General features: G+C 46.0%; 5 protein-coding genes and 2 long non-coding RNA genes across 37 annotated transcripts; 3 read left to right on the top strand and 4 right to left on the bottom strand.

Moving 5' to 3' along the window:
* Positions 1-39975: 39975 nt before the first annotated feature.
* On the top strand, positions 39976-106279 carry Pla2g2c (phospholipase A2 group IIC). 20 transcript variants are annotated; one of them, XM_063235640.1, is made up of 8 exons: positions 57347-57477; positions 91800-92052; positions 93898-93992; positions 94874-94973; positions 95139-95198; positions 96780-96924; positions 98852-98955; positions 105372-106279. In XM_063235640.1, the coding sequence occupies exons 3-8, from the start codon at positions 93939-93941 to the stop codon at positions 105539-105541; spliced, it is 633 nt and encodes a 210-aa protein (XP_063091710.1). In that variant the 5' UTR covers positions 57347-57477; positions 91800-92052; positions 93898-93938; the 3' UTR covers positions 105542-106279. The 20 variants fall into 20 exon arrangements, with proteins under 20 accessions (XP_063091720.1, XP_063091724.1, XP_063091712.1 ...); XM_063235642.1 differs by lacking the exons at positions 57347-57477; positions 91800-92052 and adding an exon at positions 39983-40083; XM_063235641.1 differs by lacking the exon at positions 91800-92052 and having other exon boundaries at positions 57318-57477.
* Ubxn10 (UBX domain protein 10) lies at positions 79367-87488 on the bottom strand. Its single transcript, XM_013154121.3, has 2 exons — positions 87337-87488; positions 79367-82275 (listed from the first exon to the last, which is right to left on the bottom strand). Exon 2 carries the CDS (start codon positions 82258-82260, stop codon positions 81409-81411), a length of 852 nt encoding a protein of 283 aa, XP_013009575.1. The 5' UTR covers positions 82261-82275; positions 87337-87488; the 3' UTR covers positions 79367-81408.
* On the bottom strand, positions 102832-110144 carry LOC134472941 (uncharacterized). The gene is made up of 3 exons (XR_010042976.1): positions 108326-110144; positions 103243-108020; positions 102832-103016 (listed from the first exon to the last, which is right to left on the bottom strand). It is a non-coding gene; the product is annotated as an uncharacterized LOC134472941 (long non-coding RNA).
* Positions 110145-111792: 1648 nt separating this feature from the next.
* Pla2g2f (phospholipase A2 group IIF) lies at positions 111793-135806 on the bottom strand. 3 transcript variants are annotated; one of them, XM_063235638.1, is made up of 5 exons: positions 135620-135806; positions 118782-118975; positions 115192-115336; positions 114365-114474; positions 111793-113688 (listed from the first exon to the last, which is right to left on the bottom strand). In XM_063235638.1, the coding sequence occupies exons 2-5, from the start codon at positions 118903-118905 to the stop codon at positions 113468-113470; spliced, it is 600 nt and encodes a 199-aa protein (XP_063091708.1). In that variant the 5' UTR covers positions 118906-118975; positions 135620-135806; the 3' UTR covers positions 111793-113467. The 3 variants fall into 3 exon arrangements, with proteins under 3 accessions (XP_063091708.1, XP_003471195.1, XP_063091709.1); XM_003471147.3 differs by lacking the exon at positions 135620-135806 and adding an exon at positions 119416-119679 and having other exon boundaries at positions 118782-118834; XM_063235639.1 differs by lacking the exon at positions 135620-135806 and adding an exon at positions 119416-119555.
* LOC134472940 (uncharacterized) lies at positions 119749-124281 on the top strand. The gene is made up of 2 exons (XR_010042974.1): positions 119749-119974; positions 123881-124281. It is a non-coding gene; the product is annotated as an uncharacterized LOC134472940 (long non-coding RNA).
* Positions 135807-142209: 6403 nt separating the features above from the next.
* Pla2g5 (phospholipase A2 group V) lies at positions 142210-186629 on the bottom strand. 5 transcript variants are annotated; one of them, XM_063235636.1, is made up of 5 exons: positions 173607-174986; positions 170464-170513; positions 169166-169310; positions 166166-166272; positions 142210-143136 (listed from the first exon to the last, which is right to left on the bottom strand). In XM_063235636.1, exons 2-5 carry the CDS (start codon positions 170501-170503, stop codon positions 143030-143032), a joined length of 399 nt encoding a protein of 132 aa, XP_063091706.1. In that variant the 5' UTR covers positions 170504-170513; positions 173607-174986; the 3' UTR covers positions 142210-143029. The 5 variants fall into 5 exon arrangements, with proteins under 5 accessions (XP_063091706.1, XP_063091705.1, XP_063091704.1 ...); XM_063235635.1 differs by lacking the exons at positions 142210-143136; positions 173607-174986 and adding exons at positions 164285-165527; positions 186366-186629; XM_063235634.1 differs by lacking the exons at positions 142210-143136; positions 173607-174986 and adding exons at positions 164285-165527; positions 179258-179471.
* Pla2g2d (phospholipase A2 group IID) lies at positions 143180-149972 on the top strand. 6 transcript variants are annotated; one of them, XM_013154228.2, is made up of 5 exons: positions 143180-143317; positions 146233-146374; positions 146987-147093; positions 148198-148415; positions 149685-149972. In XM_013154228.2, exons 1-4 carry the CDS (start codon positions 143278-143280, stop codon positions 148386-148388), a joined length of 480 nt encoding a protein of 159 aa, XP_013009682.1. In that variant the 5' UTR covers positions 143180-143277; the 3' UTR covers positions 148389-148415; positions 149685-149972. The 6 variants fall into 6 exon arrangements, with proteins under 6 accessions (XP_013009682.1, XP_003471196.1, XP_013009681.1 ...); XM_003471148.3 differs by having other exon boundaries at positions 149668-149972; XM_013154227.2 differs by having other exon boundaries at positions 148198-148424.
* Positions 186630-211301: the final 24672 nt, after the last annotated feature.

Below are 211301 nucleotides of genomic sequence, written 5' to 3'. Positions count from 1 at the left end.
ATTGTCATAACCATGAAGTGAGTTAATATTTGCACAGCGCTTAAGAAATCAGGGCACTTAGTAAGCACCATATGAGTGTTTGTTAAAATAAACTTAAATAGTCCCTAAACCAAAGCCACTGTTTTATAGGTGTGAAAACTGAGATCCAGAAAGAGGAGGTGAGTTCTCCCTCATCCCCTAAGCTGTGTCTGCCTCCTCCCTCGCTCTGGAGAGATTAAATTCCCTTCCTGTTTCTTCTGTAGCTCGCGTGGAGATTGTGTGGAGGGGCAGCAAGAGAGAAGGAGGTGGGTGTGGAGGGGATATGGGGATCCTGAAAGACAGAAGTAGTGGGTTCCTGCCACCTCCAAACACATACCTCTTTCTCCACCCACCCTTCTGTTTGCAGGTTTAGAGGAAGTTGTGTGACTGTCTGCCCACACAAGGAAAACAAATCTCTGAATGTGTAATCAGCGCAGGCTGATTGAGGATCAAGGGCTGGTTCCAGAGATGCAAGCTGCTGGCCAGGTCAGGGCAGGGCTGGTAGAGAGATTCAGGGGGGTCTGGGTGGAGTTTGGGGACCCGGAACACGTTCTTTCTCTGAATAGACCTTGCACCAGAGAGGACTCCTGCCCCAGGCTTGGTTCCAGCAGGGAATAGAGCCAGCTGAGCAGGCTGTGGGGCATAGAGGGGCACAGGTGCAACGTTTGGAGGGAGTTGGGCTGAGAAACATCACATTCCTGGAAAAAAAATAAAAACAGAAACATATTTTTCCTCCTGAACTCCTTTTTTTCTGTACCCTCCTGTTCCAATTCCTCACCTGGGCTGGAAATTGCATCAAAAGCCTCAATCTTTACCCCTCCCTGTATCTGTGGCCTTTGTCATTCACTAATGCAAGTGTGACACAACTAAAGATCTACAAAGCGCTTGCTTGGTTGGGCTTGCTCTCTGAGTCTCTGGCCCTGTTGTTATGACAATATGTCTTGATTGGCCCCCTAGTCCCAGGAGAAATGCAGACTAGGACTAAACTGCCCCAATCAACCCCTCTTGTGTCAGTCTGTCAACTTTAGTGCAGAGCGAGGCCAGCCCAGCCCAGCCCGGCAACTCAGCGGGGCCCAGGCAAGATGGATCAATGCCGAGCTGCTCAGAGTTCTCTAAGAAGAAACAATTTAGGTTTGAGGTCACTGAGTTTGGAGAGATTCGGTACACTGTGTTTTTTGGCCACAGCTAAGGGATACACTGCCGCTTCCAGGCTTTCTAATGCCCTTCAGGTTCATCTTCCTCTCCATCCCCAGCCCAGTCCTAGCCTCCTTATTCAGCCTCATCTTTCTCTGGTGATGATTGTCCCTGTCACCCCTTTCAACCCAGCCCAAATCCTTCAATGACTTCCTCATGGCTTTCTGTGAAAAAATTCCATTTTTTCCCTTCCTTCTTTTTTTAAATGGTACTAGGGATTGAAATTAGGGAGCATGGAACTACATCCTTGGCCCTATTTTCTTCTTTTAAAATTTTGAAACAAGGTCTTGATAAATTGCCCAGACCAGCCTCCACTTTGCAATCCTCCTTCCTCAGCTTCCTGAGTACTATAGTTCTACTTCTTAGCATAGCATTCGAGGCCCTTGATGATCTACCCTGTCTCTCTCTGGCCCTTTTCTTGCCCAGTTTCCCCACCTGAACCTTTCACTCCAGTCACATCGAACTACTTGAAATTCCCTGGTCTTCAAGTTAACTCCTATTCCTGGGATTTGACATGCGTTGAACCCTATCTTGAAGACACACTTCCCCCTCCTCTATCTAGTTACTGTCCATTTGGAACAAAGAACCACAGAAGTCTATGTCCCTGAAGAAATATGACACCTTCCCTCCCCATTAGACCACTTTACAAGGGCCACAGTATCCCATTACATATAGTTGTTGCTCAACTAATAAAACATCGGATGAATAAGTGAATGAAGAATGAATAATCGCGCTTTCTCAAGGGAAGCATCATGTCTAACACATCTGTGTTGGCAATCATGCTGAGCCACACACCGAGTGGACTTCATGAACACTGGTTGAGTAACTGAGGAACATATTCACTGAGCACATTTCCTTTTTACTTCAATGTCCTCAAAGAGTCATGGCAAACCTGTTCCTTTCCTACCGAGAAAAGGTGGCTGTGGAAGAGGTCACCTTGGCACCTGACCTAGCTGGGGCAAGGTGGGAGAGAGATTGTGGTGTACAAAGGGCTGGGAAGGCATGTGGCCCTGGCTCTGGGTCCAGGCAGTACGAGTTGCATTGTCTGCCGAGAATGTAGGAAACGTGAAACCAAGTTAGTGTGTGTTTTATGATCACTGTGTAGTGTTAGGTTGAGACAATGTCACCGTGAAAATGATTCCAGTTACTGCCTTTGCCTTGATGTCCATCATGGGGACAGTACATTCCCTTCTCTTCCTGATGCTCACCGCCTCCATGGGAGTCTCACAGGCTTGGGGAGACGGGCCAGCTAGGACTCTGGTTAGAGAGACACCAGCAGCCTCCCTGATTCCAGCCTGGGTCATGGAGGCTTGCACTGTGGGTACTGCTATCCAGTTAACGTCAGATGCTAGGAGTGTGGGGCCCATGGATAGAAGGCCGTGAATGTAGGCTTTGGACTCAGCTGTGTACTGCTGAAGCTCATGCACTTCAACTGTACCTGTCTGGCTTCCAGGTGGGCCTCGGGCTGGGACCAGGGCTTGTTCCCCTCCTGTCCACTGTGGCACCTCTGGGCACCGGCAGAGGACATGGCCAAGTACTGAAGACCAAGTGCTGAAGGTCAGGCTAGGAGTTTGATGGGCTGGTGACCAGCTTCGGCAGTTAGAATCTTAGGAAAGAAGCCAGCCCTGGTCCCAGCACTTACCGTTACACAAAGTCATACAGAGTTTACCTACATAGTGACATCTGTGACCGGTCCCCTGGGGACCAAACCTGTGAGTCACAGCACTGACTGAGTCTCCGTTCCATTGTTAGCTCTTTGTGGGGGCTGTTGACCCTTTCTGAGGCTCTGTTCTTTTAATCTAGAGAGTGGGGAGGGCTGTGACTGTCCTCTCCACGCTGTCTCCGTGCCTCTCCAGCTCCACTGCCACCATATTTATCAGGGCCCTTGTCTCTCTCTCTGGGGAAGCTGCCTGTGACCCTGCTTATCCTCCAGGTCCCTTCAATCCTCTCTCCACACCGCAGCCAGAGTGAACCTTGAAAAGCATCAAATCTGATCTTATGATACCTGATGACACTTGTCAATGGCTCTCTGTTGCTCTCAAGAGGACACGATCCCTCTTAACCTCAGCCAACAGGGATCCATGGTCCAATCCCTGCTGACTTCTCCGGTCTGCTTTCCCTGCCCAGCTGTCCACTCTGTACTTTCCGGAAACACTGGATTGTCCTCAGGTCCTCGTGGTCTCTCTTCTGAGTCATGCACGGTTTTGTCCAAGCTGTTGTCTGTCTCCAGAACATTCTTCCTTCATTCCTGAAATCACCATCTGTGCTTCTTCAGAGTGAGTTCAAGCATCAGTTCCCCAGCAGGCCTCAAGTTCAAATCCCCCATTGCAGTTCCTCATGCCCCAGTATCTGTCTTTTGCAGACTTGGCAGCAATTATCATGACTACAGTGTAGCATTTTGCTTTGGAATCACCTGATTGATGCTTCCTCTGCCACAGTGCAAGCTTGTGGGAGGCAGGTGCCTTCCCTCCTGCCTCATTGGATGCTGAGTCTGCCACACCCAGCTTGGCATCTGGCGCAGGGTAGGCACTCAGCAGATATTTGCTGAACAACTGAATATATAAAATGAAATGAAACCATTGATGGGAAAGAACTTTGTCAAAAATAAAAGGTACCCATTAGAATTATTATCGTTCCTATTTTACAGGTGAAGATAGCAAAGGTCAGGAAAGTGAGGGGCTGACCTGACTCCTGGCTTAGTGGCAGGGATAGGGCTGGAACTTGGGCATAGCTCCTGGCACACCCAGGGGCTTTCTGGTTGCTTACTGAGGGGAAGCAGTTTCCACCGACAGCTCTGGTGACCCATCACCTGCACCCTGCCCCTCTCTTGGTGGAAGGCTGCCTGGGGTTTGCTGATGGTGGCTGGCCGGGATCAGTGCTGGCAGGCGATGACCGCTCTGCCATCAGTTACCTGATTCTTGTTCATGATCTGTGGCCACACATAGTACCTTGGTACAAACAAACAAGCAGTGACAACTCTGGCCTTCAAAGCTGTCTTGGGGATAGAAACACAGCCTGGCCTGGCAGGGTCCTGTGCAGCTCACTGACAGAGAGGATCCGAGCAGATGCCGAGCTAGGAACAGGTGCTCAGGAGCAATTGGAGGGAGAGGGGGAGGGCTGCTCAGGGGACCAAGATGGGCTGATGTCGGAAGCTATCAATCTTGTACCGTGCTCCTCCAGCTCCATAAAAATAGACGCTGCAAAAAAGGGCAAGAAGAAAAACAAAGGGGAATAGATTCCTTCAAGTATGGTTAGAGCACTTCCTTACGTTTGTTGCCTGCTCAACGGATGTGTTTTCCTCCCAGGGGGAAAGGATAATGCATTTCTAGTCCTTGAAGCTGGGGCTTCATGCGAGTGTGCTGAGCACCAGCAATGTACCCACACGCTGATGCCTGCCACTCTCTAAACAGCTCTGGGAAGCGTTCTTTATTGTTTATTTTCACCCAGCGAATATTAGAATGTTGTCCTCTGTGTTAGACACTGAGCTACAATGTCAGAGAGGTAGACGCTGTTCCTATCCTTGTGAATCCTGTACCCTTACATCAGGGAGATCATTAATGTTTTGACAAGTGCTCTAACGGGAGTCATTTGAGTAATGAGCTAGAGTCAATGGGGGTGGAGTTAGAGCGTTGGGCGGCTTCTCAGAGGAAGTGACATCCACGATGAAACAAAGGATAGAGGGATCCCAGCTCCCAGCTGATCAAAGATTGGGGCCCCTGAAACAGAGGGAGCAGCGGTGCTAAGGATGGGAGGGGGCCTCTGCAGAACCAGAAGGGAAAAGAGAAGAGGCCGCAGGAGTGCAGTGACAGGGCCTTCAGAGGAGAGGGGCGGGCAGGAGTTCAGAAGAGGATGTGGACTGCAGGGAGGGCTGGATTTTACTCTGGAAGCGATGGATAGTAGCTAACAGGATACAAGAGGGAGAGATTATCATGCTTTTGTTTGCATTTTGTGAGGAGATCCTGGCCACTGTGGGAGAAAGGGCTAGAGTCCAGGGAAGCTAGGAGAAGATTGATGTGGAAGCAGAGATCAAAGGTGGTGGTGGGGGTGGAGATGGTGGGTTCGGAGCTGGGATCCCCACATCCGGTGTTCCTTTTTCCATATTCAGGGGAAAGAAAACCCTATATGTGGGTGGGGGGAGAAAGGGAAGAATCCAGAGTTCTTCCTGGGTTGTTGGTCTGAGCAATTAGATGGTGAAGATGCTCTTTGTAGAGATAGGGAAGTTTCGGGGAGCGCCAAGTGGGGTGGTGGCTTTGAGGAGAATCTAGAAATCTTTCGGGACATAATGAGTTTATGGCAAAGCATGCATCTGAGTGGAGTTCCTAGTAGGATATGTGAGTTTGGCACACAGATGACCCCAAGATGGAGATAAAATTATTTAGGAGTCATGAAGCTACACTTAAGTGATCGGTACTCAACGCCAAGATCACCTGTGGGTTGAGGATTGGCTGAGCACCAGCTGAAACCTTTTGAAAGCAGGGAGCAGTCTGTAGTGCATTGCCCAGCACTTGCAGTCTGGACTGTAATAGGCATTTGCTAAATCATTGTTGCAGACCAAGGGAGGAGAGGCAAACAAACAAACAAACAAAACTCACAGGCCTGACCCCTTTCTTCTATGTTATATGAGGTCACCCAAAAACAAATGCATAGATCAGAGTCACATGATCAGTTTGGAACCAGGGACCACACAGATGAGCCAAGGTTGGCATTGACCTCAACCTCACAGAACCTGACTTGGTCAGTGGTCCCAATTAATCAGCTAAGTGTGCTGGTGAGGAAAGCATCTAAGGAGGGCAATGACTTTCAAACCCTTAAGAGGTATCTATTATGCCCTACAGCAGATCACATTGGATGGTGCACTGATGTATTTGTATCGCTGTACTTGGTTCACTGTGTTGTAGTCCTTTGATTTGGAAATAACCTTACCCGCCACGTCACTAAAGCCCTACCTACCTGCCCATCCAACCCAGAGTTTGTGAGGGAAAGGACTTCGTCTGATTTTATCTTGACTCCCAAGCCTGGCTGAGTGCTTTGCATGCTGCAGACACCAGGCAGTGCATTCCATAAATAGATGATGGAACCTTGAAGGGCTTATTGAATAAATGAATTCTTAGCTATTTATTGAAATTGATTCTCTAAGGTAATCTCTTGGGTAATGCTTCTTGGAATGACTATATATAATCCAACCGCAATAAAACTACATTTGTGCTTTTAAACTCATCATGTATGGTTGTGAGATCTGGGAATGAGTCTGTTAACCTCTTTGGGCCTTGGTTCCTTTTAAACACAGCTAAGAAATGGTCTTCCATGCCGGTGTTGTGCTGTCTGTGTCATGTACCAGTGCACGAGTTTAGGTTCAGATGTCGAGATGCTCCCTGCTGAACTGAAGCTCGGACAGCTCCCAGAGGCAGGTACGAGCCTCTGCCTGGGGAAGGAGACTGCACGGAGGAAGACGTGGGTGCCAGTGCCCAGGGCTGGCATGGGAGACACACGCACTGTGCCTTTCCTGAGGATAGACACATGGGCCATTGGTCTGGTTTCTGTTGAGAAAGACATAGAAATGAGGAGCATATATGATTAAAAAAAATTTTTTTTGTACTGGGGATCAAACTCATGACCTCACGCTTGCAAGGCAGGTAGGTGCCACTGAGCTAAATCCCCGGCGTGATTTTAAAATAATAAAAAAATCAAGCGATCCATAAATAAGCATGGCTGATTCTCTCTCCAACATTCCTCAACAGCTCTACCTGCAGGGACCAAACACCCTGCCCCTCTTCCCCTCTTCCCCTCTTCCTGTGCCTCCTCACCACCCTCTCCTTCCCTGCTAGCTTCCTCGTGATGCGCTCGTCCCTCAGCAACTGGAGTGACATTGTAACAACATTAATTAAATCACATCGCTGCTCTGTTTAAAACACTTTAGGGATTACCTGACGCTCCCAATAAAATCCCAGCTCCTCTCTGAGACTTGGAAGGGCTTGGCCAAGCCTCCTCATCAACCTCATCTCACCTCTCTCTCCCACCTGGGCTCCAGCCACTCTCTGTTCTTCCAGGTCACCTGCTGGGCCTCCCGGTTCTGCAGCCTGTACCTGCAATGCTCCGCCCTTCATTTTGTGCATGGGTTGCTCTCAGTGTAAATATCAAAGACATCCTTCCCGACCTCCACACCCCAGATTATGGCAGGCAATAGATGCTCAATTAATAATTACTACATAGACCTCGTGTAGCTTTACACAATGAAGTGGTAATGGCAAAAGAAATGATTTGACATCTTGAGGCTTTGTCTAGTTAAGCCAGCTGGGCAGCAGTTTGAACACCTGCAAAAACTGTACCCAGTCTTGGGCAGGCAACCCAAGGGTATGGCGCTGCCCAGATAGCTTGAAAATGTGTGTCACAAAGCTCCATTCATCCTGGATTTTCAGAAATACTTAAAAGAAAGGACTTGGGGGAATCTAAGGTCTGATCTAGACCTCAAGGCTGTGGGTCTTGGGCATTCATGTTAATGACATTGCTAATAGTTCTTTACCTTTACAACAGCCTTTTGCTGCCAATGACTCAAATTGTATTTCTGTCTAGTAAGGATATCTGCATCTCTCGATGTCTCTGTCTGTGTCTGTCTGTCTCACTCTCTGTCTCTCAATAGCACCCAGGACCTTTGCACTAAGCTACAAACCTAGGTCTCTTTTGTTTTTTGAGACAGGTTCTTGTTAATTTGCCCATAGTGGACTTGAACCTGAGATCCTCCTGCCTCAGTCTCTCAGAGTGCTGGGCTCACAGGCCTGTGACACCACAGCTGGCTTTCAAGACTGTATCCTTAAATAGCGAGTCAGACTCAGCACGCACTTGTAATGTGGGTGCCAACAGAGGCAGAAGGCCCTCAGGAAATGGTGTGGCTTTGTTCTGAGAACAAAGCATGAACAGAACAGGCTGTCATGGTGGCTTGTATGTGTGCCATGGGCTGAAAGCGTAATCTCAAGCTGGCTGCTGGGGTGGAGAGGGGCAGTTTCTGGCCCAGGCTGTTTTCTGTTTCATAGTGACAAAAGGGAGGGAATGGTGTTCGGAGCCAAGGTCTGTCTGTCCTTTCCTCCACTAACTCTCTTACCTGGACATTCTGCAGGAAAGCACTTGTCCGCTTCTTTCCTAGCTCCTGCTGTGGGTTGGAAGGCAGCCATGCATGCCAGGATCACTGACCAGGCAGAAGCAATCATGCAAGAAAGAAGCATTTGTTTGGGAGAGGAAATCCTGGGACCGTGGGTCTCGAGCCAAAGCTGGCTCACAGTGGTCCTCACGAAGCAGCCTCAGATGTACTTGGGAAAATGTCTGAATCCTGACCATGGCAGGCTTCAGGTGTGTTCCCTGAGTCTGTTAGACCTTGCCAACCTCCTCCGTAAAGTGCGTGAGTAGAGCAACTCTTGGTCTCAGCCCTTTCAAAGACACCAGGACCCTCGAAGGCTGCCAGGTCTGTGCAGAACATTCAGGGGATGGGACAGAGCCCTGCTCACATGGCCCACATCATGCTGATGAAGACAGCGGTGGTCTGGTCTACTCCCTGGGCTCCAGGGCATGTTCAGCCCCATGAACAAGTCTTGATTTTGACCTACGCTTTGTAAATGAGGACCTTGGACACAGAGAAGTGAACGGAAATAGATAACAAGGTTCAGGTCTGAATCCAGAGGCCCGTTGATCTCTACAGCACCAAGTTGCCTCTCTCTTGCCTACAGGGCAGCTTTCCATGACCTTTGTAATGTGTGACTCCCTAGTTCCCTTGTGGAGCCTCAACGCCCATGGAGATGGTCTCTGCAGACATGTGGATGGGGCTATGCATCACGCTAGCTGATCTGTGGCTCCCCTGGGCTTTCAGAAGCAATTGATTCCAGTAATGTATTCCCAATCACTTGAAGGTTTTGTTTTCCCCTCAAAGACTTTGTTACTCTGGGACCCTGGATCCAGTCCCCAGAGAATTGGAGGAGCCTGATTTGGCTTCCCTGGGAGCAACAAAGGTCTCTAAGGAGCTGGGCTGTTGCCATGGTGTCCACCTCAGCTCTTCCCAGCCTAGGCCCTGCTGATGCAGGCCAGATAAGCATCAGGCTGATGGTAATATTGTGGAGGGGATCCCATCCTCCCAGAAGCCTTAGCAGCATGACGGGAGCCTGTGGGGGACAGGTGCAAGCGTCTAGACAGACACGTGTCTCTCACTGGAGCTGTTCCCCTCCCCCAAACGAGTGTGTCTCCCACAGCACCTGGCTTTGCTCACACTTGTGGCTTCACTCATTTATTCTGCCAGTGCTGACTGAACACATCCTGTTGCTAAGCCTGGGGAGAGGACAGGAGAGGAGAGACTTGCACTGACCCTCACTGAGTTTGTGCATCTGTGGAAGAGAGAGCCATTAATTATTATTAAACCACAGCTGTGACAAGTGCCAAGAGAGTTATGTATAAGGTGATTGCCTGCCACGGGGGAATTTGACCTAATCAGAGAGACAGGTACATTGACCCGAACGGAGATATGAATCAGTGAGTGTTGAGCGAAGGAGGAGGAGGAGCCTACTAGCAAAGAGCACGGCATCTGTAGTGGGGACACATGGCCTATTACTGTGACTGCAGCAGTGACAGCAAGGAAGAGCATGAACTAGGCCATGGAGAGACTCTGTAGAGCCTTCCTACCATGCTGAGGAGCTTGGCTTTCACCGCAGTGGCCATGGGAAGCCACCGGAAAGCCTTTAAGCAGGAGAGATGTGCTCAGATCCATTTTGAAGTGATCACATATCCACCAAGGGATGATTTGTAGGCAGTGGATGTGGAGAGGTCAGAGGTGGTGGAAAAAGTTCTCAGTCGGTATTTTAAAGCCAGCTTTTAAACCCATTCTTATCTCCCTTCCCCACCACCACTGCCTTGCTTAGACCTCCTTTCCTCCCGGGTAGGTCTCACTAGCCCTTACGTGGACACTGTCTGTCCACCCTGCACATAGCTGGTAGAGCTGCCATTCAACTCCAGCCCTCATCCCTCCTCCGAGAATTATAATCTATTCTGTGAATTCCTTCCCAGGGCCTGAGGTTGGGTGCTCCCATAGTGGTTACGTTTTACCCCTCCAGCTTACTCCCGGGGAAACACACGGCAGCTTATTCCCAGGGCTGCTGCCTTCCCGCGTGCTCAGCCTTCTCTTCCTGGTTGCTCCTCTGGCTGACCAGGTCTCTCCTACAAAGCGATCCAGACTCATTTCCATGCTGCCTCTTTAAATGAGGGGAAAAGACTGACTAGAGCCCCTGCTCAGGCCAGGTTCTTGAAACCACACAGTCATCTATCTAATTCAAGCAACAATCATCATGCAGAGAAAATACTGGCATTTACATTTCACAGGTGAGGAAACTCAGGCTCAGAGAGGGCCCTAACTTGCTGGAGGTCACGCGGCAGGTGTGCAGCAGAGTTGAGGTCTGTGCCTTTCCCTGAGATAGGCTAGGATGAGCATGTCACTTAACCTCCTGGGCTTCTTATATCTGGGCAAGGAAGGGACCAGTAAACAATGCAATAAAATAAGGGCAAAGTTTCTGTCCCCTCTATTTGTTCTAGAGGCTCCTCTGTCCCAGACAAAGATATTAATACTGACTGTATGTATGTTATAAGCATTGGTCTCCTGAAAAGTATATGAATATTTATTTGAGCATGGATGCTTGTCAGACTCTGCAAGCTACCTAACTGACAGTGTTTCAGAAATGCTACCAGACCCCATGGGGCAGGTGGCATCATAAGGCCTTGGTATGGAGAGGAAACTGAGCCCCCAGCCCTCAACTACAGTGAGTTAGGCTGGAATGGGCTGGCCCGAGTCCTCAGTCCCTTCCTCTATGAAACATGCCTCATACACAAATAAGCATGACTTGTTCTGGGTCTTCAGATATTTAGGGATCCAACAACTTCTATGTCCTCATGGATTTTCCCAGAGCCTGAGTCCCACTGCCCCCCTGCCCAGGGTCTTTATATGCTTCTAGAATTCCCTAGCAGAAAGGAGACAGTTTTTATTTCCGTTCACTGTACTCAGCTTATCCACCATCTACCCATCTTTCCATGCATCCACCCATAGATCCATCTATCTGTCTATCCATCCACCCACCCATAGACCCATCTATCTATCTATCTATCTATCTATCTATCTATCTATCTATCTATCTATCTATCCATCCATCCATCCATCTATATACCCATCCATCCACCCACCTATTCATCCATCTATTCATCCATATGTCTGTTCACCCACCCACCCATCCATCCATTTATGCATCTATCCACTTATGCATCCATCCACCATTCATTAGTATCAACTGTTTACTATGTCCTACTATGAACAAAAAAGCAAGGCCTTCAAGAAACCCACAGGCCAATGCTGTTCTCTGCCTCCCATATCTGTTGGTGTCTACGCAAAGACCAGTTATAAAACCTGATTTCTGGAAGAGCCCAGCAACTTGTCAAAGGTTGGCAGTCTGAAGGTGTGCCCATAAAGTCCTTATTTTTTGCACTGCCAGTAAGACCTGGAGCAGATGTTATGAGCTGATGGGAAAAAGAATTAGCTCAGCTGTTGCTTTTCCATCAGGAGCATCAGCAGTTACGAAACATCTTGCAGAATCTGGGCACACTGTCATGGTTGCAATTTCCCTGGGACAGGCAGCTTACTGAGAATTTTCCAGAGGCAGATTGTCACAGCTCTTCCGTCAACATCAGCTCAGGAGGTATCTCTCAACATCTCACTCTTCTTGTTGACATTTCTGCCAGCAAGAGGGCTGAAAGGTGAGTGCTGCTTTCTTACAGAAGCTACTGGAACAGCAGGCATCTAAGCTGTGTATTCTGTGGACCAGCCTCCTTATATGTGATGGTCCTGGTATATAGGTGGTATTATTCCCATTTTACAGATGAAAAAACAAAGGAGGATCACAAAGCAAGGAGTGGCTGTGTAAGAGAGCCAAGTCAGTGTGACACAGTCTGTATTTTTTTTTTTTTTTTTTTTTTTTACTTTTCACGTACTGCACTGTTTCATGACAGGGCAGACCTGCCTGAGGATTAGCACTATACAAAATTGTGACATCTAAATTATTTCTGGTCCTTTTGCTTCCTAGGATTAAGGCAGGAACAGAGAGAGACAATGAAAAACTTCAAGATACAGCTCCCAGCTGATATGAAGATAGTATCTAAAGCTTTAGAACCTGGGATCCATTTACCGATAGAAGATGATGTTGGATTTTCAGAATGGACCTCAATACACCTGACTCCTAAATACTTGGAGGAACACTAATACATTTCAGCTCCTCTCAGCTGCCCCTCACAACTCTGTCACTGCAAGAAATGCATTCCAAGCTACCAGCAATGGCTCTCTTTGGAATGCTCCTGCCTCAAAGCTGTACTGGAGAGCTCCTTCCAGAAGGTGGGAGGGGACTGAGCTCCTTTTCCCCAAGGACTCAGACCTTCTGGGCCCCAGTTAATACTTCACATCCCAGACAGTGCCCTACGTACCACATGTTCTTAATAGATATTGACAAAGAGAGAGAAGATGGGGAGAGAGGTGAGAAAGAGGGTGACTCAGCAGGCAGGAGGGGAGTTAGGAGGCAGGAAGAGGGACAAGGAGAGACAGACAGTCAGGAAACAATGACTTGTTTATGGCGCAGGCATTTGCAGGAACCAAAGGCAGATTCTGCAGGTGAGCCAGCCAGACCGGCCTGTGCTACACCTGGTCCCCACCTACAGAATTTTGCTCTTTGGCTGGCTGGGTGTCTCAAAGATAAAGAGCTCTTCTATGGCTGGGAAGGCTGTCCCGGCTGCCCACCAGGACAGCACAGCCCCCCTTTCTTGCCAACAGCAGTTCCTGAGGCCCTAGATGCAGGGCAATGAAGGCTGCCAGTTATGCCGCACAAATGGCTCCTTTCCATGCTAGGCATCCATGTGCCCTTTCCGGATGGAAGAGACTGTCTGGCAGACAGGCATCGCTGGGTGTTGCCATGGTGACGCTATGATGTCACTAGGGAGTAAATCAAATTGCAAATCTCACGGTTGAACAGCTCTACTTGAGAGGGGTTGTTAGGAACCAAGCAAGAGTTGATTGCAGAAGGGGGAGGTGAAGACCTGCATAGTACTGGACTCCCACCTCTCCCCTTGCTTGCCACCAGGATGGGGCTCACCTGTTCATTCATTCATTCCAGTGAGTTTTTGAGCATCTACCATATGCCAGGCGCCACACTAAGTGACACAGATGTGGTCCCTGTGTACTGTATGCAGTCTGCAGTCTCTAGGAGAGAGAGGCACACACAGTAGACATGTGATTTCCATCATGATTCAGGCTGTGCAGGAAAGGACAGGAAGTGTATTAGTTTGCTAGAGCTGCCGTTACAAAGTGCCACAGATTGGGTAGTATAAGCAGTAGACATTGATGTTTTCCTAATTCTGGAGGCTGGAAGTTCAAAATCAAGGGGTTACAAGACTGTGTCTTCTGAGCTGGGCGTGATGGCTCATGCCTGTAATCCCAGCACTCGGGAGGCTGAAGCAGGAGGATAGATGTGAGTTTGAGACCAGCCTGGGCTACAAAGTCAGCTCAAGGCCAGCCTGAACTGCATAGTGAGACCCTGTCTCAAAAAGACTGGTGTCTTCTGAGGCCTGTTTCCTTGGCTTGTTGTTGGGCTGTCTTCCCTTTGTTTGTGCCCATGATCTTTCTGTGTGTGTGTGTGTGTGTGTGTGTGTGTGTACCTGTGTGCACGCGCGCATGTGTGTGTGTGCATGACCTCCTAATTTTCTTATAATGGTATCAATCATGACCTCATTTTAACTTTATGACTTCTTTAAAATCCTGTCTCTAAATACAGTCACATTCTGAGGTCCTGGGGATTAAGACTTTAACCTGAGAATTTGTAGGGGACACAATTTAAACCCTAACAGGAAGAGAGGAGGAGGTATAAGAGGAGGATCCAAGGTTGCAGGTGTGAGGGGGATGAGGAAGACCTCACTGGGGAAATGACATCTCATAGAGGCATGAAGGGCCAGGAGTTTTCCAAGAAGGACAAAGGCTGATGGAGAAGGACTTCTAGGGAGAAGAAACAGAATTGCAAAAACAGAGGGTGGGGATGCTTCCTGGGGGAGTTCAAGGAACTGAAAGGGGCTCAGAATGGCTGGAGTAGATGAAAGGGTAGAGTGTAAAAGCACAGGTCCTTGATAATGCAGATAAAACTCCTTGCTCAAGGGGTTTTAAACAATTTATTTTAAAAGATGGCTCTTGATGTGTATTCAGTGGTAGAGCACTTGCCTAGCACATACTGGCTCAAGACTTCAATCCTCAGCACTACAAAGCAAATGGATTAATAAAAAAAAGATGGCTTTTTCATTGGCTTAAGGATGGATACACATCGTAGAGGCTGTCATTGTAGCTCAGGTGTGGGGGTTTATACCGTTTGCCCTCAGTTTTTAACCCAGTCTTGTGCTTGGGCATGGCTTCCCTCTCATGGGAGGAGTATACTATGGTCCATGGTTTGGCGGCAGGATTTGCTGTAGCTAATAGGATGCCAGTGGATGTGACACAAGCAGAGGATTTAGAAACCCTTGCCTAACTTGGCTGACACGCTTCTACGCCTGCCTCTTGCCATGACAAGAACAGGCTGCGCTGCTCCAGAGGAACGAGAAGACCTACAGAGAAGACCAGAACCTGCCCTGTCCCCTGAAGAACTGTCCCAGATGACCCACAAACCTAAATGCAGGAAAAATGAATGTTGCTTGTGACAAGAAACTGGAATATTTTTTGAGTGGGGGAGTTGTTTTGCAGTGTTATTTTAGCAATAGCTGACTCATATTTAAGCGGGAGAGGAGGTTGGCTTGAACTAAGATGATGGCAACAGACTGGAAAGAAATAGGAAGATTAAGATATATTTTATAATTGTTTACATATAGGCGGCATTTAAACACTGGTGTGGATCCAGTAGGAAGAATGTAGCTTGAGGAAAGTGGATTGAATCCATCAATTAAAAGCATTAATTCATCAGTTGAGGGATTCTGTCAACTAAAGATAAGGTTGTGTGTTAGTTTGCTTGGGTTATTATAACAAAATACCATAGCTTGGGTGACTTAAACAGCAAAAAGGTATTGTCTCACAGTTCTAGGGGCTGGACACCCAGGATCCAGATGTCGGTAGATTTGGTTTCTGGTGACCCTTTATCTCTGGCCCACAGATGGCCACTTTTTCTCTGTGTGCTCACGTGGCTTCTCTGTGCTCTCTCTCCTGGTGGCTCTTATTCTTCCTAGAAGGGCGGCAGTCCTATTGGACTAGGGCCCCATCCTTATGACCTTATTATACACTAATTTCTTCCGTATGGGTCCTATCTCTAAATACTGTCACACTGCGGATTAAGACTTCAATGTGTGTTTTGGAAGGACACATTTCAAACCACGATAGGTAACATCTCCAAGTGCCAGGTACCAAATGCCAAAATGAAGGCCGCAAGGCCTCTTAAATCATAGAGGAGGAAGTCATACAGCATCATCTCTGTGGCAATGTAGTCAAAACTAGTCTTAAGGCCAACCCAGGTTCTAGGAGGTGGGGAGAAATTGATTCTAGTTCTTGGTTGGAGGAACAGCAAAGTCACATGGAACCCAGCATAATCACAATTTGTCCACAGGGCCCTGGAAGTGAGTTCCGGCTACCTGGATTCTTGGTTTCTTATTCTTCTGAGACCTGGTTTCTTTGTTTCTGTTTTTCCTTTGAATCACTGTGAATTTTGGCTCTCTGCAATCAGTGACCCATGACACTGGCTCTGGCTGCATTAATCTGATGGGACACTCTTTGCCGCAGTGGTGTGGAAGCTTTAACTCAGGAAAAGGCTCTCTTCAAACTGTGGTGGTGGTGGTGAGGAGGGGGGAGTTCAAATGTGCTCCTTGAGGACAATCTGGTGGCACTGCATGGCTTTCTCCCTTGCAGTGTCTTGATTATGTGGACATAAGACAGATGGTCCACTCCCAGTTATCCAGAGGCCACTGCAGCAGGGAAAAGTTCTGGGCCTATGTTTGAGTGTCAGATGCTGCAAGGACACAGCAGCTTCCAGCAGGGGCTGGGTCTCTTGCTGAGTCTTCTCATGGTGACAGGGGAGTGGGCCCGGAAGCCACTTGCTGGCCTTGTGACCTTGGTTGAATCGCTCTGTTGTTCTATTTCCTTGTTTGTCAAATTGAAACAACCCTCCATGGCAACCCTCCATGCAAAGGCTGTTGTGTTGATCACTTAATTAAATACATGTAAGACAGAGGATTGTGGAATTTGTTATATATATTGTTGGTGAAATGTTAGACACTTTTAATTGGTACACAAATAAGCACATTTTCATAGTTTATGTCTATGAATATTGACATGAATTATAAGCCCAGCTTAGCAGTAAGTGTTGTGGATATTTTTCTTTAGGACAAGGTCAAATTTTAATAGTTACAGAAGAGAAAAATATCAAGGAGATGATAGGCCAGGTAGTAAATAGATGATCATCAAAGGGACACAGCCTAAGAGGCTTACAGAGGTCGAGACTCAGGAGATGGATGCAGCTGGTAAGGTAGGTGGGGACCAATGAAAACAAATCTGGGCCCACTGGGGTCTGAGTTGGAGATCTCTGTGGTTGATGAGCAGATGTCAAAGGCTTCTACACGCTAGAGCCTTCCAGACTGAACTTCTCATCACTTCCTAGTACATAAGGGTCACGCCTTGGGAAGAGGGACTTTTGTTTCTTCCCTCCCCCACGTAATGGATTGACAACCTGGTAGTCAACATTTTACAACTTGCTGAACTGAATCAGCGTGGTGCTGAGTGTGGATGGCCCACCTGAGGAAGCAGAGGTGGTGCTGGTTCTCCTGTTGCTGTTGGTTCTCTGGGAGAGCTCGTCAGGCTTCTTTCCTGACATGAACTTGGCTGCCCTCATCAGCAGAGGAGCTTGGGACCTTGTTGCTGAGAATAACTGTGGTTCATTTTGGGGGAACTCTGGTCTTTACTTTGAGCATCATTTCCTGGTGCTGGAGGGGAAGATGTGTGCTGATCAGTCTCCTAGAGGAGCCTGTCACACTGCCTTCCTGATACGAACTCGGCTGTTCTCATTGTCAGAGGAGCTTGGGACCTTGTTGCCACTGAAGATGGCGGTGATACTTTTCAGCGCAGCCCTGGTTCTTACTTTGAGTGTTGCTTCTTGGTTCCAGTGCAGAGCCCTCAAACTGCTGGCACAGATCCTTCATCCTGTTGGCACAGACTTTCTGGCTTCCACTGCTGACCTTTGGGCCTTCCTGTGCAGATCCGTGAAACAGGTTTGCATGAGACATGGTCATGGGCTTTAGGTCTTCAACCGGACCCTTGCAGGATGTTCTATGAGATCTAGATCCTCAGCTGGATTTTGGGGGATCTTTAGTATGTGGACAGATTTCCTGCACTTTTTGTGTGTGATTCTTTGGGTGACTATTATAAAATAATTCTGTAAATTATGTGTCCTTGTTTTCCTTGCAAACCTTGACTATAACACCCAGGGACAAGTGGCTGTGGCTACAGGGAGCAGAGAAGATGGCCTTGTCTGAATTTCCTCTGTCTCTGTGCTAGTGGCAGGAACTCTGGGTTTGGGACCAGGCAGGGCTAGAGTATAATCCAGGTTTGAATATAATCCAGGCTTTCCCATTCAATGCTTCACCTGAAAAATGGGGGCCATGTAAATTTGACAATTGTGTTCCCCACTTAATTCCCCAAAAGATTTGGAATGGTAGCTGGTAGGCATTGGAATGGCCTTTTGGGCTCATGCAGCCATGAGAGGGCGAGCAGGGTCACCCACCACAGTACCCAGCATCACATCTATCAACATGAATTTTCCTTACATGGCTAATTCAAGTTCTCATGAAACTTCCAACCTTCATTTGTCTATCTGCAGGAGGGAGAAGAGGGATTAGCATTTGGAAGGCTGGATGGGATCTTTCCAAGTTTCCCCTCTGTTTAAACTAAGCATCTTTCTAGATTGTTCTGGAAAGTTCCCCAGGATCTTTGCCTGTGTGATTTCCTCCTTCTCAGTGTGAGCCTTTGCTATGAACAGCACTGGTCAGTGGAACCTTCCATTCTCCTTCCTCTCACCTGTCTGTGGGGAGGAGACTTTGGATCAGAGAGACCTGTATTGGAATCCCAACCCTGTTACTGAAGACCTCGTATAAGCTCTTTCATCTCTACATGTTTCCATTCATCTATAAATGGGAATAAAAATAATGGCTTCTCATGGGTAGTCAAGTGTGGTAAATGAGATGAGGTGGGTGAAAGGGTCCAAGAGATTCCCAGCACACAGTAAGTAGTCCTGACATATTTATCCCTTCCCTGCCCTCAGGAGCTCAGTGGCTTGTGTTCCAAAATCACGTTCTATAACCTCACCTCACATTTCCAGCACCAGAATGTTACCTCTGGATAACATTACTATATTTAACCCTGATTTTTGTGCCTTAAAAGTTTGTAGTAATTTCGAGAATGATTATAACCACCATGGCATATCCTTTCTCTAGGCCCTGGATGAAGCCCTGTACACACTTTGATTACGCATTTCCCTAACACCCAGAGGAGGCAGGAATTATTACCTTGCCATGTCACAGGTTAGGGAACTGAGGTTCAAGCAAGTTACTTGTGCTGGATCAGGGCTTCTTACCTTGAGGGCACATATAAAACCCCTGGTGATCCGAAGACATTCTAGATTATTCTGCTTCCGCGGGGCTGGGCAGGAGCCCAGGTTTGCATTTCTAACTGCAGTGTGGCTGCTGCTGGTCTGTGAGCTGCACTGAACAGGAAGGACCTAGATCTGCAGCTGCAGAGTGGCTGGGCTGGGACCTGCACTGGACATGGCTGCACAAGTGAATCAGGCGTGAGGCCAGCTGTAACCACAGGGCAGAGGGAAGGGCCGAGAGGACAGAGACAGGAGCCTGGCTGACTGGAGGGACCAAGGAAGACTGCACAGTGAGGTGCTTTGAGTAGGGGCATGAGCATGGGCAGCATTTTGTAGAGACCGAAGGGAAAGGGCATTTTAGGTTGAGAGAACCTGTGAGCAGGACCACTGAGGTAGAAAAGAACTGGATGTGTCTGGGGAAGGCTGTGGCTGAGCACTGTCATGCACTGGCTTGTGTCCTTGAACTGATACATTGAAGTCCTAACACCCAATATCTCAGGATTTCATCTTACTTGGAAATAGCAACTCTGCAGATGCAGTGGGTTCTGATGAGGTCCAGTTTGAAAGGAATAGGCCTCTAATCCATGCATAGTCCTTATAGAAGGGAGATTTGAGGACTGGCATGGTGGCACATAGCTGTAATCCTAGCACTCTGGGAGGCTGAGGCAGTAGGATCACAAGTCTGAACCCAGGCCTAGCAGCTTATTGACTTAATGAAATCATGAGGGCCCTGGGGTCAATCCTAAGGAAAAGAAAGGAAAGTCAAGTACAAAGACCAGTACCCAGGAGCAAGGCCATGGGAAAGGCTGCAGTTTACTATCACAGCCAAGGAACAATGACGAGGCTTGCGACGGTTTCCTAGGACCTCAGAGGGAGTGTGCCTTGATCTGGGGCTTCTGCCTCCCAGAACTGTGAGATGATAATTCCTGATGTTGAAGCCACCCCATCTGTGGCGCTTTGTGAGGGCAGCCCCTGCAAACTGACGCGGGGCATCTGTGAGGGACTGTGAAGTCTGTGTCGGCAGATGGCACCGAGGGACAAGTGCTATTTTGTGCCTAGGAACAAAATACTTCAACCGTTTTATCTCCAAGACGATCCATTGTCACAAAGCAAAATAGGTAAGAGAATGGGTGACTAGTTCAAGAGAAACCATCTTGCCTTTGGGGTCTGGGGCCAGGTGAACGATCATGTAAATGAGGGTGACTTCCTCTAGGAGGTGTTGTGGACAAACATGGTGAACTCCTAAATTAAAAATTATTACAGTAGACAGTGCCATGAATCCCTTCCAATTCTTCTCCATCTCTTCAAACACATTTTCTTTTTGTGATACTGGGGATCGAACTCATCACCTTGAGCTTGGCAGGCAGGCATATATGCCACTGAGCTAAATCCCCGGCCCTCTTTGAACACATTTTACCATTGTTTTTGCCACTTTCAGAAGCAGCTCTGAAAGCTCCTCTTTTGGGTCTTTAGCTGCACTGGCATGGCTGCCTCCATGTCCTGAATCAACCCAAAGCATTTACCTGTCCTGGTTACTTTAGCTTTGGGAACATCTGGAAGCCGCCCTGTGCCAGAGCTGGCGAACCAGGTGGATGAGGACCCATCATGGCGCTTTTACCAGCCTGCCTTTCTGTCCTGGTACTCGGCTGCAGCACTCACTGTATTTTTTGACAGCCCTTAGACATGAAAGTATCTTAGTAAGTATTAAAAGTATTCAAACAGTCAATATAAGTTTGTTTAACTGAGGTAGAAGGAAGAAAAATGGGGCCCAGGTCCTGCTGTGGGTGAAGGACGGTGTTAGGCACCCTCTGATTTACTTTCATCCACACTGCTTCTCTTAGGTGGAAGATCTTATTATCCTCATTTTTTAGAGGAAGAGAGTTTAGGTCACATAGCCAAAGACCTATCAAGGGGAAACAGAACAGAAGACACTGGAATCCCGTGGAAAGGTGACCAGAGCAAGGCCATAATTGGAGGAAGGGAATGAGCCCAAGACTACGAGGGTGGTGAGCAAATCTGCTTACAGAATCCTTACTGTGTGAGATAACACCCCCTTATTGTTCAAGCTACTTTGAGTTGGACCGTCTGTTATTTGTAACCGAGAACATCCTAACAGAATCAGTGGTTTAAAATGAGCCAGGTCCTTAGGTACAGGAGGCAGTAGGCTGCAACGAAAGAGAAGCCAATAAGCAGTAACCTTGTTTCCTCACCCACGTATGGAGCCAATCGAGGAAGGCAGATGGAGCCCCAAAGTATCACCTTTCCTAAAGATAAAGCTGCCACGGGACAGAGCGGCCCTGTCTGCAGGAAGTGGGTTGCCTTATGTCGCACTCAGAATAGGCACACGCACCCACCCGGTGTAGGCAGCGTGGGGGTGCTGCGGGGAGTGGAAGAGCCAAGCAGAGACTCCATCCAGTGGGCTGCTCACTCCCAAGGGAGGGTGGGGAGGAAGGTCCCTGCTGCGCAGCTCCTTATCCTGGCTGCCCAGGGAAAGCGGGTGTTCTATGGGAGCATAAGTCGGCTCATAGGGAGCCATCATGGCGTCAAGACAGTGTTTCTGCTGGGGTCAGGGGTCACTGGGAATAGAGAATAAATTTTCTCCAGATGGGTAAAACAAGAGGAAAGAAGGAAGGAAAAAGAAAGCAGCAAGAAAGGAGAGATTATATAGTATGAACTAATTTTTGCTTTAAAATATTAAAAAGCCACATGTGTATGTTTGTGCCAGCACAGACAGGCATGGGGGAGTCTACCTGAAGGTTGTCCAAGGGGTGAGGCTGGAAAAGGGAGAAGACAGTGGGTATCGAGAGGGGCAGGGGCAGGGGAGTGTGAGGTTCTTGCCTACCAGGAGTCATTGTCCTATGCAGAAGCTCAGACCACCTTCAGGGCCCCCTGAGGAAAATGTTGTAGGTGATGGGCTTGGGGCAGCTGGTGCTGGATCATGTGGGCTTTGGGTGGGACACTGAAGAAGTTGGAGGATGTCACAGAGGAGATAGATGCTCATTTGGAGGTAGGGAAGGCAGACCAGCGGTTCTCGGTGTGGTCCCCAGGGCACCCCTGTCTACATCACCTGTCCACCTCATATCTATCAGGAACCTGGTGGATGTTGTCACAGTCCTCCAAGGGGGCCCCATGCTCACTGAAATCTGGGAATTGCTGAGACAGAGATGTGGCTTGGGGTCAGGTCCATCTGGGGTAAACACTGGTTCTTGTCCCACAACTCTGTAGTCTGGGAGTCTCAAGTTCTTCGTGGGGAGACAGAAATCATTGTCACATCTTGCATAATGATTATTACTAGCTATGTACCAAACATCATTCTTGTGTGTGTATGTGTGTATGGTAGCAGGAATTGAACCCCAGGGTCTTTGCACTAAGCTATCTCTTTAGTCATTTTTTAAAACTAAAATTTTTATTTTCCATTTCTTTTTTTTTTTTAATTGGTACTGGGGATCGAACTCATGACTGTGCGCTTGCAAGGCAGGTGCTTGTGCCGCTGAGCTAAATCCCCAGCTCCTAAAATTTTTATTTTGAGACAGGGTCTCACTGAGTTGCTAAATTGTCCATGCCGGACCCGAGCTAACTTTCTTCCTGCTTCAGCCTCCCAGGGTGCTGAGATTATAGGCCTGTGTCCTCACATTGGGCTCCCAAGCACTGTTCTTTCTGCTGGGGCCCAAGCTGAAAAGCCACACCTTCTCCCTGAGGAGGTAACACTCTGTGGACCGTCATAAGAGCCTAAGTGTATTGAGCGCTTGCTCTGAAGCACATATGCTGAGAGCTTTACAGTGTTACCTCATTCAGTGGGAATAATCATCATCATCATTTTCCAAAGAGGCTCGGTGACTATCCCCAAGCACCCATGGTCCCGAGGGTAACAGCAGGGAACCAGATGGGCCGTGGCACTCCAGAGCCTTCGGGAGAAACCCTCTGCATGGGTGAGCAAATGGGAAGTAAGCAGAGAGAGGAGGTGCCCGCCCTGAGAAGGACACGGGAGCTGGGAGAGGAGCGCCAGGTAGCGGGGTGGGGTGGGGCAGCGGGTATCAGGACGCCATCCTTGGCTGCTTCTGAAAGAGGCCAATTTCCCCACCACTTCCTATTTCTGAGGGTCAATGTTTTCAAACCTTGAAAGCTTTTGGCACAAGGTCATTGCCAGATGTCTAGACTAAGAGGGAAATAAAAACATTCGGGAAAGAGCTGAGGTTTGGAGAACATCTATAAACACAAATGCCACGTTGCAGGGCTCAGGACACAAAACAGTGTCCTCAGGCCAAAGTATGGCCACCACATGGAACTGGTGCCTGTGTTTGACTTTGGTTGATTTGTTTTTCCTCTCCCTACCTCCTCTGCCCTTTCCTGGGTTCATTAATGGCTGCCCCATGTCCCCAGAGGCAGCCAACTGCAGCAGACCTCAGTCAGCTGCTCCTGGCCTCCAACTTCCCGCTGGAGATTGAGAGGCAGGATGACAGAAGGCCTCTGTGTCCCCCACTTCTTCCTGCCTGGCTTCAGTGGGCAAGTTACTTGGTGGCAATTTCCTCTGTGGCTGCAGCTCTGTGAATTGCCATCTTCCATGGCTTCAGCTGTCACCTGCCTGTCCTTGTGTCCCTTTAGTAACAGCTTTCTCATTCCCTGTCCCTCGGGGCTCCTGTTTACCCCGCAGCATTTCATAGTCTGTACTACACTTTCTGGTAAACACCCAGTCTGCTCAGGAGCGGTGGCCCTACTTCACATAACACCAGGGTACAGAGATGCCAACAGCAGCAGCATCCAGCCTGTCTCCCCACACATGTGGCCCGGTCTCAGAGCTCCCCTGCCCTGGGCAGCAGGTGCTACCTGGCAATATCATCACCCTTGGATGAATGTTGGTTACCCTGGGCCGTGGACTTCAGGCCCGTCTCCAGATGAGGAAACAGAATGAGAAGGCTGACGGAAGCACCCCCATAATGAAATCTGACTTCCATCACCACGCCGTGGACCCTGACATTGCACAGGCCTGGAGCCTTTTTTTAGTGACAGCTTCTCGTTGGAGTTTATTTTTGCTTTCCCAAGCTCGCTGAGTGCTGGAACCATTTCCTCTGCTGTGAATCCCTCCCAGGACCCAGCACAGGACGGAGGAGCTGGCAGCCGGAGCTCCATGAGCTCCTGTGGACTGATTCATTGGCTGATATTTGTGGCTGAATGAGTAGATGCTTTCAGAGCAGCTGCTGCCAGGGGAAAATTCCAAGTGCAAAATATTATTATTAATTATCATGATTGCTCCTTCAGCTGCAGGCACTATGTCTGCTTAGAAGGAAGAGATAAGCATCCCTGCCAAAGCAGAAAAGACTGATTTATGCTGACGGATTTTTGTCCTTTGAGAGGAAACTGCCGAGTGTTAATATTTTCTTTTTAATGACTTCTGGACTGAAATTCTTAAAAAAAAAATCTTAGATTTGGACCTGGCGTGGCAAGGCTGTGTGACCTTGGGTGAATTACTTAATCTCTCTGTGCCTCAGAACCTTCATTGCTTAAAAGAGAAGTTAGAACTCAGTAGCATCTAAGATTTGTCTTAGCACTTCCTAGAAGATGCTGGGTCCTGCAATATTGAAACCTTTGTTGATTGGCTGTTCACCCTCTCTCCCACCAGTGAAGCATTCTCAAATTTCATTGCTTTCCTGCCTCCTGGGCTGTCCAGGATGTGTGAGCTGAATCTGTCCTATTTCCATTGCTGTGCGTGAGGGGACAGTCATGCCCATGGGGGGGGGGACAGGGACCAGGATTACAGAGTCCTTTTCTTCTCTTCCTTCTTTGTCTTTAAGACCATGAAAAGACAAGAAGAACAGTAGACCAGTGACTGCCACTGCTCACTAACAGGACCTTTACCTGGAGCCTGGTCACTGTTCAGAGTCCTCCTACCACCTTGGGGAGGTGTTGTTTTCTCTTCCTCTGCTGGGGAGGAAAAGGAGGCACATAGTTTGTGTGTCATTCTCTGAGGCCACACAGTAGCATGCAGCCTCACCGTGGAGGGAAGGTCAGAGCTCCGTTAGTGCCTAAGGTCCTCCATCCGGAATACCAAGGAGCACTCTGGGGATGCTGAACATGCTGGTGCCCAGGACCAACTCTAAGAGTTCTGATTTAGTTAGTTTGGGGTGCAGCAGTCGAGAGGATTCTACAGTGGAGCAAAGTTTTCAAAGTGTCAATTTAGTCTCATTTTCTATTTTGCAGAAGAGGTAATTGAGGATCAAAGATGGGGTGTAGATTGGCAAGTTTCTCTGCATAAGCCTCGGTCCACCCAACAGCCTCCCTGTGGGAGTCTTGGGGAGGGAGACCCTGAGTGTGAGGAACTGGTCCTTCCAGCCCCCTCTCCCCAGGATGTCACATGGGGTGTTCCCCTCTGTCCCTTTGCCTCAGCAAAGCCGTGTGTGGTAACTGCCAGACTCTAAGGGGAAGGGGCCAAACAGGAGATGGAGGCCTTGCTGGGATCAGCCCTGGGGACTTAATTATCCTCTACCTTTGCCTAAGACTTCACTCATTGTCCCCAGCATGTGACTTCCTGAGCAAATCCACACAGGTTTGAACCAGAGGGGATCAGCAGGTCCATCCATCCTGAATGTAAGTAGGAGCCACCTGGGGCTCCTTCCTGGGGCTTAGTCTACAACAAAAACTAGAAGAGCCACAGCTTTTTTTTCCCATTCCAGCTTCACAAATACAAGAGGGAAATATTAGGAATTCTGTGTTTCAGTTGTGGAAATGGAGGTGTAGGGAGGTTTAATGATTTGCCCAGAGGACTCGAGCTGGTGAGTGACACACTAGTGATCTGAATCCAGGTCACCTGTCAACGTCAGTCTAAGTGCCACCTCCTTCAGGAAGCCTTCCCTGCACACCAGGGCTGGCCAGACAGCCTGGGGTTATGCACCAGCATCTCTCTGTGCAACTTACCTCTCTGGATAAGTAAGCACTCAGCAGGATTCTTACTGGATGCAGTTTCTCATGCTAGTTTGCATCCTCCTTGAGGGGGGCTTACTTTGGTCATATGTGGTATCCGGTATTTTAAATTCTTATCATAGCACTTTCCACGTGGAAACTACTCCATATTGTTGAAAGGAAGAAGAGACAAATGGTCCAACTGATCCCAAGGGCGATGCCTACAGCCACAGCCCAATGGATTTTTCCCAGATTTCTAAGAACTAGTTAGGAATGCTTTCCAATGTTAGCCTCTTCTAAGAAAAGAGGATACTCCCAGAAGGAAGAAATCCAAGAGTTCTTGTGATTTTAATAATAGTGAGATTATCCGAATATTTTTAACTCAAGAAGAAAAATCTGAAGAGCTTTATCCAATTTGTGCATCCTTTATGCACTGGAGGTCATGTGGACTGAACTGAACAGGCAGAGATTATTGGGCTTTTCCCTAATCACTGATATGTGCTAGGTTTCAGTACTTAAGACACCATAGAGCTGTATATGCCATAAGCTCAAGCAGTAGATTAACCAGGCAGGAGATGCTTTTCTACAATGAAAATTCCATCTAGAGAAGTGAAGTCCAAGGCTGCGGCAGCTGTGCAAAGATGTCCTGGAGGACCCTAGATATGGTGAGAGTGGATGGGAATGGAGGGTCGAAGGTAAAGAACCCCTAAATCTTGGTCAGAATGGCTTCACTAGATTCCCACCCTGTAGAATTCAGCTTGCATCTCATTGGTGCAAATTTGGTCACATGGCATTTGAGCTCCAAAGGAGTCTGGGGAAATGAACATTTTTAATTAAACAGGTTGCTCAGTAGGGATTCTGTTAAAATGGAGGATGGGAAGGATGGATATTGGGTAAGCAGCTGGCAATATCTGCCCTGTAGGTTCTCTGCTAGGTGTACAGACAATAAAGATGCACAGCATATGGTCTTCTCTCTCCATGGGGTATATCGCCTGGTAGAGGAGCCAGACATGAAAACAACTTTTGGCAGTATGACATATGTGTTATTAGAAGACTGACAGGAATACTAAAAAGTAAGCAAAAAAAGAGTAAGTAGGTTACCTGAGAGTGATGGTTAACCTTGATTCTCAACTTGATTGGTTTGAGAGATGCCTAGATTAGTAAAGCACACCTCTGAGTGTGTCGTGGAGGCATGGCCTTGGAGACTGTCAACATATCTGGTCCTTCCATTCCTTCTTGTCTGGAACTCTTACTCGGCTTCCCAGATGCCATTAGTTGAGCTGATTTCCTCTGCCACATCTTTGTGCCATGCTGTTTCTGCTTCTGAGGTAGCTTACCATGGACTGACACCTCTGAAACCGTGAGCCAAAATAGACTTTTCCTTTAAGTTGCAAGTGTCAGATATTTTGTTCCAGCAACTAAAAGGTTGCTAATACACCAGGGGAAGTGCAATAGGTATCACAAAGAAGATGGCATTTGAGGTCAATAGAATAAGAGTTTTTACATAAACAGAACAAGGCCCTGGTCACTTACAAACTGCTTCCAAACACTCTATTAGCTCCAACTCGTGGGATTACTTTACACTGAATGCTTTCCACCTATAACTAGCTGTTTTCCTAGCTTTGGGATGGATGTTGAAGAAGAGTTAGAGTTCTCCAGATAAACAGTGAGAAACAGACTTTTCAAAATCAGGTTCCAATTTATGTAGCAGCCTCAGGTCTTGGGATTTTTATACTCTACATACTTTAGACAACGTGCTGTTCCCACATATTTCACACTGTATTATATCGCTGTGCCCTTCATCAAGCTGTTTTCCTGCCTGTAATGCTCTTCTCTTTCCGTCTCTGTGATGTAGTTCTCCTGTGGTATTGACTCATCCTTGGCCAGCTGTTTAGAGGGCATGAAAGGACTTCATCAGAGTGTGATTTAGGCAGGAAGACGGATAGCAGTCACACACACAGGTGCAGAATGTGGTCTTGCTGGTCTTAGCAATGAGGGAAAAGGGAGAAACTAACCCTTCATGAGTCATGGTCATATGAGGGGATCCTAGATAGATACACCACTGTGTCCCCACAGGGCTTGTAAGAAAGTAGATATTGTATTGCCCCTTCTACATCCCCGGAAACTGGGACTTTGTGAGGCAAACAAATTGGCTGAGCCCAATTGCACAGCAATAACTAACACCCCAGATCTGAGTTGTCTCATCCAGTGCTAAAGCTCATGTCTCCTCCACCAAGCCTTGAGGTCTGCCTTTGTTCTGAGGTCAGCTCTGCACGCATAAGTGGTACTTCTGGCTGTTCAAGTTGAAGGGCTCTGTCTCATTCTGGTGCTTCATTCTCATTCTGAGGGGCAACAAAGGCCATGGATCAAAGAAGAGCAAATAGATAGATGGGTTGGACAACGGTTTTACATGTCCCCTCCCAGTGGCATCAGGAGAGTTTGGAGACTTTTTTGGTTGTCACCAGCAGATGGGCTGCTACTGACATCTAACAAGAAGCAGCCAGGGGGATGCCACATAGCATTCTGCCAACCCCAGGGCAGTCCCCAAGGCAAGGAATTATCGGACCCGAAATGCAGTGGTGTTGGTGTTGAGAAAGCTAAATTAGAGTTAGTCCCCAAAGTCTTCCTGCACACAGAGAAAGCAGATTCTTTCTGGAAGCTTCTATGAACAGTGTTTGCCACGTCTCAGCACGCAGTACACTGTCACTCAGTACACGTGAGAGTGCATCTGTGCTCTTGCTTTTTGCATGTACGTGAAGTCCCCCTTCTCTGTCAATCTACACTTTTGTTCATTTTAACTCTATTCTCTGTGGTTCTGGACAAGTGACTTCACAGTGCCTGTTGGCTCATCTGCTGGAAGGGATAATAATGTTACTTCATGTACTTAATAAAGCTTCAGGTAATTGTAGAACACTTAGTAGGTGTTCAGTAAATGTTAGCCACCTACACTTTTTGCTATTTCTGAAACATCCTGGGCACTGACAAATGAGCTTTTGCGAAGATCCTCACACGGAACTTGCATGAGGCTGATTAGGGAGGCTGATCGCTCAGCTCCAGGTGATGCAGAGTCTGGGACTGTGCTCCTCTTCTGCAATGTGCGTGGGAAATCTCAATAAAAAGACTCCTCTGGGGGTCTGAGTGGGATTCAGTATTGAGAGCACTATGATATTGCTAGCCTGCAGGAGGAGAAGATAAAAGCAGATTTGCCTCATTTCTCTGTAAGAGTTTGCAATTAAGAGGAGGTGCTTTGAGGACAACATGGGGAGGAGGATAGTGCGCTGGAATCTTCCATGACCAGCCTGCTTCAGCCTGCTCCAGCCACAGAAGGCTGGACCATGTGGACTGCACCCCTGGGTTCTGCCATTTGTGAGCCTTGGCTGGTGAGGGAGGGGAGAGTGGGGTGAATCTTATTTCCTCCTGGCTTCACTGTAACGTGACTGAGCTCCGAAAATCACAGCTTTTATTGAGGCAAGTCTCTTCAGTGTCCTCATAACTTCTCCCTTCCCTCTTTCCTGGAAGCCCTGGGGAATAACAATTCTCCCCTGAGCCAGCCTCAGGCCACTGCAATTCTCTTGGCTATCTACACCCTACCTTATCTTAACAAGTCATCCTTTGACTAAATGAGCCTCAGGTTACCCAAGGTGAGGTGCCAGCTGTTTCTTGTTTTGGGGCATAAAAAACAACACTCCAAAGTAAAGCCTTCGAAGCTAAGTTTCTCTCTAACCTTGTCTTGCTCTCCCGTCTCCCAATCCTCCTCCAAAGCAGACCAGAGAAATTAGAATTCTCTTTCCATGGTAGGTCATTGAGACAAGAATCTCTTTTCCTCAAAACCAGCCATAAATCTCAAGATCTTACTTTTAACTTTCCTGCCTTTCTGTGTAAGAGCTGGTCATAAAGTTCTCTGACCTGCTTTGTTTGGTTTAGGCCATTCCAGAAGAATGCATTAAACTCAGAAGAAAGGAATCCACACAGAAAGGCCAAGATAAACCTGGGGGCTCCCTCAGTGTCACTGTTAGCACACCCCATCTTGTGCAATCACATTTCAGCACAGCTGTCCCTGCTTCACCAAACCTAAATGAGGTGCAGAAAAATGGATGGTTCAATCTGGTCTTTGGTCTTTATCTGCAAGCTCCTGTATCTTACAAGATCATGGTCAATAAACCAATGATATTCTTCTTTGATATTTTGTTATAGGGGTGCTGAGCATGGTCCTTGATAGTGGGCTGGAAAGGCATGCCCCTTTTTTCCTGCCACAGCACTTGATAGCCCTTACCTGATATGGTTAAGGTCATGGACATTACATCCAGTATTTTCTTGCAAGTTCCCAGTTCTCTTTGTCGTGGTATGCGTTAGTTTGCTAGTGCTGCAGTTACAAAGTACCATCGACTATGGTTTAAACAACAGAGATTAATTTTTTCACAACTGGGGAGGCCATAATTGCAAGATCAAGGCATTCGTAGTGTTGCTTCCCTCTGTAGCATATGAGGAATGAATATCTTTTTTTGAAGAGAATAAAACCAAATGTGACACAACAAAATAGATCAGTCGAATCAAAAGGATGGACATAATACATAATGTAAAAACAAAATACAAGGTGATCAACAATGGTTACCATAACGCCTCTTGCTATCTTAAAAAGAATTGCCTATATCATCAGTTATAATAAAATTGAACAAAACAGTAAAGAACCAAACCAATAAAACCAAAATATTGGAGACATTACAGGACTTCAAAAGAAGATAATAGTCAAACCAGAATGGGCGTCATAACGAATCTTATTGTCTTCACAGTTGTTGCCTATACTTTCGAACTTGGTAGTATCAAGTAAGACAGAATAGAGGGAAATCAGTCAAAACAAGATGGTGAGAGCAACACAGGGTTTCAAATCAAGTTAATAGGAAATCAAAGTGGGTTACTATAATGTATCCTGCTATTTTTTGTTTTTCCCTTAGTTAAAAAGATAAAAATAAAAAAGTAAATAATAAAAAAAGGAGCTTGAGATAAAAGAGGACATACCAACAAAACAGCACAGGTCAAAACATAACCAATTAAGCAAAATAGTGTTTTTAACCACCAGATATCCCGACATAAAAGTAGTTACCATAGTGTCTCTTCCCTTGAAATCTTTGAGTATAACTTTGCATATTGTAGCATCAAACATATCAAGACAGTGTAAAACCATTCAAGAGGATGACAGTATTACAGGGTATTTAGAACCAACTAACAGAAAATGAACAATGATTTCTGTATAATCTCCTTATCTACAAAAGTTTTTGTTTATATTATCACATATAATAAAATCCAAAAAGATACAACATGTTAAGACCGATGGAGACAGAAGAACAAAAGCTTGATGGGACTTCAAAACAAGATGATACTAAATCAGCACTAGCTATTATGATGTCTTGTTTTCTCCAAAATAGCTGTTCCTACCATCCAATCTTCTCTGCCTCATTTCTGTTGAGCTCTTTTTCTGTCATTAGCTGTCAGTTTGTCTTCTTCATTTTGCTTTCTGCTCCATTCATTGTGGCCTCTCTGCCACTATTTCTGGAATCTTGGTATTTTTCTTTTTTTAGAATGTCCTGCAGTATTCTCTGTAAAGTTGAATTGGTGGTTGCAAATTCCCCTAGTTCCTCTTTATCCTGGAAGCACCTTGTTTTTCATCAATTTCTAGGAACAGTTGTGCAGGATATATCAATCTTGGCTGGAGGTTATTATCTTTCAAAGCTTGAATTATTTTCCCCCATGCTCTTCGTGATTTGATTTGTGCCGAGAAGTGTGCTGTAATTCTGATGGGTGTTCCCTTGTAAGTGATCTGTTTCTTGTCTCTGACAGCTTTTAATATTCTGTTCTTATATTGGATTTCTGGAATTTTGATTATTATATGCCTGGGTGTTGTTCTGTTTGGGTTGTAGGTGGCTGGGGGAAATTCTCCTGGATTATTTCTGTGAATAGCTCTTGTAGTTCATTTGTTTGAGTCCCTACTTCTTCTTTTACATTCTTAAGTCTTAAGTTATAGACCCTCTTATCATCTTCAAGCCTTTGTATTATTGCTGTTTGTTTTCTTGTTATTTTAAAGAAGTTTTTCATTTCATGCTCCCACATTACAAATCTGTCCTCCAGTTCAGATAATCTATCCTTAGTTTCTTTCAAGCTGTTATGCCAGCTTTCAATAGAGTTTTTAGTTTCCTGGCAATCTCTTTGAACCTGCTTCACGTATTCTATGTTTTCTCTATTTTCTCCATCAAACAATTCTCCCCTTTTTTCCTGATCTTCCATTCCACCATCTGTTTTTTCTTGGGTGGTGCTTAGCATTTCTCTAACTATTCTACTTATATCTTGCTTTAGGTCATTAAATACTTCACTTTTGAACTCATCTATGAGGCTCTGGAGATATCGCTTTATGTCTATTGGTGTTGTGTCTGATATTGCATGTTTTCTGTCTTCATTCTCCTTTGCATTTACCTTTCCTGGATCTCAGGAAAGGGTTCTCAGGACTGGGGACCAAGGACCCTTTCTTGTTGCTCTCTCTTCCCACATTTTGTTCCTTACATACAAACGTATATAGGAGGCCCACTTTTTTCTTTGTCGGTTTCAGTTTATTTGAATTGTGCCAGCTAGGTGTTCCCGCCCACTGCAGTGTACTAAGGAGACACAGACCTGGGCAGCCTCTGCTGGGCCCACCCCTCCAGGTCAACCTATTGAAGGCTCCACTGCTAGGGTGCACCACCAGGCGCAGGGACCTGGTTTGGGCTAGCCTATTGGGTCTTAGTCTGCGGCGTCACCCAGGTCAGGGTCCCCTACCAATTCCACTTGATAGCGGAATATGTGACTAAAGTCACTGCAGTGTCCTGTTCCGGCTAGTCTGCCCAGTCCCTGGAGCCTCCTAGTCTATGGAAGGGTCCCCATTCCTCTCACTCATCACAGGTCAATTCAGGGCTCCCCACCAGTCCTGCTCTCACCTTTGTTCGCTGATTCCCGCTCTCAGAGCTTTCACGCCTCTCTGTCCCTGCTGTGCCGATTCAGACGCAGCAATGTTGGCAGGAAATTCAAATCGCGGCTTCCAGAGGCACGGGCCCCAGCTTCAGCGCTGAGATTTTATCTGTTCCTGTTATAGCACTGGGATTGCATTTCCAGTTGGTTTCTTTCAGCTTAGTTTGTTCCTGGGTCAGCAGGGTATATCTCCTCTTGCTTAGGACTCCCCACACTGCACCATTCCTGGTTTCTAAGTTGGTTTCTCAGAGAGCCTCCATAGCTGCTGTTATCTATCCGCCATGTTCTCGAGGTATCCATGTTTTCTTCTATCTCTTCTTGTCTCTTCTTCTAAAGCTTCTGGTTAAGTAAGTAAGGGCCCACCCCAAAGACCTCATTTGAATGTAATTACCTCTTCAAAGACCCTGGGACTAAGTGTGATTACATCTTGAGGTGCCGGAGGTTAGGACTTCAACAGATGAGATGGGTGGGGGATGGGCACAATTCAGCCCCCAAGTTGGTGGGTGAGAAATGTGCAAGTGACTGCTTGGCAGGAATAAGACCTATAAAAGGCTCTGGGGACATGGCAGCATTCACAAGGGGAGAGGTCTCTGCCTTTGAGAGCCTCAAATTCTAGTGGGTGGGGAACTAGAGTAAAGACAAGCAGACCACAAATAATAAAAACAACCATTCCAAAAGTGACAGAAGCTAGAGAGATACGGTGGCTGGGCTGAGCAGCTGGGACAGCCTTTGCAGATGAAGCTGGGAAGCTGAGGCCCAGAGGACACAGAGAAATCACCATCTGAATACCTCATTTTGGGCATGGGGTCAGGCATAGGCATTCTTGGCAGAGGAAGAATGTGCCAACAATAAGTAATGAGGTACTTTGTTCAGGGACCTAACTTTCCTGGGCAAGAGGGGACTTAGGGGAACTGGGGGTGTTTTGAAATCCAGATTAAAGCAGCCTCATGTGTGAACTCTGCCTTCTTTGTGGGCCTGCCCATCAGGTGGGCTCCCAGCGGCACATGGCTTAGAGGTTGAGGAGGAAAGCTGGTAATGATGTGGGGGTGCAGGGAGCGACGTGTGCCTTGGTGTCAGGGATGACTGCCGGTCCCTGTAAACCAACAGTGATTTCCCCCAGGTCCACTGTGCAGCGAGGAGGATTACTGTGCTTGAACCCGGCTCATATTAAAGTATTAATCTACATTTAAAATCTTGCCACTGTGTCCACGGGGATCTTTGCTCCATATGTTTGCAGGAGCTCTGAGGCCTGCAGTGTTTGATTTTGAGTATTTGGAAATGAAAGCTAAAGGTGACGCAGAACAAAGCGAGTAAGTAGCCGTGCAAAATGAAGCTGCCCTCAGTAAATATTGACTTCCGGGAGGCACTCTTCCCACAAACAGCATCACAGACTGTCAGGTCCAGCAGCCCCCAGAGACCAGCTCCCCCAGCTGCCTCTGCTCTCTTGGTTTAAACTCTTCCCTTCCCTCCTTCCTTCCTCTCTCCCTTCTTCCATTTATCCCAGTAAGGTACTGCACTGACCTCCTGCATGAGTTTCCTCTTACTGCTATAAGAAATTACCACAAATTCAATGGCTTCAATCAATACTAATGTGTAATCTGATGGTTCTGGAGGTCAGAATCTAAAATGAGTCTTTCTAAGGCTAAAGTGGGGATGGGGTCAGGGCTGCACACCTCCCCGCCAGGCTCCAGGTGAGAATCCAGTGCTTAGGCTTTTCCTGTTGCTGCAGGCTGTCCACATTCCATGTCCCTGGCTCCTTCTTCCCAGCCACTGTGGCCAGTCAAATCTTTCTCATGGCCTACCACTAGGATGCATGTACTTCTGCTTCTTTCTTTCACTCAGGTGGTCCAGAATAATTATCCCACTTCCCAGTCCTTAATTTAATCACATCCAGCAAAGTCACTTTTGCCCAAATGTTAAAGACATGGGTAAACTTGATAGTCAACTTGATTGGCTTGAGAGACTCTTTGACTATCAGAGCACACTTCTGGGTATGTCTGAGTGGGTCAGGGGGTGACCCTGAGGACTATATTTGGTGCCTGGGCCCTTCCTATCTGAAGCTTTTTACTTGTATTTTGGATTGGGTGACTTTTTTTTCACCATGCACTTTTGCCATGACATTCCTGCCTTGACACCAAGTGACTATGGACCAAACTTTAAACTATGCATGTCAAGTGTTTTTCCCAGCAGCAGGAAGTCTGGCCAATAAATACAGATAACAGACTCATAGGTTCTGGGATTAGTATGTGGATATCTCTTGGGGGCATTATTGTGCCTACCCTGCTCATCCCTTGGATTTTTTTTTCTCTTTTTCATTTTTATCGGTACAGGGATCGAACTCACGACCGCCTACTTGCAAGACAGGTGCTTATGCTGCTGAGCTAAATCACCAGCCCCTATCCCTTGGATTTTAATTTCTCTAAGCTATATTCTTTAGTAATACTTTAATACTTTAGTAATACTTATTCACAGAGCTCAAAACTCAAGTTAGTGTTTAGTTGGAAAGTTAGATTTGACGTCTGTCTCCTTTGTGGATGGAAAGCTCTCTGTCGGAGGACAGGCTAGATATTTTGATCATCTTACATTTTCTCAGAACTTCCTAGCAGCCAGAGCAACAGAGGAAGGATGTGGGAAAAAGAGAAGAAGAGAAAATAAAATAATGACTAACATTTAATGATCACACAATAGTCCAGCAATGTTCTGAATGCCTTTCACATATATAATCCACACACAGTGAAGGAGGGGCTGCCATGTAAAAAGGATAGCTGGCGTTCGGAATCCATGATCTTAGCGAGGATGTCATGGAAACACGCTTAAGCAGTCTCTGTGTGCTGTGACCGAAGTCTGAGAAGCAGAAATGAAGAAAAGAGACAGACAGACAGACAGACAGACAGACAAATATAAAGAAAGACTTTCTAGAAGATGAAATGACTGAGTGGGGACATGTATGATTCTGATTATGGAAGATAGGGGTGGCTGGGTGCCAGGGTGGCACCCAGAGTGGGTGGAGGGATGAATTCAGGTGTTTCAAGCAGAGGATGCTGTGATAGCCAAGACCCAGCCAGGAAAAGGCTTGTTGTTTTCTGTAAATTGAAGGCAAAACAGCACTGGTGGAGCTTAGGTGGTAAAGGCAAGGCTGATGGGAGTAAACAGAGGCATGGAGGTGCCATTTCTGAGGATGCCGAGGATGGTATAAGCTATACTCAGGCTTCGGACATGGTCCTAAGGAAAATGTGAAGCTGTTGGGGGGAGGGCTTTCGATGCTCAAAATAATTTTGTTCTCCATGTAGAGATAAGATTGCAGGGTTGGGGTGCTGAAGGCAAAGTGCCAGTGGTGAGTGTGAGTGGGAATCCCATGCTGGACCTCGGGGAGTTTGCAGTTCCAGTCCAGGGCACTCTAAACTACGCATCTGCACCCTTCTGGAGCCTCCTGCCCACCCTCAAAGGTACAGTTGCTGAAGTAGCACCTGCTGTTTGGAGTGAAGAAATGTGAACACCAGTCTGCCTCAAATCAGAGGAAGGAGTGAGCCAGAAGAAATGCATTTAATTCTCACACTTTATTCTCTGCATTTTATTCCCCCTACTGTGAACACCACTCACTAATGTTTCTGTCACTCACATTCATTCGATCAGCAAATACCTTGGTACTTGACTTTAACTGATCTCAGGAAGGTCTATGGGTATAAAGGCACGTACCACACACATTGTTTTGACTTGGAAGTACAGTGAATCATGAGGCAATAGACAAGTTCTAGCTTGCATGTTAAGCATCAAACAAGTATAAGGACAGAAGTTTCAAATCAAAATGTGTCATATGGCCGAGTGTGGTGGTGCACACTTGTAATCCCAGCATGTGGGAGATAGAGGCAGGAAGATCACTGCAAGTTTGAGGTCATCCTGAACTAGAGATTGAGATTTTGTCTCAAAAAACAAAAAAGTACCAAATTCAATGAGTTTCAAAGCAGTCAAGTACCAAGCAAGCTATGACTATACTTGAGTATGTATATATATCAAGCAATTTTTTGGCACCTCATTAGAACTGAATAACCCTGGCTTGTTCTTTACCCTGTGAAGTTTACTATCTTCTGGGAAAATAACATAGGAAATATATGGATTTAGGTGTGGCAAGCCTCATAATGAAGTTTAAGGGGCTCTGAGATGGTGCGGTGAGAAACCTGATTGTACTACATTGTGGCATTGGCACTGGATCTAGTTCTTGTCCTTTTCTTGTACACACTGGTTATGTGACTTTGAATTTTTCCCCATGACATCAAAGTATGTTGTCACAGCCCCTTAACTTTGGTCTTTGCCATGTGACTGGCTTGGACCAGTAGGAAGAAGTGTAGGTGACAGTGACCCAGTTCCAAGCATAGACCTTGAAGGGTCTTGGTGTGTTCTCCACTGTCTCCTCTGTCCTGTTGTGGCTCTGACTGCACCTTGAGAACCTGTCTTGCCAGCCTGCTGGCCCCATGAGGAGGATGAGAGATATAAAGGGCAGAGCTATCACTGCTGAGATCCCTAAATAAGAGGGGCTGTGGCCATGTCTGGTCGACGTCTCAGATCTGAAGATGAGGGAGAGAGCCCTGCTGAGGTCAGCAATGCTGCCCAGCCATTTCCAATCCAGGTCAGCTGACCTGTAGCTACTTGTACATTAGGAGTTCAATAAATGCTTATGGTGTCAGCTGCTGAAATTCTGTAGCCATTTGTAAGCAGCATTATTGTCCATAGTCAAGGAAACAGAGACCTCTATACATCACTGCTCTTGCAAGTTGGAAAGCAAAGTGATATGCTGTAGCTTTGTGCATTTTTTGATGTTCCCAGTCTCATAGTAATCCATTTGGGGCAATGACTTATTATCTTATCTCCTCTCATCCTATCTCAGCAACACGCTACAACATGGTAAATGCCCAGTGTCTCCCATGAATAAAGGGGTTCATACCACTAATGAAAGAGGTGCTGAAGAACAGCTCCTCAGCTTCTCCTAAACTGTTCAGTGACTACAATTTCTCTTTCTTGGCAATTAACAACATTGTTGTTTGAGATAAGAGGCTCTTTCTTTCATCCCATCACTTGTTCCACGCTGAGATTTTTTTTCTCATGGTATTTACTCACTACTTGAGGTTACAATTACACAATTATTTTTAGTATCCTCCCTTTCACTAGACAAGGACTTTATCTTGCTTGTGTTGGTGTCTTTAGTGCCTCTGACTGTGTCTGACATAGGTGTAGATGCACAGAAAATATTTGTTGAGTGAATACATAACAAGATGATGAAAAAATTCAAGATTATGAGCTAAAAATGTACAAACCAAACATTTATTATCCTTATTATGACCTCCTTTTTGTTTGTTTGCTGTGGATTGAACTCATGACCTTGGACTTGCCTGGCAGGTACTTATGCCGCTGAACTAAATCCCCAACACTATTATCCTTATTATGATAGATGAGACCATATTATGTGATGAAACATAGGGCCTGGGCATATTAGTACCTCAATGTTATAGCCTTACATTTATAAAATGATTGTTATCTTATAAAACTCCTTCCCATTCTAACCTACACGTTACTCTTTCCATCTTTAAGAGAGATATACGTGCATGAATTATTATTTCCCTTTATAGATAAGAGGGTTTGGTGAAAGTTGATTTAGGCATTTTGTATTCTGCTTACCCATCTTTCTGTACAAGATGGCTGCATTATAAGAGTCCTTTAAGAGAAGGCAGGTAAGGGTAGACATAATTAGGATTTGCATGTCAAGGGTTTGTCTTAACTTCTGTGTATGCACAAGGAATCCTGTAGGACTGAGTTTCTGTCTGTATCTGTAGTCTCCCTTCCTGCTCTTATCTCTTGCTCCTGAACTAGTTACTTTGTCTTTCCTTCCTGATACTGGGATTACAGGCATGCACCAATAGTCTCCTTAGGTTTTTCAAAAGCATGATATCCTGTAGTTAAGAAGCTCTAGCACTATGTCAGTTACCTATCACTATATAACAAAAACACTGTTAGTTTTTGAACAAAAATGAGCTATTTTATTTGCTCACAGTTCTATAAAGACAGCAAACAGGATATGTTTAACTGGACAGTTCTTCTGGGCTCACCTGACTTAACTCACAAAGCTGCTGTCACCTGATGACTGGACTGAATCTGGGTGAGCCAAGAGCTGCTTGGATTGTGTCACTTGGGTCCTTTCTCCTTGCTTCTCTCATTTGTAAGGTTGATGGCAGTCTCTGGGCAACAAGGAGAGTGATCATCCATACTGATCTGCTGGGGACCATCCCACTTTTAGCAGTGAGAGCTCTATATCCTGGGAAGTTCCTCAGACTTAGGCAAATCAGAACAGTGGTCATTTTAGCTACAAGAAAGAGAGGGGAAATTACAAGGCATCTGAGCTCTCAGCTTAGAAATTTCCCAGTGAGAGTTCTGTCACTTTTTCTCTGTGGCACACTCACAAGGCCATCCCCAATTCAAGGGGTTAGAGAAATAAACCTGAACTTTCAACTGAAAATGCACCAAGTGCTTTTATCGCAAGGAAAGTAAGACTGTGGTCTCAGAAATGAAAGTAAACAATTTTTTGTTAATTGAAAAAAATTATAAAAAGTAAGGAAATATTAGAGAGCCCTCACTAGGCAAATGAGTGACGTTTGCACCCACATGTCTTAATATGAATGTCAAATACTTTGTTTTATATACATGTACAACCAAAGACGCCTCTCTCTGAAAACCACCTTGTGGTGAGCAGATTAGGAGAGATGGTGAAATATTCAGGTAGAAGAGAGCAGGCTTCTTGGTAGTTAGGACAAGAGAGAAGGTCAAAGGCTATGTTAACAGTCCAAATAATTCTATTTCAAGAGTAAAACTGATAACGTTTGTCCGGTAAAATATCTGGGATAATACAACTTTATACTAGCATCATGTTAACACTACATCCCAGGCATTGTTCTAATATAAGTGATTCACACCTAAGAGTACATTTAAACCTCATATTAACAGACAAGAAGCTAAGGCTCCTAAAGTGTCTTTCATTTTGCTGTGTGTTTCATTGCTTTTCATAACTAGCAGTTTGCAATGGTAGCCTAATCATCTATTTGTTATGGAGCAAGAAAGACCATCTCTGGGTGGCTTTGAGGACAGAGACTCAGAAACCCCGGAACCAAAGCCCATGGCTTGGGTTCCCATCCAGGCCAGACTAATGGGAACTCTTGCGCAGGCGCAGTCGGGGATTTGGCGCCAGCTCTCTGGGTCCGTTCCAGCCTAGAGTAGATCCGGGGTGCAGCAGTTCCAGGGTCAGGCCGGCCTCTCCTCACCCTTGACCGTGGCTGGCGAGGTGGGCGAGGGGAATGGGCGGCTGAGAGGGTCCGTGGCGCGTGCAGGGAGGGATGGGGCAGGGAGGGTGGGACCCAGATCAGAGCTGGATGTGAACCTGGAAAGGACCTGGGTGCGGAAGGCTGTGTAGCATTCAAACGCTGAGGAGTGCACCAGAGCTAGGGGAAAAAATCACTCAGCGCGCGCACACACTTCACAGTTGAGCACCCTGAGCTCCGTACCCTCCGGGAGCCCTGGGGCAAGCTCTGAGCCGGAGTTTCCCATCGGTGCAAGGATATGTTCACAAGTGCTGCCAGGCCTTTGTTCAATGAATATTAGCTGCACTCAGGCGCTGTGCTAAGTGCTTTTTATTCACAATGTTATTGTGGAGAAATCAAGTGAGATGATGCCTTTGGCATGCTTTTAAGTATATTATACACGAGAGATCTTATGAAAGTTTGAGCCTTATGTAATTGTTTGCAGTTGATTTTTCTCAAGAAAGAGGTCAAGCTTTACGGTTTCCTGGCCTCAGGACATCCCACTCTCCCTGGCCACGTTTCTTGCAAATGGATCTCGGTAGTCATTGGTTTGGTGCAAAAGGGAACTATGATATTGCCCTTGCTATGTCATGCAGCGTTAAGATGCCTTAAAAAAGAGTTGATGTTTGTTGGTAATTTGTAGCTGCTATAAGTGTAGTTCTTTGGCAGGTTCGGAATGTATACCAATTAATTTGGAACTGTTGAAATTGTTGATGTTTACAATGGAACATTTGCTTCTCTGCAAATGCTTCTCTGCTTTCTCCCTTTATTTGATAAAAATCAAGTAATGGAGGGCGAAGCTTGGCATCCTCTTCTTTTCCACCCACAAGGCTTAGTGCTTTGTGGACAAATGTCATAGTATAATACTGTATTTATTTTCTAATAATTTAAAAGATTTACAGTAACATGGGCAGAGTGCTGTGCTAAGCCTTTGGACCATGAGAAAGTCTCTTTTTTTAAGGTTTCTTTTTTTTTTTTTTCCAAGACTCACAGTGTTGAATGTTGAAGGGAAAGAATGTAGTGTAGGATAAGATACCAGAGTTAAACTAGGACTAAAAGAGGGTTTCAGAGACACTAGGTGTTTTATTATACTCATAATTGGCATTATGTCTTTCAATAACCACCACAATTAGAGCTAAAGGTACATGCTTTCCTAGATCTTTAGTTGTCATGAAAAAGACCTTAACTGCTTTACTGGCATCTGGTCCAATACCTGTCATCACAGACAAGCCAGCTGACGCTCGGGACATATTCCCAAAGCACCTGTGTGAAGCACATAGGAGGAAAATATCTAACACTCTGCTTATGTTGGTGTTGAGGCTTTGGGATTCACTGTCCTGCCCCATGAACATGCATTCCTGATTCAGCAAGGTCCAGCTGGTCCTCTAGAACTTGCTGAGCATCTCTGTCTTTCAACTGTGGCATTTACAGTCAGCAGCTCTTACCTTGCCATTTAGTCATGGACCACACTGTCCTTCTTAGTTGAACAGGAGTTGGAGGACTTTGGGCAGTAAATGAGGAAGCTCATATCTGAGAGATAAATACACTTGTTTGGATTCCCAGTTTGGATTCTGGATCCACTGCTTATTGGTTATGCAGCTAACAATCATAGACCTCAGTTTCTTCCTCTATTACATATAAATCTGATCTCTTGCAAGACTGTTAGAGGTCTTGGCAAGCACTAAACAAAATAAAATGGGAAGCACCATTCTCTTTGTCTCTCCACCTTTTTATTTTCTCTTCCCAGGTTTATGAAGTGTGCCTATATGTTTTATTTATTTATATACTTGTTGAATGAAGGAATATCTGTCACATCCATTTAAATTATGAAAATGGACTTGAGAATGTTCTTTTCACCTAGAATAGACTAGACCCGTTTCCTCTTATCAAGAAGTTTTAGTCTATCTGGGCAGCTAGAGGATTTTTTTTTTTTAAAATCTCTTATCTGTGTTTCCTTTATCCCAAAAGCAAGCCTCTTAAAATTGGAGTCCTTATGGGCATAGCCCTGTTCCCCTTTTGCTTCTTACTCTCCTTGGGTAGGCTCATCTACTCCTATAGCTTTAAGAACTCTACACACCAGACTCCTAAATTTATATCTAGAGGCTAAACTTTTCTCCTAAGCCTCAAACATACATCTAACCATCTTTGAATAAATATACTTATTCTAATCTTCAAATTTAGCTTCCCTGAAACAAGCCCTCTCCAAACCTGCTTTCATGGGGTGGCTGACACCAAGGTCCTTACTTTCCTGCCTACATCCAATAAGTCAGTAAGTCACATGGCTTCTACCTACAAAATTTAACTGATTATCAAGCTGGGCATGAGAGTGAATGCCTGTAACCCCAGCATTTCAGAGACTGATGCAAGAGTTTGAGGCTAGCCTCAGCTACATAGCAAGTTCAAGGCCAGGCTAGACTGCACAGTCAGACCTTGACCCCCAAACAGCAACAAAAACTGAAATATAACTGATATCACCGAAGTTCAAGTGACCATGATCTATTCCCTGAACCACTGTGATGATTCACTCCTCTAATCTATTTCTTATGTGTCATAACATAAAAGATTTTTTAAAGAACAAAACTAATCAAGCCATTTCTCTGATGAAAATATCCCAGTGCATTTGCTGGTAGGATTGGTTTTAGAGGGTTTTCAAGCCTTCTGACAGTTCGTATCAATTACTGCTACTGACCTCTGAACCCAGCTCTCATCACTCCCCACCTGGTCACCTCCTTTCAGTCACATTGGTTTTCTGATTGTGCACGAATGGTCACTTTTTCAGGGAGATATTCCCTGCCCATTGTACATTTTAGGTTCCTGTACACTTTCTTAGGAAACTCTGACCTTTTTTCCCCAAGAGAAAGGCTGACCTTTAAAAAATTTTTTATACTGCTTAATTACAACTATGAAGCTCTTTGCATAAATATTTGGTCATTGATTCATCCCTTAGTTGGCCAGCTCCTTGAGGACAGTTATCCCAATTTAGCACCTGTAATGCCCATTAAAAAATGATTAGAGGATGAGAGAAGCCAAGTTATTTTATGACAGATGTCAAAACAAAAGTGGAATACAATGGGTGTGATGTAAATTCAGAGCAGGAAGAGATCAGTAGGTCAGGAAAGTGAGTGAGACTTATTTCTTAGAAACAAACAAACAAACATCAGGAAGTAAGCTGGAGCCATCCTATGGATGAGCTTGAGTGCCAAGCTAAGGAATTTTGACTTTATTCTATAGGTAAGAGAAAGTTGTTGATAACTTCTGAGCAAAAGTGGTGACATTTGGAATCGGTGACATAAGTCTGTCTGTGCAGAATCATTACCAGCAGAACCATCTCAAATCGACTTCACTGGAAAGTCCAGGGATGGATCCAGGACCCAGCTTTAGGTTTGGCTTGACCCAATAGCCCAAATGATATAACTGGCTTCTTCCTAGATCTTTCTGCTCTGCATCCTTTGAGTAGGCTTCTTTCTCAGGCAGGCTTTCCCATCACAGTGGTAAAGTGGTTGTGCCAGCTCCTGGATCACATCTTGCAAGATTGCCGTCTAGGGAAAAAGGGGTCATCCATTTTTCTAGTGGCTCCAGTAACAGCAGGAATCGAGTTCTGGTGACCGAGACAGGCACGCCTGGTTTATGTGCCCATCTCAGTATTCATTCCCAGAAGAAGACAGTGTGCGAAGTGGTGAAGAGTGAGTTTAAATCCACAAGCTCCTCTTCCCTAGCTCAAGGCAGGGCCAGCCCTGATGCAACCACACTGAATGAGAGCCAGGGGGAGGAGGAGTGTTAGTAAATTTTCAAGGGAAAATGAAATTGTTACTAGAACCAGAGTACTTGGGGCTGGGTCCCAAACCAAGCAAGAATTTCAGCCTGGCAAAGTGGTGCCCAGGGAGACCGCTGTTGAGGGTTGTCTGGATCCTGCAGTGGCCTGGGATTAGACTCTGACACTGAGGTTTTTTTGTTTTTTTGTTTTTTTTGTTTTTTTTTTTTTTTGCGCCCATTAAAGCCTCAATTAGTGTCCTGCTGGCCACAGGTCCCCATCGATCTGCTGAATCATCTGAATGGAGATAAATCAGAAGAGGAGATGGAATTAGGATGGATCAAAGTGTCTCGAAGGCCAGACTCCCATCTTGTTGTTTATAAATCAGTCACATTTTACCACCGAAGACCTTTATAGTTTCATTTTAGTATCTGTTGTTACAATGCAGTGGGGAGAGAAAAGCTGCCAACATGGCAGGATTGTTAAATTGTCTAGGCTTATGGTGATTTAATTCTTTTCAGATTTATGTTATAAAAATGGATTTTAAAGAGACTTGAATCTTTTTTTAACCTTTTGATTTTTGTGCATTGCGTGAATGTTAGCACAACAACAATAAAGGAAGAGAAAAAGAGAATACTGTAACTGTCTTATTAAATAGATGGACGACCCCAGGCAGATGTACATGTATTGTCTTTAATTTGTCTTGTATTCTCTAAATGTGGTCTTGTCAAAACAAAGCAAAATCAAACAAAAGCCTCATTCTGTAATTTATTGCACCAAGAGGTATGTTAATGCAAAGTGCAATAATAGCTTCGTTAAATTTTTTAAGTAAGTCTTGATTAGACAAGAAAAACTATAATCCTTACTTTCTGCAGTTTAAAGTAAAGGAGGTTGTGGCAGGTGGGGGTAAAAGAAAGGAATCCACATGATGTTTGTTTCGTTTGCCTGTAGACGTTTCATCTACTGTGTCTCATAGGTGAAGGAAGTGCAGCTTCCTGACTATTTTTTTCTGGTGTAATTTCCTGAGAGCTGGCTGGATCACTGAGCTTTTAAAAACCCCATATTACTCTGAAGGCATTAAATACATGGGTTTTTGCTTATTTGTTTGTGGTTCTGGGGATCAAATTCAGGCCCTTGGTCATGTTAGGCAAGTGCTTTCCCAGTGAGCCACATCCCCAGCCCCTAAATGCATGTTTTGATTGTGGGTGATGCATTGTTTTCTTGTGGCCTTGGCTGACAGGAAATTGGCTGCTATGGTATCATCTTGTGGTAAGATTGTCTTGTCATCTGATGAACTGACCCACTTTCATACCGTTTCTTTCTTTTTTTTTTTTTTTAACCTCCAGCATTTTTCAGTCTTTTAAACAATTTATGGCCTGTCTATTAATTTAATGTGATTAAACAAACTATCTTGAATGCTGTCATCTTCAGACCGTAATTGAAAAGGCATAGCTTTTCCAGGTCTGGGGCAGATGAGTTTTTACAGAGCCTCTGAACATCAGTAAGAGCTGACAGATAGTGAACGTGATAGGTTGAATGAATATGGTCTCTCATGTGTTGCAGAGTGGTTTGTATAAATGGGGAATTAATAAGTGAGTCAGATCTGAAATAATGGTGTTGAACATTGTTGACTCCCACTTGGGTATTTTAAGGGCTAAGCCAGCCATGCTTAACCCCTTTCAAAATGCAAGGTGCTGGAATGTGACAGGTGGTGACCCTGAACCATTATCTATCCCCTTTGGGTTCATTTGCATAATACACACACAAATCAGTACAATCGACATTTATCAGCTCATGCCCTTGAAAATTAATAGAGCCGTATCCTGTCTCTGCAGCCCAGAGCCTCCAGCCAGCTGATTCCCTCTGGTTTCCTGATGCTATGAAGATGCTCCTGTCTCATCTACCTAGCAAAGTAGAGGGAAACACCGTCCCTGTTTGCAGACCTCTTCCTTCGGTGTCTGTCCATGGCCTCCTGTGCTCCCCAGGCTGAGCTACGTATGCTCTTTCTCCGTTTCAGCTCATTTTCTGAAAAACTGAAAAACCATTACTGGCATATGAAAGTCTAAGCCCTTCCTTTTATGCTTAAAAAAATACCTGAGTATTTAACTCCATAATGATGAGGTATTGATGACACAGGATAAGCACCTAAAGTGTGGGAGAATCAGCCTAAACCTTATTTTTCATTTAAATCAGTGCAGTTCTCTATTTCTGTGGGTGCTTTTGTCAGGTTTAAGACAACAGAGTGGATTGCGCCACCCTCAGCTCTCCTTAATTGCCCTGTGCCTGTGTTCCTCGCCGTTGCTCTTTTGGGATGCAGGGCTCTCGCTGCAGCCTTTGCTCCGAGCTCAGCTTTCAGCACCTTCCACTTCTCAGCACTGTGCAACCTGCGCTTTGCAAGTCAGTCCCTGATCTGGCAGTTCTTCCCCACAGTACTCTCTTTTGTCAGCTGCTAGCGTTTAAAGTGCAAACGTGGTTGGCAGCCGCAGATGTGCTGCGTACACCCACCGTTGCTTATCCTTATTAGATGTCTTAACTTCCAGGCACATTGCCAGGGCAGAGCAAGTTCTAGTCCTGCTGCAAGCGTTGAGAGCTGGGTGTGCACTGTCCTCATGGCCCCTGGGCAGCGTGGGTTCCTCCTGTGCAGCCCTTGAACCCAGTTTAAGGAAAGAACACTCCTTTGGTGCCTCTGCCAGGAAGGTTCTCTGCTTACTGGGGAACAGCATTTATCAGCTGCCTGTCTTGTGCACCGTCTCCACTGTGTCTTTAATCGTCACATTACCTCTGGGAAGTAGGCATGGTGTCAGAAAGGCCTGGGTTTGAATGTGGATGTGTGACCTGTGTGACCTGAAGCATCTCAGTGACCTCTCTGATCTTTTTTTTTCAACTCTACAATGAAGATAACAATGCCCTCTCTATAGGCTTGTGAAATTTAAGTAGGGCAGTTGATGTAAGGCCCTTAACACAGTGCCCTGGCAGGTAATGCATGCTTAATAAATATCATGGAGAGTTTGATCTTGTCCAGGCTACTTGACTTATCTAGATTACTTGATGAAACAGGGCTGTGAATTCAAATTCTTTTGAAATCTAGTTTTCTTCTTCTCCTCTATTAAGAAAGATGCTGTTAGTGTCAGACCATGAAAAAGAAACTGGAGCCCTTGGTTACTTTGGCAGCGAGCTGTGCAATTAAATTCCAAGGCTAATAATAAAAAATTATGATATGATAGCTAGTGCCTTTTGGGTACCAGCTACATGGTCAGTATATGCTAGGCAATTGGCATCTGCTCTATAATCTTTTTTAATGGTGTTCACTGAGATTCAGACATTTGTCTTCTCTTCATATTTTTGCTATTTCTTTGTATCACAAGTACTATTACTCTGCTTAACAATTTTCTTTAAAATAGACTCACACTATTTAAATAAATGTATTTTAAAGTGAAAGTTGTTACTTCCCTGGTAAATGGGAAGCCAGTATCATTGACCATGCACAGAAGATGCCTAGAGAAATATAGGTAGTTAAAGCATGTTGTCAGGTTTCAGTGAGGGAATTAGCAAGGGTCAGAGACGCCTCTATAGTACACTGGAACCAAGCAGGCATTGTTTCCTTACTGAAACAACTGAAAGAGACTGGGGAAGGAACACCATTCCCGTGTCACCCAGTGCCCTGTCCATACAGCATCTAAATCATTTCACAAACTTCCATTTCCCGCTGAGGCAAACCCTGCCGTATGTCACCTGGTAAGGAATTCTTAGCCCTTTTTGCTGATGGCACTGAAACTCAGAATGGTCACCTAGTTTACCTTACAGTAAATATCTAATAAGTAGTATACACAGAGTTAGACTTCAGGAAGGAAACACAAGCACAATGTCAACTCTCAGTAGATTCCATGGCAGTGCTACTCCCTGAGTAGGAATATGCATGTTGCGTTCATCTGAGTTTTTTGTTACAAGTTCATGGTCATTGAAATCATAGAGTTGCCAGGGTTTTCAGCAGCTGACAAACTGACAGCTTCGGGGAAGAAGTGGCAGTCCAGGTACCTAGAACTGGGTGGGAGGGAATCTTGGCAGCTGGCACCAGGTGCTCACTACAGCTTTGAACCTGACCTGTGACCATGCATTTAGCTACCTCCCTGATTAAAGGTTGGCTCAGTGTGTATGTGTGTGTGTGTGTGTGTGTGTGTGTGTGCGCGCGGGTGTGTGTGTTGCAGGGACCTGAGAAGGTACCAGGACCCGAGGTTTCCCAGGCATGCTGAAATCATCAACTATAGGAGAATATTTCCTGCTGTAGAGGCAGAAAATATTGGACACTAGAGTGGCGGAGTGAAAGCCCAAACTCAGATCACAATTACTCCATTAAATCATTTAGCATAATGAGCTCAGAGAAATGCTCACCTTGTTGCATCTCAATTTTCTAATCTAACGAATGAGATGATATCAATATCGACTTTTACAGTTGATTTGAGATAAAATGTGCTGATGCATGAATACCTAGCAGTGTGCTGGCTGCTCATTAAATGATAGTTTTTTTCCCCTCCCACCTCAATTAGGCACATTTATGTCCCTTAAATCTTCCCTGTCCTTCCAAGTCCCATCCTCCAAATTGGTATCTCTTTGAAGATAGGGGTTGAAGATACCGGTTGATATCTTACGTATATTAGGGCTGAAGTCCTCATTCCTCTTGCTGAGGCTGTTGCTAGCTGACCCTCTCACCCATGTTCTTTCTACTGAGCTCTTTCCTTTGTGCATCACAACTGCAGGACCATCCCTGCAGGATCCCAGTAAACTTGGCTGAGGCTTTTTCGCATCACAGCTAGTGTTTTTTCTTCTGCCACTTTGTGGACTCAGTCTCCCACAGGTGTGACCATCTGTAGCACATTCTCCAAAAAACTTCTTATGTACAAATCTGTCTCTGGATTTGTTTCTCAGAGTCCTGGTCTTGGTGGGATCTTCATATATTGTTATGGTTTAGATCTAAAATACCCCCCAAAGTCTCATGTGTTTGGAAGGTGATTGGATCAATGGATTCAACCATTGGTGAGTTCGGTAGCTGAATGTACTGTTAGGAGGTGGGCCCTGATTAGAGGCAGGTTACCAGAGGCTGTGACCTGGAAGAGTGTACTATTGTCCATCGCTCTACCCTTCTCTCTCTGCTTCCTGCCTGCCATGGATTGGCCAGCTTTCCTTGGCTCTGCTTTGGAGCCAGCCAACTGTGGACTGAAACTGTGAGCCAAAATAAGCATCTCTTCCTTTAGGTTGCAGGTGTCAGGAATCTTATCCCAGGGACGGGAAAGTGGTTCATACATATATATGTTGGCATCCCAGCATTATGTGGCATTAGGCTGCATCCTGTATACCAGAAATGCAAAGAATAGTCTGAAAGGCAGATGGCCTAGATTAGAATGGCACTCTGCTGCGTACAGCAGTGTGACCTTGCAGATTAATCTCAAGAACCCCAGCTTCCTTATTTATAATAGGAGCCATGGCAATTGAGATAACCTAGGTCATACATATCTTTAGACTAGAGCCTTGCACATAGTGATAGACAGCAACTTTGGGTATCAAAGTAGCATAGACATCCCTTCTTCATTTTCCCAGTTTCTTGGATTCCTTGAAATCACTCTGTCCCAATTCACCTACTTTTCTCAGCATTTGTCCTCTGTTTGCTTTGCTGGCTCCTCTTCCTACCTCATCTTCTATATTTAGATATGCTTCAGGTTCTGTCCCTTTCTTGCGGCCTCTACTTTCGTTTTCCCTTCCCTTCCCCATCTCCTTACTGCTAGGCAGTGGCCAGCAGACCCGTGAGCCCGCTGTGTGAGTAGCTCTGCAGTGGGCGCCTGTGTCTGTGAAGTGAAGCAGTTCCTGGGGAGGATGGGCCGTCTTGTCATTTGCATGAATCCCCACAGCAGTTCCCTGTTGGGCTTCTCCAAGAGTCAATCTGTCAAAGCTTTTGAATTGTGTTAGTAATCTTGTCGCAAGTTGTGCCCTTGATGAAGGGCACATGCCTGGTAATTGGTGCTATTGTCAAGACTGATAGTGCAGAGAAAGCAAGAGGAGGTGGAGAAATGGGAAACTACAGTTTGAGGTTCTACGGAAAGAGGCAAGGAAAAGGGATTCTGCAGAATGATGATGGAAAAGTGCCATGGGTCTCAGGGCTTCATTTTTAGGCTTTTTGGAAGAGACCTTGAAACTCAATTGCTTACATAGAAAACTTCTAGGAAAACATAAAAACTGTAGAAGTTATATACCACTGTGGTAGTCTCCTTGTGTTACTCTAATGGCATACTTGTAATAATCAATAATAGAAGAGATTTATTTTGGCTTGGTTTCAAAGGGTTCAGTCTGATCGCCTGGCTCTGTTTCTTTGAGTCTGTGGGAACATTTGGCGGAAGAAGCCTGTTCATCTCGTGGTGGCTGGGAAGCAAAGAGACTCAGTGAGAGGAGATGGTCTGGGGTCTCAATATCCCTTTTAAGAGCATGGCCCCCAGGCTTCACCTCTAAGGATTTCACCGCATCCCAGTGGCACCATAGGCTGGGTACCAAGCTTTCAACACTTGGACCTGTGTAGGGTGCTCAAGGTCCACACTACTGGTCAGAAATCCTAATGGGTACAAAGTGTGTTAAATGGCAAGAATAATTTCTAGTGCTTTATAGCGCAGCAGAGTGACTATAGCTAACAATCATTTGCTGTGTATTCAAAATAGCTAGAAGAAAAGACTTTGATTGTTCCTAATACAAACCAGTGATAAATGTTTGAGGTGGTGGGTATGCTAATCACCCTGACATAATTATCAAATATTGTATACATTTATAGAAATATCACACTGTACCCATGAGTTGAGTAACATTATTATGTATCAGATTTTTTAAAAAGGAACTCTACCCTGGCCCTGTTTTGCATTCAGCTGATCCACAACAAAATCAGTGAAAAAAATAGAATTCACAGGTTACAGTTAAAAGAAATGTGATTCTAGAAAAAGGAGATGATACTATAGAAAATGGTGAGAAGAGGAGGAAGAGAGAATAAACATGCATTAGTCACTGTGGAATGCTCAGCCCTTGGCAAATGTTTTAAGAGTCACATAAGCTCTGTAAGGGGAAAGTTCTCCCATTTTACTGATAAGGAAACAAACAAAACCTTCATACTTAGGGTGGCTGACACCAAGACCTGTTATTTTAACCTCATCCCACTGGAAAAGCTAGCTCTGGATGAGGAGGAGGGCACTCTAATACCATAACTTTAAGGTGATCTAGAATCAATTTCAATGTCTTCACATTGTCACCCTTGTGCTATGTAGAGACAGTGCCACAAGGCCATAATGAGACAAGATGTGCCGCACTAATAATCTTGATCTGTTTATAACACAATACAATGAAAGTTTTATGTGGAATGCGTATCCCCATTCTCTAGTCCTCCTGCCATTCCCCATGATTTCTTATTTGATAACCTTTTTCAACTGCTGCAAACACAGGAAAATAGAGAAATTATTTTGAAGGAGAGAGTTTAGGAAAGAAAAGATGTTTTCTTTTTCTCTGTGCTTTAAAAAAAAAAAAATCCTAACAGCTGAAATTTGGTACTTGTGGTTTTGAAGAAGGTTTTGAAGACTAAAATTTCCAGGGCTTCACATTGGACTTTTGTGTGTCTCTGACCGGGCTGCCATCCTACTGTCGGTTCAACTGAGCGTGATCACCACATTTTATGTTGGTGGTTGAAAATAATACGTAACTGAAAAACCACCACCACAAGCACCTCAAAATAAACATCTCAGAAATGAAGCATTTTTAAAGGGGAGTATGGGGTAAGGTCTTTCTTCACCCTCACAGTAACTTGCAAGGAGTGATAATTGGTTTTCCCATGGATTTTAAATTTGGGAGAACTTTCCAGGATTCTTCTTAGTTGCTTGGAGTCCAAGGGTCTCATAAGGTCAAAGAAAATCATTCTAGAAGACATAGGAGGATGCATGGAACCCAAAGCATCCATTGTACCATCTCGCTTCTTTCCTGCCTGCGAGACATTTTCCAGTTACATTTCTGGGTTGTTCTTAAGCACATAGTTCTTTGCGTATTACTGCCCAGACTTCCTAAGTAAGCAGGAAAACCATTTGCTTCAGAAAGAGAATGTTCACAGGATTCTCGCTCTGTGAAAATTCACTTTCAAGTATAAAGTTTGAATCCTGTCTCCTGTTAATAAACCTGCTTCGATGTCTTGCAAGTGGATCTGTCTACCTTCCCTTCCCTTCCCTTCCCTTTGGTTCTTAGTTCACACCCTTCTTAGCTTCTAATTTCAATCACTTAATTAGGGTGCTAATTAGAACCTAATCAGGTTGCTAATGAAGTAGTTGACAGCCTAGATCAATTGAAAGAAGGAAAAAGCATCGGTGGCCTTTTGTTTGAGCTTGGGCAGAAGATGACATTTTCTTTTTAATTACTTTGAAATAGGCTTTGCTGAAGGAATCAGGCTGTGTCATTCACGCTTGGCTCTTGGTCACGTTGCCTGCACCAGCAAGAAACTGCACTGCAGTACAGGGATACCTTAGGACCTTGGCAGCAAGGTTTCTCTTTCTTCTGTGCCTGATTTTTTTACATCTTCCCCTTGTGAAGGGACTGTGCTGCCCCCTGATTCCCACTCCTGAGCACTAAGCTTCAGAGGCAATAGCTATAAATCCCCAAGTTTTATTATTTAACCAGCACATGTCCCCTAAGGCATGTTTATCTAGCTATCTGTAAAAGTAACAATGATTGTCGAAACCAGAGTGATGTTTTTCCCTTTCTGTGCTAATCTGCATTTTGAACTCTAGACACAGGTCTCTGGATTTTAATTTTTTTAAAAACAGAAATTACAACAGTGGGCCTATTCTTCCACGGTAGACATTGCACAATGCCACACGAGGTCAATTTCTAGATTTCAGTCATTTCATACAGTATGCAAGGGTTATGGTGAAATTAATCCTGCCTGCAAATTAGAACAGAAGGAAGCGACCTGATGACAGGAACCGAACCATGAGATAGAGGGGGATGGGAGTGGAGGGAACCTGGGGTCTGAGGGCTGCAAACGTGTGTATATGAGTAGTTTAACAAAACTCTTTAAAAATACACACCAAGTACCTATTGTGTGTTGGGCCCTGTGCCGAGCGTGGGTTATACAGGGCAGTGAAGAAAACATGATTCTTTGGAAGACAGGCCATAAACAAATGTTGTAAATAAACGAAAGAGTGCACAATGCTGCAGAAGATAAATCTTGGACACTGCAGGCACGTCCTGCACTGACACTGCAGACTTCTCAGGGAATGAAGTAGCAGCTGAGAAGGAAGGTCAAATAAGAGGTGACTGGGGAAGGGGCCGGTGCTGGCCTTCCACACGGGACAGGGGACAGGACGTGGGTGGGAGGAAGGAGCTGGATTGTTCCAGGAACTGAGAAAAGTCCCCAGTGCTGGAGCAGGGAGGAGGGAAGAACTGAGTCGGGAGAGGTGCCCAGCCATCCATAGCCTTTTAGTCATTCAAGGGTTTTAGACTGGAAGTTAAATGACTTTAAGGAGGGTATTCTTATGATTAGATCTGTGAATTTCAAAGTATCCCAGCAGCCACGTAGGGAACAGATTGTAAGAGGCTTGGGAGGGAGGCAGAGGGTCTTAAAGAGGCTTTCATTGTCATCCAAGTGAGAGTCAGAAAGTGGCCCCAAGTACAGTGCTGATGTTGGGGATGGGGTGAGGTGCATGGATTTGAGAGAGCTTTAGAAGATAACAGACCATAATTTCTAGCCAGTGGAATGTTGGGAGTGTGGAAAGAGGAGTCAGCAGTAGTTCCTATGTGGCTTTAGGAAACTGATTTCTGGTGAACGTGTTTGCTGACAGTAGCAGTGGGGGGGGGGGCAGAACTGGGGGTTAGGAGGAGCAGGGTGCAAGTGCTGGTTGTATTTAGTTTAAGGTGGCAAGTGGTGATGTCACCGAGGGCAGTGGGATGGATGGACCTAGAGCCCCTAGAAGCTAGAGATGAAAACCCTGGCCAAACAGCTGAGTTATAAACCCTTCTTCCTCCAGGAAGAAGGTAGCCTAATGAGAAGGCTTGAACCACAGCAGAGCATTCAGTGGTGTCTTAGAAGCAGATGGGTCAGGAATCACCCAAGCAAATCAAGAAACTGCTGCCAGAGACCAGAGGAGAAACCTGGGAAAGACTCCCTGCTCCTTCTGTGTGTGTGTGTGTATGTGTGTGTGATGTTTTTCATATGTAAGGGTTTTAAATTTTGGGCGTTTTCCATACTGGGGATCTCACCCAAGGCCCTCACGTATACCACATGAGCACTTTACCACTGGGCTACACTCCCTGCCCAAGGCTTTCTTTAGGAGATTGCCATGAATTGATAACCACTTCAGAACAGAGTGCAGTTCTTTCAAAAAACATTTAGAAACAACAACAACATTTAGCTGACAGCAGCCTTGAAAGTAGTCCTCTGCGGAGGATGCTTGGCAAGGTGAACCTTGGGTGTGAGGCCTGGCCACACCTCCCCAAGTCTGGAAGGACACTGGGACAGCCCTGCCCTAGACAAAGCCATCTAACCTAAGTCAGGGCTCTTCTGCAGTTGAATGACCTCAGATTCTGTTCTAAAGCTGCCAACCACAGTGCTCCCATGAACCAACCAGAGGCTTGGTTTTTTGTGCCTAGAAATTGCTTCTGGAGCACCCTAGGTCAGAAAGTGTCTGGAAGCCATTTGTGACAGCACTGCTGACTCCTGCCCTGCTCTGTCAGTGCTGCATGATTTTCCCATCCTCCGTTTAGACATTGATTTCATAAGCTTTGCATGAAATTGATCCAAATCGATCCTGCCTCCCAGGACTGCTTCTTCCCTTCAATGCACATATTGTTCTCTCTTTTTTTTTTTTTTTTTGGTCTTTTTTGTTTTTATCGGTACCAGGGATCGAACTCACGACTGCCTGCTTGCAAGGCAGGCACTTATGCCGCTGAGTTAAACCCCCAGCCCCCACATATTGTTCTCTTTACACTCCTCAGTGATCTGTTTACAAACCCCCCTCCCCTGCTAGACTTCCAGTTTCTGAAGGGCAGAAGCCAGGTCTTGAAATCCTACAGCCAGGTTGATGCCTGACACAGTGTTTTTTGTCCCATAAACGTTCGCTGAATTGAATTAAATTACATTGACTCAAACTTGGAAGGGAACTCAGTCCATGAAGCCTCCTCTTGGACACAAAGGTGAGGGTACCCTAGCTCGGTGTTGGCAGAACTGTTTCTGGTATCCTGACTCCTGCTTTTCCAGTGCAGTTTTCCTAGGAGGCTGTTTTCAGTGCTCAAAAGCCCCAAAGCAGAGCTCACTGCACTGAATAAATATGTGAATGTTCCTCTGCAAGCTGTAGGTGGCTCTCAGCTGGTTTAAATGGTGCTATCTCGGTATCACCCACCAGGCCCACAGCATAGAGAGACTTTCTTTGGAGTCATTTTTTGTAAGTACAAATGTGACTCTCCTACTGGGCCTCACCACCTGTCATGGTTCTGGCTCCTTTATAGATTCTCTGTCACTTTTAATTTTTACCTTCAAAAAGGGCCACTTCTCACATTTTCCTAGTGCAAATACTTTGTTTGTTTTTAATCTCCTCTTCCAGGATTTGCCCCAAGGGTAGTTCCAAAATTAAGGCTCTAGGGAGTTTCTTTGTGGTGTGGTGAAGGACTAGGAAATTCCTTGGGGAGATGGTAAACTTGGCCTCTGTGCCTTGGAGACAGAGTAGTGGTTCTTCTTTGCTTGGAGGACTAGCTGGAGAGGGAGTCTACGGAGCCATCCTCCAGGATGAAAGCTGCAAACATTTCTCTTTCTGTTAATTATACCAGCGCTGTAACCATTGATGGAGAAGGGTTAGGTGGAAGGACTGAGAATCTGCTTCGCCTTCCGCTGACCATTTTCTTACACTGGTTATTGGTTTCTCTTAATATTTTCTCCTCTCAAACTATACCACATTCCAGCTCTGGGACAAGAGTCATCAGCTTACTGATTTTGTGGAGGCAATAAAGAAAGCTGTGGCAGAGCAAGAACTCAGGATTTGATCCTATGTTTGAACCCCAGCTCAATGTGTAATACGTCTTTTAACCTCTTGGATCCTCAGTTTTGTGCTCTATAAAATGGGGCTGTTGATGTCTTCCTTGAAGGAAAGTTTTGAAGACTGTTGAAAGCCTGGGTGGCAGAGCCCTAGGCCCATGCAATCACCCAATACACATTGGTGTTTGTAAACCATTTTTTTAAGATGGGATAGTTATAGTTTCATTTGTTTAAATCTTGGTGGCACATCCTACTGGTATGTGTTATGGTTTGTGTCTGTATGTCCCACCAAAGCCTCATGCAGTCACAGGTAGGGCTTTTTTGTAGGTGACTGGATCTAGAATGTGTGATACTGGAGCTGTTTCATGGTACAACGTTAGGATCAAGAGCATCTTGTTTCAGGGTGTGAGTGCTACCACCCTAAGTACCCCGGATAAGATATAAGGGCTAGAAAGAGCTGTGGTCGTCTTTTGCTTGTTTTGCTAACTTCTGTCTGCCATGAACTGTTTCTCCTTTGTGATGTCCTTCTGCCCTGCTACCCTACCTTGAAGCCAGCTGATTACAGACTGAAACATCTATAAACTGTGAGCTAAATAAACCTCTCCTCTTAATTTTGGATGTTGGGTGTTTTATCTCAGCAATGAAAAAGGGGACTATGACAGCATGATTGATCCATCTATCAACTATTTTCACAGAAGTGAGTGTCTGGTATAATTAATGGTTTGCTGCTCTAATCATCATCATTGTCGATATCTCTATTGTGATGCTTATTGATGAGATGCCTCTTTGAAAGATAGATTCTTGGGTGATAAGTAGTTCCTTGTAGCTGAACACATCCAATGAAAGAAGCCTGGGTTGCTGTCTGTATTTTGCTTGTTTTGTGTTTTAAAAAACATGTATTAATCTGTCAAAATAAAAAGAAAAAAAATGTTTAACCAACGGGGCCTCCGGACTAATTGAGTCTGGATTCTGTAGCTACTCGGGGTATCCTTGGCAACTGTTTGGGCAAGAGCTGAGCTTCCCGGGGCTCTGCTTGCAGATGGAGGATGGAGGACACGGAAAGGTTAGATTTTCAAAGCTCTTTGTGTCTGTCAGCTCCAGTCTGTAGGCTGTATGTGCTCTTTAGAGAGCCTTTTGAATTACAAGGAAAGTGTGGGTGGCCAGATTCCTTCTCTTGAATAGCAATATGATACCTTTTAAACTAATGTCTGGCCTTGATTAAGTAGCTGTGGTTAAGTAGTGGTAGATAACATAGTATCTTATCCTTAGTTTAAGAGCAACCTTAAGAGCCTTCTCTTTCTTTGTGTCTTTATACTGGAAACTGTCACTTTTCTATTCATAGGCCCTCCCTGGCTGAGCTGAGCTCTGCTACTAGAGTTAGGCCATTAGTAACATTGACTACAATGACTAGTTTCTCTCTACCTTTTTTCCAGGGTTGAGCGTTCACTGAATTTGAGTATTTGCTTCAGTACAACCTAGGAGCACTTGACGTACATTCTAAGGAAATAATTAGAAACACCAAATAGCTAAAGAAAATTATGTCAGTATTACAGGAAAACTCTGGAAACACCTGGTATGTCCAGCAAAATGACACGGGTGAGTACAATCATAAGATGAGAGTTTTACACAGTCACTGAAATTGTATTTGTGAGCAGTTTTTAGAGGAAGAGGCGGGAAAATGTTAAAATAGGACAAAAAATCGTGCATTGAGCTTGATCTTGACTTAAATCAAAAAAGATATACAGATGAAACGATGGAAGGGAAATTGCTAAGCTGATTATTGGTTAAACTTGTCACTTGGATGTGGAACTGTAAGCAATGGTTATTTTATTCCCTATATTTTTCTATATTTTCTAAGTTTTCATGTACACATGATTTACATAGAAGTGTTATTTAACAAAAGCAAGGACAAAAACCTTGTAGATTCAGAATGATGATAGTGGTAAAACCTTTAAATTAGAAGTTGGTTTTGAGTGGCAGCTGTTGGATATTGATGTTTAGCACTTATATAACACATCGTGGGAGGTTTCTGAGGCACTTTATAGCACCTGAGCTCGCTTTCATGCCTTCCCTGGGTGGCAGACAGCAGGAATCATAATGATTTTATGGGTAGAAAAAGGGGGTGGTGCATGGATGCACCCTGCACTTTGTCTCTGTGATGGGAAACTGGGTCAGCGTGGGGAGTGTGGGGCATCCTTCTTCCTCCATCAAAGTGCATACATTTAGGATGGGCAGGGAGTTTGGGAATAGTGGATCATCCATTCATCCACAAAGAGGAAACAGGTAGGAGAGCACCCCAGCAGGCTATTTGCAAAGCAATGGAAGACGTTCTAAAGAAGATTCTTGGTCCATGTATAGCAATGTTCCTGCCAAGGACCAGAAAGGCGAGAAGCCCCTGGGCTATTATTGCACGTTAGACTAGAGACAGGGAAGGTTGGTGGAATGCTGGTAGCCAGCAGAGGTGAACCGGACTGAGCTTGCATTTTCTGCCTGACTGGGGTGCCTGGTACCCTTTGTGCCCCCTGTGAAGGATTATTGGAGCCCTACTTTTAAAAACCCCCACCTGTTTTCTGTTTCTGTGCTACTTACTCGGTGTCTCTAGAACACCCAGCCCAATCTGTGATAACTTTCAAACTGAGGATTCAGGGATAATCCCCTTAAAAGAATAAAAGAGTTCTAAGCTTCTCTCCCTCCTAGTTTCTGATGTGGTTTTCAAGGTGGCCGCAGTCCAGATTCCGAGGAGGAAAACATACATATTTCCCACAGTCACCATCTCTGTTATTTTTATCAGCGCTTCACTGAGGCTGAGTTTTTTATTCCCATAGTGCCCAAGAGTTTGCAGGGATTCAAGAAAGGCAAGAATTAATGTGATGATGCCACATTTAGAGTAAAGTAGATAGCTCGATTTCTATGGAAGTTTTCCCTTTGGCTAGTTGACCTCTTGTTTCTTTAGGTGTAAACAGAAGGTAATAAGAATGATGTCCTCTAGCTACGCTAATCAGGGTAAGATACACCATAGTAACAAGTCAGGGAATAACAATTGTTTAGCACAGTGAAAATTGACTTTACTTTATTTTACTGTTTATGGGCATCATCTGGATCCTCCTCCAGCTGACCCTGGGATTCAGATGTCTTGCATCTAACGTTACCCTCATCTTAACATGTCACTGAGGCTGGGAGGTGAGGGCTAAAGAGGCCATGTACTGGCTCTTAATGTTGTGTCCGGCAATGACGTGTGTCAGCTTTACTAGTATTTCATTGACTCAAACTAGTCACGTGGATTTGCTTAACTGCAAAGAGATGAGACGTTTAGGAATATGCGTGTGCTAAGAAATTACCCCACCATATCTCTGCCACCTTAAGACACTGAGAGCTTCCTATGTGGTAGCACTGTCCTTATCTAGCAGATCTTATTTACACTTGTCAGCTTTCCACCGCAGTCACAGAATACCTGAAAAAAAATCACCCGAGGGAGGAAAGATTTATTTTGGCTAATGACTGCAGAGGTTTCAGTCCATGGTTGCCTGCCTCCATTTCTCTAGTGGCAGGAATGCTGAGCTCACAGTGGCCAGAAAGCAAAGAGATAGAGATAGAGATAGATAGATAGATAGATAGATAGATAGACAGACAGAGAGACAGACACAGAAGTCCAGGGACAAAATATACCCTTCAGATATAACACCTCAAGTAACCTACCTTTTCCATCTAGGTCCTGCCTCATAAAGTGTCCCCCACCTCCTGATAGCTCCCCAGCTGGGGACCAAGCCTTCAACACCAGTCCTCAGGGGACCATCTCAGATCTAAGCTTTAACACCACTTAATCACAATCTTAAAAGTAGTGATGAATATCTCCATTATACAGATGACAAAAGAAAGGTTGGGTAACTTGCAGTGTCTCATAGCTACTAAGGAACAAGGTCAGGATTGAAGCCAAGCCCTCTGGCTATCGTGCCTGAGTTCTCAACCACTGCATCTGTTGCCTCTCTAATGATACCTCTCTTGGAGGGATTTCTATAAAATTACAGGCAATGTAAAAATCCTTGATGGGCACTGTCTGACATATAATAGTTACTCGCAAATGGCAGCTATTTCTATTCTTATTGTTGTTGGCTACCTCAAATCCTTTCTGACTCAAGGCAGAGTATAAATAGATGACGATGCGACAAAGCTTTATTAAAAGGTGTCTTTTGTCCTGGCATCTGCGGTTGTTAGGAATGTTTTAATATAACCTTGCAGAGAAGTATCAAGTAATTACCCTGATACTGAAGTACTGTAGCAAGTCATGCCCATTCTTACCCTGTAATGGCATGAAAGCAAAGTCTACATTTTAATTACTGACCTGCCATGTCTCATTACTGGTATCTGCAGAACTGCTCTGAGTAAAATCCGAGGACACAACAGTAGTTTATTTTGCATTTGTTTTAATTAAACATTAGCACCAATCTCGACTTGTTCAGTAGATAGTTAAAGCAAAACTACTGTGCAGTAAAGCAAACCTCTTTGGAGAGCCAAAAATACATCCAGTCTCCAAGCGACTCCCCTGTATCTCTCCTGCCATGAATTAATTGATGTTACTCCTGCTCCTTCTCAGGAGGACTCAGCAGCTAGAGGTTGCCTGAGGTGTGGGTGAGTGAACAGGCACTCTGCCTTGAAAAGGGGAGCAGGTTGGGATCCTTTAGATGTGCACAGACTAGTGAAGGATGTCACCGAGTTTGTGGAAGGAATGGGGAAATCAGTGGCGTGCACACACCTGTGTGATTAGAGTGGTCAGTGCCATTTCTGCCTTTCAGGTCAGAGATGGGAGAAGGCTGCTTGTACTCAAGATGTGTTTACTTCTCTTAGACTGGGAATTAGGGGAGGGATGTTGAGAATCAGGGATGGCTTCTTTTTACTTAGTACTTTTTCAGGGATCTTAGTTTTTTTTTTCTTTTTTTTGTCTTCTCACGCTGAGGATTGAACCCAGGGTCTTGTGCATGCTAGGTGTCATGGTTTATGTCTGTGGCCCCCAGGCCTCATGAGTTTGCATTGTGCATTTGTGATGGTTCGTTGTCTAATGCTTGGATTGATGGTGTCAGTGCTCCACCCACATAGGGGTGGAGCCAGGATGTGATGTAATGGCAGGAAGAAGGTGTGTCTTGCTCTTTTGCTGGTTTCTGCCTTGCTGTTTGCAGCCGCCATGAACTGCGGCCTAGCCATACCAGCCTGCCTTGGGGCCAACTGAGTATGGACTGAAATCTCCAAAAACTGTAAGATATGAACTTTTTCTTTCCCAGCTTTGGGCTTCAGGTATTTTGTCTCAGCAACGAGTAAAAAGTAACTAAGACACTAGGTAAGATCGCTACTACTACTGAGCTATACCCCAGCCCAAGCAATTCAGTTTCCGCTGTAGATAGCAGTTCAATGGCACTGAAAAAGATGTTCTAGGCATCTCTCACTCACTAAAGTGTCCAGGATAAGCAAGATACTATACTCAGAAATTAGCCAGGTCAAAAGATAATGGAGATGCTGGCCCAGTCAAACCACACGCAAATAGGTAAACAAGAAGCTGTGTGACACCAGTCTTCAGAAGTGCCAGCCAGAGGCACCCAGAGGAATGCAGAGGGGGCAATTAATTCTGAGCTGAATCATGCATGTGGATGCCTCACGATCCATTTGTTCTAATCAGAATCCCACGTATTTACTGTTCCTGTGAACTAAGTAACTCAGCATTTGGTAGTATGATTCCCAGTATCATTTTATTTTTTAACTGAGTATCATTCTGAAGGATCCCTGGAGGATTTTGAAGGATTTTGACAGTTTTAGCATTGGAAATGATGTCTGCCAGATATTGGATAAAAATTTGGCAGGTCTTTAATAAAAAAAATATATAACATATACTTGATAATTAGAGTGATACAAAATGCCTATCTATGGGGCCAGCATCTAGAGGGTAATAAGCATGGTCAAGGTATTTATCTTATAGTGGCAAGATTATAAATTAGTTTTCTATGAAATATGTTTGCAATATTGTATTGCCTCTGATTTTTTATTTTTATTTTTGTCTTTTTGAGGCAGAGTCTCACTGTGCAGTTCAGACTGGCCTTGAGCTCACTTTGTAGCCCAGGCTGGTCTTGAACTTGCAACAAACCGCCTGCTTTAGCCTCCCAAGTGCTGGAATTACAAGCATGTACCACCACGCCTGGCTTCGCCTCTAATTTAAAGAGAGGAAAAAATAGCTGTTCTGTTATAGTCCAAACATTAAATTTTAAAAATCAATTGGAAAAGCATCAGGGGTGAGGTTTAGAAAGGGAATCTTTAAAGTAACTCATTTAGCCACATTGCTTGGAACTTCTGACATTTGGAAATGGGGTTTAAAACAGAAATACAATTTTAGGGAAACACAGGAAGCAGTTTGCAAGTCAGTATATCTGGAACATTAGGGATTTTCTATTGATGGTTTTCAAACATTGACCTATCTACACACAAAAATTTAACACAGCTTTAGATATTTTACTCGATTTCTTTACCTCCACAAAAGCATATAGGTGCTTTTAACCAATACCGTATTATTTCAAATACTCAAGAAATGGTTTACTAACTACATTTTAAAACATGGTTAATCTGGAACTTTGTTGACTTGAATTATTTGGCTTTTTCTAAAAAGAAAAATCAAGAGCATAGCTAACAGAAAAGAGATGTCAGTCTTGTCATCTTCGACTTGAACAGGGATGAGAAAACATGAACACAGAGGAGCAGGACTGCCATCCTTGGGGACATGTGGCAGAGATGCTACAGTACAGAGCCCGTTCTTTCTGATGCTTCCGAGCCTCTGATTCTACAGGCTTGACCCTCTAGACAGCAGAGGGTCCAGAGATCAAGCCCAGCCTGGGTCAGATCCTCCAGGCTCTTGTCCTGGTGACACAGGCACTTACGTGGCATGTAGCAAGGCTGTGGTGTTTGGACCTAGGGCCTGCTTCCAGGAACCTACTGCTCTGAGATTAACTTAGATTTGCCCTTTTAAAACCAAGTTGCTTTTTGAAGTTTAAGCTCCTTACCATTTCCTGTTCTGCTCTAATTTAACCTGCAGAGCCTGACTGCACCATATTGGCCTGGTCAGGCTCCTGGGCTGCACACCTCCTGTGGTTGGCCAAGTGGAACCCTGAACACACAGCCATGGGACTGCTTGGGGGCCTGGCCTGCTGCGGTTGGGGGCACAGTGCCATCTAGTGGAAAGAAGAAAAACACTCTCATGAACCCTTTTTTTTTTTTTTTTTTTGCGGTACTGGGGGTTGGACTCACGACCTTGCGCTTGTCAGGCAGTTGCCTATGACCCTGAGCTAAATCCCCAGCCCCCCTTTTTTTTAATTGGTGGAAAACCATTGAAATGGACTGAGTCAATCGTCCTTGTTAAATACTCAACAAATTCAGAGAAGGAAATGGATTTCTTGGATGTCACACAGCAAATGGTTATCTGCACTGATGACACAGAACCTCATGATTTGAGGCTTGGTTTATCTTTTTTGGTGCTGTACCATAGTAAAGAAACAGAAGGTGAAAATCTTATGAAGTTGGTTGATTGACATTTCAGGCATGTTGGAGCTATTGACTGAAGAAGAGATGGCAGACATCTATGGGCCTGTAGAATGCGTTGGCTTGCTCTGAGTGAGGGATACAGGGCCAGAGCAAGTTCAGCTGCCCACTCCTCACCCCATCTGTGCTATGACTAAGCACAATATACGCCCGCGGGAAGGCTGCTGGGTTACGGAATCAGAAGATGCCACGGAGCAGTCCTTGTGCCTGAGCGTAGAGAAGGCAAAGAGTATGAGGACCACCGCCCAATCTTTCTGTGTTACTGTTCCTGCCTAAGTAAAACACAGAGCCCCCGGCCCAGTCCCACCTCCTGCTTCTCAGAAATCCCTGTAATCCTGAGTTCCCGCTCCCCATATGCATAATTGCCCAGATCTCAGACAAGGAGTGGGGACAGCATCTTTGTTTTTTGCTCTGTAGAGACTGCATGATCTTGAGTAAGCATGTTGAACAAGCCAGACTGCCACGAGGAAAGCGCAGTGTTGGCCTTTTCAGGCAATCTGTGGCTAAGAGCACACGCGTACCCGAGTGGACCAGTGCCTGCGGCTGAGAGCGGGGAACGCACACTGCATTATTCAGTGGCAGTTTGAGGGATGGTGGAAAAGGTTAAAGCCAGTGCTTAGCATCATTCCTTCAAAATAAAATCCGAAATGTTGACTTGAAACATAAGGCTGAGTTTCTGGACAAATCTTAGTCTTGTTTTCCGTGCCTACCCTAAAACAACAAAAGGCTTGCTCAGCCGTATTCCCAGAGCCTGCATCCCAGCAGGAAGGCTGGGCCCATCTTGCTTTAAATCCAGGATTGCTTGCAGTGTGCAAACCTGCACGTGTGAACTGAAGGGCACCCTGTGAGCCTTTCAACTGAACTCCTTTGATTTCATTTCTTTTTTTTTTAAGAACTAAAACTGCTTAGAGTTCAGGAAATTTTTAATGCTCTTTGTTTTTCTACCCCTGAAAATCTGACTCAGGGACTTGTGTGGTCTGGATGTCCTAAAGTGTGCAAGACTTAACCAAATTGTCAATGCCTTGAACCCTGGCTGAGCCATAATGTAGCATTTGTAGGCTGGTTTTCCCCAAGCAAGATTTTCTCTAGGTTCTCAGACAACCGAAACTGCTGCCAGGTAGCCCCACACAGAAAGCCCGCCCCGGCCAGGTTTTGTTTCACCCCTTCAATGGCCTCTCGTAGTTACCAGCCTGCTCCCCAAACTTCATTCTCCTCCAGCACGCTTGGTTAACTGGGCTTTGACGTAGTGTCTGGGGAACTGTTGACAGGCAGGCACATAGATAATTCTGTACATCCTGGAAAAAGAGTCGGAAGGAATACTTCCATGGTGCAGGCTGTGTTTCCCCACAGGAACACCTTATAATTGAGGCACACGTCTGACCAAGGGCCTGGCACTAAATGTATCACAGTGATCTCCAGCAGTGTGTCATAAAAGCTAGCGTGTCCTGAAATCTCTGTGATCATTCAGCAGAACTCTTACAAGCCTTTTTCTCCGGAGACTGGCAGAGCCTTTGGCTTGTCACTCAGTGTCCTGAACTGAGCTGTCCTCCCCAGCCGCACCTGCCAGAGGCCCTCCTTGCTTGTCCTGGCCTTGATCTTGAGGCCGTTGGCCCCGTACTTGTACTTGTCCCATATTGGTTGGCTTTTTTTCTTTTCCCCACCACATACTTTACTTACGTGACCTTTGAACAAGTCACAGTTTCACATGCTGTCCCATCACACAACCCCCACACTGACATAATTTGCGGTGTGATGAGTAGCCAGCTGGGTCATCATAACAGCACCCCTCCTCACACCCTGAAACCCAGATTGTGATCAGCACGTAAAGGGAACCTCCAGTGAACACCCACAGGTAGAAGCCCTAAAATCACCTGAATATAGCCTCAGCCCACTAGGCCTTAAGTAAAACAAAGATAGAGAGAGATACATAGATGCATTCATCTGAAAGATACCGATTGAGTTCTTTCTGTGTGGCAGGTACTTTCCAAGGCACTCAAGATGTAGCTCTGCATAAAACTGACAAAAATTCCTGCCCATTGGGAGCCCTAGCGGGAAGCCATCAATGGCACTTGTGTAATGGCTGGAAAGAGCACTGGGTGGGGAGTCAGGAAGTCGGGGAGGCTCATCTAGACCTCTCCACTAACTAATTAAGTTGCTTCTCCCCCTCTGATCCAGTCTGCTAATCTGAAGGATGGAAAGATCAGTCTTGGTCACATGGGAAGACTCTCAGCTGAGGCCACAGAGGACACATGGGCTTGTGCCCCTCCTATACTATAAAGTCTTCACTTCTCAGCCGAGAGAGTGGAGCTCCCAGCTTTCCCCAAAAAGGAGCATTGAAGCCAGCTCTCCTGTCTGCCCTCACAACTCTTCTTTGCTTTGATTATTTCTTGGTCTTAAGAAAGAAAAAAGAGAGAACCCTTCTTTCTCAGGGTAACCTGTCTGCCTTTCTTCTTTTTCTCCTAGTACCCTCCCTTCCCCATTTCTATGGGTTCACAAGGATTTTGAAGGACAGCTAAATGACCCATTCTTCAGCGTGACTTTTGGGAGGGGGGGATCCGTCTTTAGGTCACTGTGATACCTTTGGGGGACATCTGGTCTCTTGAGCATGCTCACGACATTGGTGGAGAGATCACAGGGCGGGACTCAGTACAGTTGGTACAACAGAACCACTGGAAACCAATTAACAGGCTGGAAAACCAGAAAAAGGATAGTGGCCAAAGAACAGGCCCCCTGTGGTAGACAATTACCAGTGTGGGCAGGGACAGTGATGTAGGTCAGCTCTCAGCCAGGAAATAGTTTCACAAGCGCAAAATGTGAATTTCTCCTGGAAGCAGAATCCAAGGAAAGGGTTTTTTGGTCTATATTTGGGCAGATGACCACCTGGTCACCCTGCAATTCCTGTTGCTTTCTGAGACAGCTGGCATCTGCTTGGCTGCTATCTCTCCTCTAAAAAAATAGCTCCGGGCCTTTCTAACTTTGACCTTCTTGGTGATGACCATGAGGGAGAAAACCAGTTTTTCCCTTGTGAAATGCATCTGGATTCCAGATAGTATGCTGCTATTTACTCCCACTTTTTGAGGATTTTATATATATCTCAATAGATTCTTTTTTGTTTTGTGGTTTTTGAGAGCACACTTTTGAGCACCTGTAGTATCTGGGGAACCTGAAACTAAGACCAATAACTAGATTTTATTTTGGCAGGGATTTGGGTTTCGGATCTGGTTGGTTATGAAACAAGCCCTGCATGTCCTTCCGTGTTCACATCTAGGGCTCTGGGCCATAAGAGCTGCCATGACGTTTAGTCTCCTGGCGTGGCATGGGATTGGCTCTTACTGTGCCTAAGTGCCATGGCTTCTATTCTTTCTTTGCTCTTCAGAATGGTTTTGAGAAGTGACCAGGGCACACGTTAATGCCTGTGCTTTGTAGATGAGAAAATTGAGGCTCAGTAAGGCTTAGAGTTGCATTTGCTGAGCTCATACATAACAGCCAAGATTGGAGGGAGGATGCTGGGCATTGAAGCTGTGGTGTGTTTGGGTTGTCCTCTACCGGTGCCCTGGTTGCACAGGGCAGTTATAATCATGAAAGCCTATCTCTGGGGTCTAGCTGCTACTTACTCTAGGAAACATCTGGGGGGCCTGACCATAATCCTATGCAGGTGGTCCTGATGTGTTTGGCTTTCTAGGTGCTCCCTTCCCCAAGAGGCCAGAGCCACAGAACCCTGTTGAACATTTTTCTATGCAGTTCCTGACTCTGCCTCAAGACCAGAGAGAAACCTGCAACTTCTAAATATCCGCGGTTCCTCTGGGGCTTCTGCCTTTGAAAGCCCCTTAGAAGCGCTGCCTGGGTCCCCTCTCTGCTGCCTCTTTGCCCAGAGGCTGTTCCTTGCCGACACACTTTGGCTTCTCCATTGCAGGGAAGAGTGGACCCAACCCCCAGCTCCTCTCCTTCTCAGGCACTACACATGGGGCAGCTCCCTGGCCTGCAGCCCTGGCAGTTTTGGGAATTTCTGCCGGCCTTTTCATAAAAGAACAAAGAGTTCTCATCCTTAACTTAGCAACACAAACCTCCAATCGTGAGAAACACCTGCTCACAGCTAGTCTTAAAATGGTCCATGAGCAAGTTTGCAAAAGCACTCATCTGCATTCCTTCTGGTCTCGATTTGCTTTGCCAGCTGAGTCGTCTTCCTAAGTGAATAACAGAGAATCCAGCTTTGACCCATTTCGGACCATTTGGGCTCTAGCTCACACCATCCCCCACCTTCTCATCCACAGATGTCGTAGTAAATGCTTGACACACATTGGCTTTCAAGGCGTTCTGTAGGCCTCATTATGGAGGGGTACATGCTAGGGGTGAAGGAATTCATTGTGTGCCTGTGGGAGTTTAATGTCTTTTTTAAACCAGGAATTGAGAAGTGTGACTAATGAGCACACTGTAAAAACCACAGACCACCTCATTAAATGTTAGAGCCATTTCCTGGGTTGGGTAGAAATGGAAATCCTCAAAGAAAGGCCACCTCATCAATTAATGAAGAAATTTTTTTCCAAAAAAAAGTGTGAAAAATATTCAACAGACATTTCTGGTAGATAAAGAGCATTGACCAAAGAATCTTTAAAAAGCCACCCAATTTCTGATGGGCTGTGGAAAGGATGAGAGAGAGGAGATGAGGAGGAAGGGCCATCCATGCATGATGGTCTCTGGTATCCAGGAGCGGCTAGCTGGTGATTTCAGCATTCTGGTGATTCTCAGCCATTTCTCTCTTCCTTCAAGGCCCTTTTGTCCTGATGAATTTTGCTTATTTTTCTAGAACCCACCACGAGTGTTGTACAGTTCAAAGAGAAAATTCACAAAAAGCTCACTGCCTGGTGCACAGCAAGGGTTTGAGATATTTGCTTCCCTGTTATATAACAGCACCAGGGGAGGAGATGTGTCCTTTTGTGAGTGGCAATGTACAGGCGGAGGTCAGGGAGAATTGTCGCCTGTGGCCACTGCAGAAGGCCCCATCTGCTCTGGAGCTTACCTTGCACAGTTGGCAGAAGTCCAGGGTGCATGTTCATGGGCTGCTGGTTGGAGCCTAAGAACTTGTCCCCTAAGGATTACAGTTGCAACCCTCCTGTGGTAGTACCTAGATATCAGCACTCACCTAGCCAGCAAGTCTATGGATGCAAAAGCTCTTTAGCGAGAGCTTTATTAGTTGCCTAGAGACTTAGAGTGTCCTCCTCCACTGCACCAGCCTTAGCTTTGCTCTCAAACCCATCTCCCTGTTCAGCTGGTCTCACACTCATCTATGCTCATCCTTCCTAAGACCAGCTACTGGCCCAGGCTGTGATATCCCCCTGTTTTAAAATGTCTACTGGTTCTCCTTTCCCTACAGGATCAAGCTCCCATATCCTAGCATGGCCTTTGGGCTTTGGCAAGCATGCCTGACATCCTCCAGGAAGGACGTGTCCTGGCCACTCTGAATGTGTCATTCACTTGCAGGCAGGCTTTCCTGACCCCAGCCTCTGCGCATGCTCTTCCCACCACTTGGAAAATCTTTTGCTGCTTGGCAAGCTTCTGTCTCATCATGCAGGACTTAGCTGCAGGGCATCGCCTCTCTGTGACTTCCTGTTGAAACCTGTTAAAACAATGTCACATGCTAGTCAAGGCCATTTGTCTCCTGTATAAACTGTAAGCTTCTTTGGGGAAGGTCTGAGTCCCCAAGGCCCCACTGGGTACCTGACAATTAATAGACATTTAATATTTGTTGAATGAAGTTCCCTATGCAATGCTATGTTTTCTAGTCAGTTTCTGAAGGTATAACTTGATGGGTCAGATATGGGGCTTCAGTTGGAGGTAAGAAATCAAAAGTATTCTGGTGAGTTGGAGGTAGGGACTGGGGAGTTTCTTTTCCACATCAGGTTCATTGTCCCCCAGCTCTGAGTGAGACCTCAGGTGATGCTGAGCAGTGCCTCCTGACCCTGAACAGCTCTCTTGGAGACTGGTCATGTGCTGTCTGTCTCGCTTCCTGTCGAGGGCTCGGTATGAACATTTACAGCAGAAATCACCCTAGACGTGAACACTGTGTTTGTGTAGTTGATCATTAGGAGATGGTAAACACCATTAAATTGTCTCATTGTCTTTGTAATAACCAAAGCGGGAGCACTAGGATTTGGCATGGGGATGGCCTTCTAGCAGGAGTTCTCAGCTGGGAGTGGGAGCTGTGGATTTCCATACTGCCCGCTGTTTGTCTCACAGATTGGTGGCTGATGCTGCTGTCGCTCCTTCCTCTCCCCCCAGACATTCTAAAATGCCTCTCTTCACCCTCTGTCACCTCTGCCATGCTGTTGTCACTGAGCAGTGCTTGGCATCAGAGCCAGGGTGTGCATCCAGGCCTCTGCTAATGGCTGTGCAGCCCAGGCAAAGGAGGCATCCCCTCTGAATTCCATTTCCTTTTATGCAGATTGGAGGGGAGCCGTTTGCCTCAGAGGAATATCCTGAAGATCCAGTGAGAGTCCATCTATGAACTTCCTAGTAGATACAAAGGACCAGTTAGTTTTCCTGGCCCTGGCCTAGTTTCAGCTAGAAATCTATCCCATGTTCTGCAGAAAAAGTTGCTGTCACAGGGAGCCATTTGGGAAGCTCTGTGGGCCCCTTCACCCTCCGTGTACGCAGGGCAGCTTTGGCACAGACAGAGGGTCAGGCCGAAGTAGTGAGGCATTGTTCTTTTTCCTACTGCTTGCTAGAGGCTCTACCCACAGATACTTCACAGCTAGGTGTGCCACAGATGATGCAATCTCCTGCCTGCGGCCGGCCACTGTTCTCAGAAGAGTTTGTAGCCCTCTTTCTGGCTTCATTCCGCCCCATGCAATGATGCACACTAGGTGGCGCTGTAGAGTCAGCAGGCAGCTGGAAGGGGCACTTTTGGTAGAGAAGGAAACACAAAGCGTTGTTGCAGGGCTGTACAGGTCTTGGATGGAGCGAGCCCTTAGTGGCCTGCCAGTCATTTAATTTCAGTAGCATCCTCTTACTCTAAGGTACATTGAAGCAGCTCCATCCATTTGCTTTAACTTTATATTTTTAACATGGAGGCAAACCTTTGCTTTGCAAAGTAGCTGACAAGAGAGCTGTCAGATGTTCTGTTAAATTCTAAGTGCTCTCTTGGATTCACCTGTTTCATTACCACAGTCCTGAGAGATTAATACATTCATTTTAAACATGGGAGATGAAGCACAAATGTGACAAAACCGTCTCCAGGTGGCCTGGACAGTAGTTTGGCGCTCCATGCTGAAGCCCTGGTGTTCTGACCCTCGGGGAATTGTATCACACACACACACACACACACACACACACACACACACACGCACACACACACAGCATCTTGCACTGGCAATTTAAATAACTGCGGCTCTGGTTGTCCTCCACTGGCTTACGTGGTCTGCAGCACTTCCAGGAACCTAGGGGAGAGACTGAATGGTAGCAAAGGGGAGGTAGGATGAGAAGCTGATGCAGAAAGCAGATCCTTTTTATGAATTTTGAGCTAAACATTTCCTAAATCTGTGATTTCCTTCAGGCAAACTGTCACTTGACTTGTACAGTAACTTCTACATACACCCACTTATACAAACAACCTACTCTGACATCGTATCAATTTGGGCACAGGAAAAACATTAAGTAAGGAAAGACATGTGATCTAAATGCTGGAGGTTCTAGAACTTTGCTTGCTCCCCTGGCCCCAGGTATAGAAGGTACAAAATTCTAGCACCATGCATGTTGGGCAGCTGGCAGTAGTGGCTGAGCCTCAGAACTGACCATCGTGTGGAGAGGAGCCTGTCCACACTTACAGCTTTGCAATGGTGTCTACATTTAGCAAAATCTCTTGTCACAGGGTTTAAAGACAGTTCCTGGTCGTCTGAAACGCATATCATTGAAAGGGTCCTGAGAGAGATTGCCCTGCCTCTGTCTTCAGACAGGGATGTATAAGCTAGCTATCCTGGTCACAGGGCTTCATTTCTCCTCTTGGATAAATTCAAGGGCAAATCTCATAAAGGAGCCTCCAAAATATCTTTTTCGGGTGCCTGCAGGGCTACAGCTTTGCCCTGGTTCTGATGTGCAGCCCTAGATCACAGTATGTTCATTCAGAGATGTGGTTCCTGACCAGGACCTAAGCAGAGGCCATTGATTACTTACTGCTTGCTTCCAAGACCCTGTCTCACAGGTAGACGAGACTTCTGTTCTTGAGAAAATGTAAATTATTTAGAGAGCGGGAACCTACCTGTCTGTAGCATCCATCGCTGCAAAGAATATATTGTCTTTATTAGGGTAACGAGAGACCTGCTGCAGAATACATGGCTAAGGAGCAGAGCAGATGGACTGAACCAAACTGTGTTTGGCCGCTTTGCACAGAAAGCACTGTGAAGTGATGCCAGGCTATTTGGAGATGGGACCATTGTGAACCATGTCACTGTGAACTGACTGAAGGGCTTGGCTAACCCAAATGACCTAAATTAGTTTTATGCTTATGATCCTAGCTTTTTGTTTTTTAAGTCAGGATCTTTAACAATTGAATTTTAAGGAAGTTGGCACCTACAATGTATAGGCACCAGGAGGACACAATGATGAATTTGTCATAGACTGGCACTGAAGGGGCTCAAAGCCCCGTGAAAGAGGACAGTCATGCATGGACATTGATTTTCCCTTTGGCTGGTTCTCTATTGGCCCTTTAAGACTCAGCACCCACGGTACCTTGGAAGGCTCCGCCCACCATCCTCTATCCATGATTTGTAAGCTTTTATTCACTCCTTCCTCCAACACGTAGCCCTTGCTATGGGCCAGGCACAGTTTTGGGCTCTGGAGCTGCATCAGTGAGGAAAATAGACAATTGTGCTCATCCATGATAGAAATTACAGATTTCTGTGTGGCTCTCTGCCTTCCTACTCTGGGCAGGGAGCTCCCCGAAGTCCAGGAGCTCTTCTCCATTTCGGTTACCTCCCCACCCCCAGCCAAGTGCTGCCACATGCCCCAAAGCAGGTGCTCAGTAAGTGTTTGTGGAACAGGGGAAGACAGAACTGACAACAATATAAGATAAGTAGTTGCTAAAATAAAAATTAACATTTGTACGTATTTTTACAGGTGTCAAAACATTCTCCATACATATTATCTCAGCTGATTCTTCACAACAGCCCTGTGTGAAGCAATCATTTCTGTTGTGGGTAGGAATATTGAAGGTTGGAGAAATTAGGATCCACCCAGATTGAGAACATGGGGCTTTGGGTTCTGAGTCCTCTGTATGCGTGTGTGTGTGTGTGTGTGTGTGTGTGTGTGTGTGTGTGTGTGCATATGTGTGTGTGTGTGTGTGTGTGTTTAACAAAAGCTTGAGGAAATAATAAGCTGAGAAACCCAGGAAAAGGGCATCAGAGAACACTGGTGCTGAAGCTCTGGCTGCAAAATGGGTCTAATGATAGAGCTAGGGTTGGAGAGGAGATGCACTAGGACAGACCTGAGAGCAGGGAGCCCTGGGCAGCTTGAGACCAGCTGATACTGTGACCTGACGACACTGAGAGAATAGGTTTTGGAAGGCATCTTGAAATGACCTGATCCAACCAAGAAGGTCTAGCCTGGCTAACTGTTAGCGTTCCTGGGGACTTTCCTTTCTTTTTTTTTTTTTTGTACTAGGGATTGAACTCATGACCTAGTGCTTGCCAAGAAGGTGCTTACTTATGCCGTTGAACTAAATCCCTGCCCCCCCTGGGGACTTTCTTAAAAGGTGCTTCCCAGAGCCCATGGCTGGAGACTCTAATTCAGATCTTAAGGATATCTTTTTTTTTTTTTTTAAGTTCTAGAATTTTTGTACACTAAATTTTCCTTTAAAACTCCCTAATCAAAAACCAAACAAACAACCAAACAAACAAAAAACAACAAAAAATTCCCTAATCAATTTTCACCTGTTAGACATAGTCTTTTTTTTTTTTTTTTGGTCTTTTTTTCGTTTTTATCGGTACCAGGGATCGAACTCACGACTGCCTGCTTGCAAGGCAGGTGCTTATGCCGCTGAGCTAAATCCCCAGCCCCTAGACATAGTCTTAGAATTAAAAAAAAAAATCATTTGGGGTGCATCACTGGCTAGGCTGTTTTCCAAGGTTACCTATCGTCACCTATAGAGACCATATTATGTGAGATTTATCAGCGATGATCTACCCTTCCTCTAATGACGGAAGCCCAGCTCTTACCCACCAGCTGCATTTCCCAAAACCATCTCACACACTGGTCTTCTAGCCCATCTGCCTGAGAATGAAGGAACAGCTTCTCGGGTTGTCTGTGAGTGTATCTGTTGATTTGTTCCTTCCATCTTACACTTGGGCTTCTCGGAGGATGGGACTAAAGTTTCTAGATAGTTGGTACTAGATACATTACCCATCTAGCCCACCGGGGCGTGATTTGAGCAGAGTAGCATAATCTAAACAGACGGGACCCTATTGGAGAGCATTTTCAGTAAGTCTCAGGGATGTTTCCAGGGTAACCGGCACAGGGTACGGATGCTGTCTGCAAAGTGGACTGATTTCTGGTGCTTCTGGGCTGGCCTCTGCTTCTCACTGGGTGCCTCTCCCACCCCTTCTATATCTGTGTTGAAGATTTGAGCCAGAGGGCGTGGAACACTGACGGGTGGCCCTGGTCCTGACATTGAACATTGATGGCTCTGACCAGGCTCCTGCGAGTTGAGCACTCAGGTATCCTTCCCACAGGCTGTAAAGGTGAAGGATTGTGTACACACACACACACACACACACACACACACACACACATGACAATTTGGAAATTCCTTGGGCATCCACCCTCCTGTTCCATATCTGGTGAGTGTGTGTGTTCAGTTTGTTGGTCCCTTGAAAAGATGTGTGTAAATATGATCTGATTCATTAAAATTCAACATGCATATAGTTCAGTACCATCTAGTCTTTGAAACGTGTAATACTTCATGTAAATATGAGTAGGGAAAACAAAGAAATTTCTCAGCCTCCAGCCGTCCCTGATTTCCATGGCCTCTATCAGAAAATAACCTCCCAGGCGATAAAAACAAAGCACCTGCAGTTTTTTTTCCCTTTAGTATTAAAAATCTATTGAAGGACATGGAAAATATTACTGTTTTATAGTAATTGATGATATGCAAATTAAAAAGTCTAGTTTCTATTTTCCGTCCAAAAAATTAGGGACAATTAGGAAAAGTGGTGACTTCAAAAAGAAAGATGGTACAGTGGAACTGCTTCTTGGCTTTGTTATGTGCCACATTGAAAAGCAAAAGAGCAAAATCCATCAAATTTTCACACACTTCATCCTACTGACCCTACTTCTGGATATTTATCCTAAAGGAATACGGCAATTCAAAAGATGCAAAAAGCTGTATAAAGGAAGATTTCACCCTTGAATTCTATGGTGAAAAACTAGACATGTCCCAGGGAAGGGAAATGGTTCAATAATTATAGGACTTCACTATGCTGAAATATGAGTCAATTTTAAAATAATTATAAAGGCTGTACAATTTTGGAAGAAGAATATAAAACTGTGTTTGCTAGGATTACAAATGTTGAAAATATGCATGTGTGCCTATTGGCAAGAAAGTAATGTGCAAACTAAATGTATTCTCCAAGGATAAAATAATACATGCCAACTACTAACAATGGTTATCTTGGCTGGAAAGGATTATGGTTGATTTTTTTCCCTCTTCAATCCTCTCTATATTTTCCAAGTTCTGTATTAAAAATTTTTGTCTTCAGGGCAGAGTCTAATGGATTCTATGAACGAGCCTTTTCGGCTTGGAAAAATCATGGATGATGATGATGCAGCATATTATGGGTTAGCGTTCACTTAACACTATTTTTAATAATGAAATTAAGCTTCCTTTAAAAAAAAAAACTAAATAGACTGTATTCCCAGAAACCGGCCACTTTTCATGACAACTGTGGCTGCCATCCTGGGTTTTGTCTCTAGCCTGGATTATGTTGATAACTTTTGCTTGCTCTTCTGTCTCTGTCTTGGGCCTGTTGTCACAGCAGCTGGAGAGTGATCTGAACACACTCATCGGGTGTGTGTTCCTCTGCTCAGCACCCTGCCATGGCTCCCTGCGTGACCCAGAGTGACAGAGGAGGTCTGGACTCCTGTCTCTAACAGGGCTCTGTCTCTCTCCCTCACTCCAGCCATGCTGGCTTCTGTCTTTCCTCTGACAGGCTAGACTGCACCCCTCCTTGGGACCCCTGGGTGCCCTCTGCTGGCAGCTTTCTTCCCCCAGCACAGCACAAGCTGACTCCTCCTTTTCCTGTTCTCTACGTGGATCGTCCTTGACCATTCATATAAGGTCCGTCCTCTGCCACCCTCCCCTTACCTAGGCTCTCTAAACCCTGCTCATTTTTCCTTATTCCACTGTATGTGCCCTCTTCTCCTATGCATATTACATTTATAATTTAGTCTTTTCCCTACTAAATGTAACTTCCATGAGAGCAGGGATCTGGGGCCTGTTCACTAATGAGTCTACTATGTACCTGGCAAATAGGTATTTAATATATATTTGTTAAATTAACGTGTCACAGATGGATTAAATCCAATGAGGGCCTGCTGGGAGCTCGATTTAGAAGAAAACTACAAGTTAGGGCTGAGACTTGGGTGGAAGAAATCCCTTACTAAGTGTCTAAGAATCCAGAGCCACAGTCTTCAGGTCACGGAACACTTGAGTCTGGTCTGGTTGACATGCACAGCATCCCAGGGTTGGATGGAGATTGGGGTGAGGGCAGCAGTTTCCAGACTATACTTCCCTGTTGGGAGGGCCATCCTTGCTGCTATCCCCCACCCCCAGGACCTGTGGCAAGTGACAGGCTATTCCTGTAGCAACGGGCCAGGGTGTGAGTAGACTCAGGCTGTCTTTTGGGGATGCTCACCAATTGGAGTGAGTCTCTGTTATCCACATTGCTCATCAGAGAGGACCAGTTCTCAGCTGGTCACAAAAGGAGCAAAGCCCTACCACACAGTTGCCTCATTGTAAAGAACAGGGAGTCATTAAAATTACTTAACCAAGAGTTTCGCTAATTAGACCACTGGTCTCTGGTAAGATGCCGTGCAGCCCGACTCAGCTGCTCAACCTGCATAAATGGAATGAAGGGCAGAAGAAAGGAAAGGATGAAAGAGGGAGCGAGGCTCCATGATGCCTATTTTGCTGGGATGGAGATGTCATTAGCAGCCTCTGTGAGCAATCATCTCCCTAGAGTAGGAAGATCATTAGTTTTAACTTGACTTAAACATTAAGTGAAACAGTGACTTTTTTTTAGTTGGGTCTCTTCTCAATGCAAGCAACCAATAGCTTTGATTTCCTTTGTACACTGTGAACATTTTGCGCATTTCCTTCAGAGGAGCATCACTGCTGATCAGTGTATCTCCCGGCTGCCATGTCATGTTTAGCTGTTTCTGCAAAAACTGTCCAAATTGGTGACACTGGTCAAGCCAAATCCGCATGGGAAGGTCTCAGCTTGTCAAACTGTACTTTTTTGTGTAGAGAAAAAAGATTCTATATCCGGAATCTGACCACCTCTCATGACATCTCTGGCTACTATCCTGTCTCAGCCATCATCATTGGGCTACCATCTATTCCAGGAGTTGGTCTTCCAACACTTATATCACTATCCTGGCTCCTACAGTCTACTCAGGTCACTAACCAGAGCGCCCTTCTAAACAGAAGGCACTGTTCAATTTTACCCACTGGCATCTGTACGTCAGTTACTTAACCTCATGCAATAGGATTTAAGTGAGTCCAGAGCTACCTCCAGAGGTTCGATCTTCTACATCAACTGTTCAGCACAGCTGCTGCCTCTTGAACTGTTTGAAAGCAGAGAAATGTCAGAGAGGGCTGCGAAGGAACTTCTCTAATCAGGAAAGGAAAATCTCACACCAGTACTGTGGATTAAAAAATCCACCTAGTTGTATTTTTATGAGTTACTGTCTTGAGTGTTGGTAACTGAGTCACCAAAAGTCTGCTCAACTTTGATTGCCAACGCCTCTGCAGTGGCTCTGACCTTTCCACTTCCGTGCAGGGATTTGGTTGGTTCTGGTTTTGGGATCAGGGTAAATAGACTCATGAACTTTTAGCATCATTAGTGTATGTAGCATTAGACTAAAAGAATACTTGTTCTTGTTTAATTCTGAGGCTGACATCCAAACAGTCAAATACCAACCAAAATACTCTAGTTTGCTTGTGGTTCTGCTTAGGTGATAAAAAAAATTCTCTTCCAATGTAAGAGGCTCATCTTATCCCCCAAACTCTAATCCCCCAAACTCTTATCCCCCAAACTCCAATGTAAGAGGCTCATCTTATCCCCCAAACTCTAGGAAACCAAGCGTTCTTTTATCCCAATTTACTGAAGACCTAAATAAAAATTGTGTAGAGAAATTTTTTTTGCATTTGGGACAAAGCGGCTTTGATTTTGGAAACCCATTTAAAAAGGCTGATAAGAGCGTCAGCTAAAGGGAAGCCTTGTTCTTTGGTGTCTCCTTTTGTGATGCTGGCGTTCTGTGGTTCATCTCCAAGATCATTACTGGACTGGGATGTCTCTGGACTCACTTTATTTTTTGTGAAGTGTGTCGTATGGGAGCTCTGGGGTCACTACTGGCCCATGGTCAACCTCACAGGCCATTTCTTCAGCAGGACTGCCCCGGCCTGACGACTGTTGGCTGAGTCCCCAGGTGCTTCCAGAGCGAGGACTGTTGTGTTAAAACCACCTTCCATCTGTTGGCACAAAATTTTTGGATTCTAAATGATGAGTCACTTCTGGTTCTTGCTGTTCTTTCTGCTGCCAAGATTAATTTACCTGTTGGGCTTTATCAGGATAACTTGTCATAAAGCTTTGTCATACAGCTCATGTCCCTAAGGAGCAATCTTCTCAGTGCCACCCATGGAAAAGTTTCCTCTAGGGGAGACAGGGAGAAGTCACAGTATGACATAACATGACCCTTACTCTGGGACCTTTCTTGCCAGTTATGGTGTTGATACATTGTGTCAACTTGAGAAGTTTACAAGTTTAACTGAGAGACTCAGCAGGGAGCCAGGATTTGTAAATATCCTTAATCTGTGCAAGAGGAGGGCACAGAGATTTCTGCAGTACCTCACCGGCCCTGGAGGGAGGAGGTGGCCTGTGTACACTAAAAGGGAGGAAAAGAGGCATGCTTTTCCCTTTCGCTCTGGCTGCTGCCTTGAAGTGTTGCCCCAGTGCCATGCCATCCTACCTTGCAGCCAGCTGATTATGGATTGCACCTTCCAAAAACTGCCAGCTTAAATAAGCCTTTCCTTCCTTCACTTTGGGTGTAAGATATTTTGTCTCAGCAATGAGAAAAAAAGTAACCAAGATACATGCACGCCCTTATAGCCCCTGGATTCCACATTCTCTCGCCAACACTTTCTTACTAGGGCACCTATGCCTGTGATCAAGTGTGGCGCAGGGCAGGCCCTCAGGGACTGTTGGCTAAATGTATGACTGAGGTCTGTGACCACAAAGCAGGTAAGGCTGGTCAGCCTAGGGCCACCAGCTTTCGTGTGTTGACTCCATTGAGCCCGTTAGCCCAGGATGCCCAGTTGGTAATGCCACATTCAGAGCCAAAAAGAACTCTAGATCCCGGTAGAGTTCTTTTCAACCCTTAAAAGCAAGAGCAGTTTGAATGACATTTAGGGGAAGCTTGGTGCTAAGGCAGGAGCTGGAAGCAGGAGTCATGGGAGCTCTGTGTTGATATCTGCAGTGTGTGTGTGTGTGTGTGTGTGTGTGTGTGTGTGTGTAGGAGGACTTGATTCTAATTATAGAATACTTTCGCAAGGAAAAAACTGAATACTAGGTCAACAAATCCCTCTGTCCACCCAGTGTGTGGTGGCCAAAATCTCAAGCTAAAGTATAAGATACGCCTCTGCACAAATCACTTCACACAAATCAGTTTTTTATTGTTAGAATCATCATCTTTTGTCCAAACACTGTTTATTACGATGGTTCAAATCTAGCCTTATTTGCATATCCTAGAATATCCTAAAGTGTTTCTGCTTCAGGCCTCCCATGTTTTTACCACCCCGCAATTCTAAGCTCCATAGCAGCAGGAAAGCCCTGAGAGTAGAAAACTCTGACTCCTTCAAACAGCATCCATTTCACCCGAGTTTTCTAGAGCTTTCCCAGCTGGAGAAATCACCAAGTCATAGGTGGGTGTGATTTTATGGGTGGTCCTTCCTCCAGCCTCCCAGGGCAGATGCAGAGATACGCGCTGCTGTCCCAGTGGGAGGTGAAGTTCCTTTATTGTAGATTTCAAGCTCAAGCCACTGGTCCCTTCTGCATGGTTAGGGGTTGGAAGAGGATGCCAGCTGCCTGGGTCTACCTGAGGCAGTGCCAGCCTTGCACCTCCGGCTTATCTTTCCAATCAAAGCGGTGTCTCACCAAGCCAGGATGTATTAAAGATATTCTGCCAACATTCAGAAATCATCTATTCTAGAGTGATCTGGCTGATGTGGGGTGTAGTGGAGACAGGTGACCCTTTTCCAGAGCAAAGCATGCAGTGGTAAATGTCATCACCAAGGCATCATCAGTGTTTGAGACCATTTCTAAGCATTGGTCTTACATAAGCACAAGATGCATACATAAGAATGTTGCTATGGTGGCAACATTTACATGCTCCTAGAACTCCTGATTGCTCCCTTCTCTGCCTACCTAGGAGGTAGGGGCATGGACCAGTGCCCAGGGCTTTGCAATGGCTGTGTACTGGGGCAGGGAGGATGAGGTGCCCAAAAGGTCTGAGGGTCGCCTACTCTGAAGGGTGGTTTGGCCACAGAGGAATCCAGATGAGTTACTGGAGAACTTTGGCAAATTTTCTACATTTCTACTTCAGAGTTGGGAAAATAAGACTCCACAGTCTTTAGGGGAGCTAAGGACAAGGTGGCCAGATGCATTCCACGCCAGTGAGTAGCTGCATGGCCATGGTCTCACACAGGACAGCAAAAGAGCCTGGAGAGTGCAGAGTCTTTAAAATTAGACCACAGGGTGCTGCACTGTCACTATGGAAAGAATCTATGTCTGAAGTGGGCCAGTCACCAAAATAGGAGAGTAAAATAATTTACCTGCACCCAGATAGGCCACAGGGTCCTGAGTACAGACTTGTTGGTTTGCATATTTTGAAAACAAAGGATTTCTTTACAGTCAAAAGTAAAGGAAATCAGATCACACCGGCGTGTCTCAATTTTGAACAATTCTGCTCACAGAGAAGAGCTGCCCAAAGCTACGAACCTGATCTGTGTCTACGAAAACTTATCCACAGCCATATGAGCAACCTACCTTTCAGTTCCAGGACTGTTTCAGAAAAACGTTGGGGGTTTTGCATTAGTGGAAGAATCATTCTTCCCACTGACATCACCTCATTCAGACAGGAATCCCCAAGAGACTGTGATCATCCTCCCCAGCCCAGCAGAGAGGCTGCTTCTGAAGATAAGGTTAACAGTCTGTTTCTTAAAGCTACTTGTGAAAAATACAAATGCCAGTTAGGTACTCCCTAAACCCTGATTATTTACCAGACTAGAATCCTCTCTTGGAAGTGTTTAATCCTGGTCAAATACAGAAATGCAAACCATTGGCTTCAAGAATCAGAGTTCATCCGAAGGACAGCAGATGCTCCAGAAAGGACCTCTTGTCTAGGAGGGTCCCAACACTGTGGGAGGAAGAAGGCCTGGCCACAGCTGTTTCAGGAAGAGCCTTGGTCCCCACTGTGGCCCTGGGGGTGAACTGAATGTAATGGCTGGGAGTCTTCCCAGTGCGCTCAGGACATGCGCAGGTGTCATGGCCTCGGAGGGTACTCTGTGGAGTCAAGGCCAAGGGTCACAGCTGTCCTGGGCTCACATGGCACCTGGAATCAAGCTGCCTGGGAGGCCTCAGCACCCAAGCATGCTCCTTGCTCAGAGACCCAGGACTCCTACTGGGTGCTGTGGACTCAGGGCCACCCCTCTTCCTTGTCCTGTGAGATGCCCAACACTGACATGTGAGGGATCCCGCACTCCTGCAGAGACTTGGTGAGATCAGAGAACCGTCTCCTGGGCACCTCCATTGTTTCAACGCTGCAGTGTCCATAGGTGGCTTTGTTCTTCTGCTCAGCCACAGCAACAACTGTCTGCAGGTCGTCAGTTGGCCGGAAATGGCGGACAAACCTTTGGCCTGATGGTGACCTGACAGCAAGCAGTAGCCTTGGTTCTTGGTCTGATGGTTCCTCCAGGTTTCCAGCCCTGGAGGTGCTCTGCCTCTTGGTGCGGAGGATGAATTTCCTCTCCAGAGCACAGACTTGAGTTTGAGCTCTGGAATCTTCTTTGCTTGTTTTCAGGGAGCGGGGCCCCTCTTGGTAGTGTGCCTCGATGCTGCTCGGCTGTGGCGAGCTGGACTTTTTAGCTACTGCATCCACAGCTCCCTCCCCTAGTCTCCTTCTGCTGATGGAAGGAAGGACTGGGTACTTATTGAGAGAAGAGGAAGCCCCCATGGGCACTTGGTGCAGCAGTTCAGGGACCTCGCCAGGGGCTCCCTGAGCTGGCGACGTGGGTACACAAGCTCCTCGCTTCTGGCTGCTTGGTGGCTCACTGGGATTGGCTGGAGGTGGAGAGGGAAGGGTTCGGCGAGTGCACTCCTCGGTGCCCTGCGGTTTGTGGAGACGTGGCCTTGTCCGGCCCTTGGCGGACTTGGGCCTGATGACATGCATTTTTAGCGAGTCTGGCTGCCAAAGGAAGCTGTCAGCTGCTGGGCCAGCAACAGTGCTGCGTTCAGGTGGTGCTAAGTTCACAGGGGCTTCTGTGGCCATTGCTTCTCAGGACCCCTAAGGAAGCCAGAGAAAACAGGTAAGGCCATGGGTTAAACACATGTCCTGGACAGCTGAGTCCATGCACCCACTCTCCAAGTGCCAAGCATAAACACAAATGGGCCAGAGCCTGGGTCCTTCTCTCTGGGTTTCTGGCATCTAAGGAGGGACACCAGCTTTAATTCATTTCTGCACTGGTTCATTCGTTGCAGGGACTTAAGACTGTGTCAGCAAATCAAAGTCCTTGCAGTTTAAATTTTGTAATGAGGGAAGACTGGGGTTAGCTTTAAAAGTAAATAGATATTTCAAAGAGAAATGCTGCAAATAAAACGAAGTATTGTATTAGAGTAGCTAAGGTGGGAAACTAATTCATAAGAATAATCTTATGAGGAGGAGACTTTAAATTGAGAGACCCCACTGATAAGAAGGAACATGCCATGTGACAATCTAAAGCAGGAGTTAGCTAACATTTTCCATAAATATTATCAACTTTAGGAGCCACATTGTCTCTGTTACAATTACTCAAAGCCTCCACTACAGCACAAAACTAACATGGGCAATGCATTTGGTACAGGGGCTGTGACTGTGTCCAGGACAACTTCATTTCCAGAAACAAGGGGTAGGACACATTGGGCCCTGGGATCACAGTTTGCCCAGCCTTGATCTAGAAAAGTATCTGGGGAGTGGGAAGACACGGATGAAATCCTGGAGCAAGGAGAGTTTGGTATGCTTAGGGATTTTCTGGCTCCCAGACTGAAGATCCCTCCCTTGGAGGTGGTTTTTATACCATCCATGGATGTGGAAGCATAGTGGCATGCTGTTAAGATGCTCAGCAGGAAAACCAGGCTCAGCTCCACTGTAGAGCAGTTATCTACCCCACTTTGGAGAGCTCCCTTAAAGAAGGAACAAGCAGCCTCCCCTGGCACCATTATTCAAACAGAAGAGCCACCCTTTGCGATTCCTATTTTCCCCTTGCATCTCGGGTCTCCCTGTTGCCGCTTACCCTGTGCTCCCAGAGCTTGCCCTGACTTCACTTGCCTTCCTGGTCTCATTATTCAGCCTTGCCTGGTGGTCTGCAGAATCGCCGAACATAATATCCCCGCTAACTTGGTCACTGGGGGTTGGGAGGCCAGGGACAGGAAGACTCCAGTGCTGCTCCAGCATCTGCCAGAGCTCACAAGGGAAGGCACTGGGATTCTAAACAAGGGCTCACCAATTTCTTTCTGTAAGAGCCACAGAGTGACTATTTGGGGCTTTACACACCACACAGTCTGTCCTAATACTCCGTTCTGACTTCACAGCATGGTCACAGACAGTATGTAACTGAACATGTATGGCTGGGTCCAATAAAACTTCAGATAGGAACTCTGAAATTTGAATTTCAAACAATTTTCATATGTTACAAAACAGCCCCCTCCCAACAGTTTATAAATGTAAAAGCCATTCTTAGCTCATGAGCCACACAGTAACAACTGACCGGCCAATTTTGGCCCATGGGCCATAATTCGTCAAATTTCATCCTAAATTAGCAACTCTAAGAAGAATCTGAGCAGATGTTAATGCTACAGCTGCACAAAGTGGAAGACAGAGTGGTTGCTCAGTGGTCACAAAGCTAGCTGGTGATAGAGTCTGAGAGAGCATCAGCTCTTGTGACGCTTAGTCCTGTGTCTTTGCACTCAAGGGAGCTGCTTCTTAAAGACCAGTCCTGGTTGTCTCCCAGTACATCACATTCTATCTTTTGATTTCTGGTTACTTTTCTGTCTTCCACATGAAGGACCTCTGCTTTAGTTCTCCCACATGGTGGGTGCTCACGAGCATCAGTTAAATCCAAATAGAAGCAACACACTGAGACCTGGTAGAGGGCGTCTCTGGGCAGATCCCGGACTCCCAAATCATGTGACCGCTTCTTTCATTGCCATCTTCTAACCATTTCACTAACACCATCACCACCACTTCCTCCGCCAAGTCCACAATAACATCTTTCCCAGAACACGACAAACATCTTGTTGAACCCCGTTTCCTTCTGAATCCAGATCACTATGGTAATTACTGCTTTCTCTGCTCACAGGCTGACCACATCCCTCTCAGTCTGATAATTTCCTAGTACCTCCTTGTTTCTAACAGCAGGAGTCACAGGACCTGAATTCTATTTCAGGCTTATAAGCCCACCATGCTACGTTTCTGTGATGTAGCTTTCCCCATTTATTGTATTAGCTATACAACCTTGGAAATACCTAAAATACCTCTAAATTTCAGTCTCTTTGTCTATAATACAAAGATAAGAACAGGAAACAATGTCTTCAAATAGGAAATACCAGACTCAGTACATAATAAAGGCTTAACTAAATGTTGAGGGCTTTTTTTTGGTTCTGGTTGTGTGTCTATTCTACTATCCTAGGTCCAGTCTCTTAGCTGCTGCTTTCAAGCTTTACCCCAGGGGTCCTTGGTGGTCTTCCTCCCAGGCAGTACTAACTAGGACCTATGCCTGCCCTGTCCACTATCTAGAAATGACAGGAGGTTGCTTTGGGTGAGCTACCATATATGCAGCTACCTCAAAAATGGGACACACTCCTGAATCAATTTCTTCTCTTGTAATTCTACACTTTTATTTACCTCAAATTCACTGCTTGCAAGTTCCCTTCTTCACCCAATCCTGCACAGTGTCTTTTCATCTTTTTATTTTTGGTACCCAGGATCGAACTCACGACTGCGTGCTTGCAAGGCAGGCGCTTATGCCGCTGAGTTAAATCCCCGGCTACAACAGTGTCATTTCAAACCCCTTTGATTTTAGGTTCTAAGTTTGCCATTCTGACAGTTCTAAGCTGCACATTCTCAGCGCAGCCTCATTGTAGGGAGCACCCTCTTTCCGACCACCAAAATGCAGTATCTCTATATATTCACAATGTTCTGCTCTGTTCAAAATCATGGACAAAGTTATCCCCTCCTTAATCTACAGGCCTCTGTGTTTGCTCTGTTCCACTCACAGCTGGAGTCTTTCTCTTCTCTCATTTTCCACTTCTAGCTCATTTTTCACACCCAGTCTGGCTGTTGGTATTCAGGAACCTTCTCCTTAGCAGACTTTTGGCATCAGAATTACCTGCCCATTTCCTTGCTAATTTCATTAATTTCCTGATCAACTGTGAAGACTTTCCCCTCTGAGTTCGGTTCTAAAGTCTTCACTTGTAATGAAGCAGCTCTGCGACTGTACCGAGCACGGCATCAGAGGCATTACTGTCCCACTGCTGTGCCAAAGATGAGCCCGACTCTCCTCTGCCCACCCTCCCACTGGGGAATGGCTATTAATTTGCCACAGTTTCTCCAGAATTATCACAGGCTTGGCTTCCACCACCCACACACGCCTCGGGAAGGCTTAACTGTCAGTAAGTTTGGTAACTTAGAAACCTCTTCCTTAACAACTTTGATGAGCAAAGTCATATGTTCTCACAGGCTCTGCTGGATTATTTTTAACAGTAAAACTTGAGTATGTGCATGCACTTGCTATACCTTTTGGTACTATATAATTAGCCATGTTCAGGGGGTGTCATATTCAAGACACTCTGGTCATAAGATAACATGACTGCGAGCTATCGCAGAGAAAAACCGCGATGGTGACTAATCCCCATAAGCCCACTCACGGTTATTTAGAGACTAACACCTCCTTCAGGTAAAACCATTACATCCAACCTGCTTTCAGAACCCACTGCCTCCTAACGAGTGCAGGGACCATCTGCTACTCTGAGAGAACACCAGCTCTGCTAGCATCCAGTGCAAGGGCAGGGGAGGTGGAGGAAACAGGTGTTTGGGAACCTGGGCCAAATATGCCTTTATATTCACACCTTGGGTCCCAAACTCTAGGTCCAGACGGGCTTCTGTTTCCCTCATTTCGCCACCCCTAGGCCTGGCAGACGCTCAACCAGAAAGTGATTTGACAGATCTAGGCGTGAGCATCCATCAAGCTGCCAGCCGAATAGCCAAGTGGCCTGTTTACTTAAACACCCTAGCTGCCTTGCAGAGGCCTCCTAGGAGGCAGGAAACAAACACTGAGAAGGGTTTCCAAGAAGTTGCCAGAAGGGCAAGTGCCCACTCCTTAAGATTAATCACCAAATCAACTGGAAGGAAGGAAAATTTGATGAAAAAAAAGCTACAGATTTTTCTGTTTTCCAAGGCTATCCACAATCCACCACAGGGTCCCACTATCCTATTTTACAACCCAAATCTAAACTTACAGTGAAAGCAATAAAATATAACCACCTACATACCATCTGCTAGTATGTACCAAGATGCATACATACGAATTGGTCTTTTAAAACTGTTTATCAGTTAATGCCACCTCCTGCCACCCCCCCACCCCCACCCAACCAGGCTTTCAGGATGAAAATGCTTAGAAGAACCAACAGGATTTGGTCGTTGGGTGGAGGATGAGAGAACTTTGGTACCATTCCCAGTTCCCCTTCAGACTAATGATCACAATGCGCTGTCCTATGCAGAGTGCCACACTGAACTAAAAGCCACCAAGGGATCAAAGAATGGGAAAGTGAACTGGGGATGATTCCAGTGGCAAAAGGGTGGGGAGGTGGTGGGGTAACTTAATTATGTTCAAGTTCAGGCAGCCCTGCAAGCACATAAGCTTAAGGTGCAGAAGGAGGCATTTGAGGGACAAGCAGAAAGATCAACTAGAAAGTTGCAATGAATTTAACAAAAGCACAGGGTGGGGAGGGCTCCCTCTGGTTCTCCCTGTGCCTGGATCTGCAGTTCTTCCCCCTGGGTTCCTGTCCAGAGGCTGGCTGTGCATAGCCCACCAAGAGGTCATGGCCAGTGGTTTTGTTTTGGCCCCTCAGCAGCTGCAAAAGCCTGGGACTTCTGTTTCAGCAAAGGTGATTCTCTGGCAGGGCAAGCTTTGTGCCTGGGGAAGTTATTTCTCAGAGGCCCAGCTCCAGTCTCCTGAGGTTTGTCCCTGAGGCCAGGACTGGGAAAGCCACACGGGCGAGATGCCAGGCTCCCTGGGACTGGCTTGTTCTGGTCTCTCTGAGGTCAGCGGGGACCGTGGGCAGGTCAGGGTTGGGTAGCCGGCGCGCTCACCTCGCAGCTCTGCTCCATCCGCCGCTGCGGGCGCCCCAGGCTTGGTGCAGCTGGTAAACAGCCACGTCTCCATGACAACCGCTTGGGGCAGGGGCCAAGTGCTTCCGGTTTGACCGGAACCTGAGAGGGGTGCGGTGGGGGAGCAGGCTGGCAGGCTTTAGTGTCTTGGAGGCAATAGGAATCCTGGCTATTTCTCCTGGCCTCTTCCTCACCTGCCTGCCAGCCTCTGTATCTCATCTTCTGGGGAGCATACATCCAGGGGAAGGAGAGGTCTGGCTTGGGCTGGTTGATGGTGCAGGAGCAGCGGCCAGTCATTGCCAGCCCCAAACCAAGGTGTGATCATGGATCAGACTTGACTTTCTCCGTGCCCTCCTGTAACACGAGACTGTGGGGTTGATTGATTCCATAGACTCTGGAATCTGAGTGGTTGCTGCTAGGCTGTCTGTTGAGAGTTGTGGAGCAGGACCATGTGTCCACTTGCCTGTTCTCATCATGGCCCTTCCTGGATTAGTTCCTTGACCTCACTGCCGCATCAGATGCACACTCAGCAGCATCCTAAACTTAGTGATGAAGGGCACTTTCTGCGAGGGGCAAGCCCAGCCTCTAACCCTTGTACAACTAGCACTAATACACTTGTTTTTCATCTTCAAGACCTCTGTTCTATTGCACTTCAGGCTTTCTCTCTACCCTTCTCCATAGTCCACTGCCTCAGCCATTCTCTTGGGAGGAATCCTCCATGTCCTTGTCCTGCCTGCTGTCTTTCTATCCCTTTCATGGGATGAATCCTCAACTCAAATCTACTGTGTCCAAGTAGTGAAGAAATCTTGGCAGCCACAAGCTTGGACAGTGGAAAACATCATTCCCAGCCTCCGTTGGCCTCTTGACCCTGCTCAGCAAGCCTTCCACTTTCCCTGCTCAGTTCTTTCTCCTTTCTTCTCAAGGCCTATTTCAAACCTCGTTCTCCCTCCTGAAATCCCCCACCTTTCCCTCTCCTACTTCTCTTTTGGAAGACAATCTTGCTGCCCTCTGCAAAGAAAAAATAGCAGCCACCATGTGAAAACTTTCTCAGCTGTCTACCATCAGACCTACAACCTGCCTGCTCTTCTTCCTTGTTTTCTTTCTTCTCGGCTGGAGTGGAAAGGGGCTGTCCTCCGACTCCATCCAAAGTTATGTGTATCACCATGGTGGTCAAAAGCCCATTCCCTGCCTCGTGGTCACACTTGAAAGTTGCATTCTCATTAGACTACAGGCCTAATTGCTCTTGCTGTCCCATTGGCCTAGAAGACTCTTCCCCATCCTCTTTAGTCCCTTCCCTCTTTCATCTGCCTAATTCTCATTCATCCTTTATGTCCCAGCTTTAATTCCAAGTTGGAATTAAAATGACTCTAGGACTCCCAACTGGATTGCTGTCTGCCAGGCTCTAGATCACCTGCAATAATTTAGAGACTGTATCATCAGAAGCTACATTATTAGACACCCAAGACCCATAGATTCATTATCTAGCCTCGTGGCTAAATAATTGCTGTTTGGTCTGTCTTGGGCATGTAGGATTTTGAGTATGACTCTAGCCTCTTCAAGACCTCCACCAGTTTGGTTGAGAAAGCACGTTTGTGCACTGATGCAGTTCTGAATCAGATTCTTTTTAATGCAGTTTGAGTCAAGGGTAGAAGAGCAGGCAGGATGTGACTATATGGGAAGTGATGGGCACAGCCATCAATTTGTTCTGAGACCAAGAGAAAGGCGATCATTCCAGTGGGTATGTTTTTGACCACTTTGGAGAGGATGCTGCCAACCATGAGAGCTGCTGGTGAGAGCTTGGGCTGGGCCAGCTTCCTGTTAAGGATGCCCCCTGCATCCCTCCAAATTCAGGAGGCATTGTGGAAAATGCAGGAGATACTGTTTTAGGAGTTGATGGTTTTGCAGCTCAGAGCTGGTGGCTTATTTTTTGTTAATGATTCTGTCAGAAATATCTAAGTGATGCTCTTCAGCCCTTCAGCGCCCACTCAGAAAAGATTAAAGTAGATTCTTCATCAGCTATTTTAACATCACCTAAGAATTATGCAATCCTTTGGCGAACTGAGTTGTCTTCTCACCCCCTGTGCGTGCATGCATGAGTGTGTCCTCGCTGGAGCAGTAAAGTGGCCTGTGGCCTAACCATCGTGTTGAGCAGTACATGTCTTTTGGTCCTCAGGGTCATGAAATATGTAGCCCCAGGGAGAGGCTGGAGGTAAAAAGAAAGAAAGAAAGAAAAAAGAAAAAGAAAAAGGAAGCCAGTCAGTCCATTGCTGTGTCTTTGCTATCTCCTGACCTTCTTTAAAGAGGGTGTCCTGGTGGTTGGTGGTATAGCTTAGTGGTAGAGCACTTGCTTAGCGTATGTGAAGTCCTGAGTTCCATCCCCAGGGCCAGAGGGGAAAAAAAGCATTGTAATGCGCAGTCTCTGGCATGTACACAAAATAGATTCTCAGTAAACACAGACAGAGATTTCTGCCCTGCAGGCTTAAATGTGGACATTTTTTCCTTTCCAGTCTTACGCCACTATGTTCATCAGCTCTCTCCTGGGCTACAGTCACCACATTTTGCATGTAGCCTTCAGTTTCTTCCTCTCCGTTGTCTGGCTCTGCCTGCTCCACCTTGCTCCCATCCTTTAAATGAATCCAAACCATCAAATCCTTCAGATCCCTTCTTAAAAGCTGAGTCTTCCACAAAGGCTTTTCCTAGCCACCCAATGTCATGTGCTCTGTCTAGTTTCCATCTAGTCCAGTGGGACAAGCCCAAGATGATCCCATTCATCCTCACTAGGACAGTTCCTTTGGTGTGTGTGACTCTCTGCCTTGGAAGCACCATTGGCTCCTTCAACCTTAAAAAACAGCTGTTCTCAGAACATCCAGCTGACCAGCAGCAGAGCAGTTCTGGAACTCACATCCAAACTTTGGCTGGTTCCAAAGCTGGTTCCACCTTCTATCCAGAGCCCCACCCTCACCTTTGTGTCCCCAAATGTGACATTTTCTTGAATCACCTATTGAGCTGGTCATAGAGTTGCAGCCATGGCCTCTGGAGTCAAAGATGGAATTGCAATCCTGGATCCATCAATTGCCAGCTGAGGACCTGGGAAGCTGCCTTATCATCTCTGGACCTCAGTGTCCATATCTATAAAACAGAAATGTAAAGGATATCATTGTTGTGAGAATGAAATGAGATAACACACATAAGGTTCTTTGTACAGTGCCTACTGCATGGAGGTGCATGGTGAGGGTTGGCAGACTTTATGTTCTTTTCATGTTATGTGGAGCTCTCCTTCGGTAGCCTCTGAGCTCTGCAAGGGCAGGAACTTGCCTGTCTCTGACTCCCCTGCTTTAGTCACACATGCTTGCTTTGTGGTGCATGCTCAGTAAATGAGAACTGAGTTAATGATGACAGTGTGCTGATTCACAGCTAGCTTTTCAGAGTGATCCAGTTAGCACTCACCCAAAATAACTGGCTTGGGGTCTAAATGAACTCCTTCAGACCTCTCTCAATGTTGGCTGAAGGCAGGAAGTCTAATTTCTTAGCAATTTGTCTCCAAAGAGCATTTGACCCAGCTTTGAACTAGCAGCATCTAGATTTCAGCATTTCTGTACACTATACTTCATGTCTTTCTCTGCTGGTCCTTGATCCAATTAGACTTCTGGACTGAGATCACTGGTAACCTTTAAGTAGAAGGCAAACAAGGTGGGTAATTAGAAATGAGGCTGAGGCTGGTGCAGTTAGTCAGGTCTCCTGGTGATTCAGCATCTTGAGGGACCTGCGAGAAGCAAGTTTCTGGCTAATGAATTTATTGAGATACTGAACCATTTTATTATTTATCCCACAATGTTGGAAAATATCCAAACATGTGTTGCCTATTTTGCAGTCTTGTTAAGAAGAAGAGCGTAGCAAACACTGTGACTCATCTTGTCTGTGTTGACCAAGTGGTTTCCCCTTCAGAAGCTTTCTGAAGCTTGCTGGTCCTCTGGTGGGGTGGGCAGGATTGGTGTTTCCATCACAGATCTAGGGGGACCTGGGGTTTGAGAGCTTACATTGTTCAGACAGGAAATGGTGGAACAGCTTCAACTCCCCTCTTCAACATCAAATCTTTGACATAGATCTGACATCGAATCTTCTTTAACATAGAATCCATTAATTACCCTTGATTGTCCTGTCTCTTCCTCAGGTTGACCTTTCTTGGAACTCAAAGCCAATAATTGTGCTCTAGCTGCAGTATTGTCGATGTGCATCAAGCCATCTGCCTTTACATTCAGTAGCCCCAGCTTCCTTGGCTTTGATGGTTATTGGTTTAATCATTCCTCCTGCTTTCCTACCAAGAAAAGCCACTCTTAACTCCACAGCTGCTCAACTGCTGGGCTGAGGAGCTTGTTGGAACTATGTGTAAAGTAAGAATGTTGTGTATCTACTGAGCTGGGTTATTTTGGATTTTGTCTTCCCAGCTGTGTTTTGGATTGGCACAGCTCTTGGTCTGATGATCCACCTAAGCAAGAGAATAGCCAGGTAACGAGGAGCACCAGCCTTGGCACCAGGCACACTTAGGGACCTATCAGCTTCCAGGAAAAATTACTTAACCTCTTCTGGATGCAATTTCCCTCATCAGTAAACCAGGATTGATAATCCATGCCTCATCAGGAGGATTAAGGGAAATAATCCACAGGCAGTGCCCAGCCCCTTGTTGGTACTCAACAGATGGTAGGTATTGCTTTTATATCTATGATTTGAAGTATAAGACTGTTCATTCATAGATTTATTCAATTTCCAAGTAGTTATGTCCTCCATGCCTAGTCTCCTTATCTGTACTATGAGGATAATAAACAATACTTATCTGGCTGAGGGTGTGAGGATTTAGTAAGTGCAATATATGTAAAGTGTTCAGAAAGTACACAGGGTTAATGCAATTCATATGCTGTCTGTCATCATCACTAGTGCTTATCTGTGCCAGGTGGGCACTAAGGATAAAGAGGTGGATAAAACAGACATGATCTGTGTCCTCATGGAGCTTACATGTTTTTTCTGCTTTACTTTCTTCATGGGGAGAAAAGCTAGTGAGTTGATATGTCTGGAAACAACCCAGAGAGAACTCAGGCCCTCCATTTGCTGACTGTTCCTCCAGGAGTGGATGTGAGAGCCTATACCCTTGTTGAGTCTCTGGCCTTCCGGCCCAGAGCTCTTAGTTTTGTTTTGGCATGAGCCTAAGAGCCCCAAGTCAAAGGAAGAAAACCAAATTAGTTGTGGCAGAGGTGTAGCCATGCAGGTCAGTGTGTGAAAATGCCCTGAGACCTTCGGAAGCCCATGTGGATGAGCAGTATAGATGGGGACCCTGTGAGGGAGAGGAAGCCCTGAATTTGGAGTCAGAGACCAGAGGGAGGTCCTGGTGCTGCCAATCAGTAACTGGGTGGAGTTTTTTTTTTTTTTTTTTTTCAGGTCATTTTTCCTCTCTGAGTCTTGGTTTCCTCATATGTCAAGCAGGGTAGTGGCAGTAGGTTTGAGGTAAAGAGGAATTGGGAGCAAAAAACAAATTTAAGGGAATTCAGGCCTCCTCAAAATTCACATCTTTGAAGATGCTTTCTGTGACCCACCCAGGAGAGTGCATTGCTCCTGCTTCTGAGCTCAAAGCCATTTATTTATACAACTGCTAGAGGATGCTTGTCACTCTCCATGGGCTGATTTGGCTCCCTGGAAACGAATTCTGAGCCAGAGAAGTGCATTGCTGGGAGGCTCTCAGGGGAAGTTAGTGGGAGCTGAACAGGGAAAGACTGGGGAAAAGGAGCCTGTGACATGGTTTGAGAAGCTGGTACACAGAGGGACAAGCTGACCGAGCTAGACAGTGACATATAGAAGAAGTTGCTGAGGTCTTGGCCAATCCTCCAGGGAGTTCTAGGGGTGATGTGGCTTCTCAGAGATGTTCTGAAAGAGGCAAGGGACCGCTCAGTTTAAACCATCACCTAGCCAGGCACTGGCTAGAGTTGACTCCGCCCCAGGAAGGGTCATAATCTTGGCCACATGGTTCCTTGCAGTGGCGAACAGTTCCCACTGAGTGAGAGTGCCGGGCATGCTCTCCTCCATGAGACTGGGAACCCTTCCAGCAGCAGTGGAGAAGCAAGCCTAGAATTTCTGCCCCCCCAGGGCTTTTGGCCTATATTTGCCTGTTTGGGATCCAAGGCCAGCTTGGCAGCCTTGCTTGGGCCGGAATCTTCTCATTAGTAGAGCACACAGTTGGTGCTTAATAAACGCCTGTCAGATTTCATTATCAGCCATGCACCCAGGCCCCTTTCTTGTCATTACCTGCTTGTCTGAAAGCTGTAAGATCCTTCTTTGTAGACCAAACCTGCACGTGGTGATTTTTTTTCAGACTCAAAGGAGAAAAATGAAGCAAGCCTGTAGAGACAGAACTTAATTAGCCACACTGAAATTGACATGAAGGTTGCCTGGGACCTGGCTCACCAGAATTTTGCCAAAGAGGGACAAGATAGCAAAGGCACCAGGTGAACTCTCCCAGGGCTCTGCGGCATGATGGTCACTCTGATGTTTTCCTAGGTGCTGTTGTCACTGGATGAAAACCTAGCTGCAGCTCAAACATGCCAACTTCTCCAGCTTCAATGGAGCTCTTGTTCGTGTTCCGAGTTCCGATGGTATCAGATCTGGCCTGATTTATGATGGGCCCACATAGACCACTTGGAGCGAGGGAAAGCTGTGGACTGATCACGTGGCAGCTCCACAGCAGGGGCGGAAGCCTGCATTCTCCTCCTCCGCTGTCCCTGGGGAAATGTGCCTCGGAGTCATCACACTGCTGGTAGCAATGACAGTGCTGTGTTTACCTGTTCCTGTGGTTTAAAATGCAAACCAATTTTATTTTCATGATTCCATCTGGTCCCCACAGGTCTGTGGAGCAGGCAGCTTCATGACTGCGAGGAATTCGCTCAACCTCTCTGAGCATCCTTTACTCCTCTCCAAAGTGATAAGAGAAACTTAAATTGTTACGAGGATTGTGTAATGTGACGGCCATGATATCTTAAAGTTTCTTAATAAAGGTTTGACATTACTGATAGGGATTTTCAGTCTCATTTTACAGGAGAGGAAACTGAGCCTCAGAGAGGGTGATTTTTTGATTAAAATATCAGGGTAGGGAAGAAGGGAAACACCAAGTGGTGAGGTGAAGAGAACCAGGTTTTTGTTCCACTAGGAACAGTGTGTGTCCCATTTAAACTTGGGAACAGAGGGACTACTCACTCCTCCCAAGGGGAAAAAATAGTCAAAGGGATAATGTTGCCAAAGAAACTTAAAAAAAAAACTACCAAAAAAGTACAACACTTGCACTTTTCAAACAATCGAGGCCTTCTTACTTTTTTCTAAGTAGGTCTAAATAGCAGGAATGGTATCATGTTCAGAGATAATTAGCTTGGAAGAAGATCTCTCTGAACCTTCCACTGAAAGCTTCCAAAGGCCTGAGTGATAGAGGGTGTTTTGTGTCCAAATGGCCTTGTCCCATTTTGGTCACTTCCTCCTCAAACAGACGTTCAGCTGTAGACAAAGGCAGAACCCTGGTGCCCAGGACCCCCCAGTCTCCTCTGAAATGAAGGTCATTGCCATTCTCATTGTCTTCGTCTCCTGCTGTAAGTAGCAAGTCAGCTGGGAGGGTGCCAGGATGTTGTCTTCTTGTCTGCGTCATTGGGGTGGCCCCTCCTGAGGTGGCATCAAGGGAGGAATGTAACTCAGAGAGAGAACAAGAGTGGGACAGGCTCCCACCGGAGTTCCCCTGCTTCGGTCTCTGCTCTCAGATCCTAGGAATTTCTCGGAAATAGAAGGCTGCCAACCACGTACCAAGAAGAGGACCTTAGGTATGGCTTACCATTCCCAGTCCCAGGAGGATTTGCCCTTTGGATACTAGCCGGTTACCTTTATCCAGCGTCATGTGGATTCTGGTACAAAGCTGCAGGCATAGCTGGGGGTTTAGCTCAGTGGTATAAGTGCCTGCTTGGCAAACTCGAGGTCGTGAGTTCAGTCTCCGGCACACACACACAAAAAGCTCCCCAAAACCCCCCAAAACTGCAGGCATGAATCTGTGAGGATTAACTGTTATCAGAGTAGTTAATTTTTATTTGAAAGATGTGGGGATCACTTGGTCCTTCCGAGTCGTTGTACGCAGGGAGCAGGCGTACACCTTTGCAAAGTGAGCAAGGGCTTTCCAGGGAGACCGCTTGGGTTGTTTCAGAAAGCTCGGTTGTGGCTGCCTTAGTCAAATAGGAACTGGTCCAAATCCATTTTTTCTTTTCTTTTCAGATCCATTTTTTCCCTGTCTGTTGCAGCTGTGTAGCAATAACTTTTGGCTCCCTAAATAACACGTGAAAACCAGGTTTCTGTCTTTCCCTTAGTGAGTGGTAGAATTTATAGTTTTCAAAATTGTGGTACAGTGTGGCCCCGCCTTCCTCCTCATGATCCCCCACCGACCTCCAGCCGCACTTCTCGACAAGACATCGAACACAGCAGTGAGACCACGAGGTGCCTGAACTCTGTCCTCGTTGTAGTTGTTCTAGTTCATGTGCTTACTGTATTGCCATTGCAAAACCGGATTACACTTGTAATTAGAAAGTCAAATAAATAAGAATTTAGTGAGTAGGCACAGCCCTTCCCCACCCTTCCCGGAGCACAGTCCTCTATGTCCGAATGCAACCGCTCTTAAGAATTTGGTACCTTCACAAGCGCATGCGCGTGCACACACACACACACACATGCACACACACCCTTGTAATAGGGAAGGTAATGCACACTTATCATTAGAAAAACAGCATAGGAGTAGAGCAAGTAGGCTGTCTGTTTCTTTATCTCCCTCCTCAGTCCCACCTCCCAGTGTTTCTCAATCGGTGGACCTGGGGGTGGTTTCCAATGTTCTGATACCACAAATAACACTGCAGTAAACATCCTTTTATATATACCCGTGGCCACTTTTGTAAGCATTTTGTAGAAGTAAAAATTGTTGGGCCCACGTGAATTTGCCATATAAAAGACTAGATTGATGCTGTCTGTCTTCTTATATATTTTGTTTCTCTGTGAGGCGTGTATGGCTGTAATACCCACAGGGACTGGCATGTCTGGCCCTGAACTTGCCCCATGCACACTGCATCAGAGCTGAGGGGCTTCCTGCCTAGGATGTGGTTTTCTGCTTCTAGGGGGAAGCTGGTGGGCAGGAGACCATTGTCATAAGTGTCAGGGAACCTGGGTGCTCACTCTGGGCTTGCAACAGACACTGTGTTACCATTAAATTTAGCCTCCTTTTCTTTTTCACAGAAGAGGCTGATAGATAACCCAACCTATGTTCAGGGCTCTGGTGATGACCTCCATGCACGGCACTCTGGGGAGGGGTTGGCAAGGTAATATCAGACTCACCACAATCTCTGTCACTCTTTGTTTTCCATTGGCAGTGATGGCCCCCACCCTCGGCAGCTTCTGGCAGTTCCAGAGGATGGTCAAGCATGTCACAGGGCGGAGCGCCTTCTTCTCCTATTATGGATATGGCTGCTACTGTGGGCTCGGGGGCAAAGGGGTCCCTGTGGATGACACTGACAGGTGGGTGCAGAGACGCCAAGACTGCCCAGCGTTTGCTTTGCACTGAAGCCCGTGCCTGAAGCCAGAGAGAGGGCATTAGGGTTCTGTGCGGCAAGTAGCAGAAACCGTGTGAAGCCACCATGAAAATAGACTGAATGGGAGTCACAGGGTGTGTCCTGAGGAGCTCAGGGCCAGGCAAGCTTCTTGAACGTGTGACCTCTGAAGCTGCACCAGGCTGACACTCCTCAGGCCTCCACGGGGTTTATGCTCTGCTGTCACTTTCTTGAATTCTTAATAAGGGGCCTTTCATTCTCTTTTGCTCTGGGCCCTGCACATTATGGATTCAGTCCTGCCCAGAGTTCTAGAAACCTTTTAAGACTTACCTAGCAAATGTGCTTTTTTCTTAACATCCCAATTTTTAGGACTACATGTGTGGCAAGCCTGCCCTGCTGGCTCACAGCCCTGATTTCCCATTCCAGGAGTAAGAATCCAAGTGGCCCAGTTTTGAGAAGTCATCCATCTGGGTGAGGGCATGTGGCACAAACCTGGCTTCCAGGCTTATTCCTAAGAACAGGGTTGGGGTGCATAAATGCCTACAAACAGTGGATGTGGGGAGGAAATGGGGTACCTTGTATATCATTTCATTTGAAGAAACAGGAAGGAAAAATGCTCTTTCTACATTTGACCTAGCAGGGATAAGTGTCCCTGTGGGGTCTAAAATATCACTGCTAGAGTTTGAATTCCTTGGGCTTATTCAAAGAACCTTGGAATATTCCAGCTGGAAAGACCCCAGAGCCCTGGCAAGGCCTCCACACTTATGAAATGCCCGTCATGGGCCAATCATGGGGGCCAAGCTTCATCCTCCCAGTGAACATGGGAGGCAGTGTCACCACCCCACTTTACAAGTGAGGACAGTGAGGATCCCAGGCTGAGAGTCGCTAAACCTGCCATGCCCACGCATCCAGCTCCTAAGGTGCAAGCCAGGTTTTGAATGAGAATCTCAACTTCCACAGCCTTTGCTTGATGATCTGTACCTCTCTTACCTGCATTCAAAGGTGGATTTGAAATTTAGGACTATTAGCCAAGCTGATAGAGGGCCAAGAGCCAGCCTGGAGGTGAGATCAGGAAGGGAGAAGACACATGGCCTTTTTCTTGGTGTTTTTGGGTCTTGGAATCCAATCCTGTGTTTCTGCATGTCTGCTGATGGCTCAGCATTGAAGGAAACAGGCTGAGACTACCCTGCACTTGTCTGCCCCCCTTGGATGCCCTGCTGCCCAGCATCCAGCCAGCTGCAACAGCAAAGCTTGCATCTGTGTTTGCTGACAGCTGTCTCCTTAGAGACCATCACGGTGCCTGACCTGTAGAAGGTGCTCAGTTAAAATGCTTCAGTGGATGAATGAATCCCCGGGACCTAGACCTGAGACCTGGATCTGTCATTTTCCAGCTGTGTAATTTTGGGAAATTGACCTCTCTGAATCTCCTTTCTCCTCTTACAAAATTGAAACAATGATTGACTTTATAGGATGGCAGCATGGTACAGAAAGCAGTAGATGCTGGAGGGGACTCAGTTAGTGTTACTTGTTATTTTTATTAGTCTAAATATAAGTCAGTTTTCCATACCCACAGGCCCCAACTTCAGATAAAAAATATTAAAAAGAAATATAAAGGCATCTGCATTGATCGTGTACAGGCTTCTAGTTTGCTTGGCACGATTCCCCAGAGAGTTCATTATAACAAGTATCTACATTGCATTAGGTGTGGTAAATCTAGAGATGCTTTGCAGTATTGGGGAGGATGTATGCAGTTATGTGCAAATACCAGGGACCTGAGCAAAGGTGCTGAGATCCAGGGGGTCTTGGAGCCACTCCCCTTAGATGCAGAGGGACAGCACTGTCAGTAATCACCTGCCCCGCACCCAGTGCCTCATCTCCCTCTCCTCTGGCTCCAGATGCTGCCGGGCCCATGACTGCTGCTACAAGAAACTGAAGGAGCTTGGCTGCCAGCCCTTGTTGAGCAGCTACCAGTTCCACATCATCAACGGAACAGTGGTCTGTGAGTAGCTTTTGCTATAGCAAAATGTCTTTGAATCTCGGTCTTTCTTAATCTCTCCATGATCCAGTAATCTTTTAGGAGAGAGGGCTTTCCCAAGTGTTTTGAGAGAGAAAAGGGTAAATCTGGGAACCAGGGTTTCTTGGAAAGTCCTGGCTTGGTCTTGCCCTAGTCTCTCTTACTCACAAGGGTATCTCCAGCACTTCTGGGAGTCCAGAGCCTGGTATATAGTACCTGCTCAAGAAAGTATGCTTACTTTGAGATCACACAGACTTTGCAGCTTTCCCTGGCAATGGTTGCTGTTTAGAATATTCTTCCTTGTTTTTGTCACGTGCTAACAAAATGGCCCAGCTGTCCTTCAGCTGAATAAATATTTGTTAACAATTCATGGCACACAAATTGTGATCAATATCTTGGGGGACACAGAAGTAACTAGGAGGGAAACAGGAAGGGAGCTTCTACGTTATTGAGGTCACTCAAGGAGGAGAGAAAGAGCTGGCATGGGCAAGAATACCAAAGGTCTACGCATGGGCAGTAGCCCTGGGATCCCAGAGCAGGCCCTGGGACTGGTGGGGGTACGTGCAGTGCAGGGCAAGTGTGGTCTAAAGAGAAAACACTCCTGAAGACTCTGGGTCATGGCCTTGTATAAGATCCATCTACTCCAGTGTAGCTACATGGTTTGGCGGGCAGCTCACCATCTGCATGGCCTTGTGGAGTTGCGGAGTCTCTTTCCTGACAGGCATGCTACTCAGAGTGGCAAGTGTTTCCGAAGCTCATCTGTTTCCTTGGAGCTCAGGGAACTACCTACTCATCTTCACTCAGCCCCCAGCGGGGAGACACATCTCCCCTCACCCCCATGTTGGATGCTTAGTCCTCAGACCTAGGTCTCCCCAGTGGTGTCCCCCCTCAGGATTCCAGCTCGGAATACCCCAAGACCTAGAGACTGGGTTGTGGGGTCTCCCCAGTGTCAGGTGCAAATCCTGAAACATGGTGGACTCAGGGCTCAGACTCCTGCAGTAGAAGACCAGGTTCAGCTCAGGTGGCCACTCCCCTGCAAAGCCCCTGCTCCATGACTCTTGACTGGGAGCCTCCATGAGAATCCTGAGTTGCAGTTCTCTATCCCTAATCATCACACTTCTGTGACATCCTCAAGGTCACAGCCAGGGGAAGGGAAGGCATCAGGACCTGGTGGGTGGGGCGGGGCCAAAAAGGCTGGAGAAGGCCCCTCACAGTATTGTTTGCTTCGGCACTAGCCTGATGCCTCCTGAGGTCAGAATCGAGCTTCTGATGCTCCACCCCAAATGGGGGAGTGCTGTTACTGGGCTCATGGCTATTGACTGGCAAGGAAGAAGTGTACAACAAAGGTAACTTTTCCAACCTGGCTCACAGTCTTGCTTTTTCATGGCTCCCTTTTGCCATTCTTCATCTTGGTCTGAACATCTGTCACATCAAGTGTCATCTTATGGTTGAGAAGGCCTCACTTTGGAGAAGGATGCTTAAGAGCGTCCCGCTCCCTCAGATGTTCCCCATAAAGTGCAGGGATCAGTGGGAAGAGCAAAGTGAACTCTGAGTGGGTAGAGAGAACCTTTCTCTACTGAGGGCAGCCAAGTTTCCACCCTGGTTCTGGCAGACTGGCTGCTCATGAGTGCTGAGGGCTGAACTGGGCACTGCGTGCTCCCAGTTCAAGGCCCCAGGAAATGGACAAAGTGCAGACAAGTGACTGGGGTACAAGCTGGAGTCCCAGAAGGTGACACATGGCCCTTGGCCTGCATGTGCTGGATGGTGTTAAGAAGCATAGACAGGGCCCGGGAGTGGTGTGGCCTGTGCTTCCCACACACGAGCCTGCTTGGGACCCTCTCGGAGGAGGCTTCTGCTACAGCACCAGGGTGACAGCATCCCTTTCTGTTGAGAGCCAGGTGACCAGGGCTCTGCAGCAGGCTGCACCCATTCACCAGCTCATTGCTGACTGAATGCTCACTAGGTGCCTGTCCAGTGGGAGCCTAGTGCTGGGGGCCAGGCACAAAGCAAGGTCAGCCTAACCCCTCTCTCCTGCCTTTCGTGATCTTAGGGAAACTCCAGGTGGAAAGCACCCTTGGAGACTATCCAGAGCAGCCCTTCATTACAACCTAGAGATGGGAAGAGTTTGACCCAAGTAACAAGCAGGAGAAAGACACATGGCTCTTGAGTCTTCCCAGTGCCCTGGAACTTCCTGCCTGGCCCAAGTGTCTAGCTTGGCTTTCTCCTCCAGGAAGCAGGGGCAAGAACACGGCAGTTTCTGTGCATCTGTGACAGATGCTTTGCATACAGCACCTTGAATGCCCTGGATAGACCTCTGAGACTCTCTCCATTAACAAAGAGGGCACTGAGGCTCAGAGGTCACACAGCTAGGGAAAGAAGAGTTGGAATTCAGACCCAGGCGGCCTTGCCTTCCGCCATGCTGTGATGTGGACGGTGACAGGCACATGTGTGATGGCAAGGCTGTCTCACAGATGGAAGTCCCAGGGTCCTGCAGTCAGAATGCTCTGTCCCGGCCCAAGGAGGAGAAGGAGGTGCAGATGGAGTTTGGTCTTCTCTAATGCCTCGGATCCTTCCTTTCCTGCTAAGAGGCCTCAGTGTCAGGCAGAGGTGGGCCTGCTCCCAGCTTTGACTCTCCCAGCCAAGCCTTAGGCTCCCCACATGTAAGATGGAGTTAATCACATGCACCTCACAAGTTCTGGGAGGGTTGACCACAGTGACCTGTTAAAGGAGCTGAATGGTAGCAGATGCTCCGCTAAGGCCTTCAATTTGGACAGGGAGGGTTCTTGTTTTGCCAAGGTTTTATTTCTTCTTTCTTTCATGGAAAAACATTAGGTTTTTGTTTTGGTTTATGTTCTTTTCACTGTGCAGAGGTTTCTGAGAAGTCTGCTATACGCTTACCTCCCCTTGAGCTAAGGTCATTAATGCGACTCTTATGGGAGAAGACCTCTTCTGATATCACTGGCGACACCGCAGTTTCAAGTGCTGCCCCTGTAAGGGTTAACCACCTCTCTGAGTTCTGAAATCCAGCACCCAAGCCTGGTCCCAGGTTACCTAGCAACAGGCAGCTGGTGGGGAGGGATGTGGTAGGTGAACAGGGAGGGGAAGGAAGGAAACAACTTGGTCTGTCTGTGTCTCTAAATGCCACTGGAAGATGAGTGCAGGGAAAGGTCTTTGCCCGAACCCAGGAGCCAATTGGCTTGGGGGAGGGACAGCTGCCCTCTGGAAGCCTGCAAGGTAGTTAACCTGCTTTTGAGGGGGCTTACATAAGCACTTGGCATTTGCAAGGACTTTAAGATCACCTAGCAGTGACACCCCCCACCTTCTGCCCACACATACATGCATGTGTTATGCGGGGGACAGGCAAGCTGTGGGAGGCAGAGGCCAGTTCCAGCAACCTGTACCAGTGTCGCCTCCATCTCCAGGCCGCTGATGCCTCCCTCTGCCCATAGGGGAAGACAGTGGCAACTGCTGAAAGTTTAGTTCGCACAGACCTTTCTCATCTGCTGCAGATGATTCCGCACAAGGCTTCACTCACTGACACAGCACTCTCTTCCCCTCCTAGCATTGTCTTTCTCTGAAATTTTGTTCCTTCTTTGTTTACTTATACATTGACCCTTCCACTGCCCACCAGTTTAGAATGTAAGCTCCAAGAGCACGGGGCATGCCTGTCTGGTTTGGGGGTACACTCACACTCACAGAGCCCATGGAGAATGATGCCCTTGGACCTGTGCAATCAGGAAGTGTACTTGCTCCTACCTGTGTCTTGACAAATCAAGCACATGCTAGGAACTTGGTTCCTGTTTGTTTAATGAATGAGTGAAAGAAAAGAATCCAGAAGCAGAGAGTGCAGGTATCTTTATTCTAATTGAAAGCTCAGGAAACGGGTAGAGAGGAGTGACTCGCTTGAGGACGACAGAAGCTACAGATCTGGAGCTAGATCTGGAGCTCACCCAATTAAGGCATCAGCAGCTGGTGGAGAAGGATGAAGTGGTGTTAGGGTCCAGAGATCAGTGATGAGACAGACTCAGCCTCTGACTTGAAGGAGCCTGTGTTGAAGGGAAGGCAAGAGACAGGTTCAGACAGGGATGAGTGCTCTGAAGCTGCCCCAAAAAAGGCGACAGGCTACGAACTGGCGAGGGCTGGGTAGGGAAGGGTGCTGATTTTAGGCAGTTGAGGAAGAATGTCATGGAGGAGGACTTGAGGCCCCAGAGTCAGCGTGGCAGGAGCATGGATACTTGGGAAGGAGCAGAGGTGCCACTTGGCAGTACCCACCTGGATGAGATGTTCATCTTCTCCTTCAAGGGCAGGAGAGCCATCGGCGTGTGTCTGGAAGGGGCATGAGCTGCTCTAACTGTGCTCTAGAAAGATCACTCTGGCTGCCCTGCAGAGCAGTGGGGAGTGTGGAGGGAAGAAGACGTCCCATTAGCATCCAGTTAGGGAGGAGGCTATGTTTCTAGCACTAAGGGGGAGAATGCACAACTTGAACCAAGACAATGACAGAAAGGACACGGAGAAGTGTTAGATGCTGGGTGTGCTTTGGTGGCAGAGTTACCAAGGCCTGAGATGTGAAGGACAAAGAGACCGACTTGGGGCTCTTGACCTGAGCTGTGATAGTGGTGCCATCTCCCAAGCTTGTGAAGCAGGAGGAAGAGCAGATGGACAGCTTGGTCTCCAGTGTAACAATGTTAAGCAGGGGTGGGACCTTAAAGAGGAGGGGCAGGTGGGGGAGGTCACTGGGTCATGGGGATGCTGTCCTCGGAGGAAGAGACTGTTGTAGTGCTGGAGACCCTGTGCTCCTTAGTTCCCATAGTTATTAAATAGCAAGCCTAGCCCCTCCTCAGTGTCTCTGGCAGCCTTCACCCCACCATGGGGATGGGCCCCTACTCCGGGGACTTCTCTGGGAGGGACAGGTTGTCCCTCTGGAGCAAAGTCCCTGCAGAGCTGGGGCTCCATGGATGCAGATGGATTCTCACATGGAGAAGCGGGAGTGGGAGGGCAAAGGTGGCCCGGGTGTCAGGATGAGGAGCAGCAGTGCAAACGTTCCTGGCACATTCCTGAGGGCGAGTAGCAAGGGGCAGCTGAGGCGCCAAGAAATTGCATTTCCTTACAGGAGTGGGAGGACAGCTCCAGCAGGAGTGTGGGCCTCTGCGAGGGAGCATGGCAGATAAACAGGTGCAATCAGTGCTGGACCGGGGGAGGGCGCAGTGCCAGCGGGGCCAGGCTTCTGCCGAGCACTCAGCAGCTGGGAACAGCCACCTGTGGAGCCCACCACCATCCAGGGGAGGAGGTGGGACTCTGCTGCTTCCACCTCCGCCTAGGTGGAGACAGCAATGACAAACCAAGGGATCTGGGGGCCTCCTTCACCTCTCAACTGTACAAAGAGAGTGGACCTGGGGTAGAGCTAGGTAGAGGGGGAAGTGTGCCTTACACCACCCTTGTGCATGGCAATGAGCAAGGAGCATGCTGGGAGAATGGCTGGGGTTGGGGGAAGCTTCGGACCAGGTAGGTTGGGACAGCCTCCCCAACAAGGTGGAATTTGACCAAGACCCAAAGAGTAGCACTGGGAGGTCCTGTGGAGGAGGCTGAGAACAAGAAAATAACATGGGGAAAAGCCCTGGGACAAGACAGAGCAAGACATATAACCTAAAATTTGGCCAGTGCACCTGGAGGAGGGTGAAGGTGGGGGATGGGGTGGAGGTTGCACAGGGACTGGGTGTCTGGGGAGGATCAAGTCATAGTAAGTGTGCTCTGTGGGCCATTACAAGGATTGGGGACATCTTCCCCGAACAGTGGGAAACCATGGTGGGGCAGTAAGCAGGCGAGGCCGCATTCAGGCACAGCGTAAGCCTGTGCCTGCTTATTTCTTTCCACAGAGGAGGAGGGGCCTGTGATGATGGGATATGGGTAGTGGTCAGGACAATGGAGAAAAGAGAGCAGAGCGTGAATATCCGTAACAGCAGTCGGGGCCAAGTGTGGACAGTGACAAGAGAGGAGGAAATGAGGTGGCCCCTAGTTTTCTGGCCCCTGTCAGAGTCCATGCCATTACTGAGTGTGGAGGAAGGACAGGCTGGGCTGGAGGCGTGGTTCCTCAGGTATCTACACAGGATGGGGAGCAGGCAGCTGGAAACATGAGACAAGCTCTGACCCCTTGGCCTGGGTGCTGCCCAGGTGCAGTGATTTGGCCTCTCCATGCAGCGTACCCTGCCTACCCCCTCTGGCTTCTTTCTCAGCTTCTCTGCAGCAGCTGGATGCCCGGATGTAGTGAGGAAGGGTCTGAGGATGAAGGCAAAGGACTCCTGGCTTCTTCCCTTGCCATCCTCAGCCCTTGGTCCCCACAGTTCAGTGACAGCTGAGCCCTAGGATGAGAAGGGGACCTCAGTTGACCCTGTGTGTCTCTGCAGGTGGATGCACCCTGGGTCCCAGTAGCAGCTGCCTCTGCGGGCTGAAAGCCTGTGAGTGTGACAAGCGATCCGTGTACTGCTTCAAAGACAGCCTGCCCACCTATGAGAAAAACTTCAAGCAGTTCTTCTTCAGCCGGCCGCAGTGCAGTGGACACAAGCACCAGTGCTAGGGAGGCCACTGTCCTCGTTGCTGCTGCTCCCTGTTCCAGGAAGCCACCTCCTGGCATGCCCTTCACCACTGCCACCACCTCGGCTGCACCCCTCTCTCCATACCCGAGGTCTGGGGCCCAGAAACGGAGAAGCACTCATGCTCTTCGGAGGGAGACTGAACATACATATCTACTAAATCACGAATATTTCTGCACAGTAGTGAGGGCTATGAAGCAACAGAATAAAGCCACAGGATACAGAGATGCCCCCAACCACCCTTCCAGGAAGGTTCTAGGATGGGAGAATCTCCTGGATCACTCCCAAACTCTCCTTCAACTCCCACCCCAGATCAGGATTGGGGCAGACTTGGGAAACAGACCCATGACATAAATCTGGCTGGGGACAAAGGAGAGGTCCTGAGAGACATTCTTGGAGTTTGGCTCTCATTTGCTCAAGATCCTCCCTCTAAACCCACAGGTAGGCAAGAAATTGATGCTGATTTCCTGTCTCAGGACCCAGAGCGCCTCAGAGTTCAGTAGCTGACCGTGCTGCTGGGAGGTGGGGCTGGTTGCAGCTGGGTCGCTGGGTTGTGACGTGGAACAGTGCGGTGGTCTCTTTCTGAGCGTCTGCTTCCACTTCCTGGCTACAATGGCTCGCTGGGTATCCCTCCTCCGCTGTGCCCTTCCGCATGCGTGTCCACCGACCCTGGATGGAACCCACTAGAAACCGTGAGCTAAATAAACCTCATTTCCTTTTCAGTTGTGGATGTCAGGCATTTTGTTCCAGCCATGAGAAAGTGACTAGCACATGATCTGATCTGGGTGGATTTTGATGTTACAGTCACAGCTGGAACAGGAAGTTGCAAACCTGGCATGATTGTTTTTGCCTCTCTGCGCACTAGAAAGCTCTGTATGCCTGTCCCGCCCCTTCTGTCTGAACTGGCTGTGTGGCCTGCGCTGTTCAGTGGAATGCAGTGGGAGTGATGGCCCAGATAGAGGGCTCAGGGTGGGAAGTGCAGAGCATTCCTCTAGGCTACCTGCCTCCGCCTGCAGAAAGCCTGGGCTGGCCTGCAGATAAGCAGAGCCCACCTGGACCAGCATCACAGGCTCAGTTGTCTCAGCTGAGACTTCAGCCAGGCCCAGCAAAGCCAACTCATGGGTGGCCACAAACACCTGAGAAAGCCTAGTAGTGATAAAAGCAACTGACTACCCAGATGAACCCCCCGACACAGGGCACTGTGAGCTACATAAAGGCTGCTGTTTTAAACTGTGATGTTTTGGTGTGGATCCTTATATCCAAAAACTAATGGATGTCACTGGTCTCAGATCACTGAGATGTCTGCATTCTCAGCACTGTCCCAGACCTGGAGGCCATTGAAATGTTGTTACATGGACCCTAATGCTTCCCTGGTAGGCATGGAAGGGAGGGTCTGACTTTTGTAATGATGGAGGACACATGGATTCAGTCAGTGGTTCACCCAGCCCACATTTACTGAGCATTTGCTATGTGCCAGCAACGATGCTGGGCATCAGGGATTCAGAGACTTCAAGAAAACACACATGAAGCCAGGTCTAAAAATCCTAGGGATCCATCACTCAGGAGGCTGGTGCAGGAGGAGCTATGCAGGTTTGAGGTCAGCCTGACCACAAAGTGAGTTCAAGGCCAGGCTGAACTGTATAGTGAAACCCTGTCTCAGAAAGACAAAATAATAAAATAAAAATCCTTGGGAGACTATACGGAGGGTCATAGATGTTTTTAGAATCCTGACATCAAATCTGGACTGAGAAGGTAACAGGCGTGAAGACAGAAAGGGAAGCAGGAGGGGTCAGAGACGAGGACCCATGGCTTCTCCCTGGCTCAGCCTGCAGTTGCACGGTAACCTGGTCTACCCTCTCCTTCCTTCACCTGCTTGTGTTTAGAAAGCAGGGACGCTGGAGGTCTGTGAACACCAGGGAGGATCAGGGCATGGAACCTGGGTGACCAGGCTGAACTGACTGTACCTCCCCACCTGGAGGGTCCTGAGCACACCAGGACCAGCTCTGTTCTGGGAAGGTATCTGGATGGCAGCCGTGGTAGAGGTAAAGAGGGGCCAGGGTGAGGCTCAGTGTGGATCTTGGGGCTCCAGTGTGAGATCCAGGATGTCCTTTCTGCTCCCAGAGTCCTGCTCCAGGGCTGGTAGTGGAAGGACGGGCTTTAGTTGTAGCATGCCGTGACTCTGAGGAGTCATCTGGGCCTGTCCATGGATGACCTTGATGCTCCTTGGGAAATCTCACTGTGCTTAGGGGGAAGGGAATCATATTGAAGGATCAACTCCAAGCCAGGGCCTGTGCTAGGGTTAGAGAGGTAAAGGTATATCACATTCCAAGGGGTGTGAGGTGGGATGGAGGGCGATGTGACACAGCAAACACGATTGCACAGCATGCTGGGAAACGGTGGAATTGGTCAGCTTGGATCCATGGCCTCTGTCCAGGAGGATCAGGAAGACTTATTCAAGGAATGCTGCAAAAGGAGGAGAAGTTAGGGAGACCAAGTTGGGGTGGACCACACATCCCCAATAGATGAAGAGAATTCAGCAATCTCAAGCTCCTCATCCACCAGCCTCCTGCTTTGCAGCTGACGGTCCTTTCTCCATCTCGGCCCCTCTAGGCCACAAACCAGGCTGCCAACTTCTTAAATCCTGCACCCACATCCAAGCTGTCAGCATAACCTTCCCAAAGCATCTAGATTCTGAAACTTTATAGAACTTCAAATGTTTATATGGAAGAAAAATAAAAAGGAAAATTCTAGAATCAGTTGCCTCTTACCTCATTCATGGTCTCCCGCCATCTTGGGGTCAGAGTGCCATCACTTGTGCCTGGGTTACTGGAACTGGGCCCTAGTCACTCTCTGTGTACCTACCCGCAGCCCTCAGCCTCAGGATGACCGGGTCGACCCATTTTACCGCTATGCCCCTGTGCCAATCGCTTCCCCATCGCCACATCTTTTCAGAGCTACCTACCTGCTACTGCCCTGGCCTTTCCCGTCCTCTCTGGCTTTCCCTCAAGTTCTTTTCTGTCCCCACCATGCACTCTCCCCTCACCCACAGTCCTCTTTGTGGCACTCATGAAGGCAAGGATCTTTGTCCTCTTTATATCTGATGTATTCACGAGTGACCGGAGGTCCAGAAAGCATAGAGAAGGAGAAGCAGCTGAGCAGGGGCTGGGAAAGCCTGCAGAGGTTTGTAATGTTTAGAGTTAGTAAAAAAGACGAGGGACAGGGTCCGGACAAGAAGAGCTTGTGGTCACTCAGAACTCTGGCTGGGACCCTGGAAGCAGCAGCATCTGCGGTGCTCTGAGCTTGCCACCACTCTCCTCACATGCGACCTTGGTCAGCCCAGCTTCCTGGAGCTTCAGGGTCCTCTGAGATCACAGCACTGAAGCCACATGCAGGACGCGCCCGGTGGGGGCCAGGACTCGTGCTGTTGGCTCCCTTCACTGCCTGAGCTGTGTTAGAAGGTTTAAGCCAAATGTGCTTGTACAGCAAATTTAGAGTTCATCCGGCCATGTTTCTTGAGCTCTGGATGAAGCTGTCTTGTGTCAGTGTGGTGGAGTGGGGGGTCCCTCATGGAGGGCTTCTTTGGGGTTCTGCATCTCACCCAGGAGTGGCTGTTGCTCTTTGTGGCTGACTCTGTGAGTGGAGCAGGCAGAGGGAGATTTTCTCTTTCCCATTCCCATGCCAGGGTGTCTGAAAAGTCAGGAAGGGCACAGCAGTTGTTGCGGCTGGGGGCGCTGGGGACAGCTAGCTGGTGAGGAGTGGGTGATTGGGTCTGTGGGTCACTTACCATGTAGACAGGGACCGTGAGGCTGGGTGTCCCCGAGAGGCTGGGTGGCAGATGGGAGAGTCCAGCTGTATTCTCCAAGCCTCAGCAGTTGGAGGAGACAGCCTTCAGGTACCGAGGGCTCACCTTGTCCCAGGCACCTGGAACAGCTGAACACCAGTCCCCAGACAGGTGCCATTAAAGTCCCCAGCCCACTGAGACTTGATGCAGTGAAGGGCTTGCCCAAGGCCACACAGCTAGCAGACTGCAGAGCAGGCATTTGGATCTAGTGCCATCTGACTGTCGCTCTGGGCAGGAACAGGAGAGACTAGGGAGAGGGAGAGCTGGGGGGCTGCCCCCAGGTTCACAGTGGGCAGGACCCTACATTCTGGTTCTGGCTGGTGCTGAGGATGCACAGGGCTGGGGCAGCTGGATTGAAGACATTGGAGAGAAGGAGCAATCCTTGTGGTGACAAGGATCTCACAGAAGCTTGTTTTCCTCTCTGGGCCTCGGTGTCCTTTTGGCAGTGAACACTGACACTTGTGTGCCCCTCTTCCTTCCCGGGGTGCTTTCTGGTGGCCCCTAGCACTGGCTGCTCATTAGAAGGACATAGCTAGAGAAGCTGGGGAGGAAAAGGCTGCCTCTCTCCAGTCCTGGTCAAGGCTGGGCACAGAAGGTGATGGCTTTAGGGCCCCATTGATGTTTAGGTCAGGTAGAGTGCCCAGGCACCAGCTGTGGTTTGGGGACAATAAATGCCCTCAGAACCTGGCTTTCTCTGTTTTTCTTCCCTTCCTCCTCCTCCTCCTCTACCTCCTGCTCCGCCTCCTCTTTTCCTCCCTCTCCTCCTCTCCTTCCTCCTCCTCCCCTTCCTCCTCCTCCCTCTCTCCTTTCCCCTCCTCCTCCCCATCCACCCTCCCCCACCCTCCCCCCTTACCCTCCTTTCTCTCCCCGTCACACCCACATACTGAGAGCCAAGTTCCTTGCGAAGCTACAGCTTTGATTCTGTTTGAGGGGAAAAAGTTGCAGACACTCGACTTCTACCAACAGCTCCTCCTACCGGCTCCTCTTGGCCATTGTGACCCCGAGGACTTCGGGCCCCCTTGTGACCCCAAAGTACTCGGTCTTGTCTTGTCTTGTCTGACGGTTTCTGTCCTCCCTGCCAGGCCCTGTGCCTCGATATTCTCATCCTTGACTGCATTTAACAACCAAGCCTCTCAAATGCACCCCAGTATTAATCGCGCCGTACAGAAGGTGGGAAGCAGAGGCTAACGGGGTGAAGTGATTTGCCCAAGGCCACGCAGCCTGTGAGAAACTGAGCTGGGAGCGCCACCCCGTCTGCTGAGGGCTTCCAGGGCCTCTCCTTGTGTGTGCCGGTGGTGGTAATAAGATGGTAGAGGGGATCCTAACAAGGTCCTTGTTTCCTCTGGTCATTGTTTGCCTAGGGCCGGGTCTTTTCACAGCGGAGGGTGGAGGTGCAGAGGAGCACTTGTGGTGACTGCTAATGGTCACTAGGTGTCGCCCAAATTCTAGAAAAGAGTTGGTCCGGAAAAGGAGGGTCTCAAATCTCCAAAAGGGGTGCGGGGGAGGGAGCGGGGGAATGAGTCTCTAGGAAGTAGAAAAGATGGGATGGATGGACCTAGATCTGGGAAGGATGGCAGCTCAAGGCCAGGAGACAGCAAGGACAGCCCTCTCCTTGATCCTCAACGTTTGGAAAGAATGACCAGAAGTTCTAGGAAGGAGAGACCCCCACCCCAGGAGCTTCCAGGGAGACCCCCAGCTCCACCCCAATCACCTCTGGGACACCTGGGGGACAGCCATGGACTTGGGGTGTCCATCTGTGCTCTCCACACCATGTGGCACCCACGGGCAGTCATGAGTTCCATTCCTACTCAACTCACAAAGCCCTTTCCTCCCCACTGTTGTGTTACACCTGTAACCCTTCAGGCTGGGGATGTGGTCCCATTTCTCAGATGGGACAATAGATAAACTGCTGCAGAGGGAAAGAATAATAGCTACCAATCCAGGACCTCAGTCACTCTTTCTTGTGACCTGGCTGCCTGCCATCATTAGGGAGGTGTAAGAAGGTGCGGTTAAAAGTCAGGCATTTGTAATTCAGAGCCCAGCTTAAGGCCTGTGGGACTTTGGGCAAGTTGCTTTCCCTTTCTGAGCTTCAGCTGTTCAGCATAAAAGGGTGCAGACAGCACTGTAGAGATCGACACCTGGTCTTGTTGTCACTGTCCCATATGGGATCACAGGTCCAGTGCCCTTGGCCTTGGCAGTCCTTTCCAGCCTTTCCAGCCTTTCTAGCCTGTGCCTTCTTCTTCTGGAGCAGCACTGCTTTATCCCCAGGCAGGGGGACAGAAGGGACCAGATGTCCCAGCTGCCCAGTGACAGCCCTGCCTTCCCAGGGCTGAGGACCCTGGAATGACTCCTGTGCCCTTGAACCTTGGCCAAGGAGGACCCCGCAGAGCGATCTGAGACAGAAGGCCTTTATTCATTTGAGAAGGGGGTGCTGAATCATGTGGAGGAGATTCTTGGGAGCTGCAGCATCTGGGAGAGCCTGGGATGAAAAGGGGGTGGAGGGACCCCATAACTGCAGAGCCTCCTCCCTGTATGCAAGTACGGACCTTCAGAAGAGGAGATTGTGCACTGGTAGACGACCCATAGGCCAGGGGCAAAGACCCTGCAAGAGGCTGGAGTGTCCTGTCCATCCCAGCTCTGCACTGGCTTGGTGGGCTGGGACTTGGCCAGCTGAGGAGGAAGGAGGTGGCGGCTTGCTGGGCAGACCCCTGAGAGGGCAGATGAGGGAGCTCCCGTGACTGGGCAGGTTTGGTCACAGCACAGTCAGACCCAGGCACAGCGACCCCTCGGTCCCAGGGCTGCTGTTCCAGAAGCTGCTGTGTGGCTGGGTAAGGCTTCTGGCCTGTTCTACTGTCTTCCTTGCAGATGCTCCTTCCTGCTTCCCCCTCCAGTCAGGCTTGGCTCTCTTCCCCAGTGACAGTGGCCCATGGGACACTGCCGAGCAGACTGAACTTCTTGGTGGGTCTTGTCATTGTCTGCAGAGCAGATGGCTCCTGGGGCTCCTCGGGATTGACGCAGATTGAGGCAGGAGGTGGTGGAAGGTAGGGTTGCTGAGTGGAGTCCCTGACCCTACATGGAAGGTGAGGCCAGCTGGGAACCGAGACCTGGCAAGACAGTGCTGGGCACAGAGGTAGGCATGGTGTAGAGCCGGGCCCCTCACCTCTGCCAGCATGCCCAGAGGCCTCCATCCTGCCTTTTCCTGCCCCCTTCCCTCATAACCACATCGCCCCCTCCTCCAGCCTCCTGCCTCCACACTTCCCCTTCCATCTTTTTGTCCCTCTTCACTGAGTGGGTCTCACTCTCAGCCTCTTCTCATGGACAGGACTCCTGACACCTGGCACTGGACAGAGCATCAGTGTCTTGTGTCTCAGCCTGGCTGCTTCAGCGCATACCGGGGTGCTGGTCCTGCCTCTCTGTGCTGGAGGACACTCATATATTGCTCCTCAGAGCAATATATGAGCAGGGCAGGGTGCATCTCTTGTGTGCCTGGGTCAAAGGTCATGGAGAAGAGCTGTGCATATTGGGGGTATATCCCGTGCACCTGCATCCTAATTCTTACGCTCCCAGGACAGAGTCACTTGCTCAGAGGCTCTTGGATTTTGGGACTGGGACATCCTTTTGGTGTCTGGGCTGGGACTCCTGTGCCATTTCCATGAGCATGGGGGGCAGGGGTACCAGCTCAGTTAATAGGGCTCTAAAGTGCCACAAGCCCCTGAAGCAGAGATAAACTATCCCGAGCCAGGTCTGTCCTAGAGGCCTGAAGTGGCCAGGTCTCAGACTCTGGAGTCGGGCTGGGACCAGCAACAGAGGTCCATTTTTCCTTCTTGGGTCTTGCCTTCCATACTCTGGAGAGACCCCAACAAGCCATGTGCTTCCTACCAAGGCCAGAATCAGGGGTAAGAGGAAGCCTCCGTTCCAGGGCTGAGCTGGAAGAGCTGGTGGGGTCTCAGTAGGGCTCTGGGGAGGGGACAACAGGGGACCACTGGGCTCAGATCTGGCCCATTTCCGTATGCTCCATCAGTCTGGCCTCCAGCCAAACCCTCCTCCTCCTCAGACCTAGTTCCTGGCCTTAGAGGTGCTGGGGCAGGGCGGAGGCTGCTGAGCAGCCATATCCACAGGTGACCTCCTCTGGGTGTGGGTCGTAGATGCTGCAGTTGGGCATGGGGCCCTTGCAGTAAATGTTGAGGTAGCCACGGTACTCTTCCCTGTATTCCCGGTTCTTGAGGCACAGGGCCACGTTCTTGTCACACTCACACGTCTGCTTGTCACACTCTGTCTCGTTGAGTTCACCTGCGGATGGGAAGGGTGCAAGCCTCTGACTGATGGGGCAGCAGCCCCAACAGGATGCAGGAGGCTTGTGGGGGAGGGCTCAGATCTTAAGAGCCCAGTGGCCCTCAGAATGTGGCCCCAGGCCCAGCAGCGCCAGCACCACCCTGAGCCCTGTCCCAGGCTGGGGCCAGCTGCCCTGAACAGGGTCCTCAATTTGTTTTAACAAACTCTATGATGACTCTGATGCAGGCTAAAATCGGGAAACTGCTGAAGTCCAACGTGGGCATTGTATAGTTGGAGGAACAGAGGCCCAGAAAGGGCGTGGGTTTATCCAAGTCACCCAGAAAATCAAAGGCCCACCCTTGCCAGTAACTCTCCTCTCCATGGCTCCCTCCCTCCAGTCCCAGGGTGAACCCCCACCCCTGCCTCCACCCCCAGATTGAGTGGGGCAAAAAAAGCACTTGTATTAATTTGTGCTTGTGCTTATTCGTGCTAATACCAAATGCTTGCTTATGGTAGTTCTTGGTTTTATGCTAATGACAATTTCAGACCGACATCTAATTACTGTGTCAGTTTGTCCCATGCAATATTTGGGACACGCTCATTCATTTTCATTTCTTGTTTTTCATTGTTTGCCTGAAATCCCAGTGCAGTGGGGCAAACACGGGATGAGACCGGGGCTGAGAACGCGACTCACTGCAGACAATCACAGTGCCGTTCTCGATCACGTAGTCATAGTGGTCCACATAGGGGCGGCAGCCCTGGTCAAAGAGCTTCTGGTAGCAGCAGTCATGGGCATGGCAGCACCTGGGGGTGGGCAGGGGTGAGCAGGCAGGTACAGCAGGTACAGAGGGTGTACCCCTCCTCCCCAGCAGGAGCTCAGCGTACTGGAGCTCAGGGAGAAGGGGTCCAGCAATGAGGTCAGGGTGGGAAGACCTGGCCTTAAGTCAGTGTGGAGGAGCTCTGGCTGCATGCAGAGGCTCCACCTGCCTGGGCCTGATGTCCAGGGAGGGCTAAGGTCTGGAGGGTCAGTGGGAATTTTCAGGAGGGGGGACGGGAAGTGGGTGCAGAGTGGCTGCCCCCATCACCTCTGGAGGAGGATGAAGTCGATGGTCAGCATGCATTTATTACTTTCCCAGTGCTGCCAGACCCGGTACTGGCTGCTGTGAGAGGAGCAGAAGCCTTGGCTTGAGGGAGCGCAGCACTGCCCGCCAGAGCCTCCAATCTGATGGAGCAATGCCGTGGCCCTCACCTTTCAGAGCATCAGCCATGTGTCTGTTGCTCCCTTATGCATTTGGGGACCCATCAAAGGTTCATACACTTGTATGCCCAAGGCGTTAGAGGAAGACAACAGAAAGCATCCAAGACATGTGGGGTAGACATGGTCAAAGATCCGGCTCCTTGCCACTAACATGAAAAAGCCCTGTCTTTTGGGAGAGGGCTTTCTCTGTCCTCACAGACATGGACTTTCAGCTATCCCCTGCCACCTGATTCTCAACAAGAGCCCGCACCACCAGCACCTACCAGTCCACTTCATCCATGGGCTGACCGCGGCCCCCCAGCCCGCAGTAGCAGCCGTAGCCCACGAAGGACAGGATGGCACCTCTGCCTGTGATAGTCTCCACCATGGACTTGAGGTTGAACAGGCTGCTGTGGGCAGTGGACAGAACTGCAAGGGAACCAGGAGAACGCGTGAGCCCCACCCCATGACTGCCCTCCCTCTCCCCCGGGCCAGAAGAAAGGGAAGGGAAGGAGGAAAGCAGGAGAGGGCGGGCAGCAGCAGCCGAGCAGAGAGGAAATCTGCAGAGTCCCAAAGATGGTGCATTACTGCTGGGAAGCCAGCATGTTCATTTTAGGTGAGCGCTCACTCCATACCAGGCACTGTACCGAGCTCTTCCACACACCATTGGAGAGGGCTCCTTGCAGCCCTACAGTTGCCATCTAGCTTTACAGATAAGGAGACGGAGGCTGGAGAGATTTTTAATTTTCCCAAGGTCAAGTTGTCAGAAAACAATGGAGACAGAACCAGGACCTGCGTAGTGAGGGTTCCTCACCCATACTCTGTGCCCCTTGGGTGTACAAATGCTTCTCTACTTATGGTGGTGCATCCTGGTAAACCCATTGTAAGATTACCCTATGTATCCCCAGCCTGGAAAAATATCCAAATTCAGAATTCAAAATATGGTTTCTAGTGAATGTGTATTGCTTTTGCCCCATCATAAACTCCAAAACTCAAGTCAAACTGTCACGATCTGGGCCCCCAAAGAGTAGCTGCCCGCATGCCTCACACACTGGAGGGGGCGCTGCAAACGCCACATGTGGTTAGAAGTCATAGCGTTCCGCTTCTGGTCCTTCCGCTCCCTTCCTGGTCCCTATATGATGTCTATGCTCCTAGATGGGAGTTGGGGTCCCCACCTCAGACCTACACTTGGTGCGTCCCAGGCTTACTCCAAAGAAAGGCTTCCTATTGCAGGCTAAAGCAGGCTGGGGGTTGGAAGTACTACACATTCACATATTCATGCACACGCATGCGTGTGCACACACACACACACACACACACACACACAAATGTATGCATAGAGGAAGCAACAGTGCAAGAATACTTCCAATACCAGTCAAATCTACTCCCGGTGCTCACGAGGCCCACCCAGTGCAGGGATGCATGGTCTTGATGCCTACATCATTTTCTGGGGGAAGCCACCCTATACACCAGCAGAAAAGTCACTCTATCTCCATTTTATGGATGAGAAAATTAAGGACTAGAAAGGTGAAGGCTTATCATACAGGCTGCAAGTGGCAGAGCACAGAATGAAATCAGAGTTTGTCACCCCCAAACTGGGATGCTAACCAGCACGCACTGCAGACCCTGCCTGCAGTCTCTACCCTTGGGCTCCTCCAGCTGCATCCAGAGTTAAGTGCTTAGCTTAGAGCCTCCTGATCCTTCCAGGGTCCCCACTGTGCCTTACTGCATGAACTAGGAAATGTTCTGAGAGAGAGAGAGAGAGAGAGGGAGAGAGAGAGGGAGAGAGAGAGAGAGTTGAAAATTTCAGAAACTGGAGGCTGGGTGAACCCAAGAGCTATTCTTGCTTCTTGAGATGTGGCTGTCCAAAACTTTTAGCGATGGAGAACTCACTCACTTCAACCAACTTGGAAGAGCTCAGACTTTGGAGTCAGAAACACTTGAACCAAACACAAAAACTTTTTAGAGCTCCATTTCCCCATCTGTACAGTGGGAATGGCCATCTAGACTGGGAGAAACCTGTAGGCCAGCACTTGGCTTGAGCCTGGCACATTCCAGATCCTTGCAGCCACCACGGTGCCCCCTCACAAGACTTTGTGGCGCTCTGGCCTGTCTGACCATCATAGTGCAGAGGTTGGGACTCCTGCTCCCCACAGTCTTCCTGGGTTTAACAATGGTTTCCATGATTCAGAGAATGAAGAACAAAGAAGAGGAAAGAGGACAACAAGGGAGAAATGACAGATGACTCTGAAGAGAATGGCTTAGCACCACTGAAGAGGTGCGCACAAGCATATTCACACACACACACATACACACACTAATGCAAGCAGAGAGGAAGCAACAGTGCAAAGCTGGGGCTAAGGGCAGGCAGGGAGGGTCCTGAGCCCTTCTCCTACGTGTAGACCGAGGGCTGGTGGCCTGAAAGGGCTGTTGTAGAGAGCAGCTGACTGGGCCACTCTCCACCCTCTTACTGAGTTCTCTGGAAGAAAACTGTGTCTATAAAGCCGCTTGGGACCAGGCCTGGGCTGGAAAACAGGATTAACAAAGTCCCTAGGGAACTTGACTTCAGTTCTAAAATCTGATGACTGGGGAGAATGATGCCCCTTTACAGGGCCCTGGGCCTAAGGGTGACCATTAATATGCAGACAGCACCTAGCCTGCAGCATCTTGAGGATGAACCTAATGTGGGCCCTTTCTCCCCTCATCAGTTTTGTGGATGTTATGGGGGGTATGGTGGTTCCAGGCCCCAGAACCCCTGAATGCCAGCCTGCCCCAAAGCAATAGCAGAGTAGGAGCTTACCTGACCACACAAAGGGTAGGCTCATTCTTACACCCTGCTTTACACTATATACGTAACGCATGCACTTGTGCTTACACAGGCCCCTGGTACACCTGCACACGTCACACAGCTGCAAACACTCATTCTCACACATCACAGATGTGCTCACACACGCGGCCCCCAGAAAGGAATCAGCGGCCTGAACCAAGGTCACAACCACACACACACACTACAGGTAGAAGACACCCAGCCTGTGTTCAGATCAGCCGAAGGCTCTTGGGCTGGACACAGCCGTAGTTTTGTAACTAATTAGGTCACCACACTCCTATGCAAACAGGCCTGCCTCATGTCCAGCCACACTGAACCTCTTAATTGTTTCTGGCATTTACTTCTCCACAAACCAGACTGTGTTTAACGACAGTATAAAACACCTGAAAGATGTCCAAGTGACAATGCACACCTAATCCCGTGGAGATGCTGAGGGAGCATCAGGATGTGAGGTGGAGTCAGAGTTGTCTCAAGAGCCCCACTTCATGGTCCTGTGGGGCAGCTGCCCCCACCCGGGGTGACTGGACCACCGGCCCTTGGAACGGAGCCTACAGACCCACACCTGTCCTGTGCAGAGGTGTGTACCTTACATTCACACTCACACCCTGGAGATGTTTAATTAATGCACACTCACGCTGACACATAGGCTCATTCAGTGTCAACCCTGACACACATTTTATAGACCTGCATTGCACACACAGATATTCGCATGTGCTCTGACACACCCAAGAACACACACACTTGCATCTAGCTGCACAGAAACTCATTAAGTCCCTCAGACATGTACACATGCTTAAGTATACACACACTCACCAGTACCACCACTTTACGATGCTTGCTCAGCAATGCACCCTCCTCCCTCGTGGCTCGTAAATGCCAAGGCCCCTGGCATGTTTACGGGTGGCTGAGGGGTAAACAGCCCCAGAGGAGAGGATGAAGCCTGACAGGGAAGTGGAAGCCTAGAGAGAGGAAGGAACCCCCTGGCCATGGGGCAACCACCAAGGTACCCAGGGTCATGGGGAGGGGGGCTCTCAGAGCTATGCTCACCACTGCTGGCCAGGATGGCGATGGCCAAGATCTTCTTCACACCCAGGCTGGACCTGAGAGAGGAGACCTGAGCCTGAGTCTGTACCCCGCACCATCCTGCAGTTCCGGGCCTCAGCGCAGGCATCTCCCGGGCTGCTCCTCAATGCTCCAGTTCTTGGCACCCGGTTCTGTGATTAATACTCCACCTGCCCATCCTAGAGAAACACACCCCAGGGTGGCGTAGCCAGGAGGCCAAGACCACCTTCCCTCCACCCACCCGTCAGCTACTAAGACAGGAAGCTACTGTCACAGGTCAGAGCCGGCCCCTCCTCTTCACGCTCCACAGAGTCCTGGGGCCTGGTGTCATGTGACCTAACCTGGAAGCCGGGTCTAGAACCCAGAGCCAAGAGTCCTGGGTTCTTGGATCCACTTCCAAATTGTTGAGTGACCATAGGCAGATCCTTTAGCCTTTCTGGGCCTCAAGTGCTGTAGGACGATTGACTCAATTTCCCCCAGGCCCTTCTAGGGTTGAAAATGCAGTGACATTTCTCAGCCCAGCACTCAAACTCAGAGTTCTCCTTTCAAAAATGAATTTTAGAAGCTGGCACAGGCCCCCATCCCTGAGCCTCTCCATCCCACGGCAGCAGGCACCTACCTGGAGGATCTCAATGGAGAAGAGGCCCTGAGGCTTTGGTCCCTCCACCCAGAGGACCATCTAACCAGCACCTTCTTCCTGAACCCTTTGGGGCTGGCCAGAGCCCCATGTGCCATGTTCTGGGTTCTGGGGAGCCAGGGACATAAGTCTTGAAATCTCCTTGATGTGCTCTGGAGGTTCTGGGGAGCAGGCCCCAGCTTTACACTGCCACACACACTGGCAGGTTAGGGCTGGGGCAATGCCCCGGGCAGGAGGCGAGTGACAGATGCCCTAGAAAAAGCAGGCTCCACCTCCTCCCTCCCACTGCCACAGCCCTGCCCACAGCTAACTGGCAAAATCCCCACCTCCAGTGTACTCTGTTTTGCCTTACTGGGGATTTAGGTACCTGACAAAGAGTTGGCTTCTGTGTTGTGTGTGTGTGTATGTGTCTGTTTGTACCTGACAGGAAATGGGCCCAAAGACCTCTCTATCTCCATCTGAAGACGCCAAAGAGAAAGTTACTCAGTGACACTTGCCAAAGCACACTAGGACGGAATTTATTCAGAGATGGGGCATCCTGGTAAGTGCAGAGGCCACTGTAATGGGATCTCAGGGTGAGGGGGAGAAACTGGACTCAAGCTCAAATATAGCAACAAGAAGTGGAGTTTCTAGCTAAGGAGTAGGGTGGTTTTGATGAATGGAAATTTACCAAGAGGAAACCCCAGGGATGAGGAGGTTCCTGCTGAACTCACTCAACAGGCTTATTGTTGAAGATGCTAGAGTGATTGGACACCACCTAGGAGGCAGTGGAGGCTAGGGACCTGATCAGTCATGAAGGATGATCAAACAGAGAGAGAGGACAGAGGTTCCAGCTAAACCAACTCATCAGCCTCTTTGCTAAAGCTAGATGATGCAGGCCACGGAAGACATACATCCAAGCCCAGCCCGAGAGAGAATTCAGAGGGGCCTGAGTAGTTTGGTCAAAGAAAAGATTGTCAAAGGGGACCATGTACTTAAGTTGTCTATCTAAAAGGGAGTTAGTACAGAATCTATAGCAGGCCCCCCACCTACATCTGGAAGGGGACTTTGTACATCTGGAAGCAGGTCACTGTCCATGTCTCCACCTGGCTAAGACTAGAAAGGCTTGGGCATGTCCATCTGGCAGGAAGTGCCCCACCTCACATCTGGAAGGGCAGTCCTGCTTGGCTTGACTGACCTGCCAAATGCAGCCCTCCCTTCTGTGGGGCTGCCCACTGTATCCCAGCAGCACAGCAGCATCCTTGACCTTCATGTGCTGCCCTCTCTCACCCATCCTGGAGTTGTCATGACCAGAAATGTCCTTGGTTATTTGAATGAGAGGCACCATCACCTCTGATTGAGGGTCTGGTATACTCAAGAGTCAGCACAAATTGGTGCTTGTTGGGATGTTGTGCAGGAAAGGAATGGAAAGAAGAAAGGGGAGTCCTGGAGGAGTTCCCCACATCAGACTGAGGAGTCATGCTGAAGGGGCTCCCATCTCTATCAAACTCAGTTCCTTTCATGGGAATGGTCCTTCTCTGTTTTCTGTGTCCTCAGCTGTGGAATGAGTGTACAGATCTCATAGAATAAGGACCATCCTAGCAGGTATCAGTGTCCTGTGACCATGGGGCTCAATTTTAGAGACCTGTTTGTTACAAAGCAGGGGCCTGCTCTCCAGTGCTGAGGTGAATTGCGTGGGTGGGAGGGAGAGAAATTGACCTTCCAATAGTCCTCTTACCTGTACAGGGATCCTTCTGTCTTAGTGGTCCCCGACCTGCTGACAAGGGATAGAAAGGAGCCTCCTAGAGCTTCCCTTCCTGCCCTGAGATTTGTCAGCTTCCTTTTCCAGTTGTCCCCAGCCAATTGGCCCATCTCAGGTAGCATTCATCCCCCCCCTCGCCCAGCCCCCACCCTTCTTCTGCCCAGCTTCTTCTTTATGGAACTAGGCTCCTCTCCTTCCCAGGAAGTGACCCTGGAAAAAACGTCACTGCATCCCATCACACATCCTCATGTGGGAAGGCGTTAATTTGCAGTTGCTTACGCATTCCTTTGCAGCTATCTCTGTGTGTTTTGATTTGTGGATCTTGACACTTCCCCCAGACTGGTGGCTCCTGGAGAGCCGAGGCCCTTATTTCCTCCAAAAGCCATGGGGTTCCCTGTGCAACAAGGCTGGAAGTGGTAAGACTGGTCCCTGTCTGCACAAGGCTGGGATTTTATTTTTGTTTGGATGATGCCATCATCCTCCAAAAAAGGAAGCACCAAGGCCCTGTGCAGACCGCACGCTGAGATACTGCCTCTGGCCTGTAGGTGATCGTGAGCCACAGAAATTTACATTAAGGAGGTGAAGGTCAGGACCCCTGGGAGCCGGTGAACAGCTCCACTGCCACTTTCTCCAGTGGAATTCCCTCTGCAGGCCCTGGTTGGGCAGGCTGTAGCGAGGCCTGATCCTCCAGGGGAGGGATGGGCTCTTCTGCTCCTGCCCTCCCTCTACAGAGTACAATGTGCTCAATAATGAAGTCAATAATAAACTGGTCAACCCAGAAATTCCACTTCTAGGGTTGGAAACCAAGATACAAACTTGAGTTTTTCCCAGGGACAGATGAAAAAAAGATACTGACTGGCATACTTTTATGAGGGCCCTTCTAATCAGAAGCAATTTAGATGAAGGGATTTATAAAGCAAGTTATTAACCATCCATCTATAAACATATCCTCACAAAATATTTGATGATATTATAAAATCCTACCCAGTATATACAGAGTAATAGTAGTTGTTTTCAATCAGAGAGGATCAGTGTGCACCCACACACAAGTCATTTGGAGTGATATATACAGTGGATTAGTAAATGGTCATATGTAGACAAAATGACTTGAGATTTTTATTTTCTTGTTTTTGGTATGAATATGAACATAAGGATATATTCAACAACTAAGATAAAATGGTCAATTTCCTTAAAAGACAAACTCACACAACTGGAAATAGCCTTATAGTTATAGAAGATATGGTTTAAAAGTGTCTGTCTTGGGGCTGGGGATTTAGCTCAGCGGCATAAGCGCCTGCCTTGCCAGCAGGCAGTTGTGAGTTCCATCCCCGGTACCGATAAAAAGGAAAAAGAGAGAAAAAAACAAACAAACAAACAAACAAAAAAAACAACAAAAAGTGTCTGTCTTGGGGGAATTTCCTGTCTCAGCCTCCCAAGTTTAAATAGCCTTCTAGAGTATGCATCCCATGAACAAACTCCAGGTTCAGAGGACTCTACTAGGGAATTCAGCTGAATATTTAAAGAATAAATAATACTAACTGCATTACTTAGGGATGCCATAGAAAATGCCACAGCCTGGGGGCTTCAACAAGACCTGTTTTCTCACAACCTTAAAGGTTGAGAGTCCAAGATAAAGGTGTTGGTGCGGCTGGTTTCCTTCTGAGGCCTCTCTCCTCGGTTTGTGGACAGTGTCCTGTTCACAGTGACCTCCCGTGATCCTTCCTCTGTGCAAACACCTCCCTTAGGTATCTTTGGCCTTCAAATTACACTCTGTTCTTAAGTACTCCAGTCACATGCCATGTTTAGCTTCTGCTTTCATGGAACATGGAATGGACTAGCAGCTCTTCTCATTTTAATATAATTATGTCTTTAAAGGCCCAACCTCCTAACATGATCATATTTCAATGCACTGGGTCTAGGACTTCAACACACAAGGTCTGAGAACACACAGTTTAGCGCATAGCATCAATTATACACAGACTGGGGCTGCAATTTTAGGTGGAGAGGGTGCTTTCCATCTCACGCTGGTAAGCCACCATTGTTTTGATGCCAATGCTAGATAAAGATGTTACAAGAAAATATATCTACAGACTAATATCTCTCATGCACATAGGCACAACAATTCTTAATAAAAGTCTAATGAACAGAATCTAACAATGTGGAAGCAGGAAAATATGCCACGACCAATTTGAGTTTTGTGTTTTAGACACGGTCTTGCTCTATAATCCAGGCTGGCCTTGAACTTTTGGCAATCCTCTAACCTCAGCCTCCTGAGTGCTAGGATTATAGGTCCACGTGGAGTTTTATTCCAGGAACAAAAAGATGACTTTACATTACAAATCAGTCAATGGGTTAACACACTAAAAAAAAAAAAAAAAAAAGAAAAAAATATGATCTCCTCAATAAAAGGAACAAAACAGCACCCACCAACAAACACCACTTGACGTAATCTGACGTTTATTTAGGATCCAAAGTTGTCCATAAACAGAAAGGAACTTCTTTCACTTAAAAGAGGGCAGCTATGGTAAACTGATGGCTAACTTCATGCTTGAGAGTGAAAAATAAAGTTTTCCCCTGAAGATTAGAAAGAGGACAAGGTTTCTACCTACTCTGCTTCTATCCAACACGTTTACTGATGGCTTTAGTTAGTGAAATAAGAAAAGATGATATAAAAATAAAAAATAAAAATTATCCATTCCTTTTCAGATTGGAAAGGAAGAAGAAGAACATGTCTAGTGATGGAAAGATAATGGTCCATGTGAAAAATCGTGTAGGCTTTTTTTGTTCTGTGACCGATGCCACCATGGGATGGTACGTTCCTGGGAAGGGCTTGACCCAGTTGGCTGTGCCCTATCATCACATCAGTGTCCCCACCTGGAAGAAATTGATAGCTGATGACATGAATTCACAAACTTGCCAGTAAGGGCCTGACTCCTTTGCAAATCAATGTGATGTGGAGGGACGTGATGGTGTTGCACAAGTGTGCTTGGGAATAGGGGCTAAAAGCCGGAGAATGTATCACATCCGAAAGAATCCCTCTTGACCTTCCTGGGGATCATCAGGAAGAAAGCAGTTGTTTACAAACATCTTGAGAAGACGAAGAAGGAGGAGGAAAAGGATGATAAATTCTGGCTGGCTCTGATAACCAAATGTATTAACTGACTCAATATTATGAGACCAAACAAGTCCTCCTCCACAAAGGGAAAATGACTCACCCATAGTCTCTGCCCTGATTGCATACATTTGTCTATGTGCCCAAGCAATAAAGTCATTGGCTAACTAAAAAAAAAATCCTGAAGAATCTATTAAAAAGCTACTGGAACTAATGATTTTAGCAAGATGCTAAGATACAAGAAAAATACAAAACAGCCACAATAGGAAATTGAAATTTTAAAAATGCATGTCCAAAATATAATATATAAAATATAAAATATTTTAGGGATGAAGTTGACAAAAATATGGAAGATTTGTATACTTAGCACTATAAAACTAGGCTCAGAGAAATCAGGGAAGACCAGTGTAAACTGAGAGGTAGACCATGTTCATGAAATTGGGAAATTCAGAGTCCTTAAGGGGTTAATTCTCTGAGTTACTCTATACAGTCAAAACACTCCCAGTCACAACTTTAACAGGCTTTCCTTGCAAAAATGGGTAAGCTGATTCTAAAGTGCACAAGGAAATTAGAAAGATGTAGAATAGCCAAGCTAACTCTTAAAAAAAATAAAGTGGCAGGACTTATACTACCTAATTTTAAGAATTGTAAAGTTACTGTAATTGAGATAGTATGGAATGGATATAAAGAGACAATTAGATCAACAGAACAGAACAGATGGTCCAGAATTAGACCATACATGTGTGGGAATTTAGTTTATATTTTTAAGGAGAAAAGAAACAATAGAAATGATGCAGTATTTCAAAACAAGATAATAGGAAATTAACAATGGTTAATATATTGTGTATTGTTATATATATATATATATATATATATATATATATATACACACACACACAAATGTATTTTCCCTTCTTTTTATTTTTCTTTCCCCAATTCCAGGTCTTTCATTTTGAGCAGTTTCTTTCCCTTTCACAATATCTGTTGTAGGTTTTGGATCTTATTTACTTTTTCAGCTCCTTACATTAGGGAGATAGTACGTGTTTATACAAGCAAATCTGATTTATTTCACATGATCATGGTCTCTAGTTGTATTCATTTACTTATAAAAGCCTTGAGTTTACCCTTCTTTATAACTGAGTAGTACTCCATTGTATAAAAATACCACATATTTTTTATTCATTACTTGGTTGATGGGCATTTGGGTTGTTTCCAACGTTTAACTCTTGCAAATTGTACTGTTATAAACATGGGTGAACCTATATTGCTGGGGTATAATGCTTTAAATTCTTCTGAGAAGACACCCAAAAGGGGAATAGCTAGGTCAAATAGGACCTTTAATCCTAATTTTCTGAGGTATCTCCATACTGATTTCCACAGTGGATTTACCAGTCTGCACTCCAACCAACAACGGAGAAGTGTTCCCTTTTCCCTAAAGGCCCTCCAGAATTTGTTACTGGTTGGTTTCTTGATGATAACCATTCTTTCTGGAGTGAGGTGGAACTGGTGTTGTTTTAATTTGCTTTTCTGCAAAGAACAATGATGCTGCACATTTTTTCATACATTTATTTGCCATTTGTATTTCTTCATCTGAGAAGTGCATATTCATATCAACTGCCCATTTTTGAATTAGGTATTTGAAATTAGGGGGCCTGATTTTTTTTTCAGTTTCTTTATATGTTTTGGATAGAAGTCTTCAATCTACGGGACAGTTGACTCAAATTTTTTCCCAATCTGGGAGTTTTCTTTTCCACACTATTGGTGATTTGTTTTGATGTGTAAATGCTTTTTAATAAGATGAGATCTCAGTTGTTGGTTCTTGAAGTATTTTCCATATGTTCTGGATTTTATTCATGAACTCTTTGCCTGTACCTGTGTCTTCAAGATTTCTACCTACTTTCTCTTCCAGTAGATTTAGTGTTTATTATTTAGATCTTTGATTCATTTTGATGTTAGTGTAAGTGCATGGTTATAGACACAGTTCTGTTTTAGTCTTTGGATGTGGAAAGCTAGCTTATCCAACACCATTTATTAAAGGGACTATCTTTCTTGCAGTGAGTGTGTTTGGCCCCTTTGCTAATGATCAGGTGGCCGAGTGTATCTGTAGTTGTGTCTGCATTTTCTAAGATCTTCTGTACCATCTTCTGTACCACTGATCCTCAGATTTTTTTTTTGCCAGTTCCATGCTTTATAATATAGTTTCAAGTCAAGAATCATGAAGCCTCCTGCCTTGCCTTTGCTGCCCAGGATTGCATTTGCTCTTTTAGGTCTCTTCTGTTTGCAAATGAATTTTAGGAATGTTTTCTCTAGATCTGTGAGGTATGCTAATGGTATTTTGATTGGGATTGCATTAAACCTGTATTACAGTTCTGAGAGTATGGCCATTTTCACAATGTTGATTTTTCCTATCCATGAGCAAGGGTTATCTTTCCATTTTCTGATAGTCTCTTTGTTTTTTCAGAGTGCTGTGATTTTCAATGTATAGATATTTTAATTCCTTTGTTAGACAGATTCCTAAGTATTTAGGATTTTTTTGATGCTATTGTGAAGGATGTGATTTTCCTAATTTCTTTCTCAGTGAGTCTGTCGTTTGTGTACAGGAATGCTATTTTTTTTGAGTGCTGACTTTGTATCCAGCTATGCTACTGAATTTGGTTGTTAAATCTAGAAATCTTCAGGTGGATTTTTTGGGGTCTTCTATATTGAGTATCATACTGCATATATTGATAATATAACTTCTTTGTTTCCTATTCTTAGTCCTTTTATTTCTCTCTTGTGTCTAATTACTCTGACTAATGTTTCTAGAACTATGTTGAATTAGGAGTGGTGATAGTGCGTATCTTTGTTTTGTTCTTGATTTTAGAGTGAAAGCTTTCCGTTTTTGTCCATTTAGTATGATGTTGGCTGTTGGTTTGTCATAGATGGCTTTTATCATATTGTGGTAGAGATCATCTGTTCAGATTTCCTGTAGAGTTTTTATGATGAACGAGTGTTAGATTTTATCAAAAGCTTTTTCTGCATCTATTGAAATGATCATGTGATTTTGTCTTTGGCTCTGTTGATGTGGTGTATTACATTTATTGATTTGCATATTTTGAACATCCTTGCATTATCCCACTTGGTCATGGTGCATAATCTTCTTAATGCTTTGCTGCATTATGTTGGCTAGTATTTTATTGAGGATTTTTGCATCTGTGTTTATTAGGCAGATGGCTTATATTCTCTTTTTTGATTAGGTCTTTCTCTGGTTTTAGTATCAGGTTGCCTTCCGGAATGAGTTAGGGAGAATTTCTTCCCTTCAATCTCATTAAAGAGTTTGAGGAATGTTGGCATTAAACGTTTTATAATTTTCTTGTTGAATTTAGCCAAGAATCCCTTAGGATCTAGGCTTTTCTTTATAATTATTGTAATTAATTACATTTTTAAATTTTATTAACTGATTGGGTCTTTCAGAACCTTTAGACCTCCTTAATTCAGCTTTGGTAATTCGTATCTTTCTAGGAATCTGCCCACTCTTTCAGTGTGTTCTATCCTATGCAAGTACAGATTTCCAAAGTAGGTTCTGTTGATTTTCTGAATTCCTACAAGATCTGTAGTAATTTCACCTTTTTCATTCCTTACTGCGTGCATTTGAACTTTTCTTTCATTTTTTGATAAGGTTGGCTAGGATAAAATTACTATTTATTCTTTCAAAGAATCAACTCTCCAATTCATTAATGATTTGTATTGTTTTCTTAATTTCAATTGTGTTAATTTCTGCTCTGATCTTCATAATTTCCTCCCTTGTATGAGCTTTGGGTTTGATTAATTCTTCTTTTTCTAGAAGTTTGAGGTGTAGCATTAGTTGCATTTGTGCTCATTCTGTTTTCCCAATATGAGAATTCACTGTTATAAATTTCTCTCTTAGGACTGCTTTCATTGCATCCCACAGGTTCTGATAAGTTGTATTTGCATTTTCACTTGATTATAGATGTTTAATTTCTTCTTTAATTTTATCTGTCACCCATTGGTTGTTCAGGAGGGTGATAATATCTACGTATTTATAGAGTTTTGTGGTTTCTTTTGTTAATTTTCAATTTTAGTGCACTATCCTCAAATGATATGGATGGAATAATTTCAATTCCTTTGCATTTAAGCATGTTCTATGGGCTAGTATATGGTCTATTTTAGAGAATGTTCTGTGTTCAAGTGAGAAGAATGTGCATTCTGATGTTGTTGGGTGGAACACTATAAACATCTACTAAGTCCATTGGTTCACAGGTTTGATTCATCTTGGTTATTTCTTTGCTGAATGTTTGTCTAGTTGATCTATGTTTTTGTGACAATGGGATATGAAGTTCCCCTATTACAATTGTGTTATTGTTTATTTGATTTTTCATGTCTATTAATATTTGTCTTACATAATTTGGTGCTCCTGTATTTGGTGCATATATATTTATGATTGTTACCTTATAGTTACCTTGTTTATCTCTTTTGATCATTCTTGGTTTGAGGTTCACATAGTTGGCAAACAGACTAGCTACTTCTGCTTTTTTCTGGGTTCCTGCTGCATGGAGTATTGTTTTCTATCCTTTGACTTTTGGTCTATAAATGTCTTTTTGAGTTAAATGTGTTTCTTGTATGCAGCATATTGTTGAGATTTGTTTCTTGATCCATTCTGCCAATCTGTTTCTTTTGATTGGTGAATTGAGGCCATTTACATTGATGATTATAACTGAGATGTATTGGATTATCTTAGCCATGTTATTTTTCTGGTGTTGGTTCCCTATTTTCCCTCTGTTTAGTTGCTTGCCTTGCTTAGTGGTTTCTTTCAGTTGTTGTTTTTGGAATTGTGGTCATCTTTATCTCTGTTTAGAATATCTTTCATTATCCTTTGTAGGGTTGGTTTGGTGGTCATTAATTTCTTCAGTTGTTGTTTATCATGGAAGTATTTTGTTTCTCCATTTTGAAAGATAGGTTTTTGGGATAATTTTTATTTTAAAGAGAATAAACCCAAGCAAAATAAAATGGAATAAGGTCAATCAAAACAAAACAATATAAGTGATACAGGACTTCAAAACAAGATGATAGAAAATCAACGATGGTTACCATAATGTCTTTTATTGTCTTCAAAATAGCTGCCCATACCTTCAGACATAGTAAAAACAAAACAAAACAAAAAAACAGAATAGAATAAAACCAGTAAAAAACAATGAAGGCAATAAAGGACTTCAAAATTAGATAACAGTAAACCCAACATGGTTACAATAATATATTTTATTATCATTGAAATAACTATGCTTGTCATTAGATATAATAAAATCAAATAAGACAAAAAAGAATGAAACCCAACAATAAAAATGATACAGGACTTCAAAACAAGACAATAGGAAATCAACAATGACTACCAACTTCAGGAGGAGATCTCCCATAGATGCTAAATTGCCTATTGTTATCCTCTGAATAGATGGTCAGACTACCAGCTCTAGGCCTGCCAAGCCAGTGAAACACTAAACACTACAAGCATTAAGTTGTATTTTATTTCAATAGCTAGCATTGCAACCTGTGTTTCTCTGGATCAGCTGGTTGCTTACAGTGTTGGGGGTGGGGGCTTGGCTCTTTTTGTCTCCCAGCCCACGCAACAGAAGGAGCTGGCATCTGGTTCTCCCCATAGTGGCCCATACATAGGTTTTGACTCACAGGGAGGGCTTGCTTTTTGTTGATTTCTTTGAGACGTAGTTTTACAGGGTACAGAAATCTGGGTTGGAAGTTATTTTCTTTCAGGACTTGAAATACTTCACTGCACTTCTTAACTTGAAGATTTGTTTTTAGAAGTTTGCCATGACTCTTTCCTTTAGAGGTGATCTGTTTCTATTCTATAACAGTTTAATATTGTGTTCTGGTTCTGAATTTCTGGATCTTGACTTATATGTCTGGGTGTAGAGTTATTTTTGGCTATGACTAATGGAAGGTCTATATACCTTACTTATCTGATGTCAGATTCTTTTGTCATGCTTGGGAAATTCTCTGCTATTCTGCAAATAGTTTTTTTTTTAATTTCAATTGTGTTGATTCTTGCTTTTTCACTGACACCAATATTCTTTTTTTTTTATTTATTTTTATTTTTATTTTTTTTATTTAAAGAAAAGGAAACGAAAAAAAAAATACATGGAGATTAAAGAAAAAAAGGGTAGAAAAATAATACTAAATTACAGACAAACAAAAGGTAAGAAATTGTCAGTTGATAAGTTACAAATTGTCTTCTTCGATATGGCTGTTTAGGTTATAGAATTAAAGTATTTAGAATGACATTCAAAAAAGTGACCCTACAAACCATTCTGCTCTATGGCCGAACAAAAGCTCCGTAATATGATTATCAGTCCCACCTATTTGTTTTACATCTCTAAGAGGATAAGGTTAACCATATCAAAACAGAACAGAACATTTAAAAAAAAATAAAAAACAATTTAAAGAAACACAGATTTCAAAGCAAGTCCACCGGAGATCTACCTTATCCAACTGTCTCTAGCCTCTTACAAATAGTTGTCCCTAACTTCACCCACTTTCTATACTTATTGCATATTATAGAACTAATCAAATCATTACAGGATGATGGAGTCTCTTTAGGTCCTCAAGTTCCAAATTAGGGAAGACATTTCCAACTACCATCGCATCTCTCATTCTCTTTGTGATAGCCGTCCCCATCTCTGCATATGCTGAAGTTGAGCTGAAGAAACCAGTCCAGAGTCATTTTAATCAGCAAGCAATAGATTGCTAGAATTTATATTATAATGCTACAAAATAAGCCTCGGGTTTTTCAGGTCTCTTCCTCAGAGTATTTGTTCCTATCCTCTCTGTATTATAGGGAAAACCAAGTCATAACAAGACAGTGAAACAATTTCCTAGATAAACATGCAATGGATAAGACTTACAAAACTATAATATAAATGATCTTCCGTAGCTACTATGTTTTCTCTTGTTATTTTCAATAGATTTGTCGACAACACTGGCTTATTATAGTTAAATATACTATCACCTATTTTTATAAAAACTTATCTTTGACTGCATTGTAGTATTTGAGAGCTGTTACTGATTCATACCAGTATGGATATCCTTTACATCCTGTCATGCTCAGAGTAGTTTCCTCTACTTTTAGGGTTGATTCTAACACGCATACGGATTTCAAATAGGATCAGTTAAGGCCAACCAATAGTCTTATGATTCAGATACAATTAAGATCAGTCATAGTAAGACAATGTAAGTAATACAGGATTTCAGCTTAAGTCAATAGGAAAGTAAGGATGGTTACCATGGTATAACCTGCTATTTTTGGTTCTAGAGGTCTGTGTCCTCAAATCTGATATGAGTGGACAGACCAGAACAAATTTAATTCAATCTAAATATGGCACTAGGACTACTGTGTCTTTTAAATCGTTATACACCATTAGCAATGACCTCTGCTTTTTTTTTTTTTTAAATATAGTTTCAGAGCTGTCTCTACCAAAGACTAGCTTACCGTCTCTGCCTCATGTCTGCTACTCCACTTTTCTGCTATAATTTGTCCACCTTATTCCCTCATTCCATGTTCTGCCCCGTACACTGAGGCCTCTCTGCCACTGTAGCTGTAATCCTGATATCTCTTCCTCTCTTTCTCTGTAATGTCCTTCAGCGCTCTCTGTAGGGTTGGATTGGTGGCCACGAACTCCCACAGTTCCTCCTTGTCTTGAAAGTATCTTATTTCTTCATTAATTTTTAGAGAGAGTTTTGATGGATATATGAACTTAGGTTGCATATTTTTTTCCTTCAGGACTTGGAATATTTCTCCCCACTCCCTTCTTGACTTAAGAGTTTGTGTTGATAAGTCTGCCGTTATTTTGATAGATTTCCCGTTATAGGTAACCTGCATCTTTTCTCTGGCTGCTTTTAATATTCTGTTTTTTTGGTGGATTTCTGGGATCTCGATTATTATATGCCTAGGCGTAGATCTGTTTTGGTTGTAGGTAGCTGGCGTTCTGTATGCTTCTTTTATCTGGATATCATTTCTTTTTGCTATACATGGGAAATTTTGCTTTAATATCTCTGTGAATATTTTTTGTATTTCATTTTTGGATGTTCCTGCTTCCTCACTCACATTCTTTATTCTTAGGTTATGCATCTTTTTATCATCTTCCAGTTTTAGAATTGCTTCTTTCTGGTTCCTTGTTATTTTTAAGAGGCTTTTTCTTTCACGTTCATAAGCCCTAAATCTCTCTTCAAGTTTCAGAAGGTTGTCTTTAGTTTCTGTCAAGGCATTTTGCCAATATTCAATGGAGTTTTTAGTTTCCTGATTTTCTCTTTGGATCTGTTTCATGTATTCTAAGTTATGCTTAAATTCTTCAGATGCTTCTCTTTCTTTTCTGATTTCCTCAGTTCTTCCATCTGTGTTCTCTTGGGCAGGGCTTGTCATTTCTTTAATTAATCTCTTTATATCTTGCCTCACTTGGATCAGGAGTACATCTTTAAATTCCTCTATGAGATCATGTAAATACTTTTTAATTTCGGCTGATGCTGAGTCGAGCAATGGATGGTTACTGTGCTTGTTCTCTTCAGTGTTTAGTTCTCTTGGGTTTAATTTCTCCTGTTGAGCAGCTGGAGATTTTTTTTTTTATTTTTATCTCTTGTCATGTTTCTGGTTTCTTTTAGACTGTCCTGGAGTTCTCTGGCCCTCTCCGAATTGCTTAGGGCCTTTCAGAAGCGTGCTGGCTTGAGTTTTTGCTGTCCTCCCCAATTTGCTGTTATCTGGGGTAGGCTGGGATGCAGGGGCGGTACAGTCTAGTCTCTAGCCTCTGTGTCAGTCAGTTCATAAATTAGGCTGTACTTTCTGGTTGTCACTGAGTTGTGACCTTTCTGCATCCGCCCATTGGGCCCCAAGCAGAGGCCTGATCTAGCCCCAACAGCTCCTGCCAGTTCTCCCTGAATCAGAAGCAGCTGGGTAATGGCACAGGATTCTGCCCAGGTCCCAGCCGTTCTCTTCCAAACCTCTCTGTGATAGGAGCTCTAGAAAAGCAGATCTGCCCAAAACCAAGATGGCTCCCACTAAGTTCTCCGTGCGGAGCTGAAGCCAGCAAGCAATCAGACTCTGCCAGGACTCAAGATGTCTTCCACCAGCCCTCCCTACAGGGGGTCCTGGTGATGTCACCAAGCTGCGGTTTCAGCCGCCAGGCTAATATGTCTGCACCAGACTCTGTGTTATTGATTTCCCCGTGGTGGTGGGCCAGCTGTTCTCTGGCCAAACCCAGCCGCCGCGGGGTTTTCTATACTCACCAGAGTCCGGTGCAAGTCCCCGCTCCGGGACCGCCACACACCAAGCCGTCCACTTTTCTCCACCTCGCGGCTCAGCGCTGACTGGTCAGATTTCTGTGCACCGTTTAGATTCGAAACGCCAGAGCTCTGTACATCTGCTCTGGTGCAGCGGTGCAGAACTGGCTGCCGCCTGGAGTCTCGATCTGGGTCTCAGTTTCCGCAGTCCCCAAAAGTAACTCAGCTTTTCGTGTTGGGTCCACGAGTCTGTTCGTTGATTTAAGGGCGCGGGATTTGCAGCCTCCGGTCTCAGCACGACTTTAAATCCTCCAGCTGTACTGTCTTGGTTGACAAGAATCGCTATGGATTTGTCTGGTCCTCTCCATGCTGTCTTTTTTCTTTTTTTTTTTTAGCTTTGAGTTTGAATTCTCTGGAGAGATTCTTCGCTCGATCCCCTAGCACGCCGCCATTTTCTCCAACACCTCATGTTTGGTTTTCAATCTTTCTTTCCTTCTTCCTTGCAACTCTGGCCGCCTCCGCCGCCGGGCCGACACCAATATTCTTATGTTATTTTTCTTTGCATTGTCTTGCAGCTGTCAAATTTTTATTTCCTGATCTTTTGTTATTTTCAATCTATTTTTTCTTTCATTATGGCTAGCTACAATACTGTCTTCAAGGTCTGATAGTCTGTCTTCAGTTTTGTTGAAGTGGTTTTGCCATCTTTCAATGGAATTTCTAATTTCCTGGATCTCTGTTTGAATTCATTTCATGCATTCGGTCTCTTTCCTATACTGATTGTGCACAGTTTCCATCCTTTTCCTGTCATCATCTATTTTTTTTTTAAATTGGTACCAGGGATCGAACTCATGACTGCCTGCTTGCAAGGCAGGCACTTATGCCACTGAGCTAAATCCCCAGCCCCATCATCTATTTTTTTATGTATCTCTACTTTAGAATTATTGAACAATCCCTTTATGAATGTTGACATTTCTATTTTTTATCTGAGAGATTATTTATAGTCTGATTTCCTCTATAACTTCATGGATTTGTTTCTTTACTTTGGTTGCTATTAAAATTTCAGGTGTGTGTGTCTTTCATTTTCCTCTCTTGTTGTCTCCTGGACTTGTTCTGGGTGAGCTGGAAGTCTGAGACTGCATCTTATTTCTGCATCTTGTCATGTTCTATTCCAAAAATTTTTATTTTGTTTTCAGTGTCTATCCATGCAAGTTTTTGTAGTATGTAGCTATATCACTAGAATTGAGACTTCTCTAGGAAAAGTCTGATCCTCAGGGATGTTTTCTGTAGGTTCTTGGCTTGTGTTTTTTCCAAGACTCTACCTTCCCAGTTGAGAGTGAGATTCCGGTATCCATTTGGCTCACCCCCTGCTCTTTGGTGCTGGGCTGTGGCGAGGTAATTACCCCAGAGCTTCCCAGTATTGTTACAGAAGGGAGAACAGCTGATTACAACAGGTATGACATCCTATCTACAGTAGTATGATTAGAATAACAATAGCATCTAGCACAATTTAGAAACTGACAAATTGAGATAGCTATTAATTTTGTACTTTAAACCATAGAAGCAAAATTTACAAGTATATAACAGAACTAATTGCATGCAGTTGAAGTATTTCCCTTTGGTACAGTGATTTTACCCTGTGGTGGGGAGATTTAATAAGAATAGAGGATAAAACAAAAATAACTGGAAAGAAGGTAGAGGGAAGGCTGGAGGCCAAAGGATGATCACACACACTTTGGAAGCTAGAGGAGAGAGCAGAGGAGACTAAGGGAGTAGACAAGGGGTTATCGGAACTTGGTCTCTGGGTTTGGAGAATGGGATTACTTTTCTGTGGCTGGAGTTCTTAGCAGCAGCTTAGAAAAGAGAAAGAAAGAAAAAAAGAAAGAAAAAGAAAGAAAGAAAGAAAGAAAGAAAGAAAGAAAGAAAGAAAGAAGGAAAAGAAAGAAGAAAGAAAGAAAGAAAGAAAAAGAAAAAAAGACAGACAGACAGACCGGGTGGCCCCACCCGCCTGCTTCAGTATGTGTTTGTACCCAAGCACAATGCTGGTTCATCTAACTTACCACCTGTTGGCTTGTACTGCTATTGTTGCTTGGAAGTTTTCACTCCACTAGTCTGGCCTGTCAATCCCGTGCACTTTAGTGGGACCCTACTGTGTTGCTGGCATTCCCTTTGGTCTCTGGGCTCTCCAGAGCAGTTCATCTCAATCCTGGATTCTCTCAGTGGAGATAGCTTTGGGTGGGGCCTCTCTCTGTGATATTTACCTGGGTTCCCTAGGCAACGGAGGCAGCGATGGGTGGGGCCTCTCTCCTTTGTGACAGTTACATGGGTTGCCTAGGCAACAGATGGGTGGGGCCTCTCTCCTTTGTGACATTTACCTGGTTCTCTGGACAGTGGAGATAGAGGAATGTTATTTTTGACAAGGTTGCAAAAGCAGGACCTTAGAAATAGAGTAGTTTTTTTCAACAACAGTGGCTATCATTATGAAGAAAAGGAAGAAGGAAGAGAGGAGGGAAAGAAATGAAGGAAGGAGGAAGGGAAAAAAGGAAGCAAAAAGACAATTATTTCAAGCCATGCATCTCACTGTATAGCAAATTTAAGTGCAGAATGGGTCATAGTTCAACAAGTGTATTATTACGACAATTTAAACAGGAGAAAATGGTCTGTTTAACAAAGTATCTGAGATAGCTGGATATTCACATGCAAAAAATGGAATTGAAGTCCTTCCTCATACCAGACACAAAAGTTAACTCAAAATCTACCAGAGACCTAAAGGTAAACTATAAAAGTCTTAGCAGAAAACATAGAAATAAATCTTTGTGATGCTGGATTAAGCAAGGGTATCCTAGATGGTATACAAAGTCACAGGTGACTAAACACAACGATTTGAACTTTATCAAAATTAAAAAAATTTATACTACAAACTAGACTGTCAAGAAAACAAAACCCCACAGGATGGGAGAAAATCACATCCTTGATAAGGAATATGCATCCAGAATATATAAAGAACTGTACAACTCCATAGTAAAAAGATAACAGCCCTGTGTTAAAATGGCAAAGGATTTTCATTGATGTTTCTCCCAAGAAGGTGAGCTAATGACCAATACACACGTGGAAGGATGCTCAACATCATTAGTCATTAGGGAAATATGAATCAAAGCCACAGAATAATACCATGTCACACCCACTAAGATGACTACCATAAAAAAGATAAATAACAAGGCTGGTGACAATGTGAAGGAACTGTAGCCTTTACTCATACTGATGGGAGTGCAGGATAGCGCAAGTGCTTTGGAAAAGAGTCTGGCAGCTTCTCAAAGTCAATACTGTGGAGTTTCCACGTGGACAGGCAATCTCAGTCCTGGGCATGCTCCCAAGGGAAATGATAAATTCTATCCACAATGTTCATAGCAGCATTCTTCATTATACCCCAAAGTGGGAAAACCCAATGTCCATCGATTGGTAAATGAATATATAAAATGTGGGATATCTATGTGATGAGATATTACTCAACTGTTAAAAGGAATACAGTATATGCTATAAAATGGATTATGTCAAAGGAAAGAAGCCAGGCACCAAAGGCTACATACAATTACATATAGACACACAGAAATTATAATACTATTTTATGGTGGTCATTGAGTTAAATATAAGAAAGTGCAGGAAATCTGTCCACAGCATTAAAGACCCAAAATATTCTGCCAAGGCCCTGGATCCCATAGCAGTGTCTTGCATGAGTCCAGCTGAAGACCTAGAACCCATGACAGTGTCTCCCATGAGTCCTGCTAGAGGTCTAGTGCCCACAACAAGAACTCACGCAAGTCTGTTTTACGGATCTGGGCTAGGAAGGCCCAAAGGTCAGCAGTGGAAGCTAGAAAGTCTATACCATTGGGGTGGAGCTGTGCCAGTAGGTTGAGGGTTCTATACTGGAACCAAAAAACAATGCTCAAAATAGGGACCAGGGCTGCCCTGAAAAGTACCACAGCCATCCTTAGTGACAATGTCTGGAGCTTCTATGATGATGTGAACAGTTGAGTACATGCCAGGAAGCCAGTGTGACAAGCTTCTCCTAGATTAAATAGCCAGGAAGTTATGCTCAACGTAAGGATCAGAGCTCCCGCAAAGTGAACCACAGTCACTCTCAGCCATAGGAACTCATCTGAGTTCCTCTGATGAGAATGGCCGAATTCATATCAAAGAAGCCAGCATGATGAGCTCCTCCAGGAGAACCAACAGTTCAAAACAGCAACACTTAGGAAAACCCAAGAGCACCCTACTCTTCTTCTCCATGTCTTTATTTATGCTGGCAACTTTCCTCAGGCGGGCCATCTACACTCCACAGCATATTGATGTAATTAAGCTGGTGTTAAGTTGACCACCCGTTTTTAATCCATAACAGTACATGATTTGATTTACATGAAATTTTTGGAGTAGGCAAATGTCTAAGAGGCAGAAAGATCACTGGATAAGGGGACAGAGAGTAGGTGGAGGGGATCAGGAAATGATTGTTAATATGTAGGGAGTCTCTGTCTCTCTGTCTCTGTCTCTCTCTCCTCTCCTTACCCATACTAGGAATTGAATCCAGTGTCTCACCTATGCTAGACAACTACTCTATCACCAAGCCACTGGGACTCGTCCCTAGCCCTTTGAAAAATTTTGAAGCAGGGTCTCATTCAGTTTGGTCAGTCTGGCCTGGAATGGAGCCACATACCACTACATAGTAAGAAGACTAATTTCTGAGGTGTCTCAACCTGCTCGTCATTAAAGTCGTGATTTGTGTGTTCTTTTGAGACGGTCAAATCCTTGAAAGCTGCTTTTGCTAAAACTAAAGCAACCAACCAAACAAATGCAAATCCACACAAAACTGTGACTCTTCCCTTGGCCTTGCAGATGCACCATAGATAGCTAAAAGCAGAACAAAACTTAACTTTCGTTTCATGTCTTTCTCCTTTATTACCTTAAAATCTGAAGTCCAATCAGCTGTGTACATAGGCATGTTAATCAGTTAGGAAAAAGCTGTCTAAAAGTTGGCCATACAAAGTGGATTAGCTCTAAATTTACATACTCTATCTCACTCCCCCCCTTCAAAACTGAGGACACCAAGATAAGAGATTTATAGGGACATTCAACTACCAGTGGGTGCCCAGCAGTCTCGTCATTGACCCTAAACTATGTCACTTTGGGTTCCAGTGGAGTCTCTGGAAAACAGAGACTGCTTTAGGCAGAAACGATCATCTCATGGAGACTTGGCCCCTTCAGCAATAAGGATTGCTCCAGAGCCATCTTACCAAACCAAAGCCAGGATGATCATCAGCCTGCCCCTGGCCCACCTCAGGCCTTTATAAAAACTGGCCTGCCTCATCCAGACTGGCCCATCTGATCCTCTTGTTGGAGCTGTGTCCCCTCTGAGTCTCAAGCTGAATTCACTTTTTATAATTCTTGAATTACAAGTCTGCCTTGTCTTTAGCAACAGGAATCAAAGACCTTCTTAGGCCAAACTGAAGTTCCCTTCTGTTCTTTAGAAGGACCTCCTGTGATCTTTCTGGTGAGAGAACCTGCAGGATTCTCACCTTATCCTGCTGGGTTTCTTTTTAGGGTATCAACAATGTTCTAACCTCAGATCAGGGTGATTGTCATATAATGGTGAATATCCAAAAACTGAATCATACACTTGCACGAGTGGTTTGACATATGCATTAATTTAATCAGTCTGACTTGTGTGGATCATAGTATTTAACCTTTTATAAAAAGGAAATTTTGAGACATAACATGGAAGAACTTTTGTGGTTCTGATGAAATAAGTAAAATGAATCAATCATAGAGAGATAAACACTTTTTGATCCCACTTATAGGAAGGACCCAGAATAGTCAAATTCGTAGAAATGGAAACTAGAATTGTGGTTTTCAGAGTCTCAGAACAGGGTGTGGAAACTCACTGTTTACTGGGTAAGGAGTTTCAGTTTTGCAAGAGAAAAACAATTCTGTGAGCGGATGAGTTTCAACATAATTATGCAAAGTGAGACTAAGCAAAATGTGTAAATATTGTGTTATCCTACCTACATAAAATTCTAGAAAATGCATGTTGATCTATCATGACAGAAAGCAAATAAATATTTTTCTAGGAGCCACATTGGGAACAAGGAAACATTTGGCGGCAAGAGATATCTTCATAATATTTATGGTGATCACCAGTTCACTGATGTCTATACAAATGTCAAAAATTCATCAGAATTGTACATTTCAAAGATAATCATCTCTTGGTATCCATGGAGATTGTATTCTAAGACATTTACCTTGGATACCAGAAATCTGGATGGTCACCTCCTTTCTACAGAATGGCACAGAATTTGTATATCCTTCCATAGGATTTCTTGGACGTGTGCTCTTTGTGACCCATAAGCTGACATTGATAATATACAAGTCATCATCCCTGGGAGTTTACTCTGTCCAGGGCACACATCCTGGAACTATGCATGCCTTGTGTCTTGGAATTCTTATAATAACTTATTAGCTGCACATTAATAATTTTCCTCCACCCCAATTATCACGAGGGGGTCAGGATCAGTGGTAGTCAGTCGACACTGGATCTCCAGTTGACGCCAGGCTTGGCTGCCTCCCAGTCTCATATAGCCTTAAAAAGCCTGCTGGGGACTGGGCCAGGCCTGGAAACAAGCAAGAACTGTCTAGCAACAACCATTTCTAGAAGCTCCTGGTCATGGTGAGTTCAAGCGATTTTGTAAGACCTTTCTTAGGTCACCCTGAATGACCTGAGAGGCCATAGTGGAAATTCCCCGGGCCAGTAGCCAACTGTCATTTAGAAACAAGGATCTCTAAGCCTAGGCTGCAGGGAGAGGTCAACTAGCCCAGCCCCTTCCACCCGTCAGAAGCCTAGGCTTTCCAAAGGCACACAGTTGTAACATCTCTGAGCTTCAGTTTACCCATCTGTAAAATGGAAATAGCATCCTCTCCTTGCTGGTGTGGTTGTGAAAGTTAAATAATACCCAGTGCCCTTTGCATAGGAAGACCCAGACACTGGGAAATATTAATAGAATTTTTTTCTCCAGTATTTAAATTCCTGTCTGCTCCCTTCTACCACCACCAACCCCCTCCACACCTGGCCTCAGATTAAATTTAGGGTAAGAAGGAAAACACACCCAGGTGAAATATACAGTGGGTAGGGCCAGCAGCAGATTAGACAATGCAGGAGAGAAGGTTAGTTATTTATTGTTTATGAATCACAATGGTGAGGGTAACAAGGATCCTGCCAATGAGAAGAGCAACCCCAGTTGACATTTATTGATCTTTAGCTGTGGACCAAGCTTCATTTACATATTCCATCAGTCCATTTTCCTTTACTATAATAAAATACCTAAGACTGGATACCTTTGAAAGAAAAGGGGCTTTGGAGGCCGGGAATCCCAGATTGGGTGGCCCCATGAATTGTTCTCTTGTGAGGTCTCCTAGGCTGGTTCCACCATGGCAATGGCGTCATGGCACATATGAGAAGGAGAAAGCATCTGGAAAGAGAGGAAACCACTGGCCGGAAGGGATCAGTCTCTTTGAGCTCTACTCTGAGGACCAGGCTCCCAAAACGTGAGCCCTTGAAAGGAGCAGTCCTCTGTTTCCTAACCATTGCCGACATCTGCTCCACTGATCCTCATAATGATCCATAAAGTCCGGCCACGCTCAGCCCCGTCTTACATGTGAGCAAGCGGCAGAGACAGAGAGCTAAGCCTTTTGCTCCAAGTTGAACACCTGGGACACTGGAAGGACCAGGCTGCTACGCCAGGCAGTCTGAGTTTGAATCCTACTCCCCCGTCCTCAGGATCTCCGTGTAACACTATAGCACAGCACCCTGTTGTGTAACAACATCTGTCCCTGAAGAGGGCTGGATGAGCAGGCTTTGTGTGTGTTATCTCCAAACCTCTCAGCAGAGAATGGAACAGGGCGTGGGGAGAGGGGTTTCATTTTGCAGAGAAAACCAAGGCTTGTAGAGGTAAAGTGATTTTCCCAGGGCCCCATAGCTGGTACAAAAGGTGCCAGAATTTGAACCTGCTCTCTGATTCCAAATTCATCCTGCTAGATGTGCCCTGGGCCTGTCAGAGGTATCCGAGATGACTGTGTACCTGGAGTTTTTAAGGTTTCTTTCCTGCATCAAGACATCCTTCTCTCTCACTATGAAGAACTTTCTAGAATCAATAAGCAGCTTATGATTCTGCCTATTTTTGCTCTCAGTCAAGGCATACAAAGCAGGGGGAGGTAACCACATGATACTTCAAGGCCCCAGACTAGAAGATGATTTTTAGCTGGGTATGGAGCTGTTTGTCTATAACCCCAGCACTTGTTAGGAGTGAGGCAGAAGGATTGCAAATGTGAGACCAACCTGGACTACGTAGACCCTGTCTCAAAACAAACAAGATGGTTTTTAGGGTAAAACACTGTTTGGGCCAGTGGAAGAGGATGACTACAGGGCATACTGAGAGATAAAGAAAGAAAATATCAAATGAGAGGACACTTCTGAAGCGATGGATGTTGTATGGTCCAATAGAAGTGTACATTTATTCTCAAGTTCATTGAATTGTGAACATTAAATGCATGCCCACACACCTCCATACAGTGTGTTTTTAAGTAAAAAAATTCCAAATTCATCTACTTTGACTCCTGGTGAATTATTTGTTTTGTGTATAGATTATCTTCTTGTACATGAGGAGGTCAGTCGGCTGAGTCAAGGAACAAAGACAAAAGGATTTTAGAAAGAGAGGGAAGAGAGAGAGAAAATCAAAGATGACAAGCCTCCAGCAATGACAGATTTTGGGGTGAGCTGATTGGCGGAAGCAGTGAGATCAGTCTGGAAATTGTGTCCTTGAAGAGCCATTGACAGACATCAAAGTGCTCCCTTCTACAGACTATGAACGAGATCACCAGAGAGTCCTCAGGCCTGGAGTCACTGTGCCATGCTTGCCAAGCGTGTCCTGCCAGCCACACGTCCACCCTTGGAGGGCTGGACCCTCACCCTTTATCTCAGGAGGATTCCCACGGAATTTGGGGCAGACTTTCCACAGGCTCAGTGTCAACACAGGTCACTTGCCTTCCAAGTACACATGTGCCTTGGCTCAGCCAGTGTGACAACCATTCTGCATGTGAATGGAGACGTCGCCTCTTCCACTGCACTAGGATGGTAAAACACAGGAAACAACCCATGTGTCTGTCAATCAGGGATTCATTAAATAAACAGTATAGCTGTATAGTGAAGGCAGCCTTTGATAATGTTACTGCAAAAGAATAGAAATAGGTTCATCTTTTATCAGTAAATAAAAGACAGTCTATGCATATGTGTATGTGTGTGTGTGGGTGTGTGTGTGTGCACATTCTCAAGTGTGCACTACAGACAGTGAATAGGTGGGTAGGTAGATGGATGGATAGGCCACAAGACCAGAAGGACATGCATCAAGATGTTAATGGGGTTTACAGAGTCACAGATGGGTTTGAATTTCTTGTTGCTTATGCTTTCCAAATCTTCTATACTGGATATGTACTTCTTCTGGCAACCAGGGAAAAAAGTCCCAGATATTTCCCAGATCTGGAAAAGAGGAAGTACAAAGAAGACTTGTGAGTCACTTCTGCTCTAGCTGCAGGGGGTGGGGGGGAGGAGGTATGATTTAAGGGGCCGCATAGGTGGAAGGGGACCTCCAGGGCTGCCTGCGCTGTTCCTGCTACCATCATGGAACTTGTCCTGCTGTGCGGGCTGCTGGTGATGGCTGGTGAGAGGGGACAGGAAGGAGGGATATGGGCAGGCCCTGTACCAGTGGTGGTGAATCCCTGGCACACCTATTGCAGCAGGCTGCTTGTTAGCATTGAAGGTTCTAAGAGATTTGCCATCACTGCTCTCCTCACTAGACCCCTAGTGTCCCCGTCCCCAATCCTTCCATGCCCTGCAAGGAGCCATCCCTGGTTACCAGACCCTGGAAAAGCAGCTCCGGCCTTGAGGGGTGCGAGTAGCCACGCTGTGTGTGTGCCAAACCCAATGCGATGGTGTTACAGAAATAGGATCCCTGGGTCCCTAGCTTTGATGGTATAATAGCAATCTTTAGAATCCTTTGAAGTTCGTTATCTTTGAAGCTGGAAAGAGGGTTTTCTCAACCTGTGGCAGGAAGGGGAGCTGAGGGACAGTTTCTGTTCAATATTTATTAGATCAAATGTAAAAATGTGCCTGCTAGCAAATTGACTTTTTCTTGATCCATCTCAAATTATGTGATTTTAGAAAGGTCTTTTTTTAAACTCTGAGACAGAGTCTTGCTATGCAGTTCAAGTTGGCCCGGCTCACTTTATAGCCCAGGCTGGTCTTGAACTTGCAACGATCCTCTTGCCTCAGCTTCTTGAGTGCTGTGTTTACAGAAGTGCAGGTGCATCCCCTACAGGTTTTGTGTTTTTGACAAGCAATTTTATGGTGTTGCAGGAACTCCCAAATGGTTCAAACTCTTCTGATGTTAAAGTGAAAGCCATTAAGAAATTTGCTCTCAGACATAAAGATCCACTAGAGTAGCTCAGCATGGTAGTACATGCCTATAATCTAGCACTTGGGAGGCTGAGGCAGAAGGCTCTCAAATTCGTGTACTGCCTAAGAAACTCAGGAGACCGTCTAAGAACGGTCCATGGCTATAGCTCAGGTGTAGAACCTCTCCTGTCCTCATCTGTGAAGCAGGCACCGTGGCATCCTCTCCACAGGGCTGTTAGAGGGACTTAATGAGCGAAGAGATACTAAGTGTTGAGCAAGTGTAAGTGGGAGTAAGTAATTATTAGCATAACACCTGCCACGTGCACAGAGATAGCAGTGATACCACCTGCCGCCACTCGGCCTGGCTACCAACACAGGAGTTGCTGACAGGGCAAGCCAGGCCCCCCAAATCCCCATATACGTAGCGTGAGTTCCATTTCTCAGGCTGAGATGTCCTCACCCGAAAATTATGAGAAATGAGCGCTTCCCCTACCCCCACCAAGCATTCAGAATCAAAGCTAAACACATTGCTTGCCTGGCGGGAGAGAGCTGAGCCACTGCAGTCAGGGAAGAGGTCCACGTACCCTTGAGTCCAAATTAGCAGGGCGAGTGTCGGGGGAAGAAAAGAAAAGCAGGCAGAGCAACGAGAAAAGCAAGATTCTGAATTCGGATCTCTGGTTGGTCTACAAAGTGGGTTCTAACTCGCTTTGCCTTGGGGTGCTTAATCGTGCAATCCAGGAATCCAGGAATTCCAGCCAGGAGTCATGGGGGGCATTCATTTGTGCAGTTAGAGTTTAGCAAGATTTGTCTTTAATGTCCCATTCAGCTAGAGCCCAGGGGCCAAACAGGGGTGGCAGTGTGGACGCCCACACACTGAGGACACAACGGGACACTCCCGTCAGTTGCAGCCCCAGCCCACTTGCTTGATCTCACCCTTTGTCCACAGCGTGGGACAGCTCCATGTGGGCCGCTGCACTGTGACCTGCTTTACCACAAGGGTCAAAACGAGGGCCAGCCGAATGAAACGGCCTGCCCGGCTCCCTGTGCCTGAGCTGCGTCTGCGCATGCGCTCCCTGTGTTCTCCGAGGATGTCTCGGAGTGACACGCTTTGGCCTCTTGTCTGTCCTCACCCCCCCCCCAATTCATTGACTGTGTATTTTATTTCTCCTGACTCAACCTACTGTATTCCTCTACCTCAATAACATAGATTCCCCTTATGATTGATTCTAGCCAGCAGCTATTATGCCTGAAATGAAAATCATTGATTTCTAGGTCACACCACACGTGCTCTTAAAGCTCAGATTTCTCTAGGGGCAGCTGGGAGGGGTCCAGGAAGAAGAGTGACTTCCTATTGCTTGTGGGAAATCAATGCTCAGACACAGAATGGAACCTGAGTGCCTGGGGTTCAATGTAGCTCCACTATTCACCATGAGCTTGCCTCAGCTACTGAGCCTGACTCTGCTCATCAGTAAAATAGGAATTAAAAGCTGGGCATGATGGTGCATGCCTGTGATCTCAGCCACTACGGAGGCCGAGGCAGGAAGATCTCATGGTCAGGGCCAACCTGGGTAACTTAGGGCGGTTATCTCTCAAAATAGATAAATACAAAAAAAAAAAAAAAAAAAAAAAGGCTGGGGAGGGATGTTGGTCAGTGGTAAAGCCCCGCTGAGTCCTATTCCTTGAACCAAAAAGTTAAGTGACTCCTCCACCCCTAAAAGGTATATATCATACCAGTATTAATTTTACCCAATGCATAATTATATAAGATGACAACATTAGAAGAAGCCAATGAGGGGAATATAGAAGCCCGTGTACCATATTTGCTACTTTATATTGCAACTATTCCTAAATAAAACATTTATTTATGTAAAAACTAAGTTTATCTCCTGGGGTGGAGCTAATAATTTAACACACAAGAAAATGTAGAGTGAACACATAGTAGGTCATTGTGTATATATTTTATATTTATTGCTTTGGTTTTGGGGGTTGGAACCCAAGGCCTGCGCTCTACAGCTGAGCTGCACCTCCAGCCACGCTATGTAACAGCAATAGAGACATCATTAGTTTGCCACCATTGTCATTCAAAGTCACTCATGTGGTGAGGGCACAGCAGAGGTGCCTGCCCTGTGGCCCCTGGCATTCCTGTGACACGGGTGCCCTGCCCTCATTGCTGCCTGCCAGGTGTGACTCCAACCCAAGGAAGTATCTTGAACGTAAACAAGATGATCAAGCAAGTGACTGGCAAGATTCCTTTCAACTACTGGGCCTATGGCTGTCACTGCGGATTTGGTGGCAGAGGGGAGCCCAAAGATGCCACGGATCGGTAAGCTTCTCCTCCCCAGGCTTGCAGGTGGCAATCTGACCCTGGTACTTTCTCTTCTCTTCTTCAGCACTGATCCATTTCATGAATTCTGTTCATTCAGCATGTACTATGTGCTCGGAAGTGCTAAGTCTTGACCCCTCTGGAGCTGGCCTTCTAGGAGTTTCTGCAGAGTCTCTGAAGCCTGACCTCTTGCATGCCCACACTCTACTCTAGCTACAGTGTCCTCACTCCACACTGACAAGGTGCATTGCTTTCAAAAGCCTTGCATCTTTTATCCGTATCTCTATTTGAGCTATGTGAAAGGCGGGATGGGGCCAGCCAGGCCTGGGACCATTCCCCTGATCTATTACTTAGAAGCTGTGTGACTTTGGGCAAGATGATCTGCCTGCATCTGTGCACCTGTACCTGTGTCATGGGGTGGTCCTGAGGATTAGGAGAATTTCGGAAGGTGAAGCAGATGCATTTGATGAATGTCAGCTATGATGATGCCAGGGAAGCCAAGAGCCCTGAAGGCCTTGGCTCTTCTGAGGTGGACACACAGGAGCAGCAGCCAGAAACCCAGGTCAGCTAATGACCCTTACAGCCGCCTCACCCACTGTCCTTTCCTGCCAGGTGCTGCCTGGAACACGATTGCTGTTATTCCCTCCTGAAGACTCAGCGATGCAAGCCCCAGACAAATCACTACAAATACAACTTTTCCCTGGGAGACATCCAGTGCTGTGAGTATCTGGATTCAGGGCTGGACCTGGAGGTTCAGGAAGGGAGTTCCGGACCTCACTACCTTTATGGGCTGAGTGACATTGCATAAGTGACTCAACCTCTCTGTACTTGGCCTGTGTCCAGTGGCAGCAGCAGGGGTGTGGAAGAGGAGCAGGAGTGGGCATGGGGGGATGGCGAGGTCCAAGGGGGAAGTTTGATCCATTTGGCATCTGGAGGTGAGGCCCAGCACTGAGCAGCTCATGTGACCATGAGCCCATTCCTTAAGCTCTCTGTACCTCGGTATCCTCATCCCTAGTTCCCACAAGAACTCAAATGAGGCCAGCTGGTCAGACAGGCACCCTGAATTAGTTACTCTTTTTCCACGACTGATCTTTGTGACAGCCAAGTGAGGAGACAGTGAGACCTTGATCCTCTCCATTTTTACAGACAAAACCCACCCTGGAGTGGGGAAATGCTTTCCCAGGTCATTCAGGTGCAAACAACAGGCCTGATACCCAGGTCATCTGGTCCCTGGTGCGCAGCATCCCCAGCATGGAGAAAGATAGCAAAGGGTTTGTCACACCAGATACTGTTCATTGAAGACCTAGGAGCACCATTGAGCACTTATTGAGCACTTCCTATATGCTAAGTGCTTTGCCTTCTGACTTGAATTCTTACCCAGGTCTTCTGAGCAGCTGCTATCATGAGTCATGCTTTACTAAAAAGGAAGCTGAAGCAGGCAGGCCTCCTGTGGCTTTTGCACACACTGCTCCTGGCCTGGAATGCTCCTCTGTCCTCAGCTTTCTCTGGAAGGTGCAGTCCCTCCAGATCTCAGTTCTGCTGGCTCCTTGTCACCTGTTTAGGATCCGGTAGCCATGCATCCTGCTTCCATCTGGTGCTCTTTGTGTCTTCCTTCTCCCATTCCATCACCCTTATCCCTACACCTGTGTGTTTTATTCTGTCCTCTCCCCCGGCACCAGCCGTGCAGCAAGGAAATGAGCCGTGGTGTGCAGGAAGTCACTCTCGTACTGTGCAGGTAGCATCAAAGTTACTGGGCAGGGGCCACAACATCTGCTCTGCCCCAGGAGGGAACAGGCACTGAGCTGCCCCTCCTCCACCTGCAGCTGACAAGGGCAGCTGGTGCGAGAAGCAGCTGTGTGCCTGTGACAAGGCGATGGCCTTCTGCCTGAAGAGCAGCCTGAACACCTACCAGAAGAAGCTGCGATTCTACCTGAGGCCCAAATGCAAGGGCACGACTCCTCCATGCACAGGAGCTGCCAACTTGACTTTGACTTTGCCTGGCCTCCCTCCCTGAAGAGAAGCTGCGCTGGGCTGCACACAAGTATGTAGTGTAGGTAATGAAACTTTTCATTTTTATTGATGGATTGATTGACTGAGTTTTGAAATAGAGTGTCACTGTGTAGCCCAGGCTGGCCTGGTATTTGCAGGGATCCTCCTGCCTCAGCCTTCAGACTGCTGAGATTATGGGTGTGAAGCATCATGCTGGATAAAATTTCCTTTTTAAAAACACTTTTTATTAGAACTCAAGTGTCTAACTCATGGGCCCCAGGTTAGAAATCTCCTCCGTCTATTCCCAAGACCTCTAGCCCCTTCCAGGACATCTTGAGCTCTGAAGCCCTATAGATTGCAGCATCCCTGCTGACCAGTCCAGCTTTCAGTGCCAACGCCACCCCAGGAGTCTGGCCTTGCCCACACCCTGCAGTTCTGCATCCCCAGCCCCATCCCAGCCAGGGCAGCAGTTGGGTCTTGGGAGCAAACAAGGCCAGGACCCCCAGGGGTGATACTGGGGCCAAAGTGTGTCGTCTGTGAATGTAGTGGGGTACTGGGGGGAGGTGCAGCAGGTCCTCTGTGTCCCTCCCTCCTTTCCTCCCCACCCCCAATACTTTCCCACCTGCACCCCTGAGTGATTGGCATGAAGGCTGACCTTGGGTTTTATGTCCATGTGTCTCTCTCTTGAAACTCCAAGGTCCCCCACTGCTGCAGGATAAAACCCCACAAAGCATTTGGAGCTCTCCATCTGGCGCTGTGTCCCTGTCCCAGATGAGGCTCTCAGTTCCCTGCCGATGAGGCTCAGGCCTGTCTTAGATTCAGTTGTACCCTGGTTCCAGGGCAGCCACAGAACCAAGCAGGGGCTTGGTGGACCACCCTGAGCAAAGGACCAGGGACCCTACCACTCTTGTTGCTCCTGGCCCCAGGGCCTGGTGTGTTTTTTCACATCTCCCTGGTGCCCAGTGTGTCCTCCTACAGTGACGTCTCCCTGACTGGTCCCTGCTTCCCAGCTCAGAGGGCTCATTCCCTCCTCTGAGGTCACCAGCACTTTTCAGGGCTACCTTTACCCAGCTTAGCCATGAAGTGGCAAATGTGATTTCTCCCTCTCCCCCAACTAGACTGCAGCTCCTGGAGGATGGAAGCCATGTCTGTCTCATGCCACATACTATGTGCTTAATTAACGCTGTCAATCAAATGAGCCCATAATGGGTATGGGTGGCTGGAACAGATGTTGATACCCACCCAGATCAGGGAGGCCAGGCATTGGCTGCTGCTGAGTACTCCAGCCTGCCTTCCTCTTACAGGTTTCCCTGTCTTCTAGGAGCTCCCTTGCCCTCATCCCCACCCCCACCTGCCAGATGCCACCTGTGACAGGAGACCAGGAGAGACAGCATGATGGAGGATATAAGTGCCCAGCTCCCTTGCCTGGATGCAGGACTCTCTGGGTGGTACAGCATCCCAGAGTCATTCCTGGACCAAGATATTAGGGTGCCTCTGAGACTTCTGGAACCACCTCTTTGCTCATCCCATCCCCTGGCCTGGCCTGTTCTCCTGGTTCCTATACAGGTTTCCCCAGAGAGCACTCTTCAATAAAGCACTTGCACAAGAATCCTTGTCTCGGGCTCTGCTTCCAGAAGATGCATTTCACATAAATAGCCTTTTCCCATGTAAGGATCCGGATCTGTCACTCACAGATGATTAGCTGTGCTTCCAGCCACAGGGCGGAGGCACCTGGGGCCACCCACACTCTCCAGGCTATGACAAACCTCCGTGCAGTGACTGGTGGAGGAGTCTTCTCCAGGCTCCAGTGGGAAGAGTGAAGAACCATGGGTTCTGGGTTCAGAGTCCCACTCAATGTCCCACGCTGGTGGGGGCCACTTATGGTGAGGGCGGGTGCATGGGCAGCGGTAGGGTAGGGGTAGGAGAAATCTCTGTGTCTTCTACCCAACTGCACTGTCAACCTAAGACAGCTGTTTGAAAACCAAAAAGGTCTATTAAGAAAAAAACGTTCCCAGTTACACCTCGCCTAGCCATATGCACCTTACCTAAGGAATCTCAGTCTCCTCATGGACAAAACCCAGACAAAAATAAGAAGAAAACACGTGGAAATCAGAGCAAATAAGGATCCAGTAAGGTGAGTGTGAGTGAACCCTGAGGACAGTGTCTGGCAGATGGTGGCTCTCTTTACACTGGTGGCCCTTGATGGATGGTGACCGGATTTTAAGTCACTCTCAAAGCTGAGAATGAGTTTGGCAGTGTTCAGTGATTTTCCTTCTCCCCATCCTCTCTGTGCTGGATTCCCAGGCACAGTGTGCACCTATCAGGAGCTTGGAGCCCAATTTGTCTGTCAGAATTCCCTGAAGCTCTGAGTAATACCTTTCTTCATCTCAGTGTTGGCTGGCATGGGCATTATTGTTCCCATTTTAGAATCTGAGGCTCAGAGAGGGAGGACAGGACCTTCCGAGGCCCCCAAACCTGCAAAAGACCCAGCCAGAAGTATGGGTCTTCTACAGTGTCCTGCTACAGTGACGTCTCCCTGACTCGTCCCTTCTTCCCAGCTCAGAGGGCTCATTTCCTCCTCTGAGGTCACCAGCGCTTTCCAGGGCTACGTTTACCGAGCTTTGCCATGAGTGGCAAATGTGATTTCTCCCTCTCCCCCCACTAGACTGCAGCTCCTGGAGGCTGGAGGTCAGTCTCTTTCCCTTCTGCTTCTGTGGCATATCCTGTTTGTACTGGTCTAGGAGCTTCTAGTTAAGGGCTGGGGCTGTAGCTCAGGGGTGGAACGCTTGCCTAGCATGTGTGAAGTCCTGAATTGGACACTCTTGGATGGAACCTCTTCCATCACTGTCCTGGCTTTTCCTATAAGAGTGAGGTGGGATCATGGCTCCAAGATGGCAGCCATGGCTCCAGCCCTCAAGCCAAGTTGAGAGTCTAATGAAGATGCTGTATACTCCTGTGTCTAGGTACCATTGAAAGACAGAGAACCCTTTGGGACTAGCCACTCTAAAGCAGCCATGAGCCAAGACAATGTGAGTAGCCTGGTTGGCTTAGACTCCTTGAGACTTGTTTACTTCTTAGAGGGGACACAGTCAGGGGAGAGTGGGTAGCTGTCAGCATGTTGACAGTTGTTAATAGAGCTGCAAGCATGGGCTGAGGACAGAGATTTGCTCACAGAGAATGAAAGAAGGGGTCAGGCCCAGGGCGACACTTCCCTGCATCACCATCTTGTCACCTGGTGCAGACCTGGTGCTGTGTGAATGATCAGTGGGTGTCGTGTGAATGAATGGGTCTCAGACAGGTGAAGATGTGGGCCAGCAGGCAAGGTGGGCAGGCGAGGCCTCAGGCAGCCAGGCCTTGGTTGCGGCCGGGGAGATGCTCTCACCCTGAGTTCTTATTCTGAACCAACTTTGTATGATTCAAACTGAGGGAGATGCAGAGAGGAAGGCAAGCCTCCGGGGACATCTGCTCGCCACCCACAGCTTCCACCGACACCTGGATGAGGGAGGCTGGCTGTGGGGCACGGCACTAGCTTCCTGTTCCTGCTGGGGTTAGGCTCTGCAGTAGGAAAGGACCACGGCAGACATTGGACACCTGGCAGCAGCCACCCATGGGGCCCCTATGCCACACTCCCTTCCACTACCTGGAGATGCTGTTATCGTTTCCTGCATCACAGATACAGAAACTGAAACTTCAGGAGTGAATACTTGCTGATAAGTGGCAAGGCTGGAATTCGAACTCAGGACTCTCTGGCTCCAGGGCCATATTCCACCCTAAACTCCTACACTGTTGACTGTTCCTGACTCAGCCCTTTGTCCCTGTAGAAAATTACCTCCACCCAGGGTCCATGAGGTGGAGGTAGAGTGTAGCAAAGAAGGAAGCCAGAAAAAAAATAAACAGAACAGTCACAGAGATAAGAAGCTCCCATTCAGAGCTCCTGATCCTCCCTCAGCCCCAGCCCACTCATCCTCAAGACTCCTGGAGCCAGGGTTCTCCGGCCGGGGCCCCACTAGGCAGAATATTGGGCCATGGCATCTCCAAACCCCTGGATGCTTTTCTAGCTGGATTTTGCAACTGAGAGGCTCTGCTTTCACCACCCACCCTGTCTCAGTGCCGCCTTTGAGGACTCTGCACTTGGAGTCCCAGACATCCTTGCTTGTTCCTGAGGTCAGCTTAGAGCTGTCCTGACCCCAGGAAATCCTGACAGCTCGGAGCTGGGAATTGGCTGCTCCACTGTCCAGCTGGGGGCCATGTGTGCTTTCTCTAGAGTCTCTGATTTTTGAAAATTTAAAGCTAAAGAAGAGATTCTCAGACAGTTTGAGGAAGCTCCCTGCAGATCACAGAAGACAGGCTGAGGGCTCCCCTCTACTGGCTTCCAGCTTTAGGTCCTGAAGGAGCTCTGCTGTCTTGGGGCCTCTGCTTGGAGATGCTCCCCAGCTCTAGGCAACACTGGCTTCTCCCATCCAGAGAGCCCCATTTTCCCTCTGAGAAAACACCCCCCACTGTCCCTGAAGCAAGTGCCTCCCGACCCTTGGTTACTCCCCTCTCCTCCCACTTCCTTTCTTCCGCTTTATACTTTCTGCTGGTTCTTAATCCCTCCCCCATTGGCTTTCCTTTCTCTCACCTCATGCTCACCTCCAATGTGAGTGCCTGCAAGGAAAGGGCACCGCAATATTCCCAGCATCAAGATCAGCGCCAGGGCGGAGGACGTTGAATGAATGAATGATCGGGAACTGATTAACCCGCACTGTTCCTCTCAGCTGGGCTCCTTTCTACCTGTGCGGCTATGGGTTAGCAGTCCTCTGATTCTCAGTGATTAGTAAGGCAAGGGTGCTAATGCGTGTCTATCATTTTTTTGATAGGGACTTGTTATGTGGCTTAAGCTGGCCTTGAACTTTCCATCTTCCTGTGTCAGCCCCTCAGCTGCTGGGTTTATGCCACATCCAGTGCATGAAAGCATTTTTATTTTTTTAAACCTAACTCTCACCTTTTCCTCAAGGGTACTTCCCACTGTTGAGAATTTGGGACAAGGTAGAAGGGCAGATGGGCAGCTTGGAAGGGGACAGTTTCACCACCTCCCAGCTCCTCCCCTGCGGGGGTGAGAAATCGTACACTCCCTGCCAAGAATACTTTCCCTACTCCTGGAGCTGCCCCTGAAGTGGGGGCAAAGTACAGCCTCCACATGAGCTTCTGAGACCCTGCCAGGAGCCAGGCTGCGGCAGTAGGAAGCTGGGGCTGTCCCTTTCCCCTCAAGGACCGCCCAGGATGCACTGTAGATGTCCTGGTGCCAGGCTGCACTCCCCAAAACACCTGACCCTTGGCTTCATGGGACAAGCATCAGTGTCGCCCCAGGGAGATTAGATGCAGGTTCCTGAGTCCTACTCCTTGTGCATGAATCTAAATCCAGACTTTGCAAAAATAAAAAAGACAGAAACAGATGCAGAGGACCCCTCCAAATAGGGGTTCCAAAGAAGATGGGAATGGGGGAGATGTGGGAGCCACCATGAGAAACACTTCAGAGGTGGTAGTTCTTTTGCAGGGAAACCTTTTTGGGAGTGGAAAACACACGCAGATGCTCGCTGCTAAGAAAACATATAGTGCATATTTAGTAAAAATGCCCATTTAAAGGGCTGGGGGCTCAGTGCTGTGCTGTGGGCCTGCTGTGTACCAAGTCCTGGGTTCAGTCATCAATACTGGTGGGGGGGGGGATTCTTCCAATGTTGCTTTTACCAAAATATTTTATTTTCACAATCCAAAGAGCTATTCTGTAGACCTGAGGTGGGGTGGGGGACAGAAATCTGCATTTTTAACAAGATTGGCTGGATATTCTGTGGCATTTGGTGGGGGTGGGGATCACACTCTGAAAAGGGCTTCATCCCCCTCTCCTCTCTGTCGCAGACCTCCAGCTGTCCCCACTATCCTACTCCTGGGATCTGGACACCCACCCCATCGCTAACGTAGAAAGGACACGTCTGTTAATACTGAGGTTTGTCCCTCTCACCTAGGCACAGCCGCTGCATTGACTGGGGACCAGGCTCTAGATCAAATTGCACCCCAGCCTGTTCTCTTTGCCTCCACTGCCTCCTCTGTCAACAGGATGATATTTTCAAATCCCAGCCTGTCCCAGGGCACCTCCTTGTGGTTTGGGTGAATATTTAGTTTCTTGATTTCCCCCACTTTTTTTTTTTTAAGTGAGAATCGAACCTAAGACCTTGAGCCTGCCAGGCAGGTGCCTATAGCACTGAACTACACCCCAGCCCAATCCCCTTACTTTTCTTAGACTACATAACATACCTAAGAAGGTAATTTATATCCTCTGATACCGAGAAAATCAGACTCACGTGTCATCAAAAGGTGACCACGAAGTATAATTATAATCAGTGGCTGGGGCCGTAGCTCAGTGGTAGTGTCCTTACCTAGCAGGTGTGAAGCCCTGATTTCAATCTCGGCACCCTCCTAGGACAGCAGCAGACTGGCAGGGTCTGAACCGGGTCTCCCCTGGGATGTGTGTTGAGCAGGGACAGCCAGCATGGCTCAGTGCGCATCATGCTGCTCCCCAGAAATGGATCTCAAGACAAGCCCATTAGGAGAAGAAGGAAAAGGAAATAGGATGAAAACTAATTGGGTAGATGCAGGTGTCGATGTCCCTTTGAGAAAGGAGGATCCCTCCCCCCATCCTCTTTTAGCAGACAGAGAAGAGCAGCAGACAGGTGTTAATGCCAGGGTGAGTTCAGATAAATACCCCTCACTAAAGCAGCCCTTCTCGCCCATAGGTCTCCCATATGTTTCCTGGTCACTGTCCTGTAGCTCACTTTCCTTTGTTAAAAGGGCACAGGAGCCCAAGAGGATAGATGGAGTTTTTCTTTCCCAACACTGGCCTGCGATTTCTCATCAGCATCAATGTTGATAGAACATTGAAAGAAAAAGCAAAACAAACAAAAACTCCTCCAGTTAAATAGAAAAGAATGAATAAATAAAAATAAAACTAAAACTATGTGTACATAGCCTGTTTATCCTAATTCCACGTAGGAAATGTGCTGTATGAAAGGCTGGCAGGGGAAATACTAATCATCACTGAGAACAGGAGTTGGGGTCCCACTGCCAGCATCCCCAGCTCTAGGTCTCCCCACCGCCTGCGTGAAATTTTGGATACACATGACTGAACTCGCTGAGCTGCTGTGGCCTTACCCGTGACGAGGGGATTATAGTACCGCCCCACAGGTGTGATGTGGTACGGGTGACAGTATGTGTGGAAAGTACTTAGCTCCTAGTGTAACATGCAGGGACTAGCGTGGAATCTGGCAGCTGGCACAGCCACTGCCTCGGAGGTGGATGTAAGTGTCACTGTCAGCGCTGGAGGTGGAGGCAGCAGCTGCATCTCCTCATGTTGCCTTCCTGCCCTGCAGGGCTCGTCCTCCCCTCCCCAGGCAGCTTGTTAGATCTCTGCAGCGGGAGGGTGTGATGGGCGGACCACAGGGAAGTAACTGGTCCCTCCTGGCTACCTCACCTATGCTGTCACTGTGGCCTGGGGGCCAGGGCAGCCCATGCATAGGTAACTGTGACCTCCTGGGACAGCAGCAGGCTGGCAGAGACTGAACCAAGCCTCCCCTGGGCTCCATGTTGAGCAGGGGCAGGCAGGATGGTTTTGTGCCTGTTCGCTGGCACAGGGTGAGCTCCGGGGTCTGAAGCCTCACCTCGCTCCCCAGGGTGGCTCACAGGATGTTTGCCAGCCTTTTGGTGCCTCAGTCTCTCGGTGCCCAGGAGGAGTGATGGTCATAGATGCCTCAGGGTGAACGGGAGGATTCAGTGGAACCACTGGGCACACCCACTTAGGATCTGGTCATACAGAGATCCGATTGGCTATGCCAGGCACCAGGCAGGGCACTTGGGCACACCCAGCTGCCCATCTCCCAAGGAGCTCTGTAATATTTCTGCTGCAGGCCCAACTACAGGATCCAAGAACCTGTTTCAAGTTCTGGCTTGAGCCTAACTTTCAGCAAGACACTGTGTCTCTCAGTTTCCCACTCTGTAAAATGGGGCATCGTGAGGCTTGAATTGGAATAGCACACTTCCAAGAGCACAGTGTTAAAAAGTAGTGTGGGGTGTCTTTCCTGCATGGGGGTGCTGGTGACCTGAAACTCCTCAGAATTGTGACTAGATGTTCTACCGTCTCCGCAAAGAGATGTTCACAGAAGATAATCACAGGTTTGAGGTTTATAGCCAACAAGTTTATTTGCAACCTGAGTAATCTCAGCGTCTGGCAGCTGGCTCACTTTGATTTACAGGGAACCGATTGTGCAATATTCTGAAATTACCAGCTCAGCAGCTTTAGAAATGATGAATTCAAGAGTTTTAGACCTAGAAATTGAGCTTTTTTCATATTTTCTGCCTCCGGGATGCTCAGACTTGACAAATGAGTTGCTTGCTGATTCCCTGTGTTTGTCATTTTGGAATTGACAGATAGGTGACTTGAAGTATGAGACTCTTTGTGTAGGATTCTCTCAGATTCATCTCAGTTTCTTTCCCGTTCCTTGCTAGGCCAGAAATGGGGAAGCCATAAGCATTGACTCAATCACTCAGAACCATCTCAGAAAGGGAGAGGAAGTTGGGGGGGGTGCACCAATTCAAAAAGGCAGAGAAGTGAGGTGCACGTTTTAAACACATGCTCTATCATGAAAGATGGAAAGTGTCATCAGTGAGTTGTTTAAAGGCTGGAGCAAACTTCTGGGGCAATGGTGGGGGTTCCCTATTCATTAGGAAGATGCATCTTCTATAGCTTGACCTGGGGATACTGTTCTAAATGTAGAAATCTGGAAAATTAGTACCAGGACCACAGATTGTCCCAGTTTCTGTGACTATCATTAGGTTATACCTGTGGGCACATGGGACCCCTACAGCCTCCAGGTCTTGTCCTTCTCCCCAGAGCACCCATGCTGATTGTCATGGGCATCACCATGGAGTTGGTTTGAAGATGTACACTACAGGCCCCAGAGTGTAATGACCTAAATCCCCAGCTGACTCCACCTGAGGATTTAGGCATTCTGAGGTGTTCCTTTATATGGTCAGCACATCCTCCTGTCGCGCACAGTTCTCTCTTCTCCACTAGACCATGGAGGCCGTGCTGCCCAGGCAGAGATTGTGCTATGTCCAGGGAAATGCTCTGAATAAGTCACAGGTCCTGTATAGGAGGATGGCGCTGGGTGCCAGAAATCAGGCACCACGGCACGTGCCACTCACTTGCTTTGGTGGAGATGGTGTCCAGGATCCAGATGGAGTCCAGGCCCCCAGCCTCTGTCTGCAGCTTCCCATTCTCCTTACAGTGGGGACACGTGCATCTCCTCCCTGGCCGGAGCCTCTCAAGGGACAGACTGACAAAGTGGTCATGGATGTTGCTGTGTCTCTGGGTCCCTAGTGCCCAGCCCAGGCTGGCACACGTAAGTGCTCAGTCCATACGTGTGGAAGGATGAACGTGTGGGTGTTTAGTGGATTAAGGAAGAGGACTGCGGGAGTCCGAAAGAGGAAGGGGGACCTCTGCTGGGGAAACCGGGAAGCGCAGCGCTGGAGGATGCTTTTGAGCCGGGAGGATCTGCGGTTTTAGGGGTGATTGCAAACCTGCTGGCCCTGGGACAATGGGTGCTGCCTGCTACTCACTCCTGAGAATTTAACAATGCTCCCCACAAAGGGACTCATGCAGTCACAGTGTCACTGCTGTGAGTGATCACAGGGCAGCTGGGATGAGACAAGAGCCATCTCCTCCTCTTTTACCTCCCACCTGCCTCCCTTGGCTCCTAGGGCTGACTGTTGGGAGTCAGAATTTCGGGGTTTAGCGTCCTCTCTATGGCAGATGCCACTTACTGAGTGGCTGCTCATGCAGCGTTCATTTCACCAAATACTCAAGCAATTGAGGAAGATATTATCAGCCCAGTCAGCAGCGGAGAAAACTGAGGCGCAGAGGCTTGAGATCAGAGGCTAAGATCACGTGGTGATGATGTGAGATCATGCTGATTCTAAGCCAGCACGAGCCCTGTGTGGCGTGGCTCTCTCCCACTGAGGATCCAGGCACCAGCATTTGTGTCTTGCTCCTGCCTCTGGTGCCTACACTGAACATCTTGGGTCTGAAGCCATCAGAGGCCTGGAGGCTCAGATCAGAAGTCAGATCTGATCTCATACTTGAAGAGAAGGGTGAGGGGCCCCAGAAAGACTGGGCTCCAAAAGAGTCTTTGGTATGATAAAGATTAAGGCACGGAGGCCACTCACATACCTGTTACCTGCTCAGAGCCAGAAGGGCCTAAGATGTCACTGGAACAAGGGTCTCTTATAGCCTACAGAATATAGTGAACCTACAGAATATAGTGAAATTTATCCCCGGGCTCAGTGACTCACACACACACAGCTGCACAGGTTGCTGAAAGCCACAATTTAGTGCTTATGATTAAACACACACACACACACACACACACACACACACACACACACACAGAGGATGCCATGCTTTATACAGATGTCATGACTCACTGATGGACCAGGACTACCGTTTTTAAATTTTCTGTTATACCTACTGTCTTAGTTAGTTTTTTTTGCTCATTGCTGAGACAAAATATCTGAAGCCCAAAGTTGGGAAAGGAAAGGTTTATTTCTTATAATTTTTGGAGGTTTCAGTCTATACTCAGTTGGCTCCAAGGTAGGCTGGCCTGACAGGGCCACAGTTCATGGTGGCTGCAAATAGCAAGGCTGAAACCAGCAGAAGAGCAAGGCACACCTTCTTCCTGCCATTACATCACATCCTGGCTCCACCCCTTTGTGGGTGGAGCACTGACACCATCAATCCAAGCGCCAGACAATGAACCATCACAAATGCACAATGCAAACTCATGAGGCCTGGGGGCCACAGACATAAACCATGACACCTACTCTTGTCAAAATGGAAATCTGGAAATTCAGGAAAGGTAAAGATCCTGCCTAAGGTCATTACAGGTGCAAAGTCACAACAAGATCCTGTGCTGTCAATACTTGTAGTCACCCAAAACTGAGGAACAGATTGTGAGCCTGTTTGTGTGTCTGACACATTTGTACAAGTTGGGGCACTAGACATCGTAATTTGCCTACAGCTAGAGACGATCTGATCCTATACTTCTGAGAAGGGAGTGTTCCAGAAGCCTCCTGAAATGCCCTGGTCACCCTCATGACTGTAAGTCCTCCCTGAGCTGATGTGCCAGCATACAGTAGACCATCGGAAAATCTTTTATTATTAATGTTGTTGCTGTGATTGATATAAAATGCAATCCATGAGTAGAAATAGGAGATGAATCTTCCAGTGGGGAAGAAACAGCGTGAATGAGGAGGGTAGAAAGGAGGAAGAGGGCAGGATCAGAGGAGTGGATGGATTTGGAGGTGGGGAACAATTTGGAGATCAGACTGGAGGGGCCATGTAGCCACTAGGGAAAGACCTTAAAGGTCAGGCCGAAGAACTTGCCAATGGGGAGCCATTGCAGGTCTTAGAGAAAGGAGTTTATGAGAGAAACCATTTGACTGCTAATAGAACATTTGACTGCAAGCTCCTCCCAAGGAAGACTTACTGGATAACTGTGGGAAACTACATTTCCAGCAGAAAAGGAGACTCTGGCACCATTTGGGAGTGTCTTACCACTCAGGATAAGAGAAGACTAGGTCTTTCTAATGGGCTAATGACCTTCAGCCCCTAAAGATGCCACTGAGGAAGTGCCACCCCTCGCCTGGCACAAGCCCAGAGCTGGGAAGCACCAGTGACAGGGAAGCCAAAGAGTGAACCCATCCCTGGTCCAGACTGTCCTAGAGACATCAAACTCCCAGGATGGCTGAATTGTCCATCAGCAGATAAGGCAAATTTGTCTCAGCTGCAACTCCATGAGGCTGTTCATCCACTTCTGTCACTTACTCAAAGCCCCTCTTGAGACCCGTACTAACCCCAGAAATGTGCAAGAATGGGGATTCTAGAGATGGAGTTTGAGCTTAGCTAAGTGACATGACACAAACCCACAATAATCTATCTCCTGCTACCTCAGCACCCCTTTATGCTTTTGCATCAGTAACATCCAAATAAAGACAAGAGCAGACACATCTTTCTGCCCAGAAGGATGCAGCCATTCCTTACCTGGATACACCACGACCACGAGGATAGACAAGCCTTTAGTCCACCCTGAAGTGGTGTTCATTTCTATTACAATGCAATTCTAATCGTCACAGCCACCTTTTGATAACTTCTAATTTAAGCTGTGAGATGTAAGATTAACACATGAACTAACTTTATGCAAAAAGTTGGGTCACCCCAGGGGTTGGGACTCTAAGACTACAGTCATTCACTGGCAGAGAATGCCAGCACGTGTCTGTAAGGTAAGTCCAGATCGTCATGCCCAGTGAACTGGTCACAGGGAACTTGCCCATGAAGTCATGCGTACAGGGTAGGGGGGAGGAGGAAGCCATCCGGCAGGTGTAGGGCCCGTAGCATCTGGGCTCTTTGCCTTCAGGACCTGTTCCAGCCCAATCCATTTGGTGATGGAATCACTGCTGGGCATGTCCAACTTTGTGCCGTGGAGGGGCAGACAGTGAACACACAGTTCATTTTAAGTAACTCAAGTCACATCATAACTCGATCACCCAAATACTCTGTCTGTTCTAAGGCCAATCATCAAGCCAGATATGTTTCGGACATGGGCCACAGTTTGCTCTCAGATCCCAAGGGTTGGCCTCCTGTGCAATAGCCAGAAGCCTGTCCAGCTCCTACGCAGTGTCTACAGCTGCACGCATTTGAAGCAACATTGGCTCTTCCAGGTCACATGGCATGGCCCAAATGGCAGAAAAGCTTGTGTGCCTTTTCTTGCAGGGCCTGGACCCCATTCAGCTGGCAACCATTCAGGACATAAGTTGGAACAATATAAACAGAAAAACCGCAAGCCACAAGAAATGCAGAGTCTTCACTGTGTGTCTCTGTCAGTGAAGGGAAAGGCCGGATGCTTATTATTGTCCTTCTTCTTACAAGAGACATCTCAGCACCCCCTCAGGACCCAGCCCCTCTAGAAATGCAGTGGCGGCAGCAGGCTCCCGTATTTGGGGAGATGTGATGTCCTGTGGGGGCAGAGATGATCGAGGTCCCCATGGAATGGATCATGATCAGGTCGGAGAGCTGATATCGCTGGGCAATAGGAAAGAGGAAGAGGATCCCGGGCCTCAGAAGCTGACAGCGAGGGCTTCTGACAGTTTGACTAACAGCTATAGAGAAATGGTCATTCTGTGGGTGAACAGTCACAAAGCAGGGGACACGGGAATGTGCTGATTTGCTCTAACAGCAAAACCACTCCTGGAACAGTGAGGCTTAATTAGTTAATTAATTAGGAAAATCTGGCCTGGAGCACTGGTGTGCCTGCCTCAGTCTCCCGAATACTGTGATTACAGGCCTGCACTGCCACGCATGGTGACTGAGACGATTCTTACTCTGCTTTCCCCTATCAGCTTCCATCATTTGTCTGCCCAGGCAGGCAAGGAAGCTTTCATGTCACTCAATCAGGTCTTACGTGAGAACTGAAAGCCTGGAGCTTGTTATTCTGCTAAGTTCTCCAGTCCCATAGTGCTTTCTGTTGTCACTGGAATGCTTGATGGCATCGATTCCCTGGTCACCCAGCACCAGCAGAGGCAAAGCCCTTGTGTAGGGATGTGTGATCACCTGTGTGATGGGTTAAGTAACTGTCTTATCCCTGCAGCCCATGGACTGTCACTGTCCCCTTTACTGCTAAAAGCCAGTCTTTAATGCCTGTAATCAGATAAAAAAGCCAAGCCCAGCTCACTCAGACAGGCACAAGTAAGGAAGCCTGACCTCCAAGTTCTGTTCCTTGGGAACCATATTCAAAACAAATCCTGTGTCATTAGGTGACTTAGGCAAAGGCAGGAGCCCTGTCTATTGAGACACGCTGATGTGAGGATTGAAGCTAGGCAGGCAGGAGAGCTTCCTTAACATGTATGAAGTTCTTTCTCTGCAGCCTGATGTTTACAGGGCAGACAGTTGGGAAGGGAGGGTGGATGTGAAGGGTGGAGAGCAAGGATAACTGGGAACCTGCAAAGATGGGTGCTATCCAGAAGGTGGACTAAATTACATGGGCTTCCACACTTCCGAGTCCAGCTTGGCTGTTCTGCACCACGAGGAGGAACTGCCTCCCTCACCTACAGAACAAATGCACACACCTGGCCCAGCATTTGGAAAAGCCAAAGGAGGAGACCCTGCAGGCTCACAGTGGTAAGGCGAGCCAGCTTGTGACAGCATGTCCCAGCTGCAAACAGATCTGCCTGGCTCTGACGTTCCAAGTGCAAGAAGCATCTCAGCTGTACTTCCCTTCTGCCTTCCAATGCTTGTACACACACCTCTCTGGCCCCAGTAACCCAGAAGTTTGCAGAGAAAGGAATTCTGGGAAATGGAGCGTAAGCTAGTTACACCATTGGAATTTACCACACCCATCATGAACAAAACAAAATGTGTTTTTCCTCTGAATCTGTCTCAAGCCCTGGCTCAGGTTCCCAGCTCCCTCATGTGATGCCATCTGTGCCACGGTTTTGAAATCCGCCAGTCTGCTGCTTCCTCCCAACCTGTTTTTCTTATTACCTATGTGGCCTTCAGCAAAGCACCTTAGCTCCCTGAGGTTCTCAGCTCCTGCTGTAGGGATGACACCTGCCTCAAAGGACAGCTGGTGACATCTAGGTAGTACAGGGCACAGAGGAGGGGCCAGAACACCTGCTACCACATCGGCTTGTCTTAGCTCTGTTCTCACCAGCAGGTCTCCTGCTTGACTCCTTTCTAGTATGGGGACAGTTGTGAGCGACCCACCCCCCACCACTGATATACATGTGCTTGCACAGAACAATCACATGTGTCACAGAGTCACATTTGAATTAGAAGCCCAGTTAAGACACAAGCAAAGGGCTGATAGTTATAAGGCCGGCTGTCCACAGAGTGTGTGCTTATGTTCTCTGCTGGCTTTTAGACAAAGATCTGTCTAGGGAAGCACATGAAAGCTGCTTCGTATTGTTCAGTGTCTCTCTTAAGAGGAGCCATGCAACTTTGGGAGGGATAGTGTCTCTGATGCGCCCCTGCTAACCAGGGATCCATGAATCAGACAGCCCAGGAGTATTTCCCCGGTGCCATTTACAGCGGTGAGGATGGGCTTTTTGGAATTTCCTCCAGGGAAGAGGAAGCCTAGAGCCTCACAGACTAACTGCTCAGGCACGGCCTCTGGGATCCAAACAAGCAGTTAGGACAGAGAGGAAATGAAGCTGGATCTCAGCTGGAATCTAGAGACAATGCTGAAGGTGGGTGGGGAAGCCCTGAATTTCCATTTTTTTCTCTTCATGAGCTAGAGTTGAACACAGTGTGACTTAGTGGGCAAAGCCCAGGGTTTATAGTACAGCCAGGACCGGAGGTCTAATCTGACTTTTCCTGTTGATGTGCTCTGTGACTTTGGGAAATTCCCTTGATTTCCTTGGTCCCCAGTTACCTAACTAGACAAATAAAGGTTCCCCACGGTCCTTCCAGCTCAACCACAGCTATGTGTTTTTATTAGTCAGACCGCAATGTTTCCTTCACAACCTCACAGCATCCCCTGCTGGTCCGAGCTGCCTGGATACCAGCTCTGAGCTGGGATCCCTGGTGACTGGGCAGGTCCAGAACTTACCCACAACAGCCTGTCCAGCCTGACACTGAACCCTGATGGGAGAACAGAGAAGCTTCCCCCCGCACCCCCGCCCAAGCCACTTCCTATCAATAAAAATGCTACAATGGACAAAACTGGATCTGGGAAATAGCTTTGATTTTTAAAAATTTCATGAGCAAATTGGGCCATTTGAGCTCCATGCTATACTGTGTTGTTAAATATAGCACCGAATCTACATCAAAACACTTGCATATTCAGGGTAATCTCATAATTAAATTTTATTTAGAAAATGTTCAATGCTGAAGGCTTTTAAGTATAGATCCCATTTATCATAGGAGTTATTTTTAGGTTTGTCAGCGTAAAGAAGCCAAATATCCTTTCTTGGAAAGGATTCTCTTTTGTTTTGGAATATGACCTTTCTGCCTGTAGTCTTGGTATCAGAACGCCCTTCCTTTTGTAAGCTGATAGATGAGTTGGGTATTTAAGTGTCCTTACTTGGTAAAAATAAACCCCACAGTTGAACCCTAGATTTAAGAAAAAGTTCTTGTGTAATGAAATCCCAGAACCTCAGCATCCCCTGTACCCACGTCAAGGCGGATGTTAGAAGTCTCACTTTCCCTTACAAGGAACAGTGTCTTTTTCAAAGAGATTGAAAGTCAGAGAAGTTCAGTGATGGAGCCAAAACTGCAGCACAGGAGAAGCCATCTGGGATTCGATGTTGCCCTCTCTGGCCTAGAAACCCAAGCTGGCAGGACTTGCAGTCACCTTCCCCGTACCTTCCTGAGGAAAGGCGAGACCACCAGTGTTTGGCCTGGAGGACCCGAGGTTCAAGGAAATGAGCTCAAGAGAAGGCCTGAAGCTCATCCCTCAAATCCTCCCTCTGTTAGTCACTGTCCCTCTGAGTGAATGCAACTAACTGTGGGCTTAGGGTTTCTCTCTCTGCAGAAAAAGCCCCGGGCAAACCCCCACAGCAGAGAAAGTAGCTGTGTGGTTTTTATTAGCTTTGAGCATGAATTTTATTTAATATCTATGTGGCAGATTTATGGAGTCAATTTTGCTTCTACTTGAGTGAAAAATTCCCTGGAGGGGAGTGGTGATAATCTCACTGCTGAAACTGAAAATGAAATTTGTCCCTGCCTGGCTCCTGAGAGGCTGACCACAAAAGTGCAGTCCCAGAGTCCCTGGGATCTTGCCAAATCCTAGGTCAGAGTTACTCTCTTGGGATTCTCCAGAGAGTGACACATGGCAGTGGGGCTTCTTCTGGCCAATGGAACTCGGAGAAAGAATGGGGCCTGAGCATCCTACAGGGTGTAGCAGAGCATGGCCGCAGTTGCCATGGTGGCACTGTGTGTGAGTGCTCACTGAGGGAGACTAATAGCAGAAGATGTTGGGAAAATACTGGTAATTAGGGTTGTAGCTCCACAGGTTTCTCTTCAGGCAATAGGCAAGCTTCTGGTCACAGGAGCAGAGCTGCATTGGGCACAGAGACCCGATGTCTGCAAAAGGGACACCAAATACAGAAGGGGGATGAGAAGGATGTCCTTGGTCCACCTTGACTTGCTCAAAGTCAAGTCTGAGGACTGACCTCAAGCCTGTGCAGATGCTCTGTCTAGTTCCTGTGCAAGACAGCTCCTAAACTGAGAGAGGGGACTCATGATCTGATGGAGGATGCACAGTGGTGGTGGCTGTTCAGGATAAGGCTTTAGTCTAGGGAGACAGACTTCTCCTGTCCTCAGGATGCAGGAAACAGACCCCCTCCCCGGGGTGCTCCCAGCCTGAGGATAGAAGCAGCCTCAGCTCAGAAGGAACTAATTCTCTTAGACAAGATGATATCCCCAGGTTTAGCTTGGAAATCCGATGACCCGGGTTTGAATCCTGCCTCTCACTGGCAGGCTTTGAGCTTTGTGTTTCCCATGTGTGAAATGAGGGAGATTAAACCTACACCATAGGTCACTGGGGCAGAGCAAGCAAAAGCATTTGCGTCCAGTGAGTGCTCAGTCTGACACACACCAGCCCGTTCCCAAAGGTCGCATATGGCTGTGAAAATCTTGGCTCTTTTGTCCTCAGATCTGTTCCCCGAGGGATACAGGCAGCTGACCTCAGAGGCAGACCTGAACTGGAAGACCGATCTTACCGCAGGTGACCAGGCCCCGTCTGACTCGGTAGGTGTAGTACTGTGCTCGGATGTCACAGCCTTCTTCCTCCAGCTTCCCATAGCAACGGTCATGCATCCAACAGCACCTACCAATGCAAGGGGACCTGGGCTTCAGTGGGAGGGGTACCTTCTTGACTCCTCAGTTCAGTGAAAGATAACAAGATGAAATTGTTTTTGTCGAGTCTAAACAAAATGAGAGCCAGGAACTAGGCAGTAGTGGTGGTGGTCGGGAGTGCCTGCTTGCCTGCCTGAGATAAGCACTTTCTCAGGGACTATTTAAAGCCCTACTAGGGATAACTGTTGTCCTATATGCACCCTGTGCTTTGCACAGCTTGCAAAGCATCCATACATTACTGGAATAAAGTGTATCTTTAACATTCTTTAAGACTATGACAATTCAGACGAGTTACTCTCCACAGAGCCCAGCAACAGCACCTCCACCAATGAGCTAGTGCCAACTTCTTCCTCCGGTCTCCAGGGCCAATGAGCGTTGTCTCTAAGCAGATAGTGTAAATTTCTCCCTTGGCTGCTAAACATCTCGTTTCCACCTCCTTGAATACACTTTCATTTTCATTGCAATGTTCTGCTGTCCCCAAATTAATATTATTTTTATTGGAGATGCTCTCTCTCTGATTGTTATATAGGTTGATATTCTGAATAGGTGCAAAAACCCAACCATGCCTTTTTAGTAGAGGCCACCTTAGTGGGTGTGGGTGGACAGAGGTAGGATCTGGTAATATGACTCTGTACTGACCTCTCTTTGACTAAGGCTGCCACTGACCAGCTTTTTCCTCATGAATTAGACTACAGTTCCCAGACTCTCTTGCAGGTGGGTAAAGTCAGGTGCCTAGACTGTGTGGCCAGGGCACTCTGGGCAGAAGACATGTACACTGCTTCCCAATCTACCACAAAACCTCCCCACCTTGTCTTCTCCTTCCTCCCTTTCTCCATCTCTCATCTGGATGGAGATGACACAACAGAGGACTTGGGGCAGAGTGAATCACTGGGTCACAACATGGGAGGAGCCTAGCTCCCTCAATCAACTTTCCTCGAGGGATTGTATCAGCACAGTACCACCCTCTAGTATGGTGGGAGTGGTAAACTGCATTTACATGTTTTTAAATTTATAGATGAGTTCCCCCAGGAGAAGCACCCAGTTTCCCTTATTGTTAGCATTCTTGTATTAAGAGTAGAGAGGCAGGAGATTAGGGTGTGGCAAACCGGCTGTGCAGGTGAGCATGACCTGTCAATCACAGCCACCACATATGGCAGAACAGCTGCCAAGCTGCATCTGATGCCCGTGGGAGAATGCTGTTTTCAGTTCTTCTGGCAAAGATCAAGTGAGCTTTTAAGAGGCAGGCCGAGACCTGGCATCAGAATGGGGATGTAAAAGATGGCAGCCCATGGCCTCGGGCCCACAACCTTCTTTTTTTTTCCCTCCAAAGACCCACTCGGCATGCAGAGCATATTTTATTTTTCCAAACTCATCTGCAGAGCACTTTTTTCTCAGAGTCCTTCGGCTCCCTGATTTATTCCTTACTTTTACTTTTAATCCCTACATTTACTTTTAATAAATGTAACCTGGGCATGGTGGTGCATACCTGTAATCCCAGCACTTGGGAGGCGGAAGCAAGAGGATCACCATGAGTTCAAGGCTAGACTGGGCTACACAGTGAGTTCAAGGCCAGCCTGAGCTACACAGTGAGACCCTGTCTCAAAAAAAAAAAAAAAAAAAAGCAGGAAGTTTGTTTCTATATTAACCTGGATATATTCACACATATTTCTATTTCTGTATGTGACGATCTATATTTATACTAAGCTAAAGAGGAATTCATACTGATGTCTTCAACACTAATCCACTGAGTCATGCAAGATCCCTGTTGATTGTCTGAAAATCCCACTCTAAAAGCAAGGAACCTGGCTCTAATCACCTGCCATCCATTTGTCTAATTATGACACTTCTTTTCATTATGTACATTTAGCAGTATCAGAATTGTTAACCCAATAGGTTGTTTGCCAGGGTAAAATACTTGCCACCTCACATGTCCTTCTAGAACTGTCGACATTTTCCAATCAAGAGGTAGGAAAAATAAAAAGAGGTGGAATCTAAGTCCCCTCCCTCTTTCTGTTTTTCATTGCCACAAAGTAACAGTACATGTTTATGGAAGACAGTGTGGTAATTTGATATAATTAGCATTTCTTGTCTTTTCAAACACATCTTTCTTTGTTGTGAGACCATTAAACCTCACCTCACCTTGCTGTTTTGAAATATTTATACATTATTGACTAAGGTCACTCTATACGTAACAGATTGACCATAGTTACTCTTCTTTCCTAATTTTTGTACCCACTGATTAACCTAAGTCTCCTTCTTAAAACCTCTATATTTGTTTCAACCAAGAGGACAATGGTAAGCCACACTGGAATTTCTGAGGTTGATGATAAAATTGCCTTTCTCTCTTATCTGACAGTTTGGGAACATATGATCTTAGAACTCAACAGTTACCATGCTGCAGGGAGTCTAAATGTCCTCAGAGAATCTGCAGTGAGAGGAAATGAGGCCTCTAGCCAGGATACAGGGGCAATAATCCGCCAGCCATAGAAGTGAGCCATGCAAAAGTGGATCATCCATCTCCACGCAAGAACCCAAGCCAAAACTGAGTGGCACAGAGATAAACCATCCCACCACATCCCATCCAAGGGACAAATACACAAGCAAAATAAATGACTGTGACTGTTTTAAAGCACTGTAGCAGTAACATTTGTGAGGATGCAATAAATCAAGTGACTCATCAGGCATGGAGATCTTGGGGTTGTCTGGGAATTACTTGCATATATTACCAAGTCGGTTCCTGTGAAACTCAGTTTTCTCAAGTGTAAAAAGGTGTTTTAATACCTCTAGAACTGACGAGGAATTGGATGAGATGATGTGGGTGCAGAACCTGGAGCATCAAAAGGTAATTATGAAAATCAGCTCACCAATCAGTGGGATCCTTGGGGACCCCGTGGCCACCCAGGCCACAGTAGCAGCCATAGAAACCATAGTCCATCAGGGCATTCTTTCCAGTCACCTCCTCGATCATGGACTTCAGTTCGAGCAAGCCCCCTGTCACGACAGACACACCTGCAAGACAGCCCGTGTCCCTGGGTGACCCTGGGTGGCTGCTGCAGGCCCATTTCTCAGAATCTCCTGCCCTTTTACCTGACTCTCTTTCTTTCTCCCAGTTAGTAGAAGGGGAGCAAGGAGGTGAGGGCAAGCAGTATAGAGAAGTGGGTAAGGATTTAGACTCGGAAAAGGAGCAGACAACGGTTCAAATCTTGGCCCTGTCACTAATCTGAAGTATGGTGAACAGGCCACTTACGCTCTGAGCCTTAAATCTGGGAAATAGGGGCCCAAAGTTAGCACCCACTTTCTGGAGTTACTGTGAAGGTTAAAATAAGACAGTATATAAATTCTGAGCACAGTGGCAGACCCATTAAAGGGTCAGACAGAGAAATACTCAGTACAGTGCACAGGGAAGCAGGCAGAGACATGGGAGGCTCCTGTTCCTCCCAGCAATATACTCCTTTCTCCCCTTGCCTAAGACCTTTTAGAGTGTAGATTATGAGGTCTTAGATCAGCAGTCACTGACATCATCAGTTCCCTCATCTTAAAAGTTGGGAAACTGAGGTTCCCTCTGAGGCTGGAGGTTTCCTTGCAGGCCCAAGGTGCTCTCCCTGCACTGTGTCTGGTTCCACCTGGGGATTCCAAAAACCTGGCAAGACATCAGAGCGCAGGCCAGCTGTGGGGAGAGAGGTTGTATGCAGGGTGACAGGGCTGCAGCAGGGGAGGCTAAAGCCAGGGACAGTCACCGCCTCACTGGGAAGTGGCCAGTGGCAGGGTATGTAGAAGGCCTGAGCAGACAGTAATCTGGGAATCATGTGGAGGAATATTTTGATACAGAGCTTATGTTCCATTTTGAAGTCACTGTTTTGTTTTGCATTGCAGGAAAAATTCACTCCCAGATTTTTAAGCTACATGTTTTGATGTTCGAAATCTGACATACAGCATCCGGACCTGCCAGAGCCATGCCCGGCTGCAGTGCTACCCTATCTCAGATGAAGAATCCAAGGCTCAGGGAGACGAAGGCCCCTGCTGCTGTTTATGTCTACATGGTTAAGTGCAGGGCGAGGCTCAAATGCCAGCCTCTGTGACCTCGAGGTCTGGTCTCCTTCCCACTGCCCTATCCCTCCCATGGGGTGGAAGCTCACTCAGAGATCATGGGTCCAGCACTTACTGTAAGCCAGGAGCCAAGCCAATGTGAGGAAGCCTTTCATCTCTGGGGCTCTGGAAAAAGAAAACACATCCATGCTATGTCTTCCAGCTATTAACCCCAAGGCCCATTCAGACCCCACCAGCTCTGTACCCAGCCTCCCTATTCTGCTGCTCTCCCACGCTGGGCAAAAATGAAGAGAGAAGCGGCAAAGGCCATTAGGTCCAGTGGGGGGCTCTGGAAACATTCTGGGGATACCATCCCCACCAAAGGTGGAACTCACCCAATAAGAGTGCTTCCAGCCACAAATGCTCAGACATACTGGCCCACGGCAGAAGATGTCTAAATGATCCAGAGAAACAGGTGGGGCTCTTCAATGGCATGAATTGAAGGACAGGGACTGACATAACCTATATGAGCCATGGATGAGAGGTGAAAGAAGCTGCAGGGAGAGAAGAGGCCTGGACATGGCGTGGTTGCCATTGGGGGTGGACGGGCCACAACGAGCTGGGGTTTGCATCAGTGTCCCCTGATCACGTGGTGCTACAGCCGCCTACTTTCAAGGCTCTCTCCAGCAGGTCCTCTGGAGGCAGATGCTGGTCACTCAGCCCCTGTTCCAAAATTGAGAACACTGCCCACCCAGAATGGGTGCTCTGGAAGTGGGACCCAAGTACCCATCATGAACTACCTTTCAAGGGCTCCTATGGCTTTTGTGCCCCTTTATCTCTCTGTCCGTCTGTCTCTATCTCTCTCTCTCTTAAACGCACACGCAAATGTATATTTATATGTTTTATATAAATGTGTGTGCGTCAAATACATTTATAGTTGACAGTTGTGTTGGTACAAAGTCAAAAATAAATCAAGCTGGACTCATTATTACATAATCATTATTATTATGGTTATGTATTCTCCTGAATTTAAAAGAATTTAAAAATGACACCGTTCCCTAAGGCACCCAGTGTAATGTCCAACTGAAGAGTAAGTGGACCCCAGGCCTCATGACAGCACTGTCAGAACCACTATCCCCCTCTTTCAGGGGAAACTGAGGCTCAGAGACTGCCGGGAACTTTCCAGAGGCCACATAGCCAATAAGAAGCAGAGGCTGGACTGAAACCCAGGCCTTGTACCCTTTAGCATACAGCCGAAGCTTCCCCTCTAGAGGGACAAATTCTCTCCACCAGGGCTGGGTTTCTTCCCTCCTAAGAATCTGTCTTTGACAAAAACACCCATCACTGGTCTGGAGACCACAAGCAATCACAGCCAGAAGCTAGGAAATTCTGAGCTGCAGGCTGCTACCTGGCTCTAATTTGGTCTCTTAGTGATTCCATACCCACAGCGGCCTGCTTCTGGACCCTCCTAGCATCCCAAAGTCCCTGTTTATCCACAGTTTCTCAATTTTCCTGTGGTTTCCAGAACTTCCCCTCTGGTGCTGTGAAGTCTCAATGAAGTTGAGGGGTCTCTCGTGCCAGTGCCCTTCCTGAGCCCCTGGCACCTTTGAAGGCCTGGCCTTCAAACACACTGCTTCACACTCTCTGGAGTTCCAGTGCTGGCCTTTGTCCAGCAGCTCTTTCACGTTCCAAGAACATTCCAGAAGATTCTGTCCACCCACAGCTCTTGCTCTACACAACCAAGGAAAAGACCCCACGGTCCATACCAGTCTTTCTCTGTCGCTTCCCAGAGCTGTCACAGGGCAAAAATGCCATCCACACTCACTGGTTACCTCCAAGGTGCCAGGTACGATCCATTGTTTCTTTAAAACCTCCAGTGACCTCAACAGGCAGATAATGTTAAGCCTGCCATTGGTTCCCTTATATGAATGAATGAATAACAGTTGTAGATGCTACAGATCCTGCAAATTGCAGCTCACACAGATGAAATGGATTTCTCACAAGTTTGGCCCAGTCCTGTGCATTTCCTCCTTTGACTGATGGACCACTCTACTGCCTCTGAGCAACCCCCGGGCATCAAGTATGTTTTGTGTTTTTTATCTTCTTTGATGCTTGGACAGCTTGGGGATCTTCCTAACCAGAAAGAGACTGCCCTTCCTAGGGTTTGCTAATACCGAGACCTCAGATGATTCCTTTGGGAACATGCCTTACCCACCATGCGAACCAACGAATCCGAAACTTTTATCCAGGTCTATCTAAACTCTCACATGCTGGGCTGTGTTGGGAGCGCTCAACCCCTAGGGTCAGGTTCAGGACAACCAGGGAAGCCTGAATAGCAGGAGGGATTCAAACTAGCCACTCCTAAGCCACCTGCCCCACTGTGCTTTTCATTCACAAGTCACAGTAAAGGCTCTTGGGTGCTCATTCTGCTCATCTTCTGCATCCTCACCCATGGCCCTGCCCCATGTGACCCTGGGTAGAGTGCCGGTCCTTTTTTCCTGTGTCTATAAATAACAGACTCTTACATGGCAATCTTTTTCTGATCTGTTGGCCCACCAAACCTGAATAAACCAGCACCCAGGCTGGTTGAGAAACTGTGGATAAACAGGGACTTTGGGACGCTAGGAGGGTCCAGAAGCAGGCCACTGTGGGTATGGAATCACTAAGAGGCCAAATGCAGAGCTCCCTGGACTGTCACCGTCAGTAGGGGGCAGCAGCCAGAGGCCCCATCAGACAGCCTGGGAAGAGCAATATAAGTTCCATGGACCAGTGGTGGAGGCAACATAAACAGCTGCCTGGTATCCTAGACCGCTGCCAGGGCCCAGAGCAGCCCCCCAGGAGAAGGATGCGGCCTTGGCTATTTTTATCAAATGACCACAGAGAGGAACAAGAATGACCACAAGTTAATTCCAGAGTGGCGCGGTGGCTGCAGTAATGAGGAAGTGGAGAGCATAAAGATAGACAGATGGAAACACAAAGACAGACACAGAGGCCGGAAGCAGCCTGGTAACAGAGGGCACAGGGGCTCCAAGTCCACACGGAGGAGGAGACCCTCAGTTCATGTCCCGCAGGCTGAGAAGGATCAGCAGCACCAAGTCCCACCATTACAGACGGTCACAGAGACCTCTCGGAAATTAACGAAGGAAGCAGCCAGGCCTGCCCATTCCCGGCCCCGGCTGTCCCCGCTGAATGGCCAAGAGGCTCCTCTAGTGGCCTCTCTCCAGCCTTGCTCCTTGCACCCCCTCTAGGTAAAGGCAGCCCCAAGAACAAGATGCTTACCAATGAGCCCTCTGGGTCCTCAGGCCTGGGAAGAGGCAGTGGCCGGCCAGCCTGGTTTTAAGTGACTGTGTCCGCCTCCCACACTCCTGCCAGGAGCGGCTCCAAGATTCCTGGCAACTGGCATAGGAAACTACTCCCCCAGCTCCCTAGACCCCTGGGGATTTTCAGCCCCGGTATTCAGAAGCAGCTATTTCTTGTAGCAGGTCACAGTCCTGTGCCTGTCAGGACAGACACCCAGGAGAGTCTGGCTTGAGCCACGCATGGTCCAGGGCTCTTCCCCAGGGACAGAGGTCTAGAATCCTCTTCCTGCTCCACAGCAGGTCCTGGAGGAGTCCCTCTGCCCTGGCTCCTGTGGTTTTCCAGCTCTCGGTGCCTGCTTCTGTTTCATTCTGTGTCTCCCAGCCTCAACCCAAGGGCAGCCGTGGGAGCCAGGCAGCACCCGCCACCCTCATCCTCTTCCTGCTTTTCCTAAGCTACCAGCTCTAACTTTCTTAAACGTATAAAACCCTCTCTGGAGATACTGTGACATGTTACCTCCCCATGTCTAGCTGGTCTTTCTGGTCTAGGTCACTAATGAATTGGGAAACCATTAAGCTTGTGGGTAGAGAGATGCAAGTTGTCGTTCCAGCTCAGCAACTCAGTAGCTTTGTGACCCTGGACAAGTCACTACACATCTCTGTTTTCCCACATAAAACACGGAAAGAAGATCCTCTTCTCTCTAGTGTGGTGAGAAGATCCTGGTAAGAAACTAAAGCATATGTAATAACATAGGTTAGAGAAACATGTGCCTCAGTGGGTAACATCACAGGCCTAAGTCCCGGGTTCAAATTCTGGCTCCCCCACTACTAATTCATCACTTTAAGTAATTTGCCTGCCTCTGAGTTGTTAGCATTCAATGAATTAGTGCATGCGTAACACTTAGACCAGTAGTAAATGAAGAACAATGCTAATAAAGAAGTGATCACTAACCTCTTGTGGGCTCCTCACAGGACACAGGGACTATTACTATTCTCCATTCTCCAGTTCCCTTTTCCCCAGCCCCCCACCCCATATCTTTCTGGGAAGATTTGGGGGTGAACTTCAGCCTCTTTTCACTGCTGACTCTGTCTCCCTCCTCCTGTCCTGGCAGCATCAGAGAGGAGCCCTCCTGTGGACCCGGTGAGTACCTCTCTCCTTGGGACCTAAACACTGAGCTCCCTGAGGGGCCCTGTGAACTCAATTCAGTGCAAAAAAACATCAACCTAGTGTCCAGCACACACTGGGCATGGGACAAACGCCATGAAGGCACTGAAGACATGCACACACCGTCCAGCAGTGACCAGTGCTTTGGGCGAATCCTCTCTGCTATCACTATTTCTCCTTTTCACCCAATTCCCCTGTCTGCCTCCAAGTACTCCCCTCGCCATGCTGACAGACAACGCGAGCCAAAAATTTAAACAGTAGATTCAAAACCCCCTCCCCTCCTTGCCTCTCATGACCTCTTTCTCCAGCTTTCATTCTGCTCTGAAAGCCAACTTTGGGCACAGAGAGGCCCCTACTTCTGCCCCGCTCGCTCCTGACCCTTTATGGCTTCTGCTCTGGCATCGCTTGGAGGTTTGGGTTCTCAGTCTCTCAGGCTGTCTCACCTCCAAGCCCACCTCCTCCTCCCCCAAACTCTCTCCCAGTGCCCTTCGCAGAGCCCAGTGCCCACTGCCCACAGATACTTGCCCCTCCCTCTCCCCAGGGGCTGGTATTTGGTTTCTCTCAGGGATCTGTTCTCAGCAGGTGCCTTCTCTCTTTGCTCCGTCCTGGGTGAGCGCCTGGCATCCAGGAGCTCAGCCCTATTACTATGCAGGTATCTGGGCGGTGCATTAGGGTGGGCACCAGTTTTGACTCAGCAATAACACTCAATGAAAAAGCGAAGGGAGATAGGACTGAGGAGAGATGCCACGCTAGGACCAAGAACCCAAGCTTGTTGAATCTCTTTGAGTCTCAGTTTTCCCACTGTAAAGTAGAATAATCCCAGAGCCCACTTGTGATAATCCAGTGAGGTCAGACAGAGGGCGCCTGGCATCTCCTTGCTGTTGTTTGTGTCTTTCTAGGAGACTGAGAAGCCCATGAGGGTAAACATGGCATGCAGCACTTCGGTCCCCAGCCTGCCGGATATTCTAGCTAAGCGACCCTTGGGAACCTCAGAAGCAAATGCCTGAGCTCTCTTGGGTCCTAGTTCACCCTTCTCCAGTAAGAGATCCAGGCATCCACTCACACTTCCAAGATGAAAGACTGGGTTCCCTGACTGTTTCCACTCCCAGCAGAGCAGAAGACTGGTGTGTGTGGGGGTGTTAATTCTCCCATCATTTTTGGTTCTAGCATCCAAATCAATGCCTCACTCATAATAGGTCCTCGAGAAATATTTGGGGATGAATTAAGCACCCCACAAACATCTCTTTTTCTATGACACTAGCTGGGTCTATGGTTGGGTTCTGGGATTGAAGCCCCCACCTAGGGCAGCCATAGAAACCTTGACAGTCTCGCCCATGCACCTGAGGTCCTGCTGAGATACCCCAAGCCTCCTCAGTGGCTTGTGTCCCCTGACTTCATGAAGCTGGTACCAAGGGCAGGAGTGTCTGGCACGCCCAGGTAGAACATCCACTTCCACTTCTCCTTCTTCTCCTCCTTCTTCTTCACCTTCCCCTCCTCCTCCTCCTCCTCCTCCCCCTTCAGAAGGAAAGAGAAGGACCCAGGACTCAGGGAGCATCGTCTATGGCACAGGGGCAGGGCAAGTCCTGCATTTGTGATTTCCTTAATCCTCATAAAGTCTGGAGAGGCATTAGGTAAGCAGACTGAGAGGTAGGAGCAAGTAGTGTGTCTGAGGTCACACAGCTAGCAGAGGGAAGACACAAAACTGTCAGCCTAACCCACCTGTCACCCAATCCATGTTCTGCTGTCACACAGAGAGGCTGGGGATTGTGATTTTCACCAGACTCCTGACCAATGGGTCATGTGATTTCCTTTCAGCAAATGGAGAGGTGAAATGGTACAATCATCGCTGATTGATGAGATCGTGGGGCTTAACTCATTGCTTGATGCGTGGAATTAGATTTGGTTATAAACGTTCATCCCAGGGCTATGAGAACCCACAGGAAAGATTTGGCTTAGTCTTCTTAGCACTTTTAAAAAGTAATCTGTCATTCAATGCAATCCCAATTCCATCAACATACCTTATAGATCTAGAGAAATCACTCCTAAATTTCATCTGGAACCAGAAGAGACCTAGAATCGCAAAGGCAATTCTAAGCAGCAAAGACAAAGCAGGAGGCATCACAATCCCTGACTTGAAGTTATACTACAAAGCAACAGTAGTAAAATCAACATGGTATTGGAATCAAAACAGAGCCGAAGATCAGTGGAATAGATTAGAAGATACAACCACAACTACGAACACACTCAACCACCTTATCTTTGATAAAGGAGCCAAGCAGGTTCACTGGAAGAACGACAGTCTCTTTAATAAATGGTGCTGGAAAAACTGGCTCTCCATTTGCCGAAAACTAAAGCTAGACCCATGTCTATCACCATGTACTAAATTAAAATCTAAATGGGTCAAAGATCTGAATATTAAAACAGAAACACTAAATCTATTGGAAGACAAATTAGGTAGAAACCTTGGAGACATAGGAGTAGGTAAAGAATTCATGAACAGGACTCAAACCGCACGGGAAATACTTCCCAGAATCAATAACTGGGACCACTTCTTATTAAAAAGTTTCTGCATGTCAAAAGAAATCTCCAGCATAGTGAAAAGAAAACCCACAAACTGGGAAAAGATTTTAGTGAACTCTCTCCCAGACAAGGGCCTCTTGTCTAAAACATATAAAGAATTAAAGAAACTCAGACCTCCAAAATTCAAAGATCCAATCCAAAAATGGGCATCTGAGATGAATACGCAATTCTCAGATGAAGAAATGCAAATGGCAAATAAATACATGAAAAAATGCTCATCATCATTGGTCATTAGAGAAATGCAAATTAAAACCACACTGAGATACCATCTCACTCCTGAAAGAATGGCCAGGATCAAGAAAACCAACAACAACAAATGCTGGAGAGGCTGTGGGGAAAAAGGAACTCTCCTGCACTGTTGGTGGGAGTGTAGACTGGTACAGCCTTTGTGGAGATCTGTCTGGAGATTTCTCAAAAAGTTGGGACTGGAAATCCCATTTATTCCAGCTATTCCACTTCTAGGCATATTCCCAGAAGAACTGAAAGCATTATACCACAGTGATATATGTGCACCTATGTTTATAGCAGCACAATTTGTAATCGCCAGATCTTGGAAACAACCCAAGTGTCCATCAACTGAGGAATGGATAAAAAAGTTGTGGTATTTCTATACAATGGAGTATTATTCAGCTATAAAGAAGGATCACATTGAGATATTTATCAATAAATGGGCGCAGCTTGAGACCATACTCATAAGTGAAATAAATCAATCTCGCATGTGTGAATACCGAATAGTTTCCCTAATCTAAGTAATGATTCAAATATATAAAAATATGTGGTAATCATGATTCCCCATTAGGTGGCCTTGGAGCCTTATAAAGTTTTCACTCATTAATTAGAAAGGCTTTATTCTGGGCTTCTTGATTTGAAAATATTTGAAGCTAGAGTATATGAAGTTTTATCCAAATATATCAAGGAAAAAGACACTATGGTAACTACTATTAAGTCAGGTTATATGGTGGTGAAGTACTAGGTTGTTGAAACAGTCATGCTGTGACCTCTATTGTTATATTGTTATGTCCTGTTTTATCTCAATCTCCCCCTTATTGTTTTAAAAGAATTATTTAGTCATTTCTTATGTTTGTCTTAAAGAAAAAATTCAAAAAATTAGGATATATAAATAGTAACTCTTTTTGATTTCCTATTAACTTGTTTTGAAGTCCTGTAGTACTCCCATGATCTTGTTTTGACTGATTAGACTCTGTTCCATTCTATATGGTAGTATCAAGTTTGAAGACATAGGCAACTACTTTGAAGACAATAAGATTCACTAAGATACCCATTCTGGTTTGACTATTGTCTTCTTTGGAAGTCCTGTAATGTTTACAATGCCTAAGTTTTATTGGTCTTGTTCTCTACTGTTTTGTCCAACTTTATAATATCTAATGAGATAGACAATTCTTTTTAAGGAAACAAGGGACAACGTTGATAACCATTGTTGATAAACTTGTACTCTGTTCTACATCATGTGCTATGTCTATCCTTGGTATTGACTGACAGCTTTGTTTTGCCATATTTGACTGTATTCTTCCCCCCCACCCAAAAAACAAAAAACAAAAACAAAAACAAAAAAAAGTAATCTGTCGCCTATACCTAAAAGTTAAGAGATTGTAGGAATCTAAACTTCCAACTTCTTCTTAAAAGATCTGCAACCATGTGTTGGCTCTGGGTTCCTTTGTGACCACTGCAGAAGCATTGCTTAGTTTTACACGGCTCCTCACTGCTCCTTATTGACCTTGCTTAGTAAGATCTCTAGTGGCCTGCTAAGAAACCCAGTCCCTGGCCTTAACCCTGAACACATTTACCAGTGTCCTGGTTACTTTTCTCTAGTTGCTGGGACAAAATATTCAACACCTAAAATTAAAGAATGAAAGTTTTATTTGGCTTACGGTTTGTAGAGCTTTCAATTCATAATCAGCTGGCTCCAAGGCAGGATGGCACAGCACAGGGACAACACTTCAAGGTGGCAGAAGACAGTAAAAGCAGCAAGAGCAAAAGAATGGGACAAAAAGCCTCTTTTTATCCCTTAAATTGTAAGCAGAACACCACCCCCTAGGGTGGGTGTTGCACTTTACCATCTCCCTGACCTCCTCTTGCACAGGTTCAGGGTGTTTACAAAGTGAACACCCTGGCTCCTGGATGAGCGGCTTAATCTTCTAAACTTCTCAAGCTGACACAGTATATCAACCATAACAACCAATGATGGAGCACCAAACTCCTTGAGAGCAGAGATGATCTCTTTAGCAAGTTTTAATCTCAGAACTTAGTATGTAGTAGCTGCATAATAAATTGTGTGTGTGTGTGTGTGTGTGTGTGTGTGTGTGTGTGTGTGTATTAGGACTGCCCATTCCAGGCTGAAGGGGTCACTAGAAGAAGGGGTCCCTGTAACTTAAACTTGAATAGGCTGAGAATGTAAGGAAGTGTTCCTTCTATGCAGAAGGAACACTCTATGCAGGACCCATGGACACAGGTTACAACAACTCATTCAGGGATCTACAGATTAGTGTAGCTCAGATGTATGCAGTGATACGCTAACCACCATGTGTTATTCCATCATGCAGAATCATAATAACTGATTCTCTGGGGGCAAAAGGCCCTTTTCTGACATTTGTCAAATTCCAAAGCATAAACATTCCTACCATGGAAAATGTCATGTTAAATCACTGACTGCAATTGGGGAGCAATGTCTGGCATACCCAGACATTGTCCCTACCCAGGTCCCTACCCTGGTCCAGGGTGCCCCTACCCAGGTCCAGGGAACATAAATGGCTTCAAGAACACCTGTGACAGTAACATAATTATGAGATGAAGAGTTTTGAGTATTTTTGATCTTTGTTTCTAATGCCACTTAGCAGTTTATACAATTTAATTTTTAAATGATTCCTGCATATTAACAGCTATCTTGCAAAATTCCTGAAAACCTGACCTTCAGCCAATGTAAGTCAATATAAGTTGTCCTGTACAATGCTCACCCAGGCAAGGGGTCATGCTGTGGAGCCACCACTGTGTAACACAGAGCAAGTTTCTTAACTGCTCTCTGCCTCAGTTTATCAACATGAATAAGGGGGTCATTAAGTCCTGTTCTGAGTTGTCACATGGCAGGCATTTGGGCACATTATTAGATCTCATCAATGTAGGCTGTTTTAGTGGAGGGAGGGATGAGCCCCCCACTTGACTTCCCAGGAGGAGGAAGTGTATCTTAGATGATCAGCAGGATTCAGGCATGGCTGGAAGGGCTGGCTGAGATGCAGCTGGGAAGTCACAAGGTATGGGGTCAGAGTTCATCTCGCCTGGGGATGGTGAGATGATCTGAGTTCAGTAGAAGGGACTGCACACAGCCTGCCCTGAGATCTCCCAGCTGATATTCACAAGGCCTGGGGAGTGACACTCAGTAGTCACAGGTGGCCTCCCAAACCCAGTACCAGTCACGCCATGGAAGCAGGAGTCACCATTGGCAGTGATGGCAGAAGCATGGTGCCCAGAGTGGGAGCTCCACGCAGAGCAGACCCAGGGGGGTGCCCCAGTGCTGAGGCCCTCCAAGGTGTTTCTGGGAGACCAGGAGATGTCTAGGTCACAGGAGACAGCCGGGAGGGCACAGGAGATGCCTGGCTTTTGGAAGGTGGCTCAAGCATACCTTTCTGTCTCCAAGTCTCTGAAAGGGGAAAAAAGAGTCATAGCTGCTTCACATGGCTTCAGATCGCAAAACCAACCGGAGACACATCTGTGCTCATGGGTCAGAGTTTGGCTGGAGCCGAGACATATCATGGGTCCCAAGAGGAGAATGAGCTGTCTCTAGCTGGTGAATTTTTGGTTCCCAGCAGGCATTTTTTATTTAATGTTTTTCAATAAAAGCTGCCTAGTGTGGGAGCTGGGGACAGAGTGGGTGGGATACATTCCCAGCTGACTTCTCTCGGGAAAAAGGACTTTCCTTAAGGGCTGTAAATATCAGTGACTTGTCAAAGCACATGAAATCTGCTATACCTATCCTGAGGTCTAGGTGCTATTCTGTAAAAATGTAAAAACAAACACATTTCGCAAATTTTTTAAAAAGAAGAAAATTATGGACTTCTCAGTTGCCATGTAATGTGGAAGGAGCTGTCAAGTGTTTTGTGCTCCCTGCCTTCTGGACCCACCCCCACAGCAGCATTTTACCCATGTTCCAGGGTGTTGCAAAGAGCTGTATTTATGGAGTAGGGAACAGATTGGCCGAGCCGAAAGTGCCAATCAGTTTTGACATTGCATGACAGGGTGTACATGTCTCTGCTTTAGAATCTTCCAAGCCTTTCTCCTGAGGGCTCTGCACTTGCTGGTCCCCCTAGAATGCTTAGAAATCATGGATGCTGTCCTCGATTCTTTATATTCTTTTCTCACACTAAATGCCACCTCTCCCAGCAGCCCTGCCCTAACCCTAATCCTTACCCAAAGTCATCCCAGTTCTTCCCTTCAAAACACTTAATGCTCTTTACCTTTTTACCTTGCATGACTTACACCCACGCCCCTTCCATTAGAATGTGAGCATTGGCAGGCAGGAGACTTGCCCACCCTGTTCATCACATTATCAGAAAAGAACACGGAGCCTAATGACAACTTGGTGGTTGACATTTATTTGTGGAATCAAAGAGTGCTTGGATGAGGAAAGCCATTCAGTCTGGAGGAAGCCGCATTTGGACTGGAGCCAGGGTGTGGACTGGCAGCTGGCTCCAAAGATAGACACAGTTAGCCCTCGCTGGGTGGCAGTTTGTGACATGCATGTGGTTTATGTGGATGTCACAGCCATTGTTCAGTAACAGGCTCAAATCCTACTGTCACCAACAACTTGGCTAAAAACATGGGTCTGAATATTTAACCAATAGTGAGCACATGTTTTATCTTTGAAAAGCCCAGTCAATTCAGCTCAAGAAACATGACAGCCTAGCCTTCCTCTTTGTATTGTTTCTTTTGTTCCCTCTACCTAGAACATTCTTTGTTCTCTTTTTCTGACCAGCAAACATCCACTTGTCTTTTCTTTTTTGGAAGACAGAGAAATCTTACAATAGGCCTTTGCTCTGGCTGCTGAGACCCCAGATGCTCCCAACGATTTTGACTTAAAAGCCCAAGACACCTACAATTTGCAGTCTGTTTCACTTGTCTCAATCTCAGGCTAACCCCAGAAACATTTGTTGAGTAATTTCTCTGGACGGAGTTCCTGTTAAGGCACCATAGGAGACACATCGATCACCCACTGTGCCACTGAGGCTACACCTAAAAGAACCCTCACTTCAGTTGCTTTCAGTCACTTAAAGATCACCAATTTGGGAGGTCAAACATCTGGGTAATTGACCGGCGCAGCCCCCCAATGAGACAGAGGATGCTCTTGTGGGTAACAGGTAACTGCCGCTTTATTGTTGCGGGCTCTGGCTTATATATTCAGCCGTGACAAATCACAGGCTGCCACAAGGAGGCAGGGTTGGGATGAGACGCAGGCTCTGGTTAATATACCCAGCTGTGGCCAATCAGGGGTTGCCACAGAGTCAGCATGGGGCGAATACGAAGTGAGCACGGGGTGGCTAATTTGGATAGGGACGTAGCGCATTGCGGAAGCTGGCGTGGTCCTTAGTCCTGGGTGGGGTATGGTATGTTGAGCGCCTGCGCCCAACAGGTAATACAGTTTTTACTTCCCGCTATCTGATTCTTGGTACTGGAGATTAACTCAAGTCCTTTATACCCCCTCTTCTTCTGCCCCTCTTTTCCCATCTTTTAAATTTTGCAGCAAGTTCTCACTGAGTTGCAAAGTTGCCTGGGCTGGGCTCAAACTTGCTGCGTGCCTGCCTCACCCTCCCAGAGTCCCGGGATTACAGGCGTGTGCCACTGCACCCAGCCCCCCACCAGCTCCACTGTGTATAACACATCTCATGTGTGAGTTATGATCTGTCACCTAGCTTACTTCTCAAGGACCCAAAGGCCACTTTTGCTGAAAACACTGACTCTTCCCTTGTGCCTCAGATGTCTGGGATGGGATCAAGAGGTGTGCCCCCTGGCCGCATGTCTTGTATGTCTCCTCGCTGCCTGAGCCGTCAGCTCAGATTTTCTCAGCTCTGCATGCAGCATGCAGACCCATCGATGGCTCATTGGAGCTGGTATGTGTTTTTCCTCACCCCACCCTTGAGCTTTGTGCAGTCTCAGCAGCCCAAGCACCTGAGATGCAGAGGCTGCATCGTGAGGCCCCGAGCAAACCACAAGACCAGAACATTCGCACAGGACGATAGCACCAGCTGCAGAAGTACCCCAGCAGTTTCTGGGACAAGATGATTGCCCAATGGTCAGGTGCTTGCACAAGAAGGAAAACAGCTTTTGAAATTGGGCCATGGTCAATGAAAAATTACCAGACTTAGCAGACCCTGGCAGATCAATAGAAGCTTGCTTCTCCCTCTGTTCAGAGAACAGTCTGCTCCCCTCTTTTGATCATTTCTGGTTCCCTGCGGCTTGAGCTGAAGTCAGGCAGCTCAGATTGAAGGTCCAATAAACCCTCGCCTGGGTGCTTGCAACAGTTGGCTCAGTCTCCAGTAATACCTGCACTATAACTGCATAACCCAGACCTGCCAGTTAGAAAGGAGAAACAGAGCAGGTTTTCCAAGTGTCCAGTGCATCTGAATAGCAGTAGACACTTAGAATAGCATCTGAACTCTTTCTCTTGACCTAGAAGGAGGTGTTACCTCTTCCGAGATGCCTGCCCCGAGCCTGCCCAGGCAGAGGTAATGACCTCCTCGCCTTTTTCCAAGCCAACCTTCTGCACTCGTACAGCAGCGCATAGCGGGTGCTGCCGGCCTCAGAGGTGCTGTTTCCACTGATGCCACATGTCCGTGCCACACTCTCTGCCACCCTCTCCTGCTTTGCTTTCTCATTCTGCTCCCAGGACCTTCTCTCAGCTGTCTTCTCTTTCCTTACTGCTGGGCATCTTTTAAGGCTTAACATCCTTATCCCCCAGGGACTGCTTGGCGAGCACCTTGCGTGCAGGTGGAGGAGGCAGACGTAAGCAAGCAGAGACGTGAAAAGTGGGGTTCGTTGGGTAGTAGGTGCTGTGGAGGAAAATAAAGCAGGAAAGGGAGACGGGGGTGCTGTGTGCATACGTGTGTGTGTGTGTGTGTGTGTGTACCTGTGTCCTTGGGGAAGGGTTGTGGAAAGCAAGAGCAGCCACTTTCAATCTTCCAGGTAACAGAGGTGACACTTAGATAAAGCCGTGAAGGGTTTTCCTGGGAAGAATGTTCCAGGCGGGGGGAGGACCACATGTGAAAGCCCTGGGGTGGGGAAACAAAGAAGCCAGCCCTCCCTTGGCTGCAGTCTTCTTGTGAACTTATCTTACCCTGAACTAGATGGGTCCCCACCCCCCAACTCTGCACTCTTCCAGGTCCTGGTGCTTTTCCTCATCTAAGCACCAATTGGATTGGATTGCAATGCCACTCCCCCACTCAGACTGGGAACATCTTGGGGATAGGGGCCTGTGTCATTTATTTTGTTAGTTCTAGCACTCCATTGGGGCATAATACATATGAACTAATTAAATAAATCAATGTATGGGTAAATTAGACTGTGTACTTGTCTCAGCCGTCTGTCTTCTTGGAAATATTAATATACCATATGGCACAGATTTGGTCTTCTAATCATATTTGTTGAATGACTAATAGAAATAGCATGTTGGTGATGGACACTTGCATTCTGGGAGTCTAACACAGAAGGATAACAAATTCAAGCCCAACCTGAATAACTTAGCTAGATCATGCCTTTAAAAATAAAATAAAATAAAGGGTTGGAGATGTAGCTCAGTGCTAAGGCCCTGAGTTTAATTCCTAGTGTCTCACACTGATACAGAGAGAGAGAGAGAGAGAGAGAGAGAGAGAGAGAGAGAGAGAGAGAGAGAAATATACAAAGTTTAGTTGACATGCTAAGTTCTTCACATGGCTTATCTCATTTGATTCTTAAAAAGACCCTAGGAGGTAGACACTACTATCATCCTGATAAGTTAATTGGCCTAAAGTTGCTTCCATTCCTATGTGAAGCCTAGCCAAGAAACTGCTCTGTAAATAGTGACTAGAAGCCTATGCTGACATGCAAACAGGAAGTTTTTACTAAAAATAGTAACCTGCTCTTATAGGAATCTGAGTCTCAGCCAATCACAAGCATCCAACAGTTCAAACTACATTCAAATAAGACAGACATGTGCTGTAGCCAATCAGGCTGTCACTGGCTCACTTCCTGGTGGGCACTTCCTTTCCTCTGGCTGTAAATATTACTGGTGCCTGTGTGATAGGAATGGGCACTCTGAAACATTTTTGGTCTGCACTGCTGTCCAATTCTAGATTCACAGCAGCAACAGCAAGTAACAAAAGTCAATTAAAGTCTGAAAAATTAGATTTGTTGTCATTTTCTCTTCTAGCAACATGCACCTTGCAGTTTGGAACACTGAAGCCTGAAGAAGGGAAAACATTGGCCTCCATATCACACAGCTGGTCAGTAGCAAAGCTCTGAAAGGAACCTGATCAGTCTGACTCCAAGGCTGCACACACTTGGCCTGGGCTCCTTTGTGTACTGAAGTGCCTGACATGTGGTAGATGTTCCCAGTAGTTAAGTGATATTAAAATAGATGTCAGGGATTGCTTTTCCCAAAAAGGAATTTTTGCTTGTGGTTTGGGTTACCAAGAAATTCAGGCAAGGCCTCACATTCACATAAACACAAGTCCTAACCTGCCCTGTTCAAACACCACCACCACCCCCCTCCGGCTTTGTTCCCCATTTCAGGAATGTTCTTCCATGTGTCCTCAGTCTTCCCTTTAGGTGCGACCTGGCTTTGCCAACTACCTCAGCCCTCAAGGTCTGACAAGTGCCGGTTAGAGGATCACAGCAGGCCTAGGGAGGTTCTCCTGCCAGGGCTCTGCACGTCTGCCCTGCCTCAGGCCCCGTCTTAGGCTCTTCAGATCCCACCTCCCTCTGCAGCTAGTTTGCAGTCCCTGTGCTGTAACTGACCTCTGTGGCCTGGCCTTGGATCCTCCTCCTGAGGCCTGTCCCTGGCGACAGGCTTGCCAGGAAGAGCTTGTAGCCGCAGGCCCTGCAGCCTGTCCACATCCAGCCTGAACATTGGAGCCCACAGCCTGTGGATCTTGAAAGAGTAGATTTGTGGTTTCCAGAATCTTCAAGCGGTCAGTAAGAGTGAGATGAAGGCAGAGCCCAGAGATGCTGAGAAGAGACTGCTGCCTGGGCCTCACCAAGTGTCACCTTACTCAGGGCCAGCTGCCTTTGCAGAGGAAGAAAACCCAGCAAAACCCCACCGTGGCCCTGGCCACCCTGTCCGGATTTACCTAGGTCACAGCCTTATCCACTTTGCAAGCCTTTGCTAATCCTCCAGCCCTGAGAAGCTCTGCTTTGGCTTCACAGCCTGCTAATGTCCTGGCTAATGGAGGATTGGGGCTCCTCAGGCTTGGCTGGCATGGGACACTGAACACAGAGCCTGGGAACTGGATGTCCAGGACCAGAGCCTGTGGGTGGGATACCCATGCTGTAGGAAAACAGATCAAAGTGACTGGAGCCATTGAAGCAATGCACATCTGGAAGTGAGTTCTGAGAGTAGAGACCAGTGGCCAGAAATGTGCTGTGTCGTTTGTTTGGGAATTATTTACTGAGTGTCTGGCTGGGGCCAGAGATGCAGAAGCAAAGTCCTTACCTTTGGTAAGGACTTTTTAAAAAGAATTAAAACTTTACAGATTAAGTTAAAAAGCCTCATTGTCTCATCTTCCACCTATCTCTAATTTTCTTTCCTTTTCTTCCCAAAGACAACCAGATAGTGAAACTGATGCGTATTCTCTCCAGTCTCGATACTCCTGCAACATGTACATATGTATTAATGATGTGTAACAGTGTCCCCTGGTTTGCATGCCACATAAATGGAATGACAGTTACCTTAACTTGCTTTGTTAACTGTATCTGTATTGATACTTTTAGATCTGATTTATTCTATATTATATAATGGAAAGTATAACATTGAGTTATAGAATAATTATATTTTCCCCCAAATTGGACTTTGAAAAGTTTTAAATCTGAGTATTTCCAAGACTAATACTGCAACACTTCATCAGTTGTTAACATTTTTGCTATAACTGCTTTGCTTTTGTCTCTCTCTGTCTCTGTCTGTCTGTCTGTCTGTCTGTCTCTGTCTCTGTGTCTCACACACAAACACACACACATGCATTATTTGAGGATAAGTTACTAAATGATCTGTATCCTTTTGTTCAATTGGTTTACTTTTTCCAAGTCCAGAATTCAAATAAGAATGCCTCTCAATTTGGGTTTTTCTGGTTGCTTCCTTGTGATTATCAGCCTAACCATTTGCAGTAGGAACGCAGTGCAGGTTAGATTGTTACCTAGAAATCATGAACTGGCAAAGTGCAACTTTTCTGGACACTGGCAACCTGGGACACAGTGGCTTTCATCCCTCTGGGCTCCAAAGAGCCCTCAGACCTTAATGGTACGGCTTCAAACCATGGGTTACCAATTGCTGCTGGCCTCTGTCTCTGGCATTGCCCTGGTTTATAGTTGCTATGCAAAACTGACATTATCCACAGCCAATCCCTGCTAACTGTTGCTGATGGTCCTTGGAACTCTTCAGGGATAGTGGCCCTAAGTGTTTATAGTTCTTTTTCCTCTCTGTGGTGCTGGGTGGGGATCGAACCTCTAACCATGCTACCAGGATAAGGATCCTGAGTAGATTTGCAGGCCCGTCCCAGCCCATACTTCCCAAGAAATAAATCACAAGCAGATTTATAGGACCATCAGAGCAAGGCTTTATTTGAACAGGGACTGTATATAGCACAGGGTAGGGGGCGTGGGGGATGGAAGGGGATGCCAGGGCATAAGAGGAAGCCCTCTTAGCCCAACCTAAAAAGCACGAAGAATGCTGTCTGCATAAGAGCCATAGACCTGCGATTGGTCCAAACTGGTCCAAAATCAAGCTTTCTGTTTTTAGCAAAATAATATCACTGACATTTTAACTTGCCTTTGCTGGCTGTTAGTGCAAATGAGCATTTTGGCATGTGCTTCATGGCCATGTAGATGTCCACTTTCATGAACAGATTGTTCATATCTGGTCCATACTAGTCCAATTACTGAAATACAGGTTGAGCAAAACTTGCACAGTCTTCATTAATTTTTGTAAGATAATATAACACGAAATATAAAAACGACAATTTTATTAAATTCATTCATACAAGAGCAACTGGTTGAAATGATACTCCCTGAGTGACCCTCACAGTAAGCTGTTAAGTGGCTCATTCTGGTCTTTTTGCCTTCATTGGCACCCTTCCCCTTCCCTTCCCTGCTCTGCTGTGTGGGAGAGTTGGGGTGGGGCAAGAGAATGGGCTCCCTGGGCTCTGGAATGAGCTGCTTCCGGGAGGTAAGAAATCGGTGGCCAGGACAAAAACCTTCTGTGATATGTGTTGCAAATATATTCTCTAAACATACCAGCTGTTCTTTAGCTTTGCTTGTATAACAAACTTAATCTGTTTTTAGCATCTTGTTTGAAAAGTCCTTTTATGAGCCTGGGCACATTAAGATAGCTTTCTTAAGTCTCTTCTAAATTTTTAACTCTATTATACTTGCAACTTTAATCCTTTAATACATTTCAGTTTATTTTGGAGTGTGGTATTAGTCTGGAATTTAATACCATTTGTTAAACATCCCAGCTTTTCCCCATTGTTGATGATTTTCAGTACTAGGGATGGCCTTCTGCTAAAATCACAAATACGTGATTTTCCACTGAGTAACACCTCTGGGCGCTTCCCTTCCATTTTAATGCATTCTGTATCATATAAGTTTCCACCTCTCTAGGGCTATTTGTAGATGTTATGTTGCTTTGATCTGTTTTTTTATATTTCCATTGATATATTTCTGCCTGTTATAATTTTTAAAAACCAGGTGTGGTGATGCCCACCTATAATCCCAGTACTTGGGATGCTGAGGCAGGAGGACTACCATGGGTTTGAGGCTAGCCTAACTTACGTAGCCAGTTCAAATCCAGTCTGAACTACACAGTGAGACCCTGTTTCAAAAAAAACCCAATTTTTAAAAATCTTCACATGTACTAAGGAAAAATCTTTCATTTCTAAAGTTATTTCTTGGTTATTTTTAAACCTTCATTTTTCCATATGAATTTTAGAATCAGTTTTTTAAATTCCATGAAAATTCTTACTGAGAGTTTCAGTGTTTATTCGAATTGCCTTATATTTCATAGATAGTGATATTCACTCTTGCTGTGAACATGAAACATTTTTTCTCTTTCTTCTTATAAGTTTTTCAATAAGGTTTTGTGATTTTTCTTCAGAAAGATTGGCATATTATTTATTTTCATATATATTTCATATACATATATATATTTCAGATTATTTCTATGAATCCTATATTTTTTGTTCTTATTGTGAATGGCAGTTTTCCTGTTACATTTTCTGATGGCTTATTAGTTGTATATAGGAATGCCAACCATAGACTGAAACCGTGAGCCAAAATAAACCGCTCCTCATTTAACTTGTGAGTGTTGAATATTTTGTCTCAGCAAGGGGAAAATAACTAAGATAATAGCCACCAAATATTTGTTTTTACAGCCAAGTGCATATCACTTGATGGTCCCTCCTGGCGTTGTCCAGCTAATGGCTACTCTGGGGATGGTAAAGACATGATGCTCATGTGAAAAGGTGTCATAAGCAAGTGGTAAATATGAGAATTCACCTCTTAATGGTCCCACCCACTCCTAATAATGCCATCGTGGAGACCAAGCTTCCAGCACACGTACCCTTAGTGTACAAACCACATCCAAACCAGAGTAAAAGCCTTTCCAACTGTGCTTGCTTTATTGTTATTCTAAGCATGTTCATTCCAAATCAGAGTCTAGCAGTTCTTCTGGGAAAGGTTTCATGTTTCCTGCTGTATCTCCCCCAACCCACATGCTCATGTCTCACGTGGACCATAGACATCCCTGCTTTCTAGCTGTCTGACTTTAGGTCTTAAAGCTAATGAGGAGTCCAGATCCAGGGTGCATAGCTTCTTCTTTGTAGGCCAGAAACAACCCTAGAATGCTGAAAAGAAATAGACATAGACATAAGCATAGGCATAGAAAACATTCTTTCCCACACCTCTAACCCAATCTCCACTGATCCCACATGGATTCATAGACATCTGTTTGGAGAAGTTCCTGGATCCATTTTGGAAGCAAAAGATATAGGCACAAAAAGTAAATTAAGACAATGACTGAATGGGCAGCAGCACTAACTAATTTTTATGTGGGAGTAAAGATCTTGATTTAAGCCAAGCACAAACTCTATAAGAAGCCATGAGTATGTGTGTCCCTGGGCTGTCCCTGGTAGGTCCTGGGCTTCTCAGCTGTAGGTCCTGGGCTCTGATTGAGGTCTAGAATTCATCTGACTGCTCTACTACATGCTGTCTAGAAAGGGCCCTCTGTTTCTACAGGGTGAGCATTCATTCATTTGGTCATCGACTGAACCCACATTGACAGAGATCCTTCCATTCAACAGGCCCTGGGCTACATGACAGGGGACTAGGAAGGACAGTAGTCTTCCCTTGTCAACTCATAGCAGAGCCTTCCTGAGATTTCATCTCAGAAGATAAGAGCGACTTGCTTTGATTATCCTAAGGCCATCAAGGATTATCCCCTCAGAGCGTTTCCATGCTTACCTCCTGTGTTCTGGAGCTCTCTGTTGGGTTTGAGTTGAAGGACAGCTTTTTTATACCTTTCTGTAGTATAACAAGGGGGTGGATATAGAAGAATGAAATGCAGAAAAATCTCCCATCTAATATGAAAGACTCGTCCACATTCTCAAAGGTTTGGGCTATCACCTTCCCAGACTTGGGAGTCTTCTTTGTTTGCAGGGACCTCACTAGATGTATGACAATAAATATGCAAAGATATGCAACAGTTTATAAAAAAAAATATGGGCTGACTTTCTGAAGAAAGAAGGAAGAACTGGAGATGGCCTTCCCTAGGGCAGTTCCTTAAGTAAGATATGTGGAAACAGAGATTCTATTAGGCTCTACTAGTCTCAAGTATGAAGAAGCCTATATTCATAATTGTGCAGAAGGATTTGCAAAATAGGAACAGCACTGCCAAGCCAGGGAAAAGTGGATATGAGATGATCTTCCTGGGGCAACAGTTTTTAAAGTGGAAACAGAAAGAAAGGTGCTCCCTGGGAATCATGAAGAGGTGAATTTATTTGTGTTTTGGGTCAAATCTCAGGAACGGACCAGAGCAATGAAGACTTGCAATCAGCCTGGAACAGAGGCCAGAATCACCAGGCTACGAGATCCAGGGAGGGCTGTCAGGTCTACTCCCCCTGCTACAGCAGAACACTTGTTATATTCAGCTCCCAAAGGAACTGTGGGCCTCTTTCTAAAGGTCATTTCAACATTGGCCAATGATTGCCTCTGGCTCTTAAAACTCTTTCCAAGGAAGGGCGTTGCCTTTGCATTCAGCCTAATCTTGCTTCTGCTCTGCAGTCTTAATGGATTGGTCATAGAAGCTGACCAACAATAGTCTACCTTTGAAGCATGATTTATGGTGCTATTAGATGTCTTGGTTACTTTTCTCTTGTTGCTGAGACAAAATACCTGACACCCAAAATTAGGGAAGGAAAGGTTTATTTCTTATAGTATTGGGGGTTTCAGTCCATACTCAGTTGGCTCCAAGGCAGTGTGGCGTGCAGGGCAGCCCTTCATGGCTGCTGCAAATGGCAAATGCAAAAGCAAAAGTTACACCTTCTTCCCAGCATGACACTGTACCCTGGCTCCACTGCTGGGTGGGGGGGGGTTGTGTGTGAAACACTTGCATCACCAATCCAAACGCTAGACAACAAACCAATCACAAATGCTAGATTCAGTCACCTCCATGACTGAATGAGGTTTTGGGGGGACATTTAAATAAACCACAACATTTCACTCCTGGCCCACAAAGACTCATGTTCATCCTTTTATACAAAAGATATCTGGTCCATCCCCAAGAGTTGCCAGAGTCCTAAAAGTTTCAGTATTGCTGAGAGGTCCAAGTCCCAAGTCTCTTCTGATGTCTGTGGCAAACTCTTAACTGTAACCCCCTGTACAAATGAAACAAGTTAAACATTTCCAAAATGCAAAGGCACAAGACAAATATCATTATTCCAAAAGTTATAAGTAGGGGAATACAAAGCATTGGAACCAAAGCATGACCCAAATCCAGCAGGGTGATTAAGTCCTGGAGTTCCATGCTCAGCATCTGAAGTAATCTGGTTGCAAACTCCAAGAGGCTTGAATGATTCCACCCCCATGGCATTTCAGGGGTTTCAACTCCCGCCGCAGTTTCTCTCTTAAGCCCCCTCTGCTTGATTCTGGCAACTTTCCTTTGATGATTCATGTTCATGGCTTTTTCAAACTTCTGGGGCCTCCACTGCACCTTTGGCTTCACCCTTAGATCTTTACATATTCTCAGGGCCACATTGCTTGGCCTCAAAGATCTTTTTCAAACGATGTGGGAGCTGTCTTACCCTCAGAATTTGTGCATTTTCCTTGTACCTAAAACTATTTTCATATGAATGCCACCAAAGTTTGCTGCCAGCTGGAGCAGTAGCCAGGCTTTTCTCTCTCTTGGCTGTAGGGGTTGGGTGCCTGGTTCTCTGGGCTCTGTGAACCTGATTGTGAGGAAATGCTTTTTTATGCCACTATTCTGGAATTTCCTGTGGCCTCTGTCACCACTCTGGAACACGGCACTCTGCGGGTTTCTTCTCTGAGCAAAGTCTTTCACTTTTTTGGTGGTTTGAGGCTATAAAGGGGGAAGACCCACGGCTTCCTGGGATGGCCCCAGGCCATCTTTTTTATTTTTCTGCTCCTCAGCAATTGAGGATTCAGCTCTATCTTTATAATCCACAGCTTTACTGGAGTTTTCCATCTGGTCAAACTCACAGTGTTTTAAATTATCTTGCTGTGTTCTTTGCTCTTGATTCACAACATAAATCTGGCTAAAGACATTTAACAATAGCCATGCCACTGACTCAATAATTGATTGCCTTGAAATTTCCTTTGCCAGATTAATCACCCCGCCAGCCTTAATCTCAGTGTCTGGCAAAGTCTCTGGACACAAGAGAAATGCAGACAAAATTTCTGCCAAGCCATAACATATATTGTGTGGAGACCAAAATCCAATGCAGTCTTTCTTCCCAACAGAAACCTCCTGAGCCTGATCTTTACCGGCAGGCTTTCCATCAGCCTTCTGGTCTCCTGAGCTCTGACCAGAGTCTCCCCTACAGAACAGGCCAAGCTGTTCCAGCTCTGTGCATTCAGGTGACAGCTCTGAACCTTTCCAGATTCTCCCACAAGACATTCCAAAGGCTGCTGAACCACGTGGTCAGATATAGTCACAGCACCCCACTCCTCTGGTACCAAAAGGTGTTTTAGTTCCTTTTTATTCATAGTTGAGACAAAATACCTGATGCCCAAAGTTGGGGAAGGAAAGCTCTATTTCTTACAGTTCTTCGGTGTTTTAGTCCATACTCAGTTGGCTCCAAGACAGCACAGTGGAATGTGTCAAGGCAGCCCTTCATGGCTGCTGCAAACAGCGAAAGTGAAACCCAAAAACTATAAAGGAAAAGGAAAAGCCACACCTTCTGCCTGGAATTACACTGTATCATAGCTCCACCCCTGGGTGGGTGAAACACTCATCACCAATTTGAGTACTACACAATGAGCCAATCACAAAAGTTAGATTCAGTTACCTCTATGACTGAAGGAGGCTTTGGAGAGACATTTAAATAAACCACAATTCAAGAAGACTAGAGGCCAACAGTAATCTGACCCTGCATACCTCCTGGCCTGTGATTGGGCCTCTGTGCTATTGTAGACTGATCTTTCCTTACTTTCTTCAATTATGTCCTATTCTTCTTTGAATATGGCCAAAGTGTTTGCAGATTCCTGTGCTTAGACTGCCCCAACAAGCTACTCTTAGTGCATCAGCCAGTATGTGATGTAAGAAATATCTACAGTAGGATATTGCATCCTGCAGTCATTGGGGGTACCAGAAAATCATGTCTGAGGTTGAAATTCCAGAAAAGATGTTCAGAGTCACATCAAAAACCTGGTTTGTCTGTCAAGGAAGCTACTGTTTCTGCATGGCCAGGAGTTCATCACATCATAGAAATGTTGCTAAAGCTTCAGTACTAGAACCAGGCTTCAATTACTACAACCTACAGCAGCAAATCAGTCCCTTAAACCCTACTCACTTTCCCATTCACTCAGTTCTAATTTCAAATCTGGAGCAAATCTATCTGATAAGCACTGGATAGAATGGCCATGTAACAATCTTTATCCCATTTCACTGATACCTGTGTTAGTTACTTTTCTCATTGCCAAGACAAAATACCCAATACCCACAAGTTAAAGGAGAAAAGGTTTATTTAGCTCACAGTTTGTAGAGGTTTCGATCCATAATTGGCTAGACCCAAGGCAGGGTGACTTGGCAGAAGAACATCACAGAGAACAATTCAAAAAGGAATTTTAGCAATGTCTTTATGCCCTTTTTATCCTATCCAGACTACCTAGGGCGGGTAGCACTCATACCTTTAACCCTAGTGCCCTTGAGCCTAGCATTGTACCCTGTTATCAATTCCAACATCACACACTCTAGAGTCACCCACCTCTGGAAAAGCTCCGCCTATGACTGCAAGAGGCTTTAAGGGGGACATCTAGACACAAGCCATAGCAGTACCCTAACAAAAAGATTCTTCACTTTACTGCTACTGTCTTTAGTCTTCTGATAAAGTCAATCAGTGCTACTCTTAGCACAATCTGAAAAACAATGTATCAAGTCAAGAAGCTACAACTTACTGGGGTTGAGGGTGAAGATTCAATACTGCCCACACATAACAGACTTGTCCTCTCCTGACTGTCTCAACTATCAGGTTGGTTCCAGATTCAAGCCTCATATATTGAGTCTTTTTTACAGAATTTGCATCTCCTTTAGCGACTTAGTTGCAAGAGAGACCAGGCATACTATGTACAAGAGACCTACTTTAAGCACGAAACACAGACAGACTAAAAATAAAGAGGTAGAAAAAAACCACCATGCTAATACTAATCAAAGAAACAGGAGCAGCTATGGTAATTTTAGACAGAACAGACCTCAAAGCTAAGAAATTATCAGGGATAAAGAAAGCATTTACATAATGATCAAGATCAATTTTTTTTAAATCAGTGGTACAGCAGATTGATCCCAGAGCTGCATGCTAAGCTATATCCCCAAGTCTTTTTTAAATTTCATTTTTTTTTAATATTGAGAGAAGATTTTACTAAGTTTCCGAGACTGGCCTTCTGCCTCGGTCTTCTGACTATCTGGGCTTACAGGCATGTGTCACTGTGCCCAGCTCAATCCTTTCCTTAGACCTAATGGTCCTTAATGTGTATACTAACAACGAAGCATCAAAAAGTAAGGCAAAAGCTAATAAATAGAATGGAAAAGAGAAACAGGAAAATACACATTATAGTTAAAGGTGTGCCTCTCACAGGAGGGGACAGAGACAGCAGGAGGAGAGCCAGTAAGAACATAACTGAGCTAAACAATATCATTAATCAGTAGGATCCCACAACAATTATAGAGTACTTTAACCCAAAACAACACATGACATATTCTTAAGCTTGCATGGATTTTCACCAGCATAGATCACATTCTGGACCATTAAGGACACTAACAAATTGAAGAGAATATAAATCACACATGTATGCTCTCAGACCACTATAGAATAAAACCAAAAATCAGTAACTAGTTACCAGTTAGCTAGAAAAATCTAAAATTAATTATGATGAAAAGATACAATAATAATACAGAAGAGTGAAATTCCTTTGGGAATATTAGTACATGCTTATTACATTTTGATTCTTTTTAACCCATTGCTCCTCCTCCTTTCCCTGGCCCCTCCCCTATCTCTAAAAACCTACCTTATAGGTTTTAGTCCTCTCCTTTATTTTATTCATTTTTAAGATTTCTAATATAAGGGTAAACATGTGATAATTAATTTCATGAATCTGGTTTATTGCAGTTAACATCATAGTCTCCCATTCTGTCCATTTCCCTACAGTTGACAAGATATCATTTTTGCTTTAAGGCTGAACAATATATGATTTTGCATGGAAATAAGTGTCACATTTTCGTTGCTCTTTTTGCTCAGAATTGCTTTGGCTATTCTTGATCTCTTTTGTTTCCGAGGAGAATCAGAGTGCAAAGCTGTTTAGGAGTTGGCAGTTTGACCCTGGCAGCAAGGTGAGCAGGCAGGTTCCTCTCAGGGAGCCCATTGAACCCTGTAGGCTGTTTTTGGTAGTAGGACAGTTTTTGTTATTGGTGAGTCCTTATCTGGTTTTAGTATCAGGTAATTCTCATTCGGAGGTAATTCTGATCATATTGCAGTTCCATTTGTGGAGCCCTCCCATTACTTTCTGTGCTGTTAGAGTCCTAGTCAGGAATGTTTTGCTGTGCATATGGCTCCACTCATCTGTTGATGGACATGTAGGCTTCCATAGCTTAGCTATTATGAATAATACTGCCTATTTCCTTTAGGACTATAACAAGGAGTGATATAGCTAGATAAAGTGGTGTTTCCACTTTTAGGTTTTTGATAAATCTCCAGACTGATTTTCATAATGTTTGTACTATTCTGAATTTTTATTAACAGCGCAGAAGCAGTTTTTATTTTCCTCAATATCCCCATTAGCATTAGCATTCATTGTATTTCATATCCTTGAAGATAGCCATTCTGACTGGTGTGAGGTGGAATCTCCATGTAATTTTGGTTTGCATTTTCCTAACTATGCAATACACTGAGCATTTTAATACTATAAGCCATTTGTTGTTTTGAGAAATGTTAGTTGAATTTATTTGCCTATTTGTTGATTGAGTTATTCGAGGGTTTTTGGAGTTAATGTTCTTGGAGTTCTTTATGTATTCTTGATACTACTCCTCTATCAGAAGAACAGTGAGCAAGGATTTTCTTCCATTCTGCATATTGTATTTTCGCTCTGTTATTTCTTTTGTGGTGCAGACTCTTGAATTTATTGTAGTCCCATTCATTGAATCTTACTATTATTTTATGTGGTGTTCCTAGTTAGGAATTTTTTGCCTATGCATATGGCTTCAAATATTTCTTCTGTGCTTTCTTCTAGCAGGTTCAAAGTTTCTGGGTCTTTTGTCTAAGTTTTTGATCCATTTGGCTTGATTTTAGTAAAGAGTAAGGCGTAGGGATCATGTTTAAATCTTCTGGATGTAGATATCCAGTTTTCCTAGAACCCTTTGTTAAAAGGGATGTGTCTTCTCTAGAATATGTTCTGGGATTCTGTCAAAAATCAGATGGTTGGTTGTTTCTGTGTCTTCTTTTCTGTTCTATTGGTCTGCATGTCTATTTTTGTGCCAATATTATATTGTCTTTGTTACCATATCTTTGCAGTATGCCTTGATACTGGTTATTATTGGTTATTGTGATGCCCTCGAGCATTTCTCTTGGGTTTTTTGTTTGTTTGTTTGTTTTATTTGTTGTCTTTTTGAGACAGGGTTTCACTATGCAGGGTAGGGAGGCTGGCCTTGAACGCCAATGATCCTCCTGCCTCAGCCTCTTAAGTGTTGGGATCACAGGTGTGTGCATTGTTCTTTTTGCCCAAGATAGCTTTAGCTATTCTTAGTCTCTTTCATACCTGAGAATCACCAAGTTGCAGGACTGTTTAGGAGCTGGTAGTTTGATGCTGTGGCAGGGAAGGTAGGCAGGTTCCTCCTAGGGATCCCACTGAACCTGTAGATCACTTTTGATAATTTGACAGTAAAGGCCTCGGAACCTGTTCATGCTTGGGTTGCAAGAAAAGAAACTTTCCAGAACTGTTCCAACCACAAAAGCCAACCCTGCCCAGGACAGTACCTGATGATCACTGTGTCACACTCTGCTACCCATTCCTGGATCACCTGCAGAACGCCCCCACCACAACAACCCTTAAAAATCTTTCCCCAAGCCAAACAGTGGCTGTCTTGGTCTGCAAGCTGTTCACGCCCCACCCCATCAATAAAGCTTCTCTTTGGTGGCAGGATGTCTGGCCTGGTTTTATGTGGCTTCCTGTCCATCACTGGGGCCAAAACCTGGGAGGCATGTCTGGTCAACTGCCGGTCCCTCCTGACCAGGGAGCTCCTCCTTGGTCTGAGCCAACTGACCCTGCATGGACCACAAGCCCCAGACCATTCCCATTCACCCTTATTTCCTCCTAGATGCTCTGGGATTTCCCAACCACTTTTCCTGGTTTCAGCTCTTTCTGGAGTGGGTCACTACAGAGCTCTTTCGGGGTACTTTCCAAGACTTCATGCCTGGTGAACTTGCCTTTTGTACTTTCATTTTCTCTTTCTCTTTTTCTTCCCACGAAGATAATAGTCTTCTACAGAATGGCTCTTCTACGCTTCTGAGCTTCCTGCCCTCATTGGAAAGTTGTGTAGATACACCAAGCTGCTCCTCCCCTATGCCTGACCCTCTTCTCTGACCAAGGACGCCTGCTCAGAGAGCCTGTGGTCCTACATCCCTTTTGGGACATTGTGTACAGACGATTCTTGCCTTCAGCCTCCTCTCCATCCTCAGTGTCTCTCCTCTGCCTCTTCCCCACCATCGGGATCAATCAATCCTCTTCCCCTCTGCACCCCCAGTCTTCACACCTCTCCTCTGCCTCATTTTAACGATGGGCAATGTCCCCTCTTCTTCCCCGCCCACCCACACTTCTGTGCTTGCTTGCCTCAAGGCTGTCCTTTGCTCCTCTCTCGGCCTCATGGAACTCAACCCCATACATCTCGCCTCTCTCCTCCAGACAGCTTGACCCCTCTGTAAGCTGATTAATAGCTCAATTTGGCCCCCCAAAAAGTACCCTTTACTTTACTGTCCTCCGGGATTTAATCAACTCTTGTCAATGCAATGGAAAATGGTCTGGGTGCCCTATGCCCAAGTTTTCTTTGCTCTTTGCCACCAACCCCCTTCCTTCTGTGCCGTCCTTCTCAGGCCCCGCTGACCCTCCACACTGCAAAACACTTATGTGACAATCCCGACTTTAATATCCCTCCTGCCCCCCACAAAGCTCCCCTTGTCCTCCTCTGCTGCCATCTTGTTTAATCTACGTCCTTGTCCTTTTCTTCCCCCTCTGATCTATTCACACTTCCACTCTGTCCCTTCAACAAAAGATTAAACTCCCATTTTACTTTTCAAACAACACCGGACATTCAGACTAAATTCAAAAAGTCAGACCGTGGTCCTCAATCCCCCCAGGGAGACCTCTTAGATATGACTTTCCATGTCTTCAACAGTAGACAAAAACAAGACAAACTTAAAAGGTTATATTCCAGGACAAACTTAAAAAAAAAAAAGGTCGCATTCTAGGCTAAACTTCAAGGCCAACTTCTGGCCTCAAAGACTACGGTAGCAGCAGCAGTAGCACTGGGCACTCAAGATAAAACAGGCCCAAAAACCCCAAGCCCCCCCTCCCCACCATGCTTCAAATGTGGCAGAAAAACAACCCTGGACAAAAGCCCTGCCCTGACCTGTGGCCACAACTAGAAACTGGTACCGGCCCTGTCTGCCAGAGATCAGGGAAGTCATCACCTTCCCCGTCCTCACAGGACAGGACACCAGCATCTCAGACTCATCACTGGCACCTCCGCTGGAGAGGACTGATGGGGCTGGGGCCACGGTCTCACCCAAGTATGTCTCTCAGAGCCCCAAGTCCTGCTGGACAGCTCAGATAAAATCCTCTCTTTCCTTACTGACATGGAATCCACCCATAGTGTTCTTCCTGACTTTTCAGACCAGTATTCCTGGTCTGCAGTCTCCATTGTGGGAGGTGATGGCCAACACACATGGCCTCCCCAGACAGGACACACTCCCTGCAGATTCTAAACCCTTTCTTTACACACAGCTGTCTTATTATCCCAACCCGCCTTGCACCTCTTTTGATAAAAAAAAAAAACTATTCCAAAAACTCAATTTCTCTAATACTGTCTGTCCCCATGGCTCTCAGACTCCCAACCATCATGCACCACTGACTCAGCCCCCACTTCTCTCCTCCCTCACGGACGTATTTTAAAAATAGCTTCTAATAATCCTTGGATTTCAGTGGTGACTGTTCTAATTTAGCCTTTTTTATCCCTAATTTTATTAAGTATGATCTTGTCTATTTTAGTGAGTGTGGCTAAAAGTTTATTAATTTTGCTTATTATTAATTTTGCTTTTCAAAGAACTAACCCTTTTCTATCAGTCTTCCTCATGGTTCTTTTAGTCTCTATTTCATTAAATCCACTTGATCTTTATTATTTCTTCCTTTTTATCAGGTTTCAGTTTGGTTTGTTCTTGTTTTTCTAAGACCTCAAGATACATCATTAGGTTATTTATTTGTGGTCACATTGTTTTTCTAATGGAGACACCTATAACGAAGAACTTCCCTCTTAAAAGTGCTTTCATTATATCCCACAGATTCTGATATGTTTCCACTAATATTTGATTCTATGAATTATGAATTTTCTCCCCTGATTTCTTCAGGGAGCCACTGATAACTCAAAAGTGTAATGTTCATTTTCTTTGTGTTGGGTAGTTTCTTTGGTATTGGTTTCTCTCCATTACAACCTGATAAGATATATTTTATTTCAATCTTTTGTATTTGTTGAAACTTACTTTATGGCCTAGAATACGGTCTATTTTGGAGAAAGTTCTACGGGCTACTGAAAAAATAATATAATCTTGGTTATTGGCTGCTGTAACACTCTGAAGATATTGGTGAAGTCCGTTTGATCTATATTGTAGCTTACCTCTGATGTTGCCTCATTGGTTTTGTTTTTCTCTAGTTGTCTTATCTATTTGTGGGAGTGGGATGTTGAGTCATATATTTCAGTTTATTGGGGTCTATCTGTCCCTTTATGTTAAGTAGTATTTGTTTCATGGATCTGGATACACTAATATTTGGTATATATACGTTTATAATAGTTTTTATTCTTGGTGAATTGTTCCCTTTATTAATATGTGACCTTTTTTGTCCTGGACATTGAAACTAGGGCCTTTGCATAGACCATATCCCCAGATCGTTTGATTATTTTTTTAATTCTTCAGATAGGATCTCACTATAAGTTTCCAAGGCAAAACTCAAACTTGCAATCTGCCTGCATCAGCTTTCCAAAGTGCTAGGTATACCAGTGTACCCACCTAATAGTGATCTCCTTCACCTCCTGTGACCAATTTTAGTTTCAAGATTACTTTGTCAAATATCCCTATATCTCCTACTGCTTGCTTTTTGAGTAATACTTTTCATGTTTTCACTTATGGTCTGTGTATTTTTTTGAAGATGAGGTGTGTTTCTTGCAGGTAACAGATAGATAGTTTTTAGTTTTCTAATCCACACTGTCAGTCTCTGCCTTTTAATTAGAATTTAGGCCATTTAAATTAAATGTTATTATTATAAGTTATATATTAATTCTTGTCATTTTGTTGTTTTTCTAGTGTTTGGATAGTTTCTCTTATTCATTTATCTACACTCTCCATAAGATTTATTCTTTTCCTTGGTGTCATGGTTGTGGTTGTCTTTTTCATCTATGTTTAGGATTCCCATAACAATTCTGGCTTAATGGTTATTAATTGCTTTAGTTTATACTTGTCTTAAAAAGGTCATTATTTCTCATTTGATTTTGAAGCATAGCCTTGCAGCACATAGTAATCTGAATTGCTAATTGTGTTCTTTTTGAAATATATCATCTCTCACAGGAAGAGCAGGTGGAGGAAACACTTCCTACTGGCAGAGGAAGAAGGGAGAATGCCCCAGGACCCTTCAGTCTTGTTAGACCATTTGGGAAGATAAGTCTGAGCTCTTGGGCCTCTACTTCAGACTGCAGTCTCATTTCCAGTGGCTATCTTTGCAATCAGGGCATGGCATAAGGGGGCCTCTTAACACTGCCACCCTAAGGGTAGCAGTCTTAAGAGCTCCTGGCTTCTCACAGGAGTAGCAGGTGAGTTTAGTTTTCGAGCCCCAAGAATTAGACTTGGGGTCTGTTTTTTTTATAAGGCCACTTTTGATCTCTGGTTTTTTTGCCCTTGGTTTCCTCTCAGTCTCAATTACAAAATACTGAGGAGGCAGTTTTTACTAAAATATCAAGTGAGCTATGTGGAGCAAAAGTTATCTTCTGTCACTTTTTAATATCTGGGGCTTCATGGGTAACAAATTTGTCCTTAAGAATAATTTGTCCTTCTACTGAACCAGGAACTATGGACATGTTTCACCAGTGCCTCTCATAAATGATTTAAGAAGGCAGCGGAGTTTCCATCTTTTTCTTGATAAACAGTTGACAATTTAAAATAACTCGAAAGCTTAGCTTTCATCCTACCTAGACTTTCCAAAGTGCACACCTAAAAATGTTTCCTACTTAATCTCCCATCTGGCTGTTTGGCCAGCAGGCGACTTGGATAGGAACTCCTCCAGCTCCTTTGGGAACTGGTTGTTCCCCTATCTTCTGACCATCTAAAATTAACAATATGATATCCATCCCCAAATATAGTGACAGCTTGCAATGCTGCTTGTTTTTCAATAGAAGTCAATGTTTGAATTAAGAGTAACATCGTATCCTGACATTTTCATGAAGGAGCCCAAGTAATCATGACTATAAAAGAATAAAAACCTATTGCTGGACATTGGCACATGTCTCTTGGTCTCTTCAACCTTGCCCTTCCTTCCAGCCATCACATCTCAATGAAAGAGTCATTGGAAAAAAAGTTTACTCAATTAAACTGTCACACATTTGTTTTAATTATGCCTAAAAGCCCAGTTCCCCTCCTAGGGAGAGATAATTTAGCCCTTTGAAATACTGTAATATATATATATATATATATGCACACACACACACATAGGTAATCAAAATGATGCTGAGGCTGGTTTTACAAATACCATAGATACTGTTGTTTATGTACAATAACTTGGGAGTCTTTAATTGATCAAAATAATGTGTTAATTGTTGTAATCTGGCTCTCATAAGTCATCAAAAGAACCAGTAGATTGTAATTGATATTCCAGTCCCCTGAAAAAGAAAAAGAAACCCATCATCCCTTGCCCTCTTGCCTTTGGAAATTTCTACTGAGAAAGCTGTTACACCTTTGCCCTTTGTTGTAGTCAGGGGATTGTAAGGAAAACAAGACAATACAGGACACATGATTTATAGTATTATTTATAATGGTCACCCAAGGAGTCAAATACAAAGAAAGTGCAGGAAATCTGTCCACATACTAAAGACCGTAAAGATCCAGCCAAGGGCCTCAATCCCATGGCAATAACCTGTATGAGTTCAGCTGAAAACCTAGAGCCCGTGACAATGCCCCCCAAGAGTCCAACTGGAGGCCAAGAGCTCACAACAATGACTCATGCAAGTCTATTTCTGCCTGTGCTGGGAAAGCCCAAAGGTCTATGGTAGAAGCTGGAAGTTTTATGCCAGTGGGGTGAAGGGTCTGTGCCAGTAGGTTAAGGGTTCTGCACTGGAGCCAAGAGGTGATGCTCAAAACAAGGACCAGGGCTTCCCCCCAAAAACACCACAGCCACTCTCAGCAACAATAAGGACCTGAGCTCTTCCAATGATGAGAACAGCTGAGTACATATCAGGAAGCCAGCATGACAAACTTCTCCTGGAGATTAAACAGCATACATCTTGCCCTCTGAAGCTAGGAAGCAATGCTCAAAGTAAGAACCAAAGCTCCCCCAAAGTGAACCACAGCCATTCTCAGTGACAAGGTCCAAGCTCCTCCAGTGATAACAGCTGAATTCATATCAGGGAAGCCAGCATGACAAGCTCCTCCAGAGGAGCCAACATCTCCAAAAGAGCCAACAGCTGCAAATAACACTCACTTAGGAGAACCCACAACACTACTCTTCCTCTCCAGGTCTCCTTTTCTATGCTGGCAACTTTCCTCAGGTGGGCCATCTATACTCAGCACCATGCTGATCCAGGTCACCAGTTTTTAATCCATCACAACCTTATAAGTACTTTGGCATTTCTTTCCAATACTTTCTATCTACTGTTTTTGTTCTTAATTTTTGGCAATTTGACTGTGACATGTAAAAGAGATGTTCTTTTCTGGTTGTGTCTTTTTGGGATTCTAAATTCCTCTATTATTAGAGTATCCATCTCAACCCAAGAAATTGGGAAATTTTTTATTATAACTTTAGTGAGTAGGTTTTCTATGACATTAGCCTGTATTTCTTCACCCCCTTTAAATATGGTCATTTACAGTCATCCAAGACCTTATGAGTAATCTGCTCATTGTTTCTTGTTCTTTTTTCTTTATTACTGACTGAACATCCTAGTACATCTGCCTTGTCTTCAGATCCTAATGTTCTTTCTTCTGATTCATCTTTCCTATTGCTGAGAGTTTCAATTGAGCTTTCCATTTTACTAAATAAAGTTTTCATTTCCAGGATTTCTGGCTGAAGTGGTCTTCATATCCTACATTGTCTTCACTTATTTATTTAGCTGTTTATTAATTTCTTCTTTGAGATCATTGACCATTTCGGTAATTGATTCATTTGTTTACTTATTTGTTTCTTCTTTAATCTCATTGATCATGTTAACTATCAGTTTTTCAAAATGATCTGTATGGAATTTCATCCACTTCAGTATCTGTGGTATCAGCTTTTGGGGAGTTCTGAATTCTTGGAAGATTCTCTTTGTTTTGTTTTCTTGCAATTATTGTGTTTTTGTGTTGAGATTTGCATATCAGTTGACATGGCTTTTCTCTACCACCGTCTTTAGTAAATGGCTTTCTTTGTAACATTCCCTGGACTTTGAGTATGTCTCCATATGAAAGTACCCATTCAATCTGTTCTGTGTAGTAGGTTCATCTCCTAGTACTTTTTTGATAGGAGAAAATAGCTACCAGTAGCATCAACAAGTAAAAATCAAAGCACAAATTAATGTATAATTAAGAGCTTTTTCAAAAAGACCTCTATTATTTTGCTAAACCAGGAAAAAACAATAGTAATATACAATAGGCCACAGAAAAATGAGCATTAATGATATTCAGATTAATATTAGTTATATATAGTATACAGAGACTAGCAGAGAAGTATGAGAGAATGCACAAAAGAAGAAGTAAAGAATGGAAGTGAGAAAAGAGGTAGTGAGATTGAATTCAGTTATGGTACTAACAGTAAAACAAAATTAGATAACCCTGTGGAGCAATCATTGATGTGGAAAAACATGACAAAGCAACACAGAACACAAGAGAAGCAAAGACAGAAACCAAAACACAATGTACCCATGCTCAAATCCAAAAAAATAAAAAAACTCAGCAAAGGAAACAAAATAAAAAATAAATACTAGGAATAATACACCTCCTTGTGGAGGTGTTCTTAATGGGAGCAATTAGTGAACGCTGCTTCATGTAAGCACAGATGTGAAAAGTTTTGTTCTTTAAAGTCCGGAGTTCTAATTTCTCTGTCCACATAGGACAACTGTTCAGGATATTACATGCTGAACTGAAACTCTCAGTAGTCACAGGGGAGTGCTAAGGCACGGCTGTCAGTGGCAGGGCTCCATCTACATCAGTATCTCAGTGACTCTGCGTGTGTGTGTGTGTGTGTGTGTGTGTGTGTGTGTGTGTGCCTGGAATGAAGGTGCAGACAGATTTGGAGAGGTCCGGCAAACCCCTTACTTACCTGTGGAATGTTCTAGATTGTGGTCCCACTCCCAGGGATCTACAGTTCGTGCTCACATAGGTTGCTCAGTGGCTGTGCTGCAGTATATTTTAAGTATCTCTGAGTCTGTTGGGAACACAGATTCTGTGCTGTTGATTAAGCTGTGTATCCCAGAGTAGCTACCTGTCGTCTACCATAACCAGGGGCCTCTAACAGTCTCAGGATGATGGTGGGAAGCTCACAGTGCTTCCTTGGATTATCTCAGGCCCCCACACTCCCCCTGGGGCCCCTGGACAGTGCCTCCAGGGCTGCTTCTCTTCCCCCAGGTTCCTATTCATGATGCAGCCAACTTCCTTCTCAGCTCGTGGTTCCAGTGGCACCCAGGGCCCAGCAGCACACTTCTTACTAACACACAGGTCAAAACAGAAATCTCAAGAGGAATTTTGAAATATTTAGTAATAAATGAAAATGAAAATGAAACATCAAAGTTTGTGAAATACAGGCTGGGGGTGTAGCTCAGTGGTAGAGTACTTGCCTAACATGTATGAGGCCCTGGGTTCAAACCCCACTGATTAAAAGAAATTGGGGGATGCAGTGAAAAAAGGGAGAAGAATGAGAGGTCATGCAGAAAAGACAATTACTCTTACTTAAGTTGCAGAGATTCTCACATGCCTGTGTCTTTCATTCTTGGACCTGGCCAAAAAAAAAAAAAAAAAATCTCTACTAGAACTTTGTAAGTCTTTCCACATTCTACAGGGATGCCCCACACCCTGCAGGGACGAAGGCTGCACAGAGAGGCCAAGATCAATAATGAAGCAGACAGGCCCAGTCCAGACAATTATCATCAGGTTATGTCCTTTTTATCCGGTCCATTCAAGTCAAAATTAAGCTTAACTGGTACATTGGTACAGGCAGTGATTTTCTGGGTAGTATCCCCAAAGGACAGGAAACAGAAGCCAAAATTGACAAATGGCATCAACATCAAACTGAAAAGCTTCTGCAGAATAAAAGAAACAACAGAGTGAAAAGCCAACCTACTGAGTGGAAGAAAATATTTGAAATATTTGCCAGTTAGTCATCCAACAGAGGGGTAATAGCAAGAATATTTGGAGAACTCAAATAAAACTTAATAAAATAAAAAGCAAGTAATCCAATGAAAAAATATACGAATGACTTGAACAGATACTTCTTGAAAGAACTACAAAGGGTCAATAAATATAAGGAAAAATGCTCAGTATCGTTAGGCATCAGGGAAAAGCAATTCAAATTCACAGTGAGATATTATCTCACCCCAGTTAGAATAGCATCAGCAAAAACAAGGAAAAAAAAAAAGAATGTCAGCAAATATTGACCAAGATGTGGGAAAAAGAAACTCTTGTACACTGTTGGCAGGAAATGTAAATTAGTGTGGCCACTATGGAAAAAGAGTGTGGTTTTTTCTTCAAAAACTGAACATAGAATAACTGATCCATATGACCTGATTATCCTACTCCTGAATATGTATCCAAAGGAAATGTACTCATCCATTTGTACTGTGGCATTGTTCACAATAGCTATGTACCTCTGTTTCAATTAACAGACAAATGAACAAAGAAAAAAATGTGTATGGATTATTTTTCCATAATGGAAAATGAAATCTTGTCATTTGCAGCAAAATGGATGGAACTGGAGGACGTCATGACAGGCACAGTAAGCTCTCCTCCAAAAATAAATATACGTTCTGTCTCCTATGTGGAAACTAAAAAAAAGTCAACTTATAGTAAAATGGTGAGTGCTAGGGACTGCAAAAATTTTTGGAAATGAGTTGACAGAATAGAAGAAAGGTGTAAGGTTTAGGAGATGAGCCCTAAATCATGATCAGTGCACACTGTGTACCAGCACGGGAATAGCACAGTGAGCTCACCAGGGTCTACAATACAAAAAAGGTTTCCTTTCAAATCTATATGAGGAAAACTACAACACCTTGATTAAAGAAAGCAAAGAACTAAATGCATGGGGAGATATCCTGTGTTCATTGATAGAAAGTCCCAGTCAGCTTTAGGATATCAGTTATTCCCAACTTGACTTATAGATCCAAAACAATCGAATCGAAATCCCTGCAATTTCTTATGCAGATATTGACAAGCTGATTCTAAGGTTTATGTGAAAAGGCAAAAAAAAAAAAAAAAAAAACCAACACCCCAGAATATCCAACATCTTATTGAGGAACAAAGTTTGAGGGCCGGCATTACCTGACTTAAAGATAGTATAAAATTATAGTCCTCAATATAATACAGTATTGGCAAAAGAATAGACAAATAGATCAATGGAGCAAAACAGAAAATTCAGAAATAAACCCCCAAAAACTATACTCAGCTGATCATCAACACAGGAACAAGAACAATTCAATGCAGAAACAAATCTTTTTTAACAAATGGTAGTGAATACCTAGACAGGTACATGAAAAACCTTATACTGCACAAAACTAGCTCAAAATGAGTGATAATCCAAAACGTAAATCATGAGCTATAAAATTCCTAAAAGATCACATAGGAAGAAATCTAGATGGCTGTTGGGAGCAGGAGCCAGGGGTCCGGCAGTGAACGGGTGTGGGAAACCACACACTGAAGCTGGACCTCAATCAGTTCCTCATCCTACAGTGACCTCAGCATTCTAGACAAAGCATCGCGCTGATATTAACCTGGGAAAAGCTCCATAACATAAACAATAGAAGTTTCTCATGGGCCCAAGAACATGTTTACCTCCTGGGCTGCACAACATAGAAGTTTCTCACGGGCCCAGGAGCATGTTTACCTTTGCTGTGTGCACAAGAAAGTGTCCTGAAGTGACTTGTACTGCTCTTTGTTTTGAAACATTATAAAAACTCTATAGTCCTTCAATAAATCGCCTTTTGCCTCCTGAGCAACTGGTCTCCCTGTGTCTTCAGTCTCTCGCCTGACTCCTTCCCCGCGCTGGCCGCGGCACCTGGCACTTGGCGCCCAACGTGGGGCGTAGAATATAAGCATTCGGAGCGTTTTTCCAGTGAAAGGAAAATTGAGAGTTCCGAAAAGACCGCTGCTACAGACGACCCGGGTAAGTAAAAAGTAAAAGTAACAGGGAGTGGCATATACACAGGGATTGAGAATGGGTAACTCCCCGTCATCAGAACGGGAACTTTTTGAACAAGTTATTTCCTCTTTGTTAAAGAGTAGGGGCATTCCTGTAGCTAAGCTTCAAATTCATCGGTTTGTTGATTTTGTGCATCAGGTTTGCCCCTGGTTTCCCAAACAGGGAACGGTTAATGTTGAGACTTAAAAAACAGTAGGAGAAAAGATTAAAGATTATTATTGTGCTTGGGGTCCTGAGAAGGTTCCTATAGATGTGTTTCCGATTTGGACTCTAATTAAGGACTGTTTAAAAGGGGACTCTGAGTCTAATAAATAGAAAAAAAAAACTCAAAAAAGTTTTATAAAAAAACCAAATCTTCAGAAAATGTGGCATCCTCCTTATAACCCCCACCCCCGCCCTCTGCTCTGCCAACGCTCTCTGAGCCACCCTGTTGCAAGCAGCCCGGTTAGCTCAGTCGGTAAAGCATGGGACTCTTAATCTCAGGCATGGCTACGTTCGCGGTGGAATACTCTGCCGGTTTGTTTCCACCTGGTGGTTTTGGTACGTGTGTGCGTGATGCCGGCTTGTGAGTTGTGTTCTAAAATGTAAACTTTTTGTGTTTGTCTGTGTCTTCCCTGTTTGTTGTTATTATTCTCTTTTTCTCCAGGATAAGATGGGACAGACAACTTCATCTCCTCTCTCCCTTACCTTAGACCATTGGCCCGAGGTTTGAGAGTGAGCTCACAATCTTTCTCTCCAGGTTAAAAAGGACATGATTAATGATGGTACTCCTAAAAAAAAAAAAAAAAGCCCTCTCCTTGGTTGCCTGTTTAAACTTGTTACTAACTTAGGGGCTTGTTGCCCATTTCTGTTGCAGGATCCATATGGCTTATTAGATCCAAGGTTCATAATAAGAAAAATTATTTCCTTTAGCTCACCAAACTGTGTGCAAGAAACAACCTTTGTTTGTTTGTGTCTTTAATGTTGTGGCGCCTTGTTTAATATGTAAGTCTTCAACTGATTGCTTACAACCTTGGCATGCCTTTTAAAAAGAGTATTTTTCTTTCTAATTAAAATGTAAACATGTGCACATATATGTGTATATGTATGGTTTTTAAAAATCATATCAACTTTACTAAGTAAAAACCAGGTCATGCTGTAATTGAGCCAATAAAAAGGTTATAGTTTTTTTAAAAAACAAAACAAAACAAAACAAAACAAAACAGCATTTTAATATGGTAAAAAGACATAAAATAATTAAATATGATTTAGACTACTAAAAGGTGACTTCAAGGGTTTTGTTGTGAGTTTTAATGTTGTCTAAAAAGCGAGAAAAAAGATAATTGACTGGTGATAGTAAAAAGGAGGGACAAAAAAAGTGATTCGTCTTCAAGTAAAATGTCTGGCTGTGCCAGAATATAAAAAAAGATAAAACTTAGAGGTATATTATAAGTTATAAAAAGCTCAAAATGATATAAATTTTATTTGTCTTGGTTATAGTACTAAAAACAGCAGGTTTTACGTTATCAATATGGTATAACACAGCAGCAGGCACGAGAAATTGTTAAAAACTGTCCCTCATGTGCGCCTCTCCTTCCAGTACCGCATTTTAGAGTCAACCCTCGAGGACTCCGTCCAAATGACATCTGGCAGATGGATGTCACTCATTATCCTTTTTTTGGGTCATTAAAATACCTACACGTCACCATAGACACCTTTTCTCATTACATGCTTGTCTCACCTATGACTGGAGAAACTGCCGCCCATGTAATACAACACCGACTATATTGTTTCTCTATCCTGGGCATTCCTTGATCCATTAAAACTGATAATGGCCCAGCATATGTTAGTAAACCCTTTGCCAAATTCTGTCAGACTTTCCATATTAAACATGTTACTGGATTACCTTATAATCCTCAAAGACAAAAAATTGTTAAACGTGCTAATCTCTCACTAAAAAACACATTAAAAAAATTAAAAAGGGGGAGATGGTATAAGTATTCTCCCAAAACCCTTCTTAACCATGCTCTTTACGTTCTTAATTTTTTAACTTTTGATGCTTCCAATAGATCTGTAGCTGAGAGACATTGGTCTCCTGATTTGCCCTCCAAGCCAATGGTTTATTGGAAAGACCCG

This window comes from Cavia porcellus, unplaced genomic scaffold, assembly GCF_034190915.1.
Source record: "Cavia porcellus strain 051 isolate PalLab524CR breed Dunkin Hartley unplaced genomic scaffold, mCavPor4.1 scaffold_25, whole genome shotgun sequence".
Lineage (NCBI taxonomy): Eukaryota > Metazoa > Chordata > Mammalia > Rodentia > Caviidae > Cavia > Cavia porcellus.
Note: the sequence above shows the minus strand (reverse complement) of the source record. Positions and strands in the feature narration are given on the sequence as shown.

Bases quoted from the DNA above. Each gene is read 5' to 3' on its own strand.
- Ubxn10 (XM_013154121.3), bottom strand. From the start codon at position 82,260: ATGGCCACAGAAGCCCCTGTGAACTTAGCACCACCTGAACGCAGCACT.
- Pla2g2d (XM_013154228.2), top strand. From the start codon at position 143,278: ATGGAACTTGTCCTGCTGTGCGGGCTGCTGGTGATGGCTG. The intron at 143,318-146,232 runs GTGAGAGGGGAC...GCTGCCTGCCAG, and splicing joins CGGGCTGCTGGTGATGGCTG to GTGTGACTCCAACCCAAGGA. The intron at 147,094-148,197 runs GTGAGTATCTGG...CTCCACCTGCAG, and splicing joins CCTGGGAGACATCCAGTGCT to CTGACAAGGGCAGCTGGTGC.
- Pla2g5 (XM_063235635.1), bottom strand. From the start codon at position 170,503: ATGAAAGGCTTCCTCACATTGGCTTGGCTCCTGGCTTACA. The intron at 169,311-170,463 runs GTAAGTGCTGGA...GCTGTCTTGCAG, and splicing joins GGCTTGGCTCCTGGCTTACA to GTGTGTCTGTCGTGACAGGG. The intron at 166,273-169,165 runs GTGAGCTGATTT...TTGCATTGGTAG, and splicing joins CCCAAGGATCCCACTGATTG to GTGCTGTTGGATGCATGACC.
- Pla2g2f (XM_003471147.3), bottom strand. From the start codon at position 119,531: ATGGCACATGGGGCTCTGGCCAGCCCCAAAGGGTTCAGGAAGAAGGTG. The intron at 118,835-119,415 runs GTAGGTGCCTGC...CTCCTCTCTCAG, and splicing joins TCTCCATTGAGATCCTCCAG to GTCCAGCCTGGGTGTGAAGA. The intron at 115,337-118,781 runs GTGAGCATAGCT...GTTCCCTTGCAG, and splicing joins CGCCATCCTGGCCAGCAGTG to TTCTGTCCACTGCCCACAGC.
- Pla2g2c (XM_063235642.1), top strand. From the start codon at position 93,939: ATGCCAACTTCTCCAGCTTCAATGGAGCTCTTGTTCGTGTTCCGAGTT. The intron at 95,199-96,779 runs GTATGGCTTACC...TTCCATTGGCAG, and splicing joins TACCAAGAAGAGGACCTTAG to TGATGGCCCCCACCCTCGGC. The intron at 98,956-105,371 runs GTGAGTAGCTTT...GTGTCTCTGCAG, and splicing joins CATCAACGGAACAGTGGTCT to GTGGATGCACCCTGGGTCCC.